Source organism: Callithrix jacchus, chromosome X (assembly GCF_049354715.1).
Source record: "Callithrix jacchus isolate 240 chromosome X, calJac240_pri, whole genome shotgun sequence".
Taxonomy (NCBI): Eukaryota; Metazoa; Chordata; class Mammalia; order Primates; family Cebidae; genus Callithrix; species Callithrix jacchus.
This window is the reverse complement of record NC_133524.1, coordinates 58,248,358-58,536,715: the sequence shown is the minus strand read 5'-3', so window position 1 is coordinate 58,536,715 and position 288,358 is coordinate 58,248,358. Positions and strand designations below refer to the sequence as shown.

General features: G+C 43.6%; 2 pseudogenes; both read left to right on the top strand.

Moving 5' to 3' along the window:
- The first annotated feature begins 163,990 nt into the window (after positions 1–163,990).
- LOC103790964 (chromodomain-helicase-DNA-binding protein 4-like) lies at positions 163,991–278,701 on the top strand (annotated as a pseudogene).
- A 96-nt stretch (positions 278,702–278,797) lies between these two features.
- On the top strand, positions 278,798–279,467 carry LOC128930652 (histone H2A-like 3; annotated as a pseudogene).
- Positions 279,468–288,358: the final 8,891 nt, after the last annotated feature.

Below are 288,358 nucleotides of genomic sequence, written 5' to 3'. Positions count from 1 at the left end.
CCCATTCACTCTGGAATATCAAAACGCAGCTCCTAGAAGACACGCGCTTCTCACTCTCTGAATCTCAAGGCAGATTCAACTCCCTTAGGTTAGCTAACACACAGCAGAGCAGTCTGAAGGATACGTTCGTTTTGAGTTTTAGACGAGATTTACAGCTATTTCTGAAATGCTTGGATTTGGCTCGAAAAATGCGTTTTCTGCTTCTTCTCAGAAAGGGTCTAGAAACTCCTGCAAATACTCGAGTTTAACTTTGTATGTTGAATGCAAACATTGAAGGCGGTTCTGATAGGTTGCTCCGTTTTGGTTTTAGAAGCAGATATATGTCAATACAGCGTTTACTCCCATTCACTCTTTAATATCAAAACGCAGTTCCAGAAGAAACGCGCTTCTCACTCTATGAATCTCAAGGCAGATACAACTCCCTTAGGTAAGCGAAGACACAGCAGAGCAGTCTGAAGGATACGTTCGTTTTGAGTTTTAGACGGAGATTTACAGCTCTTTCTGAAATGCTTGGATTTGGCTGGAAAAATGCGTTTTCTGCTTCTTCACAGAAAGGGTCTAGAAATTCCTGCAAACACACATCAGTTTAACTCTGTAAGTTGAACGGACACATTGAAGGCCGTTCTGTTAGGATGCTTTGTTTTCGTTTTCGAAGCAGATATTTCTCAATACAGCGTTTACTCCCATTCACTCTGGAATATCAAAACGCAGCTCCTAGAAGAAACGTGCTTCTCACTCTCTGAATCTCAAGGCCGATTCAACTCCCTTAGGTAAGCGAAAACACAGCAGAGCAGTCTGAAGGATACGTACGTTTTGAGTATTAGACGGAGATTTACAGCTATTTCTGAAATGCTTGGATTTCACTGGAAAAATGCGTTTTTTGCTTCTTCACAGAAAGGGTTTAGAAACTCCTGCAAACACACATCAGTTTAACTCCATAAGTTGAAGGCACACATTGAAGGCCGTTCTGTTAGGTTGCTCCGTTTTGGTTTCAGAAGCAGATATTTTCAATACAGCGTTCACTCCCATTCACTCTAGAATATCAAAACGCAGCTCCTAGAAGAAACGCGCATCTCACTCTCTGAATCTCAAGGCAGATGTAACTTCCTTAGGTAAGCGAACACACAGCAGAGCAGTCTGAAGGATACGTTCGTTTTGAGTTTTAGACGGAGATTTACAGCTATTTTTGACATGCTTGGATTTGGCTGGAAAAATGCGTTTTCTGCTTCTTCACAGAAAGGGTTTAGAAACTCCTGCAAACACACATCAGTTTACCTCTGTAAGTTGAACGCACACATTTAAAGCCGTTCTGCTATGTTGCTCCGTTTTGGTTTTAGAAGCAGATATTTTCAATACAGCGTTTACTCCCATTCACTCTGGAATATCAAAACGTAGCTGCTAGACGAAACGCGCTTCTCACTCTCTGAATCTCAAGGCAGATTCAACTCCCTTCGGTAAGCAAACACACAGAAGAGCAGTCTGAAGCATACGTCCGTTTTGAGTTTTAGACGGAGATTTACAGCTATTTCTTAAATGCTTGGATTTGGATGGAAAAATGCGTTTTCTGCTTTTTCACAGAAAGGGTCTAGAAACTCCTGCAAATACACAAGTTTAACTTTGTAAGTTGAATGCAAACATTGAAGGCCGTTCTGTTAGGTTGCTCCGTTTTGGTTTTAGAAGCAGATATATCTCAATACAGCGTTTACTCCCATTCACTCTTTAATATCAAAACGCAATTCCAGAAGAAACGCGCTTCTCACTCTCTGAATCTCAAGGCAGATTCAACTCCCTTAGGTAAGCGAACACACAGCAGAGCAGTCTGAAGGATACGTTCGTTTTGAGTTTTAGACGGAGATTTACAGCTATTTCTGAAATGCTTGGATGTGGCTGGAAAAATGCGTTTTTTGCTTCTTCACAGAAAGGGTTTAGAAACTCCTGCAAACACACATCAGTTTAACTCTGTAAGTTGAACGCACACATTGAAGGCCGTTCTGTTAGGTTGCTCCGTTTTGGTTTTTGAAGCAGTTATTTTCAATACAGCGTTTACTCCCATTAACTCTGGAATATCAAAACGCAGCTCCTAGAAGAAAGGCGCTTCTCTCTCTCTGAATCTCAAGGCAGATTCAACTCCCTTAGGTAAGCGAACACACAGCAGAGCAGTCTGAAGGATACGTTTGTTTTGAGTATTAGACGGAGATTTACATCTATTTCTGAAATGCTTGGATTTGGCTGGAAAAATCCGTTTTCTGCTTCTTCACAGAAAGGGTCTAGAAACTCCTGCAAACACACATCAGTTTAACTCTGTAAGTTGAACTCACACATTGAAGGCCGTTCTGTTAGGTTGCTCGTTTTGGTGTTAGAAGCAGATATATCTCAATAGAGCATTTACTCCCATTCACTCTGGAATATCAAAACGCAGCTCCTAGAAGAAGCACGCTTCTCACTCTCTGAATCTCAAGGCAGATTCAACTCCCTTAGGTAAGCGAACACACAGCAGAGCAGTCTGAAGGATACGTTCGTTTTGAGTATGAGACGGAGATTTACAGCTATTTCTGAAACGCTTGGATTTGGCTGGAAAAATGCGTTTTCTGCTTCTTCACAGAAAGGGTCTAGAAACTCCTGCAAATACACATGAGTTTAACTTTGTAAGTTGAATGCAAACATTGAAGGCCGTTCTGTTAGGTTGTTCCGTTTCAATTTTAGAAGCAGATATATCTCAATAGAGCGTTTACTCCCATTCACTCTGGAATATCAAAACGCAGCTCCTAGAGGAAACGCGCTTCTCACTTTATGAATCTCAAGGGAGATTCAACTCCCTTAGGTAAGCGAACACACAGCAGAGCAGTCTGAAGGATACGTTCGTTTTGAGTTTTAGACGGAGATTTACAGCTCTTTCTGAAATGCTTGGATTTGTCTGGAAAAATGCGTTTTCTGCTTCTTCACAGAAAGGGTTTAGAACCTTTTGCAAACACACATCAGTTTAACTCTGTAAGTTGAACGCACACATTGAAGGCCGTACTGTTAGGTTGCTCCGTTTTGGTTTTAGAAGCAGATATTTCTCAATACAGCGTTTATTCCCATTCACTCTGGAATATCAAAACCCAGCTCCTAGAATAAACGCGCTTTTCACTCTCTGAATTTCAAGACACATTCAACTCCCTTAGGTAAGCGAACACACAGCAGAGCAGTCTGAAGGATACGTTCGTTTTGAGTTTTAGACGGAGATTTACAGCTATTTCTGAAATGCTTGGATTTGGCTGGAAAAATGCGTTTTCTGCTTCTTCACAGAAAGGGTCTAGAAACTCCTGCAAACACACATCAGTTTACCTCTGTAAGTTGAACGCACACATTGAAGGCCGTTCTGTTAGGTTGCTCCGTTTTGGTTTTAGAAGCAGATATTTCTCAATACAGCGTTTACTCCCATTCGCTCGAATATCAAAAGGCAGCTCCTAGAAGAAACGCGCTTCTCACTCTCTGAATCTCAAGGCAGATTCAACTCCCTTAGGTAAGCGAACACACAGTAGAGCAGTCTGAAGGATACGTTCGTTTTGAGTATGAGACGGAGATTTACAGCTATTTCTGAAACGCTTGGATTTGGCTGGAAAAATGCGTTTTCTGCTTCTTCACAGAAAGGGTCTAGAAACTCCTGCAAATACACATGAGTTTAACTTTGTAAGTTGAATGCAAACATTGAAGGCCGTTCTGTTAGGTTGCTCCGTTTTAATTTTAGAAGCAGATATATCTCAATAGAGCGTTTACTCCCATTCACTCTGGAATAAAAAAACGCAGCTCCTAGAGGAAACGCGCTTCTCACTTTATGAATCTCAAGGGAGATTCAACTCCCTTAGGTAAGCGAACACACAGCAGAGCAGTCTGAAGGATACGTTCGTTTTGAGTTTTAGACGGAGATTTACAGCTCTTTCTGAAATGCTTGGATTTAACTGGAAAAATGCGTTTTCTGCTTCTTCACAGAAAGGGTTTAGAAACTCCTGCAAACACACATCATTTTAACTCTGTAGGTTGAACGCACACATTGAAGGCCGTACTCTTAGGTTGCTCCGTTTTGGTTTTAGAAGCAGATATTTCTCAATACATCCTTTACTCCCATTCACTCTGGAATATCAAAACGCAGCTCTTAAAAGAAACGCGCTTCTCACTCTCTGAATCTCAAGGCTGATTCAACTTTCTTAGGTAAGCGAACACACAGCAGAGCAGTCTGAAGGATACGTTCGTTTTGAGTTTTAGACGGAGATTTACAGCTCTTTTTGAAATTCTTGGATTTGGCTGGAAAAATGCGTTTTCTGCTTCTTCACAGAAAGGGTCTAGAAAGTCCTGCAAATACACATGAGTTTAACTTTGTAAGTAGAATGCAAACATTTAAGGCCGTTCTGTTAGGTTGCTCCGTTTTGGTTTTAGAAGCAGATATTTCTCAATACAGCGTTTAGTCCCATTCACTCTGGAATATCAAAACGCAGCTCTTAGAAGAAACGCGCTTCTCACTCTGTGAATCTCAAGGCAGATTCAACTCCCTTAGGTAAGCGAACACACAGCAGAGCAGTCTGAAGGATACGTTCGTTTTGAGTTTTAGACGGAGATTTACAGCTATTTCTGAAATGCTTGGATTTGGCTGGAAAAATGCGTTTTCTGCTTCTTCACAGAAAGGGTTTAGACACTCCTGCAAACACACATCATTTTAACTTTGTAAGTTGAACGCACACATTGAAGGCTGTTCTGTTAGGTTGCTCCGTTTTGGTTTTAGAAGCAGATATTTCTCAATACAGCGTTTACTCTTATTCACTCTGGAATATCAAAACGCAGCTCCTAGAAAAACGCGCATCTCACTCTCTGAATCTCAAGGCAGATTCAACTCCCTTAGGTAAGCTAACACACAGCAGAGCAGTCTGAAGGATACGTTCGTTTTGAGTTTTAGACGGAGATTTACAGCTATGTCTGAAAAGCTTGGATTTGGCTGGAAAAATGCGTTTTCTGCTTCTTCACAGAAAGGGTTTAGAAACTCCTGCAAACACACATCAGTTTAACTCTGTAAGTTGAACGCACACATTGAAGGCCGTTCTGTTAGGTTGCTCCGTTTTGGTTTTAGAAGCAGATATTTCTCAATACAGCGTTTATTCCCATTCACTCTAAAATATCAAAACGCAGCTCCTAGAAAAAGCGCGCTTTTCACTCTCTGAATTTCAAGACACATTCAACTCCCTTAGGTAAGCGAACACACAGCAGAGCAGTCTGAAGGATACGTTCGTTTTGAGTTTTAGACGGAGATTTACAGCTATTTCTGAAATGCTTTGATTTGGCTGGAAAAATACGTTTTCTGCTTCTTCACAGAAAGGGTCTAGAAAGTCCTGCAAACACACATCAGTTTACCTCTGTAAGTTGAACGCACACATTGAAGGCCGTTGTGTTAGGTTGCTCCGTTTTGGTTTTAGAAGCAGATATTTTCAATACAGCGTTTACTCCCATTCACTCTGGAATATCAAAACGTAGCTGCTAGAAGAAATGCGCTTCTCACTCTCTGAATATCAAGGCAGATTCAACTCCCTTCGGTAAGCGAACACACAGAAGAGCAGTCTGAAGCATACGTTCGTTTTGAGTTTTAGACGGAGATTTACAGCTATTTCTGAAATCCTTGGATTTGGATGGAAAAATGCGTTTTCTGCTTTTTCACAGAAAGGCTCTAGAAACTCCTGCAAATACACAAGTTTAACTTTGTAAGTTGAATGCAAACGTTGAAGTCCGTTCTGTTAGGTTGCTCTGTTTTGGTTTTAGAAGCAGATATATCTCAATACAGCGTTTACTCCCATTCACTTTTTAATATCAAACCGCAGTTCCAGAAGAAACGCGCTTCTCACTCTCTGAATCTCAAGGCAGATTCAACTCCCTTAGGTAAGCGAACACACAGCAGAGCAGTCTGCAGGATACGGTCGGTTTGAGTTTTAGACGGAGATTTACAGCTATTTCTGAAATGTTTGGATTTGTCTGGAAAATGCGTTTTCTGCTTCTCCACAGAAAGGGTTTAGAAACTCCTGCAAACACACATCAGTTTAACTCTATAAGTTGAACGCACACATTGAAGGCCGTTCTGTTAAGTTGCTCCGTTTTGGTTTTAGAAGCAGATATTTTCAATACAGCGTTTACTCCCATTCACTCTGGAATATCAAAACGCAGCTCCTAGAAGAAACCCCATCTCACTGTCTGAATCTCAAGGCAGATTCACCTCCCTTAGGTAAGCGAACACACAGCAGAGCAGTCTGAAGGATACGTTCGTTTTGAGTTTTACACGGAGATTTACAGCTATTTCTGAATTTCTTGGATTCGGCTGGAAAAATGCGTTTTCTGCTTCTTCACAGAAAGGGTTTAGAAACTCCTGCAAACACACATCAGTTTAACTCTATAAGTTGAACGCACACATTGAAAGCCGTTCTGTTAGGTTGCTCCGTTTTTGTTTTTGAAGCAGTTATTTTCAATACAGCGTTCACTCCCATTCACTCTGGAATATCAAAACGCAGCTTCTAGTAGAAACGCGCTTCTCACTCTCTGAATCTCAATGCCGATTCAACTTTCTTAGGTAAGCGAACACACAGCAGAGCAGTCCGAAACATACGTTGGTTTTGAGTATTAGACAGAGATTTACAGGTATTTCTGAAATGTTTGGATTTAGCTGGAAAAATGCGTTTTCTGCATCTTCACAGAAAGGGTTTAGAAACCCCTGCAAACACCCATGAGTATACCTCTATAAGTTGAATGCACACATTGAAGGCCGTTCTGTTGGGTTGCTCCGTTTTGGTTTTAGAAGCAGATATTTCTCAATACAGCGTTTACTCCCATTCACTCTGGAATATCAAAACGCAGCTCGTAGAAGAAACGCGCTTCTCACTCTCTGAATTTCAAGGCAGATTCAACTCCCTTAGGTAAGCGAACACACAGCAGAGCAGTCTGAAGGATACGTTCGTTTTGAGTTTTAGACGGAGATTTACAGCTATTTCTGAAATGCTTGGATTTGGCTGGAAAAATGCGTTTTCTGCTTCTTCACAGAAAGGGTCTAGAAACTCCTGCAAACACACATCAGTTTAACTCTGTACGTTGAACGCGCACATTGAAGGCCGTTCTGTTAGGTTGCTCCGTTTTGGTTTTACAAGCAGATATTTCTCAATAGAGCGTTTACTCCCATTCACTCTGGAATATCAAAACGCAGCTTCTAGAAGAAACGCGCTTCTCACTCTCTGAATCTCAATGCCGATTCAACTCCCTTAGGTAAGCGAACACACAGCAGAGCAGTCTGAAACATACGTTGGTTTTGAGTATTAGACAGAGATTTACAGGTATTTCTGAAATTTTTGGATTTAGCTGGAAAAATGCGTTTTCTTCTTCTTCACAGTAATGGTTTAGAAACTCTTGCAGACACACATGAGTTTAACTCTATAAGTTGAACGAACACATTGAAGGCCATTCTGTTAGGTTGCTCCGTTTTGGTTTTAGAAGCAGATATTTCTCAATACAGCGTTTACTCCCATTCACTCTGGAATATCAAAACGCAGCTCCTAGAAAAAACGCGCATCTCACTCTCTTAATCTCAAGGCAGATTTAACTCTTTTAGGTAAGCGAACACACAGCAGATCCGTCTGAAAGATACCATCGTTTTGAGTTTTACACGGAGACTTACAGCTATTTCTGAAATGCTTGGATTTTGCTGAAAAATGCGTTTTCTGCTTCTTCACAGAAAGGGTTTAGAAACTCCTGCAAACACACATCAGTTTAACTCTGTAAGTTGAACGCACACATTGAAGGCCGTTCTGTTAGGTTGCTCCGTTTTGGTTTTAGAAGCAGATATTTTCAATACAGCGTTTACTCCCATTCACTCTGGAATATCAACGCAGCTTCTAGAAGAAACGCGCTTCTCACTCTCTGAATCTCAATGCCGATTCAACTCCCTTAGGTAAGCGAAAACATAGCAAAACAGTTTGAAACATACGTTGGTTTGGAGTATTAGAGATTTACAGGTATTTCTGAAATGTTTGGATTTAGCTGGAAAAATTCGTTTTCTGCATCTTCACAGAAAGGGTTTAGAAACCCCTGCAAACACCCATGAGTTTACCTCTATACGTTGAAAGCACACATTGAAGGCCGTTCTGTTAGGTTGCTCCGTTTTGGTTTCAGAAGCAGATATTTCTCAATACAGCGTTTACTCCCATTCACTCTGGAATATCAAAACGCAGCTCCTAAAAGAAACGCGCTTCTCACTCTCTGAATCTCAATGCCGATTCAACTCCCTTAGGTAAGCGAACACACAGCAGAGCAGTCTGAAGGATACGTTCGTTTGAGTTTTAGGCGGAGATTTACAGCTATTTCTGAAATGCTTGGACTTGGCTGGAAAAATGCGTTTTCTCCTTCTTCACAATAATGGTTCAGAAACTCCTGCAAACACACATGAGTTTAACTGTATAAGTTGAACGAACTCTTTGAAGGCCGTTCTGTTAGGTTGCTCCGTTTTGGTTTTAGAAACAGATATTTCTCAATACAGCGTTTACTCCCATTCACTCTGGAATATCAAAACGCAGCTCCTAGAAGAAACGCGCATCTCAGTCTCTGAATCTCAAGGCAGATTTAACTCCCTTAGGTAAGCGAACACACAGCAGAGCAGTCTGAAGGATACGTTCGTTTTGAGTTTTAGACGGAGACTTACAGCTATTTCTGAAATGCTTGGAATTGGCTGGAATATGCGTTTTCTGCTTCTTCACAATAATGGTTTAGAAACTTCTGCAAACACACATGAGTTTAACTGTATAAGTTGAACGAACACATTGAAGGCCGTTCTGTTAGGTTGCTCCGTTTTGGTTTTAGAAGCAGATATTTCTCAATACAGCGTGTACCCCCATTCACTCTGGAATATCAAAACGCAGCTCCTAGAAGAAACGCGCATCTCACTCTCTGAATCTCAAGGCAGATTTAACTCCCTTAGGTAAGCGAACACACAGCAGAGCAGTCTGAAGGATACGTTCGTTCTGAGCATTAGACGGAGATTTACAGCTATTTCTGAAATTCTTGGATTTTGCTGGAAAAAGGCGTTTTCTGCTTCTTCACAGAAAGGGTCTAGAAACTGCTGCAAACACACATCAGTTTAACTCTGTAAGTTGAACGCACACATTGAAGGCCGTTCTGTTAGGTTGCTCCGTTTTGGTTTTAGAAGCAGATATTTCTCAATACAGCGTTTACTCCCATTAACTCTGGAATATCAAAACGCAGCTCCTAGAAGAAACGCGCTTCTCACTCTCTGAATCTCAAGGCAGATTTAACTCCCTTACGTAAGCGAACACACAGCATAGCAGTCTGAATGATACGTTCGTTTTGAGTATTAGACGGAGGTTTACAGCTATTTCTGAAATGCTGCGATTTGGCTGGAAAAATGCGTTTTCTGCTTCTTCACAGAAAGGGTCTAGAAACTCCGGCAAACACACATCAGTTTACCTCTGTAGGTTGAACGCACACATTGAAGGCCGTTCTGTTAAGTTGCTCCATTTTGGTTTTAGAAGCAGATATTTGTCAATACAGCGTTCACTCCCATTCACTCTGGAATATCAAAACGCAGCTCCTAGAAGAAACGCGCTTCTCACTCTCTGAATCTCAAGGCCGATTCAACTCCCCTAGGTAAGGGAACACACAGCAGGGCAGTCTGACGGATACGTTCGTTTTGAGTTTTAGACGGAGATTTACAGCTATATTTGAAATGCTTGGATTTGGCTGGAAAAATGCGTTTTCTGCTTCTTCACAGAAAGAATTTAGAAACTCCTGCAAACACACGTGAGTTTCACTCTGAAACTTGAACGCACACTTTGAAGGCCGTTCTGTTAGATTGCTCCGTTTTGGTTTTAGAAGCAGATAGTTCTCAATACAGCGTTTACTCCCATTCACTCTGGAATATCAAAACGCAGCTCCTAGAAGAAACGCGCATCTCACTCTCTAAATCTCAAGGCAGATTTAACTCCCTTAGGTAAGCGAACACACAGCAGAGCAGTCTGAAGGATACGTTCGTTTTGAGTTTTAGACGGAGACTTACAGTTATTTCTGAAATGCTTGGATTTGGCTGGAATATGCGTTTTCTGCTTCTTCACAGTAATGGTTTAGAAACTCCTGCAAACACACATCAGTTTAACTCTATAAGTTGAACGAACACATTGAAGGCCCTTCTGTTAGGTTGCTCCGTTTTGGTTTTAGAAGCAGATATTTTCAATACAGCGTTTACTCCCATTCACTCTGGAATATCAAAACGCAGCTCCTAGAAGAAACGTGCTTCTCACTTTCTGAAGAGCAAGGCAGATTCAGTTCCCTTAGTTAAGCGAACACACTGCAGAGCAGTCTGAAGGATATGTTCGTTTTGAGTTTTAGACGGAGATTTACAGCTACTTCTGAAATGCTTGGGTTTGGCTTGGAAAATGCTTTTTCTACTTCTCCACAGAAAGGGTTTAGAAACTCCTGCAAACACCCATCAGTTTAACTCTGTAAGTTGAACGCAGGTATTGAAGGACGTTCTGTTAGGTTTCTCCGTTTCGGTTTTAGAAGCAGATATTTCGAAATACAGCATTTACTCTTCTTCACTCTGGAATATCCAAACCCAGCTCCTAGAGGAAACGGGCTTCTCACTCTCTGAATCTCAAGGCAGATTCAACTTTATTAGGTAAGCGAACACACAGCAGAGCAGTCTGAAGGAGTCGTTCGTTTTGAGTTTTAGACGAAGATTTACAGCTATTTGTGAAATGCTTGGATTTGGCTGGAAGATTGCGATTTCCGCTTCTCCACAGAAAGAGTTTAAAAACTCCTGAGAACACACATCTGTTTAACTCGGTAAGTTGAATGCACACATTGAAGGCCGTTCTCTTAATTTGCTTTGTTTTGGTTTCAAAAGCAGATATTTCTCAATACAGCGTTTACTCCCATTCACTCTGGAATATCCAAACGCTGCTCCTAGAAGAAACCCGCTTCTCACTCTCTGAATCTCAAGGCAGATTCAATTCCCTTAGGCAAGCGAACACACGGCAGAGCAGTCTGAAGGATTCGTTCGTTTTGAGTTTCAGACGGAGATTTACAGCTATTTCTGAAATTCTTGGATTTGGCTGGAAAAATGCGTTTTCCGCTCCTTCACAGAAAGGGTTTACAAACTCTTGCAAAAACACATGAGTTTACCTCTGTACGTTGAACGCACACATTGAAGGCCGCTCTGTTATGTTGCTCCGTTATGGTTTTAGAAGCAGATATTTCTCAATACAGCGTTTACCCCCATTCACTCTGAAATATCAAAACGCAGCTCCTAGAAGTAACGTGCCTCTCACTCTCTGAATCTCAACGCAGATTCAACACCGTAGGAAAGTGAACACACAGCAGAGCAGTCTGAAGGATACGCTCGTTTTGAGTATTAGACGGAGATTTACAGCTATTTCTGAAATTCTTGGATTTGGCTGGAAAAATGCGTTTTCTGCTTCTTCACAGAAAGGCTTTAGAAACTCCTGCAAACACATATCAGTTTAACTCTGTAAGTTGAACGCAAACATTGAAGGCCGTTCTGTTAGGTTGCTCCGTTTTGGTTTTACAAGCAGATATTTCTCAAAACAGCCTTGACTCCCATTCACTTTGGAATATCGAAACGCAGCTCCTAGAAGAAACGCGCTTCTCACTCCCTGAATCTCAAGGCAGATTCAACTCTTTTAGGTAAGCGACGACACAGCAGAGCAGTCTGATAGATACGTTCGTTTTGAGTTTTAGACGGAGATTTACAGCTATTTCTGAAATGCTTGGATTTGTCTGGAAAAATGCGTTTTCCGCTTCTCCACAGAAAGGGTTTACAAACGCCAGCAAACACACATCAGTTTAACTCTCTAAGTTGAACGCACACATTGAAGGCCGTTCTGTTATGTTCCTCCGTTTTGGTTTTAGAAACAGGTAGTTCTCAATACAGCGTTTACTCCCTTTCACTCTGTAATAGCCAAACGCAGCTCCTAGAAGAAACGCGCTTCTCACTCTCTATATCTTAAGGCAGATTCAACACCCTGAGGTAAGCCAACACGCAGCAGAGCAGTGTGAAGGATACGTTCGTTTTGAATTTTAGACGGAGATTTACAGCTCTTTCTGAAATGCTTTGTTTTGGCAGGAAAAATGCGTTTTCCGCTTTTCCACAGAAAGGGTTTACAAAAACCTGCACACACATCAGTTTTACTCTGTAAGTTGAATGCACACATTGAAGGCCGTTCTGTTAGGTTGCTCCGTTTTGGTTTTAGAAGCAGACATTTCTCAATACAGCATTTACTGCCATTCACTCTGGAATATCTAAACGCAGCTCCTACAGGAAACGCGCTTCTCACTCTCTGAATCTCACGTCAGATTCAACTCCCTTAGGTAAGCGAACACACAGCAGAGCAGTCTGAAAGAGTCGTTCGTTTTGAATTTTAGCCGGAGATTTACAGCTATTTCTGAAATGCTTGTATTTGGCTGGAAAAATGCGTTTTCCCCTTCTTCACAGACAGGGATTACAAACATCTGAAAACACACATCAGTTTAACTCTGTAAGTTGAACGCACACATTGAAGGATTTTCTGTTAGGTTGCTGCGTTTTGGTTTGAGAAGCAGATATTTCTCAATACAGCTTTCACTCTCATTCACTCTGGAATATTCAAACGCAGCTCCTACAAGAAACGCGCCTCTCACTCTCTGAATCTCAAGGCAGATGCAACTCCCTTAGGAAAGTGCACACACTGCAGAGCAGTCTGAAGGATACCTTCATATTGAGTTTTAGACGGAGATTTACAGCTATTTCTGAAATGCTTGGATTTGGCTGGAAAAATGCGTTTTCCGTTTCTTCACAGAAAGGGTTTACAAACAAGGGCAAACACACATCAGTTTAGCTCTGTACGTTTAACGCACACATTGAAGGCTGTTCTGTTAGGTTGCTCCATTTTGGTTTCAGAAGCAGATATTTTTCAATACAGCATTACACCCATTCACTCTACAATATCCAAACGCAGGTCCCAGAAGAAAAGCTCTTCTCACTGTGAATCTCAAGGCAGATTCACCTCCCTTAGGTAAGCGAACACACAGCAGAGCAGTCTGAAGGATACGTTCGTTTTGAGTTTTAGACGGAGATTTACAGCTATTTCTGAAATGCTTGGATTTGGCTGGAAATATGCGTTTTCCGCTTCTCCACAGAAAGGGTTTACAAACCCTGCAAACACACATCAGTTTAACTCTGTACGTTGAACGCACACATTGAAGGCCGTTCTGTTAAGTTGCTCCGTTTTGGTTTTAGAAGCAGATATTTCTCAATACAGCGTTTACTCTCATTCAGTCTGGAATATACCAACGCAGCTCCTAGGAGAAACGCGCTTCTCACTCTCTGAATCTCAAGGCAGCTTCAACTCCATTAGGTAACCGAACACACAGCAGAGCAGTCTGATGGATAGGTTCGATTTGAGTTTTAGACGGAGATTTACAGCTATTTCTGAAATGCTTGAATTTAACTGGAAAAATGCGTTTTCCGCTTCTTCACAGAAAGGGTTTACAAACTCCTGCAAACATATTTCAGTTATACTCTGTAATTTGAACGCACGCATTGAAGTCCGTTCTCTTAGGTTGCTCCGTTTTGGTTCTAGAAGCAAATATTTCTCAATACAGCGTTTACTCCCATTCACTCTGGAATATCCAAACGCAGCTCCTAGAAGAAACGCGCTTCTCACTCTCTGAATCTTAAGGCAGGTTCAACATTCTTAGCTAAGCGAACACAGAGCAGAGCAGTCTGAATGATATGTTCGTTTTGAGTTTTAGACGGAGATTTACAGCTATTTCTGAAATGCTTGGATTTGGCTGGAAAAATGCGTTTTCCCCTTCTTCACATAAAGGGTTTACAAACTCCTGCAAACAGAAATCAGTTTATCTCTGTAAGCTGAACGCATACATTGAAGGCCGTTTTGTTAAGTTGCTCCGTTTTGGTTTTAGAAGCAGATATTTCTCAATACAGCGTTTACTCCCATTCACTCTGGAATATCTAAACGCAGCTCCTAGAAGAAAGGCGCTTCTCACTCTCTGAATCTCAAGGCAGATTCACCTCCCTTAGGTAAGCGAACACACAGCAGAGCAGTCTGAAAGATACCTTCGCTTTGACTTTCAGACGGATATTTACAGCTATTTCTGAAATGCTTGAATTTGGCTTGACAAATGCATATTTCCCTTCTTCGCAGAAAGGGTTTACAAACTCCTGCAAACACCCATCAGTTTAACTCTGTAAGTTGAACGCACACATTGAAGGCCGTTCTGTTAGTTTGCTCCTTTGTGGTTTTAGAAGCAGGTATTTCTCAATAGATCGTTTACTCCCATTCAGTCTGGAATATCCAAACGCAGCTCCTAGAAGAAACGTGCTTCTCACTCTCTGAATGTAAGCACAGATTCAACTCCGTTTGTTAAGTGAACACACGGCAGAGTAGTTTGAAAGATACGTTGGTTTCGTGTTTTAGAGGGAGATTTACAGCTATTTCTTAAATGCTTGGATTTGGCTGGGAATATACGTTTTCCGCTGCTTCACAGAAAGGGTTTACAAAGTAGTGTAAACACGCATCAGTTTAACTCTGTAAGGTAAATGCACACATAGAGGACCGTTTTGTTAGGTAGCTCCGTTTTGGTTTTAGAAGCAGATATTTCTTAATACAGCGTTTACTCCCTTTCACTCTGGAATAGCAAAACTCAGGTCCTAAAACAAACGTGCTTCTCACTCTCTGAATCTAAGCGCGGATTCAATTTCCTTAGTTAAGTGAACACATCGCAGAGCAGTTTGAAAGATACATTCGTTTGGTGTTTTAGACGGAGATTTACAGCTATTTCTTAAATGCTTGGATTTGGCTGGGAAAATGCGTTTTCCGCTGGTTCACAGAAAGGGTTATACAAACTGCTGCAAACACACATCATTTTAACTCTGTAAGTTGAATGGACACATTGAAGACCGTTCTGTTAGGTAGCTCCGTTTTTGTTTTAGAAGCAGATATTTCTCAATACAGCGTTTACTACCATTCACTTTGGAATATCAACACGCAGCTCCTAGAAGAAACGTGCTTTCCACTTTCTGAATCTACGCGCGGATTACACTCCCTTAGTTAAGCGAACACACGGCAGAACAGTTTGAAAGATACGTTCGTTTGGTGTTTTAGACGGAGATTTACAGCTATTTCTTAAATGCTTGGATTTGGCTGGGAAAATGCATTTTGCGCTACTTTACAGAAAGTGTTTATAAACTGCTGCAAACACACATCATTTTAACTCTGTAAGTAGAATGCACACATTGAAAACCGTTCTGTTAGGTAGCTCGGTTTTGGTTTTAGAAGCAGATATTTCTCCATACAGCGTTTACTCCCATTCACTTTGGCATATCAATACGTAGCTCCTAGGAGAAACGTGCTTCTCACACTCGGAATCCACGCGCGGATTCAACTCCCATAGTTAAGCGAACACACGGCAGAACACTTTGAAAGATACGTTCGTTTGGTGTTTTAGACGGAGATTTACAGCTATTTCTTAAATGCTTGGATTTGGCTGTGAAAATGCGTTTTCCGGTGCTTCACAGAAAAAGTTTAAAAAGTACTGCAAACACGCATCAGTTTAACTCTGTAAGGTAAATGGACACATAGAGGACCGTTTTGTTAGGTAGCTCCGTTTTGGTTTTAGAAGCAGATATTTCTCAATACAGAGTTTACTCCCATTCACTCTGGAATATCAAAACGCAGCTCCTAAAAGAAACGCGCTTCTCACTCTCTGAATCTCAAGGCAGATTCAACTCCCTTACGTAAGCAAACACACAGCAGAGCAGTCTGAAGGATACGTTCGTTTTGAGTATTAGACGGAGATTTAGAGCTATTTCTGAAATACTTGGATTTGGCTGCAAAAATGCGTTTTCTGCTTCTTCCCAGAAAGGGTCTAGAAACTCCTGCAAACACACATCTGTTTATCTCTGTAAGTTCAACGCACACATTGAGGGCCGTTCTGTTAGGTTGCTCCGTTTTGGTTTTAGAAGCAGATATTTCTCAATACAGCGTTTACTCCCATTCACTCTGGAATATCAAAACGCAGCTCCTAGAAGAAACGCGCTTCTCACTCTCTGAATCTCAAGGCAGATTCAACTCCCTTAGGTAAGTGAACAGACAGAAGAGCAGTCTGAAGGATACGTTCGTTTTGAGTTTTAGACCGAGATTTACAGCTATTTCTGAAATGCTTGGATTTGGCTGGAAATATGCGTTTTCTGCTTCTTCACAGAAAGGGTTTAGAAACTCCTGCAAACACACATCAGTTTAACATTGTAAGTTGCACGCAGACATTGAAGGCCGTTCTGGTAGGTTGCTCCGTTTTGGTTATAGAAGCAGATATTTCTCAATACAGCGTTTACTCCCATTCACTCTGGAATATCAAAACGCAGCTGCTAGAAAAAACGCGCTTCTCACTCTCTGAATCTCACGGCAGATTCACCTCCCTTAGGTAAGCGAACACACAGAAGAGCAGTCTGAAGGATACGTTCGTTTTGAGTTTTAGACGGAGATTTACAGCTATTTCTGAAATGCTTGGATTTGGCTGTAACAATGCGTTTTCTGCTTCTTCACAGAAAGGGTTTAGAAACTCCTGCAAAGACCCCTGAGTTTAACTCTGTAAGTTGAAAGCACACATTGAAGTCCGTTTTGTTAGGTTGCTCCGTTTTGGATTTAGCAGAAGATATTTCTCAATACAGCGTTTACTCCCATTCACTCTGGAATATCAAAACGCAGCTCCTAGAAGAAACGCGCATCTCACTCTCTGAATCTCAAGGCAGATGTAACTCCCTTAGGTAAGCGAACACACAGCAGAGCAGTCTGAAGGATACGTTCGTTTTGAGATTTAGACAAAGATTTACAGCTATTTCTGAAATGCTTGGATTTGGCTGGAAAAATGCGTTTTCTGCTTTTTCACAGTAATGGTTTAGAAACTCCTGCAAACACACATGAGTTTAACTCTATAAGTTGAACGCACCCCTTGAAGGCCGTTCTGTTAGGTTGCTCCGTTTTGGTTTCAGAAGCAGATATTACTCAATACAGCGTTTACTCCCATTCGCTCGAATATCAAAACGCAGCTCCTAGAAGAAACGCGCATCTCACTCTCTGAATCTCAAGGCAGATTCAACTCCCTTAGGTAAGCTAACACACAGCACAGCAGTCTGAAGGATACGTTCGTTTTGAGTTTTAGACGGAGATTTACAGCTATTTCTGAAATGCTTGGATTTGGCTGGAAAAATGCGTTTTCTGCTTCTTCACAGAGAGGGTTTACAAACTCCTGCGAACACATATCAGTTTAACTCTGTAAGTTGAACGCACACATTGAAGGCCGTTCTGTTAGGTTGTTCCGTTTTGGTTTTAGAAGCAGATATTTCTCAATACAGCGTTTACTCCCATTCACTCTGGAATATCAAAACGCAGCTCTTAGAAAAACGCGCATCTCACTCTCTGAATCTCAAGGCAGATGTAACTCCCTTAGGTAAGCGAACACACAGCAGAGCAGTCTGAAGGATACGTTCGTTTTGAGTTTTAGACGGAGATTTACAGCTATTACTGACATGCTTGGATTTGGATGGAAAAATGCGTTTTCTGCTTTTTCACAGAAAGGGTCTAGAAACTCCTGCAAATACACGAGTTTAACTTTGTAAGTTGAATGCAAACATTGAAGGCCGTTCTGTTAGGTTGCTCCGTTTTGGTTTTAGAAGCAGATATATCTCAATACAGCGTTTACTCCCATTCACTCTTTAATATCAAAACGCAGTTCCAGAAGAAACGCGCTTCTCACTCTATGAATCTCAAGGCAGATTCAACTCCCTTAGGTAAGCGAACACACAGCAGAGCAGTCTGAAGGATATGTTCGTTTTGAGTTTTAGACGGAGATTTACAGCTCTTTCTGAAATGCTTGGAATTGGCTGGAAAAGTGCGTTTTCTGCTTCTTCACAGAAAGGGTCTAGAAACTCCTGCAAACACACATCAGTTTAACTCTGTAAGTTGAACGGACACATTGAAGGCCGTTCTGTTAGGTTACTCCGTTTTGGTTTTAGAAGCAGATATTTCTCAATACAGCGTTTACTCCCATTCACTCTGGAATATCAAAACGCAGCTCCTAGAAGAAACGCGCTTCTCACTCTCTGAATCTCAAGGCAGATTCAACTCCCTTAGGTAAGCGAACACACAGCAGAGCAGTCTGAAGGATACGTTCGTTTTGAGTATTAGACGGAGATTTACAGCTATTTCTGAAATGCTTGGATTTGGCTGGAAGAATGCGTTTTTTGCTTCTTCACAGAAAGTGTTTAGAAACTCCTGCAAACACACATCAGTTTAACTCTGTAATTGAACGCACACATTGAAGGCCGTCCTGTTAGGTTGCTCCGTTTTGGAGTTAGAAGCAGATATTTTCAATACAGCGTTTACTCCCATTCACTCTGGAATATCAAAACGCAGCTCCTAGAGGAATGGAGCTTCTCACTCTCTGAATCTCAAGGCAGATTCAACTCCCTTAGGTAAGCGAACACACAGCAGAGCAGTCTGAAGGATACGTTCGTTTTGAGTTTTAGACGAGATTTACAACTATTTCTGAAATGCTTGGATTTGGCTGGAAATATGCGTCTTCTGCTTCTTCACAGAAAGGGTTTAGAAACTCCTGAAAACACATATCAGTTTAACTCTGTAAGTTGAACGCACACATTGAAGGCCGTTCTGTTAGGTTGCTCCGTTTTGGTTTTAGAAGCAGATATTTCTCAATACAGCGTTTACTCCCATTCACTCTGGAATATCAAAACGCAGCTCCTAGAAGAAACGCGCTTCTCACTCTCTGAATCTCAAGGCAGATTCAACTCCCTTAGGTAAGCGAACACACAGCAAAGCAGTCTGAAGGATACGTTCGTTTTGAGTTTTAGACCGAGATTTACAGCTCTTTCTGAAATGCTTGGATTTGGCTGGAAAAATGCGTTTTCTGCTTCTTCACAGAAAGGGTCTAGAAACTCCTGCAAACACACATCAGTTTACCTCTGTACGTTGAACGCACACATTGAAGGCCGTTCTGTTAGGTTGCTCCGTTTTGGTTTTAGAAGCAGATATTTTCAATACAGCGTTTACTCCCATTCACTCTGGAATATCAAAACGCAGCTGCTAGAAGAAACGCCCTTCTCACTCTCTGAATCTCAAGGCAGATTCAACTCCCTTAGGTAAGCGAACACACAGCAGAGCAGTCTGAAGGATACGTTCGTTTTGAGTTTTAGACGAGATTTACAGCTATTTCTGAAATGCTTGGATTTGGATGGAAAAATGCGTTTTCTGCTTCTTCACAGACAGGGTCTAGAAATTCCTGCAAACACACATCAGTTTAACTCTGTAAGTTGAACGCACACATTGAAGGCCGTTCTGTTAGGTTGCTCCGTTTTGGTTTTAGAAGCAGATATTTTCAATACAGCGTTTACTCCCATTCACTCTTGAATATCAAAACGCAGCTCCTAGAAGAAAGGAGCTTCTCACTCTCTGAATCTCAAGGCAGATTCAACTCCCTTAGGTAAGCGAACACACAGCAGAGCAGTCTGAAGGATACGTTCGTTTTGAGTTTTAGACGGAGATTTACAGCTATTTCTCAAATGCTTGGATTTGGCTGGAAATTTGCGTTTTCTGCTTCTTCACAGACAGGGTCTAGAAACTCCTGAAAACACACATGAGTTTAACTCCATAAGTTGAACGAACACATTGAAGGCCGTTCTGTTTGGTTGCTCCGTTTTGGTTTTAGAAGCAGATATTTCTCAATACAGCGTTTACTCCCATTCACTCTGGAATATCAAAACGCAGCTCCTAGAAGAAATGCGCATCTCACTCTCTGAATCTCAAGGCAGATTTAACTCACTTAGGTAAGCGAACACACAGCAGAGTAGTCTGAAGGATACGTTCGTTTTGAGTTTTAGACGGAGACTTACAGCTATTTCTGAAATGCTTGGATTTGGCTGGAATATGCGTTTTCTGCTTCTTCACGGTAATGGTTTAGAAACTCCTGCAAACACACATCAGTTTAACTCTGTAATTGAACGCACACATTGAAGGCCTTTCTGTTAGGTTGCTCCGTTTTGGTTTTAGAAGCAGATATTTTCAATACAGCGTTTACTCCCATTCACTCTGGAATATCCAAACGCAGCTCCTAGAAGAACAGCGCTCCTCACTCTCTGAATCTCAAGGCAGATTCAACTCCCTTAGGTAAGCGAACAAACAGCAGAGCAGTCTGAAGTATACGTTCGTTTTGAGTTTTAGACGGAGATTTACAGCTATTTCTGAAATGCTTGGATTTGTCTAAAAAAATGCGTTTCTCCCTTTTCACAGAAAGGGTTTACAAACACCTGCAAACACACATCAGTTCAACTGTGTACGTTCAACGCACTCATTGAAGGCCGTTCTGTTATGTTTTTCCGTTTTGGTTTTTGAATCAGATATTTCTCAATACAGCGTTTATTCCCATTCACTGTGGAATATCGGTACGCAGCGTCTAGACGAAACGCGCTTCTCACTCTCTGAATCTCAAGGCAGATTCAACACCCTTAGGTAAGCGAACACACAGCAGAGCGGTCTGAAGGATACGTTCGTTTTGAGTTCTAGACTGAGATTTACAGGTATTTCTGAAATGCTTGGATTTGGTTAGAAATATGCGTTCTTTGCTTCTTCACAAAAAGGGTTTCAAACTCCTGCAAACACACATCTGTTTATCTCAGTTAGTTCAACGGACACATTGAAGGCCGTTCCGTTAGGTTTCTCCGTTTTGGTTTTAGAAGCAGATATTTCTCAATACAGCGTTTACTCCCATTCACTCTGGAATATCCAAACGCAGCTCCTAGACGAAAAGCGGTTCTCATTCTCTGAATCTCAAGGCAGATTCAACTCCCTTAGGTAAGCGAACACACAGCAGAGCAGTCTGAAGTAGTCGTTCGTTTTGAGTTTTAGACGGAGATTTACAGCTATGTGTGAAATGCTTGTATTAGGCTGGAAAATTGCGTTTTCCGCTTTTCCACAGAAAGGGTTTACAAAAACCTGCAAACACACATCAGTTTAACTCTGTAAGTTGAATTCACACATTGAAGACCGTTCTGTTTGGTTGCTCTGTTTTGGTTTTAGAAGCAGATATTTCTCAATACAGCATTTGCTGCCATTCACTCTGGAATATCCAAACGGAGCTCCTAGAAGAAACGTGCTTCTCACTTTCTGAATAGCAAGGCAGATTCAGTTCCCTTAGTTAAGCGAACACACTGCAGAGCAGTCTGAAGGATATGTTCGTTTTGACTTTTAGACGGAGATTTACAGCTACTTCTGAAATGCTTGGGTTTGGCTTGGAAAATGCTTTTTCTACTTCTCCACAGAAAGGGTTTAGAAACTCCTGCAAACGCACATCAGTTTAACTCTGTAAGTTGAACGCAGGTATTGAAGGACGTTCTGTTAGGTTTCTCCGTTTTGGTTTTAGAAGCAGATATTTCGAAATACAGCATTTACTCTTCTTCACTCTGGAATATCCAAACCCAGCTCCTAGAGGAAACGGGCTTCTCACTCTCTGAATCTCAAGGCAGATTCAACTTTATTAGGTAAGCGAACACACAGCAGAGCAGTCTGAAAAAGTCGTTCGTTTTGAGTTTTAGACGAAGATTTACAGCTATTTGTGAAATGCTTGGATTTGGCTGGAAGATTGCGATTTCCGCTTCTCCACAGAAAGAGTTTACAAACTCCTGAGAACACACATCTGTTTAACTCGGTAAGTTGAATGCACACATTGAAGGCCGTTCTCTTAATTTGCTTGGTTTTGGTTTCAAAAGCAGATATTTCTCAATACAGCGTTTACTCCCATTCACTCTGGAATATCCAAACGCTGCTCCTAGAAGAAACCCGCTTCTCACTCTCTGAATCTCAAGGCAGATTCAATTCCCTTAGGCAAGCGAACACACGGCAGAGCAGTCTGAAGGATTCGTTCGTTTTGAGTTTCAGACGGAGATTTACAGCTATTTCTGAAATTCTTGGATTTGGCTGGAAAAATGCGTTTTCCGCTCCTTCACAGAAAGGGTTTACAAACTCTTGCAAAAAGACATCAGTTTACCTCTGTACGTTGAACGCACACATTGAAGGCCTCTCTGTTAGGTTGCTCCGTTATGGTTTTAGAAGCAGATATTTCTCAATACAGCGTTTACCCCCATTCACTCTGGAATATCAAAACGCAGCTCCTAGAAGAAACGCGCTTCTCACTCTCTATATCTTAAGGCAGATTCAACACCCTGAGGTAAGCCAACAGGCAGAAGAGCAGTCTGAAGGATACGTTCGTTTTGAATTTTAGACGGAGATTTACAGCTTTTTCTGAAGTGCTTGGTTTTGGCTGGAAAAATGCATTTTCCGCTTCTTCACAGAAAGGGTTTACAAACTCCTGCAAACACACATCAGTTCAACTCTGTAACTTCAACGCACACATTGAAGGCCGTTCTGTAAATTTGCTTGGTGTTGGTTTTAAAAGCAGATATTTCTCAATACTGCGTTTACTCCCATTCACTCTGGAATATCCAATCGCAGCTTCTAGAAGAAACGAGCTTGTCACTCCCTGAAGCAAGGCAGATTCAACTCTCTTAGGTAAGCGAACACAAAGCAGCGCAGTCTGAAGGATATGTTCGTTTTGAGTTTTAGACGGAGATTTACAGCTATTTCTGAAATTCTTGGATTTGGCTGGAAATATGCATTTACCGCTTCTCCACAGAAAATGTTTACAGACTCCTGCAAACACACATCAGTTTAACTTTTACGTTGAACGCACACATTGAAGGCCGTTCTGTTAGGTTGCTCCCTTTTGGTTTTAGAAGCAGATATATCTCAATACAGTGTTTATTCCCATTCACTCTGGAATATCCAAACACAGCTCCTAGAAGAAAAGCGCTTCTCACTCTCTGAATCTCAAGGCAGATTCAACTTTTTTAGGTAAGCGAACACACAGCAGAGAAGTCTGAAAGATACGTTGGTTTTGAGTTTTAGACGGAGATTTACAGCTATTTCTGAAATGCTTGTATTTGGCTGGAAAAATGCGTTTTCCGCTTTTCCACAGAAAGGGTTTACAAAAACCTGCACACACATCAGTTTAACTCTGTAAGTTGAATGCACACATTGAAGGCCGTTCTGTTAGGTTGCTCCGTTTTGGTTTTAGAAGCAGACATTTCTCAATACAGCATTTACTGCCATTCACTCTGGAATATCCAAACGCAGCTCCTACAGGAAACGCGCTTCTCACTCTCTGAATCTCAAGTCAGATTCAACTCCCTTAGGTAAGCGAACACACAGCAGAGCAGTCTGAAAGAGTCGTTCGTTTTGAATTTTAGCCGGAGATTTACAGCTATTTCTGAAATGCTTGTATTTGGCTGGAAAAATGCGTTTTCCCCTTCTTCACAGACAGGGATTACAAACATCTGAAAACACACATCAGTTTAACTCTGTAAGTTGAACGCACACATTGAAGGATTTTCTGTTAGGTTGCTGCGTTTTGGTTTGAGAAGCAGATATTTCTCAATACAGCTTTCACTCTCATTCACTCTGGAATATTCAAACGCAGCTCCTACAAGAAACGCGCCTCTCACTCTCTGAATCTCAAGGCAGATGCAACTCCCTTAGGAAAGTGCACACACTGCAGAGCAGTCTGAAGGATACCTTCATATTGAGTTTTAGACGGAGATTTACAGCTATTTCTGAAATGCTTGGATTTGGCTGGAAAAATGCGTTTTCCGTTTCTTCACAGAAAGGGTTTACAAACAAGGGCAAACACACATCAGTTTAGCTCTGTACGTTTAACGCACACATTGAAGGCTGTTCTGTTAGGTTGCTCCATTTTGGTTTCAGAAGCAGATATTTTTCAATACAGTATTACACCCATTCACTCTACAATATCCAAACGCAGGTCCCAGAAGAAAAGCTCTTCTCACTGTGAATCTCAAGGCAGATTCACCTCCCTTAGGTAAGCGAACACACAGCAGAGCAGTCTGAAGGATACGTTCGTTTTGAGTTTTAGACGGAGATTTACAGCTATTTCTGAAATGCTTGGATTTGGCTGGAAATATGCGTTTTCCGCTTCTCCACAGAAAGGGTTTACAAACCCTGCAAACACACATCAGTTTAACTCTGTACGTTGAACGCACACATTGAAGGCCGTTCTGTTAGGTTGCTCCGTTTTGGTTTTAGAAGCAGATATTTCTCAATACAGCGTTTACTCTCATTCAGTCTGGAATATACCAACGCAGCTCCTAGGAGAAACGCGCTTCTCACTCTCTGAATCTCAAGGCAGATTCAACTCCATTAGGTAACCGAACACACAGCAGAGCAGTCTGATGGATAGGTTCGATTTGAGTTTTAGACGGAGATTTACAGCTATTTCTGAAATGCTTGAATTTAACTGGAAAAATGCGTTTTCCGCTTCTTCACAGAAAGGGTTTACAAACTCCTGCAAACATATTTCAGTTATACTCTGTAATTTGAACGCACGCATTGAAGTCCGTTCTCTTAGGTTGCTCCGTTTTGGTTTTAGAAGCAGATATTTCTCAATACAGCGTTTACTCCCATTCACTCTGGAATATCCAAACGCAGCTCCTAGAAGAAACGCGCTTCTCACTCTCTGAATCTTAAGGCAGGTTCAACATTCTTAGCTAAGCGAACACAGAGCAGAGCAGTCTGAATGATATGTTCGTTTTGAGTTTTAGACGGAGATTTACAGCTATTTCTGAAATGCTTGGATTTGGCTGGAAAAATGCGTTTTCCCCTTCTTCACATAAAGGGTTTACAAACTCCTGCAAACAGAAATCAGTTTATCTCTGTAAGCTGAACGCATACATTGAAGGCCGTTTTGTTAAGTTGCTCCGTTTTGGTTTTAGAAGCAGATATTTCTCAATACAGCGTTTACTCCCATTCACTCTGGAATATCTAAACGCAGCTCCTAGAAGAAAGGCGCTTCTCACTCTCTGAATCTCAAGGCAGATTCAACTCCCTTAGGTAAGCGAACACACAGCAGAGCAGTCTGAAAGATACCTTCGCTTTGACTTTCAGACGGATATTTACAGCTATTTCTGAAATGCTTGAATTTGGCTGGACAAATGCATATTTCCCTTCTTCGCAGAAAGGGTTTACAAACTCCTGCAAACACCCATCAGTTTAACTCTGTAAGTTGAACGCACACATTGAAGGCCGTTCTGTTAGGTTGCTCCTTTGTGGTTTTAGAAGCAGGTATTTCTCAATAGATCGTTTACTCCCATTCAGTCTGGAATATCCGAACGCAGCTCCTAGAAGAAACATGCTTCTCACTCTCTGAATGTAAGCGCAGATTCAACTCCTTTTGTTAAGTGAACACACGGCAGAGCAGTTTGAAAGATACGTTGGTTTCGTGTTTTAGAGGGAGATTTACAGCTATTTCTTAAATGCTTGGATTTGGCTGGGAATATACGTTTTCCGCTGCTTCACAGATAGGGTTTACAAAGTAGTGTAAACACGCATCAGTTTAACTCTGTAAGGTAAATGCACACATAGAGGACCGTTTTGTTAGGTAGCTCCGTTTTGGTTTTAGAAGCAGATATTTCTTAATACAGCGTTTACTCCCATTCACTCTAATATCAAAACGCAGGTCCTAGAACAAACGTGCTTCTTCTATCTGAATCTAAGCGCGGATTCAACTCTCTTAGTTAAGCGAACACACTGTAGAGCCGGTTGAAAGATACGTTCGTTTGGTGTTTTAGACGGAGTTTTACAGCTATTTCTTTAATGCTTGGATTTGGCTGGGAAAATGCGTCTTTCGCTGCTTCACAGAAAGGGTATACAAAGTAGTGCAAACACGCATAAGTTTAACTGTGTAGAAATGCTCACATACAAGACCGTTTTGTTAGATACCTCCGTTTGGTTTCAGAAGCAGATATTTCTCAATACAGCGTTTACTCCCATTCACTCTGGAATATCAAAACGCAGCTTCTAGAAGAAACGTGCTTCTCACTCTCTGAATCTATGCGCGGATTCAACTCCCTTAGTTAAGCGAACACACCGAAGAGCAGGTTGAAAGATACGTTCATTTGGTGTTTTATACGGAGATTTACAGCTATTCCTTAAATGCTTGGATTTGGCTGGGAAAATGTGATTTGCGCTGCTTCACAGAAAGGGTTTACAAACTGCTGCAAACACACATCATTTTAACTCTGTAAGTTGAATGCACACTTTGAAGACCGTTCTGTTAGGTAGCTCCCTTTTTGTTTTAGAAGCAGATATTTCTCAATACAGCGTTTACTCCCATTCACTTTGAAATATCAAAACGCAGCTCCTAAAAGAATCGTGCTTCCCACTTTCTGAATCTACGCGCGGATTACACTCCATTAATTAAGTGCACACACGGCAGAGCAGTTTGAAAGATACGTTCGTTTGGTGTTTTAGACGGAGATTTAGAGCTATTTCTCAAATGCTTGGATTTGGCTTGGAAAATGCTTTTAGCCCTGCTTCACAGAAAGGGTTTACAAACTGCTGCAAAGACGCATCATTTTAACTCTGTAAGCTGAATGCACACATTGAAGACCGTTCTGTTAGGTAGCTCCGTTTTTGTTTTGGAAGCAGATATTTCTCAATACAGCGTTTACTCCCTTTCACTCTGGAATAGCAAAACGCAGGTCCTAGAACAAATGGGCTTCTCACTCTCTGAATCTAAGCGCGGATTCAATTCACTTAGTTAAGCGAACACACCGCAGAGCAGTTTGAATGATACGTACGTTTGGTGTTTTAGACGGAGATTTACAGCTATTTCTTAAATGCTTGAATTTCCTGGGAAAATGCGTTTTCCACTGTTTCACAGAAAGGGTATACAAAGTACTGCAAACACGCATCAGTTTAACTGTGTAGAAATGCACACATACAAGACCGTTTTGTTAGATACCTCCGTTTGGTTTTTGAAGCAGATATTTCTCAATACAGCGTTTACTCCCATTCACTCTGGATTATCAAAACGCAGGTCCTAGAAGAAACGTGCTTCTCAGTCTCTGAATCTAAGCGCGGATTCAACTCAGTTAAGCGAACACACCGCAGAGCAGTTTGAAAATACGTTCGTTTCGTGTTTTAGACGGAGATTTACAGCTATTTCTTAAATGCTTGGATTTGGCTGGGAAAATGCGTTTTGCGCCAATTCATAGAAAGGGTTTACAAAGTACCGCAAACACGCATCAGTTTAACTCTGTAAGGTAAATGCACACATAGAGGACCGCTTTGTTAAGTAGTTCCGTTTTGGTTTTAGAAGCAGATATTTCTCAATACAGCGTTTACTCCCTTTCACTCTGGAATAGCAAAACTCAGGTCCTAAAACAAACGTGCTTCTCACTCTCTGAATCTAAGCGCGGATTCAATTTCCTTAGTTAAGTGAACACACCGCAGAGCAGTTTGAAAGATACATTCGTTTGGTGTTTTAGACGGAGATTTACAGCTATTTCTTAAATGCTTGGATTTGGCTGGGAAAATGCGTTTTCCGCTGGTTCACAGAAAGGGTTATACAAACTGCTGCAAACACACATCATTTTAACTCTGTAAGTTGAATGGACACATTGAAGACCGTTCTGTTAGGTAGCTCCGTTTTTGTTTTAGAAGCAGATATTTCTCAATACAGCGTTTACTCCCATTCACTTTGGAATATCAACACGCAGCTCCTGGAAGAAACGTGCTTTCCACTTTCTGAATCTATGCGCGGATTACACTCCCTTAGTTAAGCGAACACACGGCAGAACAGTTTGAAAGATACGTTCGTTTGGTGTTTTAGACGGAGATTTACAGCTATTTCTTAAATGCTTGGATTTGGCTGGGAAAATGCATTTTGCGCTACTTTACAGAAAGTGTTTATAAACTGCTGCAAACACACATCATTTTAACTCTGTAAGTAGAATGCACACATTGAAAACCGTTCTGTTAGGTAGCTCGGTTTTGGTTTTAGAAGCAGATATTTCTCCATACAGCGTTTACTCCCATTCACTTTGGCATATCAAAACGTAGCTCCTAGAAGAAACGTGCTTCTCACACTCGGAATCCACGCGCGGATTCAACTCCCATAGTTAAGCGAACACACGGCAGAACAGTTTGAAAGATACGTTCGTTTGGTGTTTTAGACGGAGATTTACAGCTATTTCTTAAATGCTTGGATTTGGCTGTGAAAATGCGTTTTCCGGTGCTTCACAGAAAGGGTTTACAAAGTACTGCAAACACGCATCAGTTTAACTCTGTAAGGTAAATGGACACATAGAGGACCGTTTTGTTAGGTAGCTCCGTTTTGGTTTTAGAAGCAGATATCTCTCAATACAGCGTTTAATCCCCTTCCCTCTGGAGTAGCAAAACGCAGGTCCTAGAACAAACGTGCTTCTCACTCTCTGAATCTAAGCGCGGATTCAACTCCCTTAGTTAAGCGACCACACCACAGAGCACTTTGAAAGATACGTTCGTTTGGTGTTTTAGACGGAGATTTACAGCTATTTCTTAAATGCTTGGATTTGGCTGGAAAAATGCGGTTTGCGCTGCTTCACAGAAAGGGTTTCTAGCTGCTGCAAACACATCATTTTAACTCTGTAAGTTCAATGCACACTTTGAAGACCGTTCTGTTAGGTAGCTCCGTTTTGGTTTTAGAAGCAGATATTTCTCAATTTAGCGTTTACTCCCATGCACTCTGGAATATCAAAACACAGCTCCTAGAAGAAACGTGCTTCTCACTCTCTGAATCTACGCGTGGATTCAACTCCGTTAGTTAAGCGAACCCAGGGCAGAGCAGTTTGAAAGATACGTTCCTTTGGTGTTTTAGACGGAGATTTACAGGTATTACTTACATGCTTGGATTTGGCTGAAAAAATGCGTTTTCCGTTGCTTCACAGAAACGGTTTACAAACTGCTGCAAACACGCATCAGTTTACCTCTGTAAGTTGAATGCACACATTGAAGACCGTTCTCTTTGGAAGCTCCGTTTTGGTTTTAGAAGCAGATATTTCTCAATACAGCGTTTACTCCCTTTCACTCTGGAATAGCAAAACGCAGCTCCTAAAAGAAACGTGCTTCTCACTCTCTGAATCTAAGCGCAGATTCAACTCCGTTTGTTAAGCGAACACACGGCAGAGCAGTTTGAAAGATACGTTGGTTTCGTGTTTTAGAGGGAGATTTACAGCTATTTCTTAAATGCTTGGATTGGGCTGGGAATATACGTTTTCCGCTGCTTCACAGAAAGGGTTTACAAAGTAGTGTAAACACGCATCAGTTTAACTCTGTAAGGTAAATGCACACATAGAGGACCGTTTTGTTAGGTAGCTCCGTTTTGGTTTTAGAAGCAGATATTTCTTAATACAGCGTTTACTCCCATTCACTCTAATATCAAAACGCAGGTCCTAGAACAAACGTGCTTCTTCTCTCTGAATCTAAGCGCGGATTCAACTCTCTTAGTTAAGTGAACACACTGCAGAGCCGGTTGAAAGATACGTTCGTTTGGTGTTTTAGACTGAGTTTTACAGCTATTTCTTTAATGCTTGAATTTGGGTGGGAAAATGCGTTTTGCGCTGCTTCATAGAAAGGGTTTACAAAGTACCGCAAACAAGCATCAGTTTAACTCTGTAAGGTAAATGCACACATAGAGGACCGCTTTGTTAAGTAGCTCCGTTTTGGTTTTAGAAGCAGATATTACTTTTTTTTTTTTAATTTTTTATTGGATTATAGGTTTTGGGGTACATGAGCAGAGCATGCAAGACAGTTGCGTAGGTACACACATGGCAGTGTGCTTTGCTTTTCTTCTCCCCTTCACCCACATTTGGCATTTCTCCCCAGGCTATCCCTCCCCACCACCCCCTCCCACTGGCCCTCCCCTTTTCCCCCCAATAGACCCCAGTGTTTAGTACTCCCCTTTATGTGTCCATGTGTTCTCATTTTTCATCACCCACCTATGAGTGAGAATATGCGGTGTTTCATTTTCTGTTCTTGTGTCAGTTTGCTGAGGATGATGTTCTCCAGATTCATCCATGTCCCTACAAACGACACAAACTCATCATTTCTGATTGCTGCATAATATTCCATGGTGTATATGTGCCACATTTTTCCAATCCAGTCTATTGTCAATGGGCATTTGAGTTGATTCCAGGTCTTTGCTATTGTAAACAGTGCTGCAATGAACATTCGTGTACATGTGTCCTTATAGTAGAACGATTTATAGTCTTTTGGATATATAGCCAGTAATGGGGTTTCTGGGTCAAATGGAATTTCTATTTCTAAGGCCTTGAGGAATCGCCACACTGTCTTCCACAATGGTTGAACTAGTTTACACTCCCACCAACAGTGTAAAAGTGTTCCCTTTTCTCCACATCCTCTCCAGCATCTGTTGTCTCCAGATTTTTTAATGATCGCCATTCTAACTGGCGTGAGATGGTATCTCAATGTGGTTTTGGTTTGCATCTCTCTTATATCCAGTGACGATGAGCATTTTTTCATATGATTGTTGGCCTCATATATGTCTTCTTTCGTAAAGTGTCTGTTCATATCCTTCGACCACTTTTGAATGGGCTTGTTTGTTTTTTTCCTGTAAATCTGTTTGAGTACTTTGTAAATTCTGGATATCAGCCCTTTGTCAGATGGGTACACTGCAAAAATTTTTTCCCATTCTGTTGGTTGCCGATCCACTCTAGTGACTGTTTCTTTTGCCGTGCAGAAGCTGTGGAGTTTCATTAGGTCCCATTTGTCTATTTTGGCTTTTGTTGCCAATGCTTTTGGTGTTTTGTTCATGAAGTCCTTGCCTACTCCTATGTCCTGGATAGTTTTGCCTAGATTTCCTTCTAGGGTTTTTATCGTGCCAGGTCTTTAATCCATCTGGAGTTAATTTTAGTGTAAGGTGTCAGGAAGTGGTCCAGTTTCTGCTTTCTGCACATGGCTAGCCAGTTTTCCCAACACCATTTGTTAAACATGGAATCCTTGCCCCATTGCTTGTTTTTGTCAGGTTTATCGAAGATTGTATAGTTGTATGTATGTTGTGTTGCCTCCAGTGCCTCTGTTTTGTTCCATTGGTCTATATCTCTGTTTTGGTACCAGTACCATGCTGTTTTGATTACTGTAGCCTTGTAGTATAGTTTGAAATCCGGTAGTGTGATGCCCCCCGCTGTGTTCTTTTTGCTTAGAATTGACATGGCTATGCGGGCTCTCTTTTGGTTCCATATGAAGTTCATGGTGGTTTTTTCCAGTTCTGTGAAGAAAGTCAATGGTAGCTTGATGGGGATAGCATTGATTCTGTAAATTACTTTGGGCAGTATAGCCATTTTCACGATATTATTTCTTCCTAACCATGAACACGGAATGTTTCTCCATCTGTTTGTGTCCTCTCTGATTTCGTTGAGCAGTGGTTTGTAGTTCTCCTTGAAGAGGTCCCTTACGTTCCTTGTGAGTTGTATTCCAAGGTATTTTATTCTTTTTGTAGCAATTGCGAATGGCAGTTCGCTCTTGATTTGGCTTTCTTTAAGTCTGTTATTGGTGTAGACGAATGCTTGTGATTTTTGCACATTGATTTTATATCCTGAGACTTTGCTGAAGTTGTTTATCAGTTTCAGGAGTTTTTGGGCTGAGGCAATGGGGTCTTCTAGATATACTATCATGTCGTCTGCAAATAGAGACAATTTGGCTTCCACCTTTCCTATTTGAATACCCTTTATTTCTTTTTCTTGCCTGATTGCTCTGGCTAGAACTTCCAGTACTATATTGAATAGGAGTGGTGAGAGAGGGCATCCTTGTCTAGTGCCAGATTTCAAAGGGAATGCTTCCAGTTTTTGCCCATTCAGTATGATATTGGCTGTTGGTTTGTCATAAATAGCTTTTATTACTTTGAGATACGTTCCATCGATACCGAGTTTATTGAGGGTTTTTAGCATAAAGGGCTGTTGAATTTTGTCAAATGCCTTCTCTGCGTCAATTGAGATAATCGTGTGGTTTTTGTTTTTGGTTCTGTTTATGTGGTGAATTACGTTGATAGACTTGCGTATGTTGAACCAACCTTGCATCCCTGGGATGAATCCTACTTCATCATGATGAATAAGTTTTTTGATTTGCTGTTGCAATCGGCTTGCCAATATTTTATTGAAGATTTTTGGATCTATGTTCATCATGGATATTGGCCTGAAGTTTTCTTTTCTCGTTGGGTCTCTGCCGGGTTTTGGTATCAGGATGATGTTGGTCTCATAAAATGATTTGGGAAGGATTCCCTCTTTCTGGATTGTTTGAAATAGTTTTAGAAGGAATGGTACCAGCTCCTCCTTGTGTGTCTGGTAGAATTCGGCTGTGAGCCCGTCTGGACCTGGGCTTTTTTTGTGTGGTAAGCTCTTAATTGCTGCCTCAACTTCAGACCTTGTTATTGGTGTATTCATAGTTTCAGCTTCCTTCTGGTTTAGGCTTGGGAGGACACAGGAGTCCAGGAATTTATCCATTTCTTCCAGGTTTACTAGTTTATGTGCATAGAGTTGTTTGTAATATTCTCTGATGATGGTTGAATTTCTGTGGAATCTGTGGTGATTTCCCCTTTATCATTTTTTATTGCATCTATTTGGTTGTTCTCTTTTTTATTTTTAATCAATCTGGCTAGTGGTCTGTCTATTTTGTTGATCTTTTCAAAAAACCAGCTCTTGGATTTATTGATTTTTTGAAGGGTTTTTCCTGTCTCAATCTCCTTCAGCTCAGCTCTGATCTTAGTAATTTCTTGTCTTCTGCTGGGTTTTGAGTTTTTTGATCTTGCTCCTCTAGCTCTTTCAATTTTGACGATAGGGTGTCAATTTTGGATCTCTCCATTCTCCTCATATGGGCACTTATTGCTATATACTTTCCTCTAGAGACTGCTTTAAATGTGTCCCAGAAGTTCTGGCACGTTGTGTCTTCGTTCTCATTGGTTTCGAAGAACTTCTTTATTTCTGCCTTCATTTCGTTGTTTACCCAGTCAACATTCAAGAGCCAGTTGTTCAGTTTCCATGAAGCTGTGCGGTTCTGGGTCAGTTTCTGAATTCTGAGTTCTACCTTGATTTCACTATGGTCTGAGAGGCTGTTTGTTATGATTTCAGTTGTTTTGCATTTGTTGAGCAGTGCTTTACTTCCAATTATGTGGTCAATTTTAGAGTAGGTGTGATGTGGTGCTGAGAAGAATGTGTATTCTGTGGATTTGGGGTGGAGAGTTCTGTAAATGTCCACCAGGTTTGCTTGCTCCAGGTCTGAGTTCAAGCCCTGGGTATCCTTGTTGATTTTCTGTCTGGTTGATCTGTCTAGTATTGACAGTGGAGTGTTAAAGTCTCCCACTATTATTGTGTGGGAGTCTAAGTCCTTTTGTAAGTCATTAAGAACTTGCCTTATGTATCTGGGTGCTCCTGTGTTGGGTCCATATATGTTTAGGATCGTTAGCTCTTCTTGTTGTATCGATCCTTTTACCATTATGTAATGGCCTTCTTTGTCTCTTGATCTTTGTTGCTTTAAAGTCTATTTTATCAGAGATGAGAATTGCAACTCCTGCTTTTGTTTGCTTTCCATTTGCTTGGTAAATCTTCCTCCATCCCTTTATTTTGAGCCTTTGTGTATCCTTGTATGTGAGATGGGTTTCCTGGATACAGCACACTGATGGGTTTTGGATTTTTATCCAATTTGCCAGTCTGTGTCTTTTGATTGGTGCATTTAGTCCATTTACATTTAGGGTTAATATTGTTATGTGTGAATTTGATACTGCCATTTTGATGCTAAGTGGCTGTTTTGCCTGTTAGTTGTTGTAGATTCTTCATTATGTTGAAGCTCTTTAGCATTCAGTGTGATTTTGAAATGGCTGGTACTGGTTGATCCTTTCTATGTGTAGTGCCTCTTTTAGGACCTTTTGTAAAGCAGGCCTGGTGGTGACAAAATCTCTGAGTACTTGCTTGTTCGCAAAGGATTTTATTTTTCCTTCACTTCTGAAGCTCAGTTTGGCTGGATATGAAATTCTGGGTTGAAAGTTCTTTTCTTTAAGAATGTTGAATATTGGCCCCCATTCTCTTCTGGCTTGTAGTGTTTCTGCCGAGAGATCTGCTGTGAGTCTGATGGGCTTCCCTTTGTGGGTGACCCGACCTTTCTCTCTGGCTGCCCTTAGTATTTTCTCCTTTATTTCAACCCTGTTGAATCTGACGATTATGTGCCTTGGGGTTGCTCTTCTTGCAGAATATCTTTGTGGTGTTCTCTGTATTTCCTGCAATTGAGTGTTGGCTTGTCTTGCTAGGTGGGGGAAATTTTCCTGGATGATGTCCTGAAGAGTATTTTCCAGCTGGGATTCATTCTCTTCGTCCCCTTCTGGTACACCTATCAAACGTAGGTTATGTCTTTTCACATAGTCCCACATTTCTTGGAGACTTTGTTCATTCCTTTTTGCGCTTTTTTCTCTGATCTTGGTTTCTTGTTTTATTTCATTGAGTTGGTCTTCGACTTCAGATATTCTTTCTTCTGCTTCGTCAATTCGGCTATTGAAACTTGTGTTTGCTTCACGAAGTTCTCGTATTGTGTTTTTCAGCTCCTTTAATTCATTCATATTCTTCTCTAAGGTATCCATTCTTGTTATCATTTCCTCAAATCTTTTTTCAAAGTTCTTAGTTTCTTTGCATTGATTTAATACATGATCTTTTAGCTCACAAAAGTTTCTCATTATCCATCTTCTGAAGTCTAATTCCATCATTTCGTCACAGTCATTCTCTGTCCAGCTTTGCTCCCTTGCTGGTGAGGAGTTTTGGTCCTTTCTAGGAGGCGAGGTGTTCTGGTTTCGGATGTTTTCCTCCTTTTTGCGCTGGTTTCGTCCCATCTTTGTGGATTTGTCCGCTGGTCGTCTGCGTAGTTGCTGACTTTTCGTTTGGGTCTCTGAGTGGACACCCAGAATGTTGATGATGAAGTATTTCTGTTGCTTGGTTTTCCTTCTACCAGTCTAGCCCCTTCGCTGTACGACTGCTGAGGTCCGCTCCGGACCCTGCTTGTCTGGGGTGCACCTCTAGTAGCTGTGGCACAGCAAGGGATGCTACCAGTTTCTTTTTCTGCTCTCTATGTCCCAGGATGATGCCTGCCTAATGTCAGTCTTTTGGATATAGAGGGGTCAGGGAGCTGCTTGAGGAGACAGTTTGTACTTTATAGGGGTTTAATTGCTGAGCTCTGCACTCTCTTGTTTATTCAGGGCTGTTAGGCTGCTATGTTTGATTCTGCTGCAACAGAGCTCATTAAAAAACCCTTTTTTTTTCTCAAATGCTCTGTGTTGAGGGGTTTGGGCTTTATTTTTGGATGTCAGATCAGGTGTCCTGCCCAGCTCGAAGGCAGACTAGCCACTGTTTGGCTGCCGAGGCTCCGCCCTGCTGTTGTGTGATTCGCACTGTTCCTGCCGGCTCTGCTGTGGTCTCCGCCACGCCCTGCGGCGGAGTCTCTTCGTTGTAGCGTTTTGCCTCAGCAACGGCAGGCTGCGTCAGCAGTGGGCATGTATCTCAGTAGGGACGGGTTGCCTTGGCAACGGCTGGCTGCGTCAGCAATGGGCGTGTATCTCAGTTGGGGCGGGTTGCCTCGGCAATGGCTGGCTGCGTCAGCAGTGGGCGTGTATCTCAGTTGGGGCGGGTTGCCTCGGTAGTGGTGGACGCCCCTCCCCCACAGAGCGTCTCGGACCATCTGCTCGGGATAGTTTGAAATCGCGGTTTTGTTCGTCCCACTGGGTATCCCAATCCCTGCAATCCCCTGGGCTGGCCTACTGTCCAAGTCTCGTTCAGTCTCAAGTCCAGCCCTCTCAAGTCTCAGGTTGCCGGTTCATCAGGGCACCCGGACAACCGTGCCCTGTGGGGATTGCTGGGTAGGGCCGGCCGCCGCCGCCCCGGCTGCTGGCTTCACCAGGCAGACCTACTGCCTGGCGTCCCGTGTCTTTTTTATTCTTGGGAGTTTCCCCGTTCTGTGGGCAACAAAGGTCAGTCTGGAAATGCCACTCTGACTCACCGTTTGCGGATTCAACGAGAAGAGCTCCAATCATGGGTTGTTCTCACAGCGCCATCTTGAGTCCTCGATCAGAAGCAGATATTTCTAAATAAAGGGTTTACTCCCATTCACTTTAATAGCAAAACGGAGGTCCTTGAACAAACGTGCTTCTCACTCTCTGAATCTAAGCGCGGATTCAACTCCCTTAGTTAAGCGAACACACCGCAGTGCAGTTTGAAAGATACGTTCGTTTGGTGTTTTAGACGGAGATTTACAGCTATTTCTTAAATGCTTTGATTTGTCTGGAAGAATGCGTTTTGCGCTGCTTCACAGAAAGGGTTTACAAACTGCTGCAAAGACACATCATTTTAACTCTGTAAGTTGAATGCACACGTTGAAGACCGTTCTGTTAGGTAGCTCCGTTTTGGTTTTAGAAGCAGGTATTTCTTTATATAGCGTTTACTCCCATTCACTCTGGAATATGAAAACCGAGCTCCTACAAGACACGTGCTTCTAACTCTCTGAATCTAAGCACGGATTCATCTCCCTTAGTTAAGCGAAGACACAGCCAAGCAGTTTAAAGATACGTTCGTTTGGTGTTTTAGACGGAGATTTACAGCTATTTCTTAAATGCTTGGATTTGGCTGGGAAAATTCGTTTTGCCATGCTTCACAGAAAGTGTTTACAACTGCTGCAAAGACACATCATTTTACCTCTGTAAGTTGAATGCTCACATTGAAGACCGTTCTGTTATGTAGCTCCGTTTTGGTTTAAAAGCAGATATTTGTCAATACAGTGTTTACTCTCATTCACTCTGTTCAATCAAAACGCAGCTCATAGAAGAAATGTGCTTCTCACTCTCTGAATCTAAGCGCAGATTCAACTCCCTTAGTTAAGCGAATGCAAGGCAGAACAGTTTGAACGATACGTTCGTTTGGTGTTTTAGACGGGGATTTACAGCTATTTCTTAAATGCTTGGATTTGGCTGGGAAAATGCTATTTGCGCTGCTTCACAGAAAGCGTTTACAAACTGCTGCAAACACACATCATTTTAACTCTGTAAGTTGAATGCACACATTGAAGACCGTTCTGTTAGGTAGCTCGGTTTTGGTTTTAGAAGCAGATATTTCTCAATACAGCGTTTACTTTCATTTACTCTGGAATATCCAAACACACCTCCTAGAACAAACGTTCTTCTTACTTTCTGAATCGAAGCGTGGATTCAACTTTCTTAGTTGAGCGAACACACCGCAAAGCAGTTTCAAAGATACGTCCGTTTGGTGTTTTAGACGGAGATTTACAGGTATTTCTTATATGCTTGGATTTCGCTGGGAAAATGCGTTTTCCGCTGCTTCACAGAAAAGGTTTACAAAGTACTGCAAACACGTAGCAGTTTACCGCTGTAAGGTAAATGCACACATAGAAGACCGTTTTCTTAGGTAGCTCAGTTTTGGTTTTAGAAGCAGATATTTCTCAATACAGAGTTTACTCCCATTCACTCTGGAATATCAAAACTCAGCCCCTAGAAGAAACGTGCTTCTCACTCTCTGAATCTAAGCGCAAATTCAACTCTCTTAGTTAAGCGAACACACGGCAGAGCAGTTTGAAAGATACGTTCGTTTGGTGTTTTAGACCGAAATTTACAGCTATTCCTTAAATGCTTGGATTTGGATGGGAAAATGCGTTTTGCGCTGCCTCACAGAAAGGGTTTACAAACTGCTGCAAAGACACATCATTTTAAGTCTGTAAGTTGAATGCAGACATTGAAGACCGTTCTGTTAGGTAGCTCCGTTTTGGTTTTAGAAGGAGATATTTCTCAATACAGCGTTTACTCCCTTTCACTCTGGAATAGAAAAATGCAGCCCCTAGAATAAACGTGCTTCTCACTCTGAATCTAAGCGCGCATTCAACTCCCTTAATTAAGTGAACACACCGCAGAGCAGTTTGAAAGATACGTTCGTTTGGTGTTTTAGATGGAGATTTACAGCTATTTCTTAAATGCTTGTATTTGGCTGGGAAAATGCGTTGTCCGCTGCTTCAGAGAAAGGATTTACAAAGTACTGCTAACACGCATCATTTTAACTCTGTATGTTGAATGCACACATTGAAGACCCTTCTGTCAGGTAGACTCGTTTTGGTTTTAGAAGGAGATTTTTTTCAATACAAAGTTTTGTCACATTCACTCTGGAATATCAAAACGCAGCCCTTAAAAGAAACGTGCTTCTCACTATCTGAATCTATGTGCAGATTGAACTCCCTTAGTTAAGCGAACACACCATAGAGCAGTTTGAGAGACACGTTCATTTGGTATTTAGACGGAGATTTACAGCTATTTCTTAAATGCTTGGTTTGGCTGGGAAAATGTGTTTTGCGCTGCTTCACAGAAAGGGTTTACAAACTGCTACAAAGACACTTCATTTTAACTCTGTAAGTTTAATGCATACATTGAAGACCGTTCTGTTAGGTAGCTCCGTTTTGGTTTTAGAAGGAGGTATTTCTCAATACAGCGTTTATTCCCATTCACTCTGGAATATCAACATGCAGCTCCTAGAAGAAACGTCCTTCTCACTCTCTTAATCTATGCACGCATTCAACTCGCTTAGTTAAGCGAAAACACCGCAGAGCAGGTTGAAAGATACGTTTGTTTGGTGTTTTAGACGGAGATTTACAGCTATTTCTTAAATGCTTGTATTTAGCTGGGAAAAGGCGTTTTGCGCTGCTTCACAGAAATGGTTTACAAACTGCTGCAAAGACACATCATTTTAACTCTGTATGTTGAATGAACACATTGAAGACCATTCTGTCAGGAAGCACCGTTTTGGTTTTTGAAGCAGATATTTCTCAATACAGAGTTTACTCCCATTCACTCTGGAATATCAAAACGCAGCTCCTAGAAGAAACGTGCTTCTCACTCTCTGAATCTAAGCGCGGATTCAACTCCCTTAGTGAAGCCAACACACAGTAGAGCAGTTTGCAAGATACGTTCGTTTGGTTTTTCAGACCGAGATTTACGGCTATTTTTTAAATGCTTGGGTTAGGCTGGGAAAATGCGTTTTGCGCTGCTTCACAGAAAGGGTTTACAAACTGCTGAAAAGACACATCATTTTAACTCTGTAAGTTAAATACACACATTGAAGACTGTTCTGTCAGGTAGCTCCGTTTTGGTTTTAGAAGCAGATATTTCTCAATACAGCATTTACTGCCATTCCCTCTGGAATATCAAAACGCAGGTCGTAGAACAAACGCGCTTCTAACTCTCTGAATCTAAGCGCGGATTCAAGTCCCTTAGTTAAGCGAACACACTGCAGAGCAGTTTGAAAGATACGTTCGTTTGGTGTTTTAGACGGAGATTTACAGCTATTTCTTAAATGCTTGGATTTGGCTGGGAACATGCCTTTTCCGCTGCTTCACAGAAAAGGGTTTAAACTGTTGAAAACACACATCATTTTACCTCTGTAAGTTGGATGCACACATTGAAGACAGTTCTGTTAGGTAGCTCCGTATTGGTTTTAGAAGCAGATATTTCTCAATACAGCGTTTACTCCCATTCACTCTGGAATATCAAAACGGAGACCCTAGAAGAAACGTGCTTCTCACTCTCTGAATCTAAGCGCGGATTTAACTCCGTTAGTTAAGCGAACACACCGCAGAGCAGTTTGAAAGATACGTTCGTTTGGTGTTTTAGACGGAGATTTACAGCTATTTCTTAAGTGCTTGGATTTGGTTGGGAAAATGCGTTTTGCGCTGCTTCACAGAAAGGGTTTACAAACTGCTGCAAAGACACATGATTTTAACTCTGTAAGTTGAATGCACACATTGAAGACCGTTCTGTTAGGTAACTCCGTTTTGGTTTTAGAAGCAGATATTTCTCAATACAGCGTTTTCTTTCCTTCACTCTGGAATATCAAAACGCAGGTCCTAGAAGAAACGTGCTTGTCACTCTCTGAATCTACGCCCGGATTCAACTCCCTTAGTTAAGCGCACACACCACAGAGCAGTTTGAAAGATACGTTCGTTTTGTGTTTTAGACGGAGATTTACAGCTATTTCTTAAATGCTTGGATTTGGCTGGGAAATTGCGTTTTGCGCTGCTTCACAGAAAGGGTTTACAAAGTACTGCAAACACGCATCAGTTTAACTCTGTAAGGCAAATGCACACATAGAAGACCGTTTTGATAGGCAGCTTCGTTATGGTTTTAGAAGCAGATATTTCTCAATACAGTGTTTACTCCCATTCACTCTGGAATATCAAAATGCAGCCTCTAGAAGAAACGTGCTTCTCACTCTGAATCTACGCGCAGATATAACTCCGTTAGTTAAGCGAACACACCAGAGAGCAGTTTGACAGATACGTTCGTTTGGTGTTTTAGACGGAGATTTACAGCTATTTCTTAAGTGCTTGGATTTGGTTGGGAAAATGCGTTTTCCGCTGCTTCACAGAAAGGGTTTACAAACCGCTGCAAAGACATATCATTTTAACTCTGTAAGTTGAATGCACACATTGAAGACCGTTTTGTTAGGTAGATCCCTTTTGGTTTTAGAAGCAGATATTTCTCAATACAGCGTTTACTCCCATTCACTCTGGAATATCAAAACGCAGGTCCTAGAGAAAACGTGCTTCATACCCTCTGACTCTTAACACAGATTGAACTCTTTTAGTTGAACGAAAACACAGCAGAGCAGTTTGAAATATAGGTTTGTTTTGTGTTTTAGACGGAAATTTACCACTATGTCTTAAATGTATGGATATAGCTGGAAAAATCCGTTTTATGCTTCCTCACAGAAAGGCTTTACAAACTACTGCAAACACATATCAATTTAACTCTGTAAGTTGAATGTACAAAATGAAGACCGTTTTGTTACGTAACTTCGTTTCTTTTTTAGAACCAGATATTTCTCAATACAGCCTGTAATAATATTCACTCGGGAATATCCAAACGCAGCTTCCAAAACTAACGCGTTTCTAACTCCCTGAATTTAAGCACCACTTCAACTCACTTAGGTGAACCAAGAAACCGCAGAGATGTTTGCAGTATACGTTTGATGTGTGTTGTAGACGGAGATTTGCAGCTATTTCGTAGATGCTTGGATTTGGCTGGAAATATCGGTTCTCTGCTTCTTCACAGAAAGGGTTTACAAACTACTGCAAAAACACCTCAGTTAAACTTTGTAAGTTGAATGTACACATTGAATACCGGTCTGTTAGGTAGCTTCGTTTTCCTTTTAGAACCAGATATTTCTTAATAAAGCAAGTACTAGCATTCATTTGAGAATATCAAAACGCAGCTCCTAAAAGAAATGTGCTTCAAACTCTCTGAATCTAAACACAGATTCAACTCTTGTAGTTGAATGAACACACAGCAGAGTAGTTTGAAAGATACGTTTGTTTTGTGTTTTAGACAGAGATTTACAGCTATGTCTTAAATGCTTGCATTTGGCTGGAAAATACATTTTCTGCTTCTTCACAGAAAGGGTTTACAAACTACTGCAAACTCACAGCCGTTTAACTCTGTAAGTTGAAGGGAAGCATTGAAGACCATTGTGTTAGGTAGCTTTGTTTTGATTTCAGAAGCAGATATTTCTCAATACAGGGTTTACTGCCATTCACTCTGGAATATCAAAACTCAGCTCCTAGAGGAAACGTGCTTCGTACTCTCTGACTCTTAACACAGATTCAACTCTTGTAGTTGAACGAAAACACAGCAGAGCAGTTTCAAAGATAGATTTGTTCTGTGTTTTAGACGGAAATTTACCGCTATGTCTTAAATGCATGGATTTGGCTGGAAAAATCCGTTTTCTGCTTCTTCGCAGAAAGGGTTTACAAACTACTGCAAACACACATCAATTTACCTCTGTAAGTTGAATGTACACAATGAAGACCGTTCTGTTAGGTAGCTTTGTTTCTATTTTAGAACCAGATATTTCTCATTACAGCATGTAATACTGTGCACTTGGGAATATCCAAACGCAGCTCCCAAAACAAACGTGTTTCTAACTCGCTGAATCCAAGCACCACTTCAACTCTCTTAGGTGAACCAAGAAACTGCAGAGATGTTTGAAGTATACGTTTGATGTGTGTTGTAAAAGGAGATTTACAGCTATTTCGTAGATGCTAGGATTTGGCTGGAAATATCGATTTTCTGCTTCTTCAAAGAAAGGGTTTACAAACTACTGCAAACACACGTCAGTTAAACTCTGTAAGTTGAATGCACACATTGAAGACCGTTCTGTTAGGTAGCTTCATTTTTCTTTTAGAAGCAGATATTTCTCAATACAGCGTTTACTGCCATTCACTCTGAAAAATCAAAACTCAGCTCCTAGAGGAAACCTGCTTCATACTCTCTGACTCTTAACACAGATTCAACTCTTGTAGTTGAATGAAAACACGGCAGAGCAGTTTCAAAGATAGGTTTGTTCTGTGTTTTAGATGGAAATTTACCGCTATGTCTTAAATGCATGGATTTGACTGAAAAAATCCGTTTTCTGCTTCTTCACAGAAAGGGTTTACAAACTACTGCACACACACATCAATTTAACACTCCAAGTTGAATGTACACAATGAAGACTGTTCTGTTAGGTAGCTTTGTTTCTATTTTAGAACCATATATTTCTCAATACAGCATGTAATAATATTCACTCGAAAATATCCAAACGCAGCTCCCAAAACAAACGCGTTTCTAACTCGCTGAATTCGAGCACCACTTCCACTCTCTGAGGTGAACCAACAAACAGCAGAGTTGTTTAAAGTATGGTTGATGTGTGTTGTAGACGGAGATTTACAGCTATTTTGTAGATGCTTGGATTTGGCTGGAAATATCGGTTTTCTGCTTCTTCACAGAAAGGGTTTACAAACTACGGCAATCACACTTCAGTTAAACTCTGTAAGTTGAATGCACACATTGAAGACCGTTCTGTTAGGTAGCTTCGTTTTCCTTTTAGAGCCAGATATTTCTTAATAAAGCAAGTACCAGCATTCACTCGAGAATATCAAAACGCAGCTCCTTAAAGAAACGTGCTTCAAACTCTCTGAATCTAAACACAGATTCAACTCTTGTAGTTGAACGAACACACAGCAGAGCAGTTTGAAAGATACGTTTGTTTTGTGTTTTAGACAGAGATTTACAGCTATGTCTTAAATGCTTGGATTTGGCTCGAAAAATACGGTTTCTGCTTCTTCACAGAAAGGGTTTACAAACTACTGCAAACACACAGCAGTTTCACTCTGTAAGTTGGATGGATACATTGAAGACCATTGTGTTAGGTAGCTGTGTTTCGGTTTTAGAAGCAGATATTTCTCAATACAGCGTTTACTGCCATTCACTCTGGAATATCAAAACTCAGATCCTAGAGGAAACGTGTTCATACTCTGTGACTCTTAACACAGATTCAACTCTTGTAGTTGAACGAAAACACAGCAGAGCAGTTTCAAAGATAGATTTGTTCTGTGTTTTAGACGGAAATTTACCGCTATGTCTTAAATGCATGGATTTGGCTGGAAAAGTCCGTTTTCTGCTTCTTCGCAGAAAGGGTTTACAAACTACTGCAAACACACATCAATTTAACTCTGTAAGTTGAATGTACACAATGAAGACCGTTCTGCTAGGTAGCTTCGTTTCTATTTTAGAAACAGATATTTCTCAATACAGCTTGTAATACTATTCACTTGGGAATATACAAACGCAGCTTCCAAAACAAACGCGTTTCTAACTCGCTGAATCCAAGCACCACTTCAACTCTCTTAGGTGAACCAACAAACCGCAGAGTTGTTTGAAGTATACGTTTGATGTTTGTTGTAGGCAGAGATTTACAGCTACTTCATAGATGCTTGGATTTGGCTGGAAAAATCGGTTTTCTGCTTCTTCAAAGAAAGGGTTTACAAACTACTGCAAATACACAGCAGTTCAACTCTGTAAGTTGAATGCACACATTGAAGACCGTTCTGTTAGGTAGCTTCATTTTTCTTTTAGAAGCAGATATTTCTCAATACAGCGTTTACTGCCATTCACTCTGGAATATCAAAACTCAGCTCCTAGAGGAAACGTGCTTCATACTCTCTGACTCTTATTAGGGATTCAACTCTTCTAGTTGAACGAAAACACAGCAGAGCAGTTTGAAAGATATGTTTGTTTTGTGTTTTACACGGAAATTTATGGCTATGTCTTAAATATATGGACTTGGCTGGAAAAATCCGTTTTCTGCTTCTTCACAGATAAAGTTTACAAACTACTGCAAAGACACAGCAATTTAACACTGTAAGTTGAATGTACACAATGAAGACCATTCTGTTAGGTAGCTTCGTTGCTATTTTAGAACCAGAGATTTCTTAATAAAGCATGTAACACTATTCACTCGGAAATATCCATACGCAGCTCCCAAAACAAACGCGTTTCTAACTCGCTGAATTCAAGCACCACTTCAACTCTCTTAGGTGAACCAACAAACCGCAGAGTTGTTTGAAGTATACGTTTGATGTGTGTGGTAGACGGAGATTTACAACTATTTCTTAAATGCTTGAATGTGGCTGGAAAATTCGGTTTTCTGCTTCTTCACAGAAAGGGTGCACAAACTACTCCAAACACACATCAATTTAACTCTGTAAGTTGAATGCACACATTGACGACCGTTCTGTTAGGTAGCTTCGTTTGCCTTTTAGAACCAGATATTTCTTAATAAAGCATGTACTAGCATTCACTCGAGAATATCAAAACGCAGCTCCTAAAAGACACGTGCTTCAAACTCTCTAAATCTAAACACAGTTTCAACTCTTGTAGTTGAACGAACACACAGCAGAGCAGTTTGAAAGATACGATAGTTTTGTGTTCTAGACGATTTAAAGCTATGTCTCAAATGCTTGGATTTGGCTGGAAAATTCCGTTTTCTGCTTCTTCACAGAAAGGGTTTACAAACTACTGCAAACACACAGCAGTTTACCTCTGTAAGTTGAATGGACACTTTGAAGACCATTGTGTTAGGTAGCTTTGTTTTGGTTTCAGAAGCAGATATTTCTCAATACAGCGTTTACTGCCATTCACTCTGGAATATCAAAACTCAGCTCCTGGAGGAAACGTGCTTCATACTCTCTGAGTCTTAAAACATGTTCAACTCTTTTAGTTGAATGAAAACACAGCAGAGCAGTTTGAAAGATAGGTTTGTTTTGTGTGTTAGACGGAAATTTATCGCTATGTTTTAAATGCATGGATTTGGCTGGAAAAATCCGTTTTCTGCTTCTTAACAGAAAGGGTTTACAAACTAATGCAGACACACATCAATTTAACTCTGTACATTGAATGCACACATTGACGACCGTTCTGTTAGGTAGCTCCGTTTTCCTTTTAGAACCAGATATTTCTTAATAAATCATGTACTAGCATTCACTCGAGAATATCAACACACAGCTCCTAAAAGAAACGTGCTTCAAACTCTCTGAATCTAAACACCGATTCAACTCTTGTAGTTGAATGAACACACAGCAGAGCAGTTTGAAAATACGATAGTTTTGTGTTCTAGAGGATTTACAGCTATGTCTTAGATGCTTGGATTTGGCTGGAGTAATCCGTTATCTGCTTCTTCACAGAAAGGGTTTACAAACTACTGCAAACACACAGCAGTTTAACTCTGTAAGTTGAGTGGACACATTGAAGACCATTGTGTTAGGTAGCTTTGTTCTGGTTCTAGAAGCAGATATTTCTCAATACAGTGTTTACTGCCATTCACTCTGGAATATCAAAACTCAGCTCCTAGAGGAAGCATGCTTCATACTCTCTGACTCTTAACACAGATTTAACTCCTTTAGATGAACGAAAACACAGCAGAGAAGTTTGAAAGATATGTTTGTTTAGTGTTTTAGACGCAAGTATACCGCTATGTCTTAAATGTATGGATTTTCCTGGAAAAATCAGTTTTCTGCTTCTTCACAGAAAGGGTTTACAAACTACTGCAAACACACAGCAGTTTAACTCTGTAAGTTGAATGGACACATTGAAGACCATTGTGTTAGGTAGCTTTATTTTGGTTTTAGAAGCAGATATTTCTCAATCCAGCATTTACTGCCATTCACCCTGGCATATCATAGCTCAGCTCCTAGAGGAAACGTGCTTCATACTCTCTGACTCCTAAGACAAATTCAGCTCTTTCAGTTGAACGAAAACACAGCAGAGCAGTTTCAAAGATAGGTTTGTTCTGTGTTTTAGACGGAAATTTACCGCTATGTCTTAAATGCATGGATTTGGCTGGAAAAAGCCGTTTGTTGCTTCTTCACAGGAAGGGTTTACAAACTACTGCAAACACACAGCAATTTAACTCTGTAAGTTGAATGGACACATTGAAGACCATTGTGTTAGGTAGCTTTGTTTTGGTTTTAGAAGCAGATATTTCTCAATACAGCGTTTACTGCCATTCACCCTGGCATATCATAACTCAGCTTCTAGAGGAAACGTGCGTCATACTCTCTGACTCCTAAGACAAATTCAACTCTTTCAGTTGAACGAAAACATAGCAGAGGAGTTTGACAGATAGGTTGGTTTTGTGTTTTAGACCGAAATATACCGCTATGTCTTAAATGCATGGATTTGGCTGGAAAAATTCATTGTCCGCTTCTTCACAGGAAGGGTTTACAAACTACTGCACACACACATCAATTTAACTCTGTAAGTTGAATGTACACAATGAAGACCGTTCTGTTAGGTAGCTTCGTTTCTATTATAAAACCAGATATTTCTCAATACAGTATGCAATACTATTAACTCGGAAATATCCAAACGCTGCTCCGAAAACAAACGCGTTTTTAACTCGCTGAAGTCAAGCACCACTTCAACTCTCTTAGGTGAACCAAAAAACCACAGATTTGTTTGAAGCATACGTTTGATGTGTGTTGTAGACGGAGATTTACAGCTATTTCGTAAATGCTTGAATTTGGCTGGAAAAATCGGTCTTCTGCTTCTTCACAGAAAGGGTTTACAAAGTACTACAAACACATATCAGTTTAACTCTGTAAGGTGAATGCACACATTGAAGACCGTTGTGTTAGAGAGCTTCGTTTTCCTTTTATAACCAGATATTTCTTAACAAAGCATGTACTAGCATTCACTCGAGAATATCAAAACGCAGCTCCTAAAAGAAACGTTCTTCAAACTCTCTGAATCTAAACACAGATTCAACTCTTGTAATTGAACGAACACACAGCAGAGCAGTTTGCATGATACGTTTGTTTTGTGTTCTAGACGGAGATTTACAGCTATGTCTTAAATGCTTGGATTCGGCTAGAGTATTCCGTTGTCTGCTTCTTCAAAGAAAGTGTTTACAAACTACTGCAAACTCACAGAAGTTTAACTCTGTAAGTTGAATGGACACATTGAAGACCATTTTGTTACGTAGCTTTGTTTTGGTTTTAGAAACAGATATTTCTCAATACAGCGTTTACTGCCATTCACTCTGGAATATCAAAACTCAGCTCCTAGAGGAAACGTGCTTCATACTCTCTGACTCTTAACACAGATTCAACTCTTGTAGTTGAACGAAAACACAGCAGAGCAGTTTGAAAGATAGGTTTGATTTGTGGTATAGTCGGATATTTACCACTATGTCTTAAATACATGGATTTGGCTGAAAAAATCCGTATTCTGCTTCTTCACAGAAAGGGTTTACAAACTACTGCAAACACCCATCAATTTAACTCTGTAAGTTGAATGTGCACAATGAAGACCGTTCTGTTAGGTAGCTTCGTTTCTATTTTAGAACCAGATATTTCTCAATACAGCATGTAATACTATTCACTCGGGAATATCCAAACGCAGCTCCCAAAACAAACGCGTTTCTAACTCGCTGAATTTAAGCACCACTTCAACTCTCTTAGGTGAACCAACAAACCGCAGAGTTGTTTGAAGTATACGTTTGATGTGTGTTGTAGACGGAGAGTTACAGCTATTTCATAAATGCTTGGATTTGGCTGGAAAAATCGGTTTTCTGCTTCTTCAGAGAAAGGGTTTACAAACTACTGCAAACACACATTAATTTAAATCTGTAAGTTGAAGGCACCCGTTGAAAACCGTTCTGTTAGGTAGCTTCGTTTTCCTTCTAGAACCAGATATTTCTTTTTTTAAATTTTTTTATTTTTTATCTTATTATTTTTTTTATTGCATTTTAGGTTTTGGGGTACATGTGCAGAGCATGCAATACAGTTGCATAGGTACACACAGGGCAGTGTGTTTTGTTTGCTTTCTCCCCTTCACCCACATTTGGTATTTCTCCCCTGGCAATCCCTCCCCACCTCCCCCTCCCACTGGCCCTCCCCTTTTCCCCCTATAGACCCCAGTGTTTAGTACTCCCCTCTCTGTATCCATGTGTTCTCATTTTTCATCACCCGCCTATGAGTGAGAATATGCGGTGTTTCATTTTCTGTTCTTGTGTCAGTTTGCTGAGAATGACGTTCTCCAGATTCATCCATGTCCCTATAAACGACACGAACTCATCATTTCTGATTGCTGCATAATATTCCATGGTGTATATGTGCCACATTTTCCCAATCCAGTCTATCATCGATGGGCATTTGAGTTGATTCCAGGTCTTTGCTATTGTAAACAGTGCTGCAATGAACATTCGTGTGCATGTGTCCTTGTAGTAGAACGATTTATACTCCTTTGGATATATACCCAGTGATGGGATTGCTGGGTCAAATGGGATATCCATTTCTAAGGCCTTGAGGAATCGCCACACCGTCTTCCACAATGGTTGGACTAATTTACACTCCCACCAACAGTGTAAAAGTGTTCCTTTTTCTCCACATCCTCTCCAGCATCTGTTGTCTCCAGATTTTTTAATGATCGCCATTCTAACTGGCGTGAGATGGTATCTCAATGTGGTTTTGATTTGCATCTCTCTGATGACCAGTGACGATGAGCATTTTTTCATATGATTGTTGGCCTCATATATGTCTTCTTTCGTAAAGTGTCTGTTCATATCCTTTGACCACTTTTGAATGGGCTTCTTTGTTTTTTTACTGTAAATCCGTTTGAGTTCTTTGTAAATTCTGGATATCAGCCCTTTGTCAGATGGGTAAACTGCAAAAATTTTTTCCCATTCTGTTGGTTGCTGATTCACACTAGAGACTGTTTCTTTTGCTGTGCAGAAGCTGTGGAGTTTGATTAGGTCCCATTTGTCTATTTTGGCTCTTGTTGCCAATGCTTTTGGTGTTTTGTTCATGAAGTCCTTGCCTACTCCTATGTCCTGGATGGTTTTGCCTAGATTTCCTTCTAGGGTTTTTATGGTGCCAGGTCTTATGTTTAAGTCTTTAATCCATCTGGAGTTAATTTTAGTGTAAGGTGTCAGGAAGGGGTCCAGTTTCTGCTTTCTACACATGGCTAGCCAGTTTTCCCAACACCATTTGTTGAGCAGGGAGTCCTTTCCCCATTGCTTGTTTTTGTCAGGTTTATCAGAGCCTGACCAGATATTTCTTAATAAAGCATGTAGTATCATTCACTAGAGAATATCAAAACGCAGCTCCTAAAAGAAACGTGCTTCAAACTCTCTGAATCTAAACACAGTTTCAACTCTTGTAGTTGAACGAACACACAGCAGAGCAGTTTGAAAGATAAGTTTGTTTTGTGTTTTAGACGGAGATTTACAGCTATGTCTTAAATGCTTGGATTTGGCTGGAGTAATCCGTTTTCTGCTTCTTCACAGAAATGGTTTACAAACTACTGCAAACACACAGCAGTTTAACTCTGTAAGTTGAATGGACACATTAAAGACCATTGTGTTAGGTATTTTTGTTTTGGTTTTAGAAGCAGATATTTCTCAATACAGCGTTTACTGCCATTCACCCTGGCATATCATAACTCAGCCCCTAGAGGAAACGTGCTTCGTACTCTCTGACTCCTAACACAGATTCAACTCTTTCAGGTGAACGAAAACACAGCAGAGCAGTTTGAAAGATAGGTTTGTTTTGTGTTTTAGACGGAAATTTACCGCTATGACTTAAATGCATGGATTTGGCTGGAAAAATCCGTTTTCTGCTTTTTCACAGAAAGGGTTTACAAGCTACTGAAAACACACATCAATTTAACTCTGTAAGTTGAATGTACACAATGAAGGCCGTTCTGTTAGGTAGCTTCGTTTCTATTTCAGAACCAGATATTTCTCAATACAGTATGTAATAGTATTCACTCAGGAATATCCAAACGCAGCTCCCAAAACTAACGCGTTTCTAACTCGCTGAATTTAAGCACCACTTCTACTCTCTTAGGTAAACCAATAAACCGCAGAGTTGTTTGAAGCATACATTTGTTGTGTGACGGAGAGTTACAGCTATTTCGTAAATGCTTGGATTTGGCTGGAAAAATCGGTTTTCTGCTTTTTCACAGAAAGGGTTTACAAACTACTGCAAAAACACATCAATTTAACTCTGTAAGTTGAAGGCACACATTCAAGACCGTTCGGTTAGGTAGCTTCGTTTTTCTTTTAAAACCAGATAGTTCTTAATAAAGCATGTACTAGCATTCACTCGAGAATATCAAAACGCAGCTCCTAAATGAAACGTACTTCAAACTCTGAATCTAAACACAGATTCAGCTTTTGTAGTTGAACGAACACACAGCAGAGCAGTTTGAATGATACATTTGTTTTGTGTTTTATACGGAGATTTACAGCTATGTCTTAAATGCTTGGATTTGGCTGGAGTAATCCGTTGTCTGCTTCTTCAAAGAAGGGGTTTACAAACTACTGCAAACACACAGCAGTTTAACTCTGTAAGTTGAATGGACACATTGAAGACCATTGGTAGTTTTGTTTTGGTTTTAGAAGCAGATATTTCTCAATACAGCATTTACTGCCATTCACTCTGGAATATCAAAACTCAGCTCCTAGAGGAAACGTGCTTCTTACTCTCTGACTCTTAACACAGATTCAACTCTTGTAGTTGAACGAAAACACAGCAGAGCAGTTACAAAGATAGGTTTGTTCTGTGTTTTAGACGGAAATTTACCGCTATGTCTTAAATGCATGGATTTGGCTGGAAAAATCCGTTTTCTGCTTCTTCGCAGAAAGGGTTTACAAACTACTGCAAACACACATCAATTTAACTCTGTAAGCTGAATGTACACAATGAAGACCGTTCTGTTATTATCTTTGTTTCTATTTTAGAACCAGATGTTTTTCAATACAGCATGTAATATTATTCACTCGGGAATATCCAAACGCAGCTCCCAAAAGAAACGCGTTTCTAACTCGCTGAATTCAAGCACCACTTCAACTCTCTTAGGTGAACCAACAAACCGCAGAGTTGTTTGAAGTATACGTTTGATGTGTGTGGTAGACGGAGATTTACAACTATTTCGTAAATGCTTGGATTTGGCTGGAAAAATCGGTCTTCTGCTTCTTCACAGAAAGGGTTTACAAAGTACTGCAAACACATATCAGTTTAACACTATTCACTCGGGAATATCCAAATGCAGCTCCCAAAAGATACGCGTTTCTAACTCACTGAATTCAAGCACCACTTCAACTCTCTTAGGTGAACCAACAAACCGCAGAGTTGTTTGAGGCATACGTTTGATGTGTGTTGTAGACGGAGATTTACAGCTATTTCGTAAATGCTTGGATTTGGCTGGAAAAATCGGTCTTCTGCTTCTTCACAGAAAGGGTTTACAAAGTACTGCAAACACATATCAGTTTAACTCTGTAAGTTGATTGCACACATTGAAGACCGTTCTGTTAGGTACCTCCGTTTTGGTTTTAGAAGCACATATTTCTCAATACAGCATTTCTCCTCATTCACTCTGGAACATCAAAACGCAGCTCCTAGAAAAAACGTGCTTCTCACTTTCTGAATCTAAACACAGATTCAACTTCCTTAGGTTGAACGAAAACCCAGAAGAGCAGTTTGAAAGATACGTTTGTTTTGTGTTTTAGAGGAAGATTTAAAGCTATTTCCTAAATGCTTTGATTTGGCTGGGATAATCAGTTTTCTGATGTTCACAGAAAGAAATTACAAACTACTGCACACACACATCAGTGTTACTCTGTAAGTTCAGTGCACACTTTGAAGACCGTTCTGTTAGGTAGCTCCGGTTTTTTTTTAGAACCACGTATTTCTCAATACAGCATATACTCCCATTCACTCAGGAACATCAAAACGAAGGTCTCAGAAAAAAGGCGTTTCTAACTGTATGAATCTAAGCACCGCTTAAACTCTCTTAGCTGAACGAACCCACAGCAGAGTAGTATGAAGAATGCTTTTGTTTTGTGTGTAAGGCGGAGATTTACATTATTTCTTAAATGCTTAAATTTGGCTCGAAAATTCCGTTTTCTGTTTCTTCACAGAAAGAATTTACAAACTACTGCAAACACACATCAGTTTTACTCTGTAAGTTGAATGCACATATTGAAGACCATTGTGTTAGGTACCTCCGTTTTGGATCTAGAAGCAGATATTTGTCAATACAGCGTTTAATTTCATTCACTCTGTAATATAAAAACGCAGCTACTAGAAAAAACGTGCTTCTCACTCTCTGAATCTAAACACAGATTCAACTTCTTTAGTTGAACGAATACACAGCAGAGCAGATTGAAAGATGCGTTTGTTTTGTGTTTCAGACGGAGATTTACAGCTATTCTTTAATGACCTGATTTAACTGGAAAAATGCTTTTTCTGCTTCTTCACAGAAAGGGTTTAAAAACTACTCCAAACACACATCAGTTTAACTTTGTAAGTTGAATGCAGTCACTGAAGACCATTGTGTTAGGTAGCTCCGTTTTGGATCTAGAAGCAGATATTTCTCAATACAGCGTTTACTGCCATTCACTCTAGAATATCAAAACGGAGCGCCTAGAAGAAACGTGCTTCTCACTTTTTGAATCTAAACACAGATTCAACCCCTTAGTTGAACAAATACCGAGCAGAGCAGTTTGAAAGATACGTTTGTTTGGTGTTTTAGACGGAGATTTATAGCTATTTCTTAAATGCTTGGATTTGGCTGGAAATAAGTGCTTACTGCTTCTTCACAGAAAGGGTGTACAAAATGCTGCAAACACACATCAGTTTAACTCTGTAAGTTGAATGCACACGTTGAAGACCGTTCTGTTATGTAGCTCCATTTTCCTTTTATAACCAGATATTTCTCAATACAGCATGTACTCCCCTTCACTCGGGAACATCCAAACACAGCTCCCAGAAGAAACGCGTTTCTAACTCGCTGAATATAAACATCGCCTCAACTCCCATAGCTGTAAGAACCCACAACAGAGTAGTTTGAAGCATGCTTTTGTTCTGTGTTTTAACGGAAATTTACAGCTATTTCTTAAATGCTTAAATTTCGCTGGAAAATTCCGTTTTCTGCTTCTTCACAGAAAGGGTTTTGGTACCAGTACCATGCTGTTTTGATTACTGTAGCCTTGTAGTATAGTTTGAAATCCGGTAGTGTGATGCCCCCCGCTGTGTTCTTTTTGCTTAGAATTGACATGGCTATGCGGGCTCTCTTTTGGTTCCATATGAAGTTCATGGTGGTTTTTTCCAGTTCTGTGAAGAAAGTCAATGGTAGCTTGATGGGGATAGCATTGATTCTGTAAATTACTTTGGGCAGTATAGCCATTTTCACGATATTATTTCTTCCTAACCATGAACACGGAATGTTTCTCCATCTGTTTGTGTCCTCTCTGATTTCGTTGAGCAGTGGTTTGTAGTTCTCCTTGAAGAGGTCCCTTACGTTCCTTGTGAGTTGTATTCCAAGGTATTTTATTCTTTTTGTAGCAATTGCGAATGGCAGTTCGCTCTTGATTTGGCTTTCTTTAAGTCTGTTATTGGTGTAGACGAATGCTTGTGATTTTTGCACATTGATTTTATATCCTGAGACTTTGCTGAAGTTGTTTATCAGTTTCAGGAGTTTTTGGGCTGAGGCAATGGGGTCTTCTAGATATACTATCATGTCGTCTGCAAATAGAGACAATTTGGCTTCCACCTTTCCTATTTGAATACCCTTTATTTCTTTTTCTTGCCTGATTGCTCTGGCTAGAACTTCCAGTACTATATTGAATAGGAGTGGTGAGAGAGGGCATCCTTGTCTAGTGCCAGATTTCAAAGGGAATGCTTCCAGTTTTTGCCCATTCAGTATGATATTGGCTGTTGGTTTGTCATAAATAGCTTTTATTACTTTGAGATACGTTCCATCGATACCGAGTTTATTGAGGGTTTTTAGCATAAAGGGCTGTTGAATTTTGTCAAATGCCTTCTCTGCGTCAATTGAGATAATCGTGTGGTTTTTGTTTTTGGTTCTGTTTATGTGGTGAATTACGTTGATAGACTTGCGTATGTTGAACCAACCTTGCATCCCTGGGATGAATCCTACTTCATCATGATGAATAAGTTTTTTGATTTGCTGTTGCAATCGGCTTGCCAATATTTTATTGAAGATTTTTGGATCTATGTTCATCATGGATATTGGCCTGAAGTTTTCTTTTCTCGTTGGGTCTCTGCCGGGTTTTGGTATCAGGATGATGTTGGTCTCATAAAATGATTTGGGAAGGATTCCCTCTTTCTGGATTGTTTGAAATAGTTTTAGAAGGAATGGTACCAGCTCCTCCTTGTGTGTCTGGTAGAATTCGGCTGTGAGCCCGTCTGGACCTGGGCTTTTTTTGTGTGGTAAGCTCTTAATTGCTGCCTCAACTTCAGACCTTGTTATTGGTGTATTCATAGTTTCAGCTTCCTTCTGGTTTAGGCTTGGGAGGACACAGGAGTCCAGGAATTTATCCATTTCTTCCAGGTTTACTAGTTTATGTGCATAGAGTTGTTTGTAATATTCTCTGATGATGGTTGAATTTCTGTGGAATCTGTGGTGATTTCCCCTTTATCATTTTTTATTGCATCTATTTGGTTGTTCTCTTTTTTATTTTTAATCAATCTGGCTAGTGGTCTGTCTATTTTGTTGATCTTTTCAAAAAACCAGCTCTTGGATTTATTGATTTTTTGAAGGGTTTTTCCTGTCTCAATCTCCTTCAGCTCAGCTCTGATCTTAGTAATTTCTTGTCTTCTGCTGGGTTTTGAGTTTTTTGATCTTGCTCCTCTAGCTCTTTCAATTTTGACGATAGGGTGTCAATTTTGGATCTCTCCATTCTCCTCATATGGGCACTTATTGCTATATACTTTCCTCTAGAGACTGCTTTAAATGTGTCCCAGAAGTTCTGGCACGTTGTGTCTTCGTTCTCATTGGTTTCGAAGAACTTCTTTATTTCTGCCTTCATTTCGTTGTTTACCCAGTCAACATTCAAGAGCCAGTTGTTCAGTTTCCATGAAGCTGTGCGGTTCTGGGTCAGTTTCTGAATTCTGAGTTCTACCTTGATTTCACTATGGTCTGAGAGGCTGTTTGTTATGATTTCAGTTGTTTTGCATTTGTTGAGCAGTGCTTTACTTCCAATTATGTGGTCAATTTTAGAGTAGGTGTGATGTGGTGCTGAGAAGAATGTGTATTCTGTGGATTTGGGGTGGAGAGTTCTGTAAATGTCCACCAGGTTTGCTTGCTCCAGGTCTGAGTTCAAGCCCTGGGTATCCTTGTTGATTTTCTGTCTGGTTGATCTGTCTAGTATTGACAGTGGAGTGTTAAAGTCTCCCACTATTATTGTGTGGGAGTCTAAGTCCTTTTGTAAGTCATTAAGAACTTGCCTTATGTATCTGGGTGCTCCTGTGTTGGGTCCATATATGTTTAGGATCGTTAGCTCTTCTTGTTGTATCGATCCTTTTACCATTATGTAATGGCCTTCTTTGTCTCTTGATCTTTGTTGCTTTAAAGTCTATTTTATCAGAGATGAGAATTGCAACTCCTGCTTTTGTTTGCTTTCCATTTGCTTGGTAAATCTTCCTCCATCCCTTTATTTTGAGCCTTTGTGTATCCTTGTATGTGAGATGGGTTTCCTGGATACAGCACACTGATGGGTTTTGGATTTTTATCCAATTTGCCAGTCTGTGTCTTTTGATTGGTGCATTTAGTCCATTTACATTTAGGGTTAATATTGTTATGTGTGAATTTGATACTGCCATTTTGATGCTAAGTGGCTGTTTTGCCTGTTAGTTGTTGTAGATTCTTCATTATGTTGAAGCTCTTTAGCATTCAGTGTGATTTTGAAATGGCTGGTACTGGTTGATCCTTTCTATGTGTAGTGCCTCTTTTAGGACCTTTTGTAAAGCAGGCCTGGTGGTGACAAAATCTCTGAGTACTTGCTTGTTCGCAAAGGATTTTATTTTTCCTTCACTTCTGAAGCTCAGTTTGGCTGGATATGAAATTCTGGGTTGAAAGTTCTTTTCTTTAAGAATGTTGAATATTGGCCCCCATTCTCTTCTGGCTTGTAGTGTTTCTGCCGAGAGATCTGCTGTGAGTCTGATGGGCTTCCCTTTGTGGGTGACCCGACCTTTCTCTCTGGCTGCCCTTAGTATTTTCTCCTTTATTTCAACCCTGTTGAATCTGACGATTATGTGCCTTGGGGTTGCTCTTCTTGCAGAATATCTTTGTGGTGTTCTCTGTATTTCCTGCAATTGAGTGTTGGCTTGTCTTGCTAGGTGGGGGAAATTTTCCTGGATGATGTCCTGAAGAGTATTTTCCAGCTGGGATTCATTCTCTTCGTCCCCTTCTGGTACACCTATCAAACGTAGGTTATGTCTTTTCACATAGTCCCACATTTCTTGGAGACTTTGTTCATTCCTTTTTGCGCTTTTTTCTCTGATCTTGGTTTCTTGTTTTATTTCATTGAGTTGGTCTTCGACTTCAGATATTCTTTCTTCTGCTTCGTCAATTCGGCTATTGAAACTTGTGTTTGCTTCACGAAGTTCTCGTATTGTGTTTTTCAGCTCCTTTAATTCATTCATATTCTTCTCTAAGGTATCCATTCTTGTTATCATTTCCTCAAATCTTTTTTCAAAGTTCTTAGTTTCTTTGCATTGATTTAATACATGATCTTTTAGCTCACAAAAGTTTCTCATTATCCATCTTCTGAAGTCTAATTCCATCATTTCGTCACAGTCATTCTCTGTCCAGCTTTGCTCCCTTGCTGGTGAGGAGTTTTGGTCCTTTCTAGGAGGCGAGGTGTTCTGGTTTCGGATGTTTTCCTCCTTTTTGCGCTGGTTTCGTCCCATCTTTGTGGATTTGTCCGCTGGTCGTCTGCGTAGTTGCTGACTTTTCGTTTGGGTCTCTGAGTGGACACCCAGAATGTTGATGATGAAGTATTTCTGTTGCTTGGTTTTCCTTCTACCAGTCTAGCCCCTTCGCTGTACGACTGCTGAGGTCCGCTCCGGACCCTGCTTGTCTGGGGTGCACCTCTAGTAGCTGTGGCACAGCAAGGGATGCTACCAGTTTCTTTTTCTGCTCTCTATGTCCCAGGATGATGCCTGCCTAATGTCAGTCTTTTGGATATAGAGGGGTCAGGGAGCTGCTTGAGGAGACAGTTTGTACTTTATAGGGGTTTAATTGCTGAGCTCTGCACTCTCTTGTTTATTCAGGGCTGTTAGGCTGCTATGTTTGATTCTGCTGCAACAGAGCTCATTAAAAAACCCTTTTTTTTTCTCAAATGCTCTGTGTTGAGGGGTTTGGGCTTTATTTTTGGATGTCAGATCAGGTGTCCTGCCCAGCTCGAAGGCAGACTAGCCACTGTTTGGCTGCCGAGGCTCCGCCCTGCTGTTGTGTGATTCGCACTGTTCCTGCCGGCTCTGCTGTGGTCTCCGCCACGCCCTGCGGCGGAGTCTCTTCGTTGTAGCGTTTTGCCTCAGCAACGGCAGGCTGCGTCAGCAGTGGGCATGTATCTCAGTAGGGACGGGTTGCCTTGGCAACGGCTGGCTGCGTCAGCAATGGGCGTGTATCTCAGTTGGGGCGGGTTGCCTCGGCAATGGCTGGCTGCGTCAGCAGTGGGCGTGTATCTCAGTTGGGGCGGGTTGCCTCGGTAGTGGTGGACGCCCCTCCCCCACAGAGCGTCTCGGACCATCTGCTCGGGATAGTTTGAAATCGCGGTTTTGTTCGTCCCACTGGGTATCCCAATCCCTGCAATCCCCTGGGCTGGCCTACTGTCCAAGTCTCGTTCAGTCTCAAGTCCAGCCCTCTCAAGTCTCAGGTTGCCGGTTCATCAGGGCACCCGGACAACCGTGCCCTGTGGGGATTGCTGGGTAGGGCCGGCCGCCGCCGCCCCGGCTGCTGGCTTCACCAGGCAGACCTACTGCCTGGCGTCCCGTGTCTTTTTTATTCTTGGGAGTTTCCCCGTTCTGTGGGCAACAAAGGTCAGTCTGGAAATGCCACTCTGACTCACCGTTTGCGGATTCAACGAGAAGAGCTCCAATCCTGGGTTGTTCTCACAGCGCCATCTTGAGTCCTCGATCAGAAGCAGATATTTCTAAATAAAGGGTTTACTCCCATTCACTTTAATAGCAAAACGGAGGTCCTTGAACAAACGTGCTTCTCACTCTCTGAATCTAAGCGCGGATTCAACTCCCTTAGTTAAGCGAACACACCGCAGTGCAGTTTGAAAGATACGTTCGTTTGGTGTTTTAGACGGAGATTTACAGCTATTTCTTAAATGCTTTGATTTGTCTGGAAGAATGCGTTTTGCGCTGCTTCACAGAAAGGGTTTACAAACTGCTGCAAAGACACATCATTTTAACTCTGTAAGTTGAATGCACACGTTGAAGACCGTTCTGTTAGGTAGCTCCGTTTTGGTTTTAGAAGCAGGTATTTCTTTATATAGCGTTTACTCCCATTCACTCTGGAATATGAAAACCGAGCTCCTACAAGACACGTGCTTCTAACTCTCTGAATCTAAGCACGGATTCATCTCCCTTAGTTAAGCGAAGACACAGCCAAGCAGTTTAAAGATACGTTCGTTTGGTGTTTTAGACGGAGATTTACAGCTATTTCTTAAATGCTTGGATTTGGCTGGGAAAATTCGTTTTGCCATGCTTCACAGAAAGTGTTTACAACTGCTGCAAAGACACATCATTTTACCTCTGTAAGTTGAATGCTCACATTGAAGACCGTTCTGTTATGTAGCTCCGTTTTGGTTTAAAAGCAGATATTTGTCAATACAGTGTTTACTCTCATTCACTCTGTTCAATCAAAACGCAGCTCATAGAAGAAATGTGCTTCTCACTCTCTGAATCTAAGCGCAGATTCAACTCCCTTAGTTAAGCGAATGCAAGGCAGAACAGTTTGAACGATACGTTCGTTTGGTGTTTTAGACGGGGATTTACAGCTATTTCTTAAATGCTTGGATTTGGCTGGGAAAATGCTATTTGCGCTGCTTCACAGAAAGCGTTTACAAACTGCTGCAAACACACATCATTTTAACTCTGTAAGTTGAATGCACACATTGAAGACCGTTCTGTTAGGTAGCTCGGTTTTGGTTTTAGAAGCAGATATTTCTCAATACAGCGTTTACTTTCATTTACTCTGGAATATCCAAACACACCTCCTAGAACAAACGTTCTTCTTACTTTCTGAATCGAAGCGTGGATTCAACTTTCTTAGTTGAGCGAACACACCGCAAAGCAGTTTCAAAGATACGTCCGTTTGGTGTTTTAGACGGAGATTTACAGGTATTTCTTATATGCTTGGATTTCGCTGGGAAAATGCGTTTTCCGCTGCTTCACAGAAAAGGTTTACAAAGTACTGCAAACACGTAGCAGTTTACCGCTGTAAGGTAAATGCACACATAGAAGACCGTTTTCTTAGGTAGCTCAGTTTTGGTTTTAGAAGCAGATATTTCTCAATACAGAGTTTACTCCCATTCACTCTGGAATATCAAAACTCAGCCCCTAGAAGAAACGTGCTTCTCACTCTCTGAATCTAAGCGCAAATTCAACTCTCTTAGTTAAGCGAACACACGGCAGAGCAGTTTGAAAGATACGTTCGTTTGGTGTTTTAGACCGAAATTTACAGCTATTCCTTAAATGCTTGGATTTGGATGGGAAAATGCGTTTTGCGCTGCCTCACAGAAAGGGTTTACAAACTGCTGCAAAGACACATCATTTTAAGTCTGTAAGTTGAATGCAGACATTGAAGACCGTTCTGTTAGGTAGCTCCGTTTTGGTTTTAGAAGGAGATATTTCTCAATACAGCGTTTACTCCCTTTCACTCTGGAATAGAAAAATGCAGCCCCTAGAATAAACGTGCTTCTCACTCTGAATCTAAGCGCGCATTCAACTCCCTTAATTAAGTGAACACACCGCAGAGCAGTTTGAAAGATACGTTCGTTTGGTGTTTTAGATGGAGATTTACAGCTATTTCTTAAATGCTTGTATTTGGCTGGGAAAATGCGTTGTCCGCTGCTTCAGAGAAAGGATTTACAAAGTACTGCTAACACGCATCATTTTAACTCTGTATGTTGAATGCACACATTGAAGACCCTTCTGTCAGGTAGACTCGTTTTGGTTTTAGAAGGAGATTTTTTTCAATACAAAGTTTTGTCACATTCACTCTGGAATATCAAAACGCAGCCCTTAAAAGAAACGTGCTTCTCACTATCTGAATCTATGTGCAGATTGAACTCCCTTAGTTAAGCGAACACACCATAGAGCAGTTTGAGAGACACGTTCATTTGGTATTTAGACGGAGATTTACAGCTATTTCTTAAATGCTTGGTTTGGCTGGGAAAATGTGTTTTGCGCTGCTTCACAGAAAGGGTTTACAAACTGCTACAAAGACACTTCATTTTAACTCTGTAAGTTTAATGCATACATTGAAGACCGTTCTGTTAGGTAGCTCCGTTTTGGTTTTAGAAGGAGGTATTTCTCAATACAGCGTTTATTCCCATTCACTCTGGAATATCAACATGCAGCTCCTAGAAGAAACGTCCTTCTCACTCTCTTAATCTATGCACGCATTCAACTCGCTTAGTTAAGCGAAAACACCGCAGAGCAGGTTGAAAGATACGTTTGTTTGGTGTTTTAGACGGAGATTTACAGCTATTTCTTAAATGCTTGTATTTAGCTGGGAAAAGGCGTTTTGCGCTGCTTCACAGAAATGGTTTACAAACTGCTGCAAAGACACATCATTTTAACTCTGTATGTTGAATGAACACATTGAAGACCATTCTGTCAGGAAGCACCGTTTTGGTTTTTGAAGCAGATATTTCTCAATACAGAGTTTACTCCCATTCACTCTGGAATATCAAAACGCAGCTCCTAGAAGAAACGTGCTTCTCACTCTCTGAATCTAAGCGCGGATTCAACTCCCTTAGTGAAGCCAACACACAGTAGAGCAGTTTGCAAGATACGTTCGTTTGGTTTTTCAGACCGAGATTTACGGCTATTTTTTAAATGCTTGGGTTAGGCTGGGAAAATGCGTTTTGCGCTGCTTCACAGAAAGGGTTTACAAACTGCTGAAAAGACACATCATTTTAACTCTGTAAGTTAAATACACACATTGAAGACTGTTCTGTCAGGTAGCTCCGTTTTGGTTTTAGAAGCAGATATTTCTCAATACAGCATTTACTGCCATTCCCTCTGGAATATCAAAACGCAGGTCGTAGAACAAACGCGCTTCTAACTCTCTGAATCTAAGCGCGGATTCAAGTCCCTTAGTTAAGCGAACACACTGCAGAGCAGTTTGAAAGATACGTTCGTTTGGTGTTTTAGACGGAGATTTACAGCTATTTCTTAAATGCTTGGATTTGGCTGGGAACATGCCTTTTCCGCTGCTTCACAGAAAAGGTTTTAAACTGTTGAAAACACACATCATTTTACCTCTGTAAGTTGGATGCACACATTGAAGACAGTTCTGTTAGGTAGCTCCGTATTGGTTTTAGAAGCAGATATTTCTCAATACAGCGTTTACTCCCATTCACTCTGGAATATCAAAACGGAGACCCTAGAAGAAACGTGCTTCTCACTCTCTGAATCTAAGCGCGGATTTAACTCCGTTAGTTAAGCGAACACACCGCAGAGCAGTTTGAAAGATACGTTCGTTTGGTGTTTTAGACGGAGATTTACAGCTATTTCTTAAGTGCTTGGATTTGGTTGGGAAAATGCGTTTTGCGCTGCTTCACAGAAAGGGTTTACAAACTGCTGCAAAGACACATGATTTTAACTCTGTAAGTTGAATGCACACATTGAAGACCGTTCTGTTAGGTAACTCCGTTTTGGTTTTAGAAGCAGATATTTCTCAATACAGCGTTTTCTTTCCTTCACTCTGGAATATCAAAACGCAGGTCCTAGAAGAAACGTGCTTGTCACTCTCTGAATCTACGCCCGGATTCAACTCCCTTAGTTAAGCGCACACACCACAGAGCAGTTTGAAAGATACGTTCGTTTTGTGTTTTAGACGGAGATTTACAGCTATTTCTTAAATGCTTGGATTTGGCTGGGAAATTGCGTTTTGCGCTGCTTCACAGAAAGGGTTTACAAAGTACTGCAAACACGCATCAGTTTAACTCTGTAAGGCAAATGCACACATAGAAGACCGTTTTGATAGGCAGCTTCGTTATGGTTTTAGAAGCAGATATTTCTCAATACAGTGTTTACTCCCATTCACTCTGGAATATCAAAATGCAGCCTCTAGAAGAAACGTGCTTCTCACTCTGAATCTACGCGCAGATATAACTCCGTTAGTTAAGCGAACACACCAGAGAGCAGTTTGACAGATACGTTCGTTTGGTGTTTTAGACGGAGATTTACAGCTATTTCTTAAGTGCTTGGATTTGGTTGGGAAAATGCGTTTTCCGCTGCTTCACAGAAAGGGTTTACAAACCGCTGCAAAGACATATCATTTTAACTCTGTAAGTTGAATGCACACATTGAAGACCGTTTTGTTAGGTAGATCCCTTTTGGTTTTAGAAGCAGATATTTCTCAATACAGCGTTTACTCCCATTCACTCTGGAATATCAAAACGCAGGTCCTAGAGAAAACGTGCTTCATACCCTCTGACTCTTAACACAGATTGAACTCTTTTAGTTGAACGAAAACACAGCAGAGCAGTTTGAAATATAGGTTTGTTTTGTGTTTTAGACGGAAATTTACCACTATGTCTTAAATGTATGGATATAGCTGGAAAAATCCGTTTTATGCTTCCTCACAGAAAGGCTTTACAAACTACTGCAAACACATATCAATTTAACTCTGTAAGTTGAATGTACAAAATGAAGACCGTTTTGTTACGTAACTTCGTTTCTTTTTTAGAACCAGATATTTCTCAATACAGCCTGTAATAATATTCACTCGGGAATATCCAAACGCAGCTTCCAAAACTAACGCGTTTCTAACTCCCTGAATTTAAGCACCACTTCAACTCACTTAGGTGAACCAAGAAACCGCAGAGATGTTTGCAGTATACGTTTGATGTGTGTTGTAGACGGAGATTTGCAGCTATTTCGTAGATGCTTGGATTTGGCTGGAAATATCGGTTCTCTGCTTCTTCACAGAAAGGGTTTACAAACTACTGCAAAAACACCTCAGTTAAACTTTGTAAGTTGAATGTACACATTGAATACCGGTCTGTTAGGTAGCTTCGTTTTCCTTTTAGAACCAGATATTTCTTAATAAAGCAAGTACTAGCATTCATTTGAGAATATCAAAACGCAGCTCCTAAAAGAAATGTGCTTCAAACTCTCTGAATCTAAACACAGATTCAACTCTTGTAGTTGAATGAACACACAGCAGAGTAGTTTGAAAGATACGTTTGTTTTGTGTTTTAGACAGAGATTTACAGCTATGTCTTAAATGCTTGCATTTGGCTGGAAAATACATTTTCTGCTTCTTCACAGAAAGGGTTTACAAACTACTGCAAACTCACAGCCGTTTAACTCTGTAAGTTGAAGGGAAGCATTGAAGACCATTGTGTTAGGTAGCTTTGTTTTGATTTCAGAAGCAGATATTTCTCAATACAGGGTTTACTGCCATTCACTCTGGAATATCAAAACTCAGCTCCTAGAGGAAACGTGCTTCGTACTCTCTGACTCTTAACACAGATTCAACTCTTGTAGTTGAACGAAAACACAGCAGAGCAGTTTCAAAGATAGATTTGTTCTGTGTTTTAGACGGAAATTTACCGCTATGTCTTAAATGCATGGATTTGGCTGGAAAAATCCGTTTTCTGCTTCTTCGCAGAAAGGGTTTACAAACTACTGCAAACACACATCAATTTACCTCTGTAAGTTGAATGTACACAATGAAGACCGTTCTGTTAGGTAGCTTTGTTTCTATTTTAGAACCAGATATTTCTCATTACAGCATGTAATACTGTGCACTTGGGAATATCCAAACGCAGCTCCCAAAACAAACGTGTTTCTAACTCGCTGAATCCAAGCACCACTTCAACTCTCTTAGGTGAACCAAGAAACTGCAGAGATGTTTGAAGTATACGTTTGATGTGTGTTGTAAAAGGAGATTTACAGCTATTTCGTAGATGCTAGGATTTGGCTGGAAATATCGATTTTCTGCTTCTTCAAAGAAAGGGTTTACAAACTACTGCAAACACACGTCAGTTAAACTCTGTAAGTTGAATGCACACATTGAAGACCGTTCTGTTAGGTAGCTTCATTTTTCTTTTAGAAGCAGATATTTCTCAATACAGCGTTTACTGCCATTCACTCTGAAAAATCAAAACTCAGCTCCTAGAGGAAACCTGCTTCATACTCTCTGACTCTTAACACAGATTCAACTCTTGTAGTTGAATGAAAACACGGCAGAGCAGTTTCAAAGATAGGTTTGTTCTGTGTTTTAGATGGAAATTTACCGCTATGTCTTAAATGCATGGATTTGACTGAAAAAATCCGTTTTCTGCTTCTTCACAGAAAGGGTTTACAAACTACTGCACACACACATCAATTTAACACTCCAAGTTGAATGTACACAATGAAGACTGTTCTGTTAGGTAGCTTTGTTTCTATTTTAGAACCATATATTTCTCAATACAGCATGTAATAATATTCACTCGAAAATATCCAAACGCAGCTCCCAAAACAAACGCGTTTCTAACTCGCTGAATTCGAGCACCACTTCCACTCTCTGAGGTGAACCAACAAACAGCAGAGTTGTTTAAAGTATGGTTGATGTGTGTTGTAGACGGAGATTTACAGCTATTTTGTAGATGCTTGGATTTGGCTGGAAATATCGGTTTTCTGCTTCTTCACAGAAAGGGTTTACAAACTACGGCAATCACACTTCAGTTAAACTCTGTAAGTTGAATGCACACATTGAAGACCGTTCTGTTAGGTAGCTTCGTTTTCCTTTTAGAGCCAGATATTTCTTAATAAAGCAAGTACCAGCATTCACTCGAGAATATCAAAACGCAGCTCCTTAAAGAAACGTGCTTCAAACTCTCTGAATCTAAACACAGATTCAACTCTTGTAGTTGAACGAACACACAGCAGAGCAGTTTGAAAGATACGTTTGTTTTGTGTTTTAGACAGAGATTTACAGCTATGTCTTAAATGCTTGGATTTGGCTCGAAAAATACGGTTTCTGCTTCTTCACAGAAAGGGTTTACAAACTACTGCAAACACACAGCAGTTTCACTCTGTAAGTTGGATGGATACATTGAAGACCATTGTGTTAGGTAGCTGTGTTTCGGTTTTAGAAGCAGATATTTCTCAATACAGCGTTTACTGCCATTCACTCTGGAATATCAAAACTCAGATCCTAGAGGAAACGTGTTCATACTCTGTGACTCTTAACACAGATTCAACTCTTGTAGTTGAACGAAAACACAGCAGAGCAGTTTCAAAGATAGATTTGTTCTGTGTTTTAGACGGAAATTTACCGCTATGTCTTAAATGCATGGATTTGGCTGGAAAAGTCCGTTTTCTGCTTCTTCGCAGAAAGGGTTTACAAACTACTGCAAACACACATCAATTTAACTCTGTAAGTTGAATGTACACAATGAAGACCGTTCTGCTAGGTAGCTTCGTTTCTATTTTAGAAACAGATATTTCTCAATACAGCTTGTAATACTATTCACTTGGGAATATACAAACGCAGCTTCCAAAACAAACGCGTTTCTAACTCGCTGAATCCAAGCACCACTTCAACTCTCTTAGGTGAACCAACAAACCGCAGAGTTGTTTGAAGTATACGTTTGATGTTTGTTGTAGGCAGAGATTTACAGCTACTTCATAGATGCTTGGATTTGGCTGGAAAAATCGGTTTTCTGCTTCTTCAAAGAAAGGGTTTACAAACTACTGCAAATACACAGCAGTTCAACTCTGTAAGTTGAATGCACACATTGAAGACCGTTCTGTTAGGTAGCTTCATTTTTCTTTTAGAAGCAGATATTTCTCAATACAGCGTTTACTGCCATTCACTCTGGAATATCAAAACTCAGCTCCTAGAGGAAACGTGCTTCATACTCTCTGACTCTTATTAGGGATTCAACTCTTCTAGTTGAACGAAAACACAGCAGAGCAGTTTGAAAGATATGTTTGTTTTGTGTTTTACACGGAAATTTATGGCTATGTCTTAAATATATGGACTTGGCTGGAAAAATCCGTTTTCTGCTTCTTCACAGATAAAGTTTACAAACTACTGCAAAGACACAGCAATTTAACACTGTAAGTTGAATGTACACAATGAAGACCATTCTGTTAGGTAGCTTCGTTGCTATTTTAGAACCAGAGATTTCTTAATAAAGCATGTAACACTATTCACTCGGAAATATCCATACGCAGCTCCCAAAACAAACGCGTTTCTAACTCGCTGAATTCAAGCACCACTTCAACTCTCTTAGGTGAACCAACAAACCGCAGAGTTGTTTGAAGTATACGTTTGATGTGTGTGGTAGACGGAGATTTACAACTATTTCTTAAATGCTTGAATGTGGCTGGAAAATTCGGTTTTCTGCTTCTTCACAGAAAGGGTGCACAAACTACTCCAAACACACATCAATTTAACTCTGTAAGTTGAATGCACACATTGACGACCGTTCTGTTAGGTAGCTTCGTTTGCCTTTTAGAACCAGATATTTCTTAATAAAGCATGTACTAGCATTCACTCGAGAATATCAAAACGCAGCTCCTAAAAGACACGTGCTTCAAACTCTCTAAATCTAAACACAGTTTCAACTCTTGTAGTTGAACGAACACACAGCAGAGCAGTTTGAAAGATACGATAGTTTTGTGTTCTAGACGATTTAAAGCTATGTCTCAAATGCTTGGATTTGGCTGGAAAATTCCGTTTTCTGCTTCTTCACAGAAAGGGTTTACAAACTACTGCAAACACACAGCAGTTTACCTCTGTAAGTTGAATGGACACTTTGAAGACCATTGTGTTAGGTAGCTTTGTTTTGGTTTCAGAAGCAGATATTTCTCAATACAGCGTTTACTGCCATTCACTCTGGAATATCAAAACTCAGCTCCTGGAGGAAACGTGCTTCATACTCTCTGAGTCTTAAAACATGTTCAACTCTTTTAGTTGAATGAAAACACAGCAGAGCAGTTTGAAAGATAGGTTTGTTTTGTGTGTTAGACGGAAATTTATCGCTATGTTTTAAATGCATGGATTTGGCTGGAAAAATCCGTTTTCTGCTTCTTAACAGAAAGGGTTTACAAACTAATGCAGACACACATCAATTTAACTCTGTACATTGAATGCACACATTGACGACCGTTCTGTTAGGTAGCTCCGTTTTCCTTTTAGAACCAGATATTTCTTAATAAATCATGTACTAGCATTCACTCGAGAATATCAACACACAGCTCCTAAAAGAAACGTGCTTCAAACTCTCTGAATCTAAACACCGATTCAACTCTTGTAGTTGAATGAACACACAGCAGAGCAGTTTGAAAATACGATAGTTTTGTGTTCTAGAGGATTTACAGCTATGTCTTAGATGCTTGGATTTGGCTGGAGTAATCCGTTATCTGCTTCTTCACAGAAAGGGTTTACAAACTACTGCAAACACACAGCAGTTTAACTCTGTAAGTTGAGTGGACACATTGAAGACCATTGTGTTAGGTAGCTTTGTTCTGGTTCTAGAAGCAGATATTTCTCAATACAGTGTTTACTGCCATTCACTCTGGAATATCAAAACTCAGCTCCTAGAGGAAGCATGCTTCATACTCTCTGACTCTTAACACAGATTTAACTCCTTTAGATGAACGAAAACACAGCAGAGAAGTTTGAAAGATATGTTTGTTTAGTGTTTTAGACGCAAGTATACCGCTATGTCTTAAATGTATGGATTTTCCTGGAAAAATCAGTTTTCTGCTTCTTCACAGAAAGGGTTTACAAACTACTGCAAACACACAGCAGTTTAACTCTGTAAGTTGAATGGACACATTGAAGACCATTGTGTTAGGTAGCTTTATTTTGGTTTTAGAAGCAGATATTTCTCAATCCAGCATTTACTGCCATTCACCCTGGCATATCATAGCTCAGCTCCTAGAGGAAACGTGCTTCATACTCTCTGACTCCTAAGACAAATTCAGCTCTTTCAGTTGAACGAAAACACAGCAGAGCAGTTTCAAAGATAGGTTTGTTCTGTGTTTTAGACGGAAATTTACCGCTATGTCTTAAATGCATGGATTTGGCTGGAAAAAGCCGTTTGTTGCTTCTTCACAGGAAGGGTTTACAAACTACTGCAAACACACAGCAATTTAACTCTGTAAGTTGAATGGACACATTGAAGACCATTGTGTTAGGTAGCTTTGTTTTGGTTTTAGAAGCAGATATTTCTCAATACAGCGTTTACTGCCATTCACCCTGGCATATCATAACTCAGCTTCTAGAGGAAACGTGCGTCATACTCTCTGACTCCTAAGACAAATTCAACTCTTTCAGTTGAACGAAAACATAGCAGAGGAGTTTGACAGATAGGTTGGTTTTGTGTTTTAGACCGAAATATACCGCTATGTCTTAAATGCATGGATTTGGCTGGAAAAATTCATTGTCCGCTTCTTCACAGGAAGGGTTTACAAACTACTGCACACACACATCAATTTAACTCTGTAAGTTGAATGTACACAATGAAGACCGTTCTGTTAGGTAGCTTCGTTTCTATTATAAAACCAGATATTTCTCAATACAGTATGCAATACTATTAACTCGGAAATATCCAAACGCTGCTCCGAAAACAAACGCGTTTTTAACTCGCTGAAGTCAAGCACCACTTCAACTCTCTTAGGTGAACCAAAAAACCACAGATTTGTTTGAAGCATACGTTTGATGTGTGTTGTAGACGGAGATTTACAGCTATTTCGTAAATGCTTGAATTTGGCTGGAAAAATCGGTCTTCTGCTTCTTCACAGAAAGGGTTTACAAAGTACTACAAACACATATCAGTTTAACTCTGTAAGGTGAATGCACACATTGAAGACCGTTGTGTTAGAGAGCTTCGTTTTCCTTTTATAACCAGATATTTCTTAACAAAGCATGTACTAGCATTCACTCGAGAATATCAAAACGCAGCTCCTAAAAGAAACGTTCTTCAAACTCTCTGAATCTAAACACAGATTCAACTCTTGTAATTGAACGAACACACAGCAGAGCAGTTTGCATGATACGTTTGTTTTGTGTTCTAGACGGAGATTTACAGCTATGTCTTAAATGCTTGGATTCGGCTAGAGTATTCCGTTGTCTGCTTCTTCAAAGAAAGTGTTTACAAACTACTGCAAACTCACAGAAGTTTAACTCTGTAAGTTGAATGGACACATTGAAGACCATTTTGTTACGTAGCTTTGTTTTGGTTTTAGAAACAGATATTTCTCAATACAGCGTTTACTGCCATTCACTCTGGAATATCAAAACTCAGCTCCTAGAGGAAACGTGCTTCATACTCTCTGACTCTTAACACAGATTCAACTCTTGTAGTTGAACGAAAACACAGCAGAGCAGTTTGAAAGATAGGTTTGATTTGTGGTATAGTCGGATATTTACCACTATGTCTTAAATACATGGATTTGGCTGAAAAAATCCGTATTCTGCTTCTTCACAGAAAGGGTTTACAAACTACTGCAAACACCCATCAATTTAACTCTGTAAGTTGAATGTGCACAATGAAGACCGTTCTGTTAGGTAGCTTCGTTTCTATTTTAGAACCAGATATTTCTCAATACAGCATGTAATACTATTCACTCGGGAATATCCAAACGCAGCTCCCAAAACAAACGCGTTTCTAACTCGCTGAATTTAAGCACCACTTCAACTCTCTTAGGTGAACCAACAAACCGCAGAGTTGTTTGAAGTATACGTTTGATGTGTGTTGTAGACGGAGAGTTACAGCTATTTCATAAATGCTTGGATTTGGCTGGAAAAATCGGTTTTCTGCTTCTTCAGAGAAAGGGTTTACAAACTACTGCAAACACACATTAATTTAAATCTGTAAGTTGAAGGCACCCGTTGAAAACCGTTCTGTTAGGTAGCTTCGTTTTCCTTCTAGAACCAGATATTTCTTTTTTTAAATTTTTTTATTTTTTATCTTATTATTTTTTTTATTGCATTTTAGGTTTTGGGGTACATGTGCAGAGCATGCAATACAGTTGCATAGGTACACACAGGGCAGTGTGTTTTGTTTGCTTTCTCCCCTTCACCCACATTTGGTATTTCTCCCCTGGCAATCCCTCCCCACCTCCCCCTCCCACTGGCCCTCCCCTTTTCCCCCTATAGACCCCAGTGTTTAGTACTCCCCTCTCTGTATCCATGTGTTCTCATTTTTCATCACCCGCCTATGAGTGAGAATATGCGGTGTTTCATTTTCTGTTCTTGTGTCAGTTTGCTGAGAATGACGTTCTCCAGATTCATCCATGTCCCTATAAACGACACGAACTCATCATTTCTGATTGCTGCATAATATTCCATGGTGTATATGTGCCACATTTTCCCAATCCAGTCTATCATCGATGGGCATTTGAGTTGATTCCAGGTCTTTGCTATTGTAAACAGTGCTGCAATGAACATTCGTGTGCATGTGTCCTTGTAGTAGAACGATTTATACTCCTTTGGATATATACCCAGTGATGGGATTGCTGGGTCAAATGGGATATCCATTTCTAAGGCCTTGAGGAATCGCCACACCGTCTTCCACAATGGTTGGACTAATTTACACTCCCACCAACAGTGTAAAAGTGTTCCTTTTTCTCCACATCCTCTCCAGCATCTGTTGTCTCCAGATTTTTTAATGATCGCCATTCTAACTGGCGTGAGATGGTATCTCAATGTGGTTTTGATTTGCATCTCTCTGATGACCAGTGACGATGAGCATTTTTTCATATGATTGTTGGCCTCATATATGTCTTCTTTCGTAAAGTGTCTGTTCATATCCTTTGACCACTTTTGAATGGGCTTCTTTGTTTTTTTACTGTAAATCCGTTTGAGTTCTTTGTAAATTCTGGATATCAGCCCTTTGTCAGATGGGTAAACTGCAAAAATTTTTTCCCATTCTGTTGGTTGCTGATTCACACTAGAGACTGTTTCTTTTGCTGTGCAGAAGCTGTGGAGTTTGATTAGGTCCCATTTGTCTATTTTGGCTCTTGTTGCCAATGCTTTTGGTGTTTTGTTCATGAAGTCCTTGCCTACTCCTATGTCCTGGATGGTTTTGCCTAGATTTCCTTCTAGGGTTTTTATGGTGCCAGGTCTTATGTTTAAGTCTTTAATCCATCTGGAGTTAATTTTAGTGTAAGGTGTCAGGAAGGGGTCCAGTTTCTGCTTTCTACACATGGCTAGCCAGTTTTCCCAACACCATTTGTTGAGCAGGGAGTCCTTTCCCCATTGCTTGTTTTTGTCAGGTTTATCAGAGCCTGACCAGATATTTCTTAATAAAGCATGTAGTATCATTCACTAGAGAATATCAAAACGCAGCTCCTAAAAGAAACGTGCTTCAAACTCTCTGAATCTAAACACAGTTTCAACTCTTGTAGTTGAACGAACACACAGCAGAGCAGTTTGAAAGATAAGTTTGTTTTGTGTTTTAGACGGAGATTTACAGCTATGTCTTAAATGCTTGGATTTGGCTGGAGTAATCCGTTTTCTGCTTCTTCACAGAAATGGTTTACAAACTACTGCAAACACACAGCAGTTTAACTCTGTAAGTTGAATGGACACATTAAAGACCATTGTGTTAGGTATTTTTGTTTTGGTTTTAGAAGCAGATATTTCTCAATACAGCGTTTACTGCCATTCACCCTGGCATATCATAACTCAGCCCCTAGAGGAAACGTGCTTCGTACTCTCTGACTCCTAACACAGATTCAACTCTTTCAGGTGAACGAAAACACAGCAGAGCAGTTTGAAAGATAGGTTTGTTTTGTGTTTTAGACGGAAATTTACCGCTATGACTTAAATGCATGGATTTGGCTGGAAAAATCCGTTTTCTGCTTTTTCACAGAAAGGGTTTACAAGCTACTGAAAACACACATCAATTTAACTCTGTAAGTTGAATGTACACAATGAAGGCCGTTCTGTTAGGTAGCTTCGTTTCTATTTCAGAACCAGATATTTCTCAATACAGTATGTAATAGTATTCACTCAGGAATATCCAAACGCAGCTCCCAAAACTAACGCGTTTCTAACTCGCTGAATTTAAGCACCACTTCTACTCTCTTAGGTAAACCAATAAACCGCAGAGTTGTTTGAAGCATACATTTGTTGTGTGACGGAGAGTTACAGCTATTTCGTAAATGCTTGGATTTGGCTGGAAAAATCGGTTTTCTGCTTTTTCACAGAAAGGGTTTACAAACTACTGCAAAAACACATCAATTTAACTCTGTAAGTTGAAGGCACACATTCAAGACCGTTCGGTTAGGTAGCTTCGTTTTTCTTTTAAAACCAGATAGTTCTTAATAAAGCATGTACTAGCATTCACTCGAGAATATCAAAACGCAGCTCCTAAATGAAACGTACTTCAAACTCTGAATCTAAACACAGATTCAGCTTTTGTAGTTGAACGAACACACAGCAGAGCAGTTTGAATGATACATTTGTTTTGTGTTTTATACGGAGATTTACAGCTATGTCTTAAATGCTTGGATTTGGCTGGAGTAATCCGTTGTCTGCTTCTTCAAAGAAGGGGTTTACAAACTACTGCAAACACACAGCAGTTTAACTCTGTAAGTTGAATGGACACATTGAAGACCATTGGTAGTTTTGTTTTGGTTTTAGAAGCAGATATTTCTCAATACAGCATTTACTGCCATTCACTCTGGAATATCAAAACTCAGCTCCTAGAGGAAACGTGCTTCTTACTCTCTGACTCTTAACACAGATTCAACTCTTGTAGTTGAACGAAAACACAGCAGAGCAGTTACAAAGATAGGTTTGTTCTGTGTTTTAGACGGAAATTTACCGCTATGTCTTAAATGCATGGATTTGGCTGGAAAAATCCGTTTTCTGCTTCTTCGCAGAAAGGGTTTACAAACTACTGCAAACACACATCAATTTAACTCTGTAAGCTGAATGTACACAATGAAGACCGTTCTGTTATTATCTTTGTTTCTATTTTAGAACCAGATGTTTTTCAATACAGCATGTAATATTATTCACTCGGGAATATCCAAACGCAGCTCCCAAAAGAAACGCGTTTCTAACTCGCTGAATTCAAGCACCACTTCAACTCTCTTAGGTGAACCAACAAACCGCAGAGTTGTTTGAAGTATACGTTTGATGTGTGTGGTAGACGGAGATTTACAACTATTTCGTAAATGCTTGGATTTGGCTGGAAAAATCGGTCTTCTGCTTCTTCACAGAAAGGGTTTACAAAGTACTGCAAACACATATCAGTTTAACACTATTCACTCGGGAATATCCAAATGCAGCTCCCAAAAGATACGCGTTTCTAACTCACTGAATTCAAGCACCACTTCAACTCTCTTAGGTGAACCAACAAACCGCAGAGTTGTTTGAGGCATACGTTTGATGTGTGTTGTAGACGGAGATTTACAGCTATTTCGTAAATGCTTGGATTTGGCTGGAAAAATCGGTCTTCTGCTTCTTCACAGAAAGGGTTTACAAAGTACTGCAAACACATATCAGTTTAACTCTGTAAGTTGATTGCACACATTGAAGACCGTTCTGTTAGGTACCTCCGTTTTGGTTTTAGAAGCACATATTTCTCAATACAGCATTTCTCCTCATTCACTCTGGAACATCAAAACGCAGCTCCTAGAAAAAACGTGCTTCTCACTTTCTGAATCTAAACACAGATTCAACTTCCTTAGGTTGAACGAAAACCCAGAAGAGCAGTTTGAAAGATACGTTTGTTTTGTGTTTTAGAGGAAGATTTAAAGCTATTTCCTAAATGCTTTGATTTGGCTGGGATAATCAGTTTTCTGATGTTCACAGAAAGAAATTACAAACTACTGCACACACACATCAGTGTTACTCTGTAAGTTCAGTGCACACTTTGAAGACCGTTCTGTTAGGTAGCTCCGGTTTTTTTTTAGAACCACGTATTTCTCAATACAGCATATACTCCCATTCACTCAGGAACATCAAAACGAAGGTCTCAGAAAAAAGGCGTTTCTAACTGTATGAATCTAAGCACCGCTTAAACTCTCTTAGCTGAACGAACCCACAGCAGAGTAGTATGAAGAATGCTTTTGTTTTGTGTGTAAGGCGGAGATTTACATTATTTCTTAAATGCTTAAATTTGGCTCGAAAATTCCGTTTTCTGTTTCTTCACAGAAAGAATTTACAAACTACTGCAAACACACATCAGTTTTACTCTGTAAGTTGAATGCACATATTGAAGACCATTGTGTTAGGTACCTCCGTTTTGGATCTAGAAGCAGATATTTGTCAATACAGCGTTTAATTTCATTCACTCTGTAATATAAAAACGCAGCTACTAGAAAAAACGTGCTTCTCACTCTCTGAATCTAAACACAGATTCAACTTCTTTAGTTGAACGAATACACAGCAGAGCAGATTGAAAGATGCGTTTGTTTTGTGTTTCAGACGGAGATTTACAGCTATTCTTTAATGACCTGATTTAACTGGAAAAATGCTTTTTCTGCTTCTTCACAGAAAGGGTTTAAAAACTACTCCAAACACACATCAGTTTAACTTTGTAAGTTGAATGCAGTCACTGAAGACCATTGTGTTAGGTAGCTCCGTTTTGGATCTAGAAGCAGATATTTCTCAATACAGCGTTTACTGCCATTCACTCTAGAATATCAAAACGGAGCGCCTAGAAGAAACGTGCTTCTCACTTTTTGAATCTAAACACAGATTCAACCCCTTAGTTGAACAAATACCGAGCAGAGCAGTTTGAAAGATACGTTTGTTTGGTGTTTTAGACGGAGATTTATAGCTATTTCTTAAATGCTTGGATTTGGCTGGAAATAAGTGCTTACTGCTTCTTCACAGAAAGGGTGTACAAAATGCTGCAAACACACATCAGTTTAACTCTGTAAGTTGAATGCACACGTTGAAGACCGTTCTGTTATGTAGCTCCATTTTCCTTTTATAACCAGATATTTCTCAATACAGCATGTACTCCCCTTCACTCGGGAACATCCAAACACAGCTCCCAGAAGAAACGCGTTTCTAACTCGCTGAATATAAACATCGCCTCAACTCCCATAGCTGTAAGAACCCACAACAGAGTAGTTTGAAGCATGCTTTTGTTCTGTGTTTTAACGGAAATTTACAGCTATTTCTTAAATGCATAAATTTCGCTGGAAAATTCCGTTTTCTGCTTCTTCACAGAAAGGGTTTACAAACTACTGCAAACACACATCAGTTTTACTCTGTTAGTTGAATGCACACATTGAAGACCATTCTGTTAGGTCGTTCCGTTTTTGATCGAGAAGCAGATATTTCTCAATACAGCATTTACTGCCATTAACTCTAGAATATCAAAACGCAGCTCCTAGAAGAAATGTGCTTCTCACTGTTTGAATCTAAACACATATTCAACTTTTTTTGTTGAACGAATATATAGCAGAGCAGTTTGAAAGAGACATTTGTTTTGTGTTTTAGACGGAGATTTATAGCTATTTCTTAAATGCTTGGATTTGGCTGGAAAAATGCGTTTTCTTCTTCTTCACAGAAAGGGGTTACAAACGACTGCAAACCCACATCAGGTTATCTCTTTAAGTTGAATCGATACATTGAATACCGTTCTGTTAGGTAGCTCCATTTTCCTTTAAAAACCAGATATTTCTCAAGACAGCATGTAGACCCATTCACTCGGGAACATCCAAACGCAGCTCCCAGAAGAAACGCATTTCTAACTCGCTTAATCTAAACATTGCTTCAACTCTTTTAGATGAAAGAACCCACAGCAGAATAGTTTGAAGGATACGTTTGTTTTCTGTTTTATACGGAGATTTACAGCTATTTCTTAAATAATTGGATTTGGCTGGAAAAGTGCTTTTTCTGCTTCTTCACAGGAAGGGTTTACAAACTACTGCAAAGACACATCAGTTTATCTCTTTACGTTTAATACACGCCTTGAAGACCGTCCTGTTTGGTAGCTCAATTTTCCTTTTAGAACCAGAAATTTCTCAATACAGCATGTACTCCCATTCACTCCGGAACATCTAAACGCAGCTCCCAGAAGAAAAGCGGTTCTAACTCGCTGAATCTAAACACCACTTCAACTATCTTAGGTGAATGAACCCACAGAAGAGTAGTTTGAAGGATGCTTTTGTTTTATGTTTTAGAGGGAGATTTACAGCTATTTCTTAAATGCTTAAATTTGGCTGGAAATATGCTTTTTCTGCTTCTTAAGAGAAAGGGATTACAAACTACTGCAAACACACATCGGTTTAACTGTGTAAGATGAATGCACACATTGCAGACCACTCTGTTAAGTAGCTCCGTTTTGGATTTAGAAGCAGATACTTCAAAATACAGCGTTTACTTCCATTTACTCTGGAATATCAAAACGCATCCCCTAGAAGAAACGTGCTTCTCACTCTCCGAATCTAAACACAGATTCAACTCCTGTAGTTGAAAGAAGACACAGGAGAGCAGTTTGAAAGATACGTTTTTTTTTTGTGTTTTAAACGGAGATTTACAGCCATATCTTAAAAGTTCAGATTTGGCTGGAAAAATGCCTTTTCTGCTTCTTCACAGAAAGAGTTTACAAACTACTGCAAACACACATCAGTTTTACTCTGTAAGTTGAATGCATATATTGGAGATTATTTTATTAGGTAGCTCCGTTTTGATTTTAGAAGCAGATATTCCTCAATACAGCGTTTACTCCAATTCACTCTGGAATATGAAAACGCCGCTCCTAGAAGAAATGTGCTTCTCACTCTCTGAATCTAAACACGGATTCATCCCCCTTAGTTGAACAAGTACCCATAGAGCAGTTTGAAAAATTCATTTGTTTTGTGTTTTAGACAAAGATTTTCCGCTATTTCTTAAATGCTTGGATATGGCTGGAAAAATGCGTTTTCCGCTTCTTCACAGAAAGGTTTACAAACTACTGCAAATGCACATCAGTTTAACTTTGTAAGTTGAATGCAAATATTGAAGACCGTTTTGTTTGGTAGCTCCGTTTTCCTTTTAAAACCAGATATTTTGCAACACAGCATGTACTTTCATTCACTCGGGAAGATCCAAACGCAGATCCCAGAAGAAATGCGTTTCTCACTCGCTGAACCTAAACACCACTTCCAGTCCCTTAGCTGAACGAACCCACAGAAAAGTAGTTTGAAGGATGCTTTTGTTTTGTTTATTAGACAGAGGTTTACAGCTATTTCTCAAATGCTTAAATTTGGCTGGAAAAATTCGTTTTCTGCTTCTTCACAGAAAAGGGTTACAATCTACTGCAAAGACACATCTGGTTACCTCTGTAAGTTGAATGCATACATTGAAGACCATTCTTTTAGGTAGCTCCGTTTTGGATCTAGAAGCAGATATTTCTCAGTACAGCGTTTACTTCCATTCACTCTGGTATATCAAAATGCAGCTTTTAGAAGAAACGTGCTTCTCACTGAATCTAAACACAGTTTCAACTCCTTTAGTTTAATGAATACACAGCAGAGCAGTCTGACAGATATGTTTGATTTGTGTTTTAAATGGAGATTTACAGCTATTTCTTAACCGCTTGGATTTGGCTGGAAAAATCCGTTTTCTGCTTCTTCATCGAAAGGGTTTACAAACTACTGCAAACACAAACCAGTTTACCTCTGTAAGTTGAATGCATACGTTGAAGACCGTTCTTTTAGGTAGCTCCGTTTTCCTTTTAAGACCAGATATTTCTCAATACAGCATGTACTCCCATTCACTCAGGAACATCCATACGCAGTTCCCAGATGGAACGCGTTTCTAACTCGCTGAATCTAAATACCGTTTCAACTCCCTTTGCTGAAAGAAGCCACAGCAGAGTAGTTTGAAAGATACATTTCTTTTCTGTTTTAGACAAAGATTTATCGCTATATCTTAAATGATTTTATTTGGCTGGAAAAATGCTTTTTCTGCTTTTTCATAGAAAGCGTATACAAACTACTGCAAACACAGATTAGTTTAACTCTGTAAATTGAATGCACACACTGAAGACCATTCTGTTAGGTAGCTCCGCTTTTGATCTACAAGCAGATATTTTTCAATACGGCATTTAATTCCATTCACTCTGGAATATCAAAATGCAGCTCCTAGAATAAACGTGCATCTCACTCTCTGAATCTAAACACAGATTCAATTCCTTTAGTTGAACGAATACACAGCAGAGCAGTTTGAAAGATACGTTTGTTTTTTTAAAAAACGGAAATTTACAGCTATTTCTTAAATGCTTGGATTTGACTGGAAAAATGCGTTTTCTGCGTCTTCACAGAAAGTGTTTTCAAACTACTGGAAACACACATCAGTTTACCTCTGTACGTTGAATGCACACCTTTAAGATCATTCTGTTAGGTATCTCCTTTTTCATTTTATAACCAGATATTTCTCAATACAGCATGTACTCCCATTCACTCGGGAACATCCGAACGCAGCTCATAGAAGGAACGCGTTTCTAACTCGCTGAATCTAAACACCGCTGCAACTCTTAGCTTAACGAACCCACAGCAGGGTAGTTTGAAGGATGCTTTTGTTTTGGGTTTTAGACGGAGATTTACAGCTATTTCTATTTTTTAAAAATTTATGTTGCATTTTAGGTTTTGGGGTACATGTGCAGAACATGCAAAACAGTTGCATACTTACGCACATGGCAGTGTGTTTTGCTTTTTTCTCTCCTTCACCCACATTTGGCATTTCTCCCCAGGCTATTCGTCCCCAGCTCCCCAGCCTTGCTGGCCCTTTCCTTTTTTCCCCAATTGACTTCAGTGTTTAGTACTCTCCTCCCTGTGTCCATGTTTTCTTATTTTTCATCACCCGCCTATGAGTGAGAATATGCGGTGTTTCATTTTCTGTTCTTGTGTCAGTTTGCTGAGAATGATGTTCTCCAGATTCATCCATGTCCCTACAAATGACACGAACTCATCATTTCTGATTGCTGCACAATATTCCATGGTGTATGTGTGCCACATTTTCCCAATCCAGTCTATCACCAATGGGCATTTGGGTTGATTCCAGGTCTTTGCTATTGTAAACAGTGCTGCAATGAACATTCGTATGCATGTGTCCTTAGAGTAGAACGATTTATAGTTGTTTGGGTATATAGACAGTAATGGGATTGCTGGGTCAAATGGAATTTCTATTTCTAAGGCCTTCAGGAATCGCCACGAAGTCTTCCACAATGGTTGAACTAATTTACACTCCCACCAACAGTGTAAAAGTGTTCCTTGTTTTCCACATGCTCTCCAGCATCTGTTGTCTCCAGATTTTTTAATTATCGCCATTCTAACTGGCGTGAGATATCACAATGTGGTTTTGATTTGCATCTCTCTGATGACCAGTGATGATGAGCATTTTTTTAATATGATTGTTGGCCACATATATGTCTTCTTTTGTAAAGTGTCTGTTCATATCCTTTACCCATTTTTAAATGGGCTTGTTTGTTTTTTTTGTCTGTATATCTGTTTGAGTTCTTTGTAAATTCTGGATATCAGCCCTTTGTCAGATGGGTAAACTGCAAAAATTTTTTCCCATTCTGTTGGTTGCCGATTCACTCTAGTTACTGTTGCTTTTGCCGTGCAGAAGCTGTGGAGTTTGATTAGGTCCCATTTGTCTATTTTGGCTTTTGTTGCCAATACTTTTGATGTTTTTGTCATAAAATCCTTGCCTACTACACCTATGTCCTGGATGGTTTTGCCTAGATTTTCTTCTAGGGTTTTCATGGTGCCAGGTCTTATGTGTAAGTCTTTAATCCATCTGGAGTTAATTTTAGTGTAAGGTGTCAGGCAGGGGTCCAGTTTCTGCTTTCTGCACATGGCTAGCCAGTTTTCCCAACACCATTTATTAAACAGGGAATCCTTTCTCCATTGCTTGTTTTTGTCAGGTTTATCAAAGGTTGTATGGTGGTAGATATGTTGTGTTGCCTCCGATGCCTCTGTTTTGTTGCATTGGTTTATATCTCTGTTTTTGTACCAGTACCATATTGTTTTGATTACTGTAGCCTTGTAGTATAGTTTGAAATACGATAGTGTGATGCCCCCCGCTGTGTTCTTTTTGCTTAGAATTGACTTGGCTATGCGGGCTCTCTTTTGGTTCCATATGAAGTACATGGTGGTTTTTTCCAGTTCTGTGAAGAAAGTCAATGGTAGCTTGATGGGGATAGCGTTGATTCTGTAAATTATTTTGGGCAGTATAGCGATTTTCACGATATTCATTTTTCCTAACCATGAACATGGAATGTTTCTCCATGTGTTTGTGTCCTCTCTTATTTCCCTGAGCAGTGTTTTGTAGTTTTTCTTGAAGAGGTCCCTTACGTTCCTTGTGAGTTGTATTCCAAGGTATTTTATTCTTTTTGTAGCAATTGTGAATAGCAGTTCGTTCTTGATTTGGCTTTCTTTAAGTCTGTTTTTGGTGTAGAGGAATGCTTGTGATTTTTGCACATTGATTTTATATCCTGAGACTTTGCTGAAGTTGCTTACCAGTTTCAGGAGTGTTTGAGGCGATGGGGTCTTCTAGGTATACTATCATGTCGTCTGCAAATAGAGACAATTTGCTTCCACCTTTCCTATTTGAATACCCTTTATTTATTTTCCTTGCCTGATTGCTCTGGCTAGAACTTCCAGTACTATATTGAATAGGAGCGATGAAAAATGGCATCCTTGTCTAGTGCCGGATTTCAAAGGGAATGCTTCCAGTTTTTGCCCATTCAGTATGATATTGGCTGTTGCTTTGTCGAAAATAGCTTCTATTACTTTGAGATACGTTCCATCGATACCGAGTTTATTGAGGGTTTTTAGCATAAAGGGCTGTTGAATTATGTCGAATGCCTTCTCTGTGTCAATTGAGATAATCATGTGGTTTTTGTTTTTGGTTCTGTTTATGTGATGAATTACGTTTATGGACTTTAGTATGTTGAAGGAGACTTGCATCACAGGGATGAATTTTACTAGATAATGATGGATAAGTTTTTTAATTTGTGTTGCAATCGGCTTGCCAATATTTCATTGAAGATTTTTGCATCTATGTTCATCATGGATATTGGCCTGAAGTTTTCTTTTGTTGTTGGGTCTCTGCCGGGTTTTGGTATCAAGATGATATTGGTCTCATAAAATGATTTGAGAAGGATTCCCTTATTTTTGATTATTTGTAATAGTTTCAGAAGGAATGGTACCAACTCCTCTTTGTGTCTCTGGTAGAATTCGGCTGTGAACCCATCTGGAGTTGGGCTTTTTTTGTGTGGTAGGCTCTTAATTGCTGCCTTGACTTCTGACCTTGTTATTGGTCTATTCATAGTTTCAGATTCCTCCTGGTTTAGGCTTGAAAGGATGCAGGAGTCCAGGAATTTATCCATTTCTTCCAGGTTTACTAGTTTATGTGCATAGAGTTGCTTGTAATATTCTCTGATGATGGTTTGAATTTCTGTGGAATCTGTGGTGATTTCCCCTATATCACTTTTTATTGCATCTATTTGGTTGTTCTCTCTTTTATTTTTAATCAATCTGGCTAGTGGTCTGTCTATTTTGTTGATCTTTTCAAAAAACCAGCTCTTGGCTTTATTGATTTTTAGAAGGGATTTTCGTGTCTCAATCTCCTTCAGTTCAGCTCTGATCTTAGTTATTTCTTGTCTTCTGCTGGGTTTTGAGTTTTTTTGATCTTGCTCCTCTAGCTCTTTCAATTTTTATTGACGATAGGGTGTCAATTTTGGATCTCTGCATTCTCCTCATGTGTGCACTTATTGCTATATATTTTCCTCTAGAGATTGCTTTAAATGTGTCCCAGAGATTCAGGAATGTTGTGTCTTCATTCTCATTGGTTTCGAAGAACTTTATTTCTGCCTTTATTTCGTTGTTTATCCAGTCAACATTCAAGAGCCAGTTTTTCAATTTCCATGAAGCTGTGCAGTTCTGGGTTGGATTCTGAATTCTGAGTTCTATCTTGATTGCACTATGGTCTCAGAGACTGCTTGTTAAGATTTCAGTTGTTTTGCATTTGCTGAGGAGTGCATTACTTCCAATTATGTGGTCAGTTTTAGAGTAGGTGTGATGTGGTGCTGAGAAGAATGTATATTCTGTGGATTTGGGGTGGAGAGTTCTGTAAATGTCTATCAGGTGTGAGTTCAAGCCCTGGATATCCTTGTTGATTTTCTGTCTGGTTGATCTGTCTAATATTGACAGCGGAGTGTTAAAGTCTCCCCGTATTATGGTGTGGGAGTCTAAGTCTCTTTGTAAGTCATTAAGAAGTTGCCTTTTTAATCTGGGTGCTCCTGTATTGGGTCCATATATGTTTAGGATCGTTAGCTCTTCTCGTTTTATCGATCATTTGACCGTTATGTAATGGCCTTCTTTGTCTTTTTTTTATCTTTGTTGCTTTATTTTTTTTATTTCCTTTTATTATTGCATTTTAGGTTTTGGGGTACATGTGCAGAGCATGCAATACAGTTGCATAGGTACACGCATGGCACTGTGTTTTGTTTGGTTTCTCTCCTTCACCCACATTTGGTATTTCTCCCCTGGCCATCACTCCCCACTTCCCCCTCCCACTGGCCCTCCCCTTTGCCCCCTATAGACCCCAGAGTTTAGTACTCCCCTCTCTGTGTCCATGTGTTCCCATTTTTCATCACCCGCCTATGAGTGAGAATATACGGTGTTTCGTTTTCTGTTCTTGTGTCAGTTTGCTGAGAATGATGTTCTCCAGATTCATCCATGTCCCTACAAACCACACGAACTCATCATTTCTGATTGATGCATAATATTCCATGGTGTATATGTGCCACATTTTCCCAATCCTGTCTATCATCGATGGGCATTTGGGTTGATTCCAGGTCTTTGCTATTGTAAACAGTGCTGCAATGAACATTCGTGTCCATGTGTCCTTGTAGTAGAACGATTTATACTCCTTTGGATATATACCCAGTGATGGGATTGCTGGGTCAAATGGGATTTCTATTTCTAAGGCCTTGAGAAATCGCCACATCATCTTCCACAATGGTTGGACTAATTTACACTCCCACCAACAGTGTAAAAGTGTTCCTTTTTCTCCACATCCTCTCCAGCATCTGTTGTCTCCAGATTTTTTAATGATCGCCATTCTAACTGGCGTGAGATGGTATCTCAATGTGGTTTTGATTTGCATCTCTCTGATGACCAGTGACGATGAGCATTTTTTCATATGATTGTTGGCCTCATATATGTCTTCTTTCATAAAGTGTCTGTTCATATCCTTCGACCACTTTTGAATGGGCTTGTTTGTTTTTTTCCTGTAAATCTGTTTGAGTTCTTGGTAAATTCTGGATATCAGCCCTTTGTCAGATGGGTAAACTGCAAAAATTTTTTCCCATTCTGTTGGTTGCCGATTCACACTAGAGACTGTTTCTTTTGCTGTGCAGAAGCTGTGGAGTTTCATTAGGTCCCATTTGTCTATTTGGCTTTTGTTGCCAATGCTTTTGGTCTTTTGTTCATGAAGTCCTTGCCTACTCCTATGTCCTGGATGGTTTTGCCTAGATTTCCTTCTAGGGTTTTTATGGTGCTGGGTCTTATGTTTAAGTCTTTAATCCATCTGGAGTTAATTTTGGTGTAAGGTGTCAGGAAGGGGTCCAGTTTCTGCTTTCTACACATGGCTAGCCAGTTTTCCCAACACCATTTGTTGAACAGGGAATCCTTTCCGTATTGCTTGTTTTTGTCAGGTTTATCAAAGATTGTATGGCTATAGCTATGTTGTGTTGCCTCTGATGTCTCTGTTCTGTTCCATTGATCTACATCTCTGTTTTGGTACCAGTACCATGCTGTTTTTATTACTGTAGCCTTATAGTATAGTTTAAATCCGGTAGTGTGATGCCCCCCGCTGTGTTCTTTTTGCTTAGAATTGACTTGGCTATGCGGGCTCTCTTTTGGTTCCATATAAAGTTCAAGGTGGTTTTTTCCAGTTCTGTGAAGAAAGTCAATGTTAGCTTGATGGGGATAGTGTTGATTCTGTAAATTACTTTGGGCAGTATAGCCATTTTCACGATATTAATTCTTCCTAACCATGAACATGGAACGTTTCTCCATCTGTTTGTGTCCTCTCTGATTTCGTTGAGCAGTGGTTTGTAGTTTTCCCTGAAGAGGTCTCTTACGTTCCTTGTGAGTTGTATTCCAAGGTATTTTATTCTTTTTGTAGCAATTGTGAATGGCAGTTCGTTCTTGATTTGGCTCTCTTTTAGTCTGTTATTGGTGTAGAGGAAGGCTTGTGAATTTTGCACATTGATTTTATATCTTGAGACTTTCCTGAAGTTGCTTATCAGTTTCAGGAGTTTTTGGGCTGAGGTGATGGGGTCTTCCAGGTATATTATCATGTCGTCTGCAAATAGAGACAATTTGGCTTCCACCTTTCCTATTTGAATACCCTTTATTTCTTTTTCTTGCCTGATTGCTCTGGCTAGAACTTCCAGTACTATATTGAATAGGAGTGGTGAGAGAGGGCATCCTTGTCTAGTGCCAAATTTCAAAGGAAATGCTTCCAGTTTTTTCCCATTCAGTATGATATTAGCTGTTGGATTGTCATAAATAGCTTTTATTACTTTGAGATGCGTTCCATCGATACCGAGTTTCTTGAGGGTTTTTAGCATAAAGGGCTGTTGAATTTTGTCAAATGCCTTCTCTGCGTCAATTGAGATAATCATGTGGTTTTTGTTTTTGGTTCTGTTTATGTGGTGAATTACGTTGATAGACTTGCGTATGTTGAACCAGCCTTGCATCCCCGGGATGAATCCTACTTGATCATGATGAATAAGTTTTTTGATTTGCTGTTGCAATCGGCTTGCCAATATTTTATTGAAGATTTTTGCGTCTATGTTCATCATGGATATTGGCCTGAAGTCTTCTTTTGTTGTTGGGTCTCTGCCGGGTTTTTGTATCAGGATGATATTGGTCTCCTAGAATTATTTGGGTAGGATTCCTTCTTTTTGGATTGTTTGGAATAGTTTCAGAAGAAATGGTACCAGCTCCTCTTTGTGTGTCTGGTAGAATTCGGCTGTGAACCCGTCTGGACCTGGGCTTTTTTTTGTGTGGTAGCCTCTTAATTGCTGTCTCGACTTCAGACCTTGTTGTTGGTCTATTCATAGTTTCAGCTTCCTCCTGGTTTAGGCTTGGGAGGACACAGGAGTCCAGGAATTTATCCATTTCTTCCAGGTTTACTAGTTTATGCGCATAGAGTTGTTTGTAATATTCTCTGATGATGGTTTGAATTTCTGTGGAATCTGTGGTGACTTCCCCTTTATCATTTTTTATTGCATCTATTTGGTTGTTCTCTCTTTTCTTTTTAATCAATCTGGCTAGTGGTCTGTCTATTTTGTTGATCTTTTCAAAAAACCAGCTCTTGGATTTATTGATTTTTTTGGAGGGTTTTTCGTGTCTCAATCTCCTTCAGTTCAGCTCTGATCTTAGTTATTTCTTGTCTTCTGCTGGGTTTTGAGTTTTTTTGATCTTGCTCCTCTAGCTCTTTCAATTTTGACGATAGGGTTTCAATTTTGGATCTCTCCATTCTTCTCATATGGGCACTTATTGCTATATACTTTCCTCTAGAGACTGCTTTAAATGTGTCCCAGAGATTCTGGCATGTTGTGTCTTCGTTCTCATTGGTTTCGAAGAACTTCTTTATTTCTGCCTTCATTTCGTTGTTTATCCAGTCAACATTCAAGAGCCAGTTGTTCAGTTTCCATGAAGCTGTGCAGTTCTGGGTTGGTTTCTGAATTCTGAGTTCTAACTTGATTGCACTATGGTCTGAGAGGCTGTTTGTTATGATTTCAGTTGTTTTGCATTTGCTGAGCAGTGCTTTACTTCCAATTATGTGGTCAATTTTAGAGTAGTTATGATGTGGTGCTGAGAAGAATGTATATTCTGTGGATTTGGGGTGGAGAGTTCTGTAAATGTCTATCAGGTTTGCTTGCTCCTGGTCTGAGTTCAAGCCCTGGATAACCTTGTTGATTTTCTGTCTCGTTGATCTGTCTAATATTGACAGTGGAGTGTTAAAGTCTCCCGCTATTATTGTGTGGGAGTCTAAGTCTCTTTGTAAGTCGTAAAGAACTTGCCTTACGTATCTGGGTGCTCCTGTATTGGGTCCATATATGTTTAGGATCATTAGCTCTTCTTGTTGTATCAATCCTTTTACCATTATGTAATGGCCTTCTTTGTCTCTTTTGATCTTTGTTGCTTTAAAGTCTATTTTATCAGAGATGAGGACTGCAACTCCTGCTTTCTTTTGCTCTCCATTTTCTTGGTAAATCTTCCTCCATCCCTTTATTTTGAGCCTTTGTGTATCCTTGCATGTGAGATGGGTTTCCTGGATACAGCACACTGATGGCTTTTGGATTTTTATCCAATTTGCCAGTCTGTGTCTTTTTATTGGTGCATTTAGTCCATTTACATTTAGGGTTAATATGGTTATGTGTGAATTTGACACTGCCATTTTGATGCTAGCTGGCTGTTTTGCCCGTTAGTTGCTGTAGATTCTTCATTATGTTGATGCTCTTTAGCATTTAGTGTGATTTCGGAATGGCTGGTACTGGTTGTTCCTTTCTATGTGTAGTGCCTCTTTCAGGAGCTCTTGTAAAGCAGGGCTGGTGGTGACAAAATCTCTGAGTGCTTGCTTGTTCGCAAAGGATTTTATTTTTCCTTCACTTCTGAAGCTCAGTTTGGCTGGATATGAAATTCTGGGTGTAAAGTTCTTTTCTTTACGGATGTTGAATATTGGCCCCCACACTCTTCTGGCTTGTAGTGTTTCTGCCAAGAGATTTGCTGTGAGTCTGATGGGCTTCCCTTTGTGGGTGACCCGACCTTTCTCTCTGGCTGCCCTTAGTATTTTCTCCTTTATTTCAACCTTGTTGAATCTGACGATTATGTGCCTTGGGGTTGCTCTTCTTGCGGAATATCTCTGTGGTGTTCTCTGTATTTCCTGCATTTGAGTGTTGGCCTGTCTTGCTAGGTGGGGGAAATTTTCTTGGATAATGTCCTGCAGAGTATTTTCCAGCTTGGATTCATTCTCTTCATCATATTCTGTTACGCCTATCAAACGTAGGTTAGGTCTCTTCACATAGTTCCACATTTCTTGGAGACTTTGTTCATTCCTTTTTGCGCTTTTTTCTCTGATCTTGGCTTCTCCTTTTGTTTCATTGAGTTGATCCTCGACTTCAGATATTCTTTCTTCTGCTTGGTCCATTCGGCTATTGAAACTTGTGCATGCTTCGCGAAGTTCTCGTATTGTGTTTTTCAGCTCCTTTAATTCATTCATATTCCTCTCTAATGTATCCATTCTTGTTATCATTTCCTCAAATCTTTTTTCAAGGTTCTTAGTTTCTTTACGTTGATTTAAAACATGTTCTTTTAGCTCACAAAAGTTTCTCATTATCCACCTTCTGAAGTCCAATTCCGTCATTTCATCACAGTCATTCTCCTTCCAGCTTTGTTCCCTTGCTGGTGAGGAGTTCTGGTCCTCTCTAGGTGGCGAGGCGTTCTGGTTTCGGGTGTTTTTCTCCTTTTTGCGCTGTTTTCTTCCCATCTTTGTGGATTTATTCACCTGTCGTCTGTGTAGTTGCTGACTTTTTGATTGGATCTCTGAGTGGGCACCTAGATTGTTGATGATGGAGTATTTCTGTTACTTGGTTTTCCTTCTACCAGTCTAGCCCCTCGCTGTATGACTGCTGAGGTCCACTCCAGGCCCTGCTTGTCTGGGGTGCACCTGTAGCAGCTGCGGAACAGCAAGGGATTCTACCAGTTTCTTTTTCTGCTATGTTTGTCCCAGGATGATGTCTGCCGATTGTCAGTCTTATGGATATAGAGGGGTCAGGGAGTTGCTTGAGGAGACAGTCAGTAGGAGCTCAAGTGCTGAGCTGTGAGCTCTGTTGTTCATTCAGGGCTGCTAGGCTGCTATGTTTAGTTCTGCTGCAACCTAACTCATAAGAAAACCCCTTTTTTTTTCTCAGATGCTCTGTCTGGGGGGGGTTGGGGCTTTCCTTGTGAGTGTCCGCCCCAATGGCCTGCCCAGCTAGGAGGCAGTCTAGTCACTTTTTGCCTGCTGAGGCTCTGCCCTGCTGGTGTGAGGTTCGCCCCTTTCCTGCAGGCTTTGCCCTTCTGCTGTGGTCTCCGCCCTGTTGCCACAGGCTACGCCCTGCGGCAGAGTCTCTTTGTTGTACCGGGTTGCCTCAGCAGCGGCAGGCTGCGTCAGCAATGGGCGTGTACCTCAGTAGGGGCTGATTGCCTCGGTAATGGCTGACGCCCCTTCCCCGTGGAGCTGCACTTTAAAAAAAAAACCTATTCACCGGGAGCGTTTGGAATCGCCGTTTTGTTTGTCACACTGCGCTCCCCCAAACGCTGAGTCCCTAGGATTTCCTGGGCTGGGTCACAGTTCAAGACCCGTTCAGTCTCAAGTTCAGCCCTCTCGGGTCTTAGTTTGCCAGTTCAACAGGGCACCCGTAACAGTGCGCTTTTGTATGAAGCGCTGTGGAGCGCCTCTGCGCTCCGGCGCGGGCTGGAGCCGCACCGGCTGTCGGCTATGCCAGCGGAGACCTCTGCCTGGTGTCCCGCGTCTCTTTTATACCTGGGGATTTCCCCGTTCTGTGGGCAACTAAGATCCGTCTGGAAATGCTTCCCCGACTCACCCTCTCCGTGCGTCCAGCGAGTGCTTCAATCCTGGGTTGTTCTCCTTTGTTGCTTTAAAGTCTATTTTATCAGAGATGGGAATTGCAACTCCCGATTTTTTTGCTGTTCTTTTGTTTGGTAAATCTTCCTCCATCACTTTATTTCGAGCCTTTGTGTATCCTTGCATGTGAGATGGGTTTCCTGAATACAGCACACTGATGACTTTTGCATTTTTATCCATTTAGGTTTAATGTTGTTATGTGTGAATCTGATACTGCCATTTTGATGCCAGCTGGCTGTTTTGCCCGTTAGTTGTTGTAGATTCTTCATTATGTTGATGCTCTTTAGCATTTAGTGTGGTTTTGGAATGGCTGGTACTGGTAGTTTCTTTCTATGTGTAGTGCCTCTTTCAGGAGCTCTTGTAAAGCAGGCCTGGGGGTGACAAACTCTCTGAGTACTTGCTTGTTGGCAAAGGATTTTATTTTTCCTTCACTTATTTATAGCTATTTCTTAAATGCTTGGATTTAACTGGAAAAAATGCTTTTTATGCTTTTTCACAGAAAGAATTTACAAACTATTGCAAACACACTTCAGTTTATCTCTGTAAGCTGAATGCCCACATTGAAGACGATTCTGTTAGGTAGTTTTGTTTTGGTTTTAGAAGCAGATATATCTCAATACAGCGTTTACTTCCATTCACTCTGGAATATCAAAACACCGGTCCTAGAAAAAACGTGCTTCAAACTCTCTGAATCTAAACACAGATTCAACGCCCTTATTTGAACGAATAACCAGCAGAGCAGTTTGAAAGATACGTTTGTTTTGTGTTTTAGACGGAGATTTACAGCTATTTCTTAAATGATTGAATTTGGCTGGAAAAATGCTTTTTCTGCTTCTTCACAGAAAGGGTTTCCAAACTACTGCAAACAACATCAGTTAACTTTCTACGTTGAATGCACACTTTGAAGACCTTTCTGTTAGGTAGCTACGTTTTGGTTATAGAAGCAGATATTTCTCAATACTGCGTTTACTCCCATTCATTCTGGAATATTAAAACGCCGCTCCTAAAAGAAACGTGCTACTCACTGTCTGAATCTGAAAACAGATTCAACTCTGTTAGTCTAACGAATACGTAGCAGAGCCATTTGAAAGGTATGTTTGTTTTGTGTTTTAGACGGAGATTTAAAGCTGTTTCGTAAATGCTTGGTTTTGGGTGGAAAAATGCGTATTTTGCTTCTTCACAGAAAGGGTTTACAAACTACCGCAAACACACATTTGGTTAACTCTGTAAGTTGAATGCACACATTGTAGACCAATCTGTTATGTAGCTCCATTTTGGTTTTAGAAGCAGATATTTCTCAATACAGCGTTTACTCTCATTCACTCTGGAGAATCAAAACGCAGCTTCTAGATAAAACGTGCTTCTCACTCTCTGAATCTGAACACAGATTCAACTTTCTTAGTTGAAAGAATACCCAGCTGAGCAATTTGAAATATAAGTGTGTTTTCTGTTCTAGACGGAGATTTACAGCTATTTCTTAAATGCTTGGATTTGGCTGGATAAATGCGTTTTCTCCTTTTTCACAGAAAGGGTTTACAAACTACTGAAACACCTACCAGTTTAACTCTGTAAGTTGAATGCACACGTTGAAGACCGTTCTTTTTGGTAGCTCCATTTTCCTTTTAGAACCAGATATTTCTCAATGCAGCATGTACTCCCATTCATTCTGAAACATCCAAACGCAGCTCCCAGAAAAAACGCGTTTCTAACTCGCTGAATCTAAACACTTCTTTAACTCTTTTAGCTGAACGAACCTACAGCAGAGTAGTTTGAAGGATGCTTTTGTTTTGTGTTTTATACAAAGATTTACAGCTATTTTTTAAATGCTTAAATTTGGCTGGAAAAATTCGTTTTCTGCTTCTTCACAGAAAGGGTTTACAAACTACGGCAAACACACATCTGGTTGACTCCGTAAGTTGAATGCACACATTGAAGACCATTCTGTTAGGTAGCTCCGTTTTGGTTTTAGAAGCAGATATTTCTCAAGACACCATTTAGTCCCATTCACTCTGGAGAATCAAACGCAGCTCCTATATTAGACGTGCTTCTCATTCTCTGAATCTAAACATAAATTCAATTTCCTAAGTTGAACAAATACTTAGCTGAGCAGTTTGAAAGATACGCTTGTTTTTTGTTTTAGACGGAAATTTACAGCTGTTTCTTAAATGCTTGGATTTGGCTTGAGAATTACATTTTGTGCTTCTTCACAGAAAGGGTTTACAAACTACTGCAAAGACACATCAGTTTAACTCGGTAAGTTGAATGCACACATTGAAGACCATTCTGTTAGGTAACTCCCTTTTGGTTTTAGAAGCAAATGTTTCTCAATACAGCGTTTACTCCCATTCACTCTGGAGAATCAAAACGCAGCTACTTTGTGAAACGTGCTTCTCACTTTTTGAATCTAAACACAGATTCAACTCCCTTAGTTGAAAGAAAACCCAGCTGAGCATTTTGAAATATACGTTTGTTTTGTGTTTTGGACGGAGATTTACAGCCATTTCTCAAATGCTTGTATTTGGCTGGTAAAAATGGTTTTTCTGCTTCTTCACAGAAAGGGTTTAGAAACTACTGCAAACACACATCAGTTTAACTCTGTAAGTTGAATGCACACATTGAAGGCCGTTCTATTAGGTCACTCCGTTTTTCCTTTAGAACCAGATATTTCTCAATACAGCATGTACTTCCATTCACTCAGGAACATCCAAATGCAGCTCCCAGAAGAAACGCGTTTCTATCCTGCTGAATCTAAATCCCGCTTCAACTTTCTTAGCTGAAAGAACTCATAGCAGAGTAGTTTGAAGGATACGTTACTTTTCTTTTTTAGACAGAGATTGACAGCTATTTCTTTACATGATTGAATTTGGCTGGAACAGTGCTAGTTCTGCTTCTTCACAGAAAGGGTTTAGAAACTACTGAAAACACACCTCAGTTTAACTCTGAAGGTTGAATGCACACGTTGAAGACCATTCTGTTAGGTAGCTTCGTTTTGGTTTTCGAGGCAAATATTTCTCAATACAGTGTTTACTCCCATTCACTCTGGAGAATCAAAACGCAGCCTGTAGATAAAACGTGCTTCTCACTCTCTGTATTTAAACACAGATTCAACTCCCTTAGTTTAAAAAGTACAGAGATGAGCAGTTTGGAAGATACGTTTGTTTCTTTGTTTTAAACAAAAATTTACAGCTATTTCTTAAATGCTTGGATTAGGCTGGAAAAATGCGTTTTCTGCTTCTTCACAGAAAGGGTTTACAAACTACTGCAAACACACATCAGTTTAACTCTGTAAGTTGAATGCACACATTGACGACCGTTTCGTTAGGTAGCTCCATTTTCCTTTTATAACCAGATATTTCACAATACAGCATGTACTCCCATTCACTAGGGAACATTTAAACTCAGCTCCCAGAAGAATCGCGTTTCTAAATCGCTGAATCTAAACTCCGCTTCAACTCTCTTAGCTAAACGAACCCACAGCAGGGTAGTATGAAGGATGCTTTTGTTTTGTGTTTTAGACAGAAAGTTATAACTATTTCTTAAATGCTTAAATTTGGCTGGAAAATTTCGTTTTCTGCTTCTTCACAGAAAGGGTTTACAAACTACTGCAAACACACATCAGTTTTACGTTGTAAGTTGAATGCACACATTGAAGACCATTCTTTTAGGTAGCTCCGTTTTGTATCTAGAAGCAGATACTTCTCAAAACAGCGTTTACTTCCACTCACTCTGGAATATCAAAACGCAGGTTCTAGAAGAAACGTGCTTCTCACTCTCTGAATCTAAACACAGATTCAACTCCTTTAGGTAAACGAATGCACAGCAGAGCAGTTTAAAAGATACGTTTCTTTTGTGTTTTAGATGGAGATTTACAGCTATTTCTTAAATGATTGGATTTGGCTGGAAAAATGCATTTTCTGCTTCTTCACAGAGAGGGAATACTGCAAGCACACATCAGTTTCAATCTGTAAGTTGAATGCGCACATTGAAGACCGTTCTCTCAGGTAGCTCCATCTTCCTTTTAAAACCAGGTATTTCTCAATAGAGCATGTACTCCCATTCATTCGGGAACATCCAAACGCAGCTCCCAGAAGAAATGCGTTTCTAACTCCTGAATGTAAACACCGCTTCAACTTTCTTAGCCGAAAGAACCCACAGCAAAGTACTTTGAAGGATATGTTTCTTTTCTGTTTTAGACGGAGATTTACAGCTATTTCTTAAATGATTGGATTTGACCTGAGAAATGCATTTTCTTCTTCTTCATTGAAATAAAACGAGAAACCAAGATCAGAGAAAAAAGTGCAAAAAGGAATGAACAAAGTCTCCAAGAAATGTGGGACTATGTGAAAAGACCTAACCTACGTTTGATAAATGTACCAGAAGGGGACGAAGAGAATGAATCCAAGCTGGAAAATACTCTTCAGGACATCATCCAGGAAAACTTCCCCCACCGAGCAAGACAGGCCAACACTAAAATGCAGGAAATACAGACAACACCACAAAGATATTCTGCAAGAAGAGCAACCCCAAGGCACATAATCATCAGATTCAACAAGGTTGAAATAAAGGAGAAAATACTAAGGGCAGCCAGAGAGAAAGGTTGAGTTACCCACAAACGGAAGCCCATCAGACTCACAGCAGACCTCTCGGCAGAAACACTACAAGCCAGAAGAGAGTGGGGGTCAATATTCAACATTCTTAAAGAAAAGAACTTTCAACCCAGAATTTCATATCCAGCCAAACTGAGCTTCACAAGTGAAGGAAAAATAAAATCCTTTGTGAACAAGCAAGTACTCAGAGATTTTGTCACCACCAGGCCTGCTTTACAAGAGCTCCTAAAAGAGGCACTACACATAGAAAGGAACAACCGGTACCAGCCATTCCAAATTCACACTAAATGCTAAAGAGCATCAACATAATTAAGAATCTACAACAACTAACAGGCAAAACAGCCACTTAGCATCAAAATGGCAGTATCAAATTCACACATAACAATATTAACCCTAAATGTAAATGGACTAAATGCACCAATCAAAAGACACAGACTGGCAAATTGGATAAAAATCCAAAACCCATCAGTGTGCTGTATCCAGGAAACCCATCTCACATGCAAGGATACAAAAAGTCTCAAAATAAAGGGATGGAGGAAGATTTACCAAGCAAATGGAGAGCAAAAAAAAGCAGGAGTTGCAATTCTCATCTCTGATAAAATAGACTTTAAAGCAACAAAGATCAAAAGAGATAAAGAAGGCCATTATATAATGGTAAAAGGATCGATAAAACAAGAAGAGCTAACGATCCTAAACATATATGGACCCAATACAGGAGCACCCAGATACGTAAGGCAAGTTCTTAATGACTTACAAAGAGACTTAGACTCCCACACAATAATAGTGGGAGACTTTAACACTCCACTGTCAATATTAGACAGATGAACCAGACAGAAAATCAACAAGGATATCCAGGGCTTGAACTCAAACCTGGAGCAAGCAAACCTCATAGACATTTACAGAACTCTCCACCCAAATCCACAGAATATACATTCTTCTCAGCACCTCATCACACCTACTCATCAAAAATTGACCACATAATTGGAAGTAAAGCACTGCTCAACAAATGCAAAACAACTGAAATCATAACAAACAGCCTCTCAGACCATAGTGCAATCAAGTTAGAACTCAGAATTCAGAAACCAACCCAGAACCGCACAGCTTCATGGAAACTGAACAACTGGCTCTTGAATGTTGACTGGGTAAACAATGAAATGAAGTCAGAAATAAAGAAGTTCTTCGAAACCAATGAGAATGAAGACACAACATGCCAGAACTTCTGGGACACATTTAAAGCAGTCTCTAGAGGAAAGGATATAGCAATAAGTGCCCATATGAGGAGAATGGAGAGATCCAAAATTGACACCCTATCGTCAAAATTGAAAGAGCTAGAGGAGCAAGATCAAAAAAACTCAAAACCCAGCAGAAGACAAGAAATAACTAAGATCAGAGCTGAACTGAAGGAGATTGAGACACGAAAACCCCTTCAAAAAATCAATACATCCAAAGCTGGTTTTTTGAAAAGATCAACAAAATGGACAGACCACTAGCCAGATTGATTAAAAATAAAAGAGAGAACAACCAAATAGATGCAATAAAAAATGATAAAGGGGAAATCACCACAGATTCCACAGAAATTCAAACCATCATCAGAGAATATTACAAACAACTCTATGCACATAAACTAGTAAACCTGGAAGAAATGGATAAATTCCTGGACTCCTGTGTCCTCCCAAGCCTAAACCAGGAGGAAGCTAAAACTTTGAATAGACCAATAATAAGGTCAGAAGTCGAGGCAGCAATTAAGGGCCTACCACACAAAAAAACCCCAGGTCGGGTTCACAGCCGAATTCTACCAGACACACAAAGAGGAGCTGGTACCATTCCTTCTAAAACTATTTCAAACAATCCAAAGAGTGGGAATACTTCCCAAATCATTTTACGAGACCAACATCATTCTGATACCAAATCCTGGCAGAGACCCAACAAGAAAAGAAAACTTAAGGCCAATATCCATGATGAACATAAAGGCAAAAATCTTCAATAAAATATTGGCAAGCCGAATGCAACAGCAAATCAAAAAACTTATTCACCATGATCAAGTAGGATTCATCCCGGGGACGCAAGGCTGGTTCAACATACTCAAGTCTATCAACGTAATTCACCCCATAAACAAAACCAAAAACAAAAACCACATGATTATCTCAATTGACGCAGAGAAGGCATTTGACAAAATTCAACAGCCCTTTATGCTAAAAACCCTCAATAAACTCGGTATCGATGGAACGTATCTCAAAGTAATAAAAGCTATTTATGACAAACCAACAGCCAATATCATACTGAATGAGCACAAAGTGGAAGCATTCCCTTTGAAATCTGGCACTAGACAAGGATGCCCTCTGTCACCACTGTATTCAGTATAGTTCTGGAAGTTCTAGCCAGAACAATCAGGCAAGAAAAAGAAATAAAGGGTATTCAAATAGGAAAGGAGGAAGCCAAATTGTCTCTATTTGCAGACGACATGATAGTATACCTAGAAGACCCCATCACCTCAGCCCCAAAACTCCTGAAACTGATAAGCAACTTCAGCAAAGTATCAGGATATAAAATCAATGTGCAAAAATCACAAGCATTCGTCTACACCAATAACAGACTTAAAGAAAGCCAAATCAAGAACGAACTGCCATTCACAATTGCTACAAAAAGAATAAAATACCTTGGAATACAACTCACAAGGAACGTAAGGGACCTCTTCAAGGAGAACTACAAACCACTGCTCAACGAAATCAGAGAGGACACAAACAGATGGAGAAACATTCCGTGTTCATGGTTAGGAAGAATTAACATCGTGAAAATGGCTATACTGCCCAAAGTAATTTACAGAATCAACGCTATCCCCATCAAGCTACCATTGACTTTCTTCACAGAACTGGAAAAAACCACCATGAACTTCATATGGAACCAAAAGAGAGCCCGCATAGCCAAGTCAATTCTAAGCAAAAAGAACACAGTGGGGGGCATCACACTACCGGATTTCAAACTATACTACAAGGCTACAGTAATCAAAACAGCATGGTACTGGTACCAAAACAGAGATATAGACCAATGGAACAAAACAGAGGCACCGGAGGCAACACAACATATCTACAACTGTACAATCTTTGATTAACCTGACAAAAACAAGCAAGGGGGAAATTATTTCCTGTTTAACAAATGGTGTTGGGAAAACTGGCTAGCCATGTGCAGAAAGTAGAAACTGGACCCCTTCCTGACACCTTACACTAAAATTAACTCCAGATGGATTAAAGACTTAAACATAAGACCTGGCACCGTAAAAACCCTAGAAGGAAATCTAGGCAAAACTATCCAGGACATAGGAGTAGGCAAGGACTTCATGAACAAAACACCAAAAGCATTGGCAACAAAAGCCAAAATAGACAAATGGGACCTAATGAAACTCCACAGCTTCTGCACAGCAAAAGAAACAATCACTAGAGTGGATCGGCAACCAACAGAATGGGAAAAAATTTTTGCAGTTTACCCATCTGACAAAGGGCTGATATCCAGAATTTACAAAGAACTCAAACGGATTTACAGGAAAAAAACAAACAAGCCCATTCAAAAGTGGGCAAGGGATATGAACAGAGACTTTACGAAAGAAGACAAATATGAGGCCAACAATCATATGAAAAAATGCTCATCGTCACTGGTCATCAGAGAGATGCAAATCAAAACCACATTGAGATACCATCTGATGCCAGTTAGAATGGCGATCATTAAAAAATCTGGAGACAACAGATGCTGGAGAGAATGTGGAGAAAAAGGAACACTTTTACACTGTTGGTGGGAGTGTAAATTAGTTCAACCATTGTGGAAGACAGTGTGGCGATTCCTCAAGGCCTTAGAAATAGAAATTCCATTTGACCCAGAAACCCCATTACTGGCTATATATCCAAAAGACTATAAATCGTTCTACTATAAGGACACATGTACACGAATGTTCATTACAGCACTGTTTACAATAGCAAAGACCTGGAATCAACCCAAATGCCCATTGATAATCGACTGGATTGGAAAAATGTGGCACATATACACCATGGAATATTATGCAGCAATCAGAAATGATGAGTTTGTGTCGTTTGTAGGGACATGGATGAATCTGGAGAACGTCATCCTCAGTAAACTGACACAAGAACAGAAAATGAAACACCGCATATTCTCACTCATAGGCGGGTGATGAAAAATGAGAACACATGGACACAGAAAGGAGAGTACTAAACACTGGGGTCTATTGGGGGGAAAAGGGGAGGGCCAGTGGGAGGGGGAGGTGGGGAGGGATAGCCTGGGGAGAAATGCCAAATGTGGGTGAAGGGGAGAAGGAAAGAAAAGCACACTGCCATGTGTGTTTCTACGCAACTGTCTTGCATGCTCTGCTCATGTACCCCAAAACCTAAAATCCAATAAAAAAATTAAAAAAAAGGATAACCTAATGAGTCCCCTTCTCTCAAGAATTGGAGAAATTGAAGCTAAAAGTGGGATTTGCACAACATGGACAAAATGGGAAGAGCATAAATGAAATCTTGGATTTAAAAGCAGAAAATTAAAGAAAAACCAAAGAGAATAAAAAGGTTTTGAAAAGAAAAGAAAAAAAAAAGAGAGTGAGAAGCACGTTTCTTCTAGGAGCAGTGTTTTGATATTCCAGATTGAATGAAAGTAAAGGCTGTATTGAGAAATATCTGCTTCTAGATTCAAAACGGAGCTACCTAACAGAATGGTCTTCAACGTGTGCATTCAACTTTCAGAAGTAAACTGATATGTGTTTGCAGTAGTTTGTAATTCCTTTCTGTGAAAAAGCAGAAAACGGATATTCAAGACAAATATCAGAATTTAAGAAAAAGCTGTAAATTGCCGTCTAAAATACAAAACAAAAGCATCCTTCAAACTATTCTGTTGTGGGTTCATTCAGCTAAGAGAGTTGAACCGGTGTTTAGATTCTGCGATTTAGAAACTCGTTTCATCTGTGAGCTGCTTTTGGATATTCCCGAGTGAATGAAAGTACATGCTGTATTGACAAATATCTGGTTCTAAAAGAAAAACGGAGCTACCTAGTAGAATGGTCTTCAACGTGTCCATTCAACTTACAGAGTTAAACTGTTGTGTGTTTGCAGTAGTTTGTAAACCCTTTCTGTAAAGAAGCAGAAAACGCATTTTTCCAGCCAAATGCAAGAATTTTAAAAATGGCTTGAAATCTCTGTCTAAAAAACAAAACAAACATATCTTTAAAACTGCTCTGCTGTGTATTTGTTCAACTAAGGAAGTTGAATTTGTGTTTAGATTCAGAGAGTAAGAAGCACATTTCTTCGAAGAGGGGCATTTTGATATTCCCGAGTGAATGAAAGTAAACGCTGTATTGAGAAATATCTGCTTCTGAAACCAAAACGGAGCTACCTAACAGAATGGTCTTCAATGTTTCCATTCAACTTACAGAGTCAAACTGATGTGTGTTTGCAGTAGTTTTTAAACACTTTCTGTGAGAAAGCAGAAAAAGCATTTTTCCAGCCAAATCGAATCATTTAAGAAATAGCTGTAAATCTCTGTCTAAAACAGAAAAAAAACTTATCCTTCAAATTACTCTGCTCAGGGATATTTCAGCTAAAAGAGTTGAAGCGCTGTTTACATTCAGGAGTTAGAAACGCATTCCTTCTGGGAGCTGTGTTTGGAATCTCTGGGGTGAATGGAAGTACATGCTGTATTGAGAAATATGTGGTTCTAAAAGGGAAACGGAGCTACCTAACAGAACGGTCTTCAACGTGTGCATTCAACTTACAGAGTTAAACTCATGTGTGTTTGCAGTAGTTTGTAAACCGTGTCTGTGAAGAAGCAGAAAACGAATTTTTCCAGCCACATCCAGGAATTTAAAAAAGAGCTGTAAATCTCCCTCTAAAACACAAAACGAACGTATCTTTCAAACTCCTCAGCTGAGTATTCTTTCATCTCAGGGAGTTGAATCTGTGTTTAGATTCAGATAGTGAGAAGCACGTTTCACATAGAAGCTGCGTTTTGATTCTCCAGAGTGAATGGGAGTAAACGCTGTATTGAGAAATATCTGCATCTAAAACCAAAACGGAGATACCTAACAGAATGGTCTTCAATGTGTGCAATCAAATTACAGAGTTACCCAGATGTGTGTTTCCGGTATTTTGTAAACACTTTTTGTGAAAAAGAAGAAAACGGATTTTTCCAGCCAAATCCAAGAATTTAAGAAATAGCTTTAAATCTCCGTCTAAAACACAAAAGTATATTTCAAACCGTTCTGCTGCGTATTTGTTCAACTAAAGGAGTTGAATCTGTGTTTAGATAGAGAGAGTGAGAAGCACGGTTCCTCCAGGGGCAGCGTTTTAAAATTCCAGAGTGAATGGGAGTAAACTCTGTATTGACAAATATATGCTTCTAGATCCAAAATGGAGCTACATAACAGAGTGGTCTTCAATGTGTGCGTTCAATTTAAAAAGTTAAACTGATGTGTGTTTGCAGTAGTTTGTAAACCCTTTCTGTGAAGAAGCAGAAAACGCATTTTTTCAGCCAAATCCAAGCATTTAAGAAATAGCTTTAAATCTTAGTCTAAAACATAAAACAAACGTATCTTTTAAACTGCTCTGCAGGGTATTTGTTCAACTAACAGATTTTAATCTGTGTTTAGATTCAGAGAGTGAGAAGCACGTTTCTTCTAGGAGCGGGGTTTTGATATTCCAGAGTGAATGGGACTAAATGCTGTATTGAGAAATATCTGCTTCGAAAACCAAATCGGAGCTACCTAAAAGAATGGTCTTCAATGTGTGCATTCAACTTACAGAGTAAAGCTGATGTGTGTTTGCAGTAGTTTGTAAACCATTTCTGTGAAGAATCATTTTTTTAGCCAAATCCAAGCATTTAAGAAATAGCTTTAAATCTTAGTCTAAAATAAAAAAAAAAAACAAATTTTTTGAACTGCTCTGCTGAGTATTCGTTCAACGAAAGAAGTTGAATCTGTGCTTAGATTCAGAGAGAGGCACGTTTCTTCCAAAAGCTGCGTTTTGATATTTTAGAGTGAAAGGAAGTAAACGCTGTATTGAGAAATATCTGCTCTTATATCCAAAACGGAGCTACCTAACAGAATAGTCTTCAATGTGTGCATTCAACTTACAGAGTTAAACTCATGTGTGCTTGCAGGAGTTTGTATTTTCTTTCAGTGAAGAAGCAGAAAACGGATTATTTCCGCCAAATTTAAGCATTTAAGAAATAGCTGTAAATTTCGTATAAACACAAAACAAAAGCATTTTTTAAACTACTCTGCTATGGGTTGATTTAGCTAAGAGAGTTGTAGTGGTGTTTAGATTCAGCGAGTTAGAAATGCGTTTCTTCTGGCAGCTGCGTTTGGATGTTCTCCAGTGAATGAAAGTACATGCTGTATTGAGAAATATGTGGTTGTAAAAGGAGAATGGAGCTACCTTAGAGAACGGTCTTCAACATGTGCATTCAACGTATAGTTAAATTAATGTGGTGTTTGCAGTACTTTGTAAACTTTTACTGTGAAGAAGCAGAAAACGCATTTTCCCAGCCAAATACAAGCAATTAAGAAATAGCTGTAAATCTCCGTCTAAAACACAAAACAAACATATCTTTCAAACTGCTCTGCTGTGTATTCATTCAACTAAAGAAGTTGAATCTGTGTTTAGATTCAGAGAGTGAGAAGCACGTTTCTTCTAGGAGCTGCGTTTTGATATTCCAGAGTGATTGAGTACACGCTGTATTGAGAAATATCTGCTTCTAAGTCCAAAACGGAGCTACCTAACAGAATGGGCTTCAATGGTTACATTCAACTTACAGAGGAAAACTGATGTGTGTCTGCATTAGTTTGTAAACCCTTTCTGTGAAGAAGCAGAAAACGGATTTTTCCGGCCAAATTTAAGCATTTAAGCAATAGCTGTAAATCTCCGTCTAAAACACACACAAAAAAGCATCCTTCAAACTACTCTGCTGTGGGTTCGTTTAGCTAAGAGAGTTGAAGGGGTGTTTACATTCAGAGGGTTAGAAACGCGTTTCTTCTGGGAGCTGCGTTTGGATGTTCCCGAGTGAATTCGGGTACATGCTGTATTGACAAATATCTGGTTCTAAAAGGAAAACGGAGCTACCTAAAAGAACGGTCTTCAACGTGTGCATTCAACTTACAAAGATAAACTGGTGTGTGTTTGCAATAGTTTGTAAACCCTTTCTGTGAAGAAGCAGAAAACGCATCTTTCCAGCCAAATCCAAGCATTTAAGAAATAGCTGTAAATCTCCGTCTAAAACACAAAACAAATGTATCTTTCAAACTGCTCTGCTGGGTATTCGTTTACCTAAGGGAGTTGAATCTGTGTTCAGATTCTAAGAGTGAGAAGCACGTTTTTTCTAGGAGCAGCATATTGATATTCCAGAGTGAATGGGAGTAAAAGCTGCATTGAGAAATATCTGCTTCTAAAACCAAATATGGGTGCCTGACAGAATCGTCTTCAATGTGTACATTCAACTTACAGGGTTAAACTGATGTGTTTTTGCAGTAGTTTGTAAACCCTTTCTGTGAAGAAGCAGAAAAAGCATTTTTCCAGCCGAATACAATCATTTAAGAAATAGCTGTAGATCTCCGTCTAAAACAAAAAAGAAACGCATCCTTCTAACTACTCTGCTGTGAGTTTATTCAGCTAAGGGAGTTGAAGCGATATTTAGATTCAGCGAGTTAGAAACGCGTTTCGTCTGGGAGCTGCGTTTGGATGTTCCCGAGTGAATGGGAGTACATGCTGTATTGAGAAATATCTGGTTTATAAAAAAAACGGAGCTACCTAACAAAACGGTCTTTAATATTTGCATTCAACTTAGAGAGGTAAACTGATGTGTGTTTGCAGTGGTTTGTAAATTCTTTCTGTGAAGAAGAAGAAAATGACTTTTTTCAGCCAAATCCAAGCATTTAAGAAATAGCTGTAAATCTCCATCTAAAACACATACAAACGTATCTTTCAAACTACTCTGCTGGGTATTCGTTCAGCTAAGGGAGTTGAGTCTGTGTTTAGATTCAGAAAGTGAGAAGGACATTCTTTCTAGGAGCGGCGTTTTGATATTCCAGAGTGAATGGGAGTAAAAGCTGTATTGAGAAATATCTGCTTCTAAAACCAAAACGGAGGTACCTTACAGAATGGTTTCAATGTGTGCATTCAACTTACAGAGTTAAACTGATGTGTGTTTGCAGTAGTTTGTAAACACTTTCTGTGAAGAAGCAGAAGAAGCATTTTTTTCAGCCAAATCCAATCATTTAAGAAATAGCTGTAAGTCTGTCTAAAACATAAAAGAAACGTATCCTTCAAACTACTCTGCTGTGGGTTTTTTCCGCTAAGGGAGTTGAAGCGGTGTTTACATTCAGAGAGTAAGAAATGCGTTTTTTCTGGAAGCTGCGTTTGGATGTTGTCGAGTGAATGGGAGTACATGCTGTATTGAGAAATATCTGGTTTTAATAGGAAAACGGAACTACCTAACAGAACAGTCTTCAATGTTTGCATTCAACTTACAGAGTTAAACTGTTGTGTGTTTGCAGTAGTTTGTAAACACTTTCTGTGAAAAAGCAGAATACGCATTTTCCCAGCCATATCTTAGCATTTTAGATATAGCTATAAATCTCCGTCTAAAACACCAAAGAAACTATCGTTCCAACTGCTCTACTGTGTATTCATTCAACTGAAAAGTTGAATCTGTTTCGATTCAGAGAGTGAGAGGCACGTTTCTTCTAGGAGCTGCGTTTTGATATTCCAGAGTGAATGGAAGTAAATGCTGTATTGAGAAATATCTGCTTCTAGATCCAAAACGGAGCTACCCAAAAGAATGGGCTTCAATGTGTGCATTGAACTTACAGAGGAAAACTGATGTGTGTCTGCAGTAGTTTGTAAACCCTTTCTGTGAAAAAGCAAAAAACGGATTTTTTCACCCAAATCCAAGAATATAAGAAATAGCTTTAACTCTCTGTCTAAAACACAAAACAAATGTATCTTTCAAACTGCTCTGCTGTGTATTCGTTCAACTAAGGGAGTTGAATCTGTGTATAGATTCAGAGATTGAGAAGCACATTTCTTCTAGGAGCCACGTTTTGATATTCCAGAGTGAATGGGAGTAAAAGTTGTATTGAGAAATATCTGCTTCTAAAATAAAAACGGAGGTACCAAACAGAATGGTCTTCAATGTGTCCATTCAACTTACAGAGTTAAACTGATGTGTGTTTGCAGTAGTTTGTAAACACTTTCTGTGAAGAAGCAGAAAAACATGTTTTCCAGCCGAATCAAATCATTTAAGAAAGAGCTGTAAATCTCCGTCTAAAACAAAAAAGAAACGTATGCTTCAAACTACTCTGCTGTGTGTTCATTCAGCTAAGGGAGTTGAATCCGTGTTTAGGTTCAGTGACTGAGAAATGCGTTTCTTCTGAAAGCTGCGTTTGGGTGTTCCTGAGTAATGGGAGTACACACAGTTTTGAGAAATATCAGATTCTAAACAAAAAACAGAGCTACCTAAAAAGGCGGTCTTCAACGTGTGCATTCAACTTACAGAGTTAAAGTTGTGTGTGTTTGCAGTAGTTTGTAAACCATTTCTGTGATGAAGCAGAAAACGGATTTTTCCCGCCAAATCCAAGCATCTAAAAAATAGCTGTAAATCTCCGTCTAAAGCACAAAACAAACGTATTTTTCAAACTGCTCTGCTGTGTATTCGTCCAACTAAAAGAGTTGAATCTGTGTTTAGATTCAGAGAGTGAGAAGCACGTTTCTTCTAGGAGCCGCGTTTTGATATTCCAGAGTGAATGGGGGTAAAATTTGTATTGAGAAATATCTGCTTCTAAAACCAAAACAGAGGTATGTAATAGAAAGGTTTTCAATGTGTGCATTCATCTTATAGAGTTAAACTGATGTGTGTTTGCAGTAGTTTGTAAACACTTTCTGTGAAGAAGCAGAAAACGCATTTTTCCAGCCAAATCCAATCATTTAAGAAATAGCTGTAAATCTCCGTCTACAACATAAAAAATCTATGTTTCAAACTACTCTGTTGTGGGTTCATTCAGCGAAGGGTGTTGCATTTGTGTTTAGGTTTAGTGACTGAGAAACGCGTTTCTTGTGGGAGCTGCGTTTGGGTGTTCCTGAGTTAATGGGAGTACATGCTTTTTTGAGAAATATCTGGTTGTAAATGAGAAACGGAGCTACCTAAAAGAACGGTCTTCAACGTGTGCATTCAACTTACCGAGTTAAACTTGTGTGTGTTAGCAGTAGTTTGTAAACCATTTCTGTGAAGAAGCAGAAAACGCATTTGTCCATTTAAATCCAAGCGTTTAAGAAATAGTTGTAAATCTCCATTAAAAACACAAAACAAACGTATCTTTCAAACTGTTCAGCTGGGTATTCTTTCAAGTAAGGGAGGTGAATTTGTGTTTAGATTCAGAGAGTGAGATGCACGTTTCATATAGGAGCTGCATTTTGATTATCACGGTGAATGAGATTAAACACTGTATCGAGAAATATTTGCTTCTAAAACCAAAATGGAGCTACCTAACTGAATGGTCTTTAATGTGTGCATTCAACTTACAGAGTTAAACTCATGTGTGTTTGCAGTAGTTTGTAAACCCTTTCTGTGAAGAAGCAGAAGAAGCATTTTTCCAGCCAAATCCAATCATTTAAGAAATAGCTGTATATCTCTCCCTTTAAAACAAAAAAGAAACGTATCCTTCAAACTACTCTGCTCTGGGTTCTTTCAGCTAAGGGCGTTGAAGCAGTGATTAGATTCAGCGAGTTAGAAAGGCGTTTCTTCTGGGAGCTGCGTTTGGGTGTTCCCTTAGAGAATGGGAGTACATGCTGTATTGAGAAATATCTGGTTTTAAAAGAAAAACGAAGCTACCTAACAGAACGGTCTTCAATGTTTGCATTCAACTTACAGAGTTAAAATTATGTGTGTTTGCAGTAGTTCGTAAACCCTTACTGTGATGAAGCAGAAAACATATTTTTCCAGCTGTAAATCTCCATTAAAAACACAAAACAAACATATCTTTCAAAGTGCTCTGCTGTGTATTCATTCAACTAAAGGAGTTGAATCTATATTTAGATTCAGAGAGTGAGAAGCACGTTTCTTCTAGGAGCTGCATTTTGATATTCCAGAGTAAATGGAAGTAAATGCTGTATTGAGAAATATCTGCTTTTAGATCCAAAACGGAGCTTCCTAACAGAATAGTCTTTAATTTGTGCATTCAACTTACAGGGTAAAATTGATGTGTGTTTGCAGTAGTTAGTAAACCCTTTCTGTGAAGGAGCAGAAAAAGCATTTTTCCAGCAGAATCCATTCATTTAAGAAATAGCTGTAAATTTTTGTCTAAAACCGAAAAGAAATGTATCCTTCAAACTACCCTTCTGTGGGTTCTTTCAGCTAAGGGAGTTGAAGCAGTGTTTACATTCCGTGAGTTAGAAACGCATTTCTTGAAGGGAGGGACTCAAGATGGTGCGGTCAGAACAACCCAGGATTGAAGCTCTTGGTGAACGTACGGAGGGTTAGTCAGGGCCGCATTTCCAGACTGATCTTTGTTGCCCACAGAACGGGGAAATTCCGAGGTATAAAAGAGACGTGAGATGCCAGGCAGAAGTTTTGGCTGGTGCAGCCGGCAGCTGGTGCAGTCGGTGGCCGGCGCTGTAGTGCAGCGGCGCTCCACAGCACTTTGAAAAAAGCGCACTGATCCGTGTTCCCTGTTGAACTGGCAATATGAGACTTGAGAGGGCAGATTGGCATATTTAGCTGACTGAACGGGACTTGGACAGTGAGCCAGGGCAGGAGATTGCAGGGAAACAGCGTTTGGGCCAGCACAGTGGGACAAACAAAATGGCGATTCCAAATGCTTTTGGTGGAGAGTTTCACTGCGGGCACAGCTGAACCCAGGACGGTGCTGCTCGGGGTGGGAGGGGCGTCCACCATTACCAAGGCAATCCGCCCCTACACGCCCATTGCTGATGCAGCCTGCCGTTGCCGAGGCAGCCTGCCAAAACAGAGAGACTCCACCGCAGGGTGTAGCCCATGGCAGCAGGGTGGAGACTGCAGCAGCAGGGCAGAGCCTGCAGCAACAGGGCGAATTTCACACCAGCAGGACGGAGCCTCGGCAGGCAAATAGTGACTAGACTGCCTCCTAGCTGGGCAGGACAGCACAACGGACACTCACAAAGGAAGCCCTAACCCCCCGAGACAGAGCATCTGAGAAAAAAAGGATTTTTTATGAGTTCTGCTGCAGCAGAATTAAACGTAGCAGCCTAACAACCCTGAATGAACAACAGAGCTCACAGCTCAGCACTTGAGCTCCTTTAAAGTACAGACTGTCTCCTCAAGCAGCTTTCTGATGCCTCTATATCCAAAAGACTGACATTTGGCAGGCATCATTCTGGGACAAACATAGCAGAAAAAGAAACTGGTAGCATCCCTCACTGTTCCGCAGCTGCTATAGGTGCACACCAGACTAGCAGGACCTGGAGTGGACCTCAGCAGTCGTACAGTGGAAGGGCTAGACTGGTAGAAGAAAAACAAAGTAACAGAAATACTTCATCATCAACAATCTGGGCGTTCACTCAGAGACCGAATTGAAAAGTCAGCAACTACACAGACGACAGGTGGATAAATCCACAAAGATGGGAAGAAACCAGCGCAGAAAAAGGAAAATACCCGAAACCAGAGCACCTCGCCTCCTAGAAAGGACCAAACTCCTCACCAGCAAGGGAACAAAGCTGGACGGAAAATGACTGTGATAAAATGATGGAATTAGACTTCAGAAGGTGGATAATGAGAAACTTTTGTGAGCTAAAACAACATGTTTCAAATCAATGCAAAAAAACTAAGAACCTTGAAAAAAGATTTGAGAAAAAAGATTCGAGGAAATGATAACAAGAATGGATAACTTAGAGAAAAATATGAATGAATTAAAGGAGCTGAAAAACACAATACGAGAAATTCACAAAGCACGCAGAAGTTTCAACAGCCAAATTGATCAAGCAGAAGAAAGAATATGAGAAGTCGAAGATCAACTCAATGAAATAAAACGAGAAACCAAGATTAGAGAAAAAAGTGCAAAAAGGCATGAAAAAAGTCTCCAAGAAAAGTGAGACTATGTGAAGAGACCTAACCTACGTTTGATAGGTGTACCAGAATGTGACAAAGAGAATAAATCCAAGCTGAAAAATACTCTTCAGAAAATTGTTCAGGAAAATTTCCCCCACCTAGCAAGACAGGCCAACACTCAAATGCAGGAAATGCAGAGAACACCACAAAGATATTCCACAAGAAGAGCAACCCCAAGGCACATAATCGTCAGATTCAACAAGGTTGAAATAAAGGAGAAAATACCAAGGGCAGCCAGAGAGAAAGGTCGGATCACCCACAAAGGGAAGCCCACCAGACTCACAGCAGATCTCTCGGCAGAAACACTACAAGCCAGAAGAGAGTGGGGGCCAATATTCGACATCCTTAAAGAAAAGAACTTTCAACCCAGAATTTCATATCCAGCCAAACTGAGCTTCACAGGTGAAAGAAAAATAAAATCCTTTGCAAACAAGCAAGTACTCAGAGAGGTTGTCACCACCAGGTCTGCTTTACAAGAGCTCCTGAAAGAGGCACTACACATAGAAAGGAACAACCACTACCAGCCATTCCAAAACCACATTAAATGCTAAAGAGCATCAACATAATGAAGAATCTACAACAACTAACGGGCAAAACAGCCAGCTAGCATGAAAACGGCAGTATCAAATTCACACATAACAATATTAACCTTAAATGTAAATGGACTAAATGCACCCAATCAAAAGACACAGACTGGCAAATTGGATAAAAATCCAAAACCCATCAGTGTGCTGTATCCGGGACAACCATCTCACATGCAAGGATACACAAAGGCGCAAAATAAAGGGATGGAGGAAGATTTACCAAGCAAATGGAGAGCAAAAAAAAAAAGCAGGAGTTGCAAATCTCATCTCTGATAAAATAGACTTTAAAGCAACAAAGATCAAAAGAGACAAAGAAGGCCATTACATAATGGTAAAAGGATACAACAAGAAGGGCTAATGATTCTAAACATATATTGACCCAAGACAGGAGCACCCAGATATGTAAGGCAAGTTTTTAATGACTTACAAAGAGACTTAGACTCCCACACAATAATAGTGGGAGACTTTAACACTCCACTGTCAATATTAGACAGATCAACCAGACAGAAAATCAACAAGGATATCCAGGGCTTGAACTCAGACCTGGAACAAGCAAACCGGATAGACATTTACAAAAGTCTCCACCCCAAATCCACAGAATATACATTCTTCTCAGCACCACATCACACCTACTCTAAAATTGACCACATAATTGGAAGTAATGCACTCCTCAGCAAATGCAACACAACTGAAATCATAACAAACAGTCTCTCAGACCATAGTGCAATCGAGTTGGAACTCAGAATTCAGAAACCACCCGAGAACCGCACAGCTTCATGGAAACTGAACAACTGGCTCTTGAATGTTGACTGGATAAACAATGAAATGAAGGCAGAGATAAAGAAGTTCTTCAAAACCAAAGACAACGAAGACACAACATGCCAGAATCTCTGGGACACATTAAAAGCAGTCCCTAGAGACAAAAATATAGCAATAAGTGCCCATATGAGGAGAATGGAGAGATGCAAAATTGACACCCTATCGTCAAAATTGAAAGAGCTAGAGGAGCAAGATCAACAAGAAGACAAGAAATAACCAGCAGAAGACAAGAAATAACCAAGATCAGAGCTGAACTGAAGGAGATAGAGACACGAAAATCCCTTCAGAAAATCAATAAATCCAAGAGCTGGTTTTTTGAAAAGATCAACAAAATAGACAGACCACTAGCCAGATTGATTAAAAAGAAAAGAGAGAACAACCAAATAGATGCAATAAAAAATGATCTAGAGGAAATCACCACAGATTCCACAGAAGTTCAATCCATCATCAGAGAATATTACAAACAGCTCTATGCACATAAACTAGTAAACCTGGAAGAAATGGATAAATTCCTGGACTCCTGTGTCCTCCCAAGCCTAAACCAGGAGGAAGCTGAAACTATGAATGGACCAATAACAAGGTCAGAAGTCGAGGCAGCAATTAAGAGCCTACCACACAAAAAAAGTCCAGGTCCAGATGGGTTAACAGCTGGATTCTACCAGACACACAAAGAGGAGCTGGTACCATTCCTTCTGAAACTATTCCAAATAACACAAAATAAGGGAATCCTTCCCAAATCATTTTATGAGACCAATATCATCCTGATACCAAAACCCGGCAGAGACCCAACAACAAAAGAAAACTTCAGGCCAATATCCATGATGAACATAGATGCAAAAATCTTCAATAAAATATTGGCAAGCCGATTGTAACAACACATCAAAAAACTTATCCACCATGATCAAGTAGGATTCATCCCGGGGATTCAAGGCTTGTTCAACATACGCAAGTCTATAAACCTAATTCACCACATAAACAGAACCAAAAACAAAAACCACACGATTATCTCAATTGACGCAGAGAAGGCATTCGACAAAATTCCACAGCATTTTATGCTAAAAACCCTCAATAAACTCGGTATCGATGGAACATATCTGAAAGTAATAAAAGCTATTTGCGACAAACCAACAGCCAATATCATACTGAATGGGCAAAAACTGGAAGGATTCCCTTTGAAATCCGGCACTAGACAAGGATACCCTCTTTCACCACTCCTATTCAATATAGTAATGGAAGTTCTAGCCAGAGCAATCAGGCAAGAAAAAAAATAAAGTGTTTTCAAATAGGAATGGTGGAAGCCAAATTGTCTCTATTTGCAGACGACATGATAGTATACCTAGAAGACCCCATCATCTCAGCTCAAAAACTCCTGAAACTGATATGCATCTTCAGCAAAGTATCAGGATATAAAATTAATGTGCAAAAATCACAAGCATTTCTCTACACCAATAAGAGACTTAAAGAGAGCCAAATCAAGAACGAACTGCCATTCACAGTTGCTACAAAAAGAATAAAATACCTAGGAATACAACTCACAGGGAACGTAAGGGACCTCTTCAAGGAGAACTACAAAACACTGCTCAACGAAATCAGAGAGGACACAAACAGATGGAGAAACATTCCATGTTCATGGTTAAGAAGAATTAATATGAAAATGGCTATACAGCCCAAAGAATCAATGCTATCCCCATCAAGCTACCATTGACTTTCTTCACAGAACTGGAAAAAACCACCATGAACTTCACGTGGAACCAAAAGAGAGCCCGCATAGCCAAGTCAATTTTAAGCAAAAAGAACACAGCGGGGGGCATCACACTACCGGATTTCAAACTATACTACAAGGCTACAGTAATCAAAACAGCATGGTACTGGTACCAAAACAGAGATATAGACCAATGGAACCAAACAGAGGCATCGGAGGAAACACAACATATCTACAACCGTACAATCTTTGATAAACCTGACAAAAACAAGCAAGGGGGAAAGGATTTCCTGTTTAATAAATGGTGTTGGAAAAACTGGCTAGCCATGTGCAGAAAGCAGAAACTGGACCCCTTCCTGACACCTTACACTAAAATTAACTCCAGATGGATTAAAGACTTAAACATAAGACCTGGCACCATAAAAACCCTAGAAGAAAATCTAGGCAAAACTATCCAGGACATAGGAGTAGGCAAGGACTTCATGAACAAAACACCAAAAGCATTGGCAACAAAAGCCAAAATAGACAAATGGGACCTAATCAAACTCCACAGCTTCTGCACGGCAAAAGAAACAGTCACTAGAGTGAATCGGCAACCAACAGAATGGGAAAAAATTTTTGCAGTTTACCCATCTGACAAAGGGCTGATATCCAGAATTTACAAAGAACTCAAACAGATTTACAGGAAAAAAACAAACAAGCCTATTCAAAAATGAGCAAAGGATATGAACAGACACTTTACAAAAGAAGACATATATGAGGCCAACAATCATATGAAAAAATACTCATCATCACTTGTCATCAGAGAGATGCAAATCAAAACCACATTGAGATACCATCTCACGCCAGTTAGAATGGCGATCATTAAAAAATCTGGAGACAACAGATGCTGGAGAGGATGTGGAGAAAAAGGAACACTTTTACACTGTTGGTAGGAGTGTAAATTAGTTCAACCATTGTGGAAGACAGTGTGGCACCTTCTCAAGACCTTAGAAATAGAAATTCCATTTCACATAGCAATCCCATTACTGGGTATATATCCAAAGGACTATAAATCGTTCTACTATAAGGACACATGCACACGAATGTTCATTGCAGCACTGTTTACAGTAGCAAAGACCTGGAATCAACACAAATGTCCATTGATGATAAACTGGATTGGGAAAATGTAGCACATATACACCATGGAATATTATGCAGCAATCAGAAATGATGAGTTTGTGTCGTTTGTAGGGACATGGATGAATATGGAGAACATTCTCATCAACCTGACACAAGAACAGAAAGTGAAATACTGCATATTCTCCCTCATAGGCGAGTGATGAAAAATGAGAACAAATGGACACAGGAAGGGGAGTACTAAACACTGGGGTCTATTGGGGGAAAAGGGGAGGGTCAGCAGGGGGTCGGAGCTGGGGAGGAATAGCCTGGGGAGAAATGCCAGATGTGGGTGAAGGGGAGAAAGAAGAGAAACACACTGCCATGGGTGTACATATGCAACTGTCTTGCATGTTCTGCACATGTATCCCAAAACCTAAAATGCAATAGAAAATAAAAAAAGAAGCAGATATTTCTTATTACAGCATATACTCCCATTGACTAAGGAGTACCCAAACGCAGTTTTACTAGAAATGTGTTTTTAACTCCTGAATTTAAAGATAGATTCAATTCACTTAGTTGAATGTAAGCTCAGCAGAGTAGAGTGAAGGATACGTTTCTTTAATGTTTTAGAGGCAGTCTTACTGGTATTTGTTATATGCTGGTATTTTGCTGGAAATTTCTCTTTTTAGATTCTTCACAGAAAGCATTTCCAAACTGCTGGATAAACACATTAGTTTAACTCTGTAAGTTGAATGCACACATTGACAACCATTCTGTTAGATAGCCCCGTTTTGGTTTTAGAAGCAGATGTTTCTGTGGACAATCTAAAAAAAACCTTTCCAGCATAATACCCGCATATAACAAATAGCAGTAAGACTACCTGTAAAACACAGAAGAAACGTACCCTTCAATCTTCTCTGCTGTGTGTTCACACAACTAAGTTGAATCTATATTTAGATTCAGGAATTAGAAACACGTTTCTAGTAGACGCTGCATTTGGGTATTACTAAGTAAATGAGAGCATATGCTGTAATGAAATACATCTGCTTCTAGAACCAAAATGGAGCTATTTATCAGAATGGTTGTCAATTTGTGCATTCAACATAAAGAGTTAAACCGATGTGTTTATGCAGAAGTTTGAAAACGCTTTCTGTGGAGAATCTAAAAACAGACATTTCCAGCAAAATACCAGCATATAACAAGTAGTAATATGACTGCCTCTAAAACACAGAAGAAACGTATCCTTCAACCTGCTCCACTGTGCGTTCATTCAACTAAGTGAGTTGACTCTATCATTAGATTCAGGAGGTAGAAACACGTTTCTAGTATAAGCTGCGTTTGCGTATTCCTGAGTGAAAGGAAGCATATGCTGTAATGAGAAATATCTGCTTCTAAAATTAAAACGGAGCTTTTTAACAGAATGGTTGTTAATGTGTGCATTCAACTTACAGAGTTAAACTGATGTGTTTATGCAGGAGTTTCAAAACGCTTTCTGTAAAGAATCTCAAAAAACACATTGCCAGCAAAATACCCGCATAACAAATAGCAGTAACACTGCCTCCAAAACACAGGAGAAATGTATCCTTCAATATGCTATTCTGTACTTTCCTTCAATTAACTGAGTTGAATTTATATTTAGATTCAGGAATTGGAAAAACGTTTCTAGTAAAACTGCTTTTAAGTATTCCTGAGGGAATGGGAGCATATGCTGTATTGGATATATCTGCTTCTAAAACCAAAACGGAGCTATCTAACAGAATGGTTGTCAATGTGTGCATTCAACTTACAGAGTTAAACTGATGAGTTTATGCAGCAGTTTGGAAACGCTTTCTGTAGAGAATTTAAAAACAGACATTTCCAGCAAAATACCCGCATATACCAATAGCAGTAAGACTGCCTATAAAACACAGACGAAACGTATCTTTTACTCTTCTCTGCTGTGCGTATATTCAACAAAGTGATTTGAATCTTTCTTTAGATTCAGGAGTTAGAAACACGTTTCCAGTAAATGTTGCATTTGCGTATTCCTGAGTGAATGAAAGTGTATGCCGTAATGAGAAATATCTGCTTCTAAAACCAAAACGGAGCTATCTAACTGAATTGTTCTCAATTTGTGCATTTAACTTACAGAGGTAAACTGATATGTTTATGCAGCAGTTTGAAGAGTTTCTGTGGAGAATCTAAAAAAAAAACATTTCCAGCAACGTACTTGCATATAACACATAGCAGTAAGACTGCCTCTAAAACACAGAAAAAAACGTATCCTTCAAACTGGTCTCTTCTGTGTTTCTTCAACTAAGTGAGATGAATCTATCTTTAGATTCAGGCGTTAGAAACACGTTTCTAGTAAAAGCTGTGTTTGGGTATTCCTGAGTGAATGGGAGTATATGCTGTAATAAGAAATATCTGTTTTTAAAACCAAAGTGGAGCTATCTAACAGAATGGTTGTCTATGTTTGCATTTTACTTACAGAGTTAAACTGATGTGTTTATTCAGCAGTTTGGAAAAGCTTTCTATGGAGTATCTAAAAACAGACATTTTCAGCAAAATACTCGCATATATCAAATAGCAATAACACTGCCTCTAAAACACAGAAGAAACGTACCATTCAGTCTCTGTTGTGCGCTTACTCAAATAAGTGAGTTGAATCTACCTTAAATTCAGATGTTAGAAACACGTTTCTAGTAAGAGCTGCATTTGGGTATTTCTCAGTGAATGAAAGTGTATGCTGTAATGAGAAATATCTGCTTCCAAAACAAAAACGGAGCTATCTAACAGAATGGTTCTCAATGTGTGGAGTCAACATTGAGAGTTAAACTGATGCGTTTATGCAACAGTTAGGAAACGCTTTCTCTGGAGAATCTAAAAACAGATATTACCAGCAAAATATCTGAATGTAATGAATACCATCAAGACTGCCTATAAAACACCGAAGAAATGTATCACTCAGTCTCCTCTGCTGTGCGTTCGTTCAACTAAGTGAGTTGAATTTATCTTTAGATTCAGAAGTTAGAAACAAGTTTCTAATAAAAGCTGCGTTTGGGTATTCCTCAGTGAATGGGAGCATATGCTCTAATAAAAAATTTCTGCTTCTAAAACCAAAGCAAAGCCATCTAACAGAATGGTTGTCAAATGTGGCCATTAGGATTACAGAGTTAAACTGATGTGTTTATGCAACAGTTTGGAAACACTTTCTTTGAAAAATCTAAAAACAAATATTTTCAGCAAAATACATGCATATTTCTGACTGAATGGGAGTATATGCTCTAATGAGAAATATCTGCTTCTGAAACCAAAATGGAGCTATCTAACAGAATGGTTGTCAATGTTTGCATTCAACTTACAGAGTTAAACTGATGTGTTTATACAGCAATTTGGAAAGAATTGCTGTGGAGAATCTAAAACGGACATTTCCAGCACAATATACGTATACAATGAATAGAAGTAAGACTACCTCTAAAACACAGAAGAAACGAATCCTTCAATCTGCTCTGCTTTGCGTTCATTCTAAAAAAGTGAGTTGAATCTGTCTTTAGATTCAAGAGTTAGAAAACCGTTTCTAGTAAAAGCTGCATTTGGGTATTACTTAGTGAATGGAAGAACATGCAGATGTTTCTAACTCCTGAATCTAAGGATAGTTTCAACTCACTTAGTTGAATAAAAACAGAGCAGCGCAGTTTGAAGGATAGGTTTCTCCTGTGTTTCAGAGGCAGTCTTACTGCTATGTTATATGCGGGTATTTTGCTGGAAATGTATGTTTTTAGATTCTACACCGAATGCGTTTCCAAACAGCTGCATAAACACATAAGTTTAACTCTGTAAGTTGAATGCAGACATTGACAACCATTCTGTTAGATAGCACCGCTTTGGTTTTGGAAGCAAATATTTCTCACTACAGCATATACTCCCATTCACTCAGTAATCGCAGAATTTACTAGAAACGTGTTTCTAAATTCTGAATCTAAAGATAGATTCAACTCACTTATTTGAATAAATGCAAAGCAGAGAAGACTGAAGGAAACGTTTCATCTGTGTTTCAGAGTCAGTCTTACTGCTATTCCTTTTATGCAAGTATTTTGCTGGAAATGTCTGTTTTTAGATTCTTCACCAAAAGTGTTTTTAAACTGCTTCATAAACACATCAGTTTAACTCTGTAAGTTGAATGCACACATTGACAACCATTCTGTTAGATAGCTCCGTTTTGGATTTAGAAGAAGATATTTCTCATTACAGCATATACTCCCATTCACTCAGGAATACTAAAACGCATCTTTTACTAGAAACGTGTTTCTAAATTCTGAATCTAACGATAGCTACAATTCACTTAATTGAACAAATACACAGCAGAGCAGATTGAAGGAAAGGTTTTTTCTGTGTGTTAGAGGCAGTCTTACTGCAATTAGTTGTATGCAGGTATATTGCTGGAAATGGCTGTTTTTAGATTCTCCACAGAAACTGTTTCTTAACTGCTGCATAAACTCAGCTGTTTAACTTTTTATAATGAATGCACACATTGAGAACCATTCTGTTAGATAGCTAAGTTTTGGTTTAAGAAGAAGATATTTCTCCTTACAGTATACACTCCCATTCACTCAGGTATATCCAAATGCACCTTTTAGTAGAAACGTGGTTCTAACTCCTGAACTAAAAATAGATTCAACTAATTTAGTTGAAAGAATGCACAGCAGAGCAGATTGAAGGATACGTTTCTTCTCTGTCTTAGAGGCAGTCTTAATGCTATTTGTTATATGCAGGTATTTTGCTGGAAATGACTGTTTTTAGATTCTCCACGGAAAGCATTTCTAAACTGCTGCATATACACATAACATTATCTCTGTAAGTGGAATGCACACATTGACAACCATTCTGTTAGATAGCTCCGTTTTGGTTTTAGAAGCAGATATTTCTCATTACAGCATATACTCTCATTCACTCAGAAATAAACCACCGCAGTTTTTACTAGAAACGTGTTTCTAACTCTTGAATGTAAAGATAATTTCAACTCAGTTAGTTGAACGAAAGCACAGCATAGCAGATTAAGGGATACATTTTTTCTGTGTTTTAGAAGCCGTCTTACTGCTATGTGTTATATCCGGGTACTTTGCTGCTAATGTCTGTTTTTAGATTCTCCACAGAAACATTTTTAAACTGCCACATAAACACGTCAGTTTAACTCTGTAAGTTGAATGTGCACATTGACAAACATTCTGTGAGGTAGCTCCGTTTTGGTTTTAGAAGCAGATATTTTTCGTTACAGCATTTACTTCCATTCGCTCAGAAATACCAAATGCAGCACTTAGAAGAAACGTGTTTCTTACTGCTGAATCTAATGATAGATTCAAATCACTTAGTTGAACGAACGCACAGCAGAGCCAGTTGCAGGATACGTTTCTTCTGTGTTTTAGAGGCTGTCTTACTGCTATTTGTTATACGCAGGTATTTTGCCTGAAATATCTGATTTTAGATTCTCCAGAGAAAGCGTTTCCAAACTGCTGCATAAACATATCAGTTTGCCTCTGGAAATTGAATGCACACATTGACAACAATTCTGTTAGATAGATTTGTTTTGATTTTAGAAGCAGATATTTCTCATTATAGCATATACTCCCATTCACTCAGGAATACCTACACTCAGCTTGTACTAGAAACATATTTCTAACTCTGAATCTAAAGATAGATTCAACTCCCATTTCTTGAGCGAGGGCATAGCAGAGCAGATTGAAGGATACGTTTCTTCTGTGTTTTAGAAACAGTCTTGCTGCAATTTGTCATATGCGGGTATTTTGCTGAAAATGTCTGCTTTTGATTTTCCACAGAAAGCGTTTTGAAATTTCTGCATAGTCACATCAGTTTAAGTTTGTAAGTTGAATTCACAGATTGACAGCCACTCTGTTAGATACATCCGTTTTTGTTTTAGATGCAGATATTTTTTATTACAGCATATATTCCATTCACTCAGAAATACCTAAATTCATCCTTTACTAGAAACGTATTTCTAACTCTGAATCTAAAGATAGATCCAACTCACTTAGTTGAATAAAAGCAGAGCAGAGCAGTTTGAAGGATACGTTTCTCCTGTGTTTCAGAGGCAGTCTTAGTGCTATTTGTTATATGCGGGTATTTTGCTGGAAATGTCTGTTTTTAAGATTCTCCACAGAAAGCGTTTCCAAACTGCTGCCTGAACACTGCCTTGTAGTATAGTTTGAAATCCGGTAGTGTGATGCCCCCAGCTGTGTTCTTTTTGCTTAGAATTGACTTGGCTATGCGGGCTCTCTTTTGGTTCCATATGAAGTTCATGGTGGTTTTTTCCAGTTCTGTGAAAAAAGTCAATGGTAGCTTGCTGGGGACAGCGTTGATTCTGTAAATTACTTTGGGCAGTATAGCCATTTTCACGATATTAATTCTTCCTAACCATAAACATGGAATGTTTCTCCACCTGTTTGTGCCGTCTCTGATATCGTTGAGCAGTGGTTTGTAGTTCTCCTTGAAGAGGTCCCTTACGTTCCTTGTGAGTTGTATTCCAAGGTATTTTATTCTTTTTGTAGCAATTGCGAATGGCAGTTCTTTCTTGATTTGGCTTTCTTTAAGTCTGTTATTGGTGTAGACGAATGCTTGTGATTTTTGCACATTGATTTTATATCCTGAGACTTTGCTGAAGCTGCTTATCAGTTTCAGGAGTTTTTGGGCTGAGGCAATGGGGTCTTCTAGGTAAACTATCATGTCGTCTGCAAATAGAGACAATTTGGCTTCTGCCTTTCCACTTTGAATACCCTTTATTTCTTTTTCTTGCCTGATTGCTCTGGCTAGGACTTCCAGTACTATATTGAGTAGGAGTGGTGAAAGAGGACATCCTTGTCTTGTGCCAGATTTCAAAGGGAATGCTTCCAGTTTTTGCCCGTTCAGTATGATATTGGCTGTTGGTTTGTCATAAATAGCTTTTATTACTTTGAGATACGTTCCATCGATACCGAGTTTATTGAGGGTTTTTAGCATAAAGGGTTGTTGAATTTTGTCAAATGCCTTCTCTGCATCAATTGAGATAATCATGTGGTTTTTGTTTTTGGTTCTGTTTATGTGGTGAATTACGTTGATAGACTTGTGTATATTGAACCAGCCTTGAATCCCCGGAATGAATCCTACTTGATCATGATGAATAAGTTTTTTGATTTGCTGTTGCAATCGGCTTGCCAATATTTTATTGAAGATTTTTGGATCTATGTTCATCATGGATATTGGCCTGAAGTTTTCTTTTGTTGTTGGGTCTCTGCCGGGTTTTGGTATCAGAATTATGTTCGTCTCGTAAAATGATTTGGGAAGGATTCCCTCTTTTTGGATTGTTTGAAATAGTTTTAGAAGGAATGGTACCAGCTCCTCTTTGTGTGTCTGGTAGAATTCGGCTGTGAACCCGTCTGGACCTGGACTTTTTTTGAGTGGTAGGCTCTTAGTTGCTGCCTCGACTTCTGACCTTGTTTTTGGTCTATTCATAGTTTCAGCTTCCTCCTGGTTTAGGCTTGGGAGGACACAGGAGTCCAGGAATTTACTCATTTCTTCCAGGTTTACTAGTTTATGTGCATAGAGTTGTTTGTAATATTCTCAGATGATGGTTTGAATTTCTGTGGAAACTGTGGTGATTTCCCCTTTATCATTTTTTATTGCATCTATTTGGTTGTTCTCTCTTTTCTTTTTAATCAATCTGGCTAGTGGTCTGTCTATTTTGTTGATCTTTTCAAAAACCAGCTCTTGGATTAATTGATATTTTGAAGTGTTTTTCGTGTCTCAATCTCCTTCAGTTCAGCTCTGATCTTAGTTATTTCTTGTCTTCTGCTGGGTTTTGAGTTTTTTTGATCTTGCTCCTCTAGCTGTTTCAATTTTGACGATAGGGTGTAAATTTTGGATCTCTCCATTCTCCTCATATGGGCACTTATTGCTATATACTTTCCTCTATAGACTGCTTTAAATGTGTCCCAGATGTTCTGGCATGTTGTGTCTTCATTCTCATTGGTTTCAAAGAACTTCTTTATTTCTGTCTTCATTTCATTGTTTATCCAGCAAACATTCAAGAGCCAGTTGTTCAGTTTCCATGAAGCTGTGCAGTTCTGGGTTGGTTTCTGTATTCTGAGTTCTAACTTGATCGCACTATGGTCTGAGAGGCTGTTTGTTATGATTTCAGATTTGCATTTGTTGAGCAGTGCTTTACTTCCAATTATGTGGTCAATTTTAGAGTAGGTGTGATATGGTGCTGAGAAGAATGTGTATTCTGTGGATTTGGGGTGGAGAGTTCTGTAAATGTCTATCAACTTTGCTTGCTCCAGGTCTGAGTTCAAGCCCTGGATATCCTTGTTGATTTTATGTCTGGTTCATCTGTCTAATATTGACAGTGGAGTGTTAAAGTCTCCCACTATTATTGTGTGGGAGTCTAAGTCTCTTTGTAAGTCATTAAGAACTTGCTTTATGTATCTAGGTGCTCCTGCATTGGGTCCATATATGTTCAGGATCGTTAGCTTCTCTTCTTGTATCAATCCTATTACCGTTATGTAATGGTCTTCTTTGTCTCTTTTGATCTTTGTTGCTTTAAAGTCTATTTTATCAGAGATGAGAATTGCAACTCCTGGTTTTTTTGCTCTCCATTTGCTTGGTAAATCTTCCTCCATCCCTTTATTTTGAGCCTTTGTGTATCCTTGCATGTGAGATGGGTTTCCTGGATACAGCACACTGATGGGTTTTGGATTTTTATCCAATTTGCCAGTCTGTGTCTTTTCATTGGTGCATTTAGTCCATTTACATTTAGGATTAATATTGTTATGTGTGAAATTGATACTGCCATTTTGATGCTAAGTGGCCGTTTTGCCCATTAGTTGTTGTAGATTCTTCATTATGTTGATGCTCTTTAGTATTTAGTGTGATTTTGGAATGGCTGGTACCGGTTGTTCCTTTCTATGTGTAGTGCTTCTTTTAGGAGCTCTTGTAAAGCAGGCCTGGTGGTGACAAAATCTCTGAGTACTTGCTTGTTCGCAAAGGATTTTATTTTTCCTTCACTTCTGAAGCTCAGTTTGGCTGGATATGAAATTCTGGGTTGAAAGTTCTTTTCTTTAAGAATGTTGAATATTGGCCCCCACTCTCTTCTGGCTTGTAGAGTTTCTGCTGAGAGATCTGCTGTGAGTCTGATGGGCTTCCCTTTGTGGGTGACCCGACCTTTCTCTTTGGCTGCCCTTAGTATTTTCTCCTTTATTTCAACCTTGTTGAATCTGACGATTATGTGCCTTGGGGTTGCTCTTCTTGAGGAATATCTTTGTGGTGTTCTCTGTATTTCCTGCATTTGAGTGTTCGCCTGTCTTTCTTGGTGGGGGAAATTTTCCTGGATGATGTCCTGAAGAGTATTTTCCAGCTGGGATTCATTCTCTTCGTCCCCTTCTGGTACACCTATCAAACGTAGGTTAGGTCTTTTCACATAGTCCCACATTTTTTGGAGACTTTGTTCATTCCTTTTTGCGCTTTTTTCTCTAATCTTGGTTTCTCGTTTTATTTCATTGAGTTGGTCTTCGACTTCAGGTATTCTTTCTTCTGCTTGGTCAATTCGGCTATTGAAACTTGTGCATGCTTCCCGACGTTCTTGTATTGTGTTTTTCAGTTCCTTTAATTCATTCATATTTCTCTCTAAGTTATCCATTTTTGTTATCATTTCCTCAAATCTTTTTTCATATCGTTTTTGAACTTCCTTAGTTTCTTTGCATTGATTTAATACATGTTCTTTTAGCTCACAAAAGTTTCTCATTATCCACCTTCTGAAGTCTAATTCCGTCATTTCATCACAGTCATTCTCCGTCCAGCTTTGTTCCCTTGCTGGTGAACAGTTTTGGTCCTTTCTAGGAGGCGAGGTTTTCTGGTTTCGGGTGTTTTCCTCCTTTTTTCGCTGGTTTCTTCCCATCTTTGTGGATTTATCCGCTTGTCTTCTGCGTAGTTGCTGACTTTTCGATTGGGTCTCTGAGTGGACACCCAGATTGTTGATGATGAAGTATTTCTGTTACTTGGTTTTCCTTCTACCCATCTTGCCCCTTTATTGTACAACTGCTGAGGTCCACTCCAGGCCCTGCTTGTCTGGGGTGCACCTCTAGCAGCTGTGACACAGTGAGGGATGCTACCAGTTTCTTTTTCTGCTATGTTTGTCCCAGGATGATGCCTGCCAAATGTCAGTCTTTTGGATATAGAGGGGTCAGGGAGCTGCTTGAGGAGACAGTCTGTACTTTATAGGAGCTCAATTGCTGAGCTGTGAGCTCTGTTTTTCATTCAGGGCTGTTAGGCTGCTATGTTTGATTCTGCTGCAACAGAGCTGATTAAAAAACCCTTTTTTCTCAATTGCTCTGTGTTGGGGTGTTCGGGCTTTATTTTTGGATGTCCGTTGAGGTTTCCTGCCCAGCTAGGAGGCAGACTAGCCACTGTTTACCTGCCGAGGCTCTGCCCTGCTCTTGTGTGGTTTGCCCTGTTGCTGCAGGCTCTGCTGTTCTGCAGTGGTCTCTGCCACCGGCTCCACCCTGCGGTGGAGTCTCTCTCTTGTAGCGGGTTGCCTAGGCAATGGCAGGCTGCGTCAGCAGTGGGCATGTATCTCAGTAGGGACGGGTTGCCTCGGCAATGGCTGGCTGCGTCAGCAATGGGCGTGTATCTCAGTTGGGGCGGGTTGCCTCTGTAGTGGTGGACGCCCCTCCCCCACAGAGCATCTCCGACCATCTGCACGGGGAGCGTTTGAAATCGTGGTTTTGTTCATTCTACTGGGCTACCCAAAACGCTCTGTCCCTGCAATCTCCTGGGCTGGCACACTGTCCACGTCTCGTTCAGTCTCAAGTCCAGCCCTCTCAAGTCTCAGGTTGCCGGTTCAACAGGGCACCCGGACAAGCGTGCCCTATGGGGAGTGCTGGGTAGGGCTGGCCGCCGCCATCCCGGCTGCCGACTTTGCCAGGCAGAGATACTGCCTGGCGTCCCACGTGTCCTTTGTACTTGGGAATTTCCCCGTTCTGTGGGCAACAAAGATCAGTCTGGAAATGCAGCTCCGACTCACCTCTCTGCAGATTCAACGAGAGCTCCAATCCTGGGTTGTTCTCACAGCGGAGATATTTCATATTACAGCATATACTCCCATTCACTCAGGAATACCTAAACTCAGCTTTTACTAGAAACGTATTTCTAACTCTGAATCTAAAGATAGATTCAACTCACATTTTTTCGAGGGAGTGCATAGCAGAGCAGATTGAAGGATACGTTTCTTTTGTGTTGTAGAAGCAGTCTTGCTGCAATGTGTTATATCCGAGTATTTTGCTTGAAATGTCTGTTTTTAGATTCTCCACAGAAAGCGTTTCCAAATTCCTGCATAGTCACATCAGTTTAAATTTGTAAGTTGAATTCACAGATTGAGAGCCACTCATTTGAGAGCCACTCTGTTAGATACCTCCGTTTTGGTTTTAGAAGCAGATATTTCTTATTGCAGCATATACTCCCATTTATTCAAGAATACCCAAACGCAGCTGTTACTAGAAAGGTGTTCCTAACTCCTGAATCTAAAGATAGATTCACCTCAGCTGAACGAACACACAGCAGAGCTGATTGAGTGATACATTCCTCCTGTGTTTTAGAGGAAGCCTTGCAGCTATGTGTTATATGTGGGTACTTTGCTGTAAATGTCTGTTTTTAGATTCTCCAAAGAAAGCGTTTCAAACTGCTGCATAAACACATCAAGTTATCTCTGCGAGTTGAATATACACACTGACAAGCATTCTCTGAGATACCTCCGTCTTGGTTTTAGAGGCCGATATTTCTCATTACAGCACATACTCCCATTCACTCAGGATCATTCAAACGCAGGTTTTACTAGAAACGTGTCTCTAACTCATGAATCTAAAGATAGATTAAACTCACTCAGTTGAACGAACGCACAGCAGAGCAGATTGAAGGATAAGTTTCTTCTGTGTTTTAGAGGCAGTCTTATTGCTATTCATTATATGCGGGTCATTTGCTGGAAATGTCTGTTTATAGATACTCCACAGAAAGATTTTCCAAGCTGCTGCATAAACACATCAGTTTAACTCTGTATGTTCACTGCACACATTAACAATTATTTTGTTAGATTGTTCCGTTTAGTTTTAGAAGAAGATATTTCTCATGACAGCATATACTCCCATTCTCTCAGGAATACTCAAATGCAGCTTTTACTAGAAACGTGTTTTTAACTCCTGAATCTGAAGATAGATTCAAGTCAGTTAGTTGAAAAAATGCACAGCATAGCAGATTCAAGAATACGTATTTTCTGTGTTTTAGAGGCAGTCTTATTGCTATTTGTTATATGCGGATATTTTGCTGGAAATGTCTCTTTTTAGATTCTTCACGAAAAGTGTTTCCAAACTGCTACATAAATGCATCAGTTTAACTCTGTCAATTGAATGCACACATCGACTACCATTCTGTTAGATAGCCCTGTTTTGGTTTCAGAAGCAGATATTTCTCATTACAGCATATACACCTATTCACTTAGGAATACCCAAATGCAGCTTCTACTAGAAACATGTTTCTTACTCCTTAATCTAAAGATAGATTCAACTTACTTAGTTGAATGTACACACACACGAGGAGAGTGAAGGATACGTTTCCTCTGTGTTTTAGAGGCAGTCTTACTGCTATTTGTTTTATGAGGGTATTTTGCTGGAAATGTCTGTTTTTAGATTCTTCACAAAGAGCATTTCCAAACTGCTGCCTAAACACATCAGTTTAACTCTGTAACTTTAACAGACACATTGACAACCGTTCTTTAAATAGCTTTCTTTTGTTTTAGAAGCAGATATTTTTTATTACAGCGTTTACTCCCATTCACTCAGGAATACCCAAATGCAGCTTTTACTAGAAACGTGTTTCTAACTTCTTAATGTAAAGATAAATTTAACTCACTTTGTTGAATGAACGCCCAGCAGAGCAGATTGAAGAATATGTCTCTGCTTTGTTTTAGAGGCACTATAACTGCTTTTTGTTATATGCGAGTATTTTGCTAGAAATGCCTGTTTTTAAATTCTCCACAGAAAGCGTTTCCAAACTGCTGCATAAACACATCAGTTTAACTCTGCAAGTTTAATACACACATTGACAACCATTCTGCTACATAGCTCCTCTTTAGATTTTGAAGCTGATATTTCTCTTTACAGCATATACTTCCATTCACTCAGGAGTATGCAAACGCAGCTTTTACTAGACACGCGTTTCTAACTCCTGAATTGAAAGATAGATTCAACCCACTTAGTTGAACAAACGCAGAGCAGAGCAGATTGAAGCATACGTTTCTTTTGTGTTTTAGAAGCAGTATTATTGTTTTTCGTTACATGCGGGTATTTTGCTGAAAGTGTCTGTTTTTCGATTCTCCACAGACAGCGTTTTCAAACTGCTGCATAAACACATCAGTTTAACTCTGTAAGTTGAATGCACACGTTGATAAGCATTCTGTTTGATTGCTTTTGGTTTGAGAAGCAGATACTTCTCATTACATCATATACTCCCATTCACTGAGGAATACCCAAACGCAGCTTTTAGTAGAAACATGTTTTTATCTCCTGAATATACACATAGATTCAACTCACTTAGTTGAACAAACGCACAGGAGAGCAGATTGAATGATATGTTTTTTCTGTGTTATAGAGTCAGTCGTACTGCTATTCATTATATGCTGGTATTTGCTGGAAATGTCTGTTTTTGGATTCTCCACAAAAAGCATTTCCAAACTGATGCATAAACACATCAGTATAACTCCGTAAGTTAAATGCACACATTGACAAACATTCTGTTAGATAGCTCCGTTTTGATTTTACAAGCAGATATTTCTTATTACAACATATACTCCCATTCACTCAGGAATACCCAAATGCAGATTTACAAGAAACGTGTTTCTAACTCCTGAATCTAAAGATAGATTCAACTCACTTAGTGAAACGAACACACAGCAGAGCAGATTGAAGGATACGTTTCTGTTATGTTTTAGAGGCAATTTTACTGCTATTCGTTATATGCGGGTATTTTGCTGGAAATATCTGTTCTTATATTGTCCACAGAAAGCATTTCCAAACTGCTGCATAAACACATCACTTTTACTTTTACTACTTGTAACTTGAATGCACACATTGACAACCATTCTGTTAGATAGCTCATCTTTAGATTTTGAAGCAGATATTTCTTATTACAACCTATACTCCCATTCACTCAGGAATACCCAAATGCAGCTTTTACTAGACATGTGATTCTAACTCCTGAATCGAAAGACAGATTCAACCCTCTTAGTTGAACCAATGCACAGCAGCGCAGATGGAAGAATACATTTCTTCTTAATTTTAGAGGCAATATTACTCCTTTTCATTATATGCGGGTATTTTACTGCAAATGTCTGTTCTTTGATTCTTCACAGAAAGCGTTTCCAAACTGCTGCATAAACATATCTGTTTAACTTTGAAAGTTTAATGCACACATTGACAACCATTCTGTTAGCTCCATTTTGGTTTTAGAAGCAGATATTTCTCATTACTGCGTATACTCCCATTCACTCAGGAATACCTAAAAGCAGATTTACGAGAATCCTGTTTTTAACTCCTGAATCTAAAGATAAATTCAACTCGGGGACTCGACTCAAGATGGCGCTGTGAGAACAACCCAGGATTGGAGCTCTCATTGTGTCCGCGGAGAGGTGAGTCTGAGCTGCATTTCCAGACTGATCTTTGTTGCCCACGGAATGGGGAAATTCCCAAGTGAAGAGGAGACGCGGGACACCAGGCAGAACCTCCGCCCGGCGAAGCCGGCAACTGGGGTGGCGGCGGCCGGCCCTACCCAGCGCTCCCCACAGGGCGCGCTTGCCCGGGTGCCCCATTGAACCGGCAACTGGAGACGTGAGAGGGCTGGACTTGAGACTGAGCTAGACTTGGACAGTAGGCCAGCCCAGGGGATTGCAGGGACAGAGCGTTAGGGGTGGCCCAGTGTGACGAACAAAACCGCAATTTCAAACAAGCCCCATGCAGACGGCCCGAGACGCTCTGAGGGGGAGGGGCATCCACCATTACCGAGGAAACCCGCCCCAACTGAGATACACGCCAATTGCTGACACAGCCAGCCGTTGCCGCGGCAACCCGTCCCTACTGAGATACACGCCCACTGCTGATGCAGACTGCCATTGCCGAGGCAACTCGTCCCTACTGAGATACACACCCACTGCTGACGCAGGCTGCCGTTGCCAAGGCAACCCGCTACAACAGAGAGACTCCACCGGAGAGCATGGAGGAGAACACAGCAGAGCCTGCAGGAACAGGGTGAATCACACAACAGCAGGGCGGAGACTCGGCAGGCAAACAGTGGCTAGTCTGCGTCCTAGCTGGGCAGGACCTCAACGGACATCCAAAAATAAAGCCCAAACCCCTCAACACAGAGCATTTGAGAAAAAAAGGGTTTTTTTAATGAGCTCTGTTGCAGCAGAATCAAACATAGCAGCCTAACAGCCCTGAATGAACAACAGAGCTCACAGCTCAGTAATTAAGCTCCTATAAAGTATAAACTGTCCCTCAAGCAGCTCCCTGACCCCTCTATATCCAAAAGACTGATATTTGGCAGGCATCATCCTGGGACAAAGATAGCAGAAAAAGAAACTGGTAGCATCCCTCGCTGTGCCACAGCTGCTAGAGGTGCACCCCAGACAAGCAGGGTCTGGAGCAGACCTCAGCAGGCGTACAGCGAAGGGGCTAGACTGGTGGAAGGAAAAACAAGCAACAGAAATACTTCATCATCAGCAGTCTGGGTGTCCACTCAGAGACCCAATCGAAAAGTCAGCAACTACGCAGACGACAAGCAGACAAATCCACAAAGATGGGAAGAAACCAGCGCAAAAAGGAGGAAAACACCCGAAACCAGAACACCTCGCTTCCTAGAAAGGACAAAACTCCTCACCAGCAAGGGAACAAAGCTGGACGGAGAATGACTGACGAAATGACGGAATTAGACTTCAGAAGATGGATAATGAGAAACTTTTGTGAGCTAAAAGATCATGTATCAAATCAATGCAAAGAAACTAAGAACCTTCAAAAAAGATATGAAAAAAGATTCGAGGAAATGATAACAAGAATGGATAACTTAGAGAGAAATATGAATGAATTAAAGGAGCTGAAAAACACAATACGAGAACTTCGCGAAGCATGCACAAGTTTCAATAGCGGAATTGACCAAGCAGAAGAAAGAATATCTGATGTCGAAGACCTACTCAATGAAATAAAACGAGAAACCAAGATCAGAGAAAAAAGCGCAAAAAGGAATGAACAAAGTCTCCAAGAAATGTGGGACTATGTGAAAAGACCTAACCTACGTTTGATAGGTGTACCAGAAGGGGACGAAGAGAATGAATCCCAGCTGGAAAATACTCTTCAGGACATCATCCAGGAAAATTTCCCCCACATAGCAAGACAGGCCAACACTCAAGTGCAGGAAATACGGAGAACACCACAAAGATATTCCGCAAGAAGAGCAACCCCAAGGCACATAATCGTCAGATTCAACAGGGTTGAAATAAAGGAGAGAATACTAAGGGCAGCCAGAGAGAACGGTCAGGTCACCCACAAAGGGAAGCCCATCAGACTCACAGCAGATCTCTCGACAGAAACACTACAAGCCAGAAGAGAGTGGGGGCCAATATTCAACATTCTTAAAGAAAAGAACTTTCAACCCAGAATTTCATATCCAGCCAAACTGAGCTTCAGAAGTGAAGGAAAAATAAAATCCTTTGTGAACAAGCAAGTACTCAGAGATTTTGTCACCACCAGGCCTGCTTTACAAGAGATCCTAAAAGAGGCACTACACATACAAAGGATCAACCGGTACTAGCCATTCCAAAATCACACTGAATGCTAAAGAGCATCAACATAACGAAGAATCTACAACAACTAACAGGCAAAACAGCCACGTAGCATCAAAATGGCAGTATCAAATTCACACATAACAATATTAACCTTAAATGTAAATGGGCTAAATGCACCAATGAAAAGACACAGACTGGCAAAATGGATAAAAATCCAAAACCCGTCAGTCTGCTGTATCCAGGAAACCCATCTCACATGCAAGGATACACAAAGGCTTAAAATAAAGGGATGGAGGAAGATTTACCAAGCTAATGGAGAGCAAAAAAAGCAGGAGTTGCAATTCTCATCTCTGATAAAATAGACTTTAAAACAACAAAGATCAAAAGAGACAAAGAAGGCCATTACATAATGGTAAAAGGATCGATACAACAAGAACAGCTAATGATCGTAAACATATATGGACCCAATGCAGGAGCACCCAGTTACATAAGGCAAGTTCTTAATGACTTGCAAAAGGGCTTAGACTCCCACACAGTAATAGTCGGAGACTTTAACACTCCACTGTCAATACTAGACAGATGAAACAGACAGAAAATCAACAAGGATATCCAGGGCTTGAACTCAGACCTGGAGCAAGCAAACCTGATAGACAATTACAGAACTCTCCACCCCAAATCCACAGAATACACATTCTTCTCAGCACCACATCACACCTACTCTAAAATTGACCACATATTTGGAAGTAAAGCACTGCTCAACAAATGCAAAACAATTGAAATCATAACAAACAGCCTCTCAGACCATAGTGCAATCAAGTTAGAACTCAGAATTCAGAAACCGTCCCAGAACTACACAGCTTCATTGAAACTGAACAACTGGCTCTTGAATGTTGACTGGGTAAACAACAAAATAAAGGCAGAAATAAAGAAGTTCTTCAAAACCAATGAGAACGAAGACACAACGTGCCAGAACCTCTGGGACACATTTAAAGCAGTCTCTAGAGGAAAGTAGATAGCAATAAGTGCCCATATGAGGAGAATGGAGAGATCCAAAATTGACACCCTATCGTCAAAATTGAAAGAGCTAGAGGAGCAAGATCAAAAAATCTCAAAACCCAGCAGAAGACAAGAAATTACTAAGATCAGAGCTGAGCTGAAGGAGATTGAGACACGAAAAACCCTTGAAAAATCAATAAATCCAAGAGCTGGTTTTTTGAAAAGATCAACACAATAGACAGACCAATAGCCAGATTGATTAAAAATAAAAGAGAGAACAACCAAATAGATGCAATAAAAAATGATAAAGGGGAAATCACCACAGATTCCACAGAAATTCAAACCATCATCAGAGAATATTACAAACAACTATATGCGCATAAACTAGTAAACCTGGAAGAAATGGATAAATTCCTGGAGTCCTGTGTCCTCCGAAGCCTAAACCAGGAGGAAGCTGAAACTATGAATAGACCAATAACGAGGTCTAAAGTTGAGGCAGCAATTAAGAGCCTACCACACAAAAAAAGCCCAGGTCCAGATGGGTTCACAGCCGAATTCTACCAGACACACAAGGAGGAGCCGGTACCATTTCTTCTAAAACTATTTCAAACAATCCAAAAAGAGGTAATCCTTCCCAAATCATTTTATGAGACCAACATCATTCTGATACCAAAACCCGGCAGAGACCCAGCGAGAAAAGAAAACTTCAGGCCAATATCCATGATGAACATAGAAGCAAAAATCTTCAATAAAATATTGGCAAGCCGATTGCAACAGCAAATCAAAAAACTTATTCATCATGATCAAGTAGGATTCATCCCGGGGATGCAAGGCTGGTTCAACATATGCAAGTCTATCAACGTAATTCACCACATAAACAGAACCAAAAACAAAAACCACATGATTATCTCAATTGACGCAGAGAAGGCATTTGACAAAATTCAACAGCCCTTTATGCTAAAAACCCTCAATAAACTCGGTATCGATGGAACGTATCTCAAAATAATAAAAGCTATTTATGACAAAACAACAGCCAATATCATACTGAATGGGCAAAAACTGGAAGCATTCCCTTTGAAATCAGGCACTAGACAAGGATGCCCTCTCTCACCACTCCTATTCAATATAGTACTGGAATTTCTAGCCAGAGCAATCAGGCAAGAAAAAGAAATAAAGTGTATTCAAATAGGAAAGGTGGAAGCCAAATTGTCTCTATTTGCAGACGACATGATAGTATACCTAGAAGACCCCATCGCCTCAGCCCAAAACTCCTGAAACTGATAAGCAACTTCAGCAAAGTCTCAGGATATAAAATCAATGTGCAAAAATCACAAGCATTCGTCTACACCAATAACAGACTTAAAGAAAGCCAAATCAAGAACGAACTGCCATTCGCAATTGCTACAAAAAGAATAAAATACCTTGGAATACAACTCACAAGGAATGTAAGGGACCTCTTCAAGGAGAACTACAAACCACTGCTCAACGAAATCAGAGAGGACACAAACAGATGGAGAAACATTCCATTTTCATGGTTAGGAAGAATATCGTGAAAATGGCTATACTGCCCAAAGTAATTTACAGAATCAACGCTATCCCCAGCAAGCTACCATTGACTTTCTTCACAGAACTGGAAAAAAACACCATGAATTTCATATGGAACCAAAAGAGAGCCTGCGTAGCCAAGTCAATTCTAAGCAAAAAGAACACAGCTGGGGGCATCACACTACCGGATTTCAAACTATACTACAAGGCTACAGTAATCAAAACAGCATGGTACTGGTACCAAAACAGAGATATCGACCAATGGAACAAAACAGAGGCACCGGAGGCAACACAACACACATACAACTATACAATCTTTGATAAACCTGACAAAAACAAGCAATGGGGAAAGGATTCCCTGTTTAACCAATGGTGTTGGGAAAACTGGCTAGCCATGTGCAGAAAGCAGAAACTGGACCCCTTCCTGACACTTTACACTAAAATTAACTCCAGATGGATTAAAGACTTAAACATAAGACCTGGCACCATAAAAACCCTAGAAGGAAATCTAGGCAAAACTATCCAGGACATAGGAGTAGGCAAGGACTTCATGAACAAAACACCAAAAGCATTGGCAACAAAAGCCAAAATAGACAAATGGGACCTAATGAAACTCCACAGCTTTTGCACGGCAAAAGAAACAGTCACTAGAGTGGATCGGCAACCAACAGAATGGGAAAAAATTTTCGCAGTCTACCCATCTGACAAAGGGCTGATATCCAGAATTTACAATGAACTCAAACGGATTTACAGGAAAAAAACAACCAAGCCCATTGAAAAGTGGGCAAAGGATATGAACAGATACTTTACGAAAGAAGACATATATGAGGCCAACAATCATATGAAAAAATGCTCATCATCACTGGTCATCAGAGAGATGCAAATCAACACCACATTGAGATACCATCTCACGCCAGTTAGAATGGCGATCATTAAAAAATCTGGAGACAACAGATGCTGGAGAGGATGTGGAGAAAAAGGAACACTTTTACACTTTTGGTGGGAGTGTAAATTAGTTCAACCATTGTGGAAGACAGTGTGGCGATTCCTCAAGGCCTTAGAAATAGAAATTCCATTTGACCCAGCAATCCCATTACTGGGTATATATCCAAAAGACTAAATCGTTCTACTATAAGGACACATGTACACGAATGTTCATTGCAGCACTGTTTACAATAGCAAAGACCTGGAATCAACCCAAATGCCCATTGATGATAGACTGGATTGGAAAAATGTGGCACATATACACCATGGAATATTATGCAGCAATCAGAAATGATGAGTTTGTGTCGTTTGTAGGGACATGGATGAATGTGGAGAACATCATCCTCAGCAAACTGACACAAGAACAGAAAATGAAACACCGCATATTCTCACCCATATGGGGGTGATGAAAAATGAGAACACATGGACAGAGAAAGGAGAGTACTAAACACTGGGGTCTGTTGGGGGGAAAAGGGGAGGGCCAGTGGGATGGGGAGGTGGGGAGGGATAGCCTGGGGAGAAATGCCAAATGTGGGTGAAGGGGAGAAGAAAAGCAAAGCACACTGCCATGTGTGTACCTACGCAACTGTCTTGCATGCTCTGCTCATGTACCCCAAAACCTAAAATCCAATAATAAATTAAGAAAAAAAGATAAATTCAACTCATGTAGTTGAATGAACGCACAGCAGAGCAGATTGAAGGATACGTTTCTTTTGTGTTTTAGATGTAGTCTTACTGCTATTTGTTATATGCGGGTATTTTGCGGGAAATTTGTTTTTAGCTTCTCACTTGAAAGCATTACCAAACTGCTACATAAGCACATCAGTTTACCTCTGTAAGTTGAATGCACACATAGACGGCCATTCTGTTAGATAGCTTCGTTTTGGTTTCAGAAGCAGATATTTCTCATTACAGCATATCTGCCCATTCACTCAAAAATGCAAAAAATGCAGATTTACTACAAACGTGTTTGTATCTCCTGATTTAAGAGAGATATTCAACTCACTTAGTTGAAAAAATGCACAGCAGAGCAGATTGAAAGATTCGTTCCTTCTGTGTTTTCGAGGCAATCTGAATGCTAGTTGTTATATGCAGTTATTTTGCTGGAAATCTCTGTTTTTAGATTCTCCACAGAATGCGTTTCCAAACTGCTGCATAAACACATCAGTTTAACTCTGTAAGTAGAATGCACACATAGACATCCATTCTGTTAGATAACTCCGCTTTCGATTTTGAAGCAGATATTTCTCTTTCCAGAATATATTCCCATTCACTCAGCAATACCCAAACACAGCTTTTACTAGAAACCTGTTTCTAACTCCTGAATCTAAAGATAGATTCAACTCACCTAGTTGAACGAATGCACAGCAGAGGAGATTGAAGGATACGTTTCTTCTGTGTTTTAGAGGCCATCATGCTGCATTTTGTTATATGTGGATATTTTGCTGGAAATGTCTCTTTTTAGATTCTCCACAGAAACCGTTTCCAAACTGCTGCATTAACACATCAGTTTAACTCTGTACGTTGAATGCACACATAGACAACCATTCTGTTAGTTAGCTCCATTCTGGTTTTAGAAGCAAATATTTCTCATTACAGCATATGCTCCCATTCACTCAGGAATACCCAAAAGCAGATTTACAAAAACGTGTTTCTAACTCCTGAATCTAAAGATAGATTCAACTCACATAGTTAAATGAATGCGCAGCAGAGCACATTAAAAAATACGTTCCTTCTGTGTTTTAGAGGCAGTCTTACTGGTATTTGTTACATGCGGGTATTTTGCTTGAAATGTCTGTTTTTAGATTCTCCACCAAAAGCACTTCCATACTACTGCATAAACACAACAGTTTAACTCTATAAGTTAAATGTGCACATTGACAACTATACTGTTAAATAGGCCCATTTCTGTTTTAGAAGCAGATATTTCTCAATCTAGCATATACTCACATTCACTCAGGAATACCCAAAGGCTGCAATTAATACAAACGTGCTTCTAACTCCTGAATCTAAAGATTCAACTCACTTAGTTGAACGAACGCACAGCAGAGCAGATTGAAGGATACGTTTCTTCTGTGTTTTAGAGGCAGTCTTACTGTTATTTGTTATATGAGGGTATTTTGCTCAAAATGACTGTTTTTAGATTTTCCACAGAAAGTTTTTCCAAACTGCTGCATAAACACATCAATATAACTCTGTAATTTGAATGCACACATTGGCAATTATACTGTTAGATAGGCCCATTTTGGTTTTAGAAGCAGATATTTCTCATTACAGCATATACTCACATTCAGTCAGTAATACCCAATCGCAGTTTTTACTAGAAACGTGTTTCTAACTTTCGAATCGAAAGATAGATTCAACTCACTTATTTGAATGAAAGCACAGCAGAGCAGATTGAAGTATACGTTTATTCTGTGTTTTAGAGGCGGTCTTACTGCTATTCGTTATATGCGGGTATTTTGCTGGAAATGTCTGTTTTATATTCTCCACAGAAAGCATTTCCAAACTGGTGCATAAACACTTCAGTTTATCTCTGTAAGTTGAATGCACACATTGAGAACTTTTCTGTTAGATGGCTGCATTTTGGTTTTAGAACCAGATATTTCTCATTACAGCATATACTCCCATTCACTCAGAAATATTCAAATGCAGCTTTTACTTGAAACGTTTTTATATCTCCTGAATCTACAGATGGCTTCAACTCAGTTGAATGAGCACACAGCAGAGCAGTTTGAAAGTTATGTTTCTTCTGTGTTTTAGAGGCAGTCTTACTTCTATTTGTTATATGCGGGTATTTTGCTCAAAATGTCTGTTTTTAGATTCTCCACAGAAATCATTTCCAAAATGCTGCACAAACACATCAGTTTAACTCTGTAAGTTGAATGCACTCATTGACAACCATTCTCCTAGATTGCTCCATCTTGGTTTTAGAACCAGATATTTCTCCTTGCAGCATCTACTCCCATTTATTTAGGAATATCCAAATGCAGCTTTTACTAGAAACATGTTTCTCACTTCTGAATCTAAATAGATTCAGCTCAGTTATTTGAATGAACGCACAGCAGAACATTTGAAAGATACATTTTTCTGTGTTTTTGAGGCAGTCTTACTGCTGTATTTTATGTGCATGAATTTTGCCAGAAATGTCTGTTTTAAGATTCTCCAGAGAAAGCATTTCTAAAATGCTGCATAAACACATCAGTTTAACTCTGTAAGTTGAATGCACACATTGAACACCATTCTGTTGGATAACTCCTTTTTGGTTTTAGAACCAGATATTTCTCATTTCAGCATATAGTTTCATTCACTCAGGAATAACCGAACACAGCTTTTACTAGCAACCTGTTTTTACCTTCTGAATCTAAGGATAGATTCAACTCACTTAGTTGAATGGACACACAGAAGAGGAGGTTGCAGGATATGTTTCTTCTGTGTTTTAGAGGCAGTCTTACTGCTGTTTGTTATATGCTGGTATTTTGCTAGAAATGTCTGTTTATAGATTTGTGACAGAAAGCGTTTCCAAACTGCTGCATAAAAACGTCAGTATAGCTCTGTAAGTTGAATGCACACATTGACAATCATTTTTTTAGATAGCTCCGTTTTGGTTTCAAAGCCAGATGTTCCTCATTACAGTGTATAGTTCTATTCATTCAGTAATAACCAAATGCAGCTTATACTAGAAACGTGTTTCTAACTCCTGAATCTAGATAGATTCAAAACACTTATGTGAACAAACACACAGCAGAGCAGTGTGAAGGATATGTTTCTTCTGTGTTTTAGAGGCAGTCTTACTGCTGTTTGTTATATGCACTATTCTCCTTGAAATATCTGTATTTAGATTCAGCACAGAAAGCGTTTCCAAACTGGTGCATAAACACATTAACTCTGTAAGTTGAATGCAAACATTGATAACCATTCTGTTAGATAGATCCATTTTGGTTTTTGAACTAGTTATTTTTTATTACAGCACATACTCCTCTTCACTCTGGAATGTACAAACGCAGCGTTTCCAAACAACGTGTTTCTAACTCCTGAATCTAAAGATAGATTCAACTCACTGTTGAACGAACACATAGCAGAGCATTTTGAAGGATACGATTCTTCTGTGTTTTAGAGGCAGTCTTACTGCTATTTGTGATATGCGTGTATTTTGCTGGAAATATGGGTATTTAGATTCTTCACAGAAAATGTGAATGCAAACATTGATAACCATTCTGTTAGATCCGTTTTGGTTTTTGAACTAGTTATTTTTTATTACAGCACATACTCCTCTTCACTCTTGAATGTACAAATGCAGCATTTCCAAACAACGTGTTTCTAACTCCTGAATCTAAAAATAGATTCAACTCACTGTTGAACGAACACATAGCAGAGCATTTTGAAGGATACGATTCTTCTGTGTTTTAGAGGCAGTCTTACTGCTATTTGTTATATGCGTGTATTTTGCTGGAAATATGGGTATTTAGATTCTTCACAGAAAATGTTTCCAAACTGCTGCATAAACACGTCTGTTAACTCTCTTCGTTGAATGCACACATTAACAACCATTCTGGTAGATAGCTCTGTTTTGGTTTTAGAACCAGATATTTCTAATTACAGCATACACTCCCATTCACTCTGGAATGTCAAAATGCAGCTTTTATGAGAAACATGTTTCGATCTCCTGAATCTAAAAGTAGATTCAACTCACTTAGTTGAAAGAACACAGAGCAGAGCCTTTTGGAGTATACAATTCTTCCGTGTTTTAGAGGCAATCTTAATGTTATATGTTATATGTGGGTTTTTTGCTTGAAATGTCTGTTTGTAGATTCTCCACAGAAAAGGTTTCCAAAGTGCTGCATAAACACGTCAGTTTAACTCCGTAAGTTGAATGCACACATTGACAACCATTCTGTTAGATAGCTCCGTTTTGGTGTTAAAACCAGGTATTTCTCATTAGAGGATATACTCCTATTCACTCTGTAATATCCAAATGCAACTTTTACAAGAAACGTGTTTCTAACTCCTGAATCTAAAGATAGATTCAACACATTTAGTTGAATGAACACACAGCAGAACAGTTTGAATAATACGATTCTTCTGTGTTTTAGAGGCACTCTTACTGGTATTTTTATATGCGGGTATGTTGCTGCAAATGTCTTTTTAAAAATTCTCTAATGAAATTGTTTACAAACTGCTGAATAAACACCTCAGTTAAACTCTGTAGGTTGAATGCACACATTGACAATGATTCTGTTAGATAGCTTCGTTTTGGTTTTAGAACCAGATATTCTTCTAGGGCATCTATATATACTCTCATTTACTCTGGGTTATCCAAAAGCAGCTTTTACTAGAAACGTGTTTCTAACTCCTGAATCTAAAGATAGATTCAACTCACTTAGTTGAACGAACGCACAGCCGAGCAGATTGTAGAATACGTTTCTTCTGTGTTTTAGAGGCAGTCTTACTGCTATTTATTATATGCAGGTATTTTGCTGGAAATGTCTGTTTTTAGATTCTCCACAGAAAGCGTTTCCAAACTGTTGCATAAACACATCAGTTTAACTCTGTTAGTTGAATGCACACATTGACAACTCTTCTGTTAGATAGCCCCGTTTTGGTTTTAGAAGCAGATATTTCTCATTACAGCATATACTCCCATTCAGTCTGGAATACCCACAGGAGGCTTTTACTAGAAACGTGTTTCTAACTCCTGAATCTAAAGATAGATTCAACTCACTTAGCTAAACAAACTCACAGCAGAGCAGAGTAAAGGATACGTTTCTTCTGTGTTTTAGAGGCAGTCTTACTTCTATTTGTTATATGCGGGTATTTTGCTGGAAATGACTGTATTTAGATTCTCCACAGAAACAATTAACAAACTGCTGCATAAACACATCTGTTTAACGCTGCATCTTGAATGCACACATTGACAACCATGTTTTAGAACCGGATATTTCTCATTACAGCATGTACTCCCATTCACTCTGGAATATCCAAACGCAGCTTTTACATGTAATGCCTTTCTACCTCCTGCATCTAAATATAGATTCAACTCACTTTGTTGAACGCAAACACAGCAGAGCAGTTTGAAGGTATGTTTCTTCTGTCTTTTATAGGCAGTCTTATCGCTATTTGTTATATGTGGGTATTTTGCTGGAAATGTCTGGGTTTAGATTCTCCACAGAAAGCATTTCCAAACTGCTGCATAAACACATCAGTTTACCTCTGTAGGTTGAATGCACACATTGCCAATTATTCTGTTAAATAGCTCTGTTTTGGTTTTAGAACCAGATATTTCTTATTAGAGCATATACTCCCATTCCCTCTGGAATATTCCAAAGCAGCTTTTTCTAGAAACGGAAAGCAAGACAAAACAATTCCAGGCAAGGCAATTCTTGGAAAGGCCAGGAAAGGGAACTCAAGGCAATTCGAGGCAAGACAATTCCAGGCAACGCATTGCCATGAAAGGAAAGCAATGCAATTTAAAGCAGTTCCAGGAAAGTCAGTTCCAGGCAAGACAACGCAAGGCAATTCCAGGCAAGTAAAAGCAAGGCAGTGCAATTCCAGGCAGGGCAGTTTGATAAATAGTGAAACAAGGCAGGGCAAATCCAGGCAGGAAAATTTTTGATAAGGCAAGGCCTTTTCAGGCAGGACAATTCTAGGCTAGGCAATGCAAGGCAATGCAAGAAAGTTCTAGGCAAGAGAAGGCAAGGCATGGCAAAAAAGGCAAGACAAGGAAAGGCAAGGCAATTCCAGGCAAGGCAATTTTAGGCAAGGCAAGCAAGGCAAAACAAGGAAATGCAAGGCAAGGAAAGAAAACGCAAGACAAGGCTAAACAAGGGGGACCCTGGAAAGGTAATTCCAGGCAAGGCAATCCCACGCAAGACACGGTAAGTCAAGGCAATTCAAGGGAAGGCAAGGCAAGGACAAGCAATGGAAGACAAGGCAATGCCAGCCAAGGCAACTCCAGGCCAGGATATTCCAGGCAAGTTGAAGAAATGCAACTGAAGGCAATTCTAGGCAAGACAATTCCAGGCAAGGCATTCCAATGCAAGGAAATGCAAGGCAATGTAAGGCAATTTTGAGATAGTCAATTCCAGGCAAGGGAAAGCAAGGCCATGCGATTCCTGGCAGCATGATATTTGGTAAGGCAATACAAGGCAGGGCAAATCCAGGAAGGGAAATGCTAAGTAAGGAAAGGCAAGGCAATTCTAGGCAAGGCAATTCCAGTCGAGGCAAGGCAAGCCAAAGCAAGGCAATTCCAGGCAGGGCAATTCCAGGCTATGCAAAAAAAATCCAGGCAGGGCGAGGCAATTCCAGGCAAGGCAAAAAAAGGCAAGGCAAGGAAAGGAAAGGCAATTCAAGGCAATGCAATTCCAGGCAAGGTAAATCCAGGCAATGCAAGGCAAGGTAAGGCAATTCCTGGCAAGACAATTGTATGCAAGGCAATTCCATGCAATGAAAGGTAAGGCAAAGCAAAGCAGTTCCAGGAACGTAAGTTCCAGGCAAGGCAAGGCAAGGCAGTGCAATTCCAGGCCGGGCAATTTCAGGCAAGGTGAAACAAGGCAGGGCAAATCCAGGCAGGAAAATTCTGGGCAAGGAAAGGCAAGGCAAGTCAAGGCTATTTTAGGCAGGGCAATTCCAGGATAGGAAATGCAATGCAAAGCAAGAAAATTTCAGGCAGGGCAATAAAAAAAGGCAAAGCCAAAAAAACAAGGCAAGGAAAGGTGAAGCAATTTCAGGCAATGCAATTTCAGGCAATGCAATTTCAGGCAAGGAAATTTTAGGCAAGGGAAAGGAAGGAAAGGAAAGACAAAGCAAGGCCAAACAGGGCAAATGCAGAAAAGTCAATTACAGGCAAGGCAAGGCAAGGCAAGGAAAGACAAAGCAAGGCCAAACAGGGCAAATGCAGAAAAGTCAATTACAGGCAAGGCAAGGCGAGGCGAGGCGAGGCAGGGCGGGGCGGGGCGGGGCGGGGCGGGGCGGGGCGGGGAGGGGCGAGGCGAGGCGAGGCGAGGCGAGGCAAGGCAAGGCAAGGCAATTGTAGCCCAGACAAGGCTAGGCAAGGCAATTCCAGGCAAGGGAATTCCAGGCATGTCAATTCCAGGCAAAACAATTCCAAACAATTCCAGGCAAAACAATACCAATCAGGAAAATTTTAGGCAATTTCAGGCAAGGCAATTACAGGCAAGCAAATTCCAGGCAATTCCAGCAAAGGCAATTCCAAGCAATGCAATTCCAGGCAATTCCATGCAAGGCAATACCAGACAATTTCAGGCAAGACAATTTAAGAAAATTCCAGGCGAGGCAATTCAAGGCAAGGCAATTCCAGGAAATTTCAGGCATGGCAATTCCAAGCATGGAAATTCCAGGCAATCACAGGCAAGGCAATTCCTGGCAAGACGATTCCAGGCAAGGCAATTCTAGGCAATTACTGGCAAGGCAATTCTAGGCAATTGGAGGCAAGATGATTCCCGGCACGGCAAGGTTAGGCAAGGCAATTTTATTCAAGGCAATTCCAGGCAAGGAAATTCCAGGCAAGACAACTTCAGCCATGGCAGTTTCAGGCAGGCAATTCCAAAAAATTCCAGGCAAGGCAATTTCAGGCAAGGAAATTCCAGGAAATTCCAGGCAAGCCACTTCCATGCACCCAGGCAATGAAATTTCAGGCAATTCCAGGCAAGGCAATTCCAAACAATTCAAAATAAAACAATACCAGGCAGGGAAATTCCAGGCAAAATAATTCCAGACAATTTTATGCAAGGCAATTCCAGGCAAGGCAATTGCAGGAAATTCCAGGCAAAGTAATATCAGGCAAGGAAATTCATTGCAATGACATTCCAGGCGATTCTAGACAAGGCAACACCAGGAATGGGAATTCTAGAAAATTCCATGCAGGGAAACTCCAGGCAAGGCAATTCCAAGCAATTCAAAGCAAGGCAATTCCAGGCAGGGCAATTTCGGGCAATTTTAGGTATGGCAATTCCAGGCAAGGCAATTCCAGGCAAAACAACTGCAGGCAATTCCAGGCAAGGCAATTTCAGGCAATTCCAGGCAAGGTAATTACAGGTAAGACAATTCCAGCCAATTCCAGGTGAGGCAATTCCAGGCAAGCCATTTGCAGGCAATTCCAGCAAGGCAATTCCAGGTAAGGCAATTCCAGGGAATTTCAGCCAAGGCAATTCCAGGCCATTTCAGGCAAGGCAATTCCGTGCAATTCCAGGTAAGGCAATTCCAAGCAAGGAAACTCCAGACAATTCCAGGCAAGGCAATTCCAGGCAAAACTATTCCACCCAATTCCAGGCAAGGCAATTCCTGGAAATGCAATTCCAGGCATCGAGCAAGGCTATTCCAGGCAAGGCACTTTTATGCAAGGGAATTCCAGGCAATTTCAGACAAGGCAATTTCAGAAAAGGAAATTCCATGCAAGGCAATTCCAGTCAAGGGAATACCAGGTAATCCCAGACGAGGCAATTCAAGGCAAGGCATTTTCAGGCATTTCCAAAAAAAGCAATGTTAGGCAAGTCAATGCCAGTCACAGCAATTACAGGAAATTCCAGGCAAAGCAATTCAAGGCAACGCAATTCCTGGGAAGGAATTTGCAGGCAATTCCAAGGAAGACAATTCCAGGCAAGGCAACTCCATGCAATTCTAGGCAATTCCAGGCAATTCCAGTCATGGTAATTACAGGCAAAATAATTCCAGGCAAATGCAGGCAAGGCAAGTCCATGCATGGCAACTCCAGGCAAGACAATTTCAGGCAAGGCAATTCTAGGCAATTCCAGGGAAGGTAACTTTATTCAAGGCAATTTCAGGCAGTTCCACGCATGGCAATTCCAGGCAAAATAATTCTTCGCTATGCAATTCCAGGCAATTCCAGAGGGGGCAAGGAAATTTTAGAAAATTCCAGGCCGGAAAATTTCAGGCAAGGCAATTCCAGGCAATTCCAAGCAAGGCAATTTCAGGCAATTCCAGGCAATGCAAATCCCGGCAAAACAATTTCAGACTAGGCATGTCCACGCAATTCCAGGTAGGGCCATTATATGCAAGGCAACTTTTGGCAATTCCAACCGAGGCAATTTCAGGCAAGGAAATTCCAGGCAAGGCACTTCAAGGCAATTCCAGCAAGGAAATTCCAGGGAAGGAAATTCCAGGCAAGAGAATTTCAAGAAAGGCAATTTCATGCAAGGCAAAACAAGACAAAGCAAGGCATGGAAAGGCATTTTCAGGTAAGACAATTCCATGCCAGGCAACTCCAAGCAAGGCAAGGCAAGGGAGGCAATCGCAGGTCAGGCAAAGCTAGGCAAAGCAATTCCAGGCAAGGCAATTCCAGGCAAGGCAATTCCAGACATGGCAATTTCAGGCAAGGCAATTCCAGGCTAGGCAATTCCAGGAAATTCCAGGCAAGGCAATTCCAGGCAACCAGGCATGAAAATTCCAGACAATTATAGGCAAGGCAATTCCAAACAATTCCAGGCAAAACAATACCAGGCGAAGAAATTCCAGGTAATTCCAGGCAAGGCAATTTTAGGCAAGCAAATACCAAGCAATTCAAGCAAAGGCAATTTCAGGCAAAGCAATTCCAGCAATTCCATGCAAGGCAATTAAAGGCAAGGCAATTCCAGCCAATTCCAGGAAAGACAATTCCAGGCAAGGCAATTCCTGAGAATTCCAGGAAAGGCAATTCCAGGTAAAACAATTCCAGAGAATTCCAGGCAAGGCAATTCCATGAATGGTAATTTCAGGCAATTTCAACGAAGGCAATTCCAGAAAAAAAATTCCAGGCAATTTCACCTAAGGCAATTCCAGGCAATTCGAAGCAAGATAATTCCAGGCAAGGCAAGGCTCAGCAAGGCAATTCCAGTCAAGGCAATTCCAGGCAAGGGAATTCCCGGCAAGACAATTTCAGGAATGGCAATTCCAGACAAGGCAATTCCAGGCAATTTCAGGACATAGTATTTCATGCAAGGCTATTCCAGGCAATTCCAGGCAAGGCAATTAAAGACAAGCAATTACACTTAACGCAATTCCAGGCAATTTCATGCAATTCCAGGCATTAAAATTCCAGGCAAGGTAATTTCAGGCAATTCCAGGTAATTCCAGGCAAGGCAATTCCAGGCAAGGCAATTCCAGGCCAGGCAATTCCAGGCAAGACAAGCCTAGGCAAGCCATTTTCTGGCAAGAAAATCCCAGGTAAGGTAATTTCACACAAGACAATTCCAAGCAAGGCAATTTCAAACCAGGCTATTCCAGGCAAGGCAATTTCAGGCAAGGAAATTATAGTCAAGGCAATTATACAGAAATCCGAACAATTGTAGGCAAGGCAATGCCAGGAAAGTCAAGGGATGTCAAGGCAATACCAGTCAACACAATTCCAGGCAATACAAAAAAAGGAAAAGCAATTTCAGGCAACGCAATTCCAGGCAAGGCAATTCCAGTCAAGGCAAGGCAAGACAAAACAATTTCGGGCCAGGCAATTCCAGGTAATGCAATTCCACGCAAGGGAAGCCTAGGCAAGGCAATTCCAGTTGAGGCAAATCCAGGCAAAGCAATTCAAGAAAAGGCAATTCCAGGCAATGAAATTCCAGCCAATTCCATGCAAGGCAATTCCAGGCAAGGGAAGGCAAGACTAGGCAATTCCAGTCAAGGTAATTCAAGGCAAGGGATTTCCAGGCAAGGCAATTTCAGGCAAGGAAATTCCAGGCAAGGGAAATCCAGACAACTCCAGGCCACGCAATTTCAGAAAATTTCAGGCAAGTCAATAAGGCAAGGCAATTTCATGCACCCAGCCAAGGAAATTCCAGGCAATTCCAGTCAAGGCAATTCCAAACAATTCCAGGTAAAATAATAGCAGGCAGGAAATCTCCAGGCAATTCCAGGCAAGGGAATTTAAGGCAAGCAAATTCTAGGCAATTCCAGCAAAGGCAATTCCAGGCGAGGCAACTCCAGGCAATTCCAGGCTAGGCAATTCCAGGCAATTTCTATCATGGCAATTCCTGGCAAGGCAATACCAGGCAAGGCAATTTCAGGAAATTACAGGCAAGGTAATTCCATGCATGGCAATTCCAGGCAATTCCAGACAAGGCAATTCCAAACAAGGCAATTCCAGGCAAGGCAACCCCTTGCAAGGCAATTCCAGGCAATAAAATTTCTTACAATGCAATTCCAGGCGATTAAAGACAAGGCAATTCTCGGAAATTCACAGCAAGGAAATATCAGGCATGGCAACTCAAGGCAATTCCAGGCATGGCAATTCAAGGCAAGGCAATTCCACACCATTGCAGGCAAGACAATTCCTGGCATCACAATTCCAGGCAATTCCAGAAAAGGTAATATTATGTAAGGCAATTCCAGGAAAGGCAATTCGAGGCAAGCAAATTCCAGGCAATTCCAGCAAAGGCAATTCCAGGCAAAACAATTCCAGGTAATATCATGCAAGGCAATTCCAGGGAAGGCAATCCCAGGCAATTCCAGGCAAGTTAATGCCAGGGAAGGCAATTCCAGGCAAGACAATTCCATGCATGGCAATTTCAGGCAATATCAAAGAAGGCAATTTTAGGCAAGGCAATTCCAGGACATGGTATTCCATGCAAGGCTATTCCAGGCAATTCCAGGCAGGGCAATTAAAAACAAGGCTATTACAGTTAAGGCAATTCCGGGCAATTCCATGCAATTCCAGGAATTAAAATTCTAGGCAAGGCAATTTCAGGCAATTCCAGATAATTCTAGGCAAGGCAATTCCAGGTAAGGCAATTCAAGGCAAGGCAATTCCATGCTAGGCAAAGAAAGCCAAGGCAATTCCAGGCCAGGCAATTCCAGGCAATAAAATTCCAGGCAAGGCAAGTCTAGGCAAGTTATTTCCCAGTAAGGAAATCCCAGGCAAGGCAATTTCACGAAAGACAATTCCAAGCAAGGCAATTCCAGGCAAGGCAGTTCCAGGCAAGGCAAGTAAAGTCAAGGCAATTATAGGAAAATCCAGGTAATTCTAGTCAAGGCAATTACAGGCAAGGCAATGCCAGGGAAGGCAAGGCAAAGCAAAACAATACCAGTGAAAAAAATTTGAGGCAAGACAAGGAAAGGAAAAGCAATTCCAGGCAAAGCAATTCCAGGCAAGGAGATTCCAGTCAAGGCAAGGCAAGGCAAAACTATTTAAGGCCAGGAAATTCCAGGTAAAGCAATTCCAGGCAAGGGAAGCCTAGGCAAGGCAATTCCAGTCAAGGCAAATCCAGGCAAAGCAATTCAAGGAAAGAAAATTACAGGAAAGGCAATTCCAGGCAAGGCAATTTCAGGAAATTCCAGGCAAGGCAATTTCAGGCAAGGCAACTCCAGGCAATTCCATGCAATGCAATTCCAGGCAAGGGAAGGCTAGGCTAGGCAATTCCAGTCAAGGTAATTCAAGGCAAGAAAATTCCAGGCAAGGCAATTTTAGGCAGGGAAATTGCAGGCAAAAGAATTCCAGACAGTTCCAGGCCAGGCAATTCCAGGCAAGTCAATAAGGCAAGGCAATTCCATGCACCCAGGCAAGGAAATTTCAGGCAATTCCAGGCAAGGCAATTCCAAACAATTCCAGGTAAAATAATACCAGGAAAAACATTTCCAGGCAATTCCTGGCAAGGCAATTTAAGGCAAGCAAATTCCAGGCAATTCCAGCAAAGGCAATCTCAGGCAAGGCAACTCCAGGTAATTCCAGTCTAGGCAATTCCAGGCAATTTTTATCATGGCAATTTCTGGCAAGGCAATTCCAGGCATGGCAATTCCAGGCAAGGCAATTCCAGGCAATTCCATGCAAGGCAATTTCATGCATGGCAATTCCAGGCAATTCCAGACTAGGCAATTCTAGGCAAGGCAATTCCAGGCAAGGCAATTCCAAACAATTCCAGGTAAAATAATACCAGGAAAAACATTTCCAGGCAATTCCTGGCAAGGCAATTTAAGGCAAGCAAATTCCAGGCAATTCCAGCAAAGGCAATCTCAGGCAAGGCAACTCCGGGTAATTCCAGTCTAGGCAATTCCAGACAATTTTTATCATGGCAATTTCTGGCAAGGCAATTCCAGACAATTTTTATCATGGCAATTTCTGGCAAGGCAATTCCAGGCACGGCAATTACAGGCAAGGCAATTCCAGGCAATTCCATGCAAGGCAATTTCATGCATGGCAATTCCAGACTAGGCAATTCTAGGCAAGGCAATTCCAGGCAAGGCAACTCCTTGCAAGGCAATTCCAGGATATTCCAGGCAAGGCAATTCCAGGCAATAAAATTCCTCACAATGCAATTCCAGGCGATTAGAGCCAAGGCAATTCCGGGCAATTCACGACAAGGAAATTTCAGGCATGGCAAATCCAGGCAATTCCAGGCAATTTCTATTATGGCAATTTCTGGCAAGGAAATTCCAGGCAATGCAATTCCAGGCAAGGCAATTCCAGGCAATTCCAGGCAAGGCGACTCCATGCAAAGCAATTCCAGGCAATAAAATTCCTCACAATGCAATTCCAGGCTATTAGAGACAAGGCAATTCAAGGGAATTCACGGCAAGGAAATTTCAGGCAAGGCAACTCCAGGTAATTCCAGGCATGGCAATTCAAGGCAAGGCAATTCCACACAATTCCAGGATAGGCAATTCCTGGCATCACAATTCCAGGCAATTCCAGACAAGGCAATATTATGTAAGGCAGTTCCAGGCAAGCAAATTCCAGGCAATTCCAGCAAAGGCAATTTCAGGCAAAACAATTCCAGGTAATGTCATGCAAGGCAATTCCAGGCAATTCCAGACAAGTTAATGACAGGGAAGGCAATTCCAGGCAATACCAGGCAAGGCAATTCCAGGCAAGGCAATTCCAGGCATGGCTATTTCAGGCAATACCAAAGAAGGCAATTATAATCAAGGCAAATCCAGGCAATTACAAGACATGGTATTTCATTCAAGGCTATTCCAGGCAATTCCAGGCAAGGCAATTAAAGAAAAGGCGATTATAGTTAAGGCAATTCCAGGCAATTACAGAAATTAAAATTCCAGGCAAAACAATTTCAGGAAATTCCAGGTAATTCCAGGCAAGGAAATTCCAGGTAAGGCAATTCAAAGCAAGGCAATTCCAGACAAGGGAAAGAAAGCCAAGGCAATTCCAGGCAAGGCAATTCCAGAAAATTGCAATTCCAGGCAATGCAATTCCAGGCAAGGCAAGCCTAGGGAAGTCATTTCCCAGCAAGAAAATGCCAGGCAAGGCAATTTCACGCAAGACAATTCCAAGCAAGGCAATTTCATGCAAGACAATTCCAAGCAAGGCAATTCAAGGCAAGGCAATTCCAGGCAAAACAGTTCCAGGCAAGGCTAGTTCAGTCAAGGCAATTATAGGGAAATTCAGGCAATTCTATTGAAGACAATTGCAGGCAAGGCAATGCCAGAAAAGGCAAGGCAAAGCAAAACAATACCAGTGAAAACATTTCCAGGCAAGACAAGGAAAAGAAAAGCAATTCCAGGCAACGCAATTTCAGGCAAGGCAATTTCAGGCAAGGCAAGGCAAAACAAAACAATTTCTGGCCACGCAATTCCAGGTAATGCAATTCCAGGCAAGGGAAGCCTAGGCAAGGCAATTCCAGTCAAGGCAAATCCACGCAAAGCAATTCAAGGAAAGGCAATTCCAGGCAAGGGAAGCCTAGGCAATGCAATTCCAGGCAATTCCAGGCAAGGCAATTTCAGGCAAAAGAAGGCTAGGCAAGGCAATTCCAGTCAAGGTAATTCAAGGCAAGGGAATTAAAGGCAAGGCAATTTCAGGCAAGGGAATTCCAGGCAAAAGAATTCCAGAGAATTCCAGGCCAGGCAATTCCAAACAAGGCAATTCCAGAAAATTCCAGGCAAGTCAATTAGGCAAGGCAATTCCATGCACCCAGGCAAGAAAATTCCAGGCAATTCCATACAATTCCAGGTAAAATAATACCAGACAGAAAAATTCCGAGAAACACCAGGAAAGGCAATTCAAAACAAGGAAATTCCAGGTAATTTCAGCAAAGGCAATTCCAGGCAAGGCAACTCCAGGCAATTCCAGGCAAGGCAATTCCAGACTAGGCAATTCAAGGCAAGGCAATTGCAGGCAATTCCAGGGAAGGCAACTTTATGCAAGGCAATTTCAGGCAATTCCAGGCAGTAAAATTCCTCTCAATGCAATTCCAGGCTATTAGAGACAAGGCAATTCCGGGAAATTCACGGCCAGGAAATTCCAGGAAAGGTAACTCCAGGCAATTCCAGGCATGGCAATTCCACGGAATTGCAGGCAAGGCAATATTTGGCATCACAATTCCAGGCAATTCCAGACAAGGCAATTCCAGGCAAGAAAATTCCAGACAATTTCAGTAAAGTCAATTTCTGGCAAGGCAGTTCCAAGCAAGGCAACTCTGGGCAAGGTAATTCCAAAAAATTCTAGGCAAGGGAATACCAGGCAATACCAGGCAAGGAAAGGCAAGGGAAAGCAATTCCAGGCAACACAATTCCTGGCAAGGCAATTCCAGGCAAGGCAAGGCAAGGCAAGGCAATTTCAGTCAAGGCAAATCCAGGCAAAGCAATTCAAGGCAAGGCAATTACAGGCAAAGCAATTCAAGGCAAGGCAATTCCAGGCAATTCCAGGCAAGGCAATTCCAGGCAATTTCAGGCAAGGCAATTTCAGGCAATTTCTCTAATGGCAATTCCAGGCAATTCCAGGCAAGGCATTTATTTTAGGCAAAAAAACTTTTCCAGGCTAGGCAACGCAAGTTAAGGAAAGGCAATTCCAGGAAAATCAAGGCCAAAAATACAATTCGACGCAAAGCAATTTCAGATAACTCAAGGCAAAGCAGTACCATGCAATTCCAGGAAAGTCAATTCCAACTAAAACAATTCCAGGCAAGGCAAGTCCAGGCTAGGCAACTCAAGGGAAGGCAATTACAGTCAAGGCAATTCCAGGCAATTCCATGCAATTACAGGCCAGGCTATTCCAGGCAAGACAATTTCAGGCAAAATATGGCAAGGAAAGGCAATTTTAGGTAAGTCAATTCCAGGCCAGGCAATTTCATGCAAGACAAGGCAAAGCAAGGTAATTCCAGGCCAGGCAATTCCAGGCAGTGCAATTTCAGGAAAGGCAAGGCTAGGGAAGGCAATTCCAGTCAAAACAAATCCAAGCAAGGGAATTCCAGGCAAGGGAACTCCAGGCAAGGCAATTTAAGACAAGGCAATTCCAGGCAAGGCAATTCTAGGAAATTCCTGCCAAGGCAATTCCAGACCAGGCAATTCCAGGCACCAAGGCAAAAAAATTCCAGGGAATTAAAGGCAAGGCAATTCCAAACAATTTCAGGCAAAACAATACCAGGCAGGGAAATTTTAGGCAATTCCATGGAAAGCAACTCCAGGCAAGCAAATTTTAGTCAATTACAGCAAAGGAAACTCCAGGCAAGGCAATTTGAGGTGATTCCATCAAGGCAATTCCAGGCAAGGGAATTCCAGGCAATTCCAGGCAAAGCAATTGCAGGCAATTCAATTCCAGGCAAAGCAAGGCATAGAAAGGCAATTCTAGTCTAGTCTAGGCTAGGCTAGGCTAGGCAAGGCAAGGCAATCCCAGGCAAGGCAAGGCAATTCCAGGTAAGTCAAAGCAACAAAAACCAGGCAAGGCAATTCCAGGCAAGGCAATTTCAGGCAAGGCAAGGCAAGGCAGGGCAATTTCATGCGAGGCCATTCGAGGCAATTTGAGGCAATGCAGGGCAAGGCAAGGCAGGAGAATTTCAGGCAAGACAATTCCAGGCAAGGCAAGGCAAGGCAAGGTAGGGCAATTCCAGGCAATGCAATTCCCGGCAATGCTGCCCAATTCAAGGCAAAGCAAGGCAATTCCAGGCAACACAATTTCAGGCAAGGCAAGGAAGGGCAATTCCAAGCAAGGCAAGGCAAGGCCCTTCCAGGCAAGGCAAGGCAGGAAATTCGAGGCAAGAAAAGATAAGGCAAGGCAGAATAACTCCAGGAAAAGAAATTTGAGGAAAGTCAATGCAAAACGGTTCCAGGCAAGGCAAGAATAGGCAAGGCAAAACAAGGCAAGGCAAGACAGGGAAATTCCAGCCAAGGCAATTGCAGGCAAGGTAAGAAAATTCCAGGAAGGCAATTTCAGTCAAGTCAAGGCTAGGAAATTTCAGGCAAGGCAAGGCAAGGCAAGGCAATTCCAGGCAATGCAATTCCAGGTAATGTAACACAAGGCAAGGTAGGGCAATTTCAGGAAAGGGGATTCAAGGCAAGGCCAGGCAAGGCAATGCATGGCAATCCCAGAAACAACAACTCCAGGCAATGCAGCGCAATGCAAGGCAATTCCACGCAAGGCAAGACAAAGAAACACAAGGAAATTTCAGGCAAGGCACTTCCAGTGAAGGCAAGACAAGGCAAGGCAAAAAATTCCAGGCAATGCAAGGCAAGGCAAGGCACGGAAAAGGAAAGCAAGGGAAGGCAATTTCAGGGAAGGCAATTCCAGGCAAGGCAAGTGAACACAAGGCAAGGCCACGCAATACCAGTCAAGGCAAGGCAAGGCAAGGCAAAACAAAGCAAGGCAATTTCGGACAAGGCAATTCTGGGCAAGGCAAGCCAAGGAAATTTCAGGCAAGTCAAATCCAGACAAGGCAAGGCAAAGCAATGCAATCCCAGGCAAGGCAATCCCAGGCAAGGCAAGGTAATTCCATGTAAGGCAAGGCAAGGAAAAACTAGGCAAGGCAATTCCAGGCAAAGCAATTCCAGGCAAGGCAGGGCAAGGCAAGGCAAGACAGTGCAATTTCAGGCAAGGCAATTCGAGGTAATTTGAGGCAATGCAAGGCAACGCAAGGCAGGAGAATTCCAGGCAAGACAATTCCAGACAAAGCAAGACAAGGCAAGGTAGGGCAATTGCAGGCAATGCAATTCCACGCAATGCTGCCCAAGGCAAGGCAAGGCAAGGAAATTTCAGGCAAGGCAAGGCAAGGAAAGGCAAGGCAGGGCAATTCCAGGCAAGGCAAGGCAGGGAAATTCGAGGCAATAAAAGGTAAGGAAAGGCAGAATAACTCCAGGATAAGAATTTCGAGGAAAGGCAATGCAAGACAGTTCCAGGCAAGGCAAGAATATGCAAGGCAAGGCAAGGTAAGGCAAGACAGGGCAATTCCATCCAAGGCAATCGCAGGCAAGGTAAGGAAATTCCAGGAAGGCAATTCTAGGCAAGTCAAGGCAAGGAAATTTCAGGCAAGGCAATTCCAGGCAATGCAATTCCATGTAATGTAAGACAAGGCAATATCAGGAAAGGCGATTCAAGGCAAGGCCAGGCAAGGCAATGCAGGGCAATCCCAGAAACGACAACTCCAGGCAATGCAGCACAATGCAAGGCAATTCCAGGGAAGGCAATTCCACCCAAGGCAAGAGAAAGAAACACAAGGAAATTTCAGTCAAGGCACTTCCAGTCATGGCAAGACAAGGCAAGACAAAACAATTTCAGACAATGCAAGACAAGGCAAGGAAAGGAAAGGGAAGGCAAGGGAAGGCAATTCCAGGCAAGGAAATTCCAGGCAAGGCAATTCCAGATAAGGCAAGGCAAGGCAAATAAAAACCAGGCAAGAAAATTCCAGGCAAGGCTATTCCAGGCAAGGCAATTCCAGGCAAGACAAAAAAAGGCTTGGCAAGTCAATTCCAGGCAAGGCAAATCCAGGCAAGGTAATTCCAGGCAAGGTAAGGCAATGGAAGACAGGGCAATTCCAGGCAAGACCGAACTATTTCAGGCAAGGCAAGGCAAGGCAAGGCAAGGCAAGGCAGGGCAGGGCAGGGCAGGGCAGGGCAGGGCAGGGCAGGGCAGGGCAGGGCAGGGCAGGGCAGGGCAGGGCAGGGCAGGGCAAGGCAATTTCAGCCAAGGCAAGTGAACACAAGGCAAGGCCATGCAATTCCAGGCAAGGCAAGTGAACACAAGGCAAGGCCATGCAATTCCAGGCAAGGCAAGAAAAGGCAAGGCAATTCCAGACAAATCAAGGCAAGTTAAGAAAGGCTATTCCAGGTAAGGCAATTCCAGAAAAGGCAAGGCAATTCCAGGCAAGACAATTCCAGGCTAAGCAAGGCAATTCCAGGCAAGGGAATTTTAGCCGAGCAAGGCAGTTCAAGGCAAGGCAATTACAGGCAAGGCAATTACAGGTAAGGCAAAGCAAAGGAAGGCAGGACAATTCCAGCAAGGCAATTTGAGGCAATGCAAGGCAAGGTAAGGCAGGGCAATTTCAGGCAAGGCAATTCCAGGCAAGGCAAAGCAAGGCAAGACAGGGCAATTTCAGGTAAGGTAAAGCAATGCAGGGCAAGGCAATTCCAGGCAAGGCAATACCAGGCAAGGCAAGGCAAGGAAAGGCAAGGCAAAACTATTCTATGCAAGGCAATTCCAGGCATCGCAATGCAAAGTAAGGCAAGGCAATTCCAGGCAAGGCAGGGCAGGGCAAGTCAAGGCAAGGAAAGGCAAGACACTTCCAGCAAGGCGAGGCAGGGCAATTCTAGGCAAGAATAGGTAAGGCAAGGCAGGCAAAGAAATTCGAGGCAAGGCAATGCAAGGCAGTTCTAGGCAAGGCAAGAATAGGCAAGGCAATGCAAGGCAGTTCTAGGCAAGGCAAGAATAGGCAAGGCAAAACAAGGTTAGGCAATGCAAGGCAACTCCAGGCAAAAAAAATTCAAGGCAAGGCAAGGCAAGGCAGTTCCTGGCAAGGCAAGAATAGGCAAGGCAAGGCAACACAGGACAATTCTTGGCAAGACAATTGCAGGCACGGTAAGGCAATTCCTGCAAGGCAATTCCAGGCAAATCAAGTCAAGGAAATTTCAGGCAAGGCAAGGCAATTTCAGGCAATGCCATTCCAAGTAATGTAAGACAAGACAAGGTAGGGCAATTTCAGGCAAGGTGATTCGAGGCAAGGCAAGGCAAGGCAAGGCAATGCAGGGCAATCCCAGGGAAGGCAATTCCAGTCAAGGCAGGGCAATGCAAGACAATTACATGCAAGGCAAGGCAAAGCAACACAAGGAAATTCTAGGCAAGGCACTTCCAGTCAGGACAAGACAAGGCAAGGCAAAATAATTCCAGGCAATGCAAGGCAAGGCAAGGCAAGGCAAGGGAAGGGAAGTCAAGGCAAGGCAATTCCAGGCCAGGCAATTCCAGGCCAGACAAGTGAACACAAGGCAAGGCCACGCAATTCCAGGCAAGGCTATACCAGGCAAGCAAGGCAAGGCAAAACAAAGCAAGGCAATTCTGGGCAAGGCAATTCCAGGCAAGGCATGGCAAGGAAAAACAAGGCAATTTCAGGAAATACAAGGCAAAGCAAGACAAGGTAATTCCAGGCAAGGAATTCCAGGCAAAGCAAGGATAGGCAAGGCAAAGAAAGGCAAGGAAAGGCAACTCCAGACAAGGCAATTCCAGGCAAGGCACGGTACGTCTAGGCAAGGCAATTCAAGGCAAGGCAATTCCAGGCCAGGCAAGTGAACACAAGGCAAGGCCACGCAATTCCAGGCAAGGCTATACCAGGCAAGCAAGGCAAGGCAAAACAAAGCAAGGCAATTCTGGGCAAGGCAATTCCAGGCAAGGCAAGGCAAGGAAAAACAAGGCAATTTCAGAAAACGCAAGGCAAGGCAAGACAAGGTAATTCCAGGCAAGGAATTCCAGGCAAAGCAAGGATAGGCAAGGCAAAGAAAGGCAAGGAAAGGCAACTCCAGACAAGGCAATTCCAGGCAAGGTACAGCAAGTCTAGGCAAAGCTATTCAAGGCAAGGCAAGGCACGGCAATGCTAAGCAAGGCAATTCCAGGCAATTCCAGGCAAGGCAATTCCAGGCAAGGCAAGGCAAGTCAAGACAATCCCAGGCAAGGCAATTCCAGGCAAGGCAAGGCAAGGCAATTCCAGGCAAGGCAAGGCAATTCCAGGCAAGGCAAGGCAATTCCAGGAAAGGCAAGGCAAAAGGCAAGGCAAAAGGCAAGGCAAAAGGCAAGGCAAGGCAATTCCAGACAAGGCAAGGCAAAAGGCAACAAGGCAAGGCAATTCCAGGCAAGGCAAGGCAAGGCAAAAGGAAAGGCAAAAGGCATGACAAGGCAATTCCAGGCAAGGCAAGGCAAAAGGCAAGGCAAAAGGCAAGGCAAGGCAATTCCAGGCAAGGCAAGGCAAAAGGAAAGGCAAGGCAATTCCAGGCAAGGCAAGGCAAAAGGCAAAGCAAAAGGCAAGGCAAGGCAATTCCAGGCAAGGCAAGGCAAAAGGAAAGGCAAGGCAATTCCTTCCCTTGCTTGGAATTGCCTTGCCTGGGATTGACTTGCCTTGTCTTGTCTTGCCTTGTCTTGCCTTGCCTGGGATTGCCTTGCCTTGCCTGAGATTGTCTTGCTTTGCCTTGCCTTTCTTGAGATTGCCTTGCCTTGCCTTGCCTGACATTGAGTTGCCTGGAATTGCCCTGTCTTTCATTGCCTTGCCTTGCCCGGAATTTGCTTGCCTGAAATTGCCTTGCCTTGCCTAGCCTTTCCTTCTTTTGCCTGGATTTGCCTTGCCTGGAATTGACTTGCCTTGCCTGAAATTGCCTTGTCTGGAATAGCCTTGCCTTGCCTTGCCTTGCCTGGAATTGCCTTGTCTTGCTTTTTCTTGCCTTCCCTTGCCTGAAATTTTGTCGCCTGTAATTGTCTTGACGTGCCTTGCCTTTCCTTGTTTTACCTGGAATTGCCTTTCTCTGGAATTGCCTTGCCTTGTTTTGTCTTGTCTTGTCTTGCCTTGCCTTAGCTGGAATTGTCTTGCTTAGCATTACCTTGCCTTGCCTTGAATTGCCTTGCCTGGAATCGCCTTGCCTAGCCTTGCCATAGCTTGCCTGGAATTGCCTGTTCTGGAGTTGCCTTGCCTTGCCTTGCTTTATAGCCATGAATTGTTACCCATGGTGCATTGCCTTTCCTTAACATAATGCCCATGGTGCCTTGTCTTGCCTTGCTTTAACGTGGTGCCTATGGTGACTTGCCTTACCATGGTGTCTATGGTTTTCTGAGGTGCCTTGCCTTACCATGGTTTCAATGGTCCCTTGTCATGCCTTGCCTTGCCTAACCATGTTGTCCATGCACCTTTTTTTTAAGATGGGGTTTCACCATGTTGGTTAGGCTGGTCTTGAACTCCCGACCTCAGGTGATCTGCCCACCTTGGCTTCTAAAGTGCTTGGGTTATAAGCATGACACACCACGCCTGGTCCCATGGTGCCTTTCGTTGCCTTGCCTTGCCTTACCATAATGCTTAAGGTGCCTTGCCTTCCCTTGCCTTGCCATACCTTACATTACCATGTGCCGATGGTCCTTACCTTGCCTTGCCTTGCCATACCATGGTGCCCATGAAGCCTAGGCACTATGGGAACCTTGGATAGGCAAGAAAAGCAGTATGGGCACCATCTTAAAGAAAGGAAATGCAAGTAACCATGAACATATGCTTAGGGGAGGCAAGGCAAGACATCATTGGTACCATGGTAAGGAAAGTCACAAAGAAAAAAGGCACCATGGGCACCATGGCAAGGCAAGAAAAAGCATGGCAATGCATCATCAGAACTATGGTACAGCCAGGCAAGACAAGGCAAGGCACCATGGGAAACATGGAAAGGCAAAGCAAGGCAAGGGAAGGCCCAGTGGGCACCATTGTAGGGCAAGGCAAGGCAATGCACCATGGGCACCATGTTAAGGCAAGTCATGGCAAGGACAGACAACATGGGCACCATAGCAAGGCAAAGCGACAAAAGGCATATTGAGAACCATGGTAAGGCAAAGGAAGGCAAGGCAAGCATGGCATGATGGGCAAGGTGTTAATGCAAGTTAAGGCAAGGCACCATGAGGACCATAGTTAGGCAAGACCAAGCAAGGCAGGGCACCATCAGCACCATGGTAAGGAAAGGCAAGACACCCTAGGCACAATAGAAAGGGAAGGAATTATGGGCACCATTGTATGGCAAATAAAGGGAAGTTAAGACACCCTGAGCACCAAGCTACTGCAAGGTAAGGCAAGTCAAGGCACCATGGGCATCATGGTAAGGCAAGAAAAAGCAAGGCAAGGCACCATGAACAGAAAGGTAAGGCAAGGCAAGGTAAGGCAAAACACCATGGGCACAATTGTAAGGCAAGGCAAGGAAAGGCAAGGCACCATGAGCACCATGGTAAGGCCAGGCAAGGCACAGTGGACACCATGGTAAGGTAAGGCATGACAAGGCAAGGCAACATGGAAACATGGTAAGACAATGGAAGGCAATGCAAGGAACCATGGGCACCATGGCAATGCAAGGCAAGGCATGTCAAGACATGACACCATGAGCACATTGGTAAGGCAACACAATGCAGGGCATCATGGGCACCATGGTAACGTATGGCAACACAAGCTAAGGCAACATTGGCACCATGGTAAAACATGGCAATTATAGGAACCATAAGTACAATTGTAAGGCAAGGCAAGGCATTATGGTAAGCCAATAAAGGCAAATCAAGGCCTCATGGACACCACTTTAATTCAAGGCAAGTAAAGACAAGTCACCTGGTACACCATGGTTAGGCAAGACAAGGAAAGGCAAGGGACCTGAGGCCCCATGGAAAGGCAAGGGACCTGAGACCCCATGGAAAGGCAAGGTAAGCAAGGTACTATGGACACTATGCTAAACAAGGCAAGACAATGCAAAGTAAGGCAATGCACCATGGACACTATAGTAAGGCAAGGCAATAGAAGTCAAGGCAAGGCATCATGGGCAACACGGTAAGGCAAGGCAAGGCAATACAAGGCAACAGGGCACCCTAGTAAGGCAAGGAAAGACAAGGCAAAAGAATGTATCATGGGTCACATGGTAAGGCAATGCAAAGCAAGGCAAGCCAAGGCAACATGACACTTTGATAATGCAAGGCAAGGCAAGTTAAGCCACAGTAGACAAGACAGTAAGGCTGGCTAGGCAAGGCAATGCACCAGGGGCACCATGGTAAGACAAAGCAAGAAACAATGAGCCTCATGCTAAGGCAAGGCACAATGGGCACTATGGTAGGGCAAGGCATAGCAAGGAAAGGCAACATGGACAACACGGTAAGGCAAGGGAAGGCAATGCAAGGTACCACTGACACCATGGCAAGGCAATTCAAGGCACAATGAGCACGATGGTAAGGCAAATCAAGGCAAGAGAAGGCAAGGAAATTCAAGGTACTTTGGGCACCATGGTAAGGGAAGAAAGGCAAGGCATCAAGGGCATCATGGTAAGGCAAGGCAAAGCATTATGGGCACCATGGTAAAGCAAGACAAGGTAAGGCAAGGCACCATGGGCACCATGGTAAGGCATGCAAAATAAGGATTCAAGGGCATTTTGTTATTGCAAGGCATGACAAGGCAATGTACTATGTGTGGTATGAGCACCATGGAAAGGCAAGGCAAGTCACTAGGGGTACCATGATAAGGCAAGGCAAGAAACCATTACACCATGGTAGGGCAAGGCAAGGTAAAGCCATGCAAAGCACCATGGGCACCATGTTAACTGAAGGAAAGACACAGCACCATGGGCACTATGGTAAGGCAAGTTAAGGCAAGGTAAGGCACAATGGGTACAATGGTAAGGCAAGGGAAGAAAATGAAAGGAAAGGCAAGACACGTCAAGGTACCATGGGTACCATGATTAGGCAAGGTAAGGCAAGGCAAAACACATTAGACACCATGGTAAAGCTGGGAAAGAGAAGGTAAGGCATCATGGGGACCATGGAAAGACAAGGGAAGGCAAGGCATGGCACCATGGGCACCATGGTAAGATCTGGCAAGGCAAGGCACCATGGGCACAATGGTAAGATAAGACAAGGCAACAGGTGCATCATGGTAAGGCAAGGGAAGGCAAAGCAAAGCACCATTGGCACAATGGTAAGACATGGCAAGGAAAGGCAAGGCACCATGAGCAGCATGACAAAGCATGACAAAGCAAGGCAAGGCACAATTGGCACTATGACAAGCAAGGCAAGGCACCAAAGGCACCATGGGCACCATGGCATGGCAAGGCAAGGCAACACAAGGAATGGTAGACATCATCAGCACCATGGTACGTCAAGGCAATGAAAGGCAAAACATCATAAGTACCATGGTAAGTCAAAGCAAGGCAAGCCAATAAAATTCAAAATGGGAACTGTGGTTAGGCAATGCAAGGCAAGGAAAGGAACCATGGGTACCATGGTAAGACAATGTAAGGCAATGCAAGTCACATTGGGCACTGTGGTAAGGCAAGGCAAAGCAGTATGGGCACCATGTTAAAGCAAGGGAATGGAAGACAAGGCAAGTTCCCATGTGCATATGGTAAGGCACAGCAAGGCAAGTTATCATGGGTACCATGGTAAAGTAAATCAATGATGAAAAAGGCACCATGGGGACCATGATATGGCAAGACATGGCACAGTAAGACAAAGCACCATGGGCAGCATGATATAGTAAAGCAAGGAAAGGCAAGTCCTAATGAGCACCATGGTTGGGCAAGGCAAGGCAAGGCAATGCAATGCACCATGGTCAACACGTTAAGGCAAGGCATGGCAAGGCCAGCCAACATGGGAACCATGGTAAAGCAAAGCCATGTAAGGCATCAGGGCACCATGGTATGGCAAAGCTAGGCAGGGCAAGACAAATATGGCACCATGAGCTTACATGTTAAGGCAAGGCAAGGCACCATGGGCAACATAGTTAAGCAAGACAAAGCAAGGCACCATGGGCACCAGGGTAAGTCAACCAAGGCAAGGCATGGCACCATGGACACCACGGTAAGTCAAGGAAGGGCAAGTCAAGGGACAAAGGGCACCATGGTTATGAGAAGCAAGGCAAGGAAAGAACAGCAATGCACCATGGACACAATGGTAAGGCAAGTCTTGGCAAAGCAACTCTCCATGGACATTATGGTAAGGCAAGGCAAGGCAGTGTGGACATCATGGTAAGGCAAAGTAAGGCAAAGAACCATGGGTAGAATGCTAAGGCAGGCCAAGGCAGGGCAGCATGGGCATCATGGTAAAGCCAGGCAAAGCAAAAAATGCAAGGCAACATGACACCATAGTAAGGCAAGATTCGGCAAGGCAAGGCATCATGGGCACCATGGTAAGCCTAGGCAAGGCTAGGCAAGTCAAAGGAAGGCAAGGCATCATGGGCACCATGATAAGGCAAGACAAGGCAAAGCCATGTACATTGGCATCATGGTATGGCAAGTCAAAGCTAGGCATCATTGACATCATGGTAAGGCAAGGCTATGTAAGGCAAGGCACCATGGGCACCATGGTAATGCAACGCAATTAAAGGCAAGGCACCTGGATCACCATGGTAAGGTAAAAGGCAAGGCAAGGCACAATGAGCACCATCATAAGGCAAGGGAAGGTAAAATGGGCAGCATGGTAAGGCAAGGCAAAGCAAGACAAGGCAACATGGGCCAAATGGTAAGACAGTGGAAAGAAAGTCAAGGTAGCATGGGCACCATGGCAAGGCAAGGCAAGTCAAGGCACCATGGGCACCATGGAAATACAAGACAAGTTAAGGGAAGGAAAGGCAAGGCACCATGGTAACCAAGGTAAGGCAAGGCAAGGCAAAGTAGGGCACCATGGGCTGCATGGTAAGCACATAAAAGCAAGGCAAGCCACCATGGACACCATGGTAAGACAAGGAAAGCTGAGGCAAGGAAAAACAAGGCAAGGCATCATGGGTATGATAGTCTGGCAGGAAAAGCAAAACATGGCACTATGGGCACCATGGTAAGTCAAGGGAAGGCAAAGCAAGGTACCATGGGCACTATGATAAGGCAAAAAAGCAAAGGCACCATGAAAACAATGCTAAGGCAAGGCACAGCACCATGGGCAACAAGGTATGACGAGGAAAGGTAAAGCAAGGCACCATGGGCACAGTGGTAAGGCAAGGCTAGGCATCATGGGCACAGTGTAAGGCTGGGCTTGTAAAGGCAAGGCAAGACAATGAAAGTCACCATGGGCAGCGTGGACACCATGGTAAGGCAAGGCAAGCAGAACAAGGCAAGACAAGCAAGGCTAGGCACCATGTGCACCATGATAAGAAAAGACAATGCAAGGCAAGTCACCATGGGCCCCATGGAAATTCAAGACAAGGCAAGGCACCATGGGCACCATGGTAAGGCAAAGAATGTCAAGCTAAAGGAAGTCATCATGGGCAACATGTTAAGGTAAGGAATAAGAAGGCAAGGCACTATGGGCACCATGGGAATGCAAGGCAAGGCAAGAAAAGGCATCATGAGCACCGGGGTAAGGCAAGGAAAGGTAAGCTACAATAGCCACCAATGCAAGAACAGGCAATACAAGGCACCATGGGCACCATAGTAAGGCAAGGCAAGGCACCATTGGCACAACAGTAAAGGAAGACAAGGCACTCTAAGCCAATATGGGCACCATAGTAAAACAAGACAACATGAGTACAATGGTAATACAAGGCAAGGCACCATAGGCACCATGGTAAACTAAGACAAGGAAAGCAAGGCACCTGAAACACAATAGTAAGGAAGAAGCCTAGACACTATGGACACCATAGCAATGCAAGGCAAGTTAAGGCAATTCACCATGGGCACCATGGAAAGGCAAGAATAGTTAAGGTATTGCAAGGCACCATGGGCACCATGGTAAGGCAGGTAAGGCAATGCAAGGCATTAGGGCACAATAGGAGTGCAAGGCAAGGCAAGGCAAGGCAACATGTGCACCATTGTAAGGCAAGGCAATGCAAGACAAGGGTACGCACCATGAGTCCCATGGTAAGGCAATGCAAGGTAAAGCAAATCATGGCACCATGGGCATTATGGTAAGTCAAAACAAGGCACGGCAAGGAACCATGGGCAGCATGGTACATCAAGGCATGGCAAGGAAAGGGAAGGTAACATGGGCACCATGGTAAGGCAAGGCAAAGTGAGGGAAGGCAATGCAGAATGAGCACCACGGTAAGGCAAGGAAACGTGAGGGAAGCATCTTGGGCACCACGGTAAGGCAAGGCAAGGCAAGGCACCATGAATACTATGGTTGGACAATGTAAGGTAAGTGAAGGCACCATGGTCACCATGGTTATGCAAGAAAAGGCAAGACAAGACACCTTGGGAACCAATATAAAGCAAGGTTAGGCAAGGCACCAATGGCACCATGGTAAGGCAACATAAGGGAAGGTAAGTCACCATGAGCACCATTGTTTGGCATGGGAATGTAAGGCAATGTAAGGCACCATGGGCACCATGATATACGGCATGGCAAGTCACCATTGGAACCATAGTTTGCCATAGAAATGTAAGACAACACAAGGCACCAAGGGCAATATGATAAGGCACAGCAAGTGAAGGCAAGACAAGAAACCATGGGTAACATGGTAAGGCAAGGCATAGCACCAAAGGCAACAAGGTAATTCAAGGCAAGGCAAGGTACTATAAGCACTATGGTAAGGCAAGGCAATGCAAGATAAGTCATCATTGGCATCATGATAAGGCAAGGCAAATCAATGCATAGCACCATTGGCAGCATAGGCACTATTGTAAAGCAAGGCAAGAGATCATGCACACCATGGTAAGCATGGCAAGACAAGGAAAACCAAGGCACCATAGGCAGTATGGTAATGTAAGGCAAGTCACCATGGGCAACATGGTAAGGCAAGGCAAGTCACCATGGGCACCATGGTAATGCAAGGCAAGGCAGCACAGGCATCATCGTAAGGTGAGACATGGCCTCCCAAGGAAAGGCAATATGGGCATCATTGTAAAGCAAGGCAATGCATAAAAAGACATTATGGCTAGCATGGTAAGGCAAGGTAAAGAAAGGCAAGACACTACTGAAACCATGGTAGGGCAATACATGACAAGGCAAGGCAAGGAAAGGCACAATGGGCACCATGGGAAGGCAAGGCATGGCAAAATAAAGCACTATGGACTCCATGCAAGACAAGCCAAGGCAAGGCAAGGACCATGGGCACCATGCTAAGGCAAGGCAAGGCACCATGAGCAGCATGGGCATTATGGTAAGGCAAGGCAAAGCAAGGTAAGGCAAAGCAATGCACCATGTGCTCCGTGATAAGGCAAGGCAAAGCAAGGTATGGCACCATGGGCACCATGGTAAGGCATGGCATGACAAGGCAACACAAGACACCATGGGAACCATGGTAAAGTAAGGCAAGGCAAGGCAAGGCAAAGCAAAACACCATTAGCACCACAGTAAGGCAAAGCAAGGCAAGCCAAGGCAATGTGCCACGGGCAGCAAGGTAAGGCAAGGCAAGGCAAGACACAATGGGCACCATTGCAACACAAGACAAGGGAAACGTATGCACTGTGGGCACCATAGTAAGGCAAGGCAAGTAAAGGCAAAGCACCATGGGCACCAAGGTAAAGCCATGGAATGCAAGGCAAGGCAAGTTACCATATGCATATGGTTAGGCAAGAAAAGCCAAAGCATCATGGGCACCATGGTAAGACAAGGGGAGGCACCATGGGCACCCATTCAAGGCAAGGCAAAGGATTGAATGAAGGGCAACCTGGTAAGGCAAGACAAGGCAAGGTAAGGCACTGTGGGCACCATGGGAAGGCAAGGCAAAGCAAGGCAAGGCAAGGCATTGCACTATGGGCATCATGGTAAGGCAATGCAAGGAAAGGCACAATGGGCACCATGGTAAAGCAAGGCAAGGCAATGCAAAAAAGGACATCATGGGCAGCATGTTAAGGGAATGCAAGGCAAGTTACCATGGGCACCATGGTAAGGCAAGGCATTTCAAGGCAACTTAACACAAGACACCACAGGCTCCAGGGTAATGCAAGGCAAGGCACTATGAATACCATGTTAAAGCAAAGCAAGGCATGGTAAAGCACCGTGGGCACCATGATACAGCAAGGCAAGGCAAGGTAAGGCAAGGCAGGATTGGCACTATGATAAGGCAAGGGAAGACAAGGCAAAATGGGAACCATGGTAAAGCAAGATAAGGCAAGGCAAGGCACTTTGTGCATCTTGGAAAGTCAAGGAAAGGTCAGGCTAGGCAAGGCAAGACACCATAAGCACCATGGTAAGTCAAGGCAATGCAAGGCAAGACACCGTGGGCACCATTGTAAGACAAGACATGAAAAAGAAAACACCATGGCAACCATGGTAAGGCAAGGCAAGGCAACATGGGCACAACAGTAAGGCAAGGCAAGGCAAAACAAGGCATCATGGCCATTATGGTAAGGCAAGGCAAGACAAGGCACTTTGGTCACCATGGTAAACAAGGCAAGGCATGAAACAGTAAGACAGTGCACCATGGGAACCATGGTAAGGAAAGACAAAAGAAGGCAAAGCAATGTATGATAGGCACCATGGTAAGGCAAGCCAAATCAAGGCAAGGCACCGGGGCTCCATGGTAAGGCAAGGTAATGCACCATTGGCAGCATCGCAAGGCAAGGCAAAATAAGACACCATGGGCACCATGGTAAGGCAAGTATATGGAAGGAAAAACCACATAGGTAGCATGACAAGGTGAGGCAATGAAAGGTTAGGTAAGGCAAGACACCATGAGCAGCATCGTAAGGCAAGGAAAGGCAAGGTAAGACACGATAGGCACTATGGCAAGGGAAAGCAAGGCATGGCAAGGCACGATGGGCACAGTGGTAGGCAAGACAAAGTGGACAAGGCAAGGCAAAGAAAGGTGCCATGGACACAATGGTAAGTCATGGGAAGGAAATGCAAAGCACCATTTACAGCATGGGCACCATGGTAAGGCATGGTAAAGCAAGGCAAGAAACCATGGGTACCTGATAAAGCAAGGCAAGGGAAGAAAAGGCATCATCGGCACCAAGGGCACCATGGTAAGGTAAGTCAAAGCAAGGGAAGGCAAGGAACCATGGGCAGCATAAAAGACAAGACAATGTATGGCACCATGATCACCATGGTAAGACAAGGCAAGGCACAATGGGCACAATGGTAAGGCAAGGCAAGGCAAGGCAGAGAACCATGGACACCATGTTATATTATGGCAAATCATCACAAGGCAACATTGGCACCATGGTGAGAAAAGTCAAAGCAAGGCAGGGCAAGACACAGCGCTATGGCCACCATGGTAAGGCAATGCAAGACAAGACACAATGCACACAATGGTAAGGGAAGAAATGGAAAGTTACCATGGACACCATGGTAAAGAAGACAAGGCAAGGTAAGGCAAGGCAAGACACCATGGGCACTATTGTAAGCAAGGGAAAGCAGTGCAAGGCACCATGGGCAACATGGGCACCATGGTATGGCAAGGGAAGGCAAATAAAGTAAAGGCAAGGCAAAGAATTATGGTCACCATGGTAAGGCAAAGGAAGGAAAGGGAAGACACCTGGGGCACCATGTTAAGGCAAGGCAAGACAAGGTACCATGGGCACCATGGTAAGGCAAGGCAAGGTACCATGAGCATCATGGTAAGGCATGGCAAGGAAAGGCACCATGTACACCATAATAGGGCAAGGCAAGGGAAGGCAGCACAGGCACCCTGTTGAGGCAAGGTACCAAGGTACCATGGGCACCATGGTAAGGCAAGGCAAAGCACCAGTAACACCATGGAGAGGTATGGAATGGCAAGGCACCATCTTCATCATAATAGGACAAGGCAAGGAAAGGAAACATTGGCACCATGTTAAGGTAAGTCAAGGCAAGCAGTCACCATGGGCAACAGGCTAAGGCCAGACAAGGCAAAGTACTTTGGGCACCATGGTAAGACAAGGCAATTCAATGCAAGGCATCACGGGCACTATGTTAAGGCAAGGCAAGGCATAGAAAGGCACCACAGGATCCATGGCATGGTGAGGCAAGATAAGGCAAGGAACAATGGGCACCGTGGTAGGGAATGTCGAAGCAACACAAGGTACTTTGTGCACCTTTGTAAGGCAAGGCAAGGCCAGGCAAGGAAAGACAAGACACTGTGGGCACCATATTTAGCCAAGGCAAAGCAAGACAAGACACTGTGGGGACCATGGTAAGGCAAGGAAAGTACCATGGGATCTATGTTAAGGCAAGGAAAGGCAAGTCCCATGGGCTGCATGGGAATGATGGTAAGGCAAGGCAAAGCAAGGTAAGGCAAGACAACACACCATGGCCTCCATGATAAGGCTTGGCAAGGCAAGATGAGGCACCATGTGCACCATTGTATGGCAAGGCAAGGCACCATGGGCATTGTGTTAGAGCAAGGCATGGCAAGGCAAGACAAGACACCATGGGCACCATGGAAGGCAAAGCAAGGCAAGGCACCAGGGACACCATTATAATGCAATGAAAGGCAAGGCAGCACAGTCACCATGCTAAGGAAAGGAAAGGCACCATTGGCACCATGGTAAACAAAGGCAAAGCAAGGCAAGACATTTTGTGAAACATCATAAAGCAAGGCAAGGCACTATGTGTAACATCTTAAGGCATGACAAGGCAAAGAAAGGTTTTATGTCTTTGATTCACAAGAGGGTTCAGGAGTTTGAATATGTTAATGGGTGCTTGAGCATGCCTGAACTGGCTGGAGTATAGGATATGAAAAATGTCTCAGCCAGGGTAACCCTCCCCAGATTCCTACACTCTCCATTTTAGGGGACATGGAGCCCAACACTCCTGCACCTGCCCCATCTGCTGAAGATGGGATAAAAATAGAGGAAAATAGCCTCAAAGAAGAGCACATGGAGAAAAGGAGATTAAACCTGCAGCCCTTGGGACTACCACTGAGTGTACACAGACCCCTACCTCTGCCTCAGAGGATGAAAAGGTCATTGTTGAACACCCCGAGGGTGAGGAGAAAGTGGAAAAGTCAGAGATGAAGGAGAGAACAGAGGAACCTATTAAGACAGATCCCAAAGGCGTTGCTGATGTAGAGAAGGTGGAGGAGAAGTCAGCAATAGATCTGACCCCTATTGTAGTAGAAGACAAAAAAGAGAAGAAAAAAAGAAGAGAAAAAAGAGGTGATGCTTCCGAATGAAGAGACCCCAAGGATCTGAATGATGAGAAACAGAAGGAAAATATCAAACAGCATTTCATGTTCAACATTGCAGATGGTCATTTTCCTGATTTGCACTCCCTTTGGCAGAATAAAGAATGGGCAGCCACAGTTACCAAGAAGACTTATGAGATCCAGCATCAACAGCATGACTACTGGCTGCTAGCTGATATCATAAACCATGGCTAAGCCCAGTGGCAAGACATCCAGAATGACCCACTCTATGCCATCCTCAATGAGCCTTTCAAGGGTGAAATGAACCATGGCAATTTCTTAGAGATCAAGAATGAATTTCTAGCTCAGAGGTTCAAGCTCTTAGAACAGGCTCTGGTGATTGAGGAACAGCTGTGCTGGGATGCTTACTTGAACATGTCAGAAGACCCTTTTCACCCTTTCATGGCCCTGAACACCTGCTTAGCTGAGGTGGAGTGCTTGGCAGAAAATCATCAGCACCAGTCCAAGGAGTCAATGGCAGGAAACAAGCCAGAAAATGCAGTCCTCTACAAAGTTCTGAAACAGCTGGAAGAACTGCTGAGTGACATGAAAGCCAGTGTGACTTGACTCCCAGCTACCATTGCCCGAATTTGCCCAGTTGCTGTGAGCTTACAGATGTCAGAATGTAACATTCTCAGCCTCCTGGCAGATCGGGCACCCGAGCCTACCCCACAGCAGGTAGGATTTAAAATATATGCGTGCGTGTGTGTGTGTGTGTGTGTGTGTGTGTGTGTGTGTGTGTGTGTGTGTAGATATATATATAATTGCATTTTAAATTCTGGGGTACATGTAAAGAACATGCAGGATTGTTACATAGGTACGCACATGGCAAACGTGGTTTGCTGCCTCCATCTCCATTGCCTATATCTGGCATTTCTCTCCATGTTATCCCTCCCCAACTCTCTACACCCCACTATCTCTCCCCTACTCCCCCCAAAGGGGGTATGTTCTCTTCCCTGTGTTCTCATTGTTCAATACCCGCCTATGAGTGAGAACATGCGGTGTTTGATTTTCTGTTCTTGTATCAGTTTGCTGAGAATTATGGTTTCCAGGTTCATCCATGACCCTAGAAAGGACAAAAACTCATTGATTTTTATGGCTGCATAGTATTCCATAGTATATATGTGCCACATTTTCCCTGTGCAGTCTATCATTAATGGGCATTTCGGTTGGTTCCAAGTCTTTGTTATTGTAAACAGTGCTGCAATGAACATACGAGTGCATGTGTCCTTACAACAGAACGATTTATAATCCTTTGGATATATAACCAGTAATGGGATTGCTGGGTCAAAGGGAATTTCTATTTTTAGGTCCTTGAGGAATTGCCACACTGTCTTCCATAATGGTTGAACTAATTTACACTCCAACCAACAATATAAAAGTTTTTCTATTTCTCCACATCCTCTCCAGCATCTGCTGTCTCCAGATTTTTTAATGATTGCCATTCTAACTGGTGTGAGATGGTATCTCAATGTAATTTTGTTTTGCATTTCTCTAATGACCAGTGATGATGAGCATTTTTTCATGTTTGTTGGCCTCATATATGTCTTCTTTTGAAAAGTGTCTGTTCATATACTTCACCCACTTTTGAATGGGCTTATTTGATTTTTTCTTGTAAATCTGTTTTAGTTCTTTGTAGATTTTGGATATAAATCCTTTGTCAGATGGGTAGATTGCAAAAAATTTTTCTCATTCTGTTGGTTACCGGTTGATTCTAATGATTGATTCCTTTGCTGTGCAGAAGCTCTGAGTTTAATTAGATCCCATTTGTCTATTTTGGCTTTTGTTGCCAATGCTTTTGGTGTTTTGGTCATGAAGTCCTTGCCTATGCCTATGTCCTGCATGGTTTTGCCTAGGTTTTCTTCTAAGGTTTTTATGGTGTTAGGTCTTATGATTAAGTCTCTAATCCATCTGGAGGTAATTTTAATGTAAGGTCTCAAGAAGGAGTCCAGTTTCTCTTTTCTGCACATAGCTAGCCAGTTTTTCCAACACCATGTATTAAACACCGAATCATTTCCGCATTGCTTGCTTTGTCAAGTTTATCAAAGATCAGATGGCAGTAGATGTATGGCGTTGCCTCCAAGGCCTCTGTTCTGCTCCATTGGTCTGTATCTCTGTTTTGGGACAAATGTCATGTTGTTTTGATTACTGTAGCCTTGTAGTATAGTTTGAATCAGGTAGAGTAATGCGTCCAGCTTGGTTCCTCTTGCTTAGAATTGACTTGGATATGTGGGCTCTCTTTTGGTTCCATATGAAGTTTAAAGTGGTTTTCTCCAGTTCTGTGAAGAAGGTCATTGGTAGCTTGATGGAGATAGCATTGAATCTGTAAATTACTTTGGGCTGTATGGCCACTTTCATGATATTGATTCTTCCTAAACATGAGCACGGAATATTTCTCCATCTGTTTGTGTCCTCTCTTATTTCGTTGAGCAGTGATATGTAGTTCTCCTTGAAGGGGTCCTTTACATCCTTTATTAGTTGTATTCCTAGGTATTTTATTATCTTTGTAGCAATTGAGAATGACAGTTCATTCTTGAATTGGCTCTCTTTAAGTCTGTTATTGATGTATAGGAATGCTTGTGTCTTTTGCATATTGATTTTGTATCTTGAAGCTTTGCTGAATTTGCTTATCAGTTTAAGGAGATGTTCGGCTGAGATGATAGGGTCTTTTAAATATACAATCATGTCATCTGCAAATAGAGACAATTTGACTTCCTCCTTTCCTAATTGAATACGCTTTCTTTCTTTTTCTTGCCTGATTGCTCTGGCTAGAACTTCCAATACTATATTGAATAGGAGTGGTGAAAGAGGGCATCGCTGTCTAGTACCAGATTTCAAAGGGAATGCTTCCAGTTTTTGCCCATTCAGTATGATATTGGCTGTGGGTTTGTCATAAATAGCTTTTATTATTTTCAGATAAGTTTTGTCAATACCCAGTTTACTGAGAGTTTTCAGCATAAAGAGCTGTTGAATTTTGTCAAAGGCCTTCTCTGCATCTATTGAGATAATCATGTGGTCTTTGTCTTTGTTTATATTAATGTGGGGAATTACACTTATAGACTTGCATATATTGAACCAGGCTTGCATTCCTAGGATGAAGCCTACTTGATCGTGGTGGATAAGCTTTTTGAAGTGCTGCTGCAATTGGTTTGCCAGTATTTTATTGAAGATTTTTGCATCGACGTTCATCGTGGATATTGGCCTATAGTTTTCCTTTTCTGTAGAGCCTCTGCTGGGTTTTGGTATCAGGATGATGTTGGTCTCATAAAATGATTTGGGGAGATTTTTCTCTTTTTGTATTGTTTGGAATAGTTTCAAAAGAAGTGGTACCATCTCCTCTTTGTATGTCTGGTAGAATTTGGCTGTGAACACATCTGGACCTGGTAAGCTATTAATTGCTGCCTCAACTTCAGCCCTTGTTATTGATCTATTCAGGGTTTTGACTTCTTCCTGGTTTAGGCTTCAGAGGTTGTAAGTGTCCAGGAATTTATCAATTTCTTCCAGGTTTACTGTTTATGTGCATAGAGTTGTTTGTAGTAATCTCTGATGGTGGTCTGTCTTTCTGTGAAATCTGTGATGATATCCCCTTTATCATTTTTATTGCATCTATTTGATTATTCTCTCTTTTCCTTTTTATTCATCTGGCTGGTGACCTATCTATTTTGTTGATCTTTTCAAAAAACCGGCTCCTGGATTAATTGATTTTTTGAAGGGTTTTTGTGTCTCTCTCTTTCAGTTCTGCTCTGATCATAGTTATTTCTTCTCTTCTGCTAGGTTTGGAGTTTTTAAATCTTGCTCCTCTAGCTCTTTCAATTTTGATGATAGGATGTTTATTTTAGATCGTTCCTTCTTCTCATGTGGGCATTTATTCCTATAAATTTTGTTCTAGACACTGCCTTAAATGTGTCCCAGAGATTCTGGTAAGTTATGTCTTCATTCTTGTCGGTTTTGAAGAACATCTTTATTTCTGCCTTCATTTCATTGTTTATCCAGTCAACATTCAATAGCTAGTTTTTCGGTTTCCATAAAGTTGTATGGTTCTGACTTAGTTTCTGAATTCTGAGTTCTAATTTGATTGCGCTGTGGTCTGAGAGACTGTTTGTTATGATTTCCATTTTTTGCATTTGCTAAGTAGTGATTTACTTTCAATTGTGTGGTCAGTTTCAGAGTAGGTGTGATGTGATGCTGAGAAGAGTGTATATTCTGCCAATTTGGGGTAGAGAGTTCTGTAAATATCTATTAGGTTTGTTTGGTCCAGGTCTGAGTTCCAGTCCTGGATATTCCTGTTAATTTTCTGTCTCGTTGATCTGTCTAATACTGACAGTGGAGCATTAAAGTCTCCCACTAATATTGTGTGGGAGTCTAAGTCTCTTTGTAAGTCATTAAGAACTTGCTTATGTATCTGGGTGCTCCTGTATTGGGTGGGTATATATTTATGATTGTTAACTCTTCCTGTTGCATTGATCCTTTTACCATTATGTAATGTCCTCTTTGTATCTTTGTTGTTTTAAAGTCTATTTTATCAGAGACTAAAATTGCCACTCCTGATTTTTTTCCCTCTCCATTTGCTTGGTAGATCTTCCTCCATTTCTTTATTTTGAGCTTATGTGTATCCTTGCATGTGAGATGGGTTTCCTGGATACAGCCCACAGATGGGTTTTGAGTTTTTATCCAATTTGCCAATCTGTGTCTTTTGATTGAGGCATTTAGCCAATTTAAATTTAAGGTTAATATCGTTATGTGTGAATTTGATTCTGCCATTTTGATGCTAGCTGGCTGTTTTGCCCATTATTTGACACAGTTTCTGTATTGTGTCAATGCTCTTTACCATTTGGTACATTTTGTAGTGGCTGTTACTGATTGTTCCTTTCTGTGTTTAGTGCTTCTTCCAGGAGCTTTTATAAAGCAGGCCTGGTGGTGATAACATTTCTGAGCAATTTCTTGTTCATAAAGGGTTTTATTTCTCCTTAGTGTGTGAAGCTTAGTTTGGCTGGTTATGAAATTGTACGTTGAAAGTTATTTTCTTTAAGGATGTTGAATATTGGCCCCCACTCTCTTCTGGCTTTACGGTTTCTGCTGAGAGATCTGCTTTTAGTCTGATGGGCTTCCCTTTGTGAGTAACCCAACCTTTTTCTCTGGCTGTCCTTAGCATTTTTTCCTTCATTTCAACCCAGGTGAATCTGACAATTATGTGCCTTGGGTTGCTCTTGTTGAGAAATGTCTTTGTGGTGTTCTCTGTGTTTCCTGGACTTTAATGTTGGCCTGCCTTGTTAGGCTGAGGAAGTTCTCCTAGATAATATCCTGAAGAGTGTTTTCCACCTTGGATTCATTCTCTCTGTCACATTCAGGTACACCTGAAAAATGTAGATTAGTCTTTTAACATAATTCCAAATTTCTTGGAGGCTTTGTTCATTTATTTTTTCCCTTTTTTCTCTAATCTTGCCTCCTGCTTTATTTCATTTAGTTGATCTTCGATCTCTGATATCCTTTCTTTTACTTTGTCGATATGGTTATTGAAACTTATGTATTCTCTTTTGTGGTATCCGCTGATGGAGGAGGAGACAACAAAGAGAAAGAAGATAGTGTTATCCACTACAATAATAAGGCCATTGGTTGGCCTCTGAGCCATAACCAAGCAGGACAGAATGAGCACCATGGTAAGGAAAGGCAAGGCAAGGCACCATGGTAAGACAAGGGAAGATCAGAAAAGTCACTATGGGCACCATGGTAAGACAAGACAAGGCGCCATAAAATAAATGGCATGTCAAGACAAGGCACCATGGTAATGTGAGTGAAGGCAAGGTACCATGGGCACAATGGTAAGGGAAGGCAAGACAAGTCAAGGCAAAGCACCATGGATAACAAGGAAATGGAAGGTAAGGCACCATGGGCACCATGGTAAGCCAAGGCAAGAAACATTGAGCACCAGGGTAAGGCAAGGTAAGTCACCATAGGCACCACGGTCAGGCAAGGCAAGGCTTGGCAAGGTACCTTGGGCACCATTGCAAGGCTAAGCAAGTCACCACGAGCTCCATGGTTAAACAAGGTTAGCCACCATGAATACCATCTTTAAGCCAAAAAGACAAGGCAAGGAAAGGCCCAATGGGCACGATGGCAAGGCAAGGCAAGGCAAGACAAAGGACTCCAAGCACCATGGCAAGTCAAAGCAAAGCACTATGGGCACAATGGTAAGAAAAAGCAAGGCAATGCAAGGCACCATTGGCATCATGGTAAGGCAAGGCATGGCACTATGGGCAAAATTGTAAGGGAAGGCAAGGTAAAGGATCATGGGCAACATTTTAAGGCAAGGAGAGACAAGGCACCATGGGCACCATGTTTAAGGCACCATGAACACCATAATAAAGTAAGACAAGGCAATGCAAGGCACCATGATCATCATGGTAAGGCAAGGCAAGGTGAGGCAAGGCAACACCCCCCAGTGAGGCAAGGCAAAACAAGGAAGGACAATCAAGGAAACGTTGGCACCACAGTAAGGCAAGGCAGTGAAAGGCAAGGCAAGACCCCACGATGAGGCAAGGCAAGCTAGGAACCATGGGCAACAGGGTAAGGCATGGTAGGGATTGACACTAATAACACTATGGTAAGGCAAGGCAATTCAAGTTAACCAAGGCACCATGGACACTGTGGCAAGGCAATTCAAGGCTTGGCAAGACAAGGCAATTAAAGTCAAGTAACCAAGGCAACACAAGATGAGCCACAATGGGCACCATGATAAGGCAAGGCAAGGCAAAAATAGACACCATGGGCAGATGATAAGGCAAGGCAAGGAAAAGCACCTTGGTCAACAAGGTAAGGCATAGCAAGGCAATGAAAGTAAGGCATCATCAGCACAATGGTAAGGCAAGGCAAGGCAAGGCAAGACACCATGGGCACCATGATAAGGCAAGGCAAGGCACCATGGACACAAAGTTGAGGCAAGGCAAGACAAAGGAAGACACAGCTGGGACCATGGTAATGCATGGCAAGACAAGGCAAGGCACCATATGCACCATGGCAAAGGCAAGGAAAGGCAAGTCACAATGGACACCATATCAAGGCAATACTAGACAAGACAAGGCAATTAAAATCAAGGATCAAAGAACACCAAGGAAAGGGAAGATAAGCAAAGAAAGTCAAGACAAGGTACCATGGGTAGCTCAAGAACTTGCCGAGTTCTTCTTGGGTACCTTGTCTCCGACAAAGCAAGACACTATGGGCCCCATGGTAAGGCAAGGCAAGGCAAATCAAAGCAATTCACCATGGGCACCATAATAAGGCAAGGCAACATAAGCCACAATGTGCATCATGATAAGGCATGGCTAGGCATGTCAAGGGAATGCACCATGGGCACCTTGTTAAGGCAAGGCAGGGCAATGGAAGACACCATGGTCATCATGGTAAGAAAAGGCTAGGCAAGGCCCCATGTGAAAAATTGTAAGGTATGGCCATGCAAGGCAAGGAAAAGAGAGGCACCATGATGAGGCAAGACAAGCCAAGACAAGGGACTGCAAGGCAGCATGGACACCATGAGAAGGCAAGGCAAAACAAGGCATGGTATAATGGGCATCATGGTAAGGCAAGACAAGACAAAAAAAGTCACCGTGGCCGCCATAGTAAAGCAAGGGAAGGCATGGCAAGGCACCATGGGCACTATGGTATGGCAAGGCAAGGCAACTTAAGGCAAGGCAATGCACCATGGGCACCATGGTAGGACAAGTCAAGGCAATGAAATCAAGGAATGATGAGCACAATGTTAAGACAAGGCAAGGCAAGAAAAGGCAAGGCAAAGCAAAGAACAGCACCATGGGCATCATGATAAGGCAAGGCAAGAAAATGCACCATGGGCACCCTGATAAGGCAAAGCAAGGCAAGGCTAGAATTATGAGAATCATGGTAAGGCAAGGCAAGGCACCATGTTTATCATGGCAAAGAAAGGCTAGAACTATGGACATCATGGTAAGGCAAGGCAAGGCACCTTATGCATCATGGCAAGGCAAGGAAAGGTACCATGGGCACTGTGGTAAGACAAGGAAAAACAAGGTAAGGCAAGGCACCATTAATACAAGGGTAAGGCAAGGAAAGACATGTCAAGGCACCATGGGCAGTATGGTACAGCAAGGGAAAGCAAGGCAAGGCACCATGGGTACAAGGGTGAGGCAAAGCAAGGCAAGGCACCATGGGCACTGTGGTACAGCAAGTCAAGGCAAGTCAAGACATGACACTATGGGCACCATGGGAAGGCAAGTAAAGCAAGGAAAGACACCGTGGGTAGGTTTATAAGGCAATGCAAGACAAGGAAAGTCACCATGGGCACCACTGTTTTGCAAAGCAAAACCAGAAATGGGAAGGCACTATGGGCACCAAAGTAAGGCAAGGAAAGTCATGGCACTATGAGCAACACAATTAAATAGGGAAAGACAAGTTGAGGCAAGGCCACATGGGAACCATGGTAAGGCACAGCAAAGCACAGGAAGGTAAGGCACCATTGGTAACATGTTAAGAAATTAAAATGTAAGGCAAGACACAATGGGCACCATGGTAAGGCAAGGCAAGGCACCCTGGGCATCATGGCAATTCATGGCAAGGCAAGCAAGGCACAATGGGCACCTTGGCATGGCAAAGCAAGGCAAGGCATGGCAACATGGAGACTATGGCAAGACAAGACAAGGCAAGACAATGCAACATGTGCATCATGATAACACAAGGCAAAACAAGGCAAAGCAAGACATTATGAGCACCATGGTAATGCAAGGAAAGGCCTGGCAACACGGGCCCATGATAAGCAAGGGAAAACAAGGCAAAAGAAGAAAAGGCAATGCACCACAGGCACCATGATAAGGAAAGAAAAGTCAAGGTAATGCAAGATATGGCACCATGGTCACCATGGTAATGCAAGTGAGGCAAGGTAAGACAAGGCACTATGGGCACCATGGTAATGGCACACAAGGTAAGGCAAGGAAAGTCACCTTAGGTACCATGGTAAGGCAAGGCAAGGCACCATAAGCACCCTGTTAAGGCAAAGCAAGGTGCCATGGGCACTATGGTAAGGCAAGGCACAGCAAAGCAAGGCAAGTCAAGTCACGGCACCATGCTCACCATGGCAAAGCAAGGCAAGACAAGAAACAATGGGCACCATGTTATGGCAATGCAAGGCAAGCCAACATGGGGACCATGGTAAGGCATGTCAAGGCAAGGCAAAGCACCATGGGCCCTATGGTTAGGCAAGGTAAGTCAAGGCCAGGCAAGGTACCATGGGCACCAAGGTAAGGCAAGGCTAGGCAAAGCACCATGGCACCATAGTTAGGCAAGGCAACACACGGCAAGCCAAGTCACCATGGGCAACATAGTGCAGAAGGCAAGGCCAGTCAAGGAACCATCAGCAGCATGATAAAGCTAGGCAAGGCAAGGAAAGACAAATCAAGGAAAGCCACTGTGAGCACCAAGGTAAGACAAGGCAAAGCAATATAAGGCACTGTGGCCACCATGGTAAGGCAAGGCAGTGGAAGGCAAGACATCATTGGCCCCATGGTCAAGCTAGGTGAGGAAGGGCAAATCACCATGGGCACCAAGGTAAGGCAAAGCTAGACAACGCACCATGGCACCATGGTTAGGCAAGGAAAGGCAAGGCACCAAGGGGAATGTGGTAAGGAAAGCAACGGAAGTCACGGCACCATGGACAGCATGGTAAGGATAGGAAAGGAAAAGACAGACGAGTCAAAGAAAGGCAACATGGGCACCAAGGTAAGGCAAAGCAAAGCAATTTAAGGCACCATAAGCACCATGGTTAGGCAAAGTAGGATAAGGGAAGGCAACCTGAGCACCATGGTAAAACAAGGCCAGGGAAGCCGAGGCCCTATTGCCACCATGATAAGGCAATGAAAGACAAGGCAAGGCACGGCAAGACATCACTGGACCCAAGTTCAGACTAGTTAATGAAGCACAGATCATTATGGGCACCATAGTAAGGCAAGGCAAGGCACATCCAGTCACCATTCACAACATGGTAGGACATGGCAAGGGACCAGGGTCACCACAGTAAAAAAAGGCAAGGCACCATTGACACTATTGTAAGGCAAGGCAAAGAACCATTGGCACCTTTATAGAGCCAAGGCAAGACACCATGGACGCCATAATAAGGGAAGGCAAGGCACCATTGGAACCATGGTAAGGCAAGGCAAATCACTATTGCTATCATGGTACAGTAAGGCAAGGCACCATGGGCACCAATGGTAAGTCAAGGCAAAGCATGGTACCATGGTTACCATGGTAAGGCAAGGCAAGGCACCATGGACATCATGGTAAGGCAAAGCAAGGTAAAATAAGGCAAGGCAAGACACTATGGACATTATCATAGGGAAGGCTAGGCACCATGTGCCCCATGGTAAGGTAAGGCAAGGCAAGGCAATGCAATAAAAGAAACCATGGGGACTATGATATGGGAAGGCAAGGCAAGGCACCATGGGCACAATGGGCACTATAGTAAAGCAAGGAAAGGCAAGGTGAGTTACAATGGACACAATGGAAGGGCAAGGCGAGGCACAGCAAGGCAAGGCAAGGCACACTGGGAACCATGAGAAGTCGAGGGAAGGCAAGGCAGCATGGGCATCATGGTAAGACAAGGCAAGGCAAGGCACCATGGGCACTATGGTAACACAAGCCAAGGCAACATGGCGCCGTGGAATGGCAAGGAAAGGCGCCATGCACATTATGGTAAGGCATGGCTATGCGCCATGGGAACTAGCATAAGGCAAGGCAAGGCACCATGGGAACTAGGGTAAGGAAAATCTAGAGATGGCACCAATTTCACCATGGTAAGGCAATGCAAGGAAAGGCACCATGGAAAACATGGAAAGAACAGAGAAGGCAAGGCAAGGCACCATAGACAACATGGTTAGGCAAGGCCATATTGTAATGCAAGGTAAGGCAAGCAAGATCACTATAAGCACCATGCTAAGGAAAGGCAAGACAAAGCAAGGCAATTCACCATGTGCACCATGGTAAAGCAAGGCAAGGCAACCCAAGGCAAGGCACAATGGGTGGCACAGTAAGACATGGCAAGGCACCACGGACACCATGCTATGGCAATGCAAGGCAAGGAATCATGGGAACAATGATGAGGGAAAGAAATGTACCATGAGGACCCTGGTAAAGCAAGGCAAGGCAAGGCACCATGGATCACAAGGTAAAGCAAGGCACAGAAAGACACCAAGAGCACCATGGTAATGCAAGAAAGGGCACCATGTGCATTAAGGTAATTCAAGGCAATACAAGGCAAGACAAAGCACCATGGTAAGGCAAGGGAAGGCAAGGAAAAGCAATGGACTATTGGCACCATGGTAAGGCAAGAAAAGTCACAATGGGCACCATGATAGTGCAAGGCAAGGCAAGGAAAAGCACGACAGGCACCACTGGAAGGTAAGGAATACAAGGCACAGCAAGGCATCACGGTCATTATGGTAAGGCACTGCAAGAAAACTTGAGCACCATGGTAAAGTAAGGCAAAGCAAGGCAAGACAAGGAGACATGGGTACCCTGGTAAGGCCAGGAAAGGCAAGGTAACACAAGGCACCCTGGGAGCCATGGTGAGGAAGAGACTGCAAGGCAACTGAAGACAGAAGGAGAACGTGGTAAAGCAAAAAAAGGCAGGGCAAGGAACCATGGGATACATTATAAGGCATGACAAGGCACCATGGGCACCATGATAAGGCAAGTCAAGGCAAGGCAAGGCACAATGGGCACTATAGTAAGGGAAGGCAAGTCACTATAGGCACGATGGTTATGCAAGGAAAAGCAAGGGAAAGAATCAATGGAACAATGGTAATTCAAGGAAACATACCATGGGGACTATGGTAAGGTAAGGAAGGCAAGCAAAGGCACCATGGAAAATAAAGTCACCATGTGCACCATGGTAGTGCAAGGCAAGACAAAGAAAGGCACCATGGGCACAATGTTAAGGCAAGGCAAGTCACTATGGGCAATATGATGAGGCAAGGCAAGGCACAATAGGCACAATGGTAAGGAAAGGAAAGGCACCATGGGCACCATGGTAAGGCAAGACAAGTCACCATGGGCACCATAGTAAGGCAAGGCAAGAAAAAAAGGCAAGGCAACACAAGGCACCATGGGAAGCAGGGGCACCATGGTAAGGCAAGGCAAAGCATGTCACCATGAATACCATGATAAGGCAAGGCAAGGCAAAACAAAACAACATGGACCCCGTGGTAAGGCAAGGAAAATCAACATGGGCAACATGGAAAGGCATGGCAAGGCAATGCAAGTCACCATATGCACCATGGTAAGGCAAGGGAAGGTAAGATCAAGCAAAGCACCACGAGAAACATAGTTAGGCAAGGCAAGGCAAGGCACCATGGGCACCATGGGAAGGCAAGGCAAGGCACCATTGCACCATGGGAAGGCAAGACAAGACAAGCCACAATGTTCACAATGGAAAGACAAGACAAATCAATGAACCATGGGCATCATCGTAGTGCAAGGCAATGCAAGGCAAGAAAAGGCACCATGGGCACCAAGGTAAGCAAGGCAAGACAAGGCACTATGGGCACCATGTTAAGGCAAGGCAAGTCAAGTCAGGGGAAAACAGGGCACCATGGGTACCATAAAATGGCAAAGCAAGGCAAGGAAAGACAAGAAGCCATGGCCACCTGGTAAAGCAAGACAAGGCAAGGTAAGGCAAGTCACCAATGGCACCAGGGTAAATCCAGACAAGGCAAGGCAGCATGGGCATCATGGTAAGGCAAGGCAAGACAAGGCACCATGGGTACCATGGTAAGACAAGTTAAGGCAAGGTAACATGGGCAGCATGGTAAAACAAGGAAAGCCAACACACCATGGGCACCAAGGTAAGGTAGGGCAAGGCAAGGCAAGGCACCATGGGCACCATGGTTAGGCAAATGAAGGCAAGGCATGGCACCATGGGAACCATGGAAAGACAAAGCAAGGCAAGGCAAGTGAAGGCACATGGACACACTATTAAGGCAAGTGAAGGCAAGGAAAGCAGGGCAAAAGAATGCACCATTGGCACCAAGGTAAGACAAGGCAAGGCAAGATAAGGCACCATGCACACCATGGTAATGTAAGGCAAGGCAAGGTACGAAGCCATGGGCATCATGGCAAAGCAAGTCAGGGAAGGGCACCATGGGCATGCTAGTAAGGCAAGCCAAGACAAGGAATGGCATCATGGGCACCATGTTAAGGCAAGACAAGGCAAGGCAAGTCACAATGGCACCATAATAGTAAGACAAGGCAAGGCACTATGTACATTATTTAAATCAAGGCAAGGCACCAAGTGCAACATGATAATTCAAGGCAAGGCAAAGTAAAGCACCATGGGCACCATGGTAAGGCAAGGCAAGTCATGGCATGTCACATTTGGCAGCATGATAAGTCAAGGCAAGGCACCATAGGCACAATGGTAAGGCAGTACAAGGCACCATGGGTACCATGGTAAGGCAAGGAAATGCAAGGAAAGGCAAGGCAACTCAAGGCACCATGGGAAGCATGGGCACCATGGTAAGGCAAGGCAAAGCAAGGCAAGGCGAGGCAAGGCACGTCATCATGGGCAACATGATAAGGCAAGGCAAGGCAATACAAGTAACCATGGACAACATAATAAGGCAAGGCAAGGCAAAGCAAGGCACTGTGGGCACCATGGGAAGGAAAGGAAAGGCAAGACAAGGTAAAGCAAGGCACTAATGGCACCAGGATAAATCAAAGCAAGGCAAGGCACCATGGGCACCAAGGCAAGGCAAGGCAAAGCACCATGGGCAGCATGGTAAGGCAAGGCAAGCCAAGACACCATGGGCACCAAGATTAGGCAAGGCAAGGCAAGGAACCATTGGCACGATGGTTAGGCAAATGAGGGCAAGGCACCATGGGCACCATGGAAAGGCAAAGCAAGGAAAGGCAAGGCAAGCGAAGGCACCATGGGCACCATGGAAAGGCAAAGCAAGGAAAGGCAAGGCAAGTGAAAGCACCATGGGCACCCCGGTAGGGCAAGTGTAGGAAAGGAAAGCAAGGCAAGGTAATGCACTATGGGCGCCAAGTTAAGGCAAGGCAAGACAAGATAAGGCACCATGTGCACCATGGTAAGGTAAGGCAAGGCAAGGTAAGAAACCATGGGCATCATGGTAAGGCAAGGCAAGAAAAGGCACCATGGACACCCTGATAAGGCAAGTCAAGGCAAGGCATGTCACTATGGGCACTATGTTAAGGTAAGACAAGAAAGACAAATCAAGGCATCATGTACACCATGTTAAAGGAAGGCAAGGCAAAGCAAAGCATCATGGGAACCATAGTAATTTAAGGCAACGTACCACGGGAAAGATGGTAAGGTAAGGCAAGGCAATCAAAGGCACCATATGAAGCATGGTAAGGCAAGGCAAAACACCATGGGCACCATGGTAATGCAACTCATGTCAAGGCAAGGCAAGGCAACATGATAACCATGGTAAGGAAGGCAAGGCAAGACAAAGCAAGGAACCATGGGCACAGCAAGGCAAGAAAGCCACCATGGGCAAGGCATGGCACCATGTGCAACATGGTAAGCCATGGAAAGGCCAGGCACAATGGAAACTGTAAGGCATGGCAAGGTAAGTCAAGGCAAGGCATGGCAAGGCATGGCAAAGCACCATAAGTGTTATGGTGAGGCAAGGCTCAGCAAGGAAAAGGAAGGTATAATGGGCAACATGGTAAGGCAAAGAAAAACAACACAAGGCAACATGGGCATCATGGTAAGGCAAGGAAAGGCAAAGCACCATGGCACCATGGTAAGGCAAGGCAAGGGAAGGCACCATAATCACCATGGTAAAGGAAGGCTAGGCAAGGCAAGGCACCAAGGAATCATAGCAAGGCAAGGCAAGTTAGGCAAGTCACCATGGAAATTATGGTAAGACATGGCAAGGCAATGCAAGGCACCATGGGCACCACGGTAAGGCAATGCAAGGCAAGCAAAGACAGGGAAGGCAAGGCAAAGCAAGGAAAGACAAGGCAAGGCAAGTCACAATACCACAACCATGGTATGGCAAGGCAAGGAAAGGCACCATGGGCACTATGATAAGGCAAGACAATTCAGGGCACAGCAAGGCAAAATGGGCATCATGGTAAGTCATGGCAATATATCATCATCCCCTTGGTAATGTAAGGCAAGGTCAGACAAGGCATCATGGGTACCATGGTAAGGCAAGGCAAGGCGAGGTAATGCATGGCACCATGGGAACCATGGTAAAGAAAGGCAAGTCAGTGGAAGTCAAGGCACCAGGGTACCATGGTAAGGTAAGGCAAGGCAAGGCACTGCAAGGCACCATGGGCACCATGGTAAGTTATGGCAAGGCACCATGGGCAACATGGTAAGATAAGGCAAGGAATGGCACCTTGGGCACCATGGTAAGGCAAGGTAAGTCACATGAGCACCATGGTAAGTCAAGGCAAGGAAAGATAAGGCACTATTGGCACCATATTAAGGCATGGCAAGGCACCATGGACACCATAGTAAAGCAAGGTAAGTGAAGTGAAGGCAAGGCAAGGCACCATCGTCACCATGTTAAGGAAAAGCTAGGCACCATAGGCAACATGGTAAGCCAAGGCAAGACAAGGCCCCAGGGGCACCATGGCAAAGTAAGGAAAGGCAGGGTCAGTCACCATAAGCACCATGGTAAGGTATGGCAATGCAAGGAAAAGCACACTGGCAGCATGGTAATGCAGGGCAATGTGCCATGGGCACCATGATAAGCTAAGGTAAGGCAAGGTACCATGGCCGTGATCATAAGGCAAGGCAAGGTTAGCCAAGGTAAGGCAAGGCAAGGCAAGGGAAGGTAGGATGGGTAACATGGTAAGGCAAAGCAAAACAATGCAAGACACCATGGGCATCATGGTAAGGCAAGGCAAGGCCAGGCACCATGGTAAATCTAGACAAGGAAAGAAACCATGTGCACAATGGTAAGAAAAGGCAAGGGAAAATAAGGTAAGGCAAGGCAAAGCAAGGCACCATGGTCACCATGGTAATGCAAAGCAAGACAAGGCAATGCACCATAGAAATCATGGCAAGGCAAGGCAAGACACCATGGGCAGGATAGTAGAACAAGAAATTATGGGCACAATGTCTTACCATGGTGCCCATTGTGATTAGCCTTGTCTTGCCTTGATTTATCATGATACCCATGGTTTCTTGCCTTGCCTTACCATGGTGTCCATGGTGCCTTGCCTTGCCTTGCCTTGCATTAACATGGTGACCATGGTGCCTTGCTTTGCCTTGCCTTGCCTTACCATGATGTCCATGGTGCCTTGTCTTGCCAAGCCTTGCTTTTCAGGGTGCCCATGTTGCCTTCCTTTCCTTTGCCTTGCCTTACCAGGGTGCCCATGGTGCTTTGACATGCCTTGCCTTGCTTTCCCATGGCGAAATTGTCACCTTTCCTTTCCTTGCTTTGCCTTGCCTTCCTTTACATGGTGCCCACAGTGCCTTTTCCTGACTTTCCTTGCCTTACCATGGTGCTCATGGTTTCTTGGGTTGTCTCGCTTTACTGTGGTGCCCATGGAGCCTTATCATGTGTTGTCTTGCCTTTCCATTGTGCTCATGGTGCCTTTTCTTGACTTCCCATACCATGGTGCACATGGTGCCTTGCCTTGCATTAACTTGTTTCACCATGTTGCCCATGTTTGCTATGTCTTTGCATACCATGTTGCCTTTTCTTGCCTTGCCTTGCCTTATCAAGGTGGCCATGGTGCCTTGGTGCCTTGCTTTGCCTTTTCTTGCCTTACTTGCTTTGCCTTGCATTACCATAACGTCCATGGAGTCTTGCCTTGCTAATACTTGCCTTACCTTGGTGCCCATGATGCATTACCTTGATTTCCTTCCCTTGCATCTCATTATCATGGTGCCTGAGGTACGTTGTCTTGCCTTGCTTTTCCTTTACTTTACTTACTATGATATTCATCATTCCTTACCTTGCCATACCTTTCCATTGTGCCCAGGATGCCATGACTTTAATTGCTTTGTCTTCCCCAGCCTTACATTGCCTTGCCATTGTTTTCATGGTCCATGCCTTGCTTTGCATTTTCTGCCATACCATTGATCCCATGTGCCTTCCCGTGCCTGGCCTTACCATGTGGTGCATGTTGCCTTGCCTTGGCTTGCCTTGCCTTACCATGGTGCCCATGGTGTCTTGCCTTGCCTTGGTGGCCTTACCATGGTGCCCATGGGGCCTTTCCTTGCCTTGACTTGCCATACCATGGTGCCCATGATGCCTTACCGTACTATGGTGCCCATGGTTCCTTGCCTTGACTTGCCTTACCAAGATGCCCATGGCGTCTTCCCTTTCTTCGACTTGCCTTAACATGGTGCCTTTGGTGCCATGCTTGCCTTGCCTTGCTTTGCCTTATCATGTGTCCAGGGTGCCTTGCATTGCTTTGCCTTACCATGGTGCCCATGTTGGCTTGGCTTGCTTTGCCGTGCCTTGCCTTAATATGTTGACCATGGTGCATTGCATTGCCTTCTCTTGGCCTACTATGGTGCCCATTGGCCCTTGCTTTGCCTTACCATGCTGCCCAGGGTGCCTTGCCTTGCTGCACATTGCCTTGATTTCAGTGGTTCCCATGGTGCTTTGCCTAGCTTTCCCTTGCCTATAATGGTGCACATGGTGACTTGCTTCTGCTTGACTTGCCTTACCGTGGTGCACATAATGCCTTGCATTAGTTACCTAACCATGCTTCCATGGTGACTTGCCTTGCATTGCATTCAATTTCTTTAACATGGTGCCGTTGATGTCTTGCCTGTCATTACCATGGTGCCCATAGTGCCTAGGCTTGCCTTGCCTTACCATGGTACACATAATGCCTTGCCTTGACTTGCCTTAAGTTGGTGCCCAGGGTGCCTTGACTTGCTTTGCCTAGACTTACCATGGTGCAAAAGGTGCTTTGTTTTGCCTTGCCTTGCCATACCTTGGTGCACAGTTTTCATTTCCTTGCCTTGCCTGGCCCTCCCATGGTGTCCATGGCAAATTTAGTTGGATTGCTTTGCTTTGCCATACCATGGTCTTTATGGTATATTTCCTTTCCTTGCCTTGTCCTACAATGGTGCCCATTGGCCCATATATTGCCTTGCCTTGTCATGGTGCTCATGGTGCCTTGCCTTTTATACCTTGTTTTGCCTTGACTTATGGTACCCAAGCTGCCTATGGTGCCTTGCCTTTCCTTGCCATGGCTTAGAATTATGCCTATGGTGCCTTGCTTTGCTTTCCCTTGCCTTACCGTGGTGCCCATGGTGCCATACACTATCTTGTCTTGCCTTGCCATTCTGCCCAAGGTGCCTGGCCTTGCCTTACCATGGTGCCCATAGTTCTTCTGCCTTGCCTTGCCTTACCATGGTGTCGATGGTGCCTTACCTTGCCTTTCCTTCATTTACCATGGCGCCCATGGTGCCTTGTCTTGCCTTACCTTTCATTGACGTGCCTTTCCTTTCATTGCCTTACCTTTTCGTGGTACCCATGGTGACTTGCCTTGCCTTGACTTGCCAACACTTATCTTATCTTACCATTGTGCCCAAGGTGCCCTACAATGTCTTGCCTTGCTTATTGTAGTTTCAATGGTGCCTTGCCTTATCTTGTCTTACCATGGTAACCTTTGTGACTTGCTCTGCCATGCCCTGCTTGCCTTATCATGGCTCCCATGGTGCCTTTCCTTTCCTTTCTTTCCCTTACCATGGTGCACATGGAGCTTTGTCTTGCCTTTCCTTGCCTTCCTCTATGATAGTGCACATGGTGCCTTGCCTTGCCTTACCATAATGTCCATTGTGACTTTCCTTGCCTTACCGTAATGCCCATAGTGCCTTTGCTTGCTGTGTCTTGTATTGCCATATGCCTTTAGTGTCTTGCATTGCCATGCCTTACCATGGTTCCTATGGTGCTTTTCCTTACCTTCCTTTTCCTTGCCTTGCCTTGCCATTGTGACCATGGTGCCTTGCTTTGGCTTGCCTTGTCATGGTGCCCATGGTGCCTTACCTTGCCAGGCCTTGCCTTACCATGTTGCCCATTATGCCTTAACATTATCCTCATGATGGCTTGCCTTGCCTTACCATGGTGTCCATGGTGCATTGCCTTGCCTTGCCTTACTGTCTTTCCCAGGGTGCCTTAACCAGCCTTGTCTTGCATTACCATGGTGTTCATGGTGTCTCGCCTAGCCCATGCTGCCCATGGTGCATTCGCTTGCCTTGAATTGCCTTACTATGTTGCCCCAATGCCTTGTCTTGTTTTGCCTTACCTTGGTTCCCATGGTGCCATACCTTGCCTTGTTTTGTCTTACCTTACCGTGGTGCCCATGGTGCATTGCCTTACATTGCATTGCTTTGCTTTGTTTACCTTGGTGCCCATGGTGTTTTGCCTTGCCTTGCCACCTCTTGCCTTACCATTGTGCCCTGGGTGCCTTCCTTTTCCTTGCCTTGCCTTACCATTGTGCTCATGGTTCTTTGCCTTGCTTTGTTTTACTGTGCTGACCATGTCTACTTAGCTTGCGTTGCCATACATTACCTTGGTGCCCATGTTGCCTTGCATTGCCTTGCCTTAGCATTTTGCCCATGGTGTCTTAACTTGAGTTGCCTTGCCTTGACTTACCGTGGTGTTGATGGTGCCTATCATTGCCTTCCCTTGCCTTGCCAGGCCATGCCTTGTCTTGCTATGGTGCCCATGGTGCCTTGACCTTCCTTACCATGATGCTCATGGTGCTTTGCCTGACCTGAGCTTTCATTGCCTTGCCTTATCATTATACCCATGGTGCCTATCATTGCCTTCCCTTGCCTTGCCAGGCCATGCCTTGTCTTGCTATGGTGCCCATGGTGCCTTGACCTTCCTTACCATGATGCTCATGGTGCTTTGCCTGACCTGAGCTTTCATTGCCTTGCCTTATCATTATACCCATGGTGCCTTGCCTTGCCTTGTCATGCCTTTCCTTTTCTTTCCATTGTGCCCATGGTACCCTATGCTGCCTTGCCTTGCTTACCATGGTTCCCATGGTGCCTAGCCTTGCCTTGCCTTAGCATGGTGCCCACAGTGTCTTGTCTTGCCTTCCTTACCATGCTGCCAGTGGTGCCTTGTCTTGTCTTGCTTAGCCTTGGCATTTTGCCCATGGTGTCTTTCCTTGCCTTATCTTGCCATAACATGGTGCTCATGGTGCCTTGCCTTGCCATAGTTTGCCTTACTATGATGCCTGTGGTGCCTTGCCTTGTCTTGCATTACTGTGGTGCTCATGGTACCTTCCTTTGCCTTGCTTTCCCATGCTTTCCATGATGCATTGCCTTGCTTGACTTGCTTTGCCTTGACATGCTGACATGCTGCCCATGGTGCCCTACCTTGCCTTGTTTTGTCTTACAATGTTGCCCATTGTACCTTGCCTGATCTTTTCATGTTGCTCATGTTGCATTGCCTTTCCCTATTATTGTGACCATTGAGCATGGCTTTTCCTTGCTTTGCCTTACCATGGTGACCATGGTGCCTTGCCTTGCCTTATCATTGTGCTCATAGTGCCTTGCTTTCTCTTCTTTGCATTGTCTGAACATGGTGTGCATAATGTATTGTATTACCTTGTATTGCCTTGCCTTGTTAACCATGGTGACCATAGTGCCTTTCTTGCCTTTCCTTTCCTTACTGTTGTGTCCAGGGTGTTTTAACTTGCCTTGCCTTGTATTACCATAGTGTTCATAGTGCCTTGTTTGCATTGCCTTGCCTTACCATACCATGACGACCATGGTGCATTCGCTTGCCTTGCCTTCCCTTACCATGCTGTCCTGTTGCCTTTTTTCTTTCCTTTCCTTACAATGGTTCCCATGGTGCCATACCTTGCCTTGTTTTCTCTTGCTTTACCATGGTGCCCATGGTGCATTGCCTTACCTTGCCTTGCCTTGCCCTACCTTGTTTATCATGGTGCCCATAGTGCCTAGCCTTGCTTTCCTTTGCCTTACAATGGTTCTCTGAGTGCATTTCCTTTCCTTGCCTTGACTTACCATGGTTCCAGTGGTGTTTGCCTTGCCTTGCCTTGGCTTCTCATGTTGCCCATAGTGCCTTGCCTTGCCTTACCATTGTGCTCATAGTGCCTTGAATTGTCTTGTTTTACCATGGTGACCATGTTGCCTTAGCTTGCCATGCCTTACCATACAATGGTGCCCATTTTGCCTTGTTTTGCCTAGCCTTGCCATGTTACCCATATTGCTTTGCCTAGCCTTGCCATGTTACCCATATTGCTTTGCCTTGCCCTACAATACTGCCAATGTTTCCTAGCCTTGCCTTGCCTTGCATTATCATGGTGTCCATTGTGTCTTGCCTTCCTATGGTGCCCATGGTGCCTTGCAATGACTTGCCTTCCCATGGTGCCCACGGTGCCTTGTGATGCCTTGCCTTCCTATGGTGCCCATGGTACTTTGTCTCGTCTTATCATGTTGCCCATGGTGCCTTGTCTTTTCTTGCCTTGCCTTGCCTTACCATGGTCTACATTATGCCTTTCCTTGCCTTGCCATGTCTTCTCATGTAACCTATGGTGATTTGTGTTGCCTTGCCTTACATAGTATCCATGGTGCCTTGCTTTTCCTTGCCTTGTCTTACCATTTTGCCCATTGTGTCTTGCTTTGCCTTGTGTTGATTTGCCTTGCCTTACCATGGTGGCCATGCTGCCAGTGGTGCCTTGCATTGCCTTCCCTTTCTTTTCCTTGCCTTGCCTCACAATTATGCACAAGATGCCTTGCCTTGCCTTACCATTGTGCCCATGGTGCCTTGCTTGCCTTCTTTGCCATACCAAGGTGCACATGGTGCCTTGCCTTGCCAAAGTGACCATGGTGCCTCCCCTTGCTTTATTTTGGTGCCCATGGTGCTTGTCTTGCCTTACAATGGTGCCCATAGTGCCAGGCATTGCTGTGCCTTACCTTGTCTTACCATGGTTACCATAATTTCTTGCCTTGCCATAGGTTGGTGCCCATGGTGCCTTTCCTATCCTTGTCTTATCTTACCATAATGCCAATGATGCTTTGCCTTGCCTTACCTTGCATTATCATGATGCCCATGGTGCCCTGCCTTTCATTGCCTTGAATTACTGTGGTGCCCATGTTGCCTTGCTTGCGTTACCTAACCATAGTGCCCATGGTGCCTTGCTTGCATTGCTTTAACATGATGCCCATCGTGCATTGCTTTGCCCTGCCTTGTCTTACCACGGTGTTTATGGTCCCTTGCCTTGCCTTAGCATGGTGCCCATGGTGCCTGGCCTCACATTAATATGATGCCCATAGTGCCATGTCTTGCCATATCTTGCCTTCCATGGTGCTCATGGTACCTGGAATTCCTTTTTCTTTTCTTGCCATGGTGCCAATTGTAGCTTCCTTTGAGTTTCCTGCCATACAGTGGTGTCCAGGGTGCCTTGCTTTACATTGCTTGCCTAACCATTGTGCCCATTGTGCCTTGTTTTGCCCAGCTTTGCCATGGTGCTCATCGTGCCTTACCTTGACATGTGTTATCATGGTGTTCTTCGTGCCTTGCCTTGTCTTGGCTTGCCTTACCAGGCTACCCATGGTACCTTGCCTTGTGTTACTATGACACCCATAGTGCCTTGCCTTGCCTTGCCTTACCATGAGCTCAAGGTGCCTTGCCTTGCCTTACTATGGTGTCCATGGTGTCTTATCTTGCCTAGCCTTGCCTAGCTGCCTTGCCTTCCCTTGCCTTGCCCTGCCATAGCATGGTGCCCATGGTGACTTGTCTTTCCTTTCCTTGACTTGGATTGCCCATGGTGCTTTGTCTTGCCTTAACCTCCCATGGTATCTATGATGCCTTGCCTTGCTTCGCAGTGCCTGCCATGCCATGCTTTTTTTTTTTACCGTGGTGCCCATAGTTCCTGGACTATGGTGTTTGCCTTGCCTTGCCTTTACCTGGACTATGGTGCTTTACCTTGCCTTGCCTTACTTTGCCTTGCCTTTTCTTCCTCTGTCTTGCCTTACCATGGTGCCCATGGTGTCTTGCCTGCCTTGTCTTACAATTGTGCCCATGGTGCCTTGATTTGCATTGCCTTGCTTTGCCTTACCATGGTGCCCATGATGCCTTTCCTTGTCTTACCATAGTGCCCACTGAGTCTTCCTTTGCCTGTACCCTTGCCTTCATTAGCATTTTACCCAGGTGACTTTCCTTGCATTTCCTTGCTCTGTCCTACCTTACCATGATGCCCATGTTGCCTTGCCATGCCTTACCTTCTTTACCACAATGTCCATGGTGCACAAACTTGCATTACCTTTCATTACCATGGTGTCTATGGTACCTTGCCTTGAATTGCCATATCTTACCATTGAGCCCATCATGCCTTGCCTTTTCTGGCTTTACTTTGCCTATCATAGTGCCCATTGTGCCTTGCCTTGCCTTGCTTTACCATTGTGTCCATGGTGCCTTGCCTTGCCTTGCCATTCCGTGGTGCCAATGGTGCCTTGCCTTGACTTGCCTCACTGTGGTGTCAATGGTGCCTTTACTTCCGTTGCCCTTCCATTCTATGCTGCCCATGGTGACTTGCCTTGACTTGCCTTACCATGGTGTTCGTGGTGCCTTTATTTCCATTGCCCTTCCATTCCATGTTACCCTTGGCGCCTTGCCTTGCCTTGCATAAGAACAGTGCCCATGGTGTATTTCCTTGTCTAGCCTTGCCTCTCCATGGTGCCCATGGTGCCTTGTCTTGCCTTTCAATACCATGGTGCCCAAGGTGCCCTGCTTTGCCTTGCCTTGCCTTACCATAGTGCCCATGGCCCCTTGCATTCCCTTACCTTGCCTTGTATTTCATAGCATTGCCTTACCAAGGTGTCAATAATGCATTGCCTTGCTATGCCTTGTCTAACAATGTTGAACAAGGTGACTTGCCTTGCCTTACTATGGTGCCAATGGTGCCCTGCCTTACCTTACCATGGTGCTTATAGTGCCTTGCATTGCCTCGCCTTGCCTTTCCTTACCATGGTGCCCATGGTGGCTTGTATTTCCTTGCCTTGCCTCGACTTACCTTACTTTACCTTGGTACCCATGTTGCCTAACCTTTCCTAGCCTTCCCATACCATCATGCCAATGATGCCTTGCCTTGTTCTGTTTTCCCTAACTGTGGTGACCATGGTGGCTTGCCTTGCCTTCCCATGGTGCCCATGGTCCCTTGCCTTGTCTTACCATGTTTCCCATGGTGGCTTCCCTTGCATTGCCTAACCAAGGTGAACCTGGTTCCTTATTTTGCCTTGCCTTGAATTACCGTGATGCCCAAGGTTCCTTTCCTTGTCTTGCATTTTCTTACCATTATGCCCATGGTGCATTGCCTTGGCTTGCCTTGCCATATCATTGTGCCCATGATGACTTGTTTTCCCTTGACTTAACATGGAATTATTTCTTGCCTTACCTTACCATGATGCCTTGCCTTGCCATATCTTGGCTTGGCTTACCTTGCCTTGCCTTATCAAGGTGCTCAGGGTGGCTTGCCTTGACTGTCTTGCCATGATGCCCATGGTGCCTTACATTTCCTTGCCTTGCTTTACCATGGTGCCTTGACTTGCTTATCCATGCCTTGACTTGCCATGGTGCCAATGTTTCCTTGCATTGAGTTTTCCTTTCTTACATTGTTTCCCAGGTTGCATTATCTTGTCATGTCTTGCTTTACCATGGTGCCTATTGTGTCTTACCTTGCCTTATGATTGTGCTCATGGTGCCTTTCCTTGACTTCCTTTGCCTTACCATGGTGCCTCGGGTGCCTTGTCTTTCCTTTCCTTGCCTTACTCTGGTGCCCATGATACCTTGCCTTGCCTTATCATTGTGCTCATGATGCCCTGCCTTGCCTTGTTTTACCTTGGTGTTCATATTGCCTTAGCTTGTATTTCCTTATTTTACCATACTGCTGATGGTGCATGGCCTTTCCTTGACTTACCATGATGCCCATGTTGCCTCGCCTTGTCTTGCCTTACCATCATGCCCATGGTGCCTTGCCTTGCCTTGCCTTGTCTTACCATGGTGTACATTATGCCATGCAAGGCCCCTGGTGCCTTGCCTTGCCTTACCTTGCATTCCCATTATGCCCATGGTGTCTTCCCTTGTCTTGCCTTGCTTTGCCCTATCATGGTGCCCATGGTGCCTTGTCTTGCCTTGCCTTCTCATTTTGCCCATAGTGCCTTACCTTGTATTGACTTGCCTTACCATGATGCCCAAGTTGCCTTGCCTTATCTTTCCTTATTATGGTGCCCATGGTGCCTTGTCTTACCTTGTATTTCCTTACAAGAGTGCCAATGATGCCTTGCCTGGCCTTGCCTTACCATTGAGCTCATGGTTCCTTGCCTTGCCTTGTTTTACCATGGTGCCCATATTGCCTTAGCTTGTGTTGCCTTATCTTACCATAGTGTCAATGGTGCGTGGACTTGCCTTGCCTTACCATGGTGCTCAGGGTGTCTGTTTCTGCCTTGCCTTTCCTTGCCTTACTATGGTGCCCATCATGCCTTGTCTTGCCATGCCTTGCCATGGTGCCCTTGGTGCCATACAGTGCGTCACCTTGCCTTGCTGTGCCTTCCCTTACCATGGTGCCCATGGTGTCTTGCCTTGCCTTACCTTGCCTTTACCTACCATGGTGCTTATGGTGCCACTTCTTTCCCTGCCTTACCTTACCATGGTGCCCATGGTGTCTTGCCTTTTCTTGCCTTCACTTACTTTTCCCTGCCTTACCATGGTGCCAATGATGCTTTGCATTGATTTGCCTTGCATTGATTACTGTGGTGCCCATGGTGCCTTGCCTTGCCTTGCCTTGAGTTGTGTTGTCCTACCACAGTGCCCATGGTGCCTTGTCTTTTCTTAACAGGGTGCTCTGCTGCATTGCTTTGCCTTGCCTTGCCATGATGCCCATGATACCTTGTTTTGCCTTACCTTGCCATGGTGCGTTGCCTTGCTTTGCCTTTCCTTACCATGGTGCCCATAGTGCCTAGGCTTGATTTGTCTTACCATGATGCCCATGGTGCCTTGCCATGCCTTGCCATGCCTTGCATTGCCTTACCAAGGTGCCCATGGTTCCTTGCCTTGCCTTACTGTGCCACCCATGGAGCCCTCTGCCTACATGCTGTGCGTCACCTAATCATGATGTATATGGTGTGTGTCCTTGCCTTGCTTTAACAAGGTGCCCATGGTGCATTGCCTTGGCTTGCCTTGCCTTATCATTGTGCCATTGGTGCCTTTTCTTGCCTTGCCCTAACATGGCTCCCATGGGCCTTGCATTGCCTTTCTTCTGCTTAACTTGCCTTATATTACCATGGTGTCCATGGTGGCTTGCATTGCCTTGATTTGTCTTAACATGCTGCACATGGTGCCTCAAAAAGTACCCATGGGACTTTGCCTAACCTTGCCTTACCATGACTTGCCTTGCCTTGACTTACCTTCCCTTGACATGCCTTGCCTTACAATGGCACCCATGGTGCTTTGCCTTGCCTGGCCTAGCCTTGCCTTGTTTAACCATGGTGCCTTGATTTGCTGTGCCTTGTCTGGCTTACGATTGTGCCAATTTTGCATTACCTTCCCTTGTCTTTTCTTGCCTTACCATGGTGTCCATGGTGCCTTGAGTTTTCTTGCTTTACCTTTCCATTGAACCCATGGTACCATGCTTGCCTTGCCTTCCTTTGCCTTACATGGTGCCCAGTGTGCCTTGCCTTGTATTACCATGATGCACATGTTGCCTAGCCTTGCTGTACCTTTCTTTAGGATTATGCCCATGATTCCTTGCCTTGTCTTGCATTGCCTTTCATTGTCATGGTGCCCATTTTGCCTTGGATTGTTTTGCCTTGCCTTACTATGTTGCCAGTTATAACTTTTCTTGCCTTGTCTTGCCTTTCATGGTGCCTATGGTGGCTTGTTTTGCTTTGTCTTCCCTTGCCTTATCATGCTGCTCATGGTGCAAAAGCTTACCTTATCATGGTGACCATGGTTGGTTGACTTGCCTCCTCATGCTTTGCCTTACCATGGTGTCCATGGTACCTTTCCTTGCCTACTGGGGGCCCAGGGTGACTTACATGCCTTGCCTTGCCTTATCGTGATGCCCATGGTGGTTGCCCTTGCCTTACTGTGGAGCCCATGGCGCCTTGCCTTGCCTTACCATAATTACCATGGTGCCTTGCTTTGCTTTACCTTGGTGCCCATGGTGTCTTGCCTTGCCTAGCCTTACCATTTTGCCCATGGTGCTTTGCCTTGCCTTATGATGGTGGCCATGGTTTCTTGTCTTGCCTTGCCTTACCATGGTTCGCATGGTGCTTTGCCTTGACTTGCCTTATCATTTTGCCCATGATGTCTTCCCGTACCTTACCATTTTACCCATAGTGCCTTGTTGTGCCTTGCCATGCCTTACAATGGTATTCTGGTGCATTGCCTTGCCTTACAATGCCTTGCCTTAACATAGTTCCCAAAGTGCCTTTTGTTATCTTGCCTTGCCTTGTCTTGCCATGGTACCAATGATGCTTAGTCTTGCCTTGCCTGGTTTTACTTTACCATTGTGCCCATGTTGCCCTGTCACTATTTTCCATGATGCCCCTGGTGTCTTGCAGTGCCTTGCTTTGTTTAACTTCCCATGGTGTCAATGATCCCATTCCTTGACATGCCATTCACTTCCATGATGCCCATGGTGCTTTGCTTCGACTTATCCTGGTGCCCATGGTGCCTAGCATTGCCTTGCCTTGCTTTAAAGAGGTGCCCATGATGTGTGAACTTGCCTTATCATTGTGCCCATAATGCCTTGCTTACCTTGCCTTGTTTGCCTTACCATGGTGTCCATGGTGCCTTACCTTGCTTACCACTGTGCCAAAGGTGTCTTGCATTGCCTTACCATGGTGCCAGTGTTGCCCTTCCTTGCCTTACTATGGTGACCATGGAGACTTTCAATGCTTTATCATGGTTCCCATTGTTTCTTGTCTTGTTTTACCATGGTGCCCATGGTGCCTAGACTTACCTTAAATTACCAGTGTTTAAGGTGCTTTGCCTTGCCTTGCCTCACACTGGTGCCCATGTTTCCTTGCCTTGCCTTGCCTTATAATAATGCTCATTGTGCCATACCTAGCCTTGCCTTACTCTGGTGCCCATGATGCCTTGCATTATCTTGCCTTAACATGGTGCCCATGGTGGCTTGCATTGCCGTGCCTTGACATACCATGGTGCCCATGGTGCCTTCCCTTACCTTGCCTTACAATACCATGGTGCTCATGGCGCCTTGCCTTACTTCTGGTTTCTTGACCTCGCCATGGTGTTCATAGTGCCTTTCCATCCCTACCATGGCGCCCAGGGTGCCTGTCCTTGCCTTACCTTGACTTACCATGGTGCCTTTCCTTGCCTTACCAAGGAGCTGATGGTTTCTTGCCTTATTATGGTTCCCATGGTAACTTGCCATTTTTTAACATGGTGCCTTGCCTTACCTTGCCTTATCATGGTGCCCATGTTGACTTGCCTTGCCTTCCCACAGTGCCCATGGTGTATTACCTTGCCTTACCATGTTGGTCATTGTGCCTTACCTTGCCTTGTCTTTCCTTGCCATGGTATCCATGGTGCATTCACATGCCTTGCTTTGCCTTTCCATGCTGCAAATTGTGCCTTGCCTTACCTTGTCTGGCTCTGCCTTAACATGGTGCCCATTGTCCTTTGTCTTGCCTTGAGTTACCATGGTGCCTTGCCATGCCTTATCATGTTGCCCGTGGTGCCTTGCCTTGCCTTACCATGGTGTCCTTGGTGTCTTGCCTTGCCTTGTCATACCATGGTGCCTATAATGCCTTTTCTTTTTTTGCCTTACCATGGTGCCAATAATGCCTCGACTTACATGGCCTCACCTTACCATGGTGCCCAATTGTCTTGCCTTGCCTTGCCATACAAAGTCTTAATTTACCAGGGTGCCCATGGTGCTTTGACATGCCTTGCCTTGCTTTCCCATGGCAACTTTGTCGCCTTTCCTTTCCTTGCTTTGCCTTGTCTTCCTTTACATGGTGCCCACAGTGCCTTTTCCTGACTTTCCTTGCTTTACCATGGTGCTCATGGTTCCTTGGGTTGTCTCGCTTTACTGTGGTGCCCACGGAGAGTTATCATGCACTGTCTTGCCTTTCCATTGTGCCCATGGTGCCTTCTCTTGACTTCCCTTACCATGGTGCCCATGGTGCCTTGCCTTGCCTTATTTTACCATGGTGCCTATTTTCCCTTGCCTTGTCTTGCCTTGCCTTAACTTACCATGGTGCCTATGTTTCCTTACCTTCCCTTGCCTTACCGTGGTGCCCATGGTGCCTTTTATTGACTTGGCCTGCATTGCTTTACATTACAATGGAGCTCATGGTGCCTTGACTTGCCTTGCTTTTCTGTACCATGGTGTGAAAGTACATTCCCTTCCCATGCTTTACAGCACACGCCTTCCCTTGTCTTGCATTACCATGGTGCCAGTGGTGCCTTTCCTTGTCTTGCCTTACCTTGCTTTGCTTTGCATTTCCACACCTTGCCTTGCTTTGCCTTACCATGGTGAATATGATGACTTACCTTGCCATACCTTGCCTTACCATGGTGCCAATTGTACTTTTCCTTGCCTTGCCATGTTTATCTTACAATGATACCCATGGTTTATTGCCCTGCCTTGCCTTATCATGGTGCCCATTATGAATTTCCTTGCCTTGCCATGCTTTATTGTTAACATGGTGTCCAATGTGCCTTGCCTTGCCTTCCCATGATGCTCATGGCGCCCTGCATTGCCTTGCCTTAACACTTTGCCCATGGAGCCTTGACTTGACTTTACCTTCACTGCCTTTGCCTTGCTATTGTGCCATATATTGTCTTCCTTTGCCTTATCATGGTGCCCATGTTGCCATGCCTTGCCTTACCATGGTGCCCATTGTGCCATGCCTTGCCATGCCATGTTGCTCATGATCTCTTTCCTGGCCTTGTCTTATATTACCATGGTGCCCATTATGCTTTGTCTTGACATGTCTTGCCTTACATTGGTGTCCATAGTTCCTTGCCTTACCTTTTCTTGCCTTACCATGGTGCCCATGATGCCTTGCCTTGCCTTCCCTTGCCTTACTATTGTGACCAGTTTACTTTAACATGACTTACCTTGCATTACCATGGTGCTCATGGTGACATGGCTTGCCTTGCCTTATCATGCTCCCCATGGCGTATTCCTTTGTCTTGCCTTGCCTTATCATGGTGTCCATGGTGTCTTCCCTTACCTTGATTTGCCTATCCGTACTATGGTGCCCATGGTGCATTGCCTTCCCTTGACTTCCCTTGTCTTGTTTACCATGGTGCCCATAGTGCTTTTCCTTTCCTTGACTTTCCATGCCTTAACATGGTGCCCTGTGTGCCTTGCTTTTCCTTGACTTACCTTATCATGGTGCCCATGGTGCCTTGCCTTTCCATAGCATTTTGCTCATGATGGCTTGCTGTGCCTATTTTTTACCATGGTGCGCATGTTGCATTAGCTTTCCTTTCCATACCTTACCACAGTGCTCATATTGCTTAGCCTTGTTTTGCTTTACAGTGTTGCCCATGGTGCCTTGCCTTTCCTTGGTTGTGTCCATGGTGACTTGCCATGCCATGACTTACCATGGTACACATGGTGACTTGCTTTGCTTGCCATGCCTAACCATGGTGCACATGGTGCCTTTGCTTGCCTTACCTTAGTGCCCATGTTACCTTGTTTGACTTACCTTGCCTTGCCTTGTATTACCATATTGCCCATGGTGCCTTTCCTTGCATTACCTTGCTCTTCTTGCCTTTCCTTGCCTTACCACGGTGCCCATGTTGCCTTGCACTGCCTTGCCTTGCCATGGCACCTTTTCTTTCCTTCCCTTGTCTTACTATGGTGCATGTGATGCCTTGCATTACAGTGCCTTGCCTTGCCTTACCATAGTTTCCATGGTAACTTGCCTAGCCTTTACATGGTGCCCATGGTGCATTGCCATGCCTTCAACTGCCATGCCAAACCATGGTGCCCATGTTGAATTGCCTACCCTTTGCTTGCCTTGTCTTGATTTATTATGTTGCCCATGGTGCCTTGCCTTGCCTTGTTGTACCATGGTGCCCACAATGCCTTGTCTTACCCTGTCTGGCATTACCATGAGGGGCTTTGTGCCTTCCATTGCCTTACCATGGGGCCCATTGTGCCTTGCCTTACCATGGTACCTATGTTGTCTTTTACTGCCTTGACTTCCCTTGCCTTACCATGGTGCCCTTTAACTGGCTCCACTTGCCATGTTTTCGATGCTGTCTTACTTTTCCTTGCCTTACTTTGCCTTACCATTGTGCCCATGTGCCTTGCCTTACATTGCTTTCTCATGCCTTACCTTGGTGCCCATTGTGCGACGTTTAACCTTGTCTTACCATTTTGCCCATGGTGTTTTGCTTTGCATTACCATGATGCCGATTGTGTCTTGCTTTGCCTTGCCTTTCCATGGTTCCAATGATGCCATGCCTTGCCATGCCTTGCCTTGCTGTGCCTAGAGATACCATAGTTCTCATAGTGTCTTGCCTTACCTTGCCTTTCCTACCATGGTGATTATGGTACCTTGCATGGTCTTGTCTTGCCTTACCAAGGTGCCCATGGTGCCTTGTCTTGCTTTTCCTTGTCTTGCTTGTCCATGGTGTCTTGCCTTTCCTTGCCTTACCATGGTGCTCATATTGCCTGCCTTCCCAAGTTTCGCCTTACCATACCATGGTGTCCATGTTGCCTTGCCTTTCCATCATTACCTGCTTTTCTTGCCTTTCCTTGTCTTACCATGGTGCCCATGCTGCCTTGCACTGCCTTGCCTTGCCGTGGCGCCTTTCCCTTCCTTCCCTTGTCTTACTATGGTGCACGTGGTGCCTTGCATTACAGTGCCTTGCCTTGCCTTATCATAGTTTCCACGGTAACTTGCCTAGCCTTTACATGGTGCCCATGGTGCCTTGCCTTACCTTACATTGCCTTGCCAAACCATGGTGCCCATGTTGAATTGTGCTTTTCAATTCACCATGTGAACATGGTGCTTTTCCTTGTTTCACCTTGCCTTACCATGGTGGTCATGGTGGCATGTCTTGCCTGGCCTTGCTGTACCATAGTGCTCATGGTGCCTTGTGTTGCCTTACATTGCCATGCCTAACAATTATGCCCATGGTGCCTTGTGTTTCCATGCATTGCAATGTCTTAGAAAGGTGCCCATGATGCCTTGCCTTGTCTTACCATGGTCCCATAGTGCCTTGAATTGCCTTGCCTTGCCTTATCATGGCCCCCATAGTGCCTTGTTTTGCCTTTCCTTGCCTTATTTTCTCTTACCATTCTGCCCATGGTACATTGCCTTACCTTTCCTTGGCTTACCAAAGTGACCATGACATCTTTTCTTGCCTTGCCTTGCTTTTCCTTACCATGTTTCCCATTGTGGCTTGCCTTACCATGCCTTGCCTAGCCTTACTATGATTCCCATGGAGTCTTTCCTTGCCTTGCCTTATGATGGTACACATGGTGCCTTGCCTTGTCTTGCCTTGACTTATCCTGGTGCTTATACTGCCTTACATGGCCTTGCCTTCCATTAACACATTGTTCATGGTGCCTTGACTTCCCTTACCTTACCAAGTTTCCATAGTACCTTGCCTGATATTCCTTTACCTTGCCTTAACAAGGTGTATATGATGCCTTGTCTTGCCTTGCCATGCCTTGCATTGCCTTGCCATGGTGGCTATCATGCCTTGCATTGATGTGCTTAGCCCTATCATGCCTTGCATTATTGTGGTGACCAAGATGTCTTGCCTTACTGTGGTGACCATGCTACCTTGTCTTCCCTTGCCTTGTTATGCGTTTCCTTACCATAGTTTCCATGATGCATTAACATGCCTTGCCTTGCCTACCACGATGCCTACAGTACTTTTCTGTGCCTGGCCTTGCCAGGCTTTCCATGGTGCCCATGCTCCCTTTGCCTTGTCCAGCCTTGTTTTTCCTTGCCATTGTGCCCATGGTGCATTGCCATGCCTTCAACTGCCTTGCCTGACCTTGACTTACCATGTTGCCCATGGTGCCTTTCATTGTCTTACTTTGCCTTACCATGGTGCCCATGGTGCCTTGCCTTGATTTGTCTTGACATACCATAGTTCTCATGCTGCCTATTCTGTCTTACCATGCCTTTCCAAGGTTTCCCATGGAGTCTTCTCTTGCTGTGCCTTGTCTGACCATGGTGCCTTGCCTTGTTTTGCCTTGATTTACCATAATGCCAGTGGTTCCTTGCCTTGAATTATTTTTTCCTGTCTTACAATGCTGCTAATGGTGTCCTAACTCGCCTTGCCTTACCATGATGCTTATAGTTCCTTGCCTCATTTTATCTTAACATGGTGCCCATAATGCATTGCATTGCCTTGCCTTGCCTTTCCATGGTGTCCAACGGGCCTTACCTTGCCTTGTCATGCCTTACTATGGTGCCCATGGTGCGTAGCCTTGCTTTGCTTGGCCTTAACATGGTGCCCTTGGTGTGTTGACTTTCCTTGCTTTCCTTTGTATTACCATGGTGCTAATGGTGCCTTTCCTTGCCTTACCATGATACCATGGTGACTTGCCTTGCCTTTCTTTGCTTTTCCGTGGTGCCCATGGTGACTTGCATTACCATGGTGCCCATGATGCCCTGGCTTGTCTGGCCTTTCTGTGCCATGGTGTACATGGTGACTTGCCATTCCTTGCTTTCCTTACCATGGTGCCCATGGTGTCTTGCCTTGCTTTTCTTCGTTTTGTCATCTCTTACCATTGTGTCCATGATGACTTGCCTTGCCTTTCCTTGCCATACCATGGTGCCTTGCCTTAACATGGTACCCATGGAGCCTGGTCTTGCCTTGTCTTGCCTTGCCATACCATTGTGCTTTGCCTTGCCTTACCATGGTGCCATGGTGAATTATCTTGAATTTGCTTTCCTTGTCTTACCATGTTGCCCATAGTGTGATGACTTTCCTTGATTATTATGGTTCCCTTGGTGACTTGCCTTGCCTTGCCTTGTTTCTTGTTCTGATCATGGTGCCTTGCCTTGACTTGCCTCACCTTATTACATTGACCATAGTAACTTGCCTTGTCTTGCCTTACCATGGTGCCAATGTTGCCTTGCATTGCCTTACAATAGTGCCCATGGTGCCTTGCCCTGCCTTGCTTTTCTTTGCCTTGAGTTAACATGGTGCCCATGGTTCCTTGCCTTGGCTTTCCTTTCCTTCACTTATTTTGAAGCCCATGGTGCCATGCATTGCCTTGCTTTGGCCTTTACTTGATTTACCATGGTGCACATGATACTTGCCCTGACTTTCTGTGAATTGCATTACCATGGTGGCCATGGTGCCTTGGGCACTTTGGAATGGCAAGTCAAGTCAAGGAAATGCATGGCACCATGGGCACCATGGACACCATGGAAAGTCAAGTCTAGGCATGGAAAGGCACCATGGACACCATGGTAATCTAAGACAATGCAATATGGGCAAAATGGTAAGGCAAGGCAAGGCAACTCAAGACAGCAAGAAACGGTGTTAAGGCAAGGAAAAATGTGGCAAAGCACCACTTGGTTCGGGTATGACATGGCAAAGCACCATGGAATCCATTGTAAAGCAAGACATGGCAAGGGAAGGGATGGCACCATGGGCACCATGGTAAGGAAAGGAAAGTCAAGGGAAGGCAAGGTGCCATGTGAACCAAGGTAAGGCAAAGCAAAGCAAAGTACCATGGGAATCATGGTAAGGAATGGCAAGGCATGGCAAGGCAAGGCACCACGTGCACTATGGCAAGGCAAGGCAAGGAAGGAAAGGCACCTTAGGCACCATGGTCAGGCAAGGCAACGTAAGGAATAATGGCCATGATGGTAAGGCAAGACACCATGGGCCCAATGGTAAGGCAAGGCAAGGCACCATAAGCACTGTAGTAAGGCAAGCAATGCAAGGCAAGACAAGTAAAGACAGCAGGGGACCATAGTAAGGCAAGGCTCATGGCAGGGCAAAAATGCCACCATGGTAAGGCAAGGAAGACACTAAGCTGACAAGGTAAGGCAAGGCAAGGAAAGGCACAATTGACACGATAATAAGGCAATGCAAAGTAAGTCACCATGGGTTCCATGGTAAGGCAAATGTAGGCAAGGCAAGATTAGGCACCATGGGCCCCATGATAAGGAAAGGCAAAGCACCATGGATACCATGGCAAGGAAAACAGTGCAAGAAAGATAAGCCAGGGCACCATGGGCAACATGGAAGGGCAAGGGCAGGTACAATGGGCAGCATGGTAAGTCAAGGAAAAGCAACACAAGGCAAGGCACCATAATCAAGATGCTCAGGCAATTCAAGGCAAGGCAAACTACTAAGGTCAGCATGGTAAAGCAAGACAAAACAAACCAATGCACCATGGGCACATTGGTAAAGCAAGGCAAGGCACCATATGGACCATGGTGAGCCAAGGTGAGGAAATGCAAGGTCTGATAGGCATCATGGTAAGAAAAAGCAAGGCAAGGCACCATGTGCACTATGGTATGCCAAGGCAAGACAGGGAATCATGGAATCCATGGTACCTCAATGCAAGGCAAGGCAAGGCATTGCATCATGGGAACCACCATAATGCATGGAGAGTCACCATAGGAATCACAGTAGTGAAGGGAAGGCACAGCAAGGCACCATAGGCATGATGGTAAGGCAAGGCAAGGCATGGAATGTCAGGGCACCAAGGGCACCATGGTAAAATACAGGAAGGCACTATGGGCATGATGGTAAGGCAAGGCAAGGCAAAGCACCATGGATACAATGGCAAGGCAAGAAAAGGCAAGGTAAGCCAGGTACTGTGGGCACCATAATAAGGGAAGTCAAGGAAATGCACATCAAGGCACAAAGAAATGATAGTAGGGGAAGGCAAGGCATGGCCATGCACCATTGGCACCAAAGTAAGGCATAGTAAGACACCATGATCAACATGGTAATGCAAGAAATGGCAAGATAAGGCATGGCACCGAAGTCACCATGATAATTCAAGGAAAGTCAAGGCAAGGCAATGCAAGGCACCATGGGAACCATAATAAGGAATGTCAAGGCATGGCACCATGGGAACCGTGGAAAGGCATGGCAATGCATGGCAAGGCAAAGCATCATGGGCACCATGGTGAGGCAAAGCAAAGCCTGGTAAGTCTCCATGGGCATCATGCTATGACAATGACATGCTCAGCAAGGAACCATGAGCACCATGGTAAGAAAAGGCAAGGCAAGGCACCATGTGCACTATGGAAATTAAATGCAAGGCTAGACACCAGGTGCATAATGGTAAGACAAGGCAAGGAAAGGCTGCATATGCACCATGTTAAGATAAGGCAAGGCACCATAAGCACCATGGTAAGGCACGGCAACTCAAGGCAAGGCAAATCAAGGAACCAGGGGACCATGGTAAGACATGACAAGTCATGGCAGTGTACCATTGGCGCCATGGTAAGGCACGGCAACACAGCATGGGACCGAGGTAAGGCAAGACAAGACACAATGGACACCCTGGTAAGTCAAGGCAAGGTAAGGCACATAGGGCACCTTGGTTAGGCAAAGATAGGCAAGGCCAGGCAAGGCACCATGGGCAAAACGGAAAGGTAATATTAAGCAAGGCATCATGACACCCATGGTAAGGTAACACAAGGCAAGGCACTATAAAGACCATGGTAAAGCAAGGCAAGGCATCATGGGAACCATGGTAAGGAAAGTGAAGGTACAATGGGCAAAACAGTAAGGCAAGGCAAGGCAAATAAATGCAGTAAGGGCACCGTGATAAGGCAAGGCAAGGCAGCATGGACACCATGGTAAGACAAAGCAAGGCAAGGAAGATAAGAGAAGTCACCATGAGCAGGATGGTATGACAAAGCTGGGCACCATGGTAAGCTAAGGCAAGGCAACACAAAGCAAGAAAACAGGAAACATGGTTAGGCAAGTCAAGGCAAGGCAAGGTACCATGGGCACTATGATAAGAAAAGGCAAAACATCACAATGCACCATGGGCACCTTGGTAAGGGAAGGCAGGGAATGAAATCCCGGCATTATGAGCATCTTGATAAGTCAAGACAGGGCACATGGGCACCATGATTAGAAAGACATGGCAAGGCATTGCAAGGCACCGCTGGCACCATATTTAAACAAGGCAAGGTAATGCAAGGTGAAGCAATGTACTATGGGCACCATGGTAAGACAAGGTGTCAAGGCAAGCCATGGCAAGAAAAGACAAGACAAAGAACCATGGTTATCCGGTGAGGCAAGGCAGGACAAGGACAGGTATGATGGGCACAACAGTAAGTAAAAGCAAAACAGGGCAAGGCACCATAGGTGCCATGGTAAGACAGGACAAGGCAATGCAAGGCCCCATTGGAAACATGGTAAGGCAAGGTAATGTACAATGGGTACCATGGTAAGGCAAGGCAAGGCAATTCAACCACCATGGGCCCTATGATAAGGCAAAGCAAGTCACCATGGTAAGGCAAGGCAAGGCACCTAGGGCACCATGGACAAGGAAGGTAGGCAAGGCAAGGAAAGGCACCATGGGCATCATGGTAAGAAAAGTCAAGGCAAAGCAAAGCACGGCACTGTGGGAACCATGGTAAGGCAAGGCAAGGCACCATGGGATCCATGGTATACCAAGGTAAGGAACAGCAAGGCAAGACACCATGTGCACTATGGGAAGGCAAGTTAAGGGATTACACTGTGGGCAACAGGGTATGGCATGGCAAGGCAAATCAATGCAAGGCACCATTGCATCATGGTAAAGCAAGGCAAGGCGAAGCAAAGCAAGGCATTGGGGCAGCAAGGTAAGGCACCATTGGCATCATGTTAAGGTAAGGCAAGTGACCATGGGCACCATGAAATGGCAATGCCAGGCAAGGCAAGGAACAATTTCCCCTCATATAAGAGAGGGCAAGCAAAGCAGAGCAAGGCATCATGGGAACATGGTTAGGAAAGACAATGCAAGGCAAGGAACCATGGGAACAATGGTAACTCAAGTCAAAACAAGCCAATGCCCCACAGGCACCTTGGTAAGACAAAGCAAGGCAAGACACCATGTACACCATGTTAATGCCAGACAAGGCAACGCACTATGGGGAATATGGTGATGCAAGATAAAGCAAGGTATGATGGTCACCACGGTAAGGGAAAGCAAAACAAGGCAAGACACCATGGGTAATGCAAGACAAGGAAAAGCAAGTAATCATGGGCACTGTGTTAAAGCAAGGCAAGGCAACACAAAGCACCAAGGGCACCATGGTAAGCCAAAGCAAGGCAAGGCAAGCATGGCATCGTGATAAGGCAAGGCAAAGCAAGACACTAAGGGCACCATGGTAGGTCAAGAGAACACAAGGCAAGGCAAGGCACCATGGCACCAAGCGCATGGTAAGACAAGGCAAGGAAATGAACCATGGGTATGATGGTAACGTAAGACAAGTTATGGGAAGCCAAGGCAAGGCAAAACATCATGTGTGCCATTGTGATGCAAGACAGGCCAAGACCAGGTAAAATGGGCCTCATGGTTAAGCAAAACAAAACAAGGCACAGCACCATGGGTGCCATGATAAGACAACTCAAGGCAAGGCAAGGCACCAAGGGAGCCATGGAAAGGTAATGCAATGTACCATGTTAAGGCAAGGAAAGGAAAAGCAAGCAAAGGCATCATGGGCACCATCTTAAGACAAGGCAAGGCACCATGGGTACCATGGTAGTGATAAGAAAGGCACCCAAAGGCACCAAGGGCACCACAGCACTGCATGGCAAGGTATGGAACAGCACAGCATCAAGGACACTGAGGTAAGACACGGAAAGACACCATGGGCACCACAGTAAGGCAACGCAAGGCATGGCAAGGCAAATCACTATGGGTACCATGGTAAGGAAAGTAAAGCCAAGGCAACACAAGGTACCAGGGGGATCATGGTAAGGCAAGGCAAAGCAAGGCATGTCAAGGCACCAAGAAACGATGGAAAGGTAAGTCAATGCATGGCAAGGCACCATTGGCTCCAAGGTAACGCATGGCAAGGCACCATGTGCACCATGGTAAAGCTAGGCATAGCAAGGCAACGCTTGTCACAATGGGCAACATGGTAATTAAAACTCAAGAGAAGGCAAGGCACCATGGGAACTATTGTAAGGCAAATCCAATCAAGGTACCATGGGAACCAGGGTAAGGCAAATCAAGGCATGGTATGGGAAGGCACTATGGGCATCATGGTAAGGCAAGGGAAGGCACCATGGTATGGTAAGGCAAGGCAACACAATGCACCATGGGCAGTATGACAAGGCAAGGCAAAGCAAGGCAACACGGACACCATAGTAAGGCAAGGCAAGGAAATGCAAGCACAATGGGCACCATGGAAAGGCAACACCAGGCAACACAAAGCATTATGGGCTTTGTGGTAAAGCAAGCAAGGCAAAGGAAAGGCAAGACATCATGGACATGGTGGTAAGGCAAGGCAAGTAACCATGGGTACCATGAAAGGCAAGACAATGCAAGACAAGGCAAGTAAAAGCACCAGGGGACCATGGTAAGGCAAGGCAAGGCACAACAATGCACCATTGGCACCATGGAAAGGCACGGCAAGACACCATGGGCATCAAGGTAAGGCGTGGCAAGGCACAATGAAAACCCTGGTAAGGCAAGGCCAGGTAAGGCACCACGGGCACCATGGTAAGGCAAGGGTAGGCAAGGCAAGGCAAGAAACTATGGGCACAAGGGTAATTCAAGGCTAGGCAAGGCACCTTGGGTACCATGGTAAGGCAAGGCAAGGCTAGGCACCATGGGGACCATGGTAATGCAAGTCAAGGCACCATGGGTACCATGGTTAGGCAAGGAAAGGCACCATGAGCACCATAGTAAAGACGGGCAAGGAATCATGCACACAGTGGTATGGCAAGTCATGGCTTGGCACCATGGGCACCATGGCAAGGCATGGCAAGGCACTATGGGCACCATGGTAAGGCAAGACGAGGCAAGGCAAGGCAGGCAAGGCACCATACTTACCAATGTAAGGCAAGGCAAAGCAAGAAAACGCAAGGCACCATGAGCACCATGGTGATGCAAGGCCAGGAAAGGCAAGGCACAAGTTAACCATGGTAAGGCATGAAATGACGTGGCAAGGCAACATGGGCACCATGGTAAGGCACTGCAAGGCATCATGGGCAGCATGGAAAGAAAAGGCAAGGCAAGAAAAGGTAAAGCACCATGATCACTATGGTAAAGAAAGGCAAACAAGGCAAGGCACCATATGCAACATGGTAGGGCAAGGGAAGGTATGACAAATTAGGGCAACAAGGTCCCTGGGCTAAGGCAAGGGTAGGCATGTCACCATGGCACCATGGTAATTTAAGGCAAGACAACATGGGCAATATTGTAAGCAAGGCAATCCAAGGCACCATGGGAAACATAGTGAGGCAAGGCAAGGCAAGGCATGGCACTATGGGCACCGGGGTAAGGTGTAGCAAGGCACCTTGTGCATCATGGAAAGGCAAGGTGGGGAATGATGAAAACCATAGTAAAGCAAGACAAGGCATTATCAGAAACATAGTATGGCAAGGCAAGCCACTGTGGGCACCTTGGTAAGTCAAGGCAAAGAATGATGTGAAATTGTACCATGGTAAGGAAAGGCAAGAAATGGCACCATGAATACCATGGGCGCCATGGTAAGGCAAGGTAGGGCAAGGCAAGGCATTATTAGCACCATGGTAAGACAAGGGAAGGTAAGGCATGGCAAAACACGTGGACACCATAATAAGGAACGGCAAGGCAGCAAGAGCATCATGGTAAGGCAAGGCAAGGCACCACGGACAACATGGTAAGGCAAAGCAAGCCAATGCACAGCAAGGCACAACAGGCACCCTGGTAAGGCAAAGCTAGGCACCATGAAAAACATGGCAAGGCAAGGAGATGCAAAGCAATTCAAGGCTAGTCACCATGGGCACCAATAGAAGGGTAGGTAAGGCAATGAAAGGGAAGGCACCAGGAACACCATAGTAAGGCAAGGAAAGTCATCATGTGCACCATGGTAAGGTGAGTCAAGGCAAAACAACACAAGTCACCATGGGAAACAGAGTAAATCAGGCAAGGGACCGTGGACAACATGGTAAGGCAAGGCAAGGTAAGGCACCATAAGAAACATGGTGTGGCAAGATAAGAAACATGGTGTGGCAAGATAACGTACCTTTGGCACAATGTTAAGGCAAGGCAAGCAAAGGCACCATGGGCACCATAGTAAGGCAAAATAAGGCAACATGGAAAAGCAAGGCAAGGTAAGGCAAAGCATCATTGGCACCATGGTAAAGCAAGGGAAGTTAAGGCATGACAAGGAACCATGGGGACCATGGTAAGGCAAGGTACCATGGGCATTATGGTACTGCAAGGCAAGGGAAGGCAAGGCAGCATAGGCACCATGGTAATGCATTGGAACACAATGCAAGGTACAATGGGAACCATGGCAAGGAAATGCAAGGCAAGTGAAGGCAGGTCAAGGAACAATGGGCACCATAATAAGGCAAAACAGGGCAAGGCAAGGTGAAGCACCATGGTCACCAAGGTAAGGAAAGGCAAGGCAACAGGTTAGGCCATGCAAGGCAAGTCAAGTCAATGCCAGGCACCATGGGCACTATGGTAAAGCAAAGCAAGGCACCATGAGCACCATGGTAGTACACAGCAAGGCAAGGAAAGACACCGTGGGTAACAATGTATGACAAGGCCAGGCATGGCACAGCAATGCACATAGGGCACCTTGGTAAGAAATGGTAAGGCACCATGAGTATAATGGTAAGGCAAGTCAAGGTAACACAATACACTATGTATACTATGGTAGGCAAGGCAATGCAATGCAATCACCAGGGTACCATGGTAAGGCAAAGAAAGACACAGCAGGGCACCATGGGCACCATGGTAATGCAAGAAAAGGCAAGGTACCATGGGGAACATGGAAAGTAAGGTGAGGCAAGGCAAGGAACCATGGGAACCAGGGTAAGACAAGGCAAGCAAGTCACCATGGGTACCATGGTAAGTTAAGTCAAGGCAGGGCACCATGGGAACCATGGTAAAGCATTGCAAGTCTCCATGGGCACCATGGTAACACAAGGGAAGGCATCATAGGCACTGCTGTAAGGCATTGCAAGGCACCATTGGCACCGTGGTAGGAAAAGTAAGGCACCATGGACACGAATGTAAGGCAAGCAAGGCAATGCAAGGAATGGCAAGGTGCTATGTAAGGCAAACAATGCAAGGCAAGGAAAGGCACCATGGGAACCATCGTAAGGCAAGGCAAGGCATTTTGGGCATTATGGTAAGGAAAGTCCAGACAGCATGGGCACCATTTTAAGGCATGGTAAGGCAAGGCAAGCCACCATGGGCACTATGAACATGCAAGGAAAGGTGAGGAAAGGCACCCTGGCAACATGGGAATATAAAAAAGGCAAGGCACAGCAAGGAGCCACAGACACCATGGAAAATTTCAGCAAGGCAACATGGACACAGTGATAAAGTAAGGCAAGGTAAGGAAAGGAAAAACATCGTGGGTATCAAAGTAAGACAAGGGAAGGCAAGGTAATATAAGGCACCATGGGAACCATGGTAAGACAAGGAATGCCAAGGCATGTCAAGGCACCAGGGTACCATGGTAAGGCAAGGCAAGTCAAAACAAAGCAGAATGGGCACCATGGTAAGGCAAGGGAAAGAACCATGAGCACCATGGGAAGGCAAAGAAAGGCACAATGAGCATTATGATAAGGCAAGTTATGGCAAGGCAAGGCAGCATGGGCAACATGTTAACAAATGGGAAGTCAATGCAATGCACCATGGGAAGCATGGCAAGGAAACTCAAGGCAAGTAAAGGCAAGTCAAGAAACCATAGGCACGATGAAAAGCAAGGCAAGGCAAGGCAAGCTAATGCATAGTAAGAAAATTCAAGGCAAGGCCCACATGATGGGAACCATGGTAAGGCAAGGCAAGGGAAAACACCATGGTCATAATGGTAAAACAAGGCAAGGCAGAGAACCATGAGCACAATGGTAATTCAACAGAAGTCAAGTCAAGGCAGCATGGGCAACATGTTAAGGCAAGGCAAGTCTAGACACCATGGGGACAACAGTAAGAAAAGACAAGGAAAGACAATGTACAACATGCACCATGGTAATGGAAGGCAAGGCAAGGCAAGTCACCATAGGCACCATGGTAATGAAAGACAAAGAAATGCAAGCCAAGGCACCATGGCTAGCACAGGCACCATGGCTAGCACAGGCACCATGGCTAGCACAAGCACCATGGTAAGACAAGGCAGAGCAAGGCAAAGCAAGGCAAGGCACCATTGTAAACCAAGGCAATGAAAGGAAAGGCAAGGCACCATGGTCACCATGGTTTGTCAAGGTAAGGCAAGGAAAAGCAAGACACTGCACCTTGGACTCGAAGGTAAGGCAAGGCAATGCGCCATGGTCAACATGGTTAGGAAAGGCATGGTAAGGCAAAGCAAGGCACCATGGACACCATGATAATGCAAGGCAAGGCAGAGAAAGGCACCATGGACACCATGGTAAGGCAAGGCAAGGAAAGGCACTATGGGCATGATGGTAAACAAGGCAAGGCAATGCTAGATAAGGCAATGTACCATGTGGAGCATGGTAAGTCCAGGCAAAGAGAGACAAAGCAAAGCAACATGGGTAGCATGGTAACTCAAGGCAAGGCAAGGCAAGGCACCAAGAACAATACAGTAAAGCAAGGCAAGTCAAGTTAAGGAACCATGAACACCATATTAATGTAAGGCAAGGCAAGGCAAGGCAAAATGAGCACCATGTTAAGACCAAGCAAGGCACAATGGGCACCATGATAATGCAAGGCATGACAAGGCAAGACAGCATGGGCAACATGGTAATGAATGGGAAGGCAATGCAAGGCACCAAGGGAACCATGGCAAGGCAAGGAAAGGCAAATGAAAGCAAATCAAGGAAAAATAGGCACCATGGTAAAGCAAGGCAAGGCAAGGCAAGGCAAGGAAAGGCAAAGCAGCATGATCATCAAGATAAGGCAAGGCAAGGCACAATGGCTAGCACCAACACCTTGGTAAGATATGGCAGAGCATGGCAAAGCAAGACAAGTCACCACAGGCACCATTGTAAATGAGGGAAGGAAAGACAAGGCAAGACACAATGGTGACCATGGTTCTGCAAAGCAAGACAAGGCAAGATGCTGCACAATGGGCACTATGGTAAGGCTAAGCAAGGCAAGAGAAGGCACCACGTGCCTCATGGTTAGGTAAGGCAAGGAATGGCAAGATGAGGCTCAATAGGCACCAAGGTAAGGCAAGGCAAGGCACCATGCACACCATTGTAAGGCAAGGTTAGGCAAAATAAGGCACCATGTGCATTATGGTATGGCAAGGAAAGGTAATCCTGGGCACTATGGGCACCATGATAAGACAAGGCAAGGCAATGCACCATAGTCACCATGATAAGGAAAGACAAGGTAAGGCAACGCAAGGCACCATGGAACAACATGGTAAGGCAAGGCAAGGCAGGGGAATGCAACATGTGTGCCATTGTAAGGCAATGGAAGTCAAGGTATCATGGGCATAATGGTCAGTTAAAGTAAGGCAAGGCAAGGTGCCATGAACACCATGGTGAGGCAAGGGAAGACAAGTCAAAGCACCATAGTCACCAGGGTAAATCAAGGCAATGCAAGGCACTGTGGGCAACACAGCAAGACAAGGCAAGGCACCATGGGCACAATTGTATGCAGTGGCAAAGCACCATGGGCACCAGGATAAATAAAGGCAAGGCAAAACCCTGTGGGCACCATGGTAAGGCAAAGAAAGGAAAGGCATCATGGTCACCATAATAAGGCAAGGCAAGGAACCATAAACATCTTATTAGGGAAAGGCAAGGCAAGTCACCACTGGCACCATGGAAAGGCAAGGCAGGGCAGACAATGCAAGGCAAAGTGATCACCACAGTAAGGCAAGGCAACATGGACACCATGGTAAGATTAGGCAAAGCAAGGCAAGGCAACCATAGTAAGGGAAGGAAAGTCAAGGTAAGGCGCCATGCGGACCATAGAAATGTAAGGCAAGACCAGGAATATTTGGCACCACGATAAGGTAATTCAAGACAAGTCAAGGCATGGTAAGACAAGGCACCAAGGGCACCATGGTAAGGCAATGCAAGGCAAGGCTTTATGAGCAGAATGACTACGTAAGGCAAGGCAAGGCAAGGCACCATAATCCCCATGGTTAAACAAGGCATGGCAATGCCAAGCACCATGGGCACCATGGTAATGCAAAGCAAGGCAAGGCGTGGAACCATGGATACCATGGTCAGGCAAGGCAAGGTAAGGCAAGGATACATGGGCACCAAAGTAGGGCAAGGCAAGGAAGGCAATGCAAGGTACAGTGGGCACCAAGATAAGGCAAGGCACCATAGTTGCCATGTTAAGGCAAGACAACTTGGGCACAATGGAAGGCAAGGCACCATTGGCACCATGGTAAAGCAAAGCAAGGCAGGCAAGCAAGGCACAGTGGGAACAAAGATAAAGAAAGGTAAGGTGAGGTAAGGCCATTGGCACCATGTCAAGGCAAGGCAAGGCAGCATTGCAACAATGATAAGGCAATGCCAGGTGAGGCAAGGCACCATAAGCACTATGGTAAGGTAAAACAAGGCAAGGAAAATGGGCACCATGGTAAGAAAGGCAAGATAAGACAGTGACCCATGGGTACCATGGTTAAACATGGCAAGGCAAAGCAAGGCAAGCCACTATGTGTAACATGAACATGCAAGACAAGGGAAGGCACCGTAGACACTATCATATGGCATCCTAAGGCATGACAAGGGACCTTTGACAAGGCAAGTCAAGGCACCATAGGAACCACGGGAAGGCAAGGCAAGGCAGAGCAATTCACATGGGCACCATGGTTAGGCAAACAAGGCAAGCAAGGCACCATGGGCACCATGGTAATGCAAAGCAAGGCAAGACAAGGCACCATGAGCTCACCAGCACAATGTTAAGGCAAAGCAAGGTAAGGCAGCACAGGCACCATGATAAGACAAGGGAAGGCAAAACTAAGAAAGGAGCCATACGCACCATGTCAAAGCACAGCAAGACATAGCAAGACATTTTGGGCACCATGTTAAGGCATGCAAGGCAAGGCAATGCACCATTGGTAGCCTAGTAAGTGAAGGCAAGGCATGGAAAAGAAACAAAGGGCACCATGGGCATCATGGTAAGAAAAGGAAAGGCAAGTCAACATGGGCACTGTGGCATGGCAAGGGAGGGCAAGGCAAGAAACCATGGTAAATCATGGCAAAGCAATAAGGGCACCATGGTAAAGCAAGGCAATGCAAGGAAGGGCACCATGGGCACAAATGCAAGGCAAGGCCAGGCACCATGGGCACCATTGTAAGGAAATGTAAGGCAAGATGAGCACCATGATAAGGCAATGCAAGACACCATGGACATCATGGTAATGTAAGGCAAGGTACCTTACATTACCATCATGGTAAGACAAGGCAAGACAAACACCATGGGCACAATGGTATGGCAAAGCAAAGCAATGTAATGCAAACCCAGGCAACATAGGAACCATGGTAAGGCAAGATAAGGCAAGGCAAGGCACCATGAACACCATATTAAGGCAAGGCAAGGTAAGAGACTCTGGGAACCAAAGTAAAACAGAGCTTAGCTACCATGGACACAACGGTAAGGGAAGGTATGGCATGGTAAGAAAAAGACATCATGGAGACCATGACAAGGTAAAGCAAGGCAACATGGGAAAAATTTTAAGGCAAGGCAAGGCCAGACAAAATAGTAAGCCAAAATAGTAAGGCAAGACAAAGCAAGGCAAAGCACCATCAACACCATGGCAGGCAAAGCAAGGCAAGGAAAGGCACCATGGGTACCATGGTAAGGCACGGACACGCAAGGCAAGGCATCATGGGCACTATGGTATAGCAAGTAAATGCAAGGCAAGGCAAGGAAAGGCAAAGCACAGTGGAAACCATGGTGAGGCAAGGCAAGGCATGACAAAATGGGCACCATGATAAGGAAAGGAAAGGTAAGACAAGGCACCTTGGGCACTATGGTAGGTCAAGCGAAGGCACTATGAGTACAATGGTTAGGTAAGGCAAGGCATGTCACCATGGGTACCATGGTAAGACAAAGCAATGGAAAGCAAGAGAATGCAAGGCATCATATGCACCATGGGAAGGCAAGGTTATGCAAGGCAAAGCACTATGAACACCATAGTAAAGCAAGGCAAGGAATGACAAGGTACCATGGACCTCATGATAAGGCAAGGCAAGGTAAGGCAAGTCACCATGGGCACCATTGTAAGGCAAGGCAAGGTAAGGAAAGGCACTGCAAGGTAAGAAAAGGCACTTGATTTACCTGGTATAGCAAGGCAAGGAATGACAAGGCAACATGGACCTCATGATAAGGCAAGGCAAAGTAATTAAAGGCACCATGGGCACCATGGTACAGCAACACATCACAAACATGGGAAGGCAAGGTAAGGCAAGTCACCATGGGCACTGTGGTAAGGCAAGACAAGGTAAAGTACATTGGGCACCAAAATAAGCCAAAGCAGGGCAAGGAAGGCAAGGCAGGGCATTATTGGCACCATGGTAAGGGAAGGCAAGAAAAGGCAAGACACCATGGGCATCAAGGTAAGGCAAAGGAAGGCAAAGCACCATGGACACCAAGGTAAGATAAGGCAAAACAAGGCAAGGCACTATGGGCACTATGGTACTGATGGCCAATGCAAGGCAAGACAGGGCACTATGGGCACTATGGTAAAGTAAGGCAAGGCTAGGAAACATGGGCACCTTGGTGACACTATTCAAGCAAAGCAAGGCAAGGCATGGAAAGGTTATTCAAGGCACCATGGGCACAATGGTAAGGCCAGGTAAGGCAAAGAATTATAGGCACTATGAAAAGGCAAAGCAGGGCACCATGGGCACCATAGTAAGGCAAGGCAAAACAACGCAAGCACCACGGACACCAGGGTACAACAAGACAAAGTAAGGCAAGAAAAGGCACTATGGGCAACACGGTAAGGCATGGTAGGCCAAGGAACCATGGAACAATGGTAAGGCAAGGTAAGGCACCATGGGCACCATGGTAATTCAAAGCAAGACAAGTCAAGGCACCATAGTCACCATGGTACAGCAAGACCAGGCAAGGCAAGACAAGGCACCATGGTTACCATGCTAAGGAAAGGCACGGAACCATGGACATCATGGTAGTGCAAGACAAGGAAAGGCAAGGCACCCGGGACATCATGATAAGGCAAGGCAGGTCCAGGCACCATGGATACCCTGGTAAGGCAAGGCAAGGCAAGACGCCATGGGCGCCATGGTAGGGCAAGGCAAGTCAAGTAAGGAAACATGGGCACCATGGTAAGGCGGGGGAAAATGAGGCATGGAAAGCACCATGGGCACCATGGTAAAAAATAATGCAAGACAGTATTGGCACAATGGAAAAGCAAGGCAAGGCAATATACCATTGACACCAAGGTAGGGCAAGACAAGGCAAAAAAAAGGAACAAAAATCATTATGGGCACCAAAGTAAGAAAAGAAAAGGAAAGGCACCATGGGAAATGTTGTAAGTCAATTCAGGGGAAGGCAAGGCACCATCAGCCCACTTGTAAGGCAAAAAATGTCTAGGAACCATGGGCACCATGATAAGGAAAGGCAAGATCCATGGGGAATAAGGTCAGGCATTGCAAGTCATTATGGGCACCATAGTAAAACAATGTTAACCACAATGGACACCATGATAAACCAAGGCAAGGCAAGTCAAAGAACTCATCATGGGCACAATGGCAAGGCAAGGCTAATAGGCATCATATTAAGGCAAGGCAAGGCAAGGCAATGCACCATGGGCACCATGTTAAGGCAAGACAGCTCACCACAGAAAAATTGGTAAGCCATGACTAAGAAAGCACCACAATGGGCAGCATGGTAGGGAAAAATGGGCACCATGGTAAGGCAAGGCAAGGCAAAGCAAGGCACCATGGGCACAACGGTAACGTAAGACAAGGCATCATGTGCACAATGATAAGGCAAGGGAAGTCAAGGCAATGCAAGGTACCTTGGGCATCATGGGGACAATGGTAAGGCAAAGCAAACAAGACAAAGCAAGGCAAGTAACAATGAACAACATAAGACAAAGCAAGACAAAATAAGGCATCATGGGAACCATGTAAGTCAAAGAAAGGCAAGGAAAATCACAATGGGAAACATGGGAAGGCATGGCAATGAAAAGCAAGGCAATGTGGGCACAACAGTAATAAAGGACAGGGCAAGGCAACATGGGCACCATGGGAAACAACACAAGATAAGTCAAGGCAATGCACCATGGGCACCATGGTAGGCCAAGGTAAGCCAAGACAAGGCACCATGGGCACCATGGTAATGCAAGGCAAAGCAAATTGTGCACTATGGTAATGTAAAACAAGGCTAGCTAAGGCAACATGGGCACCATAATATAACAAAGGAAGGCAAGGCACCATGAACACAATGGTGAAACAAGGCAAGGCAAGGCACTATGGGCACCATGGTAAGCCAAGAAAGGCAAGGCACAATGGACACCAGAGTAAGGCAAGGAAAGAAAAGGCACCCAGGGCACCATGGTAAGGCAAGGGAAGGCAAGGGAAGGCAAGGGAAGGCAAGATACCATGGACACCATAGTATACAAGGCAATACAAGGCAAGGTAGCGCCATGCACCATGGGCACCATGGTAAGACAACAAAAAAAAAGGCAAAGCAAGGCACTATGGGCACCATGGTAAGGCAAGGCAATTAAAGACAAGGCAACAGGACACCATATGAAAACAAGGAAAGTCAAGAAAATGCACCATGGGCAGCATGGTAAGATGAGAAAAGGCAATGCAAGGCAAGGCACCATTAACATCATGGTAATGCATGGCAAGGCAAGTTATGGCACCCTGGGCACCATGGTAAGGCAAGGCAAGGCACCATGGGCACAGTGACAAGAAAAGGCAAGGCAAGGCCAGGCACCATGGACACCATGGTAAGGCAAGGCAAAGCAAAGCACAATGCTCAACATGGTAAGGTAAGGCAAGGCAAGGCAAGGCACCAAGAGCACCATGGTTAGGCAAGGCAAGACACAATGTGTACCATAGTAAGGCAAAGCATGACAAGGTAATGCAAGATGGGTACCAGGGAAAAGTAAGGCAAAGCAAGTCAAGTCAAGGCACCATGGGCACAATTATAAGACAAGGCAATGCAGGGCACCACGGGCACCTTGGTAAGGTTAGGCAATGAAAGCTAAGGCAACATGGGAACCATGGTAAAACAAGGTGATGTAAGGCACCACAAGCACAATAGTAAGGCAAGGCAAGGCACCATGGGCACTATGGTAAGCCAAGGCAAGGTAAGGCAAGACACCATGGGCACCATGATACCAGAAGGCAAAGAAAGGCAAGCGACCTGTGGCACTATGGTAAGGCAAAGCAAGGTAAGACAAAGCAAAATGGGCACTATGGTAAGGCATAGCAAGGCAATGCAAGGCACCGTGAGCACCATGGTAAAGAAAGGCAAGGTATGATGGGCACCATGGTAAGGCAAAGCAAGGCAAGTCAAAGCACAATGGGCCTCATGGTAAGGCAAGGCAAGTCAAGGCATTATGGACACCACATTAAAGCAAGTCAAGGCAAGGCAAAGCAGAGTGGGCCCTATGGTAAAGCAAGGCAAGGCAATGCAAGGCACCATAAGCTCCATGGTAAGTCAAGGCAATGCAATTCACCATGTGCACCATCATAATGAAAGACAAGACAAGGCACCATGGGCAGCATTGTAAGGCAAGCCAAAGCAAAGCAAGACACCATGCCACCATGTTAAGGCAAAGTAAGGTATGGGAAGGCACTATGGGCAACATGGTAAGGCAAAGGAACACAAGCTAAGGTGCCATGGGCAGAATAGCAAGGCAAGGCAAGGCAAGACAAGACAAGGCACAATTAGCAACATGGTAGGACAAGGCATGGCCAGTCACCATGTGGGCACCATGGTAAGACAAGGCAAAGCAAGGCACCGTGGAAACCACAATAAGCAAGGCAAGGCAGTGTAAGGCATTATAGGTACAATGATAAAGCAAGGAAAGAAAATAATGACAAAGAAAGTCAAAACAAGGAAATGCAAAGCAAGGAAAGGCAAAGCAAGTCACCATGGGTACCATGGTAAGGCAAGGCAATGAAAGAAAGGTAAGGCCAAGCAAGGTATCATGGCTACCATGGTAAGGCAATGAAAGGCAAGGCAAGGCAAGGCGAGACACCATGGCATGATAGGCAAGGCAAGGCAAGGCGCCATGAGCAACATGATTAGGCAAGGTGAGGCACCATGGGCACAATGGTAAGGTAAGGCAAGGCATGGCACCATGGGCACCATGGTAAGGCAAGGCAAGGCAAAGCACAATGATAAGAGGAGGAAAGGCATTATGTGCACAATGGTAAAGATAGGCAAGGCAATGAATGTCAAGTCAATGCAGCATGGGAACAATAATAAGGCAAGGCAAAGCAAGGCAAGGCAAGGCAAGTTACATTGGGCACCATGATAAGACAAGGCAAAGCATAACAAGGCACAGTAGGCACCATATTAACCCAGGCAAGGAAAAGCAAATCACCATGGGCAACATGGAAAAGCCATGGCAAAAAAAAGAAAGGCAGCATGGGCACCAGAGTAAGGCATGGCATGGCAAGGCAAGAAAAGGCAAGGCACCATAGGCATCATGGTAAAAAAAAGGCAAGGCAATGCATCATTGGCACCATGGTAAGGCCAGGGAAAGCAAGGCACAATTGACACCATGGTAAGGCAAGGAAAGGCAACATGGTAGGGCAAGGCAATGCAAGACAATGCACCATGAGCACCATGGTAAAGAAGGGGATGCAAAATGGGCACTATAGTAAGGAAAGGAAAAGCAAGCTATGGCAACATGGGCACCATAATAAAACAAAGCAAGGCATGGAATTATGATCACAATGGTAAGGCAAGGCAAAGCACTATGGGCACCATGGTAAGGCAAGGCAAGGCAAGACAAGCCACCATGAGCACCATGGTAAGGCAAGGAAAGGAAAGGCACCTGGGGCACCATGGTAAGGCAAGGGAAGGCAAGGGGAGGCAAGGCACTATGGGAACCATGGTAAACAAGGCAAGGGAATGCAAGGAAAGGCAATGCACAATGGGCATCATGGTAAGGAAAGAAAAAACAAGGCAAGGCAAGGCACCATCAGCACACTGGTAAGGAAAGGCAATTTAAGTAATGATAACATGGGAACGTATTAATGCAAGGAAAGTCAAGGGAATGCACAATGGACAGAATGGCAAGCAAGGCAATGTATGTCAAGGCACCATTAAAACCAGGATAATGAAAGACAGAATAAGTAAAGGCACCCTATGCACCATGATAAGGCAAGGCAAGGCAAAACAGGAAACCATGGACGCCAGGGTAAGGAATGTAAAGGCAAGGCAAGACACCATGGACACCTAGGTAAGGCAAGACAAGGCAAGGCAAGGCGCCATGGTAAGGCAAAGCAAGGCAAGAAACCATGAGCACCAATATAAGTCAAGGCAAGACACAATGGGCACCTTAGTAAGGAAAAGCATGGCAAGGCAACACAACATGGGCACCATGGCAAACCAAGGCAAGTCAATTCAAGGCACCATGAGCACAATGGCAAGACAAGGCAAGACAGGGCACCATGGACACCATGGTAACATAAGGAAAGACAAGCTAAGGCAACATGGGAACTATGGTAAGACAAGGCAAAGTAAGAAACAATGAGCACACTGGTAAGGCAAGACAAGGCACAATGGGCCCCATGGTAAGGAAAAGCATGGAAAGTCAAGGCACTCTGGTTAGGCAAGGGAAGACAAGGAAAGGCAAGGCACTATGGGCACCATGGTAAAGCAAGGCAAGGTCAGGCAACACACCATTGGCACCATGGTAATGCAAGACAAGGTAAGGAAAAGCAAGGCAAAATGGGCACCATGGTAAGGCAAGACAAGGAACCATGGGCAACACTGTAAGGCTAGGCAAGGCAAGGCAAGGCACCATAGAAATCAGAGTAGGACAAGGCAAGGCACCATGGGCACCATGGGAAGTCAAGGCAATGCTATGCAAGTCACCTGGGCCACAGTGGTAAGGTAAGGCAAGGGAAGGTAAGTCACCACGTGCACAATAGTAGGGTAAGAAAAGGCAAAGAAAGGAAAGGGAAAGCACCATGAGCACCAGGGTAAGGTAAGGGAAGTGAAGGCTCCGTGAACACAACGGTACAGCAAGGCAATGAAAGGCATCATGAGCATCATGGTAAGTCAAGGCAAGACACTGTGGGCTCCATGGTAAGGCAAGGGAAGGCAACAGAAGACAACAGAAGGCAAGGAACCAAGAACAGCCTGGTAAGGCAAGGAAAGGCCAGAAAAGACACTATTGGCACCTTGGTAAGGCAAGCAAAGGCATGGCATGCCATGGCAAGGCAAAACACCATGTGCACCATAATAAGGCAAGTTAAAGCAATGCAAGGAAACATGGGCACCATTGTAAGGCAAGGCAAGGTGAGGCACTATGAGGACCATGGCTAGGCAAGGTAAGGCAAGACAAGGTACCATGGTCACAATAGTAAGGCAAGGCAAATCAATGAAAGCTACCATGGACACCATAGTAATGCAAGTCAAGGGAAGGCAGGGCACAGTGGGCACCATGGTAAGGCAAGGCAAAGTAAGGCCAGGAACCATGGGCACCATAGTATGGAAATTCCAAAGAAAGCAAGGCAAGGCACCATGGTAAGGCAATGCAAGGCAAGACAGAATGGCACCAAGGTAAGGCAAGGCAAGGCAAAGCACTATGGGAACCATGTGAAGGAAAGGCTAGGAAAGGCATAACAAGGTAAGCTAGGTATCATGGTATGGTAAGGCAAGTCAAGGCAAGGCAAGCCACTATGGTAACCATGGTAAGGCAAGGTAAATCAATGAAAGACACCATGGTCACCATGGTAAGGCAAGGGAATTCAAGGCAAGGCACCATGGGAACCATGGTAAGGCAAGGCAAGGCAAAATGCGCATCATGATAAGGCAATGCAAGGCAAGGCAAGGTGACGCAAGGCACAATGGGGACCATGGTAAGTCAAGGCAATGCAAAACAAGGAACTGTGGGTACCATAGTAATGCATGGAAAGCCAAGGCAAGGCACGGGAAAGCAAGGCAAGGTTAGGTAAGGCACGGCAACATGAGCACCATGGTAAGGGTAGCCTAGGAAAGACAAGGCACCATAGGTAACTTGGTTAGGCTAGACAAGGCAAGGGTAGGCAACGGAAGTCAAGGACCTATGGGTACCATGTGAAGGCAAGGCAGGACAAAGGAAGGCACCATGGGCACCATGGTAAGGAAAGGCAAGGCAAGGCAAAGCACCATGGGCATCATGGTAAAGTAAGGCAAGGCAAAGTAAGGCACCATGGGCACCATGGTAAGAAAAGGAAAGGCAAGGCAAAGCATCATGGGCACCATGGTAAGGCAAGGCAAGGCACCATGTTCACTATGGTAAGGCAAGGCAAGGCACCATGAACACCATTTTAAGGCAAGGCAAGGCACCATGGACACAATGGTAAGTCAACGTAAGGAAAGACAAGGCACCATGTGCACCATGGTAAGGTAAAGCAAGGCAAGCAAGGCCACATCAGCACCACAATAAGGCAAAACAGAGAAAGGCAAGGCACCCTGTGAAACATGGTAAGGCAGGGCAAGGCAAGAAAGGCACCATGGGGACTATGGTAAGGCAAGATAAGGTAGCATGGCAACCATGCTAAGGCAAAAGAAGGCAAGGAAATGCAAGCCACAATGGGCACCAGGGTAACAAAGCAAGGTAAGGCAAGGCAAGGCAAGAAAACTCAAGAAAAGGTAAGGCAAGTAACCTTGGGCACCCTGGTAAGGCAATGTAAGGCAACATAAGGCAACGAAAGGCACCTTGGGCACAATGGTAATGCAAAAAAAGGCAAGACAAGACACCATGGACATCATCGTAAGACAAGGCAAGGCAAGGCATGACATGGCACCGTGGGAACCATGGTAAGGTGATGCAAGGCAAGGCATCATGTGCACATCATAGGGCAAGGAAAGGATGGTCAAGTTACTATGGGTTTCATTGTAAGGCAAGTCAAGGTAAAGAAGGCATGATGGTCACCATGATAAGGCAAGGCAAGACAATTTCTCATGTGCACCACGGTAAGGCAAGGTAAGGCAATGCACCACGGGCCCCATAGTAAGGCACAGCAAGGCAAGACAAGGCACCATGGAAAACAACATAAGGCAAGGCAAATCAAGATAATTCAAGGCAATGCAACATGGAGGCCATAGAAAAGCTAGGAAAGGCAGGGCAAGTAACAATGGGCACCATGGTTATGCAAGGCAAGGCATGGCAAGGGAAGGCAAGGCAAGGCATCATGGGCACCAAGGTAACACAAGGCAAGGGAAGCCAATAAAATATGGGCACCATTATAAGGGAAGGCAAGGCAAGGCAAGACAAAGCACCATGAGCAGCATGGGCACCATGAAAAGAGAAGGCAAAGTAAGACAACACAAGGCACCATGTACATCATGGTAATGCAAGGCCAGGCAAGACAAGGCACCATGGGCATCATGGTAAGGAAAGGCAAGGAAAGACAAGACACCCTGGGCATTATGATAAGGCAAGGCAAGGCAAGGTAAGGTGCCATGGACATAATGGAAAGGCAAGGAGAGGAAAGGCATGACACCGTGGGCACCATGGTAAGGAATGATAAGGCAAGGCAAGGTAAATCAAGGCACTGTGGACACCATGGTAAAACAGGGCAAAGCAAGGCAATGAACAATGGGCACCACAATATGTCCAGGCAAAATAAAGCAAGGCAGGACATCATGGTCACCAAGGTAAGGCAAGGAAGGGCAGGGTAACATGGGTCCCATGGTAAGGCAGGCAAAGGTAAAGAAAGGCAAAGAAAGGAAAGGCACCAGGTGCACCATGGTAAGGCAAGGCAAGGAAAGGGAAGACACCATGGGCAGCATGGTAAGGCAAGGCAAGGCCAAGCAAGACAACTTGGGCCCATGGAAATGCAAAGCAAGGCAAGGCAAACAAGGCACCATTGGCAGCATCGGCAGCATGCGAAGGCAAGGCAAAGCAAGGCAAGGCAAAGCAAGGCAAGGCAAGACAAGAAACCATGTGCACCATGGTAATGCAATGCAAGGCAAGGCAACACACCATGGGTACTTCGATAAGCAAGGCAAGGCAGTGCAAATTATGAAGGTCACCATGGAAAAGCAAGGAAAGGCAAGGAAATTCAAGGTAAAGCAAGGCATGTCATCATGTGTACTATGGTAAGGCATGACTAGGAAAGCTAAAACAAGGCAAGACACCATGGGCACTATGGAAAAAGAAGGCCAAGCAAGGCACCATGGGCAGCATGGCAGGCAAGACAAGACAGTGCAAGGCAATATGGGCACCATGATAAGGCAAGGGAAGATAAGAAATTTCAAGACAAGGCAAGACCAGACACAGTGGGTATCTTAGGAAGGCAAGGTAAGAAAAGGCAAGACACCCAGAGAACCATGGTAAGACAAGGCAAAGCAAGATACCATGGGCACCCTGGTAAGGCAAAGCAAGGCAATGCACCCTGGGCACCATTGTAAGACATGGTAAGGCAAGGAAAGGTTCCATGGGCACCATGGTAAGGCAAGTCAAGTCAAGGCAGCCCAGGCACCATGATAAGGTAAGGCAAAGTAAAGAAAGGCACCATGGGTTCCTTGGTAAATGAATACAAGGCAAATGAAGATAGTATGATCAACATAATAAGGCAAGACAATGCAAGGCACCATGGGAACCATGTTAGGGCAATACAAGGCAAGAGAAAGAGTGGCAAGGTATCATGAGCACCATGGTAAGGAAAGGTAAGGGAAAGCACCATGGGAAACATAGCAAGGTAAGGCAAGGCCACACAAGGCTCCATGGGCACCATAGTAAGATAAGGCAAGGCACCATGGGCTAAATTGTAAAGCAAGGCAAGGCACGGTACCATGGGCATCATGGTAAGGAAAGGAAAGGTAAGACAGCCTGGGCTCCATGGTAAGGCATGCCAAGGCAAGGCAAGACAAGGCCATCAAGGGCACCATGGTAAGGGAAAGAAAGGCATCATGGACAAAATGGTAAGGCAAGGCCAGGCAAGGCAGGGAATAATAGGTGATATTTTAAGGCAAGGCAAGGCAAGGCAAGGCAAGTTATCATGTGAACAATGGTAAGGCAAGTCAAAGCATGGCACCATGAACACCATCTTAACGCAAAGCAAGGCACCATGGGCACCGTGATAAGGCAAAGCAAGTCAAGCAAGGGCACATCAGCACCACAGTAAGGCAAGATAATGAAAGGCAAGGCACCCTGGGCCCCATGGTAACGGATGGCAAGGCAAGGCACCATGGGTCCATGGTAAGGCAAGGCAAGGTAAGATGGAAACCATGCTAAGGCAGGGCAAGGCATGGAAATGCAAGGTACAATGGGCACCATGGTAACCAAGGCAAGGTAAGGCAAGGCACCATGGGCACCATGGTAAGGCAAGGCAAGGAAACTCAAGAAAGGGCATGGCAAGAGTTCTTGGGCACCCTGGTAAGGCAACACAAAGGAAGGTAAGTCAAGGAAAGGTACCATGGGCACAATGGTAATGCAAAGAAAGGCAAGGCAAGGTACCATAGACACCATCAAAATGCAAGGCAAGGCAAGGCATGGCACCATGGGAACCATAGTAAGGTAAGGCAACATGGGCACTAGGATAAGGCAAGGAAAGGCAAGTCAAGTAACCATGGGTACCATGGTAAGGCAATGCAAGGCAAACAAGGCATGATGGGCACCATGGTAAGGCAAGGTAAGTCAGTGCACCATGTGCCCCATATTAATCCATGGCAAGGCAAGACAAGGCACAAAGGACTGCACTGGCATCAATATAAGTCAAGGCAATGCAACATGGGCCCCATGGAAAAGCAAGGAAAGGCAAGGCAAGTGACTATTGGCACCATGGTTACTCAAGGCAAAGCAAGGCAAGGGATGACAAGGCAACTCATCATGGGCACCATGAAAAGGGAAGGCAAGGCAAGGCAAAGCACCATGGGCAGCATGGGCACCATGGTAAAGAAGGCAAAGCAAGGCAAGGCAAGGCACTAGTGAACCATTGTTATGCAAGGCAAGACAAGGCACTATGGGCATCATGCTAAGGCAAGGCGAGACAGGCTGGGCACCATGATAAGGCAAGGCAAGACAAGGAAAGACTCCATGGGCACCATGGTAAGGCAAGGCAAGTAAAGGCATGACACTGTGGGCCCCATGGTAAGGAAAGCCAAGGCAAGGGAAATCAAGGCACTATGGGCACTATAGTGCCTATATTACATCCACCATGGTAAAACAAGGCAAGGCAAGGCAAGACAAGGCAGTGCACCATGGGCATAATAATAAGGCAAGGACAGGAAATGAACCATGTGGATCATTGTAAAACAAGGCAAGGAAAGGGAAGATACCATGGGCAGCATTGTAAGGCAAGGCAGGGCAAACTAAGGCACACTGGACCCCATGGTAGGGCATGACAAGGCAAGGCAAGATAAGCAAGGCAAACTGGACACCATGTAAAGTCAAGGCATGTCAATGCATGGCAACTTGGGCACCATGGTAAGGGATGACAAGTCAAGGAAAGGCAAGGCATCATGGGCATCAAGTTAAAGCAAGGCAAGGAAAGACAAGGCAAGGCAATGCTCCATGATCACCACAGTATGGCAAGGCAAGACACCATGGAACCACAGTAAGGCAAGGCAAATGAGGGCAATGCAATGCACAATGGGCACCATCCTAAGGCAAGCAACATGGTAAACAAGGGAGGGCAGTGCAAGGAATAATGGACACCTTGGTAAAGCAAGGCAAGGCAAGGAAAGTCAAGGAACAGCAATGAAAGGAACTTCCTGCAGCATGGGAATGCAAGGCAAGGCACGGTAAGGTAAGGCAAGGCACAATGGGCCGAAAGTTAACGCATGAAAACGTAAGGCAAGGCATGATGGGCCCATGATCAGGCAAAGCAAATCAAGACAGGACACCATGGGCACCATGATAATACAAGGCAAGGCAAGGCGTCAAGGGCAATGTGGTAAGGCAAAAAAGGCAAGGCAAGGTACCTTGGGTACCATGGCAAGGCAATGCAAGGGAAAGAAAAAATGATGGGCATCATGGTAAGGCAAGGCAAGACAAGACCTCATGTCAACCATCATAAGGCAAGGTAAGGCAGTGAACTGTGGGCCTTAGTAAGACATGTCAAGGCAAGACAAGGCACCCTGGGCAGCATGGGAACTATTGAATGGCAAGACAAATCAAGGGAATGCAAGGCAATGCACCATGGGGGCTATGGTAAGACAAGGCAAAGCAAGGCAAGTCACTATTGGCATCATGGTTTTGCAAGATACTACAAGGCAAGGGAAGGCAAGGCAAGGCACCATCGGAATCATGGTAAGGCAAGGCAAGCAAGGCACCATGGACACCATGGTAATGCAAGGCATGGCAAGGCAAAGCACCATGTGCCATATAGGCACCATGATAAGGAATGGCAAAGCAAGGCAACCAAGGTAAGGCACCTTGGGCACCACGGTAAGGCAAGGCAAGTCTCCATGGACACAATGGAAAGGCAAAGCAATGCAAGGCACCATGAGCAGCATGGTAAAGCAAGGCATGGCAAGTAAAGTCAAAGCACCATGGGCAGCATGAGCACCATGGTAAGGTAAGGCCAAGCAAAGAAAGGCAAGGCAAGGCACAATTGACACAATGGTAAGCCAAGGCAAGGCAAGGCACTATGGGCAATATGGTACAGCAAGGCAAGATATGGCACCATGGGCAGAATGGTAAGGCAAGGCAAGGCAAGGCACCATGGGCACCATGGTTTGGCAAGTTAAAGTTAGGCCACTCAAGGCATGATGGGCACCATTTTAAGACAAGGAAGGGCAAGGAAACATGGGCACCATGGTAAGGCAAGGCAAGGCAAGACTCAATGGGCCCCATGTTAAAGCAAAGCGAGGCCAGGCAAGGAACCCAGGGCACATTTGTATGGCATGGAAAGGCAAGACAAGGGAAGCAATGAAATTTTTGCACCATGGTAATACAACCAAGACATAGTAACGCAAGTCACCTTGGTCACCATAGTAAGGCAAGGGAATGCAAGTCAAGACAAGGCAAGGCAGGCCACCATGGGCACCATGGTAAGGCAAAGCAAGGCAAGGCAAGAAAAAGCAGGACAATGCACCATGGGCACCATTGTACAGCAAGGCAAGGCAAGACAAGACACCATAAGCCTCATGGTAAGAAAAGGTAAAGTAAGGCAAGGCAATTCACCATGGGCACCATGGTAAGGCAATGCACAGGAAGGAATGGCAAGGCAAGGCACAATGGGCACCATGGTAAGGGTAGGCAAGGCATGGCACTATGTGCATCATTGTAAGGCATGGGAAGGAAAGGCAAGATACAACACCATGGTCCAAATGATATGGTAAGACAAGGAAAGGTGCCATGGACAACATGATAAGGCAAGGTCAGGCAACTAAAGACACCAGGGTCATCATGGTAATGAAAGGCAAGGTAATGCAAGGCACTATGGGCACCATGATAAGGGAATGAATGAAAACGCACCATGGGCAACATGATAAGGCAAGGAAAGGAAAGAGTAGGCAACACACCATAGGCACCATTGTTAGGCAAGGCAAGATAAGGCAAGGCACCATGGGCACCTTGGAAAACCAAAGTCATGTTACTATGAAAACCATGGAAAGACAAGGAAGGCAAGGCAATGCAAGGCAACATGGGAAGCATGGTAAGGCAATACAAGGCAAGGCACAACAATCACCAAGGTAAGGCAAGGCAAGGAAAGGTAAGGCACCCTGTGAACCATGGTAAGTCAAGGCATGGCAAGACAAGCCACCATGGGCGCCATGGTAAGGCAAGGAAATGCAATACAAGACAAGGTACCATGGATGCCAAGGTAAGACTGGGTAAAAAATGGTAAAGCACAATGGGAATCATGATAAAGCTAGGAAAGGCAAAGCATGATGGGCACCATGGTAAGCTAAGGTAAGGCACAATGGGCACCATGGTAATGCAAGGCATGGGAAGATAAAGCAACATGAGCAACATAGTAAGGCAAGGGAAGGCAATGCAAGGCACCATGGGCACCATGAAATGAGAAGGCAAGGCAAGGCAAGTCAGTGCATCATGGGCACCATGGTAAAACAATGCAAGAAAAGGAAAGGCAAGGCATGTCACCATGGACACCAAGGTAAAGGCAAGGCAAGGTAAGACACCATGGGCACCTAGGTAAGGCAAAGTAAGGCAAGGCAAGGGAATGCAAGGCACCGTGAACGCCATGATGTGACATATCAAGGCAAGGCAAGGCAACATGTGCTCCATGGTAAGGCAAGTTAAATCAGGGCATCATGGGCACAATGGTAAGGCAAGGCAAGACAAGGCAAGGAACCATGTGCATTTTGTAAAGGTAAGACAATGTCAGGCACCATGGGAACAATTGTAAGGCAAGACAAGGCAAGGCACCATAGGCACCTGGATAATACAAGCAAAGAAAGGCAAGGTCAGACACCATGGACAGCTTTGGCAACATGGTAAGGCATGGAGGAGCAAGGCAAGGCACCAGGTGCACCATGGTAATGCAAGGCAAGTCAACTAAATGTAAAGCTAGGCACCATTGTCATGATGGTTCAGTAGGGCAAGGCAAGCCTAGGCACTATGGGCACCAAGGTAAAGCAAAGCAAGTCAAGGCTATGCACCATGGGCACCATGAGAAGGCAAGGCAAAGTAAGGAAAAGCAACGCACCATGGGCATTATGGCAAGGCAAGGAAAGACAAGGCAAGGCACCATGTGCACCATTGTAAGGTTAGACAAGGCAAGGCAAGACACCATGTGCATCATGGTAGTTCAACGCAATGCAAGGCAAGGCCCAATGAGCATCATGGTTGGTGAAGGAAAATATAGGCAACACACTTTGGTCACTATGGTAAGGCAATTTAAGGCAACATGGGCACCGTGTTATGGCTAGACAAGGCAAAGAAAAAAAAGGAAAGGCACTATGAGCACCATGGTAAGGTAAGGGAAGGGAAGGCACCACACACACCATAGTATGGCAAGGCAAGGCAAGGCAAGGTAAGTCACCAGAGGCACCAGTGGAAGGCAAGGCAAGACAAGGCACTTTGGTGACCATGATAAGGTAAGGCAAGACACAATAGGAATAATGATAAGGCAAGGCAAGGCACTATGAGTACCATGGTAATGCAAGACAAGGCAAAACAAGGCGGGCAAGACACCATGGGCACAATGGTAACACAAGGTGAAGAAATACAAGGCACCATGAGCACCATGCTCAGGCAAGGCAAGGCAAGGCACTATGAGCATCATGGTTAGGTAACGCAAGGCAAGGCAATGCACCATGATCACCGTGGTAAGACAAGGCAAGGAAATGAAAAAATATAGTAATGGAAGGTAAGGCAAGGCAAGGCACGATGGGCACAATGATAAGGAAAGGAACCATTGGTACCATAGTAGGGCAAGGCAAAACAAGGCAAGGCAAGGCAAGGCAAGGCACCATAATAAGGTAAGGTAAGGCAGGCAAGGCAAGACACAGTGGGCACCAAGGTAAGGCAAGTAAAGGGAAGGCGCTATGTGCACCATGTTAATGCAAGGCAATGCAAGGCAAAACAAGGTACCCTGGGTAGCCTGTTAAGGCAAAGGAAGGCAAGGAAATGCAAGAAACCATGTGAGCTATTGTAAGGCAAGGCAAGTACTTTTGTAAGGCAAGAACTATTGAAAGGCAAGGGCATTATGATAAGGCAAGGCAAGGCAAGTCAAGGCACCATGAGACACATGGGCATGCAAGACAAGGCAAGACACCATGGGCACAATGATGAGGCAAGGCAAGACACTATGGGCATCATAGAAAGGCAAAGAGAGGCAAGTCACCATGGGAAGCATGGGAAGGCAAGGCAAGGGAAGGCACCACAGGCCTCATGGATAGGCAAGGCAAGAGATTGCTAGGCAACATGGGCATCATGGGAAGACAAGGCAAGTCAAGGGAAGGCACCACGGGAAACATGGTAAGGCAAGGCAAAGCAAGGCAAGACATCATGAGCACCATGGAAGGCAGTTAAAGGAAAGGAAATGCACCATTGGCACTATGTTGGGTCAAGGCAAGGTAAGGTGGCATGGGAACCATGATATGGCAAGGCAAGAAAAGGCAACATGGGCAACATGATAAAGAATCACAAAGCAAGGAAAGTCATTATCAGCACCATATTAAAGCAGGGCAAGGTAGCCACAGTTGGCACCATGTTATGGCAAGGGATCAAGAAAAGGAAAGGCACCATGGGCACTATGGTATGGAAAGCTAAGACAAGGTCACATGGGCAACATGGTAGGCAAGGGAGGGCAAGGTATTGCACCATGGACAACATGGTAAGTCAAGACAAGTCACCATTGGCATCATGGTAAAGCAAGGCAAGTAAAGGCAAGGCACTATGGGCAACAATGTAAGGCAAGGGAAGGCAAGGCATTATAGGCACTGTGAAAAGGCAAGGCAAGACAACATGGGCACCATGAAAAGGCAAAGAAATCACCATGGCACCACGTTAAGGCAAGATAAGTCAACATAGGCACCATAGTAAGGCAATGCAAGGCAAGGCAAGCACCGTGGAAAACATTGTAAGGCACAGCAAGACACCATGGGCACCATGGTAATGTAAAGTTTAGCCACTGTGGACACCATGGCAAAGCAAGGCAAGACAATGTAAGGAAAGGCACCAAGGGCACCATGGTAAGGAAAGACATAGTAAGGCAAGGCACAATGGACACCATGGTAAGGCAGGGCAAGGCAATTCAGTGCACCATAGGCACCATGGTAAGGCAAGGGTAGGAAAGGAAAGGCAACTTGTGCCTTGTGCACTATGCACCATGATTAGTCGAGAAGGGAAGGCAAGGCAGCATGGTCACCATGGTAAGGGAAGGAATGGTAATGCAATGCAACATAAGCAGCATGGTAATGCAAGGCAAGGCAAGCCATGGCATCTTGGGCACCAAGGTATAGCAATGGCAAGTTAGGGCAAGGATCCATGGGCACTAGCAATGCAAGACAAAGCAAGGCAAGGCATTATAGGCAACATGTTAAGGCAAGGCAAGGCAAAACAGGGACCCTGGGTACCATGGTATGACAAAGCACTGCAAGGCAAGGCAAAGCACCATGGGAACCACGGTAAAGCAAGACAAGGCAAGGTCATGTACCATGGACACCATGGTAACACAAGACCTGGCAAGGCATGGCACCATGGGCACCATGATAAATCAATGCAAGGAAAAGCAAGGTAAGGAAAGGCACCATGGGCACCATAGTAAGTCAGGGAAAGGCAAGGAACCATGGGCACTATGGTAAGTCAAAGCATGGCAAGGCTCAATGGTCAACGTGGGATGGCTAGGGAAGGCAATGCAAGGCACCACAAGCACCATTTTTAGGCACAGTAATGCAGGGCAAGGCACCATGGGCTCTACCGTAAAGCAAGGGAAGGGAAGGAACCATGGGCATCATGATAACATAAGGCAAGGCAAGAAACCATGGGCACCATGTAAGGCAAGGCAAGATACTATGAGCACCATGGAAGGCAAGTCAATGCAAGGCAAGGCACCATAAGCACTATGGTAGGTCAAGGCAATTTAGGGTGGCATGGGAACCATGGTAAGGCAAAGCAAGGAAAGGAACCGTGGGCACCATGGTAACACAAGCTAATCAAGTCAAAGCAAGGTGCCATGGGCACCCTGTTAATGCAATGATAGGCATGGTAAGGCAAGAAATGAAAGGCAAGGCACTAGGGGACAATGGATAGGCAAGGCAAGGTACCATGGGCACCATGGTACAGCAAGACAAGGGAAGGCAAGACAAGGCACCATGGGCATCATGGTAACACAAGGCTTATCAAAGCAAGGCAATTCACCATGAGCACTATGATAAGGCAAGGCATAGAAAGGACCATAGGCAACATGGTAAGCCAAGGCAAGGCAAGGCAATGAAAGGCACAATGGACAGCATGGTAAGGCAAGGCAAGAGAAGCATAGGCATTATGGGCACCCTGTTATTGCAATGATAGGCAAGGCCAGACATCATGGGCACCATGGTAAGGCTAGAAAGCAAAGGCAAGGCAAGGCACATTGGTAAGGCAAGGAAAGGCACCACAGGCAACAGGGCAAGGCAAGGTAGGGCAATGTAAGACAAAATGGTATGACAAGTCAAGGCAAGGCACCATTGGCAAAATTGTAAAGCAAGGCCAGGCAAGTCACCATGGGAACAATTGTAAGCCAAGGCAAGCCAAGGCACATCAAGGCAAGTCAAGGAATCATGGGCACCTTGGTAAGGGAAGGCAAGTCAAGGCAAGGCACCATAAAAACATGGTAAAGAAAGGCAAGGTAAAAAAAGAAAAGGCACTATGGCCGCCATGGTAAGGCAAGGCACAACAAGGAAAAGCAAGGCAAGGCATGACACCATGGGCACCATGGCAAGGCATGAGCACCATGGTAAGTCAAGGGAGGGAATGTAAAAAAAGACAGAGGGGCACCCTGAAAAGGCAAGATAATGCAAGTCTAGGCACTATGGACATCATGGTAATGCAAGGCAAGGCAACATGGGCACCAAGATAAGACAAGGTAGAGAAAGGCAACATCAGCACCATGGTTAGGCCAAGGGAGGCAAGGCACCATGGGTACGTTGGTAAGGCAAGGCAGGGAAGAGCAATGCAAACAAGGAACCATGGGACCATGGTTAGGCAAGGTAATACAAGGTAAGGCATCATGGGCACTATGGCAAGGAAATGAAATGCAAGGCAAGGAAAATGGGAACCATGGTAAGGCAGGGCATGGGACAGCAAGGCAAGGCACCATGTGTACCATGGTAAGATAAGGTTAGGCAAGGTAAGGCACCATGGGCAACATGATAAGGCAAGGCAATGCAAAGCACCATGGGCACCATAGCAATACAGGGCAAGCCAATAAAAGGCAAGACACAATGGGAACCATTGTAAAACAAGGCAGGGCCAGGTAAGGGAAGGAAAGACACCATGGAACCCATGGTCATGCAAGGCAACCCAATCCACCAGGGGCAGCATGATAAGGCAAGGCACCATGGGCACCATGGTAAGGCAAGGCAAGGCAAGGCACCAAGGGTACAATGGCAAGGCAATGCAAGGCAAAGTACCATGAGCACCATGGTTAAACAAGACATGCCTTTGCACCATGGGCACCATGGTAAGGCAAGGCAAGGCAAGGCAAGGCAAGACACCATGGGCAGCATGCTAGGTTAAGGGAAGGCACCATTGGCACCACGGAAAGGCAAGGCAAGGCACTGTGGGTAGCAACAGTACCATGATAATGCAAGACAAAGCAAGGGAATGTAAGGCAAGGCACAATGGGCATCATGGTAAGTCAGGGCAAGTAAAGGACAGGCACTGTGGGTACCATCATAAAGCAAAGCAAGGCAAGGCAAGGCACCAAGGGAACCATGGAAGTACAAGGCAAGTCATCACGGGCACCAAGGTAACAAATGGCAAGTCGAGGCATGTGAAAGCACCACGGGCACACTGCTAAGACAAGAAAAGGAAAGGAAAGGCATCATGGGCACCATGGTAATGCAAGGCAGCACAAGGCATCATGGACAGCATTGTAAGGCAAGGGAAGACAAAGAGCAGCACCAAGTACACCACGTTAAGGCAGGGAAAGCAAGGTAAGGCACCATGAACACCATGATAATGCAAGGGAAGACAAGCTATAGAACCATGGGCACAATGGCACAAGGAAAGGTAATGCGAGACAAGACTAGGCACCATGGGCACAATGGTAAGGCACAGCAAGGCAATGAAAGACAAGGCACCCTGGGCACCATGGTAAGGCAAGGCAAGGCAAACACTATGGGCACCAGGATAAGGCAAGGCAAATCACCATGGACACAATGGTAAGAAATGCAAGGTAACACAAGTCACCATGGGTATGATGGTTAGGAAAGGCAAAGCAAGGAAAGGCACTATGAACACAATGTTAAGGCAAGAGAAAGCAAGGAAAGGAATCTTGGACATCATAGGAATTCAAGGCAAGGCAATGCAATGCACCATTGGCAACATGGTAAGGCAAGGTAAGGCACCATGTGCACTATGAAAAGGCACGACAAGTTATGGCAAAACATGGCAACATGGACACCATGTTAAGACAAGGCAAGGCAGGGATAGGACCATGGGCATTATGGTAATACAAGGCAATGCAAGGCAAGGTAAGGCAAGACACCATGAGCACCAGAGTAATGGAAGGCATGGTAAGTCGAGGCACAATGGACACTAAGGGAAGGCAAGGCAAGGCAAGCCTAGGCACTGTGGGCACCATGTTAAATAAAGGAAAGGAAAGGCACCAAGGGCACCATTGTAAGGCGAGGCCAGGCAAGACACAGCTAGGCATTATAGGCACTATGGTTAGGCAAGGCAAGCCAAGGCACCATGGGCAGAATGGAAAGGCAGGGCAAGGCACAGCAAGGCACCATTGACACCATAGTAAGGAAAGGGAAGGCAAGGCATAATGGAGACAATAGTAAGGCAAAGCAAGACAAAGCACCATGGGCACCATGGTAAGGCATGGGAAAGCAAGGCATCTTGGGCACCATGGTAAGCCAGAGCAAGTCACCATGGCAACAACAGTAAGGCAAAGCACAGCAAGGAAAGGAACTATGGGTATCATGGTATATAGCAAAACAAAACAAGGCAAGAAAAGGTACCATGGGCACCATGGAAAAGAAAGGCAAGGCAAGGCACCATGGGTACTGTGGTAACACAAGGCTAAGCAAGGTAAGGAAAGTCACCATGAGCACTATAATAAGGCAAGGCATGGAAAGGCAAGGCAAGGTACCAAGGGCACTATGGTAAGGCAAGAACAGTCAAGGCAATGTAAGGCACAGTGGGCAACATGGTAAGGCAAGGCGAGGGACCCTTAGACACTATGACATGCTGTCAATTCAATGATAAGCAAGGCAATGCAACTTGGGCCACATGGAAAGGCAAGCAAGAAAAGACTAGGTAAGGATAGGCACCAGGGGAACATGGTTAGGCAAAGCAAGGAAAGACAAGGCGCCATGGCATCATGGTAAAGCAAGGCAAGGAAAGAAAAGGCGGCATGGTCAACATAGTAAGTCACAGCAAGGCTATGCAAGGCACCATGGGCAACATGGTAAGGCAAGGCATGGCAAGGCACCAAGGGTACCATGATATGGTATGACAAGGCATAGCACCAGGGGACTGTAGTTAGGCATGGCAAGGCAAGACAAGACACAATGGGAAACATAATAAGGCAAGGCAGGGCAATGCAAGGCACCATGGAAACCATGGTAACACAAGGCAAGGCAAGGCCCCATGGGCCCCATGGTAAAACAAGGCACGGCAAGGTAAGGCAAGGAAAGGCCCCATAGGACCCATGGTAATGCAAGTAAAGGCAAGGCAAGACACCATTGGAACAATGGTAAGGCAAGGCAAGGCAACACGGGCAGCATAGGCCAAATGATAAAGCAAGGCAATGCAAGGGAAGGCAATGCAAGGCACAATGGGCACCAAGGTGAGGCAAAACAAGACACAGAAGACACCATAGGCACCATGGTAAAGTAAGGCAAGGCAACTTGTGCACCATGGTAAGACAAGGCAAGGTGCTGTGAGCACCATGGTAAGACAAGGCAAGGCAAGGCACTATGGGCAGGATGTAAGGCAAGGCAAGGCAAAGAAAGGCACCATGGAACCATGTTTAGGAAAGTTAAGGCCAGAGAAGGTATAATGGGCACCATGGTAAGGCAAAAGAAGACAAGCTAAGGAAGCATGGGCACAATGGCAAGGCAAGGCAAGACTATGTACTGTTGGTACAATGGTAACATACAACAAACCAAGGAAAGAAAAGGAAAGTCAAAGCATCATAGGCATCATGATAAGGCAAGAAAAGTAAAGGCAAGTCACTATGTGCTCCATTGTAAGGTAAGGCAAGGTAAGGCACTATGGGCAACATGGTAAGGCAAGGCAAAGCACCATGGACACCATGGTAAAAAAAGGAAAGGCAATGCCAGGCACCATGGGCATGATAGTAAGGAAAGGCAAAGCAAGGCAAGGCACCATAGGCACACTGTTAAGACAAGACAAGGAAAGGCAAGGCACCATGGGTAATATAATAATTCAAGGCAAGACTAGGCAATGCACCTTTGGCACCATGGGTGCCATAGTAATTCAAAGCAAGTCAAGGCAAGTCACCATGAGCAGTATGGTAGGAAAGGCAAGCAAGAAAATGCAAAGCAACATAGGCAGCATGGGCACCATGGTAAGGCCAGGCAATGGAAAGCAAAGCAAGGCAAGGCACCATGGGCAACATGGTAGGCAAGGCAATGTAAGGCACCATGGGCACTATGGGATGGCAAGGTAAGGCATGGCAAGGAACAGCACCATAGACACCGTGATAAAGCAAGGCAGAGCAAGCACCATGGGGAAGCCAAGACAATGCAAGATAAGGCACCATGGTCATCATGGTAAGGCAAGGCAAGATATGGCAAGACACCATGTGCACCATAGCAACAGAAGGTATGACAGGGCATAGCACCATAAACACCATGGAAAAACAAGGTAAGGCAAGCCTAGGCACTATGGAAACAATGATAAGGCAATGCAAGGCAAGTTACTATGGGCACCATGGTAATGCAAGGCCAGGCAAGGCATGGGATGGCACCATAAACACCATGGTTAGGCAAGGCAAGGCAAGGCACCATGGGCACCAAGGAATGCCAAGGCAAGGTAAGGCAAGGCATCATTTGCACCATAAGACAAGGGAAAACAAGGCATCATGGGCACAAAAGTAAAGCAAGGCAAAACAAGGCAAGGCATCATGGGAAACATGGTAAGACATGGGAAGGCAAGGCACCATGGTAAAGCAAGACAAGGCAAGGCACCATGGGCACCATTATAAGGCAACTCAAGGCAAGGCAAAGCACAATGTGCACCATGGTAACACAGGGCAAACGAAGGCAAGGCAAGGCACCATGGGCACTATGATAAAGCATGGCATGGAAAGGCAAGGAGGGCACCATGGGCACCATGATAAGGCATGGCAAGACATGGCAATGCAAGGCACAATGGGTAACATGGTAAGGCAAGGTAAGGGAAGCCTAGGCATTATGGGCACCCTGTTAATGCAATGATAGGCAAGGCAAGGAATCTCTGGCACCATGGTAAGGCAAGGGAAGAAAAGGCAACACAGCAGGGAACCATGATTAGGCAAAGCAGCAGGGAACCATGGTTAGGCAAGGAAAGAAGCAGGCAAGGCATCATTGGCAACATGGTAAGGCAAAGCAAGGCAACGCAAGGAATCAAGGGCAACATGGTAAGGCAAGACAAATCACGGCATGGTAAGGCACCATGGTAAGGAAAGGCAAGGAAAGGCATCATGGGCAACAGGATAAGGCAAGGCAAGGTAAGACAAGGCACCATAGGCACCATGGTAAAACAAGACAAGGAAAGGTAAGGCAAGTAAAGGCACCATTGGCCCCATGGTAAAGCAAGGCAAGACAAGGCACCATCGGCACCACAGTAAGACAAGGCAAGGCAAGGCAAGGCACCATAGGCAGCACAGACAACATGGTAACACATGGCAAAGCAAGAGAAGGCAAGGCAAGACACAATGGGCCCCATAGTAAGGCAAGACCAGACAAAAAAAGGCACCAAGGGAACCATGGTAAGGCACGGCCAGGTAGGGCAAGACACCATGGGCACCATGGTAAGGCAAGGCAAGGTAGGACAACATGGACTCCTTGATAACATAAGGCAAGGCTAGGCAAGGCACCATGGGCACCGTGATAAGGAAAAGCAAGGGAACCAAAGCCACATGGGCACCACGGTAAGGCAAGGCAATGAAAGGCAAAGCACCTTAGCCACCATATTATGGGAAGACAAGGCAAGGCAAGGCAATGCACCATGGGCACCATGGTAAGCCAAGGCACCATGGGCACCATGCAAAGGCAAGGCAAGGGATGGCCAGTCAAGACACAATTTACACCATTGCATGGCAATGCAATGCAAGTCATGATGGGCACCATGGTAAGCAAGGCAAGTCAATGCAACACACCATGAGCAACATGGTAAGGCAAAGAGGAAAGGGAAAGGAAAGGGAAAGGAAAGGAAGGGAAGGGAAGGGAAGGGAAGGGAAGGGAAAGGAAGGGAAGGGAAGGGAAGAGAGGGGAGGGGAGGGGAGGGGAGGGGAGGGGAGGGAAAGCAAGGAACCATGGGTACTAGTGTAAGTCAAGGGAAGTCACCTTGGGCTAAATGGTAAGGCAAGGCAAGGCAAGGCATCATGGGCACCATGGTAAGTCAAGGCAAGGGAAGGCGTGACACCTTGGGCACCATGGTAAGTCAAGGAAAGGAAAGGCATCCTTGGAACCACGTTAAGGTATGGCAGGGCAAGACATGGTAACATGGGAACCATGGTAATGCAACACAAGTAAAGGCATGGCAAGGCACCATGGGCATCATAGGAAACATGGCAATGCAATGCATTATGGTCACCACGGTAAGGCAAGGCAGAACAAGGCAAGAAAAGGCACCATGGGCACAATGGTAATGCAAGGAAAGGCAAGGCACCCTGGTCCCATGGTAAGGCAGGATAAAACATGAGAAAGCAAAAAAAAGGCAAGGCACCATGGGCACTATGATAAGGCAAGACAAGATAAGGAAATGAAAGACATAGCACCATGGGCACCTTGGTAATGCAAGGTAAGATAAGGCACCATGGGCAACATGGCAATGCAATGTAAGGCAAGGCAAGGCAAGGCACCATGAGTACCATGGTAAGGCAAGGCATGGATGGCAAGGCAAGTTACCAAAAGCCCCATGGTAAGGCAAGGCAAGGTAAGGCAAAGCATGGCACCAGGGGCACCATGTTAAGGGAAGGCACAGAAAGGCAGGGCAAGGCAAGTCACATCACCATGGGAACCATGGTAGGGCAAGACAAAGCATGATGGGCACCATGGTATGATAAGGGAAGGCAAGGCAAAAAAGACACCATGGGAACCATGGTAAGGCAATGTAAGACAAGGCACCAAGGCATGGCAAGGCAAAACAAGGCAAGGCACCATGGACAGCATGGTAGGGCAAGGCAAGACAATGCACCAAGGGCAAGATGGCAATGCAAGGCAAGACAAGGCAAGGCACTGTGGGAACCATGGTAAGGCAAGGCAAGGAATAGCACTATGGGCACCATTTTAAGGCAAGGCAAGGCTCCATGGGCGATATTGTTAGGCATAGAAAAGTAAGTCATGGCAAAGAACCATGGACACCATGGTAAGGCATGGCAAGCCACCATGGAAACCCTGGTAAGAAAACGCAATACAAGGCAGGGCACTATGGTAATCATAATAAATAAGAAAAGGCAATGCAAGGCACCATGGGCACAGTGGTAAGGCAAGGCAAGGAAAGACAAGGCAAGGCACTGTGTGCACCATGGTAAGGAAAAGCAAGACACGTTAACTCAAGGCAAGGCAATATGGGCAGCACAGAAGGGCGAGTAAAGCAATGCAAGTCTAGGCACCATGGGCAGAATGGTAAGGCAAGGCAAGGAAAGAGAAGGCAAGGCAACACACCATGGTCACCATCATAAGGCCAGGCAAGACAAGTCAACAGAAGACATAGCACAATGGGCAACATGGTAAGGGAAAGAAAGGGAAGGCGCAGCAAGGCACTCTGGGCACTATGTGAACAATTGTAAGGCAAGGCAAGGCAGCGCAACTCACCATAGGCATCATGGTAAAACAAGGCAAGTCAAGGCATGGCACCATGGGCACTATGGTAATGCAAAGAAAGGAAAGTCAAGGCAAAGCATTATGGGCAGCATGGGCACCATGGTAAGGCAAGGCAAAGCAAGGGAAAGCAAGGCAAGACACCATGGGCACCATGGTAAGACAAGACAAGGCAAGGCACTGTAGGAACCATGGTAAGGCAAAGCAAGCCAAGCAAGGCCACATGGGCACCACGGCAAGGAATGGCAATGAAAGTCAACAAACCATAGGCACTATGGTAAGGCAAGACAAGGCAAGGCAATAAAAGGCACACTGGGCACCATGGTAAGGCAAAGCAAGGCACCATGAAAACCATGGTAAGGCAAGGTAAGGCACTACCAGGCAAGGCACAATGGACACTATAGTAAGGCATGTCAAGGCAAAACAAGTCACCGTGGGTAGCATAAGCAAGGCAAGGCAGTGAAAAGCACCAAGGGCAACATGGTAATGCAAGGTAAGGTAGAGAAAGTCAAGGAAAGTCAAGGGAAAAACTATTAGCACCATAGTACTCCAAGGCAAGTCACCATGGGCTAAATTAAGTCAAGGCAAGGCATCATGGGCACCATGGTAAGGCAAGGGAAGGCAAGGCAGCATGGGCACCATGGTAGGGAACAGCAAGGCAAGGCAATGCACTCTGGCCACCATGGTATGGCAAGGCAAGACACCATGTGGAAAATGGTAAGGCAAGGCAAAGCAAGGCATCATGGGCACCATGGTATGGCAAGGAAAAGCAAGACAAGGCATGGTACAGTGGTCACCAATGTAAGACAAGGAAAGGCAATGAACCATAGGCACCATGGTAAGACAGGTAAAGGCAAGGCACCATGGACACCATTGTAGTCCAAGGCAAGGGAAAGCAACGCACTTTGGGTACCAAGGTAAGGAAAGGCCAGGGAAAGCAAGACACCATGGGCACCATGTTAAGGGAAGGCAATGCAAGGCAAGGCACCTTGGGCAGCCTACTAAGGCATGGCAAGGCAAGCAAGGTACCATGGGCACCATGGTAAAGCAAGGCAAAGTCATGCATGGCATGGCACCATGGTAAGGCAAGGGAAGGAAAGGCACCATGGGCCTCATGGTAAAATAAGGCAAGTCAAGGCAATGCATCATTGGCACCATGCTAATGCAAGGCAAAACAAGGCAAGGCATCATTGGCACCATGGTAATGCATGGAAAGGCTGGTCCTGTGGGTCCATGGGAAGACGGGGAAAACATGGCAAAGCAAGGAAATGCAAGGCACCATGGGCATCATGATAAGGCAAGGCAAGGCATATCACAATGGGCACCATTGAAATGCAAGCAAGGCAATGTAAGAGAAGGCACTATAGACACCATCAGAATACAAGGCAAGGCAAGCCACCAAAAGCAACATGATAAGGCAAGGCAAGGGAAGGGAAGGCAAAACAACATGAACATAATAGTAAGGGAAGGCACAGAAAGGCAAGTCAAGGCAAGTCATGGCACCAGGGGCACCATGGAAAGGAAAGGAAGACAAAGCACGTTGAGCACCATGGTAAGGCAAGGCACCAAGGGCACCAAGGTAAGGTAAGGCAAGGCAAGGCACAATGGGCATTATGGTAAGGCAAGGCAAGGAAAGGCAACAGACCCAGGGCAATATGGTAATGTAAGGCAAGGCAAGACACTATGGGAAGCACTGTAAGCAAGGCAAGGAAAAGCATGATTGGAACCACTGTAAGGAAAGGCAAGGCACCATGTGCACCGTTGTAGGCATGGTAATGTAATTCAAGGCAAGGCACCTTTGGCACTATGGTAAGTCACATCAAGGCAACAAGAGAACTCTGGTAAGGTAAGGCAAGTCAAGGCACCATGGGCACAATGGTAATGCAAGGCAAGGCAAGTCAAAACCCCTTGGGCACCAGGTTAAAGCAATGTAAGGCAAGGCAAAACCCCACCATGGTAAGACAAGAGAAAGCAAGGCAAGGCAAGCAAGGCAAGGCAAGGCACTATGGGCACCATTTTAAGGTAAGGCAAGGCAAGGCACAAGGGATTACACAGCAAGGCAAGGAAGACAATGCAGTGCAACATATGCACCATGATAAGGCAAGGCAAGTAATGACACATTCGCAGCATGGTAAGGTAAGGCAAGGCAAGGCAAGACACTATGGACACCAGGATAAGGCATGACAAAGAAAGGAAAGTTACAATGGGCACCAAGGTAAGGTAAGGCAATGCACCATGGGCACCTTGGTAAGGTAAAGCAAGGCAAGGCACCACGGACACCACGGTAATTTAAGGAAAGTCAGGAAAAGTCATTGTGGGCACCATGCAAAGGAAGACAAGGCCAAGCAAGTAAAGGCAAGGCAACAAAATTCCCATGGTAAGGCAAGGCAAGACATGTCAAAGCACCATGTGCACTCTGGTAAGTCAAGACTAGGCAAGGCAAGGTGCCATGGACACCATGCTGAGCAAGGCCATTCAAGGCCTGGCAAGGCACTATGGGCAAAATAATAAGGCAGGGCAAGGCAGGGCCAGGCAAAATGGACACATTGGTAAAGCAAGACTAGCTAAGGCAATGCAGGGTAAGAAGCCATGGGCATCATGGTAGGGCAAGGTAAGCCACAGAAAGACTCCATGTAACCCTGGTAAGGCAAGGCAAGGCAAGGCGCCATGGGCACCCAGGTAAGGCAAGGCAAGGCAGGCATACACCATGGGCAACATGGAAGTGGAAGGCAAGTTAAGACAAGGCAAGACAGCTTTCTATGGGCACAACGTTAAGGCAAGGCAACACAAGGCAAGGCAATGCAAAGCACCATGGGCACCATAGTAAGGCAAGGCAAGGCAAGCCAAGGCACCATAGGCACCATGATAAGACAAGGCAAGGCAAGGGATGACACATTGGCACCATGGTAAGGTAAGGCAAAGCAAGGCAAGGCACCATGGTATGGCATGGCAAAAAAAAGGAAAGGCACAATGGGCACCAAGGTAAGGCAAGGCAAGGCACCATGGATATGATGGTAAGGCAAGGCAAGTTAAGTTAAGGCAAGGCAAGGCAAAGCACAATAAGTATGATGGTGAGGCAAGGCTAGGGAAGGAAAGTGAAAGTCCGATGGGCAAAATGGAGAGGACAAGCAAAACAACTTAAGGCACCATGGGCATCAAGGTAAGGCAAGGCAAGCCACCATGGGCACCATGGTAAGACATGAATAGGCAAGACACTATATTCACCGTGGTAAGGAAAGGCAAGGTAAGGCAAGGCAAGACAAGGCAAGGAACCATGGATACAATAATTAGACAAGGCAAGGCAAGAGAAGGCAAGACAAGGTAAGCACAATGGGTACTATCGTAATGCAAGGGAAGGCAAGGCAAAAAAATGACACCATGGGCACCAAGGTAAGGCAAGATAAGGCAAGGCACCAAGGGCACCAAGGTAAGGCAAGGCAAGGCAAGGCAAGGCACAATGGGCATTATCGTAAGGCAAGGCAATGAAGGGCAATGGACCCAGGGCAACATGATAATGTAAGGCAAGGCAAGACAGTATGGGAACCATTGTAAGCAAAGCAAGGAAAAGCACCATGAGCAAGGAACCATGTGTACCATTGTAGCCATGGCAATGTAATTCATGGCAAGGCAACATGGGCACCATGGTAACGCATGGCAAGGCAACAATGGAACTCTGGTAAGGCAAGGCAAAGCAAGTCACCATGGACAGGATGGTAAGGCAAGGCATGTTTAGCGAAGGCAAAACAAGGCAAGGCGAGGTAAGGCACCATAAGTATCATGGTGAGGCAAGTCTAGGCATGACAAAGGAAGGTACGATGGGAAACAAGGTAAGGCAAAGGCAAAACAATGTAAGAGACAATGGGCATCATGGTAAGGGAAGGCAACACAAGGCACCATGGGCATAATGGTAAGGCAAGGCAAGGCACCATGGGCACCATGATAAGGCAAGACAAGGTAAGACTCCATGGGCACCATGGAAAGGCAAATCAAGATAAGGGAAGGCGCCATTGGGATCATTGGAAACAATGCAAGGCAAGGTATGGCAAGTAACCATTGGTACAATGGTAAGGCAAGGCAAGTTACCATGAGCACAATGCCTTACCATGCCTTATCATGGTGTCCATGGTCACTTGCCTTGCCTTGCCTTGCCTTGCCATGGTGCTCGTGGTTCTTTGCATTGCCTTACCATTGTGGCCATCGTGCCTGCCTTGCTTTACCTTGCCTTGCGTTACCATTGTACACACGATGACTGTTTTTGCCTTTCCTTTTTTTACAATGGTGTCTAAAGTGCCTTGTCTTGCCTTGCCTGGCCTTACCAGGGTGCCCATGTTGCATTGCCTTCCCATGGCTTGACTTGCCTTGTGTTACAATGGTGTACATGGTGCCAGGCTTTGCCTTGCCTTGCCTCACAATGGTGACCAAAGTGCCTTGTCTTGCCTTGCCTGGCCTTAACAGGTTGTCCATGTAGCATTGCCTTCCCTTGGCTTGGCTTGCCTTGCCATGGTTCCCATGTTGCCTTGCCTTGCCTTGCCTTACCATGATGCCCTTGGTGCTAAGTCTTGCCTTCCATAACCATGATCCACATGGTGCCTTGCCTTGCATTGCCTTGTTTTACCATGGTGCCCATGGTGCATTACTTTGCATTGTCATGCCATACTACTGTGCCCATGGTGCCTTTTCCTGCCTTCTAGCCTAACCATGGTGCCCATGATGCCCTGCCTTTCCTTTCCTTGCCTTGCAATGGTTCCCATGATGCCTTGCTTTGTCTTGCCTTATCAAGATGCCCATGATGCTTTGTCGTGCCTTGATGTGCCATGTCTGCCTTTCCTTTCCTTTCCTTACCATGGTGCCCAAAATTCCTTACCTTGTCTTGCCTTGGGGCCCATTATACCTTGCCTTTTTTAGCAATGCCTTGCCTTATCGTGTCTTGCCTTGTCTTACCATGGTGCCCACAGTGCCTTGCCTTGCCTTAACACGGTTCTTTTGGCACACTGCTTTGTCTTGCTTAACCATGGTGCTCATGATTCCTTGCCTTTCCTTGCTTTACCATGGTGCCCATGGTGCCTTGCAATGCCTTGCCTTGCCTAGCCCTGCCTTACCATTGTGACCATGATGGCCTTTCTTGCATACCTTGCCTTGTGTTGCCTTATTATGATGCCCATGGTGCCTTGCCTTACCTTGGTGCCCATCGTGCCTAGCATTGCCTTGCCTAGACTTGCCATAGGCTTATGCTACCTTGCCTTGGCTTGCCTTGTCTTACCATGGTGCCAATGGTGCCTAGCCTTGCCTTTATTTGCTTTACCATGGTGCTCATGGTGCCTTGCCTTGCCTTACCCTAATGTTCATGGTCCTTGCCTTGCCTTGGCTTACCATGGTGCCCCTGGTTGCTTTCTTCGCCTTGACATGCCTCACCTTACAATGGTGCCCATGGTGCATAGCCTTGAATTATCATGGTGCCCATGGTATGTTGCCTTTCCTTGGCTTTACCTGACCTACCATGGTGCCCCTAGTACCTTGCTAATTCTTGCATTGCCATAGTGCACATGGTGCTTTGCCTTACCATTGTGCCAATGTTGCCTTGCCTTGTTTTGCATTACCATGGTGCCAAGGGTGGCTTGCTTTACATTGCCTTGCCTTACCATGGTGCCTTGCCTTGATAACCTTACCATGGTGCCAATGTATCACTCCTTGCCTTGCCTTGCCTTGCCTAACCATGTTGCCTATGTTGCCTTTTCATACCTTGCCTTATCTTGCCTTACCATGGTGTCCATGATGCCTTGTGTTGCCATGCCTTCCCTTACTATGGAGTCCATAGTGCCTAGACTTGCCTTGAATTGTCTTCCCATTATGCCCACAGTACCTCTCCTTCCCTTGCTTTCCTTTACTATGGTGCTCATGGTGCCTTGTCTTGCCTTTCCATGGTATCCATCGTGCCTTGCCTTGCCTTGGCTTACCTTGGTGCAGATGGTGTCTTTCCTTGCCTTGTCTTGCCTTACCATGGTGCCCACGGTGCCTTCTCTAGCCTTGCCTTGTTGTACCTTGCTTGCCTTAGCATGATGCCCATGGTACCTTGCCATGCCTTACCTTGGTGCCAATGGTGGCTTGCAGTGACTTGCCTGGCCTTACCATTTTTTCCTGGTGCCTTGCCTTGCCTTGTCTTGCCTTTCCTTACCATGGTGCCCATGGTACCTTTTGTTACTTTGCCTTGCCTTACCATGCTGTCCATGATGCCTTGCCTTGAATTACTATGGTGCCCATAGTGACTTGCATTGCTTTGCCATGCCTTGCCTAACCATGGTGCCCATGATGCCCTTCTTTGCCTTTACATGTTGTCCATGGTGCCTTGCCTTTCATTGCCATATCTCCTTTTACCATGGTGATCATGGTGCCTTGCCTTGAGTGGCTTTGCCTTGCCTTGCCTAACCATGATGTATATGGTTCCTAGCTTTGCCTTCCCATGGTGCCCATGGTGCTTTGCCTTGCCTTGCTTTTCCATGCCATGTTGTTCATGGTGACTTGTCTTGCCATACCACAGTGCCCCTGATGCATTTCCTTGCTTTCCTTTGCCTTACCGTGATGCCTATGGTGCCTTGCCTTACCTTACCATAGTGCCCATGGTGCCTCACATTCCTTAATCATGGTTCCCATGGTCCTTGATTTCCTATACCATGGTGCCCTCTGTGCCTTGCCTTGCCTTACCATGGTTCTTATGGTGTCTTGCCTGGTCTTACCAAGGTCCTCATGGTGCCTTGCCTTTCCTTGCCTTACCATGGTGCCTATGGTGCCTTGCCTTGCCTTTCTTTGTTTACCATGCTGTCCATGGTGGCTTGCCTTGCGTTTCCTTACTATAATGTCATGGGGCCTTGCCTGGCCTTACCTAGCCTTGCCTTAACCTGGTGCGCATGGTGCCTTGCCTTGTCTTACTTTTCCTTGACTTACCATGGTGCCCTTGGTGCCTTTCCTTCCCTTTCCTTGCCTTACCATGCTGCCCATGGTGCCTTGCCATGCCTTAATATGTTGCCTATGGTGCCTCTCCATGCCTTTCCTTGCCTTACCATGGTCCCCTGTAGAATTGACTTGCCTTAATGTACCTTGCCTTACCATGATAAGCATGATGCGTTGGTTTGACTTGCCTTGTCATGCCTTATCGTGGTGCCCATGGTACTTTTTGGGGCCTTACCATGGTTTCCATGGTGTCATACCATGCTATTCCTTGCCTTGTCTTACCATAGTTTCCATGGTGCATTGCCAAGCTTTACAAAGGTGCTTACGGTGCCTTTGCTTGACCTTTTTTCTCTTGCCACACCATGGTGTCCATGATTGCTTGCCTGACCTTACAATGGTGACAATGGTGCCTTTGCCTGCCTTTCCTTGCCTTGAGTTACCATGGTACCCATAGTACGTTTTTATGAATTACCATGGTTCCCATGGTGCCTTTCCTTGCCTTGACTTGTGTTACCATGGTGTCTTGCATTGTTTTGCTTTGCCTTACCATGGTGCCCATCGTACCTTGCCTTGTCATGCCTTACCATGGTACCAATGGGGCTATGCCTTTTCTTGCCTTACCATGGTACATTCCCTTGCCTTGCGTTATGATGGTTCTCATAGTGTATTGCCTTGTTTTGCCTTGCCTTACCATGGTGCTCATGGTGCATTTCCTTACCTTTCATTGCTTAACCATGGTGCCATGTTGTCTTCACTTACTTAACCTTGATGCCCTTGGTTCCTTGCTTTCCTTTACCATGGTGCCCATTGTACATTGCCTTGAATTGCCTTACCATAATGCCCATGGTGCCTTCACTTGCCTTGGCTTACCATTGTGCTGATTGTGAATTGCCTTGCTTTGTCAAGCCATGGTGCCCACAGTGCCATGCATGCCTTACCATGGTGCCAATTTTGCCTTGCCATGCATGCATGCAGTGCCTTACCATGTTCCCCTGGTGCCTTGACATGCTTTGCCTTGCATTGCCTTACCTTACCATGATGCCCATAGTACCTTTCCTTGCTTTACTGTAGTGCCCATGGTGCCTTGCCTTGCCTTGCATTACTATGATGCCCTTGTTGCCTTGCCTTGCCTTGCTTTCCCATTGTGCCAATGGTGACTTGCCATGTCTTACCATAACATGGTGCCCATAGTGCCTTACTTTGCTGTGCCTTGCCTTGCAGTACCATTGTTCTCATGTGCCTTGCCTTGTCTTGCCTTGCATTGTCTTACCATGGTAAGCATGGTGCCTTGCCTTGATCTGCCTTGCCTTGCCTTCCCATGGTGCCCATGGTGCCCTGTTGTGCTTTACCATGGTGCCAAAAGTGCACTGCCCATGGTGCATTGTCTTGTTTTGCCTTGGCTTACCATGGTGCCCATGGTACCTTGCCTTGCCTTGATTTGGCTACCCATGTTTCCAATAATTCCTTGCCTTGCTTTGCCTTGCCTTCCCTTACGTTGGTGCCCATGTTGCCTTGCATTGCTTTACCATGGTTCCCATGGTGCCTTGCCTTGCCTGCCCTTTCCATGCTGCCCAATGTGACTTGCCTTGGCTTACCATGCTGCCCATGATGCCTGCCTTGCCTTACAATGGTGCCATCCTTTCCTTGTCTTACTTTGCTTTGCCTACTCTTCCATTATCTGGTGCCCATGGTGCCTTGGCTTACCTTCCTAGCATTGTCTTGCCTTACCATGGTGTCCATGGTGTCTTCCCTTGCCTTACCACGATACCTGTAGTGCATTTCCTTGCCTTCCTTTGATTTACTATGATGCCTATGGTGCCTTCAATTGCCTAACCATAGAGCCCATGGTGCCTTGCCTTGCTTTATCATGGTCCCCATGGTGCCTTGCCTTGTCTTCCCTTTCCATGCTGCCCATGGTGCCTTGCCTTGGCTTACATGTTGCCCATGCTGCCTTGCCTTGCCTTGCCCTAACATGATGTCCATTGTGCCATGCTTTCTTTGCCTTCCTTTGCCTTGCCTTACCACGATGCCCATGTTACTTTGCCTTGTTTTGCTTTGCCTTACCATGGTGTCCATCGTACCTTGCCTTGTCTTGTTTTGTCTCAACCTGTTACCCATGGTGCTTTGTTTTCCATTGCCTTAACATGGTGCTCATTGTACCTTACTGTGCCTTGACTTGCCTAGCCATGTTGCCCATGGTGCCTTTCCTTGCTTTGCCTTTCCTATTCTTACCGTGGTGCCAATGGTGCCTAGTCTTGCCTTTCCATGGCACCCATGATGCCCATAATGCCTTCCCTTGCCTTGTCTTACCTTACCTTGGTGCCCATAGTGCGTAGCATTGACCTGCCTTGTGTTGCCTTACCATATTTCCCTGGTGCCTTGCTTTGCTTTGCCTTACCATGGTTGCCATGGTGCCTTGACATGAGATCACTTTTCTTGCCTTAACATGGTGTCCTTGAATTAACATGGCATCCATAATGCCATACCTTGCCTTGCCATGCCTTGCTTTACCATGGTGTTCATGGTGCCTCCTTTTAGTGACTCACCTTAGTGTCAATGGTGCCTTCCCATGCCTTGCCTTGCATTGCCATCGTTTCCTGGTACACTGACTTGCCTTGCCTTGTCTTGCCTTACCATGGTGTTCATGGAACCTTGCATAAACTTGCCTTGACTTGCCTCACCATGGTGCCTGTGGTGCCTTGCCTTGCCTGATCTCATAATGGTGCCCATGGTGACTTGCCATGCCATACCATGATGCTCATGGTGCCATTCCATTCCATGCTTTGCCTTCCCTTACCATGGTGCTCAGGTGCCTTTCTGTGTCTTCCCCTTTACTACCATGGGGCCCATGGTGCCTTGACTTGCCTTAGAATGTTGCCCACGGTGGTTTTGTGTGCCTTTTCTTGCCTTGCCTTACCATGGTACCCATGGTATGTTGCTTTTCCTTACCATGGTGTCTTGCCACCCCTTGCCTTACCATGGCTCCCATGGTGCCTTGCGTTGCTTTGCTTTGCCTTATCATGCTGCCCATCCTACCTGGCCTTGTCCTGCCTTTCCTCCCCATGTTAGCCATGGTGCTTTGCCTTTCCTTGTCTTGCCTTGACTTAACTTGCCTTACCATGGTGCCCACAGTGCATTGCCTTGCCTTGCCTTACCATGCCATGAATTACCATGGTGCATTCCCTTACCTTGCTTTGCCATACCATGTTGCCCATAGTGCCCATGCTTGCCTTGTCTCACCTTGCTTTTCCTTACCATGGTGCCCAGGGTGCCATACCTTGCCTTGCCTTGCCATGGAGCCCATGGCACCTTTACTTGACTTGCATTGCTTGCCCATGGCAGCCATGATTCTTTGCCTTGCCTTACCTTGCCTTACCATGGTGCTTATGGTGTGTTTCCTTGTTTTGCTTTTCCTTACCACGGTGCCCATCATATCTTGCTATTTCTTGCCTTGCCTCACCATACTACCCATGGTAATTTGCATTGCTTTTTCTTAACATGTTGCACGTGGTGCTTTGCCTTGCTTTCTTTGATTTACCATGTTGCTCATGGTGTATTGCTTTCTTTTGCCCTTCCTAACCATGCCGCCCATGGTGACTTGCCTTGCTTTGCCTTGCCTTGACTTACAATTGTGCCATGCCCTGCCTTACAATGTTGTCCGTGGTGCATTGCCTTGCTTTGCAATGTCTTACAATGATGCCCATGATGTGTTTCCTTTCCTTTCCTTTCCTTACCATGGTGCCTATCATGCCTTTCCCTGCCTTGCCTTTATTAACCATGTTGTTAATCATGACTAACCTTCTTTTACCTATGATGAGAATAGTGATTGGCTTTACATTACCATGGTGCCCATGGTGCCTTGATTTGCATTGCCTTGCCTTACCATGGTGTCAATGGTGACTTGCCTTGCCTTGACTTATGATAGTACCTATGATGCCTTGTCTTGCCTTGCCTTCTTTCACCATGGTGCCCATGGTGCCTTATCTTGACTTGCCTTGCCTTACCATGGTGCCCATTGTTCCTTGCCTTGCCATGGTGCACATGGTGACTTGCCTTGCCTAGCCTTACAACTTATCCCTTGGTGCCTTGCATTGCTTTACCATGGTGCCCATAGCGCCTTGTCTGGCTTTGCCTTAGCGTACCATGATGCTCATGTTTCCTTGACTTTACTTTCTTTGCCATGGTGCGCATGGTGCTTTGCCATTGCTTTCCTTACATTTTCTTCCCCTAGGATGGTGCTCATGGTGACTGACCTTGCCTTACCTTATTATGTTGCCATAATTTTATGTCTTAACTTGCTTTGGTTTATCATGGTGTCCATGGTGTCTTTCCTTGCCTTACCTTGTCTTACATGGTGCCCATGCTGCCTTGAATTGACTTGCCTTCCCATGATGTCCATGGTGCCTTGCCTTTATTTGCAATGCCTTCTAGGTTGCCCATGATGTCACTCCCTGCCTGGCCTTGCCTTTCTCTAATATGGTGCCCACAGTGCCTTGCCTTGCCTTACTATGGTGCCTAAAATGCTTTGCCTTGACTTAACTTACCTAAGCATGGTTCCCATGCTGCCTTGCCTTGCCTTACCCGGGTGCCCATGGTACCTTGCCTTAACTTGCCTTGACTTCTATGTTGACCATGGTGCCATGCCCTGCCTTGACTTGCCTTGCTATAACATGGTGCCCTTGGTGCCTTTCCTTACCTTGCCTTACCTTACCGTGGTGCCCACAGTGCCTTGCCTTGACTTAACTTGCCTTGCCATTTTGGCCATAGTGCCTTGCCTTGCCTTCCCTTGGTGACCAACATACCCTGCCTTGCCTTGCCTAGCATTAACATGGGGACCATGTTTCCTCACCTTGCCTCGCCTTTCCCTGGTGTCCAGGGTGCCTTGCCTTGCCTTCTCATGTTGTTCATGATGCCTTCCCTTGCCTTGCCTTACCATGGTGCCCATGGCACCTTCCCTTGCCTTACCTGGCCTTACCATGGTGACCTGGGTACTTTGCCTTTCCTTGCCTTGCCTTTTCATGGTGCCCATGGTGCCTTGCCTTTCCTTGCCTTGATTTTCCTTGAATTCCCTTGAGTTACCACGGTTTCTGTGGTGCCTTGCACTGTCTTGACTTTCTTATCAGAGTGCCCATGGTGTCTTTCCTTACCATACTTTGGCTTGCCTTGCCTTACCATGGTGCCCATGATGATTTGCCTTGCCTTCCCTTACCAAAGTGACCATGATGTCTTCTTTCACGATGCCCTGACTTGCCTTACCATGGTGCCCAACTTGCCTTGGCCAGTATGGACTTACCATGTTGCACATAGTGCTCTGTCTTGCCTTGCCTTGCCTTGCCAGGGTGTCCATGGTACCCTGCCTTGCTTTACCTTGATCTACCATGATGCCCATGGTTCCATGCCTTCCCCTGCCTTGCCTTACCATCATGCCAATGGTGCCTTCTTTTGTCTTATCATGGTGAACACGGTGTCTTGCATTGCCTTGTCTTCTGTTACCTTGGTAACCATGGTGCCTTGCCTTGCCTTGCCTTGACTTACCTTACCATGGTTCACATGGTTCCTTGCCTTTCATTGCCTTGCCCTACTATGATGCCAATGATACCTTGATTGCCTTGCTATTCCTTGCCTAACCATGTTGCCCATTGTGCCTTTCACTGCCTCACCTTGCATTACCATAGTGCCCATGTTGCCTTGTATTGCCCTTCCTTGCCTAACCTTGCCTTGCCTTATTTCACCATGGTGCCCATGGTGCTTTGCCTTGCATTACCATGGTGCCCATGCTGTCTTGCATTTCATGGCTTTGCCTTACCATGAGGACCATGGTGCCTTTCCTTGCTTTGACTTAACATGGTGCCCATGGAGCAAGGTCTTCCCTTGCCTTTACATTGTGCACATAGAATCTTGCCTTGCCTTGCCTTGCCTTGCCTCACCTTGGCGATGACGTTGACTTGCCTTGCATGCCTTGCCTTCCCTTACTATGGTGCCTATGTTTCCTTGCCTTGCTTTTCTTTACCATGGTTCCCATGGTGTCTTACATTGCCTTGCATTACCATGGTGCACATGATGCCTTGCATTGAGTTGACTTGCCTTACTATGGTGCCCATGATGCCTTACCTTGCCATGCCTTGCTTTGTGTTGCTGTTCCATGATGCCCATGGTGCCTTGCCTTGCCTTTTCTTACCATGGTGCCCATTATATTTTCCCTTGCCTTGAATTGCCTTGTCTAACCATGTTGCCCATGGTGCTTTGTGTTACCATGGTACCTATGGTGCCTTTGTTTGCCTTGCCTTTCCATTGTGCCCTTGGTGACTTGCATTGCTTTACCATGTTGTCCATGGTGCCTTGCCTTGCCCTACCATGGTGCCCATGGAGCCTTGATTAGCCTTGTATTACCATGGGGCCCATGGAGCCTTGATTAGCCTTGTATTACCATGGGGACCATGGTGCTTATCCTTGCCTTACTTTGCCTTGCCTTGTTTTTAACATGGTGCCTATAGGACCTTGCCTTGCCATGCCTTGCATTAGCATGTTGCACATGGTGCCTCACATTGCCTTTTCATGCCTAACCTTGCCTTGGCTTGTTTCACCATTGTACCAATGGTGGCTTGCCTTGCCTAGGCTTGCATTGCCATGGTGCCCATAGTGCCTTGCACTGCCTTGCCTTGCCTTATTATGGTGTGCCTTGTGCCTTGCCTTGCCTTGTATTACCTTGCTTTTCCATGGTGCCCAAATGCCTAGCCTTGCAGTACCTTGCCTTGCCTTACAGTGGTTCCCATATTGTCATGCATTTCCTTGTCTTACCGGTGCCAATGGTGCCTTGTGTTGCCTTGCCTTGCCTAACCATAGTCCCATAGTACCTTGTCTTCCCTTTCCTTGCCTTGCATTACCATGGTGCCCATGATGCCTTTTCTTACCTAGCATTGCCTTAATATTTTGCCCAATGTGCTTTGCATTGTCTTTACTCTACTTGATTTAACATGCTGCTCATGGTGTTTTGCCTTGCCTTGTGTTACCATGCTGCCCATGGTGCCTGGCCGGGCCTTGCTCTACCATGGTGCCAATGGTGCCTTGCCTTGCCTTACCCTTCTATGGTGCCCATGGTGCCTTGCCTTGCCATTTATGGCCTTATCATTGTGCCCAGGATGCTTTGCCTTGCCTTTTCTTGCCTTTCCATGGTGCCCATGGTGCCTTGTGTTGCCTTGTCTTATCTTACCATTGTGCCCATTATGGTTTGCCTTACCTTACCATGGTTCCCATAGTGCTTTGCCATGTCTTGCCTTGTTTTACCATCATGAGCACAGTAATTTGCCTTGCCTTGCCTTACAATGGTGCCAATGTGCCTTGTCTTTTCTTGCCTTGCCATAACTTGATGCCTTTTTTTTCCTTATTTTGCCATGCTTTACCATTGTGTCCATGATGCCTTGAGTTGCCTTGCCTTGCTTTGCCATTGTGCCCATGGTGCTTTGCCTTGTCTTCCCCTGCCTTGCCAAGGGGCACATGGTTCCTTGCCTTGACTAAACTTGCCTTAACTTGGTGCTCAAAGTGCCTTGCCTTGCCATGCCTTGCTTTTCCATGCTGCCCATGGAGCCTTGCCTTGACTTTCATTATGATGTTCCTATAGTGCCTTGCCTTTCCCTGCCTTGTGTGCCCATGGTGCATTGCCTTGCCCTGCCTTGCTTTGTTTTGACTTTTCATAGTACTCTTCATGCCTTGTCTTGCCTTCCCTTATTTAATCATGGTACCCATGGTGCCTACCTTGCCTTCCCTTGCATTATGATGGTGCCCATGATGCCTTGCATTGTCTTGCCTAATTATGGTGCCCATGGTGCCTTAACTAGCCTTAGCTTGCTGTTCCATGGTACTTATGGTGCCTTGCCTTGCGTTACCATGGTTCCCAATTCTCCATGTCTTGCTTTGTCCTACCATGGTGCTGATGGTGCCTTGCCCTGACTTGACTTGCCGAACCATGGTTTCATGGTTTGTTTCCTTTCCCTTCCTTGCCTTAACATGGTAACCATGATGCCTACCCTTACCTAGCATTGTGTAACATGGTCCCCATTGTGCCTTGAATTGCATTGCTTTGCCTTGACTTACCATGGTGACCATGGTGCATTGCTTTGCCTTTCCTTATCTTGCCATGAAATGGTGCCCATTGTATCTTGCCTTGCCTTGCTTTTCTTTTTACTACCATGGTGCCAATGGTGCCTTGCTTTTGTGCATTACCATGGTGACCATGCTGCTTAGTATTGTCTTGCCTTGCCTTGCCTACCATGGTATCTGTGGTGCCTTTCCTTGTTTTGCCATGCCTTACCATGTTGCCCATATTTCATTCATTATCCTTGCCTCGCCTTCCCTTACCCTGGTTCCCATGGCAAATTGCCTTAGCTTGCCTTCTTTTCCTTACCATGGTGCTTAAGGTGTTTTGTCTTGCCTTGCTTTACCTAGGTGCCCATGGGGCCTTGTGTTGCCTCACCATTCCTTGCCATAGTACGGGGCACATGGAGCCTGGCTTTGCCTTGCCTTGTCATGGTGCTCATGGTGACTTGTTTTGCCTTGTCTTGCCATGCTTTGCCTTACCATAATGCCCATGCTGCCCATGGTGCCTTGCATTCCAAGGATTTCCTTACCATTGTGCCCATGGTGTCTTGGCTTTGCTTGCCATGCCTTACCATGGTGAAAATGGTAAATTGTCTTGCCTTGCCATTGTGCCCATGATGCCTTGTTGCCTTGCCTTGAGTTATCATGGTGCCCATAATGCCTTACTTTGCCTTGCTTTTCCTTACCATTGTGCCAATTGTGCCTGGCCTAACTTTTCCTTACAATGTTTCCTTGGCTTGTCTTGCCTTACAATAATGCCCATGGTTCATTTCCTGGACTTACCATGGTGTCCATGGTGCCTTGCCTTGTCATGCGTTGCATTACTTGATGCCCTCGTTGCCTTGCCTTGTCTTACCATGTTGCTCCTGGTGCCTTTCCTTTCCTTGCCTTGCCTTACCATGCTGCCCATAACGCCTTGCATTACCTTACCATTGTGCCCTTGGTTCCTTGTCATGCCTTGATTTACCATCATGTCCATAGTGCCTTGCTGTTCCTTCCCTTGCCTTCTCTTGCCTTAGTTTGGTGCCCATAGTGCCTTGCATTGCCTTACCACGGTGCTTATGGTGCCTTGATTTCCTTGCCTTGCCTAGCCTTGCCTTTCCTTGCCATGATGCCCACAGTGCCTTGCCTTGCCTTGTCTTACTATTGTGCTCATAGTGTCTTTTGTTGCCTCACCTTCTCTTGCCTGACTATAGTGCCCATAGTGCCTTTCCTTGCATTGCCTAGTCATGTTGAGCAAGGTGCTTTGACTTTAATTGCCTTGTCTTGCATAAACTTTGCTTGCCTTGCAATGGTGTCCAAGGTGCCTTATATTACCTTGCATTGTCTTACCTTACCATGGTGCCCTTGTGACTTCCTTTGCCATTCCTTGCCTTACAATGTTGCCCACAGTGACTTGCCTTGCCCTGTCCTGCCATACAAAGGTCGTACCATGCTGCCAATGGTGGCTTGAGTTGCCTTGCCTTGCCTTACCATGATGCCCATGGTGATTGTCTTGCTTTGTCTTTCCTTGTCTTGAAATGCTTAACATTGTGCTCATGGTCCATTACTTTGCCTTGCTTTGCCTTGCCATTGGGCCTATGACGCCTTGCCTAGTCTTCCCTTGCCTTACCATGGTGCCCATGGTGCCTAACCTTACCTTGCATTACCTTGCCTTACCATGGTTCCCATGATGCTTATCCTTGCCTTGCCTTACCATGGTGCCCTTGGTGACTTCCCTTTCCTTGGATTGCCTTACGATGATGCCCAGGATGGCTTACCTTGTCCTGTCTTGCCATACAATGGTCTTACAATGCTGTCAATGGTGCCTTGAGTTGCCTTGCCTTGCCTTACCATGATGCCCATGGTGACTTGTCTTCCTTGTCTTGCCTTGTCTTGAAATGCTTTAACATTGTGCTCATGGTCCATTACCTTGCCTTGCCTTGCCTTGCCATTGGGCCTATGATACCTTGCCTAGTCTTCTGTTGCCTTACCATGGTGCCCGTGGTGCCTTGCCTTGAATTACCTCACCTTAGCATGGTTGTAAAGGTGCCTTGCTTTGTGTTGACTTGCCTTACCTTGCTGCCCATGCTGTCTTGCCTTGCCTTGCATTACCGTGGTACCAATGGTGCCTTGCCTTGCTTTGGTACACATGATGTATTGCATTGCCTTGCCTTGCTTTGCCTTGCCTTACAATGATGCCCATGTTGCCCATGATATCTTACATTGCCTGGCCTTGCTTTACAATGCTGCCCATATTGCCTTGCCTTTCCTTGAATAACCATTGTGCCCATGGTACCTTGCCTTACCTTACCATTGTGCCTATTGGGCATGGCTTTGCCTTGCCTAGTCTTACGATGTCTAGCTTTGCCTTGCTTTGCCTTATCTTGTTCCCCATTGTGCCTAGTCTTGCCTGGCCTTAGAAAGGTACTCATGGTGCTTTGCCTTGTCTTGCCTTACCATGGTGTCTTCCCTTTCCTTACCTTGCCTTTCCATGGTGCCCATGCTGCCTTTACCTTGCCTTGCCTTACCATTGCACCCATGGTGCCTTGCCTTACCCTACCATGGCACCCATGGTGCCTTGCTTTGCCTTGCCTTGCCTTACCATGGTTTCCATGGTGTTTAGCCTTGGAAGCACAAAGGTGCCCTTTGTGTCTTGCTTTGCTTAACCTTGACTTACTGTGTTGCCCATGGTGTCTTACCTTCCCTTGCCTGTCCTTGCTTTGCCATACCAAGGGGCCCAAGGTATCTTGCCTTTTTCTGCCTTGCCTTACCATGGTATCCATTGTTCCTTGCCTTGTTTGTCTTATGTGGACTAACCATGGTGCCCATGGTGCCTTGCTTTGCCTTTCCTTCAATTGCCTTATCATGGCACCCATATTGCCTGGCCTAGCCATGCCTTGCTTTGCCTTACCATGGTTCCCAGAGTGCCTTGCCTTGCCTTACCATGGTGACCATGGTGACTTGCCTTGCTTTGCCTTTCCTTAACATGGTGCCCATAATGTCTTTCTTTGCTTTGCCTTGTCTTACCGTGGTGTGAATGATGCCTTGACTACCCATGACTTGCCTTTACTTGCTTTATCTTTGGGATCTTGGTACCTTGCCTTGCCTTACCATGGTGACCAGGCCTTAGTGAAGTGGTCACAATGGTAAGGCAAGTGACCTTCTCTTGCCTTGCCTTACCATGAGGCCCATGGTGCTTTTTCTTTCCTTATCTTGCCTTGCCTTGATTTACCATGGTGCCCATGGTGCCTTGCTTTGCTTTGCCTTGCCTTGCCTTGCATTACCATGTTGCCCATGGTGCCTTGCATTGCCTTGCCTTACCATGGTATGCATGGTGACTTGCCTTGCCTTGCCTTTGATTGCCTTATAATTGTGGTCATGGGGTTTTGCCTTAGCATGCCTTAGCGTGGTGCCCATGTTGCCTTTACTTGCCTTGCCTAACCATGGAGCCCATGATGGTGCCTTTCTTCACCTTATTTGCATTGCCTCATTTTACCATGGTGTCCAGTGTACCTTACCTTTCCAGGGTTCCCATGTTGGCTTGCCTTGCCATGCCTTGTCTTGCATACCATGGTTTCCATTCTGCCTTGCCTTGCATACCCTTGCCTTACGCTGATGCCCAGGGTATTTTGCCTTGTGTTCCCTTGTCTAACCATGCTCACATGTTGCCTTGTTTTGCCTTACTTGTCTTGCCTTACTATGTTACCCATAATGCCTTAATTTCTGTTGCCCTACCATGGTGCCCATGGTGCCTTACCTTGCCTTACCATGTTGCCTATGGTGCCTTGCATTGACTTGCCTTACCATGGTGCCCATGGTGTCTCGCCTTGCTTTCCTTGCCTAAACATGGTGCCCATGGTTTGTTGCCTTGCTTTGCCTGGACTTTCCTGGCCTTAGCATGGTGCCCAAGGGGCCATGCCTTGCCTTATCTTACCATGGTACGCATGGTGATTTGCCTTGCCTTGCCTTTGATTGCCCTATAATTGTGGTTATGTGGTTTTGTGTTGCCTTGTTTTGTCGTGCCTTAGCATGTTGCCCATGGTGACTTTACTTGCCTTGCCTAACCATGGAGTCCATGGTGCCTTACCTTGCCTTACTATGCCTTGCCTCGTTTGTGCCTTGCCTTGCCTGGACTTTCATTTTCATCGTGCACATGATTCCTTGCATTGCCTTGCCTTGCGTTTTTATGGTGCCTTGGGGTCCTTGCCTCAATTTGCCTGACCGTGGTTCCCATTTTGCCTTGCCTTACCATGGTGCCAATGATGTCTTGCCTTGCCTTGTTTTGCCTAATGATGGCCCCAGGCATTTCCTTGCCTTGACTTACCAAGGTGCCCATTATGCCTTCCATTGCCTGGCATTGCCTTAACATGGTGTCCATTGTGCCTTGCATTGTCTTTCCCTGACTTGACTTATCATGGTGCATTGCCCTGCCTTTCCATGCCTTGCCTTATGATGGTGCCCACTTGTCTTGTCTTGCTTTGGCTAAATTTACCATGGTACCCATGTTGCTTTGCTTTCCCTTGCCTTACCATGTTGCTCATGGTGCCTCACCTTTCCTTGTCTTACCATGAGACCCATGGTGCCTTGCTTAACCTTGACTTGCCTTATCATGGTGTCCACAGTGCTTTGCTTTGCCTTGACTAACCATAGTACCTTTTGAGACTTGCCTTACATGGCCTTACCGTTAATGGCCTTACCATGGCTCACATTTTGTTTTCCCTTGCCTTGCCTTACCGTGGTGTCCTTTGTCCTTTTCTTTGCCTTGTGTTGCATTTACCATGGTGTCCATAGTGCGTAGGCTTGCCTTGCCTTGCCTACCCATGGTGTTCACGGTGCCTCGCCATGCCTTGCCTTGCCTTGTGTCACTATGTTGCCCATGATGATTTGCCTTGCCTTTACTTGCCTTGTCTTACCATGGTGCCCATGGTGCCTTGCCTTAAATTGCATAGGCTTACCATTGTACCCATGGTGTGCCTTACCTTTCTGTAACATGGTATCTATGGTGTCATGACTTGCCTTCTTTGCTTTGCCATTCCATAGTGCACATGGTGCCTTTGCTTTTCTTGCATTGCCATGGTACTCATGGTGCTTTCCTTGCCTGCCTTTATTTCCCTTAACTTATTGTGGTGCCTGTGTTTCCTATGGTGCTTTCCCTTGCCTTGCCTTGCCTTGCCTTACCATGCTGCCCATGGTGCTTGTGTTGCCTTTCCATTTCTTTTTTTTTAATCTGTCTTTCTTTTTTATTGCATTTTAGCTTTGGGGGTAAATGTGAAGAACATGCAAGATTGTCGCATAGGTACACACATGGCAGTGTGATTTGCTGCCTTCCACCCCTTCACCTATATCTGGCATTTCTCCCCATGTTATCTCTCCCCAACTCCTCACACCCCGCTGTCCTTCACCTATTTCCCCCCAACAAACCCTAGTGTGTGATGCTCCCCTCCCTGTGTCCATGTGTTCTCATTGTTTCACACCCACCTATGAGTGAGAACATGTGGTGTTTGATTTTCTGTTCTTGTGTCAGTTTGCTGACAATGATGATTTCCAGGTTCATCCATGTCCCTACAAAGGACATGAACTCATCATTTTTGATGGCTGCATAATATTCCATGGTGTATATGTGCCACATTTTCCCTATGCAATCTATTATTGATGGGCATTTGGATTGGTTCCAGGTCTTTGCTATTGTAAACTATGCTGCAATGAACATGTGTGTGCATGTGACCTTATAGTAGAACGATTTATAATCCTTTGAATATATACCAAGTAAAGGAATTGCTGGGTAAAATGGAATTTCTCATTCTAGGTCCTTGAGGAATTGCCACACTGTCTTCCACAATGGTTGAACTAATTTACACTCCGACCAATCGTGTAAAAGTGTTCCTATTTCTCCACATTATCTCCAGCAGCTGTGGTCTCCAGATTTTTTAAATAATCACTATTTTAACTGGCGTGAGATGGTATCTCAATGTAGTTTTCATTTGCATTTCTCTAATGACCATTGATGATTGCATTTTTTCATATGTTTGTAGGCCTCATGTATGTCTTCTTTTGTCAAGTGTCTGTTCATATACTTCACCACTTTTGAATGAGCTTGTTTGCTTTTTTTTGTAAATCTGTTTTAGTTCTTTGTAAATTCAGTATATCAGCCTTTTGTCAGATGGGTAGACTGCAAAAATGTTTTCCCATTCTGTTGGTTGTCTATTCACTCTAATGACTGTTTCTTTTGCCGTGCAGAAGCTGTGCAGTTTGATTAGCTCACATTTGTTTGTTTTGGCTTTTGTTGCCAATGTTTTTTGTGTTTTGGTCATGAAGTCTTTGCCCACACCTATGTCCTGAATGTTTTTGCCTAGAATTTCTTCTAGGGTTTTTATGGTGTTAGGTTTATGTTTAAGTTTTTAATACATCTGGAATTAATTTTAGTGTAAGGTGTTAGGAAGGGGTCCAGTTTCTCCTTTCTGACATGGCCAGCCAGTTTTCACAACACAATTTATTAAACAGGGAATCCTTTCCCCATTGCTTGTTTTTGTCAGGTTTGTCAAAATTCGGATGGTTGTAGATATGTTGTGTTGCCTCCAAGGCCTCTGTTCTGTTCCATTGGCCTATATCGCTTTTTTGGTACCAGCACCATGCTGTTTTAATTACTGTAGCCTTGTCATATAGTTTAAAGTCCGGTAGTGTGATGCCTCCCGCTTTGTTCTTTTTGCTTAGAATTGACTTGGCTATGTGGGCTCTCTTTTGGATCCATATGAAGTTTAAGGTGGTTTTTTCCAGTTCTGTGAAGAAGGTCATTGGTAGATTGATGGTGATAGCATTGAATCTGTAAATCACTTTGGGCGGTATGGCCATTTTCACAATATTGATTCTTCCTAACCATGAACATGGAATGTTTCTCCATCTGTTTGTGTCCTCTCTTATTTTGTTGAGCAGTTGTTTGTAGTTCTCTTTGAAGAGGTCCTTTACATTCCTTGTTAGTTGTATTCCTAGGTATTTTATTTTCTTTGTAGCAATTGTGATTGGCAGTTCGTTCATGATTTGACTCTCTTGATGTCTATTATTAGTGTGTAGGAATGCTTGTGATTTTTGCACACGGATTTTGTATCCTGAGATTTTGCTGAAGTTGCTCATCAGTTTCAGGAGATTTTGGGCTGAGATGATTGGGTCTTCTAGATATACAATCATGTCATCTGCAAAGAGAGACAATTTGACTTCCTCCTTTCCTATTCGAATACACTTTATTTTTTTTTTTCTGATTGCTCTGTCTAGAACTTCCAGTACTATCTTGAATAGGAGTGGTGAGAGAGGTCATCCTTGTCTAGTGCTAGATTACAAAGGGAATGCTTCCAGTTTTTCCATGCAGTATAATGGCAGTTGGTTTCTCGTAATTAGCTTTTATTATTTTGAGATACGTTCCATCAATACCAAGTTTATTGAGGGTTTTTAGCATAAAGCACTGTTGAATTTTGTCCAATGCCTTCTCTGCATCAATTGAGATAATCATGTGGTTTTTTTTTGGTTCTGTGTATGTGGTGAATTACGTTTATAGACTTGTGTATGTTGAACCAGCCTTGCATCCCCGGGATGAATCCTACTTGATCATGGTGGATAAGCTTTTTGATGTGCTGTTGCAATCGGCTTGCCAGTACTTTATTGAAGATTTTTGCATCTATGTTCATCATGGATATTGGCCTGAAGTTTTCTTTTCTTGTTGGGTCTCTGCCAGGTTTTGGTATCAGGATGATGTTGGACTTATAAAATGATTTGGGAAGGATTCCCTCTTTTTGGATTATTTGGAATACTTTCAGAAGGAACAGTAACAGTTCCTCTTTGTCTGTCTGGTAGAATTTGGCTGTGACGCCATCTAGACCTGGGCTTTTTTTGTGTGTGGTAGGCTCTTAATTGCTGCCACAACTTCAGATGTCGTTATTGGTCGATTCAGGGTTTTGACTTCTTCCTGGTTTAGGCTTGAGAGGATGCAAATGCCCAGGAATTTATCCATATCTTCCAGGATTACTAGTGTATGTGCATAGAGTTGTTTGTAATATTCTCTGATGATGGTTTGAATTTCTGTGGAATCTGTGGTGATTTCCCCTTTATTGTTTTTTATTGCATCTATTTGGTTATTCTCTCTTTTCTTTTTTATTAATCTGGCTAGTGGTCTATTTTTTTGAATTTTGTAAAAAAAAACCAGCTCTTAAATTTATTGATTTTTTTGAAGGGGCTTTCGTGTCTCTATCTCCTTCAGTTCTGCTCTGATCTTAGTTATTTCTTGTCTTCTGCTAGGTTTTGAGTTTTTTGATCTTGCTCCTCTGGCTCTTTCAATTTTGATGATAGGGTGTCCATTTTGAATCTCTCCACTCTTCTCATGTGGGCACTTATTGGTATATATTTTCCTCTAGAGACTGCTTTAAATGTGTCCCAGAGAGTCTGGGAAGTTGTGTCTTCATTCTCATTGGTTTCAAAGAACTTCTTTATTTCTGCCTTCATTTCCTTGTTTATCCAGTCAGCATTCAAGAGCCAGTTGTTCAGTTTCCATGAAGTTGTGTGGTTCTGAGTTAGTTTCTGAATTCTGAGTTCTAACTTGATTGCACTGTGGTCTGAGAGACTGTTTGTAATGATTTCAGTTGCTTTGCATTTGCAAAGGAGTGATTTATTTCCAATTACGTGGTCAATTTTAGAGTAGGTGTGATGTGGTGCTGAGAAGAATGCATATTCTGTAAATTTGGGGTGGAGAGTTCTGTAAATGTCTATCAGGTTTACTTGTTCCAGGTCTGAGTTCAAGTCCTACATATCCTTGTTAATTTTCTGTCTGGTTGATCTGTCTAATATTGACAGTGGAGTGTTAAAGTCTCCCACTATTATTGTGTGGGAGTCTAAGTCTCTTTGTAAGTCATTAAGAACGTGCCTTATATATCTGGGTGCTTCTGCATTGGGTCCATATATATTTAGGATCGTTAGCTCTTCTTGTTGCATTGATCCTTTTACCATTATGTAATGTCCTTCTTTGTCTCTTTTCATCTTTGTTGCTTTAAAGTCTTTTTTATCAGAGATGAGAATTGCAACTCCTGCTTTTTTTTTCTCTCCATTTGCTTGGTAAATCTTCCTCCATCCCTTTATTTTGAGCCTTTATGTATCCTCACATGTGAGATGGCTTTCCTGGATACAGCACACCAATGGGTTTTGGCTTTTTATCCAATTTGCCAGTCTGTGTCTTTTGATTGGGGTATTTAGCCCATTTACATTTAGGGTTACTTTTGTTATGTGTGAATTTGATACTGCCATTTTGATGCTACCTGGCTGTTTTGCTCATTAGTTGATGCAGATTCTTCATTTTGTTGATGCTCTTTAGCATTTGGTATGTTTGGAGTGGCTGGTACTGGTTGTTCCTTTCTATGTGTAGTGCCTCTTTCAGGAACTCTTGTAAAGCAGGCCTGGTGGCGACAAAATCTCTGAGTGCTTGCTTGTTCGCAAAGGATTTTATTTTTCCTTCACTTATGAAGCTTAGTTTGGCTGGATATGAAATTCTGGGTTAGAGTTCTTTTCTTTAAGAATGTTGAATATTGGCCCCCACTCTCTTCTGACTTGTAGGGTTTCTGCTGAGAGATCTGCTGTGAGTCTGATGGGCTTCCGTTTGTGGGTAACCCAATCTTTTTGTCTGGCCGCCCTTAGCATTTTCTCCTTCATTTCAACCCTGTTGAATCTGATGATTATGTGCCTTGGGGTTGCTCTTCTTGTGAAATATCTTTCTGGTGTTCTCTGTATTTCCTTGACTTGAATATTGGCCTGCCTTACTAGGTTGGGGACATTTTCCTGGATAATATCCTGAAGAGTATTTTCCAGCTTGGATTCGTTCTCTTTGTCACATTCAGGTACACCTATCAAACGTAGATTAAGTCTCTTCACATACTCCCACACTTCTGGAGACTTTGTTCATTCCTTTTTACACTTTTTTCTCTAATCTTACCTTCTCATTTTATTTCATTGAGTTGGTCTTTGACCTCTGATATCCTTTCTTCTGCTTGGTCAATTCGGCTGTTGAAACTTGTGCATGCTTCATGAAATTCTTGTGTTGTGTTTTTCAGCTCCATCAATTCACTCATATTTCCCTCTAAGTTGTTCATTCTTGTTATCCTTTCATTAAATCTTTTTTCAAGGTTCTTGGTTTCTTTGCATTGAATTAGAACATGTTCTTTTAGCTCACGGAAGTTTCTCATTACCCACCTTCTGAAGTCTGATTCTGTCATTTCGTCACACTCATTCTCCATCCAGCTTTGTTCCCTTGCTGGTGAGGAGTTGTGATCCCTTGTAGGAGGAGAGATGTGTCAGTTTTGGGTGTTTTTCTCCTTTTTGCGCTGGTTTATTCCCATCTTTGTGGATTTATCCACCTGTTGTCTGTGTAGTTGCTGATTTTCCAATTGGGTCTCTGAGTGCATGTCCAGGTTGTTGATATGAAGTTATTTCTGTTTCTTAGTTTTTCTTCTAACAGTCTGGTCCATTTGCTTTAGGACTGCTGAGGTCCAATCCAGGCCCTGCTTGCCTGGGGGTCACCTGCAGCAGCTGCAGAACAGTAAGTGTTGCTACCAGTTTCTTCTTCTGCTTTGTCCCAGAGTGATGCACTCCAAATGTCAGTCTTATCAGTCCTTTATGAGATGACTCTTTGGATATACAGGGGTCAGGGAGCTGCTTCAGGAGACAGTCTGTTCTTTATAGGAGCTCAAGTGCTGAACTGTGAGCTCCATTGTTCATTCAGAGCTGCTAGGCAGGTACATTTAGGTCTGCTGCAGCAGAACTCATAAATCCCCTTTTTTCCCCCAGGTGCTCTGTCCTGGGGAGTTAGGGCTTTATTTATGAGTGTCTGTTGTGCTGCTCCCATTTTTTAGGGCTGTCCTGCCCAGCAAGGAGGCAGCCTTGTCACTGCCTGAAGAGGCTTTGTTCAGCTGCTATGGTGTCCGACCTCCTGCTGGCTCTGCCCTGCTGTCATGTGTATTTCCCTGCAGTCCTGTTTATATGGGTGTGGTTAGAACTGCCTCAGCAATGTTGTCCCGCCTCTGTAATGGCAGACTCTCTCTGTTATGTTGGTTGCCTTGGCAATGGCGGGCTGCGTCAGCAATGACAGACTTCCACCGTATGGGTGGAGAGTCTCGGTAATGGCAGACGCCCCTCCCCCACAGAGCTGGACCATCCCAGGTTTAGCTGTGCTTGCCATGAAACTCTCAACCCCAAGCGTTTCCAATTGCTGTTGTTTTTTGTTTGTTTTTGTGGCCGTGAGACCCACTGAGCCTGATCACCTGGCTCCCTGCCTCAGACCCCTTTTTTTTAACTTGAACGGTTGACTGTCTCCCAGGTGTTCCAGTCACCTGCTGAAAGGGCACCGGGACCTGTGTGATTTTCCATGCAGCAACCCACTGCGCTGGCTGAAACAACGTCACTACCCGGGAATCTTCTGGCCTGGCTTTATGTTTCATTCCCATTTAAACAGATGAATGAGCTAATCTGCCTTTCTGGATCTCCAGTTGCCAGTTTAACAGGGCTACCAGACCAGTGTATTTTGTATGGAGAGCCGCTGTGCTGTGGCACTGGCCAAAACAGCTGCGCTGGTGACCTGTGGGGCTCCTCCACCTGGGAATCTCCTGGTCTGTGGGCAATAAACATCCATCTGGAAATGCAGTGTCCACTCACCCTCTGTGCTTTCACTGGGAGCTGCAATCCTGAGCTGCTCCTACAGTGCCATCTTGAATCTTCTCTGCTCACAGAAGTTTCTTATTACCCACCTTCTGAAGCCTGATCCTGTCAATTCATCACACTCATTCTCCAACCAGCCTTCTTCCCTTGCTGGTGAGGAATTGTGATCACTTGTAGGAGGAGAGGCATTCTGGTTTTGGGTGTTTTCATCCTTTTTGCACTGGTTTCTTCCCAGGTTTGTGGATTTTTCCACCTGTTGTCTTTGTAGTTGTTGACTTTCAGATTGGATCTCTCAGTGGATGACCAGTTTGTTGATGATGAAGTTATTTCTTTCTGTTTCTTAGTTTTCCTTCCAACACTCTGGTACCTCTGCTGTAGGACTGCTGAGGTCCACTCCAGGCCCTGCTTGCCTGGGGATCACCTGCAGCAGCTGCAGAACTGTAAGGGTTGCTGCCAGTTTCTTCTGCTGCTATCTTTGTCCCACAAGGATACACACCGGATGTCAGTCTGAGCTCTCCTTTATGAGGTGACTCTTTGGATATATGGGGGTCAGGGAGCTGCTTGAGGAGACAGTCGGTCCTTTATAGGAGCTCAAGTGCTGAGCTGAGCTCCGTTCTTCATTCAGAGCTGCTGCACAGGTATGTTTAAGTCTGCTGCAGCAGAACTCATAAACACCCCCCCTTTTTATTAAGTGCTCTATCCCAGGGTATTAGGGATTTATTTATTAGTTTTTGTTGTGCTGCTGCCTTTGTTCAGAGCTGCCTTGCCCAGGTGGAGACAGCCTAGTCACTGTCTGCCTGCAGAGGCTTTGCTGAGCTGCTGTGGGCTCCACCCAGCTGCCGTGTGAACTTCCCTGCAGTCTTCTTCATACAGGTGTAGTTAGAACTGCCTAGGCAATGGCAACCCAATATTTTTGAACTGTTTCTGTAATGGCGGGCTGCCTCAGCAATTGCAAACTACCTCCGTAGTGGTGGACTGCCTCGGTAATGACAGACGTGCCTCCCCCACATAGCTGGACCATCCCAGGTTCAACTATGCTTGATATGAAACTCTCAATCCAGAGCGTTTCTGATTGCTGTTTTTTTTGTTGGAGTAGGACCAGCCGAGCCTGATCATCTGGCTCCCTGCCTCAGAGCCCCTTTTTTTTTTCCAGTTGAAGGGTCAACTGTCTCCCAGATGTTCCAGTCGCCTGTTGAGAAGGCACCAGGATCTGTGTGATTTCCCATGCAGTGACCCACTGCACCAGCTGAAGCAGTGGTGCTGAGATTTGTGGTGCTTTTTTGCCCAGGAATCTCCTGGCCTGGCTCTCTCTTTCAGTCTCCTTTTTAATCAGCTGAGTGGGTGACTCTGTCTTCCCGGAGCTCCAATAGCTAGCTAAAATGGCACCTGGACCCGTGTATTTTGTATGGAAAACTGCTGCACTGGGGCACTGGTAAAACAGCTGTGCCAGCCAAAACAGCCACCAGCCACAACAGCCACGCTTGCAAACTGTGGGGCTCCTCAGCCTGGGAATCTCCTGGTCCATGGGCAATTAAAATCTGTCTGGAAATGTGGCGTCCACTCACCCTCTGCACTTTCACTGGGAGCTGCAAACCTGAGCTGCTCCTAATAGGCCATGATGGATCCAGCCCTGATACTTTGCATTATTTGGCATTCCTTGGCCTATGGCTGCATAACTGTACTGAATAATTTTGCCAGTGAAGTGAGTTCCTTCATCTCTGGATAAGGAAGCTGAGATACCCTGGGGTGAGGGAAGACTTTCTCTAAAAGTACTTTAACTGCAGTGGCCTAAAAGAAAAGGATACTGGCTATCTGGAAAACAGGCATGTGATGACCAATAGATATTGATAACCTTGAGAGATGATAATTTGTATAAAATCTATTTGCCAGTGTAGATGAGACCATGAGGACAAGGCTTTCATTCATGTCCAAACTTTACAGTCTCCTTAGCTCTGCTTTTGGTAGATGAGACATGTAAAAGTGATCTGTTCTGTAATCAAAGTAAAACTTTCCCACTAGTGTTTAGAAACAATATTATGAAAGTATTTCCCTTGCTGTAGGTCATTTTTTAAAGGATACAAAACAGATTTGGGGTAACAGCCTGTGGAGGAACCAAAGGACTGTCTAGATGTCGCCAGAGTTTGTCTAGATAACATACTCATCTTATTTTTAATTAGCCTTCTCTATATCTGTTGCTAACATTTGCTTTACCTTGAATTCCTTAAATAAGGACTCTCATGGGAGTTATGTACCATGAGAGCTAGTAAGGTTTTATCAGTGGGGTTGGATGGGCTTTGTTTTGCAGCTAGTTTTATGTTTGTCAACAAGTAAATTACCCTAAATTCGTGTATTTTGTTTAAAGGTGTGTCTGCTATCAGTATAGAGATTAATCTTGTTGTCTTGGAATAAGTGACAAACTTATGTTAGAAAATAGATTTGGCTACCTTAGCTGATTTGGCTTCTGTAAATTGACAAATTTTATTTTAATTATACTTTAACTTCTGGGGTACACGTGTAGAACATGCAGGTTTGTTACATAGGTATACACATGGTATGGTGGTTTGCTGCACCCCATCAACCCATCATCTACATTAGGTATTTCTCCTAATGCTAAATTGACTACTTTTGATGGCCAAATATAATCTATAATGACATAGGCAGCCTAGAATATACCTCAGGTTTTCAAAGATAGGATCTATCTATAGATAGTGAAAGACAGAGGACAAGTAAGGGTTTTTCAAATATCTAGGTGAGGAAGAGACAGAGACTGAGTGGCAGGTCTACAATTGTTGGGTTGTTAATTAATAAGAAGTAGAAGAGCGGCAAGCTTAGAGGTTTAGCATTTATAAAGAGCAATGTTGAGAGGTGGTAGTGGCAAAATTTGGTAGGAGGTAAATTTGAGTGGAGAAATGTTGAATTATCTTAGTGAGAAATGGAATTGGGACATCATCAGGTATATAAGAGTGTAAGATAGTTTCATTAATCATGCCAGCAGTAGCTTGAATGGGTTGGAAGCTGTGGTGACTGCCCATAGGCAAGGAGCCACAGGAGAATCCTGCAGGAAGTGCATGTGTGTGGATAATCTCCATCTTAGGGGATGTTTTGGCAGCATGTACATATACAGAAGGTGCAGTAAGCTTAGAGGAGGAGATGGCAGGTGTTTCATGGGTGGTGGTAGGACTCAGATTGTGGAAGGTTATGATACATGCATGCAGAATGCAGCCATCTTAGGGGAAGGATAGGAGAGTGGCATCAATGTAAGATTACATCATCCAGTAAAGGGTTTCATGAAAGATGATATGTTTGAGTATAAATACAGCCTAAAGTAAGACATTGCAGGAGGTTCACATGTAGAAGGCACAGTTGGTCTAATGTTACTTTCCACAGGAAGTGGATGAGTGGAGGGAAAATCGAGCTTACTGCAGCAGGCATCAGAAAGTGCATGAGTGAGGAAAGCACTCTACCTACAGAAGGAATTAGCAAGTGATGCATGAGTAGAGAATGCAGCCAATCTAAGTATTGTTTGATAGGAAGTTCATGGGTAGAATAATGAAACTGGCCCCTTATACCTTTATATCACAACGTTCCCCCAAGTTAACTCAATATTGATTACAGATTCAAATGTGAGATCAGAAACTATGAAACAATTGGAAGAAAACAAAAGAGAAACACTACATGACATTGATTAGACAATGATTTTTTGGATTTTACCCCAAATGTGCAGACAACAAAAGCAAAAATAGACAAACGGGAATACATCAGACTAAAATAGTTCTGCACAGCACGGAAAACAATTATAAAAATTTATCTCCAAAAAGGATTGGGAGAAAATATTTGAAACCATACATTTGATAAGGGGTTCATATTCAATTTATATCAAACACAAACAACTATAGCAATAAAAAAACTAAAATTAAAAAATGGGTAAAGAACCTTAACAGACATTTCTTAGAAGAAGACATATAAATGGCCAACAGATGATATATTAAAAAATACTCAGCATCACTAATCATTAGGGAAATTATAATTAAAACCACAATGATATGTGTCTCATACCTGTCAGAATGGCTATTATCAAAATGATGAAAGGTAACAAGTGTTGGTGAGGATGTAGAGTAAAGAGAACACTTGTACACTATGTTGGAATGTAAATTAGTACAGTCATTATGGAAAACCATATGGAGTTTCTTCAATAAAAGCTAAAAATAGAATACAATATAACCCAACAATCCCACTTCTAGATACTAACCCAAAAGATTTGAAATCAGTTTGTCAAAGAGATATCTAAACTCCCATGTTTACTGCAGCCCTGTTCAAAACAGTCAAATTACCGAAGCAACTTAAGTGCCTATCAACAGATGAATGGATAAGGAAAATGTGGTATGCACATGTGTCACTGAATGATAGAGACACATTCTGAGATGTGTTGTTAGGTGATTTTGTTGTTGTGTGACCATATCATAGAGTGTACTTACACAAACCTAGATGGTATTGCCTGCTACACAACCAAACTATATGGTATAGCCTATTTCTCCTAGGCTACATACCTGTACATCACATTACTGTACTGAATATTGTAGGTAATTGTAATACAATAATAAGTATTTGTGTAGCTAAACATACCCATATTATAGAAAAGGTAACGTTACACTAAAATGTTAAGAGGGACAACACAACATCACTAGGAAATAGAAAATTTTCAGCTCCATTATAATTTTATGAAACCACTGTCATATATGTGGTCTATCATTGACAAAAACACCATTATGTGGCATATAACTGTATGCATACACAATGAAATGCTTTTCAGCCTTAAACTAGATGGAAATTCTGGTATTTGAAACAACATGGAGAAAAGAAAAAATTAAAAAAAAAAGAAACAACATGGGTAGAATTAGAGAACAGTATGCTAAGTGAAATAAACCAGTAACAGAATGATAAATACAGCATATTCTAACTTAAATGTGCACTCTAAAACAAATTCACAGAAGCAGACTGAAGAATGGTGGTTACAGAGGTTGGAAATTGTGGAAATTGAGGAGATGATGGTCAACAGATATAAAGTCTAAGTTCACTTGGAGTGCAGGTTTGTTACATAGGTGTACACATGCCATGGTGGTTTGCTGCACCCCATCAGCCTGCCATCTACATTAGATATTTCTCCTAATGCTAAGGACAACTTTCAATGGCCAAATGCAGTCTGTAATGACATAGGCAGCCTAAAATATACCTCATGTTTTCAAAGATAGGATCAATCTATAGATAGTGAAAGATAGAGGATAAGTAGGGGTGTTTCAAATATTTGGATGAGGAAGGGACAGAGACTGAGTGCCAGTTCTGCAATTGTTGGATTGTTCATTAATAAGAGGCAGAAGAGTGGCAAGCTTAGAGGTTTAGCATCAACAGTGCCTATCAACAGATGAATGGATAAGGAAAATATGGTATGCACATTTAACTTAGCTAACTTTATAAGTTAACTAAGTTTAAAAAAAGAGTAACATTTTTGAGATTTATTGCACAGCATGGTGTATATAGTTAATAGTAGCCTCTTGTATATTTCAAAATTATTAAAGAGTAAGTTTTAAATGTTCTCAGAGCAAAAATGATAGTATTTGAGGTTATAGATATGTTTAAAAGCTTGATTTAATTATTTCACATTGTATTTATAAATTATAACCTCACTTTGTTCCCCATAAATACATAAAATTATAAATTATCAATTTATAATAAAAATTATATAGGTGAAGGTACTTCCCAGGTTAGGTAAAATTATATATATAATTATAATTATAAAAGTAATTTTATATATATTTATAATTATATAAATATATATATATATATAATGTTATCTCACCCAAAATGGACATGGCAGGAGCTGCACAGGTAGAAGGAGTATCCAGGCTATAACAGTATTCTGCAGATAATGCAGGCCAGAGGATGAAATCTAAAAAAGGAAGGACATGGCAGGTGGTACATGGGTTTATGATGAAACTAGATTTGTAAAAAACTTGGAAAGATGTGCTTGGGTGAAGGGCGAAGTCAACTTAATGGAAGACCAGGCAGAAAGTACACAGTTGTAAGGAGCTTCAAGTTCAGAAAAGAACAAGGAAAACATTCATGAATAGAGAGGGCAACCATTCCAGGGAGTGTGTGAGTAAAGGAGGAATTCAGTATGCAGGAAGATCAGGGAGGTAATACATTTGTGGTGAAAACAGTGAGCTTAGATGTTAATCTTTTGGGTTCTCTGGGCCACACTGAAAGAAGTAGAATTGTCTTGTGGCTCATATAAAAGATACTAACACTGGTGATAGCTGATGAGATTTTAAAAATTGTAACAAAAATGATGTTTTAAGAAAGTTTACAAATTTGTGTTGGGCTTCATTCAAAGTGATTCTGGGCCATATGTGGCATGCACACCATGAGTTGGAAGCTTGGCTTAAAGTAAAAGTAAGACATGGCAGAACGTGTAAGGTTGCAGAAGCCATCACATCTGGAAAAGGATTTGGGAGGAGATGCATTACTGTGAAGGGTACAGCCAGCCCACCATAGGACAGAGCAAAAGAAGCCAGGGTGGGGGACACAGTCTGCTTATAGGAAAACCAGGAAGAAATGAACAGTGGAAAGGTCACTGAACATATAAAAAGACATGGTAGCAGTGCATGGATGTTAAATGCAGCCAGTCTAAAGAAATAAAAGCAGCAGATGCATGGGTCAATTTTCAGCCAGCATAGGGGGATTATGCCAGGAGATGCATGGATTGAAAGTGCAGCCAGGCTACAGTAGGACCAAGTAGAATATGCATCATTGGAGGCTGCAGCCAGCCTGTGTCAGAAACCAGCAGGAGGTGCATGGGACCAGTAAACATCCAGGCTAAGTGAGATGTTGGCAATTGGCACAAGAGAAGAAGGAACATTCAGCCTATCACAGAAACAAGTTCATGATTAATGGGTGAAAGAAACATCTAACCAAATAGTAGACCAGAAGGTAGTGCATGGGTGAAGGGATAAACTAACCTGGTAGAAGACCAGGCAGTAGGTGTAAGAGTGGAGGTTATATTCAGCATAGGGAAGGGAACAGAAAGTATAGAAGTGAAGCATACAGTTAGCTTGAGGGAGGTAAATGAGTGTAGAAAGGATTCAAGCTAGATGAGTATTCTGATGAAGGCATATGATCTGAGGGGACAGCCAGAATGTATGGAACATGACTGGTGGTGCATGAGTTATGGGTGCAGCAACCCTTGGGAGGATCTGGCAGGAGGTTGGGAATGAAGGCAGCCTAGGGTAAAACTAGGCAGAAAATGCATAAGCGTCAAGAGCTTCATGCCTAGGGAAGGACTAGGATGACTTTCATGAATGAAGGAGAAAGCCACCAAAGGAGATTCTAGCAGTAAGTACATAAGTGAGAGGTATTCAGATTAGGGGAGGATTTGTGAGAAGATTCATTAAAAGTTGAAACCAGCTTCAGGAAGGATATGTGAAAATGTCCATGGGTAGCAAAGGCATCAAACCTATGGTAGGAATCAGGATGAAGTGCATTATTGCACGGAGTAGCCAGCCTAGGGCAGGGCATTTTAATAGCTGTGTGTGTGTAAAATGCAGCCAGCCTCGGGGAAGATAATCAAGAAGTGAATGGTGGATAGGTCATCCATATATGAAAGGACATAGTGTAAAATGCAGCCAGCTTAGGGAACTACCAGCAGAAAGTACATGGGTGAGGTCTCAACTAGCACAGAGAAGGTTATGTCAGGAAGTGCATGGGTGGAAGGTATAGCCAAGCTATCATAAAATGGGTAGAATGTGTGTGGTTGGAAGGTAAAATCCACCAAGAGGTTCATGTTAAGAGGAAAATTCCAGAGTAAATGAGGTCTCAGCAAGAGGTGCAAAGGAGAAGGAACATACAGTCTATGGTAGGACAGAGTGGTCAGATAATGGGTGGAGGAAACGTCCAGCCAGAGACAAGACCAGAAGTTTATGAGTGGAGGGTTCAGTCAGTCTAAAAGCATGTCAGGGCGTGTATATGCAGGCTACAGCCATATTAGGAGAGGAATTAAAAGATGATATACAGGTGGAGGGTGCAAACCACCAAGGGGTTGACCTGGTTGGAAGTGCATAGTGTGAAAAGAAAATAATATCTCAGGAACTCAAATTCGCTATATCAAAGGAAAAAGTTAAGCTTGGGAACTGAGTCATCCAAAATTCTGCCTTCCTATTGTTCCTAAACAGATAGCTGCAAAGAAAGAAGGCCACATATCTCCCCAGGTAGCTTCACTCACAAACTTCTTACAAGGAAATTCCTTGTGGGCCCCAAAATCTTTACCCTAAAATAGAGTTCTGTTTAATTTCACCCTAACAATGTGAATTAACAGCTTATCTTCATGTGTATGAGACAAAGGCAAGACTAGAAATCATCCCTCTACCCACCTTGACAGAAATACATATTTGACTTCTTCCTCTACTCTGTGTACTTTATATTCTCTAAAATACAGATATAAAGAACACCAGACAAATGCATGATTAACCATTCTTTCTCTTCTGCCTCCTATTTCCCTTTTAAATACTGAAATCTTCAACACCCTCTTTGGAAAGAGCATGGACCACAGATCTTACTGTGACTTTTGTCTTTTTATCCTGGGTGTGTTCTCAACCTTGGCAAAATAAACCTCTAAATTGATTGAGACCTGTTTTAGACACTTTTTGGTATACACTGGGAAGAGGAAACATCCAACAAAAAGGAGGTAGTTGCTAAAATGCATGCGTGGAGAAAATATTCAGTCAATAGTAGGATCAGGTGGGCAGTTCATTGCTAGATAGAGAATCCAGGCTAATGGGGTAAATGGCAGCAGTTGCAGTACAGGAAAGGGAAGCAAGCCTAGGGGAAAACCTGCAGAAAGTGCCTGCATAAAATATGCAGTGAGAACCACCAAGAAGTGCATGAGCACATGTGGGAAAATCATGAGTAGGTTCAAGTATGGAGGGTTCAGAAGTCCTAGGGGAGATTAGGCAGAAGATGCATTAGTAGAGGGAGCATACAGTCTAATGGTGGACACAGTGGGAAGTTAAAGGTTTGTGGAAGTATTCCATTTTCTAAAAAACCAGTAGATGTGAGTCAGAGGAGGGAGCAGAGGGTTCATGGGAAGAGTTGGCATTCAGCCTAAGGTAGAATTTGTAAAAATTACATGCATACAGCAAGCAGCAAATCCATACAAGGACCCAGTGGGTACTATATATGTAAAGGATGCACCCACGTTATGAGAGGAATCAAAAAGATTAACAAACATGTAGAATACAGCCAGAAGAACTGGCTAAATGTGCATGGTAAAGGAGGCATCCAACCAAGGTGGGGAATCTGTGGGTTTATATATGCAGGGTGCAGCAGGAATAAGATAGGATTAAGCAGACAGTGCAAGGGTGGAGAATAGACTCAATCTAGGGGGAAAAGTTTTCAGATGGTGTTTGGTTGGAGAGTGAAACTGGCCAAAGAGAGGTGCATAGGTGGAAGAAACATGTAGCCCAAAAAACTAATATGGGAATAAGCACATGGCTGAAGAGAGCATCCACCTTAGGGGTAGTCTTGGCAGGAGTTTCATGGATGAAGTATTCAGTGAGTAGATGGACAGATATGGCTATAAACTTATGAGTAGTGGAGCAGCCAGTATAGGGTAGGACCTAGCAGGAAATACCTGAGTCAAGGTTGCAGCCAAATTTAAGGACAGGGCAGAAGGCGCATATGTGAAGGGGACATCTAGCTTAGGAGTGACACTAAAGGATATGTAGAATGTACAGTCTTGAGAAGCAGTCACCAGGAAGTACATAGGTCAAATGAACATCTTTCTTAGAGTTGGACATAGTCAGAGCTGCATGGGTGCAGCCAACCTAGGAAGGACCTGGCAGAAAGTACACCAATGCAGTATAACCAGTCTAGTGAAGGGCCTAGCAGGAACTGAATTATGGAGTGTTCATCTAGCCTGGAAAAAACACTAGGCAGAAAATACGTGAATGGAAGGAGCAGAGAGCAGAGGTTAGGACATTGCCATAAATTCCTAAGTGTAGAAAACATCTAGTGTAGGGTAAGATTCAGCAGGAAATGTGTGGGTGGAAGAGCCATTCCACCTAAGATAGGACTCAGCAGAAGGTTTGTTGGTGAAAGGTCCCACCAGCCTAGCAGAGGACACAGTAAAATGTTGAGTTTTAAAGACTTTCTATCCTTGGGGAGAAGTAGGAGGAGATATATTAATAGAGGAGGGTGCATCCATTGTAAAGTAGAATTTGGCAGGAGAGATGTATTGTTGGAGGGAGCATGGGAGGTTAAGCATGGTTGGGGATGCATGACTGGTGTTGCATGGTGTAGGGTGGACCCAGCCTAGGGGTCATTCCATCAGTACGTGCATAGTAGAAAGGAGAATCAAGCAGGAAATATATTAGAGGAAGCAGTCAGGTTAGAAGAGGGCTTCATAGAAAGTTCATTAGTAAGTGGTTATACTGGCCCAAGGGAGCATCTGGCAAGTAGTTCGTAGTTGAAGCATACAGTCAGCCTAGGAGACAATATAACAGGAGGTGAATAAGTGGAGGGAGAATCCATTCAAAGAAAACTCAGCAGGAGTGGTGTAGCATTATTCTAGAGGATAAACTGACAAGACATGCATGGGAAGAAGTTGTATCCAGACTGAGGGAGAAGTAAGAAGAATGGGTCTTAGTGCTGAAAACAGCACTAAGGATCCAGAAGGAGGATCCAGAAGGAAGTGCATGAGTATCAGATGCAATAAGTCTCAAGGATGATTCGTAAGGAGATGAAAAGATGGAAGTTTCAGCCTTTAATTTTGAATAATTAATAATCAAATATATTACTACAATGTGGAGGTAGGAAAATTTTACATCCTCACACAATCAGAACTGAAGGTGTTTCCACATTACAGACATGCAGACATACAGGAATGGAGAAATAGAGCAGTTAATTTCCATTTTACAAATGTCAGCCATGATTCAAGAGTAAACACAGAAACAGTAAAAACGCCTGGTACAGATATCCAATAGTTGTTTCCTTCCCAGAGAGCATGAAATTCTTCATTGCTTTGAGCTGAAAAATAGACAGACAGAACACTGACACAACAGATTCTGTGGTTTCTCTCACTGAAAAAAGAACAGATCTCTACAAACTATCAATCTATTTAGAAAATATCCAAATGTTCAGATCATAAAACAAATTCTCGTCACATGCCCAAGCAAATGCACTTTTAGGTATATACACAAGACAATCAAAGACATGTGTTTATACAAAAACTTGCACACAAATGCTTATAGCAGCATTACTTATAATACCCCAAAGGTGAAAACAACCCTAATGCCCATCAACTAAGGAATTGATTTTAAAACTGTGATTTATGCATATCATGGTCTATTTTATAGCCATAAAAATGAATAAAGGACTGATACAAACTATAATGTGAATGAACCTTGAAACATATTAAATGAAGGAAACCTTTTTTTTTTTGAGACAGAGTTTCCCTCTTGTTGCCCAGGCTGGAGTGCAGTGGCACCATCTCGGCTCACCATAACCTCCACCTTCCGAGTTCAAGCAATTCTCCTGCCTCAGCCTCCTGAGTAGTTGGGATTACAGGCATGTGCCACCACACCTGGCTAATTTTGTATTTTTTTAGTAGAGACAGGGTTTCTCCACGTTGGTCAGGCTGGTCTCAAACTCCCGACCTCAGGTGATCTCCCTGCCTTAGCCTCCCAAAGCGCTGAGATTGCAGGTGTGAGCCACCACAGCCGGCCAAGAAGCCAGATTTCAAAAGGCCACATATTGTGTTGTACTGTTTATATAAAATGACTACAATAGGCAAATCCATAAAGATAAAACATAGGTAAATATTTGCCAGAGGCTTGTGGGGAGATGGGAATAGGAGTGGCTGCTTAACATTCTGGAATCTGATAGGGATGAGATAATAATGAATGTAGTGTAGACACTAAATTGTATACTTCAAATGGTTAAATGGATAAATTTTATGTTATGTAAACTTAGTTAAAAAGTAAAGTAAATACAAAGCCAAAAACTAAATTCCCAACCATGATTTTCAACAATGGGAGTAACTTATTGGCTATAAAATAAGCCAAAAACAAAACAAAACAAAAGTGAACCAAAAATAAAACATTAAATTAGCATAGAGGAAAAAACAAATTATAAAAACAGAGTCAACAAAGTACTATTGGTAAATTGGATTCACATAGAAGAGACAGTACAACACATGTTAGGCTTTAAACTTGCATGTGTGTGGTGCACTTCTGTCATCAAAGTTTACATGGTTCTAGCCAGTAAATCAATTGGACATATCAGTGTGTCCTTCAAAACAAGTAAAAATAATTATCAAGGCTGTAAAATCCTGACACACAAATGTGAACACGTTAAAATATTTATCACATAAGAAAGTTGGCAGATATAACCAATAAAATGGAGAATACAAAGTACAAAAACCAGCATACAGATAAGGAGTACTGAGATGAATATGTCAACGGAGGCAAAACTGGTTTGATTACTGTTGTGTGTATTGGTGGGGGGAGACTGAGCCTACTGTTGAGGTCTCTATAGGTTGAGCATGTCTCTCAGTTACCTATAACATACAATTGGATGTAAAAGAGCTTAAAGACAATGCAAGACTAGAATCAGATAGATAACATGGAGTTGTATCCTATGAACAAGGAAAAGATTTTCATTGAAACACACAGTTTTTGCTAGAATGTCAAAATCGGGTAGATAGTTGGCATTCCCTTAAAAAGAAGTTCCCGTTACTAGGGTGACCAGGGTCCTCTCATGGGCTTTTCTAGGCTGAGGCCTGCTCAGGACCCAATGGACACTAATGACGTCACAAAGTGGAGGTTGTCACAAAGGAAACTCCTGACCAATGAGGGGCTGGAGCATGAGGTACAGTGGGCGGTGTTAAGCACTAGTACATTGAGAGGCTCAGGCCAGCAGGAAAAACAAGCTGTGCCAATCCGGGCAAACCCCAGAAAACATCATGGCTGGAAAGAAAAGCATTTGCAGCTCCTGTAAGCCTAGGAGACAGCGCAGTTCCCGTTCCAGCAGAGCAGAGCTGCACATTCCCGTCAGTCGCGTGGAACACTCCCTCTGAGAAAGTCAGTATGCCCAGCGCCTGAGCTCAACAACACCTGTCTTCCTGGCTGGTGTTCTGGAGTACCTGACAGCCAACATCCTGGAGCAGGCGGGCCAGGAGGCCGAGAACAGCTGCAGGGTGTGTATCACCCCAGAACACGTGCAGAGGGCACTGCAAAAGGATGAACAGCTTAGATGGATCTTGGAGCTGGAAGTTGACACCCCATCTCAGGTATAAAAAGTGTCCCAACTCGAGGAGGAAGAGAAGGAGGGAGAGTTCCTTAGCTTTGGAGAGGAGGAGAAGAAAGACAAGGGTCCCTGAGTTTCAGAGAGGAGAAGATGGATGGGGCGAGTTCCTGAGTTTTAGAGAGGAAGAGATGAAGGAAGGAGGATTACTGAGTTTCAGAGCCATGCAGGACTTCATCAGCAACCTCTTCCAGCTGCCAAAATTCCCATCTATGAAAGACCCCAGGCTGCTTCCATCTTCCCAAGCTATTAAACTGGGTAAATCCATGACAGCGCTTCTGACTCCTCTCAATTTCCATCACTTTGTGTGGGAGGTGTCTGTGAGACATCTAGGAGAAGCTATTCCTAGAGAGTTGAAGGAGTGGAAGGGGTGGCCAGTGTGGGGAGTGTTTGAATCCGTGATTTTAGAGGGGGCAGTTTTCAATGGTGATGGTGAGGGCACTGATCCTGGTGGGAGGAACTGGCTGGGGTAGACACAGAGACTTCCTCATTGCCTCCGACAGGAAGGCCTTGTGAGGCCAGGGAGTTGGCTGGGGGCCTCCGAGGCTTGTTGAATTCCCAGCCTTATGCTGGGGCCTGGGGTGGAGCTGCAGTCTCTCACTGAGGCGCGGGAGGCTTTATTCAGGATAGCAAAGGTCTGAAGTCAGAGTGCGGTGGTCACAGGGGTGGGTGGAGAGGGTGCACACTGGCTGGCATGAACTTAATGGGACAGGGACTTTACATGGAGATTGAGGAATGAGTGAGAAACCATCATGAAAAATGCATAAAATAAATGATGGCCTGCTGGATTGCATTTCTTATTTCTTTGTACCCTACCTCATTATGAAAGAGGACTTGAGACAGGGATTCTCAGCTAGTGCTGTGAATATACTTTTCTGTCCTCTTTTCAGGACACTCGTAAAACAAATCATGAGATTATATAAAACCTATGATCTGGCCTAAGATGGGCAATTCAAGAAATTTTTAATGGTTAATTATTAATGAATTGGCTTAATGATAAATGTATTTTATTTAAAACATGATTAACAATCTCATTTTAAATTAAATACCTATTCATTATAATTACCATAATATGCATAAAGCACCAAAGAATTATCAGTGACTGAATATATGTTTTAAGAGGTACAGAAATAATTCTGTCCCAAGTGATCGCTTCTAAAGCACATGCAATCTTTTTCAAAACTTCCTGCTCTGTGCTTAGTTTAAAAAAGGTGTCACATCAGGTGTCATAGCAATCTGTCCCCTTGCCTGTTAGTGTCTACATTTTAGGTTTTCACCTGTTCCTTGGGTCCTTGGGGGGCATAGTCCGCTGCCTGCTGGTGTTTCACAGATGGTTGGTCAGAGGCTGCCCAGCCGGCTTCAACAATGGGAGCTGAAGGCCTGGTTTCAGATCCCAGTTCACCACCTTCTGGCCATGTGATACTGGACTTTCAATTCCTCCCTCTGAGCAGGTCTACTTGTGTGTAAAATGGGAGTAATAAGAGTTCCTCCATATGTGTGTTTCTCTGAGATTGAGCCCAGTTGTGCCTGTAAACTGCTGCTCCACACAGTGCTTGCACAAGGTCACCCTTAATAAACAGCTACATCTGTCTCCTTCCCTAACAGCAGACATGCAAGTAGGCTTCCCCAGGGTGCAGTGGGCCTGGTTCTCAGGTGACCGATGGGCACATCGGCCAGTGGCTGTGAGTACCATATCCTGCTAAGCCCCATGGAGAGACAGGAGTGTGCCCCACAGAAGAAGGAGACAGGGGCAGAGGGACGAATCAGGCAGTCCCCACTGCGGTATCTCCTATGCTCCTCCTACCTAGTGACTCGATCTCTCTCTGCTTCTGTCTAAGGAGAAGGACCTAGCTTTGCCTTTGGCTAATTCAGAGGAGTGTCCTGAGAAGGAAGGAAATAGTGTTGGGGCTGTCATTAGGGCCATTTGAGAGGTGTGGTTATCTGAATCCCAGAAGACTTTCTTGCCACATGATGCCTACTGAACCTTATATTCCCGAGGAACTCATTGTCAAGATGCCCATCCCACCACTGTGTGATTCCTTATGGGGAGCTGTAGAGTATTTCCAGCCTTAGCCCAGGTCACCACTTTCTCTCCTGTGCATTTGAGCAGCAAGCAGGCCTCTCTCCAGCAGTTGCAGGTGGGAAATCACCTTCAGCTGATCCCTTCATGGCAACAGCAGAGCTCCCTCTGCTTGCCCAAGTGAAATATCTTTGTGTTCAGGGTATGGGTTTCTGCTAGTTCAGTGTCCTCCAGTCAGAAGTGGTGCCTCTAGGATGGGTAATGGCCAAAAACTGATCTTTTTCCTCAAATGTTGACATGTTGGCTAAGTAGCTGTCTGATATTTAAAAACTGCTGATGTTGCTTACAGTTGTGGTTTATGGTAGAACTAGACATAATGTCCTGGGTACTTCACTGGAATGAACATCTGGGATCTTCATTCAAGGCAGGAGAAGCCATAGTAGGTTGGTGGCCCATGGAGGGTGAGTCCCTCTGTGTAGTCAGGTGGTCACCTTACAGTTTATGCCGTCATCAACAATAACTATTACTGTGACCCCATAATGACCCAGGCTTCTGGGCTCTTTCAGACTCTGTTTCATGTCTGAGGTAGAGTTTGGAGGTTGACCTTGTATGAGTCCCTGTTGCAAGCCCTCTGCAGAGTCAAGGGGCATGGGACAGTCAGCAGGAGTGACTGCCATCCCTTTAAGAATTATGCTCAACTGTGCTTGTGGGTTTCACAGGAAACACAGGGGCCACAGCCAGCATAGCATCAGGCTAATGCAGCACCCTGCCAGATCCCCCTTCCACATGTGTAAGGAATCCTAAACCCAGGGGAGGCAGGGAGATGGAGAGAATTGCTGTCATTGGAAAGGCATGAGCCCACCCAGGTTTGGACCTTGTGTGCATTTCTAACAGGTGGGAGGGAAATGTGAGAAAGGAATCCCTGCGGCCTGTGCCCTGTGGACAGAACAGCATTTGTGGCCAGTGTCCTATTAAGATTGGGAAAACTAACACCCAAGTGAGCAAGGAAAGAGGCTGGGGTGACTATGGCTGCCACCCAGGCCACTGATCACAAGCAGTGTCAGGGCTGGCAGGGGCCAGACTTGGGTAAAGATGCAGAAAGTGTGAGGAAAGATGAGCACCAGGGTTGAGCCAGGAGGCAGGGGACTTGGAGAGTAATGGTGACTTGATCTTGGCGTGAATACAAGGCCTGGCTACCAGATTGGCCTCCCAGAGAGAACATCTTTTACAACAGAAGCATTCTGAAGGTCCAGATCTCCTGGTCCTTGTATGTGACAGATATTGCGCATGTATTCTGATGTAGATGGCAGGACTCTTTATTTATTTATTTATTTTTTGACACAGAGTTTTGCTCTTGTTGCCCAGGCTGTAATGCAATGGCATGATCTCTGCTCACCACAACCTCTACCTCCTGGGTTCAAGTTATTCTCCTTTCTCAGCCTCCTGAGTAGCTGGGATTACAGGCATGTGCCACCATGCCCAGCTAGTTTTGTAGTTTTAGTAGAGATGGGACTTCTCTATGTTGGTCAGGCTGGTCTCAAACTGCCAAACTCAGGTGATCTGCCTGCCTCGGCCTCCCAAAGTGCTGGGATTACAGGTGTGAAAGACTCTTCACAAAAGTCTTTGGAACCCTAAAATAGGATTCAAGTAAAAGAAAATATCAGCAGGTGGATCACGAGGTCAAGAGATCGAGACCATCTTGGTCAACATGGTGAAACCCCATCTCTACTAAAAATACAAAAAATTAGCTGGGCATAGTGGTGCATGCCTGTAATCCCAGCTACTCAGGAGGCTGAGGCAGGAGAATTGCCTGAACCCAGGAGGCGGAGGTTGCGGTGAGCTGAGATCACGCCATTGCACTCCAGCCTGGGTAACAAGAGCGAAACTCCATCTGAAGAAAAAAAACAAAAAAACCAAAATACTGCTAAAAAAGTTGCTAATTACAAACTGCTAAGTCACATACCTAAGCTGGACAATAGGTTTGCTAATCTGACACAGACATTACTAGTATCCATTTTTACAGATGTGGCCACCATGATTCAAAGATGTTAATGACTCAAAGTCACATGATGAGTATGTATAGTACAGTGGGGGCAAGAGCCCAGCCTTCTTTACCTGTTGTTTTGCTCTTTCTTCTATTCTGTCCTGAGAAGTGAATCTTGAGGAAAAAAAATTAATGTTTTCCTCTAGAAAACAGAAACCAGTCTTCAGCACTAAGATGTTAGGGTCTATTGGATATCTAGTAAAGCAGCTAAATAACTTGTTCTCAATTACCTTCATTTCTGTTTTATTTGGTGAAGGCTGGGTAGGCTAGGTTTAAAAAAAACTGATTGTATGAAACTACTTAACTACTTCTCAACTAAGGTGTTTGTGAGGACTGCCTCTGTTCACTGTCATGGTCTTAAAGGTGATTATGTATCATCAGAAGCTTCTGTTAACTGAAGTGTGTAGCAGAGACTGTTCTTCAAAGTACAGTTACTGGGGGTACTGCCTTTTTCCTCAAAGTTGTCAAATTGTCTTTTGTCATCGAAGACAAGAACTCTCATTTTTATCTGATTGCAGAGCCTTTTGGGAAGCATCAGAGTAAAGCAAAAAAATTATCTGGAGATGACAAGCTTTAACAGCTCATTAGTAATAACAATAAATAAACCAAAATATTTTAACACAGTGCTATCCATAAATTGAAAGAACAAATCTTTGTGAGATTCCAGGAATTACATGGAAAACCACAAAGAGAGTTTTAAATGTTAGAGATACTGTGAAAATTTAATTCTTTATATCATTTTTTATAGAGAACTTAATTGGAAACATAAAATTAAAAAGTTGACTGGAGATTTATGCATTTGAGATGGGCAGAATTCAACAGTAGGTTTGTGGATAGAGGAAACATCCAGACTAGGTGTAAACTCCTAAAGGAGGGATTGGTAACTAGTGCATGGTTGGAGGTTGTAGCCCGTCTAAGGGGGCATAGCAGGAAGTGCATATTTAAAGGGATCCTCCAGCTTTGGGAAGGATATAGCAAGAAATATATGAGTGAAAATATTATATAGCTTAGGGAAAATAATCAGCAGGAGATGCACGTTTGGTGGAAGGAATCTATGGGAGGACTTGATGAGAAATCCATGGGTCAAGTGAGCACACAACCCAGAGAAGAACATTGGATTGAATGTATAGGTAGAAAAAACATCCAGCTTAGGGAAAAAACCACTTCAGCAGGAAGTGTGTAAACTTAGAAGACAGTTGCGCATTTGGTGCTATAAGTTGAGGTTGCAGCATGTCTAGAAGAGAAATTATCAGACGGTATGTCAGTGGAGGGAGAATCCATGGTGGAAAAGGTCTTAGGAGAGAGTACGTTATTGGAGGACACAGCAAATCTAGAGGAATTTCTGGAAGAAGGTATATTGTTGGAAGGGGCATCCAGCCTAGGAAAGGACTCTGAAGCAGTTTCACTAGTGGAAAGTGCATACGGTCTAAGAAAAGGGTTTGTAGGTAGAGGAAAAAGGTTTATAGGTGGAGAATGTAGCCAGTTTAAGTAAGACATAACTGGTGGCACATGGGGAGAGTGGGTATCAAGGATGGGGGAAGAATGTGCAAGAGTATCATGAATATATGGAACATTTAGCCCCGATGAGGACTCAGAAGAGGTTTTATGAAAAAGGATGGAGTCACTCTAGGGAGTCTTCTGAGGAGGTTATTGTGTAGAGGTAGCAATCAGCCTAAAAAAGAAATCAAAAGGATCTTCATGGATGAATAATGCAGCCAACAAAGGGGAGGGATTCAGCAAGTCGTGAATGGGTCAAGATAGCATCTAGCTCATGAGAAGAGAAAGCAGGAGGTATGTGGTGATGGGAGTATACAGCCTAGGAGAAAAACACACAGGAGTTGCATGAATGGAGAATGCAACCAGTCTATAGAGGGACCCAGTATCAGATTCAGTAGTGGTGAGTACAGCTGGCTTTAGGGAAAGCCCAGCAGTACTTCAGGAATGGAGGAAGCATTCACAGGAAAGAAAGAACTGCCAACAAGTAAATATTTAGATGAAAAATTGTAAATCTCTCCTAAGAGAACACATAGTAGAAGGATCACCCAGTGAAGGGAGGAACCTACGTTAGGTGTGTGGTTGAAGCAAGTGGAAACCCTAGGGAATGACATGACAAGTAGTGGAGGGATGATTGGAGGGATGTAGCCAAAACAGGGAAGGAATTAGCTGAAGGGGCAAAGATGAATGATATGAGCCTGTTGCCTGATCTGACAGAGAGTGAATGGCTAGAGGGCAAAGTCAGCCTGTGGCATTGCATGGCAAGATGTGTACAGATGGAAGGGGAGGAAGTCAGCCTGTGGCATCACATGGCAAGAAGTGTATAGATGGAAAGTGCAGCAAGGCTGTAAGAGGCTCTTTATGGTTGGAGTATTCATCAAATCTCGGGGTGGACTTGGCAAAGGGAAATGGATGGAGTGTACATCAAGTCTAGTAGAAAGTGGATAAATGAAGTTTGCATTGGGCCTAGGGTGGGATCTAGCAGGAAGTTCAGGAGTGGAGTTAACATCCAGCATTAGTTAAGACTTTGGAGAAGGGGCATTAATGGGTAATACAGACAGCTTGAGGAGGAAATGGCATAGATTGCATAGATTGAGAGTATAGTCAGTTTAGGTGAGTAATTTGCAAAAGTTACATTCATTTACAGAGCATCCAGACTAAAGGAAAGCTTAGCAGAAGATGCATGGGAGGGGAGGGGAGGGGAGAATCTCACAGAAAGTGTATGGCCAGCAGCAACATCCTTTTACTCTCTCTGCTTCTCCATGTGAGTCACCCTGTGTGGCTCTGTGCAACATGTCATGCCTCTTGTCCTCAAGGGAACTGTGAGTAATAAATACTTCTTTCAAAGGCAGTTGTCTTCGTGTCTACCATCTTGCCATATCTAATTATGATAAAACATATCTTGAGTACGTTTTTAAACAATTTTTCCATTGAACAGGGTGGTTTGGTGGTTGATGAGGATGATACACCTTTAGACTGCTCTTGGCTTACTAACTGAATCCAACAAAGAGTAAATGCTGTCTGGAATGGCACTGTTGTCTTGTATTTTAGCAGCTGCCACATTGTATTGTGAGTGTCAGGTACTGCTCTGATTCTCCAATATAAATTATGGTAGAGCTCAAAAAGCCAAGTCCTCCCTGAGCAACTGTCCTTAGAGTGCTGCAGTCAGAGTAAAGTGCTGCAGTTGACTTCTTATGTATTTACAATGTCCCCAGAAATGCCTATGGTAACTGGCTGTTGTACTATGTGAAGGTTGTTCAGAAGGGCCAATAGTGTGAAATAGTGTATTGCCAGACCAACAGCTCTGATTTTAGAAACAAGCATAAAAACAAATCAAGCAGTGCCACAGTTGCCCTCATGGAGGTAGACTCTAACCCTGGGGAGATTGACTGGGACACCTTAGAACAGGAGGCTGCCACCTATAGGCAGGGCCACAACACCAAAATACTGCCACAAGTAGTAAACAACCAAAGGATAAAAACCACCTGCAAGGCCAGGTGCGGTGGCTCAAGCCTGTAATCCCAGCACTTTGGAAGGCCGAGGCAGGTGGATCACGAGGTCAAGAGATCAAGACCATCCTGGTCAACATGGTGAAACCCCGTCTCTACTAAAAATACAAAAATTAGCTGGGCATGGTGGTGCGTGCCTGTAATCCCAGCTACTCAGGAGGCTGAGGCAGGAGAATTGCCTGAATCCAGGAGGCAGAGGTTGCGGTGAGCCGAGATCACGCCATTGCACTCTAGCCTGGGTAACAAGAGGGAAACTCCATCTCAAAAAAACAAAAACAAAAACAAAAACAAAAATAAAACCACCTGCAGTATCTGCACATGTACTCCAGAACTTAAAGTATAAATACATACATACATACATACACCATAAAAATATCACTGGGAAGAGGAGTGAATAGGAAAACAAGGCAGAGACAGAATTGGGACCTTTTCCTAATAATATGAAGTTAGCACCTGTTGAGACACTATAGGACTCTAAAACATCATCCCCAGACAAACGTATGTATTAGCAAATTAGAGACATGGGTATCTCTCGTGGAAAAAAAATAATCCCAGCACTCTGGGAGGCTGAAGCAGGAGGATCACTTAAGGCCAGGAGTTCGAGACCAGACTGGATAGCATAGAGACCCTATCTCTACAAAAAAAGTTTCAAAATTGAAAAAAATATGCCCATGGTTTTTGGATGTTGAATTGAATTTTCTTGGTTTTTTTTAAAGGCTGAATAGGCCAGGCGTGGTGGCTCACACCTGTAATCCCAGCACTTTGGGAGGCCTACGCGGGTGGATCAACTGAGTTGAGGAGTTTGAGATCAGCTTGGCCAATGTGGTGAAACCCCATCTCTACCAAAAACACAAAAATTAGCTGGGTGTGGTGGCTCAGGCCTATAATACCAGCTACTCAGCAGGCTCTTGAAACCAGGAGGCAGAAGTTGAAATGAGGCAAAATCGCATTTTGTACTCCAGCCTGGGAAACAAGAGCAAAACTTCTTCTCCCCCACAAAAAAAAGGCTGAATAATATTCCACTCTTTGAATATGCTATATTTTCTTTATCCACTCATCCACAATGGACATTTGGGTTGCTTCCACATCTTACGTGTTGTGAATAATGCTGCAGTGAATATGAGCATGCCAATATCTCTTAGAGATTCTGTTTGAATTGTTTTGAATATATGCTCAGGAGTAGGATTGCTAGACTATATGGGAATTCTATTTTTATGAGGAATTTCCAAGTAGTTACACCATTTTACACACTCAGTAGAGGACGAGGGTTGGAATTTCTCCACATCCTCACCAAAACTTACTGTTTTCTGTTTGTTTTTAATAGTGGCAGTTCTAATGAGTGTGTGGTGATAGCTTATTGTGGTTTTGATTTGCATTTCTCTAATAATTTGCGATGATGTGCATCTTTTCATACGTCTTCTTTCGAAACATGTTTATTCAATGTTATGTCTTCTTTTTTAATGAACCATGTTTGGATTCCTGTGATAAGAGACACATTTATATCAAAAAGCCATAGTGTGGTAGTAGTTAGGGACAAAAGGGCTTGAGAAAAACAAGATATAGTTGGTAATGTCAAAGTGATTTTTAAAGC